The sequence below is a fragment of the Saccopteryx bilineata genome, chromosome 7 (genome assembly GCF_036850765.1).
Source record: "Saccopteryx bilineata isolate mSacBil1 chromosome 7, mSacBil1_pri_phased_curated, whole genome shotgun sequence".
NCBI classification, from domain to species: Eukaryota; Metazoa; Chordata; class Mammalia; order Chiroptera; family Emballonuridae; genus Saccopteryx; species Saccopteryx bilineata.
The window spans coordinates 97692832-97981189 of NC_089496.1; the positions used below are offsets into that span (position 1 = coordinate 97692832).

The following is a 288358-nucleotide window of genomic DNA, read 5'->3' on the forward strand; positions in this document are numbered from 1 at the left end:
GAAGTTAAAGTTTCAATAAAGAAGTTATAGCCAGAGTTCAGTGAGTTTGAACAACAGTGGCCTGACTACTCACGAACACAAAGACTTCAAAGCGTTTTTGAGTCTGTTTCCTCGTTTGTGAAATGGGAGTGATTTCCATCTCAAAGGTTGAGAGCATTCACTGAGATAAAGTCCTTAAGGTGGGGTTTGTACACACAGGCGTCAAGGAGTGAGCAGGGGCCAGCCAGAGAAAGAACTGGAAAAATTAAGGGTATTCTGGAGGAGTGTCGGGAAATGGGGTCAGGGACCCTCAGGAAGCTCAAAGCCTTTGCTTTAACGGACTTTGCTAACTGCCCAGTGAGGGGAATGAACGAGCAGGCCAAGGCACCTCAGCATACTCCCCCCACCAAGGCCACTGCCCTTTCAGAACCAACGCCTCCATCCCGCCTCCCCTCCCCACTCTCCCCTACTTCAGCTGCCCGCCCCGCTCCCGCTCCAGACAGGTCTGGGAGCCAGACGCGCATGCGCCTTCCTGCGCCCCTGCCCAGCTTTCCACGTTTCACTTCCCTCCCTTTTCCTCGCAGCTCCAGCTTCTCCGCTACGATTGGCCAGCCGACCTCCTCACCTCGTCCAATCAACACCGGCCTCTCGCCCCCGTGTTACTGGGTAGAACAAAACAAAAACAGAGCGAGAGGGGTCGAAGACGCTCCGAGGCAGCGGCAGAGGCTGAGGAGCGGGGTCGGGGCAGCGGACCGGGGACCTGGGCGAGTAGCGGCGGCAGCGGCTCGAGGGGTCAGTACCGGCGCGGCTCGCACGCTCGGGAGCGCTGCTCTGTCTCCCCCAGCCCTGGTCTCTCCGCGATGCAGCCGCACGTTGGGAGGGGGAGGGGGCGTGGAGGCCGCGGCCCCGTCTGGCCAGTCCGGCTCGGCGCGGCTGGGGGCCCGCTGCCGCCACGGAGCCCCGCCGGCCCGCCGCGTCCCCCCCGACGCCCGGGGCCCCGGTGCCCTCGGCGCCCTCGGCGCGGGCCCGCCCCCTCCCGGCCCCCGCCCCCGGCCCCCATCCCCGCCGCTCGGGGCGCGCTCGGCGGACAGGGCCCGTTCCGGCCCGGCCCGCAGACCGCCGTTTCCTCCTATCTGGGGAGTGGGCGTCGGACGGCGCGTTTCTGGCCTGGCGGAGACCCTGGGAGCGTGGTCGCGGCCCCTCGCGCGCCGGCCGCCTCGGGGGCCCTCTGGAGAGCCGCCCCGCCCCCCATGCCGTCGGCCCGCCGGGGCCGGGGCCGGTCCGGACGGCGGCCGCGGTCCGGGCCTCCCGGCGAGGGGCCGCGGCGCGCCCGCTGCTCGGGGGCCGCGCGCTCGCCGCTGCGCCGGGGGCGGCACGTGCCCGCCGCCGGGCCCTCCGCGGGGAGGCGCGGGGTCGTGGGCTCCTCTGTTTGTTTTAATTTAAATGAAATCTTCCGGAGAAAACACAGACGGGAAGGAAGCCCCCTTTCACTGAAAAGCACGCTGTGTGTGTTGCATTTGTCAGTTCGGTGCTGCTTCGTACACGGGAGGGTTTTTATTATTTCATTTCTGCAAGAGCTGCAGAACGGTTTGCTGAAGTCGGTATCGCCCGTCTCCCGTGTCCTTGTGAGAACTAGCCACGTCGCCAGGAGCAGGGTAGTTACTACACGTAATTAAAACAGTTAAAAATGCATCTTCGTGTGGATAAGTCAGCCACCGCCTGTTTTTACTGTTGAGTTCTTAGAATTTTGGCATTCTCCTTAATACAAGGCTTTTTAGGAAACCACCATATACTTTTTAAAAAGAACTGCTGATGTGTTGTAAATGTAATTATTGGTATTTCTGCCCTTAACCCTCCTTCACTATAGGTTTGTTAAATTCCCTAATGATCTCTGCAGCATCTTTGAATTTTGATGGGTTATTATTATCTTGTTGTATAGTAATAAGGAAAAGTGCCTAGGAGTGCAAAAATAAATGATATTTTGATCTTTTCTATAGTGCTCACTTTTGCATCATTGTGGTTAAAACAGTTTTAGCTGCTTTTAAGTTACTAATTAGCTGTGATTGTAGCCCTGGAATGAATACAAATAATTTTCTAGTTAGCATATGGACTGAACTTTTAAAAACTGTCAGGGTGGATTATCAGGTATATTTCAGGAAATAGATTTTTGGAAGGGAGTGCTGGGAAGCTGAGACTTATCTTTTAGGGACTGTCTTGGCAGTTGAAGACTTCTGTGTGTATGTTTCTTTGAAACATTGGAGAAATAAAAACTTTAATTTCAGCCTTAATTTTTTCTAATACACGTATAGTTTTGTTGTATTGAAACAATATTGTAGTTTAGTATGAAGGATGGGGGTTTAATTTTTTTGTTTTACATTTTCTTAAGTTTGGGGCAAAGATCTTAAGGGTTCTTAAATAAACTGAGGGGGGGTGTTCCTGCTTTGAAGAGAATAAAAACAGAGAACATATCTTTATCCTTCTACAACTGTGTTTTGCTATCAAGTGTGACTGAGTTCTTGATTGCATAACCATCGCCTGAAGACACAGGGCTATTTTTTTTTATGATTACTTAATAAAAACAAACATGGTATAGATGATAGTCATTAGCTAACAATTTTCTTTGCCCAACTGAATGTCTTCTGTATAATAGTTAAAAGTAAATATTTTTGTTTGGAAAGCAGTACTTAAAAATTTGATGTAACAATCGGAGTCTGTGTTTTAATAAGTTTTTCTCTTTTAACCCTAAAAAAAACAATCTTACTGTGGTATTCTAAACTTTGGTATTGAATGTATGCAAACAGTGCAGGGTTTAGAAGGTTTAGGTTCTAAACCTGGTTCTTCCACTGAGCAGCCTTCTCTGTGGACAGGTCACCTGCCTTTTCAGAATCTATTCAGTTGTGTGCAGAGTGAAAGTACCTACCTCAGGATTGTTCTGAGAGGTACATGAAATGTATGTAAAATTCTTTTTGAAGTAGAAAGGGCTTTATAAACATTAGTTCTCGTTTCATTTCCTTTATTAGCTATGTTCTGCAGAAAGTATTTTCTCAGAACTGATTGCATCAGTATGAAAAAGACTTTAATGTAGCTCTAGTGTAAAAAACTCATACACATTTTCACTTTTTTTGTAATGAGTAATTCATATACAGAAATGAAACAGATGGCATTTTCAGTCATGAAAGACATTAAATGTTTAGATTCACGAACTATTTTTGTATATCTTTCGAAAGTTATTTTTTTCTCCTAAATCCAGTTTGTGGGAATTATATTCAGAGGTGTTTATATAAAATCATGTCTTTTTATGCTGAATAGAATTGGAGTGATGTTGCTTTTTGTCAATTTCTGAAGCAGCATGATAGCATTTCAGCAGCCTAAGGATTGTGTCATATTAAGAATTTATAATTTTAGCAAAAGATTGTGTTTATTTTTGTTTTACAAAATAATACCCTTTTCTGGCAAAAAAAATACTGTAAACTTTTAAGATGTTAAAATAGTATATATTGAGGAATTTAAGTCAGTTTCACCTTGGAGTTACAGGTGGCATATCATATATCATTCTAAAATGACATCTGCTGTTGGTTATGCTGTATGAGAAAAATATGCTTTTCTGTAGTTCATCAGTCATTTTCGTTAATTTGTGCATTTTATGTCTTAAAAGAGGACCATACTGCCTGACCTGCAGTGGCGCAGTGGGTAAAAGCATCGACCTGGAACACTGAGGTTGCTGGTTCAAAACCCCGGGCTTTCTTGGTTAAGGCACATATGGGAGTTGATGCTTTCTGCTCCTCCTTTCTGTCTCTCTCTGTCTCCTCTGTCTAAAATGAATAAATAAAATCTAAAAAAAAAAAAAAAAAAAGAGGACCATACTGCCAGTGAAATTACTGTGAATGACTGGGAGGACCGATATACAACCTATATTATTTAAGTGTACTGTAAACCAGTGGTCCCCAACCTTTTTTGGGCCACGGACCGGTTTAATGTCAGAAAATATTTTCACGGACCGACCTTTAGGGTGGGACGGATAAATGCACAAAATAAAATTATGCGACCTGCGTAAAAACTGTGATATTTTTAAATATAATTGTCGAACTTACGAGACAAGCATCAAGAGTGAGTCTTAGACGGATGTAACAGAGGGAATCTGGTCATTTTTAAAAAATAAAACATCGTTCAGACTTAAATATAAATAAAAGGGAAGTAATGTAAGTTATTTATTTTTTTTCTGCGGACCAGTACCAAATGGCCCGCGGACTGGTACCGGTCTGCAGCCCGGGGTTTGGGGACCACTGCTGTAAACCACTATTTGAAAAATAATTCCAGAGAGATTCTGAAATCATACTTGATTATACCTTCTGGTAAAAGTTCTTATGAAAATATATTTTGATAGTCTTTCCAGCAACATTGATTTATATTACTAAGTTAATTGTCTAAGTAGAAGGTAAATGATTTAATCAAAATCTTCCAGCATTAATAATTTTTAAGCCATTTTGAAACTGAAGTCTCAAATATTGAGATGATAATGTCATTGTACTTATTCCTTTTTAAAATAGGTAAAGAAAAAAATTTTAATGCTTTTTTTCAGGTTATAAAAATAATACTCTTGTCATGGAAAACAATTTTTTAAAATCTATCCCAATCTCAAAGTTGTATAACAGTAGTTATAGGTACTTATGTTATGAAATGGCATATATGTCTGCTTCCAGATATGTTGTAGAATGAAAAATAACATAGTCTTGTGATATTCTTGATTAGCCAGTACTTTATTGTTTGCATTTTGTAGTCCTCATAATTCTTTGGTAGCAAACTAACCAGTATTTTTTATATCAGATTAATTATAAAGCCTTTTATTTAAAAAAAAATTAGAAGTGTATGTATTAACTTGAAATAAACATGTATAGTGAGTTAAAAGGGTCATTTGGCACATCCAGAAATAGGACCTTTTTTTTTTTTTTTATGGACACAGGTAAACTTGTCAAGAAGATTGAAAACAAATATTACTTAGCATAAGCTTTGAAAGTGAACTGAACTCTTTTGTTTAAAAAATGGAGTTATCTGGTGGCTTTCTTTTTACAGTATTATTAAATAAATGGAATTTGCCTTAATTATATCAGAAATATATTGAACCTTTTCTTTCTTTTTTATTTTTTTGAAGAAATAGATCCCAAGGGAAGACTTCCATTTGGTCATTTAATCAGTGCAAGTGAAATTAAGGAATAATGGATGTAGAAAATGAGCAGATACTGAATGTAAACCCTACAGGTAAGTGTTATTTTGAACCTTGATTGTATTCTGACCAAGTTTCAGGCCATACCACATTTTATGAAGCCATGATATTAAAACCACATTTACTTTATTTTATTTATCTATCTATCTATCTATCTATCTTCTTCTTTTACAAGTGAGAGAAGGGGAGATAGAGAGACAGCCTCCCGCATGTGCCCTGACTGGGATCCACCCAGCAACCCCTGTCTAGGACTGATGCTCTGCCCATCTGGGGCCATGCTTGCAGCCGAGCCATTTTCAGCACCTGAGGCAGAGGCTTCACGGACCTATTTGATGCACCCGGGCCAATGTGCTCGAATCAATTGAGCCTTAGCTGCAGGGTGGTGGCAGGAAAGAAAGAGAGAAAGGAAGGGGAGAGGGGAGAGGTGAAGAAACAGATGATCTCTTCCTATGTGCCTTGACCAGGAATCGAACATAGGACATCCATATGCCAGACCAATACTCTCCCACTGAGCCAACTGGCCAGGGCAGTCTTTACTTTAAAAACCATCTTCATGCTAGAAGAAAATAGGTCATATTATTATTATTATTATTATTATTATTTAGAGAAAGAGATGAGAAGCATTGACTCGTAGTTGCAGCACTTTAGTTCATTGATTGCCTCTCATACTGCGTCGACTGGGAGGCTCCAGCTGAGCCAGTGACCTCTTTCTTGCTCAAGCCAGCAGCCATGGGATTGTAGTGATGATCCCTTGCTCAAGCTGGTGAACCTGTGTTCAAGCCAAATGAACCCACACTCAGGGCAGTGACTTCAGCAATCCTCTGTCCATTGTGCTACCATCAGTTAGGCCAGGTCATATTTTTAAAATCAAGTTTGTGATTCTTATTTTCATAGAAAATTCATCACATGTTCTTACATTTTTGCCTGTCCCTTCAAATATTATATATTCTTATTTTACACTATAATAAACTATTGTGCAAAATGGGAAGGAATAGTGAACTTGCGTGAGCTAGTGAGTTCTATAACAGAAACTACTTGGTATTTTTGATATCTTTCCTAACCAGTAATTTATATTTTATAAATTACCTATGGGTATTTTCCCTTACTTTCTGTCATGCTTGAATAGCATGTATTTATAAAGATGGTTTTTTTGCAATAGGTATTCAATTGCTGAGTAAGTTCAGCACTGGCCAGGTGTGTCAGTTGGTTAGAACATTGGCCTGATAAGCCAAGGTTGTTGTGGGTTTGATCCTCGGTCAGGGCGCATACAAGAATCAACCAATGAATGCATGAATGGTGGAGTAGTAAATTGATGTTTCTTGTTCCCTTCCATTCTCTAAAAAATGAATAAATGGATAAAATTAACAAACAAAATATCAACTTCAGACAACTTAAGATATATGTCTAGCTTTCATAATAATCTTTGTGTAGACCAGGGGTAGTCAACCTTTTTATACCTACTGCCCACTTTTGTATCTCTGTTAGTAGTAACATTTTCTAACTGCCCACCAGTTCTACAGTAATGGTGATTTATAAAGTAGGGAAGTAACTTTACTTTATAAAATTTATAAAGCAGAGTTACAGCAAGTTAAAGCATATAATAATAATTACTTACCAAGTACTTTATATTGGATTTTCGCTAAGTTTGGCAGAATAAATCTTTATAAATAAACAACTTACTATCGTTAAATCTATCTTTTTATTTATACTTTGGTTGCTCCACTACCGCCCACCATGAAAGCTGGAACACCCACTAGTGGGTGGTAGGGTCCAGGTTGACTACCACTGATGTAGACAGTTAATTAGTATTTTGCAATATTCTGAATAATGAGACCTTTTCATATTGATATATTTGTTTGCTTTATAATTTTAATAATTAAAAATAATTTTTATAACATAAATAGATATTTCACTTTTTAATACAGCTTTATTTTTTTCAGTGACTATCTCACTGTTGTGTACAAGTTACATAGTTTTCTTTGAGCAGAACAGACAATTTGAAGTTGAAACTTCTTTGCCATTTTTATTTATCATTCTGATTTCAAGTATGCTTGAAAATTATAGTTGAAAAAAACTATTATAATTAAGGATTATTTGGGTCCTGGTATATACAATAGCTATGAGTACTGTACTTGATTTTTAGGGTTATAAATGGGTATCATGTATCTCCTTCATTGAGGTGGGGGTGGTAATAATACAAGTTAAGAATATATTTTACAAAAATATATATGTATATTTTACATATAGATAATTGTTTCTCTATATAGTTAAAATGTATTGGGGAAACATCGGTTAATAATATTAAATAATTGTCGGGTGTATAACATTATAGTTTTCTGTCTGTACTTTACTGTGTGCTCTCCACCTGAAGTCTAGTTTCCTTCTGTTAATATATTTGACCCCCTTTACCTAGTCTGTCTTCCCATACCCTCTTTCTTCTCTGGTAGCTACCATTCTGTTGTCTGTATCTATGCATTTTTTTGTTTATTTGTTTTGTTAATTATTTTATATTCCATATATGAGCAAAATCATGTGGTTTCTGTCCTTTTCTGTCTGACTTACTTCACTTAATGTAATACTCTCAAGATCCATTTATGTTGTAATAAATGGCAATATTTCATTTTTTATGGCTGAGTTGTATTCCATTGTGTGTGTACACATGTGCACACACACCTGATTATTACTTTGTTTTCTGAACTGCCCAGTATGATAGCCACTTACAGTTATGAGAACATGAAACAGTTTATTCTTGTATTATTTACTTATTATTGTATCATTTATTTTTATTATAACTAAACCTATTTGGGCCCTCCCTTGTATCTGAAAAGATAATAAAATAGTTGAAGAAGAAAAAAAGTGAGAAATATATTTAAACTGAATACTTTAGTACTCTAGGGGATGGTTTAAAGCATTTAATTATACTTCTAAGTCCTTTATCTTCTAGACGAGTTTGGTGGTTCACCTTAATTGTAGAATAATTAAAAGTAATATGTTACAGGTAGATGTTTAATGTTTTCTTCAACTACCGACTCTTACTTGAAATTCCATCTGATTTGTCTGAGCTCTGGTCCTTCTCCTTCCTCTTTTGCTTTTCTCTCTTTACATCCCTTCCTTTGTTCATTTTATCTCTTTAGCTGTCACCACTCTGCTGTACTCAAGCTTTGTATAGTCTATAATTATAGTGATCCAAGATTCACATGTTTGAATCCTGGCCACAATTTGTTTTAGATATGTAACTTTCCTATGAAACATCTTCCATCTGTAAACTGAGGGTAAATATCTTCATTACAGAGTTTTGTGAGGATTATAGACCATGTATGTAAAGTGTGTAGGGTAGAAACTGGTATCTAGTAGGTAACAATAGTGATGGTAATGACAGAAGTAGTACTACTATGGCTACCAGTTTAGTTATGATGATGGTTATGATGATATTACAAACTCACCCTTCTAACCCTGGATTGCTTTCCTAGTCTATAAACTAAGATACTGGCTCTGGCTAGGTAGCTCAGTTGGTCACAGTATCATCCCGATACATCAAGGTTGTGGATTTGATTCCAGTTCAGGGCACATACAAGAATCAACCAATGAATGCATAAATAATAAATAAAACAACAAATCGATGTCTCTCTCCTTCCTTCCTTCCCTCCCTCCCTCTTTCTCTTCCTTCTTCTCTCTTTTCCCTTCCCCCTTCCTTTCTCTAAAATCAATTTTAAAAGAAAATTGGAAAAATTTAAAAAGAAAAAATATAAATTTTAAGATATCATTTCATTTTTCTTGAATCTATTTTGTTTAAAAGCTTTTTATTTTTTTATGAAAAGTGTCACATTTTCAATTACCCTACAGTTCCTACCCGTGCCCTTTCCAGTTGGTGACTGCATTACTGCAACATTTTCTTAGCTGGTCTTCCACTTTATACTTTCCCTTTTTTCTAATATATTTTGTATTATTCTGCTAAACTAAGCCCTCCATTAGGTCAGTATCTCAGTAATGGTCACATATTGGCACATCATGATCTCTGCTATGATACCAGGTATAAGCTCTAACTGTTTGAATGTGTGTCCCAAAGCACAGAGGTTGCTGGTTCGATCTCTGGTCGGGGCACATATGGAAACAGATTGATGTTCCTGTCTCTCCCACTCTCCCTTCCTCTCTCTAAAATCAATAAAGTAAACATTAAAAGAAAAAGAAAATAAAGGACCTTAAGTTACAAGGTAATGGGTTTACACTTTATTTTGACCTAGTAGGAATACCTTCAAATGAGTTTCATTCAGTGTGGACATGTTTTAGAAATTCAGTTTCCACTCAACTTGGAGAATGGTTTGAGGACCGAAGGCATGGATAGTACTTAAGAGACTAATGAAGTAATTTGATTCTATTTAATTTTTTTTTTTTTTTGTATTTTTCTGAAGTTGGAAATGAGGAGGCAGTCAGACTCCCATATGCGCCCTACTGGGATCCACCCAGCACGCCCACCAGGGGGCGATGCTCTGCCTATCTGGGGCATCACTCTGTTGCAACCAGAGCCATCTAGTGCCTGAGGCAGAGGCCACAGAGCCATCCTCAGCGCCCGGGCCAACTTTGCTCCAGTGGAGCCTTGGCTGCAGGAGGGGAAGAGAGAGACAGAGAGGAAGGAGAGGGGGAGGGGTGGAAAAGCAGATGGGCGCTTCCCCCGTGTGCCCTGGCCAGGAATCGAACCCGGGACTCCTGCACGCCAGGCTGACACTCTACCACTGAGCCAACCAGCCAGGGCTATTTAATGTTTTTTTTTATTACAATGATGTTTATTGCTAAATTTTATATGTTTTGTCAAGAATTATTCAGATTTTAATACATCTATGCTTTTTAAAGGATGACTTTTTTTTTAAGTGAGAGGAGGGGAGATAGTGAGGCAGACTGGCATCCCTGAACGGGATCCACCTGGCAAACCCGCGCCCCCCCCCCCCCCCCCCCCCCCCGTCTTGGGCCAATGCTCAAATCAACCTAGCTACTTTTAGTGCCTGAGGCTAAGATGCTCAGACCCACTGAGCTATCTGTAGCACCCAGGTACCCAGGTGACACTTTTTGTTCCAAATTTTTTTAATAATTTTTTAATAGATTTTTATTTATTAATTTTTAGAGAGACAGGAGAGAGAGTAAGAAAGAGAAAGAGATAGAATGAGGAAGGAGCAGAAAGTATCAACTCCTATAGATGCTTTGACCAGATAAGCCCATGGTTTCGAACTGGCAACCTCCATGTTCCAGGTCAACACTTTATTCACTGCGCCGCCACAGGCCAGGCCCAGGTGACACTTGAACCAATGGAGCCACTCAGGCCTCAGGAGGGGAAGGGGTAGTGGGAAGTGGGGAGAGAAGCAGATGGCCGCTTCTCTTGTGTGCCCCTGACTGCGAATTGAACCCAGGATGTTTATATGCCGGGCCGACACTCTATCCACTGAGCCAACTGGCCAGGGACTAAAGGTTAGCTTTTTAAAAAATTTAGTTTCAACATAATTAAAACATGTTAAAGCCCAGGCACATAGACTTGACACATCCTGTTTACAGTTAGGAATATTTAAAACCATTTGAGGAATTCAATTCTGACTTGAGTTAGCCTAAATGAAAAAAACTGGCCCAGGGGTACACTAATTTAGTGGTTTTCTGACTTAACAAAGTTTTCAGAGCAGAGCTGAATGTCTGTGTCATGTGATCTGCACAGACATTTGAGTTGATAGTGTGAAGGATACTCTGCTAGGTGCTGAGGATACTAAAAAGTACAGTTCCTCTTTTGAGACTTATAACAAGTGGAAAAGCAAAACTGCTATATAAAAATAAAGTGATTTTGGTGATACGGATAATGAGCAGTATGCATGCATTAGTATTACTGTGGGTAGAATTGTTAGTAAAGTTTTCATGGAGGAAGTAATACTTGACCTATATCCTCAAGGATTTTGGTAACTAAAAAGAGTAGTGAGGATAACATTTTAAACAGGAGACCATTGGAAACTCCAAACATATTACTATCTTTCAGTGATAATGTACAAACCTTACATAGGCTGGAAGATTTTCAGAGGATGGTTAGGTAATGTGAGTCAAGTTTAAAGAGGTAAATTAGAACTTGGAGATGACGGCTTTGAAAGCAATAAACAGTTCAGCTCAATAATTGTATGTGATCACTTATTTGCCAGATTAGTAATATTTTCTAAGTGTCTGTAATTAATCATGAGATGTTTGGCAAGTTATTTAAATACTTTCAACCTTAGTTTCCTAATCTGTATAAATGATGTAATAAATAGCTCTCAAATTGGTGGGTAAAATAATAAAGTGCCAGCACCATGCTTGATAAATATAGTAATATTAGGCATTTTGTATATATTTATCTCCTTTCTCTTAAGATCCTTACTAATCTTATATTTCCAACTCTTTAGTTGTCTTAGCTCACAAAAGTGTAATGTTTTTATATTTGGTGTTTATATTAAGAGAGATTGTGTGATCTAAGCACATGAGATAACATGCTTTCAGTAAACTTTGTTCATTAAAATTCAGTGCCTTAGTTTATTTTCTATGTTGATGTGAAGAGTAATCCTATTTAGTTGTCATGTATTAGATTGAGTCATATGAAATTGCCAGTATGTGACCATTACTGACCGATAAAAATGGTAATTTCATGTGATTCAACCTAATAGAACTTCTGATTATAATTGGTTTGGCAATAGATGGTTAAAATACTTACTTAGAATTTTCTTTTTTTGTTTTCCTCTTCAAGATCCTGATAACTTAAGTGACTCTCTCTTTTCTGGTGATGAGGAAAATGCGGGGACTGAGGGTATAAAGAATGAGATAAATGGAAATTGGATTTCAGCATCCTCCATTCATGAAGCTAGAATTAATGCCAAGGCAAAAAGGAGACTACGAAAAAACTCATCCCGGGACTCTGGCAGAGGCGACTCAGTCAGTGACAATGGGAGCGAAGCCATTAGAAGTGGAGTGACTGTGCCAACCAGTCCAAAAGGAAGGTTGCTAGATAGGCGATCCAGATCTGGGAAAGGACGGGGACTACCAAAGAAAGGTTGGTATATACCACATCTAAAGGTACAAATGGAAAAATAGATTGTCTGATTCTTGTACTACAATTTCCTTGTTCTGTGAATGAGAGAAAGTTGCATTTGTTAAATTCTACAAGTCAGATTGTATATAGAAGTAGAGAGAAATAATGATCAATACTATTAATGCTTAAATAGAAATTATTTGTAACATTGCTAGTTGCAAAGTGTAGTTTAATATGTACTTTTATATCTAAAGAGTATTTGACCCTAAAACATTTGATGGTCGTTGTATGCTTCTTTGTTAAATAATTTCTTCCTTATTGAGTTATCTATGCCACATCTTACTGGGTCAACATAATTTCTTTTTGTTTTGGTCTCAAATGCCAAATAAAATTTAGAGCTAAACTATAATGTCACCTACTTTGAGGTTCCCAATATAGCAGTTTTTCTGATCTTATTTTGTTTTTTCATTTATTGTAAAGCAGCTGCCTTTTTATTTAACTTTATAAGCTATTTCAACATGATATTTCAAAGTAGGTTATAAAATATCTAATCTTTACTGGAAAAGCAGTGATCTGAATAAAAAGAGGTTTAAAGTATAACTCAACTGTAAAAAAAAATACAAGTTTTTAGCTGTTATTTTAATTAACATTTGAATATCAAGAATTATTTTAAATTTTTATTAAAACTAAAATTTACAAACTATAAACTTTTCTTTCCTTGATCAATTCAAAACTTTTCAGGTGGTGCAGGAGGCAAAGGTGTTTGGGGTACACCTGGGCAGGTGTATGACGTGGAGGAGGTGGATGTGAAAGATCCTAACTATGATGATGACCAGGTATCAGTGTTTTTGTCTTTAATATATATTTAAATACTAACAAAATTTTTTATCTTATGTTTGTGGTTTACTCATACATTTGTCAAATCATATGCTCTATATTTATATTTATAATCTATTTATAACCTATAACTGTCAATCGTGTATGATTTTATTAATGTATGTGTATATAACGACTATATATATATTTACACACACATTAGTATATGCATGTATGTCATAATAATTCTCCATATCTTCAGACGGGTTAGTTTTGGTCAGGTATATAACTAGTAGTGGTATATACATAATTTTCATTTGGGTTCTGAAGGGAGTCAAAAGCAGATCTTGACAAATTCACCTAGAATTACCTATTTATTTATTTATTTATTTATTTATTTATTTATTTTTTCAGGGACAGAGAGAGAAGGATTATCAAATTAAGTATTTTTCAATAAATTCAACATAGTTTCTATAGTAATGAAAATTTAGAAGAATATATATGCTTTTGAATATCTTAAAGACTTGTAGGTACTAAGTTCCTTTTAAATATTTCTGTTTAGGGTGGTAAGTTTCGTAGATTTTAAATGTGTATCTTTTCTAGGGACATTGCTGATAATGTAAAATTTTAATAGATTTTCTAATGAACTTACATGTATTTATCTTTTTACTGGAAAATTTCTAACATACAATAGTAGAATATTATAATAAAACCACTTGTACTCATTTCCCAGCTTTACCAGCTTTAATGATTAAAATTCATGACCAGTCTTTTTTCATCTTGTACCTCCATTTTGTTCCTCCTCGCCACCCCCACAAGCTAGATAAAGTACTCTCGGTGTAAGATAAGAGGTGGTAGTGAAAATTTTAGACAGGAAATTATCAGGGTATATGTTAGATTGCTTTTAATGTATGTTGTTTATATGTATGTACTTAATCTATTTTAACTAATAGTTGGATATGGAACTCTTTCTAAGAGAACATGAAATAATAAAATTTCAAACCAGTAGGATTCAAATACTGTAGAAACTTTGCTAAATATTCTAGTTTTAATACATAATCTTTCAAGTTTATGTTGTTAGATGAAAGCCAGTCACAAGTTGAATATAAACATTTCAGATATTTTTGCATAAGAGAAGGGAGCGGGGATACTTCTTTTTGAAATTTCAGTTTAGTAGTGCTTTTCCTTTGAGGATATTTTAGTCATGACAACATAGATTTTTGTTATAGGGACTTTTATTATGATAATGCTAATCATGAAGGCTTTGGTTCCTGCTTCATTTTTTTTAAGTGAAGTTTTGATGAAAACACTAGATATGATAGGAAGCCATCTTAAAGCTTTTTGGTCACTGAAGGATTGATTTTGTGAAAAATCTAAAGAATTAACAGAAGATATTGGGGGGTTTGAAGCAAGTCATATTTGTTGTGGTTATTACTAATCTGTATGTTGGTTTATTATATTTAGATTTTGTAAAGGAACAGTAACAGAGTCTATTTTTATATAAATAACTGATCAAAGCATGTAGCATGTCTTCTTTCCCAGAATTGGATTACGAATCAGTTGGAATATAAAATTATAAAACAATTCCAGTTTTTCCCTGGCCAGATAGTTCGGTTGATTAGAGCATTGTCCCGGAGTGCAGAGGTTGCTGGTTTGATGCCTGGTCAGGGCATATAGAAGGAACAGATAGAAGTTCCTGTCTCTCTCTTTCTCTCCCTTCCTCTCTCACTAAAATCAATAACTATACGTTAAAAAAAATAATTCCAGTTTAACTGAATATTTTGTTCTTTAATTTATAACTCTTTCTCTCTCTTCCTTCCTAGGAGAACTGTGTTTATGAAACTGTAGTTTTGCCTTTGGATGAAACAGCATTTGAGAAGACTTTAACACCAATCATACAGGAATATTTTGAGCATGGAGATACTAATGAAGTTGCGGTAGGTTTAAAGTTGCAGTTACAGTTTGTTTCATGTAGAAGAGAAAATGCTATTAAAAGCAGAACATATCTAGAATGATCTGGATTGCTGAATAAATTCAAGAATTTTCTTTTTTGTAAATGAATTTCTAACTAAGAAATGGAGTAAAATTTTATTAATTTAGATCAATTCTTAACCTCTGGGATCTGATGAGGGCTATATGCCATCTCCTTCTCTGAAAAATGACATATCACGATATTTTTATAATTTTTATAATTATAAACCACTTTTATAATTGATAGTTTATAAAATATAATTTTGATAATTTCAAGGCATTCATGGGCTTTCTAATGCCTCTTCAGGGATCTCAGTTAAAAATGCTTGATTTTGTTCCATTTTTTTTGACATTCAAATTAGTGTTTAGGATTAGAATAAAAAATATTTTTGTACTCTGTTAAAAATAACACAGAAATATTTTGAAAAAAACCGTATACAGAAACCAAGAGAACAAATATGATAACTTGTTAGGGGAACATTTACTGTTATGAATTTTTTATTAAGTAAATCTAAAAGGGTAAAATAAAATTATTGGTATAGGTATTAGGATTACTGACTTAAATTAATAAAATTTCAACTCTTAGAAGACTTTTTAGATTTTTTTTTTTTGTATTTTTCTGAAGCTGGAAACGGGGAGGCAGTCAGACAGACTCCCTCATGTGCCCGACCGGGATCCATCCGGCATGCCCACCAGGGGGCGATGCTCTGCCCAGCCAGGGCGTTGCTCTGTCACAACCAGAGCCACTCTAGCGCCTGAGGCAGAGGCCACAGAGCCATCCTCAGCATCCGGGCCAACTTTTGCTCCAGTGGAGCCTCGGCTGCATGAAGGGAAGTGAGAGACAGAGAGGAAGGAAAGGGGGAGGGGTGGGGAAGCAGATGGGTGCCTCTCCTGTGTGCCCTGGCCGGGAATCTAACCCGGGACTTCCCCACTCCAGGCCGATGCTCTACCACTGAGCCAACCGGCCAGGGCCCTTTTTAGATTCTTTTAATTCAGACTGGACTTCCTTGATTTGTCTGATACCATGAGGTTTCATATGTTTGGATTTGTAGGATTTGAATATGAAGCAAGTATTTGTTCAGTGCATTCTATGTGGAGAAATTTGTACTAGGTGATTCCTGCCCTTCTGAAGCTCAGTGAAGTGAGGGAAATGATATATAAACATTATTGGAATATAATGTGAAACACTGTATTGTAGAGGAAGAATTTAACTGAGTCGTACGAGGACAGGGACTGTTGAACAGTGCTTACCTACCTTGCATGGGACCAACAGTATGCTGTGTTTATTAACCGAGTAGTACTATGAGCAGAGTGTTATGGAAGCATAAAATGACAATGATAGAAGAGTTTATTGAGCCATCTAAGATTGGTTAGGAGTTTGCCAGAGTAAGATGGTTGGAGAGGGTGTTTCAGGAAGTAGTATCATGTTTAAAGGCAATGATTTAGCTGTTCAAGTGCAGTTCAGAAAGATGAAATGGAGTGGAAGAGATAATTTACAAGGACATCAGTTAGGTGCTTCTGAAAATAGTACTGGCACTCTTTTAGTAGCATACCATGATTTAAATATTCTGAGAAAATTTTGAGTGAAAAGAAAGGCACGCTAAGTATTTGAGTTAGAATTTAGCCTCAAGGGTCAAAGTGTCTGTAGTCCACTTCCAACCTGGCCACTCCAGCTATGTGTCCTTGGCAAATACTTAATTTTTCTGTGCTTTGTGTGTAGAGCATGGTGATAGTATCTGCCCTCAAAGAGTTGTTTTGAGTATTAAATGAGATAAAATAAAGTGGCTGTTGGAATGCCTGATACATAATAAATATTAGTTGCTGACATTATATTTTTAATAGAAAATTTTAACTTTATTTCAACATTTAAAACAAAAATCCCACTTTAAAAACAATGGTTTAACATCCCATTTTAAACTGTATATGACAGTATAAAATAAAGTTTTGTGCAAAGAGAAAGCTTTGGAGAAAAGTAGAGTATAAACAGCTTATAATCATGTAAAACAAATTTCTCTGTATATGCTTATAAAGCAATATTCCTAGAATAATATTATAAAGCAGAGGATTGGTTAATTTATAATAGCAAACTTAGTAATATTACATGGTTTAATAAACTGTTTTAGGTATATAATTCACATTCTTAAGTTCATGATGTTCAGACAGTTGAAGATTGACAAAGTAGGTAAATGTGTAATTTATATAGAGTAAGGTATTTATCTTATGCTTAAAAATATGACTGCTTTTTTGATTATTTCCAAACCGGGAGAGGAAAAGATAAATAAAATCTTGATTTTTTTCAAAAGTAAAATACCTTTTTTATTTTTAATAGGAAATGCTAAGAGATTTAAATCTTGGTGAAATGAAAAGTGGAGTACCAGTGTTGGCAGTGTCCTTGGCATTGGAGGGAAAGGCTAGTCATAGAGAAATGACATCTAAGCTTCTTTCTGATCTTTGTGGGACAGTAGTGAGCACAAATGATGTAGAAAAATCATTTGATAAATTGTTGAAAGATCTACCTGAATTAGCATTGGATACTCCTAGAGCGCCACAGGTTCGTATGATTTTTGTTCATTCTCTTCCCCCACTACCTTTGTAATTACAGAAGTAATACATACCCCTAGGAAGTTTAGTAGATGGAAGAGGAAAGTATGGCCCTTATTTCCTGCCACACAAAAACAGCCGTCTAACATTTCAGTGTATTTTCCCTGAGCTGATTTTTTTCTCCAAACATAGTTTTTATCATACTGTAATTTTATACTTTGCTTTCCCCCCAATTCTCTGTGTAGTTTTTAAGTCATACTTTTTTTGTTGTAAATTCTCTATTATATGTAGTTAAGCTGTTTTATGAGCTGGAATTTTTAAAAAATGTAAAATGTTATTTTTGAGGATTCAGTTTGATCATAAGTAAAACTTCCCTTTTGAGGCATTGTGGGGAAATAATTATAAAATTCATGGTTTATGCTTCTGTTTAGGTTTCTATTCTCAGAGCCTTATACTTTTATTAGACTTAATACATGCTGACATTGTAATAATGACTTTCTGGTTTGAAATTAAAAAATGTATAAAATTTTTGCTGGTTACTTGACCAAAGTTTTATATCAAGGCAGGAGCACTTAAACATTAATTTAGGAATAGAGTATAGGTAAGTTAATTCTTAAATGCTGTTTCTATTATACTTTCTGATGACAGACAGTAGTCTATGTTACTGAGCTGTGATTCTAACATAGACTTTTTTTTTTAGTACCAATAACCATACTTTAAAAAGAATGATTATGTAAGTTCATATTCATTATAGAATTTAAAAAAATTTTTTCTATTGATTTGAGAAAGAGAGGAAGGGGGAGGGAGAGAGAGAGAGAGAGGCATTAACTTGTTTCACTTGGTTGTTAACACATAATTGTGTATTCATTGATCACTTCTCATACACACCCTGACTGGGAGTGAACCCACAACCTCTGGCTGGCTTGCCTGGTCAGTGCTTTACCCACTGAGCCACCTGGAAATTTTTGGAAAAGAAAGAAAAGCCAAAATGAAGAAAGATCTCATGGTTTACATTTTGGTGTTGAATATTTATTCTACTTTCTGTGGGTTAAATGTATGGTTTTTATATATCCTTATATTTTTCTGTTGTTTTTTTTTGTTTGTTTTTTTTTCTGTATTCTTCTGAAGCTAGAAACGGGGAGAGACAGTCAGACAAGACTCCTGCGTGCGCCCGACCAGGATCCACCTGGCACGCCCACCAGGGGGCGACGCTCTGCCCCTCCGGGGTGTTGCTCTGTTGCAACCAGAGCCACTCTGGCGCCTGGGGCAGAGGCCAAGGAGCCATCCCCAACGCCTGGGCCATCTTTGCTCCAATGGAGCCTCGGCTGCCGGAGGGGAAGAGAGAGACAGAGAGGAAGGAGAGGGGGAGGGGTGGAGAAGCAGATAGGTGCTTCTCCTGTGTGCCCTGGCCAGGAATTGAACCCGGGACTTCTGCTTGCCAGGCCGACGCTCCACCACTGAGCCAACTGGCCAAGGCCATATTTTTCTATTTTAATAAAAAATGAAATCATACTGAATATGCTATTTGGAAACTTGATTTTCCTTACACTATAAAATGTAAATATATTTCCCTGTGGTTACATAGTATACATCCTTATATATGCATCATTCCATACTTTTATTGTTGGACACTAAAGTTTCCAATTTTTATAAGAAATAATGCTGTGAACATACTTTCAGATAAATAGCTGTGTACAGCTTTTAATGTAAGGTAAATTTTTTAATCAAACAGTTTTTTGAGAAAACCTAGTTCCATATTTTTTCTTCCTCCAGAAAAGAGGTTTTTTCTTGACTTTAAGTCTTTGACTTAAGTATTTTTGATCACATACTCTTTTTCAGGCATTGTAGAAGGTGTTGGCGATTCAGTAATGAGCAAAACAGATGTACCTCCACCCCCCATAGCACCCAACTTGAAGGTTAAGATGTGGGAATGTGTGCCAAGCATAATTAGTAGCTGCTGAATAGATGTTTTTTTGAATATTCCGATCTGTTTTAGGTATTGACTGTGTAGGTCAACCTTCATCATTTATGTATTTAGAAATTGTATCCTATAAAGGTTTATTTTAGATGTTTTTATATAGCTCTTTTTTTCTTATTATAGTTGGTGGGCCAGTTTATTGCTAGAGCTGTTGGAGATGGAATTTTATGTAATACCTATATTGATAGTTACAAAGGAACTGTAGATTGTGTACAGGCTAGGTAAGTAAATTAATTTTCCTACTTAGAATTTCAAAAGGGGACAATTCCACCGGATTCTATTTAATGACACATGAATTAATCAGACATTATGGACATCTGTTTGTCATTTGTTTGTATTCTCCACTGTTAAAACAAAATTGAGAGATTGTTGGCCTGATATAATAGGAAGAGAACAGTACTATAATGTAAAAGATCTGGATTTTAGCTAAACCATCATCATGTTACACCACTATCCTCTGGGCCTCCGTTTCCTTATTATAAAATAAAAAGATTGAACTGAGCGTGTTCTGTAAGATCCCTTTAGGTAAACTACCTGGAAACTTAGATTTGGGCATAACCATGTGCTCGGTTTTCTTAGGTATAGATGTTAATTTTCTAGGACTACTTCAGGTCATAGTGGAATGGTTGCTCTGGTGGGAATGCATGGATCTAAGTAAAAGTTTTATGTGAAATGTTCCTTCTCAGTGTGGATCACTTATTTTGTAATAACGTTAGATTTTTGTTCACTGGGAAATGGCAATAAGAAGAGTGTGAGAATGTTAACATGAGAAGCAACTTGTTTTGCTCCAAACTTTTTATTTAGGAAAATAGTTTCTAAAAAGACTTTTGAATATTATGGTTTTTGTTTTCAAACTTTATTCATAATTTGGTCAACCTGAAGCATGTTCAAACAAAAATTAATTAACTAATCATTTTTGTAGAGCTGCCCTCGACAAGGCTACTGTGCTCCTGAGTATGTCTAAAGGTGGAAAGCGCAAAGATAGTGTGTGGGGCTCTGGAGGTGGGCAGAAGTCTGTCAATCACCTTGTTAAAGAGGTAACTATTGGTTATTTAATTTATTATCTATGTATTTCTCTAGAGAAATAAGCTGCCCTCTAGCTGGTATTTTTGTGGACAAAATTAAGTTCCGTCTTATAGATACAAATGGAACATTGAATAATCTTTTTATATTTGGCTTCATACCCTTTCACCATAAATTATACAATAATTATATAGTTATTAAATTTGTATGGTTTCCCTGACTTAAAAATGAGACTGTGTTATTAAGGAAACTGTGAACCTCAAAGGAATGCATGAAGTCATTTTCTTATATTGGTACAGTATTTAAAAATTTTCAAATACTGCCTGACCAGGCGATGGCGCAGTGAATAGAGCATCGGACTGGGACGCAGAGGACCCAGATTCGAAACCCCGAGGCTCACCAGCTTATGCCCAAAGTCGCTGGCTTGAGCAAGGAGTTACTCGGTCTCCTGTAGCCCCCTGGTCAAGGCACATATGAGAAGCAATCAACAAACAACTAAAATGCCGCAACGAAGAATTGATGCTTCTCATCTCTCTCCCTTCCTGCTGCCTTATGTATCCCTGTGTCTGACTCTTCTCTCTCTGTTTCTGTTAAAAAAAAATAAAATTCAAATACTGTTGAAATAAGACTTTCTGTTTTGTAGTTATTCAATAAATATTCATTTTTATGTGAGGACTTGAAACTGTATAGTCCCAGATTGTAAATTATGAACACGAGTAGATCAGTGATGGATGGAGAGTGATGCATTATTATAAGGAGGTTCACTGTATGCAAACATTAAAAGAAAAAGTAATTAATTTATTACATTAAAATGCAGGATTCATTCTCTGGATTTTTTTATGGCAATAAAATGATGTTCTATATCAGGATAGCAAAAACTTTTAAAAATTTTATTTGTTGATTTTTAAGAAAATTAGAAGATTTTAGATCATGAACTTCTGATTTTAGAGTATAATCTCTTTTTTTTTTTTTTTTTTTTTTTTGAGAGTGGGGTGGAAGAGGAAGAGAAAGGGTAAGGGAGAGAGAGAAGCATCAACTCATTGTTCCACTTTAATTGTGTCATGATTACTTATCATATGTACCCTGACTGGGGGTTGAGCTTGTGCCCTCGGGATCGAGTCATCCAGTGACCCTAGGCTTGAGCTGGTGACCCCGGATCGAACTAGTGACTGTGGCATGGCATCCAGGACCAATACTCCATTCACTGCACCACTGGCCAGGGCTAGAATATAGTTTTTGTGATTATAGTTTTGATACTCAGTAAATTTCTTAATGATAGGTATAGCTATATGAATGTTAAGGAACTTAAAATGTAGTTAGAGCTATGACCATTTTTGCTTTTATGTAAGATAGATGAGTTGGTGCTAATAATATCATGGTTGCAATATGGGTTTTTTTAAATTAAAAAGTTATTAGAACAATTACAGTATAAAAACAATCAAGATACCTGGGCAGTTTGACAAGAAAGGGAAATAAAAGGCACCTGGATTGTAAAGGAAGTAAAATTATCTCTGGTCTTAGCTGATGTGATCTGTTTAAGGAAAACCAAATGAATCCCCCCCCCCCACACACACACACAGCCAAAAGCCAAGCTATTAACTAATAAAACGAATTCAGCATGGTAGCAAGGTACAAGATCAGTATACAAAATTCAGTTTTATTTCTGCACATTAACAATTGATTTGGAATGAAATTAAGAAAACAGTTACATTTACAATAGCATAAAAAGATTAAAATACTTTGGAATAAGTATTAATCAAAAGAAGTGCAAGTCTTATACACTGAAAACTGCAAAACATTGCTGAAAGAAACTAAAGAAGACCTAAATTAATAGATACCCATGTTTATGGATTAGCAGCCTTAATATTGTTAAGATGGTAATACAGATGGGTAATATATCCCCAATTTAGGATGGTTTGATTGAATGATTTTTTTTTTTTTAAGCCAGAAACTGGGAGGCAGTCAGACAGACTCCCGCATGCGCCCGACCGGGATCCACCTGGCATGCCCACCAGGGGGCGATGCTCTGCCCATCTTGGGGCGCTGCTCTGCTGCAATCAGAGCCATTCTAGCGCCTGAGGCAGAGGCCACAGAGCCATCCTCAGCGCCGGGGCAAACTTTGCTCCAATGGAGCCTTGGCTGCAGGAGGGGAAGAGAGAGACCCAGAGGAAGGAGGGGGGCGGGGTGGAGAAGCAGATGGGCACTTCTCCTGTGTGCCCTGGCCGGGAATCGAACCCGGGACTCCTGCACGCCAGGCCAATGCTCTACCACTGAGCCAACCGGCCAGGGCCTGATTGAATGAGTTTTTTACTTTATGATGATGTGAAAGTTATACACATTCAGTGGAAACTGTACTTTGAATTTTGATCTTTTTCTGGGCTGGTGATATATGTGGTATGATACTTTGTGATGCAGGGCAGCAGAAGTGAGTTGATTTTGCCTAACTTGAACTTGTTCTGAGCATGGTTAAGGTAGGCTAGGCTAAGCTGTGATGTTTAGTAGGTTCACATTAAATGCATTTTCTACTTAAGATATTTTCAACTTAGTAAATAAAAATCTTAAAAAAAAAGATATTTTCAACTTATGATAGGGTTATTGCAACATAAGCCCGTTGTAATTTGAGAGATATCTGTACTCCCTGAAATTAATTATTTGGGCAACTCCCAAACTATTTTGTGATATGTGAATTACCTCAATAAAAAATGGTCAAGATAAAAATTGAAATAAAACTACCCAGTATTTGTTTGATATTTTGAGATTCATTTACTTTTACATGGAAGGATGAGTTGAGCAAAGAAGACTTAGAAATGTATACATGTGTTCCTAATTCATCATTCTCAAAAATTAATGGAACTTAATGGAAAATGTTTAAATACTTTAAGTTACATAGTAAAGTTTAGAAACAAAGTAATATAATTTACATGATAAATATTATAGAGTGAAAATGTTATTCAGATGACATGCTTTAGATATTTTTCTAAAGCATAGCAGGAATTATTAGGATGCATTTACTTTACCTTTTATGAAATATGTTGTAGACGTATGCAATATGAAGTAGAAGATACATGAGATTATTTATTCAGTCATCATCAATGAGCATCTACTAGGTGCAAAGGTGTTACAGGCAGTGTATAGGGAAAGACATTCCTAGTTGACATTCTCGTGCTGAAAAACTTTCCCCCTTCTCTCTGGGGCTATAGATCTTATTGTATAAATTTGAATAGGAAAAACAAAACTTGCCTCTAGCTATAACTGGAAGCTGAATTACTGACGAATGTTTTAGATAATGGGTTTCAAATCCTCAGTTGTAGAGAAAAGTATATGGCAATCTTTACCTTGCTAGTAAAGCCCTGATGTTTCTTTTTTCTTTTTCTTTTTGCTCTGAGTGTGACATTAAGGACATCTTGATGGAAGTGCGAGTTTGTGCTACTTTAAAAGTTCATTTTGAGACTTTCAGTTAGTGCCCTCTAGTGGTATTAAGATCCCTTGTTTCACAGGGAGCGTTGAAGTAGTATGGTCACAACTCAGGCCTACATTTTAAGTCGGCTGGTCAATCTCAGTGGTTATTAAGACTCAATGAAACACTTAATTTTCTTCATAATTATGAAACACTTAAAAATTGGGGATTTACTTTTTAAGTATGAAAAAATTCTATTATGATAGTGCCATGTCAAGTCTGTATGTTCTTAGACAGCTGTTTGTAACATATTTCATCATGTAGTTAGTAGTATATTGAGATGAGGGTAAATAAATCCTTTAACATAATTAATAAAAAGTTCTGATGCATCTCAATTCTTAAATTTAATAGATTGATATGCTGCTGAAAGAGTATTTACTCTCTGGAGACATATCTGAAGCTGAACATTGCCTTAAAGACCTGGAAGTACCTCATTTTCACCATGAGCTTGTATATGAAGTAAGATTGCTTTGATATTTCAAAAAGAATTATTGGTTTCCTTTTGCATTACAGGGTCAGTGCTGATTTTTATTTTTTTTTTACTTTTTTTTTTTTTTTTTTGTATTTTTCTGAAGCTGGAAATGGGGAGGCAGTCAGACAGACTCCTGCATGTGCCTGACTGGGATCCACCTGGCACGCCCACTAGGGGGCGATGCTCTGCCCATCCGGGGCGTTGCTCTGTTACAACCAGAGCCAGTCTAGCGCCTGAGGCAGAGGCCATGGAGCCATCCCCAGCGCCCAGGCCATCTTTGCTCCAATGGAGCCTTGGCTGCGGGAGGGAAAGAGAGAGACAGAGAGGAAGGAGGGGTGGAGGGGTGGAGAAGCAGATGGGCGCCTCTCCGGTGTGCCCTGGCCGGGAATCGAACCCAGGACTTCCGCACGCCAGGCCGACACTCTACCACTGAGCCAACCGGCCAGGGCCAGGGTCAGTGCTTCTTAATCACATCTTTTCTTTTTAAAATACGTTAATGAAGAAAGTTGTTTTTAAATTTTTGTAGTGATTTTAGTTATATATTAGAGAAAAGGGATCTGATACATTTTAGGAGCCATTTATTATATGAATTAATGACCAAAATACATTCATTCATTCATTCAATTTTTAGGCCATTGTAATGGTTTTGGAATCAACTGGAGAAAATACATTTAAGATGATTTTGGATTTATTAAAATCTCTTTGGAAATCTTCTACCATTACTCTAGACCAAATGAGAAGAGTAAGTATAACATTATTATGAACAATATTTAGACTTATACCTTAAATATATAATAGTTGAGTGAAAATATGAACTGTTAATGAAATTTCCCTTTAGGTATGTTTAGTAGTATGTCTATGGGTTTTTTGTTTTGTTTTTAATTGGCATTGTTGATCTCTTGCAGCCATTTCTTGGAAAGTAACACTTCAGTGGGTTTTTTAACCTTTATTTTTAAAAATGTGATTGTTCCTCAAGAGTTTTATTTTTAAGATATAAGTTCAATTTTATATCGAAAGAGAAACATGACTAACAAATTATACTTTAAAGTACTTAATTTATTCTTGTTTAAAATTGTATGCATTGCCATTAAAATGTTGGTGAGATTCTTACCTGCCTTTTATTTTTTAAAAATGTAAATGTACAGGTATGAGCAAAAGTAGATGTATAGTTTTGAGTGTGTGAAACATTTTTATATTTATTAATTACTGTATTTATTTGTATTATAACTGTAAACCTACTTTTGCATACCCCTATACGTATATAGAACAGTAGATAGGGAAGAAATGTGTCCAATATCTGATGTCGGCCTGAATATCTTTTGAAAGAACAGCTTTAAATAAAATGTGCTATAACAAATGTATCTAGTATCTGTGCTTTTCAAGTTTCAGACCTGATTTTAGTCTTAACTATATGAACATTTGGTTTTAAATATCGTTTGATGACAGTGATGTGTATAAGTTATATATTTGATATGGGCTAATAATACTTCTGTATACAATTTCATTGTTTTTAGGGTTATGAAAGAATTTATAATGAAATTCCAGACATTAATCTGGATGTCCCATATTCATACTCTGTGCTTGAGCGATTTGTAGAAGAATGTTTTCAGGCTGGAATAATTTCCAAACAACTCAGAGATCTTTGTCCTTCAAGGTACTTTATTTATTGCTCTCTTAATCTAAAATACTGGCTGAGGTGCTTGGGAAGGCTAAGCTAATTTTCTGTCATTCCAGTTCTGTCAGAAAAATAATACTATTTTTCCTGGAGCCGCTCAAGAGTGAAAGAAAAATCATCTATTTTGTGTTCCTGGAGGAACAAGGGCAAAGCCTATTTTGCCCTCTTGTGACTCTAAATTGGACTACTTCATACATAAGGCTACTGGAAAGAAATTAATTTTGTGGAGCAATTCTGTGTACCAGGCTTGATTCTATGTAGTTTAAATATTATTTCAGTGTAGATATCATACATAAGATGAGAAAATTGAGGGTTAGGGAGTTGTAATGTACTATTTCTGAGGTAGACTCCAATATGTGGGATAATTCCTGAACTCGACATTGTTTCCTCTTGCTCCGTCATAAAATGGAGAATTGGGGCTAATTGGATCTTACCTCACTAGAAAATGTATGTCAGATTCTTGGAGGTATTATATTTGTATTACTGGGATCTAACTCTTTAGTAATAGGTAACTTAATGTGGGTCTGTTTTATGTACATTTTAAGTTTTTACCATTTTTATCAAAAAAATTCTAAGCTTTGTGTATTTTTATTTAAGTGTGCTGTGAGGGTTAAATCTCAGAAAAATACTTCCTGGTAGTGTCTTTTGTTCTAGAAAGTAGAACCCATTAAGAGAGAAGAGAAAGATAATAGTGGTGGATACAGTTTAGTGGCTTTGATAAAAATGTTGAAAATGTAGATCTCTGTTTGGTGACAGCACCTTTTAGGTACTGATGTTCCCAGTGGTGAACGTCAGTACTGTTGTTCCCAGTGGTGTACATCAGTAAAATTGTCAACTTTGGCAAGACTTCTTGCTACTTACTGCTTTGTTCCCCACCTCGGTCTGTACCTTTATTAATTTATTATTTATTTTATTTCATTTTTTATTAACTGAGAGGGAGGCAAGGAGACAGACTCCCACATGTGACCTGACCAAGATCCACCTGGCAAGTCCCTTACAGGGCGATGCCCATTTGGAGCCACTACTCTGTTGCTTGGCAGCCGAGCTATTTCAGCACCTGAGGCAGGGCCATGGAGCCATCCTCAGCACCCAGGGCCAACTTGCTCAAACCACTGGAGCTGTGGATGTAGGAGGGGAAGAAAGGAGAGAGAGAGAGAGAGAGAGAGAATATGGGGGGAGGGGGAGGGAGAAGCAGATGGGCGCTTCTCCTGAGTGCCCTGACCAGGAATTGAACCTGGAACTTCCACCTGCGAAGTGGAGCTCTATTGCTGAGCCACCTGGCCAGGGCCAGGTCTAGGTCTGTGCCTTTTATCTTCACAAAAATATAGTTGGTTTCTTAGACTTAGTATGAAAAGGGGTCCACAGCTTAGTGTACTGTCTTCTAAAAAGGTTTAGCCCCTGTTCAAATGTTTCTTGTCATTTCTGTTGTGACTTTACTCTCAAGTATCATTTGAGGAGATATTTACATATTCCATACCATAGAACTTTGACTTTTTGTCCTCTCTCCCTTTGCTTATTTAGGTGAAGTGCTGCTCATTTGTGTGTGGTCTCAGATGCCTTTTTTTTTTTTTTTTTTTTTTACTTGTTCCTTTTTTTTTTCTTTTTCTCTGAAGCTGGAAACAGGGAGGCAGTCAGACAGACTCCTGCATGCGCCCGACCGGGATCCACCTGGCACGCCCACTAGGGGGCGATGCTTTGCCCATCCGGGGCGTCGTGACCAGAGCCACTCTATCTAGCGCCTAGGGCAGAGGCCACGGAGCCATCCCCAGCGCCCGGGCTGTCTTTTTGCTCCAATGGAGCCTTGGCTGAGGGAGGGGAAGAGAGAGACAGAGAGGAAGGAGGGGGGGTGGAGAAGCAGATGGGCGCTTCTCCTGTGTGCCCTGGCCGGGAATCGAACCCGGGACTCCTGCACGCCAGGCTGACGCTTTACCACTGAGCCAACCGGCCAGGGCTCAGATGCTTTTGCATGTTGGTCTAGGGTCGCAGAAAGTGCTAATTCTGCCCAAGCTCTGTTTTCCACTTACTGCTTTAGGCAGCTGGTCACCTATTTCTCCTGGGCTTTTGCTACAACATGTAACTAGAGTGTGGTTACAGTACAGAGCAAGGCCACTTGCATTTGAAATAACAGGAATCCCCAAATGGAACATACACTGGAATTAATTTGATTGATTTATTTTTCCATATTCAGGTTTTGGCTTTTCTACATCTGAAAAAAGATTAAAAAAATATTTTAAACATGGATATAATCTCAATAAAACTGAGGTGGGGGAGTAAAAAAAACAAACGGATATTTTGGTTCTGTAGCTCTAGTTTGCATAATTCTAGATTATATTTTTGTTTCTTATTTAGCTGTTTATCTTTTTTTTTTATTTAGACAGTTAAATGTAACAGGGTACCATTGGTCAACTATAGTACATAGATTTTGAGCAAACATCTCCACATCATTTGGACAGTCGATTATGTTGTATACCCATCTCCCAGTCAGGTCATCCTCGGTCACCTTATATTTGTTCCTTTTTATGTCCCTCCTCCTCCCCTGGCTGTTTCTTCAAATAATATTGATGACATAGAAGTAAATATTAAATTTGTAAATAGCAAACATGTCTTATTTATATTTTAAGGGTTTTTTACATGACTCCTTTTAAGAATTAACTTATTTCAGTAATTTAGCTATTTTTCAACCCAATATTGCTCAGATTAGCATTTCATTTGATATGCTATATCCTAGGATATATAGCAGGGAAAGTCATTTTCAGAAGATTTATAGGCATACTAACTTTTTTTTTTAAACAATAAAACCTTTAAAAATTTAATGAATAATCAGGAGATACCAAGTTTTAAGTTTTTAAAATTGACTGTAGTCAGAATTTGTATCTGTTTTCATGTTTATGTTCTTTGCATTACAGGGGCAGAAAACGTTTTGTAAGTGAAGGAGATGGAGGTCGTCTTAAACCAGAGAGCTACTGAATATAAGAACTCTTGCAGTGTTAGATGTTATAAAAATATATATCTGAATTGTAAGAGTTGTTAGCACAGTCTTTTTTTTTTTTTAAGCATTTGTTTTGGGTACAAGTCATTTTTGAAATTGTATAGACTTAAATTTAAGGGGAATTTTAAAGGAAGTGTTTTCTTTTTCTTTTATTTTTCTGATGGTATAAAGGAGGGACAGAAAAGTGGAATGTTCTCATAAGCTACCTTATAAGTGCCATGTTTATGACCTAATCATTCCAAGTTTTGCATTGATGTCAGACTGCTACTCCTTTCTTTCAAGGACAGTGTTTTTGTAGTAAAATCACTGGTTTATACAAAGCTTTATTTAGGGGGGAAAGCTAAGCTGCTCATACCCCACGTTGGCTGCTGCTGTTGAAATACTGTGCTTTGGGAGTAAAAAAAAAAGTTATTTCTCAAAGAATTTTAAGAAAATGAGTTAGTCATGAGACTTATCTTTCCAGGGAACATATTGGTTGGTTTTAAAGACTAGACAGTTAAGTCAAGGTTGGCTGGAACATCTATTTTTCTACAAAACTGGAAAAATGAAACCGGTTCTAGAAGAATGTATGACAAAATAAAACATGTGAAGCAGTGTTGATTCTTTATTGGGAGTACATTTATTTTAGGTTTTTTAAAAAAACTTATTTTGCAAGCAAATTTTAAATCATACAAGGGAGCATATTTAAACCTAATGAATTTAAAATTTGTTCCTTATAAACTTAAATCAAAAGTACAATAGTATATAATTTCTTTAAATATACTTGGGAAATGCATGCATACTTTTAAAAACTTTTATCAATAGCTTAATGAGATTTCATAAATATATTATCACCTGTCATCATAAGTTCTTTAAAAATATTCTTCAATGAGTTTTACATTTATTCAGTGTCTGAGAATATAGTAGCTGCCAATAAATAATTAAAGAATGATCACATTTCTAACCTCTTTTGCAAAGCCTTAATTACTCAGCAAAGCCTGAAGGGCTATGCTAATTTATACTGTAGTGTCTATTATTGATTGCAGCAAACCAACCAAGAATTATATTCAGAATTTACAAAGGTATTTTTAGGAATATACCTATTGAGGTTTCTAGTAGTCTTTTAGAACACTATAAGATGAATGTTCATATTTACCTCATGGATTCGTTTAAGTCCATATTCCCATTTTTAGAGTTTTGTGTTTAATACCTAGATGATAAAGGTTGCCAGTAATTAAGTCCTTAAAATCAATATAATTAAAAGCTCAAGTGAGGATTTCTTAAAAATGAAGTTTTTAAAAAACAGAGGTTTGTCCTGACTGGTAGGAATTGTTGGTCAGGCAAGATAGCCTTAAACATGACATGTCACACCAAATTCATAAAGAAAATGTTTTACAATTAGGTATTGTAAAAGTCCAGCGTGTGTCTGACCAGGCAGTGGCACAGTGGATAGAGCGTCGGACTGGGATGCAGAGAACCCAGGTTCGAGACCCCGAGGTCGCCAGCTTGAGCGCGGGCTCATCTGGTTTGAGCAAAGGCCCACCAGCTTGAACCCAAGGTCGTTGGCTCCAGCAAGGGGTTACTCAGTCTGCTGAAGGCCCACGGTCAAGGCACATATGAGAAAGCAATCAATAAACAACTAAGGTATCCCAATAAAAAACTGATGACTGATGCTTCTCATCTCTCTCTGTTCCTGTCTGTCTGTCCCTGTCTGTCTGTCTCTCGCTGACTCACTCTCTGTCTCTGTAAAAATAAATAAATTAAAAAAAAAAAAAAAGTCCAGCGTGAACACAATGCAGGATTAGAATGTATCTTTAAATTCAGTTTTTAATAAACATGTAGAGTCTCTGAAAAGTTATGTTTAGTCACTTGTGCCTAAGAATGTTTTTGATAAAACTGATTAGTAGGAATGGTGAATTATAGTTTTGCAGTTCTACAAACTTGGGTAAAAGAAAAAAACAAAACCATAAAACTTGGATTAATTTTTTTAATGGCTTCTGTTCAGTACAAACCAGAGTGTTTAAATTCACAAGTTTCATTAGTCTTAGGTGTTTTTATATGGTCTATATGAGTATCAGTTTTATTAACACATACTACTTTCAGCATACAGGTGGAGTATTTTCTAGCTGTTGTTAATAGTAAGGTAGGGTGTCCTGTAGAAGTGTTCCATTATTCAGTGAGTTACTTGCTGTTCCTTTTCTGCCATTTCTTGTTGGCGAATTGTTTCCTGTGCTGCTTGTTGCATTTTTTCCAGCTTTGCCAGAGTCAGAGATTTTAAGGGTAAAAGTTTGGGTTTACATAGCACCATTGTGGTTATATCTTCTACAGACACCTGCCCTAAGTTTAAAAAGAAAGACAAATTAATTTGAGACAACCCAGTTGTTTGGTGGTTTGTATTTCTGGGTAGCATGAAGGTTTAAAAACTTAATCCATTGTTAATGAAAATCTCGGTCTCATAGTTTACCCCTGTAAATACATATAAAAAAGCTTTTAATGCTATGGAGTTCATGATGAAGACAAGTATCAAACTTTCTTAAGATTCGAAGCTATCACAAGACAACTTTTTGTGTCAAATTTTTAATTAGAAGAGTTTTGGGAGGAATGCACAGTGCCTAAAAATACTGTGTGGTAATAATTTAACATGAATATTCAAATTACTGAATGTTTAATAGAAATCTTTAGTAATTTTTACTATTGCTTGATTTAGGTTATTTTTATCCACATTCAGACCTTAATATGGATTACAGTGCTCTTTTTTATTGAAAAATTTATATTGTAGCCTGACCAGGCAGTGGCACAGTGGATAGAGCGTTGGGACTGGGATGTGGACTCAGGTTCGAGACCCCGAGGTCGCCAGCTTGAGTGCAGGCTCATCTGGTTTGAGCAAAAAGCTCACCAGCTTGGACCCAAGGTCACTGGCTCGAGCAAGGGGTTACTCAGTCTGCTGAAGGCCCGCGGTCAAGGCACATATGAGAAAGCAATCAATGAACAACTAAGGTGTCGCAACAAAAAACTGATGATTGATGCTTCTCATCTCTCTCCATTCCTGTCTGTCCCTATCTATCCCTCTCCCTGACTCTTTCTCTGTTCCTGTAAAATAAATAAATAAAATAAAATGTTAAAAAAAAAATAAAAAAATTTGTATTGTAACTGCAGTCTTGAGTGTAACAGGATTTCTAGGTTTAAGAAAAAATGCTTCATTTGTCATCCTTTACTGGGAAAAATTAAGCAATGGATTACTCCTTTACAACCTACTCTTGAATGAAGTAGAATAGAAATGGACAGTAAATATGGGAACCTCAGTAGTTACAGAGTTTTAGCTATTGAGTCTACTATGTGACACTGCCTATTACTTTTTAGGGCCATATAATATTCTACAATCTAGTATTTGTGATTTAAATACCTTGTTTTGGAAGAACTTCCCGGAACACAGACTTCACTTCTGCCATATCTGAATTGTTGGCTATAGTTTTTCCTTCAATGAGAAATCAGTTATTAGTGTTCAAGAATGAATTCCCAACATAATGCTTGAGACATTTCCATATTAATTTAAAATAAAATAATTTCTATAAAAAATGAACTACCTCTTCTTGTATAATTTCCCCCTTAATTTCATGTGGATCTTTTCATTGAAACAAGGCTGAGACAGTTCATACAAGCATCTAGATCTTGTCAACTTCCACTAGTCAATGCTGGTGTTAATTGGAAGGCTGCACATTCTAATCCCCACCCCCCAGCAAAAAATTTGGTCGGGTTTTTTAGACAAAGCTGAGGAAAAACAGGCATTTATGTGCAGCCACTTTTGTTTACTGACAGCATCTCCGGTGGGTGACGTAACTTACATGACCATTTGGGAGGTGGTAAGAGGTGGTTAGAGAAAGAATAGGGTAGCTGGCAAACATTTCCTAAGAGTCTCACTTCTCTCAATAGCTAACAGCTAGTTTCTACTTTAACCCTTTTCCTATAATGACAAAAAGCATCTTAAGGTTCTGTTACTGGCTACAAGCGGTAAGGCAGTAACAGGTGAAATTGGCTCTTGAAGAACAGAAGTGAGGTATGCTTTCAGTTTACTATTTTCCCCAATACAGAAATATACGCTAAAGTACCAATGAATAGCCTTATATGTGTTTTTCTTATCAATAGCCCAGCATATATGCTACCTCTGGCAGATGACACTTGTTCCCACTCTTACATCCCAGATTACAGTCTGCTATATCATCAAGGTATTCTGGATGTAATTTGTAGCATGGTCCCTTTCCAAACAGATGCTTCTTCAGACAGCCCCACCCATTTTGTGATATTTCACCATACTGATGCAACCTTTCCATGTGTCTTTCACAACATTACCACCGAAGAAAGATTCATTGTTTATAAAGTGGTGATGCTGGCTTGATGCCTGCCTTACCCGCCTACTGCAAATGAGTTGTAATCAAGTGAAACTGCTTCTGGTCTTAGTTATTCCCACTCCACTACTACTTGTACATTCCTAATAAAAATTTCCTACTCTTCTTTCACCAAACTTCTTCACCTCATTCAAATTTCCATTCCGGAACGTCAAAGCAGCAACCGCACCCCAATGCTGCTCTGTCTAGAGTGAAGATGAAGTTGGGAATGGCCCAGGAATAAAGCAAGCAACTCATCACTAATTGGACCTGAGAAAATGCATATGCAATTTCCTTAGAATGCACAGCTTCCCCTCCTGCCACATTCTTTCCTTCTTGTACTTAGGCCTGCCAGTGGTAGGTACCTAGTGATTTTTTTTCCCATGTTACATTGAAGGCTAATAACATTGTAGTTGCAGATCCCTGATTAGCCTGAATAAAACTAAAACATGTAGCCTCTCCATTTAAGATACCATAATGAAAACACTCATTAGACCCTTATTTGGGCCTAATCTGACATGATACTACTGAAAGAGAGGATATGCATTATAGATGTTGATATATGTGAAGGAATACTTAGAGTTAAACATTTTTATATCACCACAATGCTAAACTGGGAGGTGAAACAACTCAGCTCTTTTATAGATTAGCTACACTGGGGACGCAGAATTCAATCACTATTCGTTTTTTCTGTCGTGTACCTCTTTCACATTCTAAAATCTGTCTTGAGAACAGTGAAATGTGGCACTCAACCAAACCTTAGTCCTGTTTGACTAAGCTGCCATTGTTACGGGAAAGGGTGTGGGGCCGAAGGCCTGGTGTTGGGAAGCTTAGTGGCCTCACTAGCCTGGCTGGAGTGTCTGCTTTACTAGGGTTGGTTCTTGTTCCTAGGCCCCTGTAGGCTTTGGTAGGAGAGAAACAGGAAGGGAAGGGCCAAAATAAGCATGGTGGTGGCTGCATGGCCACATGGGCAAGGCTACACTGTCTTGAAAATCAACTGCCCTGGAGTCAGAGTAGGAAGGAGCATTTGTTTCCTCAGGATGGCCGAGTAGCCAGAAATGGGTGTTTTGTCTGGTGTAACATGCCCTAAGGAGCTGTGGCTGCTCCTAAGGGTACTTTCTTATTTCTTGTTGGTAAGATGTGTGGACCACTGGAGACAGATGGGCCAAAGAAGAAACATAGCAACTACAGCTGAAATTCATGCTTATCATACAACTGCCATGTCACTCAATAAATGTGTCTACTATGTGCCAGGCACTGGTCTAGTGAACAAAACAGACAAAAAATAAAAAAACTTTAGTAGAAGATTAGTAAATGCTATAGAAAATAGGATAGTTTAAGGGGATTTAGAAATGCTGGGAGTCGTGGTATTGCAATTTAAATAGGCAAATCACTTTGGCTTCATAAAGGTAAAAATCTGTCTCACTTTGGTGTGTATGTTATGTCTTAAAATTGCAAAAAAGTCAAAAGCCTGACAGTATCTATAGTTAGGGGGAAGGTGTAGAGAAGTGAGCACTTTGTTGTTGGGAGGGTTGATGGTAAATACAGGGCTTTTAGAGGTATATTTTTTAGTAGCTATTAATTTCTTGTAGTTTTTACCAAAACTAAGTATGCACATTTTTTGACTCAAATATTCTACTTCTAGTAATGAGCCTTAAAAAAACAAAGCATGAGTGTATAAAGATATAACAATATATAACAATGTTTATTAAAGTATTGCATTGAATAGCAAAATGTTCAGCAACGGTTAAATTTCAGTGTTCAGCAGCATGCCAAAGGTTAAATTATGGGACAGCCACACAATGGAATACTGGGCCGGATTTTAAAATACCACAGATTGTTAAGTCATATTTTAAGAGGAAATACTAAACTGCAGAAACAAAATTCTTAAAATAATAGAACCCAGACTTTTTCTGCTTAAAGAGAATGCAGTGTCAATCATGTTTTGAAGCTCTTGGTCTGGGTAATTAGAAAATAATCTGCTGTTTCATTCCAATCCCCCACCCCTGGTTCCTTTAGTTTGTAATTTCTCCTAGGGATAATGGTTTTAGATGCATAGTGCATTTCAAAGTCATGACAACATAAGCACACCTATCATAACCATTTGAGCTAGATGTTTAAAATTAATCTAGAAGAATTTGGAGAGAAACCAAATCTTTGTCATGAAATATTTTACTAAGCTGTAGAGTGAGAGTTGAAAGACACTTATGTCTAGGAAGGATTACTACTTTACATCAGTCATACACATGTTGATAACTTAAGTTAATCATACAACTTGGACAAGTTAAAAATCTCCAAGGTGACTTAGTTTGGTGATAAAACTGAATTATGGGTGTGGTACCAGATAGCACTAAAAAGCTCGCGTCTGAACCTTGAGAATCTGTGTCTGTGGCCCTCAAATTTTACACTTTCAGAACTCCCAGTGGTTCTGAAAAACTAGGTAGAAAAACTGCATACTCCTTTACATGTTTCTAAATTGAGATATACATTTGTTATGTTAAATATTTATAGAAGATATAACTTCTGGCATACTTAAAATAACTTTTATATTGGTTTTTTAAAAATATATCCAATGTGATCTAAATATCACAGCAGTTTGATAGCTCCATCATCCATTAATTAAAAATGAATTTATTTTTTAGATATTTTACGTCCTTTTGCTCCCTAGACCTCTGTGTCCATTCCACATAATTTTATTTTAATGTAATATATTTTCATGCTTGAACACATTTAATCATCCTGTCATACTTCTGTGCTACAGAAACGTTTATAAATTTAAATGAAAAAAAATCTGGATTGAGTTATTACAATTAGTGAAAAATTGGTCAAAAAATGACTAATAAAATACTGAACATAAAAAATAAAGTTAATGGCTATACATCTTTAAATAAGGACAGAACTTTGGATGTAAACACTGAACAGGAAAGACGAGTAGGAAAGGATGCTGTTTTTGGTGATGAGAATTATTCTTTCAGAGTGGAAAATAAACAAAAGAGGAATTTGGGATCATATGTGCCTTTGCAAATGGATTTTTTCTTTCAACAAAGATATTAAATGAGGTGGATACAGTGGATAAGAACTAGCTCCCTCGAGGAATTTGGGGGAGGTGAAATGTGGGAGAGACATGTAAATAAATAGTTACAGTTGAACATAACAGTTTAATAAAAGCATATCTACTGTGTCTTAATAAACCAAAACCATGAAATACTTGGTTGGTATCTGAAGAATCACTACACTTCACACTGGGACTAGTTCCAGAAGGATGAAGGGTGTGAAGTATTATGATAATAGGTGGTTTTGTAGCAAGGGGAGGTGTTCTAGACAAAATAAAAAAATGTGTTCAAAGAAAAAAGCATTGAAAAAGGAAAAACCAAGGGAAGGGCCAGAGTACAGTGTATACACAGTGAATGCACTTTGGTGGGGTTGGCTAGGTGGAGGCCCGTTCCTACTGAGCCTTCACTGCCATGACTGGGAATTTGGACTTTGTATCCTAAAGACAGGAACCTAATTGATGGCTTGGAATGGGCATGTGACAGAATTCTTTTTTTGGAAACACATTCTAGACAGGAAAAACAGAAGAGACATTAGAGGCAAGGTGGTTAGTAAGAAAGCTATAATTGTTTAGGTAAGGGTATGAGCAAAAGCAGTGCTAACAGGCTATAAGAGAAGACAGAAGAAGTATTCAGGATGTATGAAGTTGAGGTTTAAACCTCTCCACCACTCCACCTGTCCCACATACCCTTTGAGTGATAAGAAGATGATCAAAGATAACAGATTTCAAACTAATATGTTTGAGTGGATGGTTGCAGTATTAATTCAAGTTGGGAACACAAGAGAAACAGGTTAGGAGGGAATGGTAGAGACCATGAGTTAGGTTCAAACCCCATGAATATGGAAGTCCAATAGGAAGGTAAAAAGGACTGGAGGCCCAGAAGTCGATAGTACAGTTGTATACGCTATAGAAATGGATATAATTTCCCCTAAAAAGGATGTAGAAAGATGGTAGATAAAAAGAGATGAGGCCCTGGCTGGTTGGCTCAGTGGTAGAGCATTGGCCTGGTGTGCAGGAGTCCTGGGTTCAATTCTCAGCCAGGGCACACAGGAGAAGCGCCCATCTGCTTCTCCACCCCTCCCCCTCTCCTTCCTCTGTCTCTCTCTTACCCTCCCGCAGCCAAGGCTTCACTGGAGCAAAGTTGGCCAGGGCGCTGGGGGTGGATCCATGGCCTCTGCCTCAGGCACTAGAATGGCTCTAGTTGCAACAGAGCAACGCCCCAGATGGGCAGAGCATCGCCCCCTGGTGGGTATGCTGGGTGGATCCCGGTCAGGCGCATGCGGGAGTCTGTCTGACTGCCTCCCCATTGCCAACTTAAGAAAAATACAAAATAAATAAATAAATAAAATAAAAAGAGATGAGTAGTGTAGTGGCTAAGAGAAGGATTGGGAGTCAGGATAATCATTTAAACAAATTAATTTTCTAAGGCTCAGTTTCAGCAGTAAAATAAAGCTTAAAATAGCATTGACTTAGTATATTAAATAACAATTCATATAAAGCCATTAGACCACTTCTTAGCACATGGTAAAAGCGCAGTGAATTTCAGTGACTCTTATCAATACAATGTTGTCATTAGATTCTTAGGAAAAATAAATCTATTGACATATATTAGTTATAGAGGCTTATTAATAAAACAGAATGAAGAAAAACCTACAGGCTAGAAGGAACACTTTATAATTGTCAATTCATCCCCTTTACTGTCTTTTAACTTAGATAATTAAATTTAATGGGTTGATATGGTTCAATAAGAGTACATAGGTTTCAGGTAAACATTTTTATAGCATTTGACTTGATTATGTTGTGTGCCCATCAACCAAAGTCAAATCATTTTCCGTCATTGTATATTTGTCCTTTACTCACCATATTGTCTTAAAAGTTATCTTAAAGGAAGATTAGCTACTTTAGCTTCTTTTAGCATAGTAGCTCTTAAATTTTAGTTTGCTTAAGACCGTGATGGTGAACCTATGACACGTGTAGCCATTTTCGATGACACGCGGCATGCTTCCGCATACCAGAGAAGTATGGGGCCGCATGCTGAGAAGGACGTTTCATCCTCGGCTCCTGCACGGCCAGGTGCAGTAGCCGAGGATAAAACATTTGCTGTAGTGTAGACATTCTGTGCTGGAGGTCTGTAGGCCAAAACATCAGAACTCCGGCACAGAGCGTCTAGTTCTGGGACTTCCGGTTAGGCCGTTAGGTTATCTTTGACCTCACTTCCAGCCGGCGGAGCAGGGAGCAGCAGAGTGCCTCCGGGGATGCATCTTTGGGGTCCCTGTGATCGCCATTACCAGCAACCACATAACCACAGCAACCATCATCCAATCCACTGTGCTGGGGTGTTGTGGATTTCTAATTGACCATCATTACTGAGATAAGTGAGGGGGAGACTGTGAGAGGCGAGGGCCTGTGCTATGGGTGCTGTTTCCCCCCATTAGAAATAGCGGCAGCCATCTTAATTTACATAAGATGCAACTTGCAGAATTTCAAGACAGCATCTGGGCTCAGGTGTTTGTTGACTTGAGGTCAAAGCTTGAGAATCTGGAAAGGTGCCGCTTGGAGAATCAAGAGGAGTGCCACTACGAACAGGAAATTTGGAGTGCCTAGAACCGATTACCAGGCACTTTTAGCACCCTGAAAAATATAGCAACGGCTTTACTCACAATTTTTCCCTCTATGTACTTTTGTGAGACCTTATTCTCAGCATTAAATAATATCAAAACTAACAAAAGAAACAGATTGACAGATGAAGTTAGTAGCGCTTGCTTGGGCTTGAAGTGTACAAAATACCAATCTTCAATTGAAGATTTAGCCAATGAAATTTAGCAACAAAAAAGTCACTAATAGGCAGGTTAGTTAAAGAATTCCCTCTCCCCTCACTTATCTTAGTTCACGGCACCCCACACAAGTTAAATAATATCAAGACCAACAAAAGAACTGACTAACAGATGAACAAAGAAGTCACTAAGCAGGTAAGTTAAATAGTTTTTGGTTTATTAAATAGTTATACAGTGTGTCCGTAAAGTCATGGTGCACTTTTGACCCGTCACAGGAAAGCAACAAAAGACGATAGAAATGTGAAATCTGCACCAAATACAAGGAAAACCCTCCCAGTTTCTGTAGGATGATGTGGCATGTGCGCATGCACAGATGATGACATAACATGTATACAGCGGAGCAGCCCATGGCCATGCCAGTCGAGATGTGGACAGTACAGAGGAAAGTTCAGTGTGTTCTGTGGCTCGCTAAATTTGAATCCGTGACCAAAGTGCAACGTGAATATTGGCGTGTTTATAACAAAGCACCACCACATAGGAATAACATTACTCGGTGGGATAAGCAGTTGAAGGAAACTGGCAGTTTGGTGGAGAAACCCCGTTATGGTAGGCCATCAATCAGTGGCGAGTCTGTAGAGGCTATATGGGATAGCTAGTTAAGGAGCCCTAAAAAATCTGTGCGTGGGCCCACATCAAACTGCACTGAATAGCCTGACCTGTGGTGGTGCAGTGGATAGTGTTGACCTGGAAATGCTGAGGTTGCTGGTTTGAAACCCTGGGCTTGCCTGGTCAAGGCACATATGGGAGTCGATGCTTCCAGCTCCTCCCCTCTTCTCTCTCTCTCCTCTCTAAAATGAATAAAAAAAAAAAAAAAAGATTCTCATTAAAAAAAAAAACTGCACTGAATAGGTATGAAACTGGGAGAGTTTTCCTTTTATTTGGTGCAGATTTCACATTTCTATCCTCTTTTGTTGCTTTCCTGTGACCGGTCAAAAGTGCACCATGACTTTATGGATACACTGTATATTACAATTATACATTTTTGTTATTTAAACTATAAATATCGTGAAATTATGGTTTTTTTCTTGACGTGACACACCACCCGAGGTATGCTCGGTTTTTTGGTGAATTTTGACACACCAAGCTCAAAAGATTGCCTGGCTTAAGGATAACAGCACAATGTTTTAGTACAAAAATTAAATATATTTTAATTACACAGACATGTTAAGGGATTTCTATAGTAATTTTGAAAAAAACTTTCACTCTAAGAGTCAACTTTGGAATTGTATTAACTATTTACTCAACTCCCATTGCATCAACTCATACATACATATGTTAGATTTAACAGACTCAAACCAGGTCTAGGAAAAGTTCTCTTGTCCAACATTGTATAATGAGTGGAGAAACAAGATTTGAATTCATATCTGCCTGACTCCAAAGTCTGGGATCTTCAGTCTTTGCTAAGCTGTATCTGTACGAATGGCCTGAAGAACCCCAGATGGATTTAGTATGGCACTCCACTGTAGGAACACCAACGTTGAAGACGGTATGAGATAAGAGGAGGTAGATTGGGGTGTATAGAAGCCAATGAAGGTTAATATAACATGAGCTTCAATTTCTGCCAAAATGGGCAGTTTGAAGCCACTAATGACCTTGGCAAAGGAGGATGAATATAAAATGAGTCAAACATTAAATATCATGATAAAAATATAAGTGCAGCATACTGACTAAAGCACTGCATATATTTTTTTTCTCCTTAGTTTTGAGAATTGTGATAAAATCAGGCCAGTGTATAGCTCTAACCAACATGTGGTTTTTCCTTCTCATACACGCTCCTTAATTTGAGGATTCTGTATTCCAGTTGTCACATTTGATAACACCTTGAAAGAAATTTAGCAGGAAAAAATACTTCTTTTTGGCTCTGGCCAGGGCCACATTAGTATTTTTAAAAGATGCTGCTGGGGCTTTCAAATCTCAAGGTTAATTAGAAATATTCAATATTTTTAAAGCTTACAAATTTTGTAATTTTTTTTTAACATATGAGAGTATGATGAGACCAAGATCACGCTTAAAGAGCTGGACATGACTGTTAGCTTTAGATTGTACCCTAGTTTCATCTAGACATCTGGAAAATGGAGATTAGTCATATAGGAGGCAGAAAGGGAATAGATTACTAAAATTCAAACCAATTCCTGGTAACTCACAGCATCATATTATGGATCAGAAATATCAAAAAACATACCATAGGTACCAAAGCCAAGTCTTGGCTTCTAAAAATGCTCTGGACAGTACATATTTAGGTGTTTAAAAAACTGTCCTATGTCATACTTACCTCCTTAATCCATTTTTAACCTTTGCTAGGTGCCCCAAGGAGCCATTCTATGGGTCAATGTATGTAGTTATCCTTCATATCTATGTGCCTACCACTCCTAACCAGCCATTACTTCATCATAATTCTTTTTATCTATTCATTAATTGATCCAAAACTTATCAGCTTATCCTAATTGTATAAAACCTCATTTTTAAAGTTTGAATTTAAATGCTTCAGAGCATTCTAGTGTTCCAAGTGTTTTAAATAAACTCTGACAGTAAAATCCAATGTATGATTTAAGTTTGTACTGGAGTTTGTTTCTTTTTTCACTTTTTCCTAATCATCATGTTTATACTTTAAATGGGGTATAGGGTTGTACTCTGGCTCTACTGCAAACTGTGTGACCTTGAATACATTTCTTTGCAAATTGGAGATTTGATTTTCTCATAAAAACCAGGTTTAGTATCTGTCCTAGGTTTTAAAGTTTAAGTGAAAAGTAGATGTGAAAGTGATTAGAAATATATTGTGACACATTATCCCAGGTCTAATTTTCAAATCGCTATAATGAAGGATTTGTTGTAGATTTCCCGTCAAGTACCTTCCAACTCTAAAAATCCTTTGCTTATCAACATCATGGTACCTGTAAGACAGCATGAACGTGTTTTCCTTTTAAAATTTGTTTTACTTACCAAGAGCATGTGCTGCAAAATTGTGTTCTTAATTATATTTTTAAAAATAAAGCAAACCTATTTCATAATAGAGTGCAAGGTTGAGAAAATATGGACAAGTTTATAAGTTGGCAGTAAAAAGTAAACCTTTAAAACTGTAATCAAGGGAATAGAAACTTGGTGTACATAAGAATCTATTTTGAATTTCTAATGGAGGTGACAAGTCACTTTTTGCCTAACTAGAGAAGTCAATAAAGGCACCTGAAATATGGCAAAAAATTATGAGATTTCACGTAAATTTCAAATGTCAGCTCCTCTCGACAAATATGGGAACACCAGGCCCATATTACCACATGGAGAGATTCGCTGTGCTGGGCTCCATTCAGATGAGCATGGGGAGTCCTCCAGTTGCCACTACAGCATATGGTTTCCCTTCACCCGACGTGCCCAGCTTCTCCAGGCCTTTGATTTTGCAACATCAGTAAAACATATTATATGTCAAACTGTCCAGAAGCAAAAATACAATCTGGGAATTGAGGGAGAAACCAGAAGCAATCCTGTTTATGTAAAGTCCAGGACAGTTTTCTTTCGTGAATATTTAATATTAGTTACTTTTATGATTAATTAATTAATTAATTTACTTTTTTACAGAGAGAGTGTCAGAGAGAGGGATAGATAGTGACAGACAGACAGGAACGGAGATGAGAAGCATCATCATCAGTTTTTCATTGCGACGCCTTAGTTGTTCATTGATTGCTTTCTCATGTGCCTTGACCGTGGGCCTTCAGCAGACTGAGTAACCCCTTGCTTGAGCCAGCGACCTTGGGTCCAAGCTGGTGAGCTTTACTCAAACCAGATGAGTCCACGCTCTAGCTGGCGACCTGGGGGTCTCGAACCTGGGTCCTCCGCATCCCAGTCTGACGCTCTATCCACTGCACCACTGCCTGGTCAGGCAATGTGAGCTACTTTTAAAAGTAAATTCAATCTGGCTAGTGTAGGTGATGGATAGCAGTAACAGGAATTGTAGGAAAAATGGCAAAAATTTTTATCTTTGTCTTATCCAAGACCTGTGGTTGACTAATAGATGAATTTTTAAATGCAAATTTCTGAATGTAAACTCACATGACAAAAAGCTAAGAGGGAGCACAGAAAGAAAATGTTTTTGAGCAGACACAATGTAGCAATGCTCACCCTTACTCAAGTGGCTGCCCACATGCTTGCAGGGACCTAATTTGGATTGATAATGTTCATCTGGAGATGCCAAATACCATCATATGTCATGTAGTTGGAAACCATAGTAGATTCTATTCTGTTTTGCTATCTGGCATCTGTTGGTAGAAAAATGTTGCAACATGTTCAATTTGGCTAATTAATCCAGACTCATGTGAATAAAATGTGTGGTGTCTGGCTTCTGGAATGTGCCAGGGCCTAAGAACAAGAACTACGCTTCCTGGGTGAACTGGGATGATAGTGCTGGTTTTGGTATACTCCAGTAGCAGTCACTATTATGTTAGGAGAAAATGATACTACATCCCACTAATGCATAATGTCTTTTTATAATGACTTTTGCTATTTTTAAATTCAGTGCTAGAAAGTGGTCCTAAAATATTAGCTGTTAACCTTTAAAAAGGTATTTGAAGAATTTTTTTATATTCTCAGCATCTGAGATACAAAGCTATTTCAACAGTATGCAAGGAAGGGGAAAAGGGGTAATAATTGTTTGATAATTTCTTCATTGTTTATCAAAGCCTGATCCTCTGATTACCTGTATCAGAATCCCCTGGACAATTATTAAAAATACAGATTTTTCTGGAGGCTTCCAGACTCTTAAACCAGAATCTCTAATTATTTTATTAAGTTTCCCCCATTAAACTTGGAGAACCAGAGTTTTAGATTCATTCTCACTTGATAAATATTTCAGCCTACTACTATGTGCCCGAATTGGACTGCTTTAGAAATTATTAATTACCACTGACTACATGTCTTTTTTTTTTTTTTTACAGAGACTGAGAGTGAGTCAGAGAGAGGGATAGACAGGGACAGACAGACAGGAACGGAGAGAGATGAGAAGCATCAATCATTAGTTTTTCATTGCGCGTTGCAACACCTTAGTTGTTCATTGATTGCTTTCTCATATGTGCCTTGACCGCGGGCCTTCAGCAGACTAGTAACCCCTTGCTGGAGCCAGCGACCTTGGGTTTAAGATGGTGGGCTTTTGCTCAAACCAGATGAGCCCGCGCTCAAACTGGCGACCTCGGGGTCTCGAACCTGGGTCCTCTGCATCCCAGTCCGACGCTCTATCCACTGCACCACCACCTGGTCAGGCTGACTACATGTCTTGCTATACACATACACTATATATAGTTGAGTCATTCTGTTCAAGGGTTTTTATGGCTCCATTTAATAGATGATAAATAGAATGAATAAACTGTCCAAAGTCACCAGGTAGTTGAATGGCCCTGTTTCTGAAGCTGAGGTCTGATTCTAAAATCTGTGGTCTTAATAAGTATATTATTTTGTGTTACTTGAATCTGAAGTCAACTTAAAATTGTTTCATAGTCCCACATGAGCAAGTTTTGTTCTCCACAAAAGAAGTGACTGACGGAGCGCATTACTTAACTTTCAACTTCTGCCTTCCCACAGCATTTCCTTCTCCCGTAAGTACGTTTTCTTCCTTTCACTTATCTTTCACGATCACATAGAAGTCTAGGATATGAGGAGTAATGAGTTTGGGGAGTTTTTTCTCTTGGAATTATAAAGCAAATTCTGCAAGCACTTCTCTATCCACTGGATAGAGAATTTTCCTAATGCACTAAGTGTTAAGTATAATCTTGATTTTGCAATTTTTAATAGACTTTGATGAATGTTAACAAAAAGCTATCACAAGAACACCATGACCAATTAGGACTTGCAAGAGAATTTCAGGAGGAAAATAACATTGCCTAAACTGGAATGTGGCCAGATGGCCAGCAGTTGCCTTAGTATATGCTTTGATAACATCAAGATTCATCTGTATATGAATGGCAGGGCCCACACATCTTTTATCAACAGTCCTCTGGGTGCCATGAGTTTGAACTCATGAAACTATGCTGACATCAGTACATTTTGCTGCAGATTACATTGCATCAGCTCCGAGTGTGGGCAAAGTAGCAGCATCACTTTATTAAAGGTAGGCAGTCTGTGTTGCCAGTCCAGGGCATTAACACACTCTACACAGACAGGAGGATTAAATGCTAAACTCTTTGTAAGACAGCATAGGAAGATGAGTGTGCTGAGAAGTGGAATGAATTTCAGCTCATGGCATGGGTAGATGTAGCTGCAATTGAGAAGGCTTAATCATGAACTGGAAAAGTATGAATATTGTGAAGATTTCTTTCAAAAAATATTAAATAGAATCTAATCAAGTCTCTAGACTAACTTCTGATTTACAAGAAATAAGAAAAAAGGAGACAAAAACCTCGACTTTAATTCTTCAAAATGTCAATGTAACAAGGGAGAAAAAAGAATGGGGGGAATTATACATTAAGGCTAAAGAGTTAAAATATCCAAATCTGACAGAGAAACCTTGACTGGATACTTGGGTTTTATTCCCCCCAGGGAAGTGGAGAAGGTATAAAGATATTCTTAGGTCAAATGGGAAAATTTATATAGACTGGATTTTAAATTATTACAGGATTATTTCCTTTGTTGTGATAATACTGTGTTTTGCAGAACTTTATAATTCTTAGGAAATACATATTGGAAATTTTAGAGGTGTCTACTTAATAATAGGTGTCTGCAACCTATTTCCAAATGGTTCAATGACAATGGAAAAGTTTGTGAGAAGGGATAAAATAAATATGGCAAAATATTAACTGTTGGATCTATGTGAAGGGTACATGAATGTTTGTCTTCTTTCAACTTTTTTGTTTGAATTTTTAAATTAAAAAATTGGGGGAATAGATCATGTTGGAAAGCCTTCAGAGGGAAGCCTAAGAAAAGGTTGAGTAGTAGGGGCTATACTGAATTTCTGAAAAACTCAAGTTCCATAAAACTTTGCTGGCAGTGTTGTGGTCATCCAGGAGACATTTCAAAACAATAAATACTTACTAAAATATCATGTGCAGGGTAAAGTGATAGGCAGATGAATCTGATAGAAACCATTCTATTTAGGTGTAAACACAGTAACAAAGCTAAGAACACAAGCAGCTGTTTCACAGGGGTTGTCATATAAGAGGTACAAAAAGTGTGAGGTAATCCCAGATAAAATTACTTTCTGCTGAGCAGAGTCTGGAAACACATCTTGAAGGATCACCAGGGCATGGATACAGAATCACAAAAGTTTGGTGCTTCAGTGAGTAACGTTGGAAGAAACAATAGTAATTCATTTTGGTTGGAATATGAGTAGAAATTAAGAATGTAGGTTTGCACCTTTGTTGTTGACTGGCTGGGTATAAATAAATTTCACTTTACGTGAAAGTTCTGGTCTTTCTCCTGGCAGATTTACACAGCCAACCCGATATTACCAAAATGACTGACAATTTTTGATTCAAGCCTACAGAAGGAAGGGACTACATGGGATTGTGTGTGTGACACTTGTAAAGAGCCATATAAAACTGATACTATATATATATATATGTCACATGCATTAAACTGTTGAATAAATTGTAGGCATGCAGGATTAGGGTAGTATACCTTCATCCTGAATGCTTACAAACCCTCAGTAGAAACAAAGAAAAGGAAGAAAATTCAGAATGTGAAGGAAGCGGGATATAACACTCAGTGGTGGTGCTGCAGTGGTGAGGGAACCCTCCTTTTCTTTTACAGCTAGGAATGGAAAATGATTTCCTCCCCAATTCTTCGTTCTCCAAAGGTCAGGGGGTGAGAGTACTTAATAGGAACTTGCGGGGGCGTGGCCAGGAGCTCGGTGCGCGAGTTAAGGGCTCCGCCCGCGGTCCGCGCCCACGCCCCTCCCGGCGCTGCTGGCTGCATCTGGACCGAGGGGCCGGTAGAGCGGCCTCGCCCCACAGGGAGCCTCAGAGGGGCGGAGGAAGAGCGGGCCACCTCCTGGCCTGCCCGGAAAGAAATCTTCCAGCGGAAGCAACTCGGTGCCCCCGCTCGCCTCCGTGGCGCTCGGGCTACCAGGGACTGTCCGGCACAGGCCTGCTGCACCAACGGGTCGAGGCCGAAGGACACTCACCTCCCTACGCGACTCCAGACGGAACGGGCACTCCCTGGGGCGCCGGGGGCGCACGCTATTCCCACCCTTCCGCTATGACCCGGTTCAGAAGTGCCAAACGCAACTTCCGGGCAGGGCAGGGATTATCGGAGCCCTAAACTCTTGCCCATTTAGGTAAGTGACCAGACGTCCCAGCAAACTACGGGCCAGGAAACCTGCACCCTCCCCTCCCCCATCAGGCAGGTGGTCCGGAATACGAATGAACTTGTGTAACACTGGACGTCTGGTCACCTTTGGTCGCATTCGGGCCTACTTACAGATGCTTCTTTTCCCACACGGCTCAACTGTTGCAACAGTAACAGAGGGATTGGGCGAAGGAAAAACTACGTCACACTGGGGACGGGGGGGGGGGGCAGAGAACTCCCGTTGCCACGATCAGTAATGGCTGCCTTAGCTTCAAGGGTAACTTCCGACTGAGAGTTGTCGCTCTACCCTGCTGGAGGCTTACTCTGTGACCCGCTAGCCAGCGGCGCCCAGTGGGTGGAAGAGAGGGCGTCGAGGAGCGGAGGAAAGGAAAAGGGCGGGCAGAGGAAAGCTGGAGCCAACGCCTTACTCCGGCCGGGCAGCGTCGCGGGCGCCAGCACCTCCCTTTGATTGGGCAGCGTCGATTTCCCTTGCTCCGCCTGTTTTCCTTCTGCGAGTGACCGGCCTGCGCCCGAGGGGTGGGGCGCTATGGTAGGAGCGAAAGTGTGTGGCGGGCGGGCGGGCGGGGCGGGGCGAGTGGGGGAGGGGCGGGCGGGGGGCGGCGGTTGGGCAGCGTCTCTTCTCAGGAGGAGGAGGAGGAGGAGGAAGGAGGGCGAGCGAGCAGGAGAGCGAGCGAGCGGGATGGCGGAGTCTGGGCTCCCGACGGTAACCGGGGGCCGCCGAGGCGGGAGGCTGTCCGTGGGTCGGTCCTTCCTGCCTTTCTTCCTGCCCGTCGGGCGGTCGGGCGGGCTGTCGGCAGGGGGAGGCCCCGCGCGCCCTGACAGGCGCGAGCCGGCGGGGCCGGGGCGAGGCCCCGGGGGCCGGGGCCCTGGGAGGCGACGCCGCTGCCGCGGCTTTCCTGGGTGCCGTCGCCGGGAGGGCTGGGCCCTCGGACCTGGCTCTCCGCGCGGGGACCGCAGCCAGGCGCCGCGGGCAAGCCGGCCGGCTCTGACAGCGACTGGGGCCGGGCCTGCGGTGGCGGAGGGCGGCCGGGACAGCGCCCGGGCGAGGGCGAGGGCGCGGGCCGGGGGCGTCCGGCGGACGGTCCCGTGCCGCTCGGCCCCCGGAGCCGGCGGGGCCAGGCTGCCGGGAGACCCCGGGGCGCCGGGAGGCGTGTGAATGGTTGCCCGGGTTCCCGGCCGGCGCGGCGGTGCGGGGTGGGGTCTTCCTCGCCCCCTCCCCAGAGCCCGCCGCGCTCTGCTCGCCTGCTCTCCCGGCGGCCGGGAGTGGGGAGGAGGGTTCGGGCGTGTAGCGGGTGAAGAGTTGTAGCCATCCGACACTGCCCTGTGGGGCAAGCCTGACGGCAGCCTCTTTCGCGGTAGCTTTTAGGGATAGAGGAAAAGTACTCTCTACTCAACCCCCTCCCGCCCCAGCTCAACGCTGGAAGCTTCAGGGCTAAACGATTTTCCCCCAGCCCCTCGGTATCCATTGTTTTGTACCATCCTCCTCCCCCGCCCCGAGCCTAAGTAGAAGAATAAGAACTCCAAACCATTAATTGCCCCCCGCCCCCCGTCAGCAGCGGGGTTGTGTTATTGTGGATTTACAAACAGGTGGAATGAATACCGATTCAGGAGCTGGAAAGATCGTTTTGTGCGTGTGTGTATGTGTTTTAAGCTTTCAGCCCTCACAGTTGTTGATTTGATTTTCTTGTCTATCTGTTGCTTTGTATCATAATGCGAGTGATGAGAATAAAAGAGGAAGCAATGTTTTGCAACCTACCCAAAGAAATGTTTTCTAAGTCCCTGGGGATGCTGAAGCAAAAGTGGGTTGCAGATGTGGTATGTGCCTCCATCAGAACTACCAGCAGTCTATAAGCTTACACTTGGACATTTTAAAAATACATTTCTTAAATGTCCGCAGCTTCTAGTATCTACTCAGAGGGATTATTGCATGCAAAACTTATTTTTGTTTATGTTTTTCAGAATCCTAGGGTACACTTGTGTAACCAAGTATCTTTGAATCTAAATGAAAACAACCCTGAAAAATTTTCTTGATTTTAAAGACCTCATTTTATTAGTGTACTGATCTCTACGACTTCCCCCTTTGTGCCATAGGACTATTACTTTGTATTTGAAGAGACTTAGCTATTGGATACAATTTGGAACTATAGTTCAAGTGTTGAGGTATTTCATTGTGGCAGTGACACGAATTTTGAGGAATAAAGTGTGTAAATGACCATTTCCTTATATATAGGGCTTAGACTGAATATAAGCCGTTGAATACTTGTTTGGGCATAAGGTACATTTTAATGCTTTTATTTAATTATGAATATACATTTGAAAAATAGACCACAGACAAATAAATAAAGGCTTTGTCTTAAGTTTTGTAACTTTCAAATGGCTTAAATGTAATATAAAGCTAACATGTAAAATTATAATATTCTTTTTTCCAATTTTATTGAGAAATAATTGGCATACATCACTGTATAGGTTCAAGGCATATAGCATGCTGGTTATATATATATATATAAATATAAATGGTTATTACAATAGCTTTAGGTAACATCCATCTTCTCATATAGATACAATAAAAAGAGAAGAAGGAAAACAAGGATACATTTTTAGGATTTACTTTCTTAACTTTCCTGTATATTATATAGCAGTGTTAGCTATAGTCATCATGTTGTACATTTCTAGTATTTATTGTATATGTAAAAATGGAAATTTGTACCTTTTGACCACCTTTCTCCCACTCCTTCTCACCCCATTCTTCACCTCATAACCATGTCTCATCTCTTTTTTTATTAGGATTTTGTTTTGTTTGTATTTTTAGATTCCACATCTAAGTGAGTCTTTCATACAGTATTTGTCTTTCTCTGATTTATTTCATTTAGCTTAATGCCTTCAAGGTCAATCTGTGTTGTCCCAAATGATAGGAATTCCTTGTAAAACTGTATTCTTGAAATGCCAGTTTTGAGGTATGGACCTCGCCTATCTCTAAGATTACTACTTTTTCCTCAGACCTGGTGTGTTCAGTTTTTTAAGAAACAACTACATTTACGTCAGGTTAGCATTTGTTATCTGATCTCATTGTCAGTACTCTTTTCAAGCGTTTTACCTTTTCTCTTATTTCTTAGAAATTATTATGGTTAAAGAGTGATATTAAGAGCTACATTAACAGCTTGCAGCTGGATAATTTTTTAATTTTTAAACTACCATATTCAGAAAGTTTATCAGAGCTGTGTTTTGATGATCGTAGCAAGCAAGAGTCATACAGCAACTGTGGACCACAAACCAGTCAGAAATTAAGACATTTCACATTTGAAAGGAACAGCAAAATTATAATTTTTTTTTGTTACACTTGCTGGAATTATGTTTTTTAAATAGTGCTATTTCTTTAGTGTCTTTGGTCAGGGCTTGTTGCATGTTCAGAGAGACATAAACTGTAGTTCTCTGTAGAATACTTCCAAAAATGCTTCCTGAATAGCTGCTGGTATATTTTTTGCCTTGATTTATCGGTGTCGATTGTGTGCGAAGGGTGAATAAAATTGGAATTCTTTATTATCCAGGCAGTTAATTGCTGTTATATTTGTTTTGAAGATATGCCGGATTATCAATATCTGTTGTGTAGTTTAATATTTCTGTAGGACTTATGCTCCTTAAACAATTTAAATAATTCTCAGATTTTTTTCTAGTAAAAAGATCATTTAAATATAAAAATAATCTGTTGTGTTTTGATTAAAATATATACTCTAACCTGTATGTGCAGATATAAGGATTAATATTTTTGGAGGTTGAAGATTAAATGAAAGTATATCTTTAGAATTTAGTTTACTATATCATTCATGTTTCATTCATGAATCAGTGCTTATAACAACTAACTAACAAAACCAAGACAGCCCCCCCCTCAAACAATAAAAAACAACCAAACAAATCGATCCACAAGACCTTCAGTGAATTCTGAGGTTTGTAGGTTGGCCTTGGTGGAAGTGTTCTTGAATTAGTTTATAAAATATCAATTAGGAAAGAAATTTTAGATATAAAATAAACACTTTGACATCTCCTAATAAGACTAATAGGAAATGGGTAAATATTTTGTTACAGATAAGTTAAATATTATAGAAATTGGCTGTATTTTAGCAGAAGAATGATAAATATTTTTATGTGGTACTTGAGAAGTGAGTACAGCAAATATGAAATAGATTGCTATTTTTGTTTAGTGTTAGACTTATATTTTATGCATTATATGTATAAAATAATTATATGTATTAGGCATATTATAATTTAAGGCTAAATTGTTCATACATACACATGCATAAAATTTGTTATTTTGTTATTCCTGCCTTTGGAATTTTGGTTTTGTCTACTTGTTACATTGCGTCTATGTATGCCCTTTTGATGCCCTTTAGATCTTTCTAGAAATATTTTATTTGTTCATATAGTTGTTAAAAATTTTTATTTTCCTACCTCTGTCTAAATTGACTTTTAAAATCTGGAAAATGTGTAAGTTACAAGGTAACCTATGATGTACTTGACCATGACATAGAGTTCTGAAGTAAAACTGTCAATCAGTAGGTTGAGAGGAATATGCATAAGTCTGAGAAACTGAGTTATGTTTTAAAATATGTAGTTGCATTATTTTAAAGTAAACTAATGTTTATTGTCTTTATTGGGTATTTCCCCTCTGGTTTACAACTTTTAGCAAACCAAAGTTCTAACACATGAAAAAAGTATTCTAATTACAAAGTGATTTCAGATATTTGTGGTGTTGGTAACATATGCTTTTTGAGAAAATATTACATTCCTATTATCAAGATTTAAAAGAATATTTAGATTTCACACTGTGTATATCTCATTGCAACTTCTCTAAAGTTCACTAGTTGCAAAAAAGTAGTGCATACTCTAAAAGGCAAAGGTTCTTTTATTGGAAAGAGTGAACATATTACTTGAAGGTAAAACAGTAAGGAGACCTTTATTTGGAGTCAGACGCGCTACCGTTGCGCCACGAGGTCCTTGAGACCTTTATTTGTCCCTATGTGAAATGAACTTGAAAGGTTTTTACAAAGTATTTGGTGTGTGTCTTCTAGTGTTTATAACACTGTGAACACTCACAATTTAAGCACTTTTTTTGCCCTCAGTTACTATTTATAAATCCTACAATTTTAATTTAGTAACGTTATAGTTGACAAAGATAAATCTTTTAGTTTTTCTAATGTCTTGGAGTTAAAGTGGAAATGATTTGTTCTGATACTGGTAATGCTTAGAATTTGGAGTAAATTTCATCAGTTAAATTAGGGCTTTCTCAGTTTCATGTCATACACCACTCCTGGCTTTTAAGACTTTCACAGTTTTGCACATAGTCTTTATGTTAACTTTAAAATTTTGTCCCATGAATAATAGTTCTTACTACAGTTTCATATTCACTAGTGTCATAGACCTTCTACTGAGTGCCATGCATGTCTCACTTGCTGAGGATACAAAGATAAATACTGTGTTTCCTGTGCTCAATAAGTTCAATTTGTTGCATAAGCTGGGCAGATCAGTAGTTAGTTGTTTTAGTGTGACAAGTGTTTTGATAGCAGTATACACTGATGAATTCAGATAAGTTAAGACTCAGAATGTAAAACCAGCACTGCTTACTGGAGGACTGGGCTTGAACTGTTGAGGAATAAGTAGGTAAGAAGAGGTTAAAAAAGGCATAGACATTAGAGATGTTAAAGTTCGTTTACAATTTGGGTTCTATGTATGACCTAATATTTTAGGTGACACAGCTTTCATGAAAGCTCCTATTTTTAGAAACTGTTATTTCTTGTGTGCTTAATTTAATTTGGGTCTTGAACTGTAGATCTGTATTCATGTTGGGGAGCTGCTCCGAATTATTACTTAAACTTAATAAAGTATGTATTTCATTAATATTTTAATTATAAGGAGAACATAGCCTGATGTAAAATAATTCCCAGGCTTACAACATGAATAATGATAATATGTTCCAAAATTTAAATTAAATATCTTTTTTCTCAGTATTTATGCGTCACGTCACCGGTAACATTTATGAATTTCTTTAGAACTCATGGTAGGATTTTATTCTACATTTTAAATTTGCTGTTCCGAGAATTAAAAACAATCTCTTTCCAAACTTATTTAAAAGTGCCCCCCCCCCCACTTTTTTTATTAGCTAGGTCAGACTGTGATCAGTAGTTATATCCTGGTAGATGTCTTTTTATGGTCTTACATGATTTAGAAATTTTCTCAACTTGAATATTAAGTAGTTTTTCATATAGTATAAATAATACTTTTTAAAGGGCTCAGTGAGGCTTTCTTTGCCATCCTGAGCTCCATCCCTCACAAAGTACTCTCGTTGCTCATTTTAAAACATTCTCATGTTGCTTTTCTTTTGGTTTTGATACTTTATTTTCATTTATTGAAAGTAGAGATATTTCTTTAAAAATTTTTTGCATTTTAGCAATTATCTTATAAATATTATAAAACCTCATTTATCTCAAGGTTATTCATTAGGAAACTAAAACTTTCTGGTGTCATCCTGGGATAAAACCCAATACATTGTTTCCATGGCTAACCTAATTGCCGTTCAGCCTTCAATATCTCATCCTTGGAGAGGCCCTTCTCTGGTCCCTAGTTAGATTCTTTTACTTAAAGGTCCCTTAGCACCTGTGCTTTCTTTTTTATTCCACTCATCATTTTTTGTAATGATGTATTTAATGTCTGTCGTTTTGCTAGACTGTAAATTTCATGATGAGCATTGTGTATGTCTATCTTTACTATTTCTCTAGTATACAGTGTCTAGACCTTGGCTTGTAGGCTCCTAATGGAAAATTAGTTAAAATTAATAGTCTTGAGCTCCAAAACGAACAGCCCACTAAAAAGGACAAAGAGGTGTCATTACTCTTAAACATAGTTTCTGCTCTTAGAAACTCTCAGGACTGAATTCAGGGCTTTTCTCTTATAATGTACAACTAAAAAAAGTTTGGTAACCAAATGTAAAGAGGGTTGGGATAATCTTAGAGGTCATAAGACAGTTGAAAATAAGAACAGAGGGAAAACAGTTAAAAAGCAGATAGAAGATTTAAAAATAGTTTAAGGCAGCTTAATGTTGTGATAAACATAGAGATTTATTGCTTTTGGTAAATTTTGTTAAAGATGACACAAGACAATATATTGTATTTCAGAAAGGTTTCTATCTAAAATGTACTGTTTAAAAGTTTTAATGTGGCCCTGGTCGGTTGGCTCAGTGGTAGAGCGTCAGCCCGGCATGTGGAAGTCCCGGGTTCGAATTCCGGCCAGGGCACATAGGAGAAGCGCCCATCTTTCTCCACCTTTCCCCCTCTCCTTCCTCTCTATCTCTCTCTTCCTCTCCTATAGCCAAGGCTCCATTGGAGCAAAGTTGGCCCAGGTGCTGAGGATGGCTCCATGACCTCTGCCTCAGGCGCTGGAAAGCTCCAGTTGCAATGGAGCAACGCCCCAGATGGGCAGAGCATGACCCCTGGTGAGCATACCGGGTGGATCCTGGTTGGGCGCATGTGGGAGTATGTCTGGGTGCCTCCCCACTTCTCATTTCGGAGAAATACACACACAAAAAAGTTTTAATGTGTTACGCTTTTGTTAGTGGAAAATGATGTGCTTAATGAGGTGAAATATAGTAGGCACCTTAAGTAAAAATGAGTAAAATTAACTAGAAGCAGATAATTATCTGACAATACAGAATTAGTGCACTATAATATTATGATCTTATAATTTGCAGAAGTAGATTTTATACCTAACATATGTTCTTTGTTTACTTAGCTGTGAAATATGTAAAATTGAGTAACAACATGTTTTTCTTCAACAGTTTTGAATGAAAACATACCTGTTGCAATGATAAGACAAATGACATATTTTTGCAACTTTTATTCTGTGGAAGAGAATAAGCTTAATCTCTTGGCATTTCTTGGTAACCTAGACTGGAAAAATTAGATTGGAGGTCATAATTTTTTGCTAGAAGTATGTGTAGTCTAGTAACAGATTAGGTGACCTGAAATAGATTATAGTTAATTCAATTTTGTTTTATACAGTGTGTCCGTAAAGTCATGGTGCACTTTTGACCAGTCACAGGAAAGCAACAAAAGACGATAGAAATGTGAAATCTGCACCAAATAAAAGGAAAACTCTCCCAGTCTCATACCTGTTCAGTGCAGTTCGATGTGGGTTCATGCACAGATTTTTTAGGGCTCCTTAGGTAGCTATCTTGTATAGCCTCTACAGACTTGTCACTGACTGATGGCCTACCAGAACGGGGTTTCTCCACCAAACTGCTGGTTTCCTTCAACTGCTTATCCCACCGAGTAATGTTATTCCTATGTGGTGGCGCTTTGTTATAAACGTGCCGATATTCACGTTGCACTTTGGTCACGGTTCGAATTTAGCTAGCGAGCCACAGAACACACTGAACTTTCCTTTGTACTGTCCACATCTCGACCGGCATGGCCATGGGCTGCTCCTCTGTGTACACGTTGTTACGTCATCATCTGCGCGTGTGCACATGCTGCCACATCATCCTACAGAAACTGGGAGGGTTTTCCTTTTATTTGGTGCAGACTTCATATTTCTATCGTCTTTTGTTGCTTTCCTGTGACCAGTCAAAAGTGCACCATGACTTTACGGATACACTGTATATCTTCTGAGATAAAATTTCGTTATTATTTTGGTTCAGATAAATTGCATTTTATCTTGATATTGTAATCTATTGAATTCTGTTACTATAAAATTAGAACTAATTATTTCTTATTTTGTTGGTAAAACAATTGCTGGTTTATGTACGTTAATTACAGTTTTAAACTCATAGAAATAGGATGCTTATATACTAGGCAGCTTTAAAATAGTAAGGTTTTATGATTTAATCTTCAATCTATTTATTTCTGCACTTTGGACGTAGTGATTTGAAATTCTTAATACTAGAAATATGGCCTAGTTTCAGAACACCCACTGAGCAACTGTGGGAACTCAGCATGCTAAATGACTTGTAGTGCTGCAGTATTTTTTAATTTTCCCTACCTTCTGTTACATAATAGCTTATAGTAGTACACACTGAACATGAGTATTTGGACAATAACAAAGTTTATTGAAGGCCCAAAATATGTGAGATTGTATATATTAGGCTTTGTGTTGGGCTCTATGGGCCTAACTATAATCAAATATAATGATGGCCAGTGACTGAATGAATGACATAAATCAGGTGGTAATAGTTTAGGCATGAAAAGCAAGAATTGTTTTGGGGCTTAAAAATAGTGGTTTAAAAACTGGAAACTTCTGAAACAAAATTTTTTAAAAAATTTATATATTATTTTAGAGAGAGAGGAAGGTGGGGGGGAGAGAGAAACATTGATTTGTTGTTCCATGTATTTATGCATTCATTGGTTGACTCTTGTATGTGCCCTGACCAGGAATCAAACTGGCAACCGTGGCACATCAGGATGATGCCCCAACCAACTGAGCTACCCAGTCAGGGCAGAAAGAATTTCTCAATTCTATTAAAATTTATTAAAATTTAAAAAGTAACTCTGATATAAACATTTCTATGATGATTGTGTATATGATTTAAAATTTTCAGTGGAGATAATTGTAAACTTCTCCCCTAGAATGTTGTGCAACATTGTCAGTTTATGAGAATCAGCTAATGAAACTTTAGAAACAACTCTAAAGAATGAAATCTACTAGTTGATATACATTGTTCAGGAAAATATGTTTGTAAAGACATTTGATAAAACAAACTTCTGATTTTGTTAATTAAAAAAGAGACTGAGCTGATCTGCACTAATTGTAGTATATGCAAATGGATATTAGAGTTAAATGTTTCAGGTTAAGGATTTTTATGATATGAAAAAGGAAGGACTTAATAAATTTGCTTTAAAAGTCAGCTATGTAATTCTTCTAAAGTTAGCTCTGAAAGTAATGCCTTAATACATGACTAATTATTCATATACAAAAATATAAAAAACAGCCTTTTCTCAACTGGAACTCAGTTATACTTGACATTTTCATATATCTGTGTGTGTGTAAAAACCGATATAATAATAATAATAATAATAATAATAATAATAATAATGGTCCTGGAGCAAGATCTGGAAGATTTTTTGTGTCATCAAAGAAAGTTGAAGTTATATTTAATATAATTGAAGTTTTGCTATATTTTTATTCTCAAATTTTTTGAAAATTGCTAATCCACAAATGGTAGATGCATGTGTAAAAATAAAAACAATTTCTTAATTAGTGTATGTCTTTCCTGACTATATACCATTATCCAATTTTTTAAACTAATAATTTGATAATATTTGAGTTACTCCTGAGATTAATTAAAATTAAATTTAGCCAGTTTTTTTTTCCTTTTTGGCATAATGTAAGTAACCTATCACTTGCTATCTGCAAATTACATAATTTACATCTTTATGATGTAAGAATTTTTCTTACATCAAAGTTTCTGTAAACTATGTGGGAATTATATTTTGAGATTACAGTCATAAGATAGTAGGTGGTACATACTAGTTGCAAATGGTTGGGTTTTATGTGTTAAATTACAAAAAGCAATAAAATGTCTTTTTATATATACTCAAAAATATAAACAAAGGCTGCATTTATTTAAGTAGCTTTTGATGTAATAATTTAAGTTAATTTGGGACTGGCTGCTCAATATATTTCTTTTGATTTTATATGAGAAATAATTTTTCCTTTGGTATATTTAAAAAAATTAATACAGAAGTAAGTGAGATATAAATCCTATTTTTACAATTGTCAAGATAAGTAGATGAATAATTAGTTGAGCATATGGTCCATGTCTAAATAGTTTCAAAAAGTGAGAAAGGCTATTTGTTTTATGGTAATGGCTACTTATTAAATACTAATTCTTAAGTACCTACCTTGAGACCACACACTCCTCTAATCATCTTACATGTAGTACATTTATTTTTGTTTATATTTTTCTGACAGCTTCTGATAAATAGTTTCTAGAGTGAGTAATGGAAAGGATCAGATAAAACGTAGTGAAGGAATGTGTAGGTTTATACAAATAAAAATGAAGCAGTTAAGTGTAATTAATTTTTAGCTTAAAAGTGCTGACAGTCATTTGTTTAAGTTGAAAATAATTTATTGAACACTATAGTCATGTTAGTGTGAATAACTTAAGATAGCATTTACACTTTTTCTCTTTTGCCCTACACTGATAGGTAACCAATATATTGATTTATTGCCAATTTGCCCTTGGTAAATGAAGAGTAAAGTATATTTTGGGAATACTTAGGTTGTGTGTGACATGTTTTTAATTCCTTGCCAAGAAAGACAGTTTAAGCACTATTCAGAGGCAACTCTTTTTTGGGGAGTGTTTGTGTGGTATAAGAGATTTTCAGATAATGTTTGGTCAAGTATATTTGCTATTATATCTTAAGTTATATTGAGACGTTAATTGCCCCTGCCTAACCCCTACCTTTTATTTTGAAACTTTACTGGAGAATTGTGCAATTTATGTATATGATGAGCTGAAGTGTTGTACAAGAGAGCTGTAATTCCAATTATGGCTTATATAGTGAGTTGAGTAAACAAGAATTTTCAGTTTTTTACTTAAAACTTTTGTTTGCCCAGAATCAAAATTATAGTACGTATATAAGTCTTATGATTTTTCATAAGAAGGAACACAGATTTCCTGAAAAACTCTCATGTATTTGCTGTTGTATAAAATAAATTAACTCTGTCTTCCTCTATGTCAGTCCAAACTACTTCATCTTGCCTCCTCACCAAAGGGGGAATAAAGTTGAATGAATGAATTTGAAAGTGCTATGAGTTGTACACTCTTGACATAATTCTTTTTTTTTTTTAAGAGTTTTTTTTCCTTTAAAAAATTTTTTTTTAATTTTATTCATTTTAGAGAGGAGAGAGAGAGGGAGAGAGAGAGAGACAGAGAGAGGAGAGAGAGACAGGGGAGAGGAGCTGGAAGCATCAACTCCCATATGTGCCTTGACCAGGCAAGCCCAGGGTTTCGAACCGGTGACCTCAGCATTTCCAGGTCGACGCTTTATACACTGTGCCACCACAGGTCAGGCTCTTGACATAATTCTAATAAACAGATTAGTATTTTTCTTCACAGACAGCTATTTCTTTAGCCTCCATGAAAACTACTCTTACCTCAGATTTACTTAATGCTGCTTAAGGATGTGTTTTTTTCTTTTTTTCCTATGTGAACAATAATGTTCCCTTGAGCATGTTAATTTAGGGTGTTTTTTTGATCTTTGGTCTTCCAGTTTTTTGTTTGTTTGTTTGTGTTTTCAAGTGAGAGGATGGGAGATAGATAGACTCCCGCATGCACCCCAACCAGGATCCATTTGGCAACCCCATCTAGGGCTGATGCTGGAATCAGTAGAGCTATTTTTAGCACCTGAGGCTGAGTCAGTTGCACCAACTGAGCTATCCTCAGTGCCTGGGGCCAGTGCTCCCACCTATGGAGCCACTGGATGCGGGAGGGAAGGAGAGAGACAAAGGGGAGAAGGAAGGGGAGAGAAGCAGATAGTCACTTCTCTTGTGTGCCCTGATTCGAGATCAAACCCGGGATGTCCATATTCTGGGCTGATGCTCTATCCACTGAGCCAGCTGTCTAGGGCCAGGTCTTTTTGTTTTGAGGATTCCTTTTTAACTCCTGAACTATGCAAATACATAGTTTATGTAGTTTGGAGTGGAGACAGTTTATTTTTGTTCTTGAAGCTACAATAGAATAAAGAGTGTTTCAGATCTTTATAAAAAAAAAAAAGGAAAAAGCAAATGAAATCTTGCTATTTTTAGGTAGTCATATCAAAATCTGAATGATTTATAAATAATTTAAAGTGGAGTATAGGGAAACTATCATGAGACAAGGTTTTCATCTATTTATTGTTCGATGGTCTTCTTTCAACAAGCATTTATTGAGCAAATACTGTGTGCTTAATAAAAAGTTCATAATATTTTTTAATTTGTTGATACTTTATAGAGTAAAAATTGCTTCTTTAGTAAGGAGTCTGCCTTCTTGTTAGGGCAGATAAAGCCGTGTTAACAAGTTATATTTATAATTCTTTTACTAACGGTACTGCTATATATGTGTTAGGCGTTATTTCTAAGTACCAGGGTACAACTGTGAAAGGGAGGGTGTCTATTTTCCCATTAGTTTAGACGAGATCGGGCGCGTTCAGGGTGGTATGGCCGTAGATTATTTTCCCATTAGTTTAAATGAAGGACTCAGACAACTAACCTGGCAAATATAAGACAATGGGATACATACCCTGATAAGGGACAGTTTAAAGTGGGATCATGGAGGAGGGGCTATTCAGAAAGGCTTCCTAGACCTCTGAGCTGAGATCTGAAGAATATAAGAATTTACTCAGTGAAGAATTGTAAACCTATGTTTCTGGCGGAAGGAAATAGCTTTTGTCAAGTCAATGGACAGAGATAGGAGGACCTGCTGTGGGTTCTGAACATTCATGTGACTAGGGTGCAAAGTGGGAAATATCAGTTGTGGCAGGAGAAGAAGTAAGCTGGGGCCAGATCTTGAAAGGCTGAGTAATTACTGTTAAGAATTTTGGATTTTATCCTGAGGGCTATGTTTGTGGGGGCCACCCACTCACTCGTCCCCCCAGTCTTTTAAATGGGAGAGCAACCCAATTTGATGTATTTGAATGATCACTAATTACAATGTAGTGATTAAGGTTAGGAACAGGATGGGGGAGTGGATGTGGTAAGACCAGTTACAAAGCTATTAGAGGAAATTCGGTATATCCTGGAGCAGGGTAGTGACAGTGAGAATGAAGAGAAGTTGGAGTGAGGAGAAATTTGGAGAGAAGAATGGATAAGATTTGGTAATTTTAGGATGTGAGAGTTGAAGGAGAGATAGGAGTCAGGATGACTCCAGGGTTCTTGACCCCCCTCCTACCCTTTTTAGTTGATTTCTCCATAGCTGTTATCTTTTTAAAAAAGTCTTTACTAATACCCCCAACCTCCACGACTAGTTTTAGTGCCTTCTCTTTGTGCTGCAGCAGTTCTTTGCCTTTTCCATTTGTTCATAAGCTTGCAGTCCAGAACTGTGTCTCATTGCATACTTAGCACCTTGAACAGTGCGTGACACTGGGTATTAAATAAAATGTTGACTGAATGAAAATAGTTTTTATACTTATAAAAACTTAAATATATATAATTGGAGAAAAAATTGGTTTTCTGAAATACCAGTATCCAAAAACTTGGTTTGTAACTTCAGTGGATCATATCAGTCCAGATACTTTTAAATATCTCTTATAAAAACAATGTACATTATAATTCAAATCTGAAGTGCTGGATATAGTTAGTTCTTCATGGGCTATCATGGGCTAATGTAAGTGGGCTTTGATACTATGTTGATGTCCCCTGTATTATGCATTCAGATTTTCATTATAAATATTTTTAATTACCTTTATTCTTTCTCAGTTTAAAAGTCAACATAACCAAATTAGCACTGTTAGAATATTTTTGTTTCAAAATGAAAATAGTTTTTTATTTTATTTGTATCCTTAGTTATGAAAGGAGTAAGTGCTTACTGTATACATTTAAAAAATAATACAGAGATAAAAGTGAAATCCTTCCTTATACATTGCTATCACTTGAAAGGTTTTTTTTAGACTTTTAAGATTTTATATGTTATTTATGAATGCCATGATTAAAGAAAAACTGTCAACAGAGGGGAAATACTCATGACATATATATTAATATTCTCAATAATATAAGATATTGATATCATTAAATGAAGAATGCTGATAGCTAGTATCTAAACTAATAAATGGAGAAGTCTTATATATTATATTTTCCTTCACAAAGTACATTATTATATTAAAAGTCTGCTAACTTCTGTGAAAACATAGTATAATTATGTTTGAAATACATCTTATCCTAAACTTATGTGACCATGGAACTAAAGGTTGTAGAAATAGATTTTGGGAAATTCAGAGAATAGTATTGAACATTTTCAGATTAGCATGTTGTTAGGTATTTCAAAACATGTGTTTGCGTGACAGTTATGATTACCTTGGAGACATAAAAAGCTTGCTTTTTTTTTTTTAATCGAGAGAGAGAGAGACAGACAGACAGATGGACGGACAGACAGACAGGAAGGGAGAGAGATGAGAAGCATCAACTCATAGTTGCGTACCTTAGTTGTTCATTGATAGCTTTCTCATTTGTGCCTTGACTGTGTTGCTCCAGCCAAGCCAACGACCTTGGGCTTCAAGCCAGTGAACTTTGGGCTCAAGCCAGCGACCGTGAGGTCATGTCTATGATCTCACACTCAAGCCAGTGACCTCGGGGTTTCGAAGCTGGGTTCTCCATATTCTAGGCCAATGCTTTATCCACTGCAGCACCGCCTGGTCAGGCCTAATAAGCTTTCTAATATGGATAAGTGATATGTTAGGTTTACTCAGAATATTTAAATACCCCATATTGATCCTTGAAACTACTTTCTGTTAAAACTTAGCAATAGGAGTTTTAGGGCTTTAAGCTTCCTGTGAGATCATGTAGCTTTCTGTGAGATCATGTAGCTTTCTAAACTCATTTTTCGTATTAAAAAATTGAGGCTTAGAAATGTATCATGTGCCTAAAGTCACATTGTAATTTATTACAGGTTTTGGAACCCAGATCCACTGCTCCATATCTCTTGGTCTTTTTTTTACTGCATTTTTTCAATATATTACTTTTAATCACATTCCCATTGAGATAGGAATAGCTAGAAGGTGCCTTCATTGAACATGATAATCAAGTTTAGAGTTAGATTTAAGGTGGTCAAATTTTATATAGATAGGATACCCCAGGTAAGTCTCTGGACATCCAGTCCCTCCCTTACTTATCTGAATTGTTCTCTTCTAGGTGAGAGAAAAATAGTTTTAAAATATGCATGTACTCTTAACAGTATTACTAGTAAGGAATAATCATTGCTAGTTTTTAAGAATCGGTGCATGGACCAAGGATGCACGAGTCAGGTTGTTTTCTGAATTCAGCTACATCATCACTTTTCTAGTGGTCAGTTATGGAAACATTTATGTATATATTCCACTGTTAATGGAAAAGTGCACCTAAATGACTGTAGAGTTAAATTCTCTAGTACTGAATTTAAACTAATTTATAAAATATGCTTTTTGGCCCTGGCTACTTAGCTTAGTTGGTTAAGAGCATTGTCCCAAAACAACAAGGTCATGGGTTCGATCCCCTGTGAGGGCATACTGAGAAGCAACCAAAGAATGCACGACCGAGGTGAAAACAAATGAATGCTTCCATTTCCCTTCCCCTTTCATTTCCTCTCTGTCTCTTTAAAAATCAATAAAAATTAAGCCTTGGCCAGATAGCTTGTTTGGTTGGAGCAGCACCCCAGAACACAGAGGTTGCTGGTTCGATTCCCTGGTCAGTGCACATACAGGAGCAGCTTGATGTCCGTCCGTGTCCCCCCCCCCCCCCCCCCAGCCTTTCTCAAAAAAGAATATTTGTCCTAGCTGGATAGTTCTGTTGGTTAGAGCATCGTTCTGATATGTAGAGGTTGCTGATTCGATCGCTGGGCAGTGTACATATAGAAACATCAGTGTCTCTCTCTCTCTCTCTCTCTCCCCCCCCTTCCTCTCTCTCTAATATCAATGAAATGAAATAAAAAATACATACTCTTTTATCGTACTTTTCAGAAAGATTCTACTCAGTAAAAATAATTGAACTCAAGGTTATATGACATTTAGACATATAATGATGTTATTTTTGGAAAAATCCCTCTTTTAAATACCAGAATGATTACTAAGTAACCTACTAGTGTGCTCTATAGGGTTAGGTCTTAAATAAGGGAGGGGGGGATTTTTTTTAAAGATAGATATTTAGGCCCTGGCAGGATAGCTCAGTTGGTTAGAGCATCATCCTGTTATGTTAAGATTGTGGATTTGATCCCTGGTCAGGGCACATACAAGAGTCAACCCATGAATACTTGGATAGGTGGGGCAGCAGATCCTTGTCTCTGTCTCTTCCCCACCCCATCTGCCCTCTTTTCCCTTCTGCTCCCCTCTCCCCCTTCTCTCTCTCTCCCCCTCTCCGCCTTTCTCCCTCTTCCTCTCTCCCGCTCCTCTCTTCCTCTCTCCCCTCCTTTCCTCCTCTTTCTCCCTCCTCCTTTCTTCTCTCTCTTCCTCCCTCTCTCCCTCTCTTCCTGCCTCTCCCCCTCTCTTCTTCCCTCTCTTTCTCTTTTCCTCCCTCTCCCCCTCTTTCCCATCTCTTCCCTCTCCCCCCTCTTGCTCTCTCTCCCCCTCTCTTCTTCCCTCTCCCCTTTTCTTCCACCTCCTTTCTTCCTTTCTCCCTCTCTTTCTCCTTCCCTTCTCCCTCCTTCCCTCCTTTCCCCTTCCCTCTCTCTTCACCCCGTCCCCTATTCCCCGCTCCCCTTCTCCCTCTCCTTTACTCTCTCTAAAATTAATCAATAAATGAAATTTAAATAAAGATTGCTATTTAGCTTTTTTTTTTAATTTTTTAAAATTTTTTATTTATTCATTTTAGAGAGAAGAGGGAGAGACAGAGAGAGAGAGAGGAGAGACAGAGAGAGATGAGGGGAGGAGCTGAAAGCATCAACTCCCATATGTGCCTTGACCAGGCAAGCCCATGGTTTCAAACCGGCAACCTCAGCATTTCCAAGTGGACGCTTTATCCACTGTGCCAACACAGGTCAGGTGATTGCTATTTAGCTTAAAAAAATTTTTTTTCTAAGTGAGAGGAGGAGGGGAGATATTCAGACTCCCGCATGCACCCTGACCAGGATTCACCCAGCAACCCCCACCTGGGGCCGATGCTCTGCCCATCTGGGACCATGCTCATAACCAAGCAATTTTTAGTGCCTGAGGAGGACGTTCCATGGAGCCATCCTTAGCACCTGGGGCCAATGTGCTTGAACCAATCAAACCATGGCTATGGAAGGGGAAGAATCTGTGTCAGAGCCCAAACTCTTAGCTTTCGCTCTCAACCTCCATTTCTTTTTATTTTTATTATTATTATTTTTATTTGTATTTTTCTGAAGTGATAAGCAGGGAGGCTGAGAGACAGACTCCCGCATGTGCCCAACTAGGATCCACCCGGTGTGCCCACCTGGGGGTCATGCTCTGCCATCTGGGGTGTTGCTCCTTTGCAACTGGAGACATTCTAGTGCCTGAGGTGGAGGCCATGAGCCATCCTCAGCGTCCGAGCCAACTTTGCTCCAATGGAACCTTGGCTGAGGGAGGGGAAGAGAGAGACAGAGAGGAAGGAGAGGGGGAAGGGTGGAGAAGCAGATGGGCGCTTCTGTGTGACTGGGAAAAAAAGCCAGGACTTCGACTCGCGGGGCTGATGTTCTACCACTGAGCCAGCTGGCCAAGGCTCAACCTCCATTTTTAAATTTTTTTTTAAAGATTTTATTCAATTTTTAGAGGAGAGAGAGAGAGAAAGGGAAAGAGAAAGAGGGAGAAAGAGAAGAAGGGGGGAGGAGCAGGAAGCATCAACTTCCATATGTGCCTTGATCAGGTAAGCCCAGGGTTTCGAACTGGCGACCTCAGAGTTCCAGTTCAACGCTTTATCCACTGCACCACCACAGGTCAGGCCCATTTCTTTTTTTTTTTTTTCCCCCTGAAGCTGGAAACGGGGAGAGTCAGTCAGACAGACTCCCTCATGCGCCCGACTGGATCCACCCGGCACGCCCACCAGGGGGCAACGCTCTGCCCCCCAGGAGGCGACGCTCTGCCCCTTCGGGGCGTCGCCCCGTTGCGACCAGAGCCACTCTAGCCTGGGGCAGAGGCCAAGGAGCTATCCCCAGCGCCGGGGCCATCCTTGCTCCAATGGAGTCTCGCTGTGGGAGGGGAAGAGAGAGACAGAGAGGAAGGAGAGGGGGAGGGGTGGAGAAGCAGATGGGCGCCTCTCCTATGTGCCCTGGCTGGGAATCGAACCCGGGACCCCTGCATGCCAGGCCGACGCTCCACCACCGAGCCAACTGGCCAGGGTCTAGGCCCATTTCTTTATTTTTATTCCTCACAGTTTCCTCTACTTGTCTCTTTCTCATCACCCCTAACTCCATGTTTTTCCAGAGAGAGGGGTTAGCACTTAAATAAGTTTGGGACATATTCTTTTATTTTTTATGTGCTCTTACCTATATGTGTAACTTTCACATACATTTATGTTTTTCTTCAAGTAAACAAATAAAAATACCTCAGTTAATCATATTATGAAAAAGCCACATATTCAGAAAGGTTTCTCTGGATTGTATATCCACCAGCAGAGTATGATTGGCTATTTCTCTGAATCCTTATTAGCATTGTTCTTCTTTTATATTTTCATAAATTAGAAAGATATAACATTTCTCATTGTAATTTTAAATCAAAATTATTCTAATGACTAATGAAGATACATTTCTAAATCTTTCAAATAGCCAGGGAGGATCCCAGAGTTCATTTGAGTATTTACTTCAAAATGGAAACATAACTTTGGACTCTGATTCAGCTTACCAAAACATTGGTTAGCATGCTACCTTAGCTTGATTTTTATTCTTAAGCTTAGAACCATTATCCTAAATTTGCTGTTTCTCAATCCTTTATGTGTGTCTAATCTTTATATGTAAGTATCCACAAACAATATCTATTTTTGTATGTTTTAAAACTTTATATAAATAGAACCATTCTTTTTTTTTAATTGAATTTGTTGAGATGACATTGGTTTCAGGTGTACAGTTCTATAGTACTTCGTCTGTATATTGTATTGTGTGTTCACCACCCCAGTACCCCTCTTTATCCTCTTCTACCTCCCCCTCCCCCTCTCTGCCTCTGAGAATCACCGTGGTGTTGTCTGTGTCTATGAGGTTTTTTTTCTTTTGCTTAATCCCTTAACCTTTTCACCCAGCCCCTCAAACCCCCTCCCCTCTGACAGCTGTCAGTCTGTTCTCTGCCTGAGTCTGTTTCTATAATATTTTGTTTATTTATTTTGTCCATAAGATTCCACATATAAGTGAAATCATATTGTGCTTGTCATTCTCTGACTGGCTTATTTCACTTAGCATAATGATCTCCAGGTCTGTCCATACTATTGCAAAAGGTAAGATTTCCTCTCTTTTACAGTTGAATAGTATTTCATTGTGTGAATGTACCATGCTTTTTTATCCACTCATCTACTGATGGGCACTTGGACTGCTTCCACATCTTGGCTATTGTAAATAATGCTGCAGTGAACATAGGGGAACGTGTATTCTTTCCAATTGGTGTTTCAGATTTCTTTGGATATATTCCCAGAAGTGGAATTGCTAAGTGATTTTTTGAGTAAACTCCATACTGCCGTCCACAATGGTGGTACCAATCTGCATTCCTACCAACAGTGCATGAGAATTCCCTTTTCTCTTCATTCTCATCAACACATGTTGTTTCTTGATTTGTCAATGATAGCCATTCTGACAGGTATGAAGTGATATCTTTTTTTTTTTTTACCATCTTAATCATTTTTAAGTATACAGTTCTTTGGCATCAAGTACATTCACACTGTTGTGCTACCATACCCACCAGATATCTTGTGGTTTTAATTTGCATCTCTCTGATGATTAGTAACATTGAGCATCTTTTTATATGTCTGTTGGCCATCTGTATGTTCTCTTTGGAGAAGTGTCAATTCACGTCCTTTGCCCATTTTTAAATTGGATTGGTTTTTTTGTTTTTTTGATGTGGAGTTTTATAAGTTCTTTATAAATTTTAAGTATTAACCTTTTATCAGATACATCATTGGTGAATATGTTCTCCCATAGAACTGTTTTTTATGTATCATTCCACAACTTACATGTTTCTGGGGGTGTTTTGTTGTTGTTCACTATTGTTTCTGAGATTTGTACATGTTGCTTCCTGTAGGCATAGTGATGTTTTCCCAAGGTTGTAGAGTGACTTGGCCACAGAGGCTTCTTATACAAGGGTGTAGAAATTTTCATGTTGTAAGTACCTAGAAGAATTGATGGATCTAATGGGTGGATGTGGCATTTTCAAATTCATCAGCTTTTTGCCCAATTGCTCTCCAAAGCAGTTTTATCAGTTGATATTTTTACCAGCAAAGTATGCATTTTTTCAGCTCCATAGTCTCCAACAACTTGGTTTTATCAGACTTTTTACTTGCTAATGCAATGGCACTAATATCTCTTAGTATTTCCTAAATTACTAGTGATATTGAGTAGTTTTGAAACAAAATTTACTGGCCACTTACGTATTTTCTCTGAATCGCCGGCCCACTTTTTAGTGCTGTATTTGTATCATGGATACCCTTGTCACCTTGCTTGTATTCTTAACTCTCCATCCCATGCCACTTACTTAACTATCCAGCTCTCCATGTAGACATCTTCCTTACTTACCCCTCGTACACTGCAGTATCACTGCATCTTTCTCTGATTGTCCATGGTGAGCCATTCCCTCTGAGGACACCCATGCCCACCTCACTTGGCCTCAGATACCTCTTGTGGATTGCTAACACATGTTAGTGTCCACTTTGTCCAGTTGGGTTCTGATATCCCCTCACTGAGCTGCCTTTTTGTAGGGTTATCTTTCTCATCTCACTCAGGCTCTGAAATCCAAGATGGGAAGCAGATCTCTGTCCTCTGCCTTCTTTAGTCTGCCTGGGCTGTGACTTTGTGCTGTTGTGAGTGGGACATTTTGATTTTTCACCTTCCACCATCACTGGGGTAGATGCCCACCTTGCTCTACAGCACTTAGTTGCTTTAGTTCTGACTTGATCAGGATGGGGAATGGGGTTGTTTAATATTCAGAAATGTTAGTTTTATTAAATATGAAAAATATAGATGTAACAGAAACAAATGAGCATATATAAAAAAACAAGTATATTGCTGTTGTGAAAGTTAACAGGAATTTAAGGTCTATAAAGATTTACCTAGGAACTAAAAGTAAAACCAATAATTTAAAAAACCATGTTATATGTAGTGATTGCTATTTATGAGAGCTCCTGGGACATACCTAGCCTAATGAGAGCGATGTAGAAAGGCTTTCTGGAAAAACTGACTCCTAGAAGTCTTAAAGATGTTTATGGGTTCATCTGGAAAGCTGGTGCCTGGAAAGGAGGAGGCGTGAGGGAATAGATATACTTTACAGTGTGTCCGTAAAGTCATGGTGCACTTTTGACCGGTCACAGGAAAGCAACAAAAGATGATAGAAATGTGAAATCTGCCGGAAGGGGCACCTCTTTCATTGGGGGTCAGTGAGAGGAGCACTGTATGTGTCGACCCTCCAATGGTCTGAGGGACAGTGAACTGGCCCCCTGTGTAAAAAGTTTGGGGACCCCTGTTTTAAAACGTGCAATACCTGACTATTTAGTCAAGGGCACTGACCTCTTTTCCCTTAGATTGTCAGATAAAAAAATGATAACAGCCAACACAATAACCATTTGGTGTGAATAAATAATAAATTATACTTTTTTTTTTTGTCTGACTGGCAAAAATATTTTCTGGTGTGCTGCAGAATTTAGTAATTATGTGTGCTATGAGATGGGAAAAGGTTGAAAATCATTGACTTAGACTAACATACTTTTTGTGGTTTAATATTTTATTAGCATCTTTTTAATCTCTTAAGCAAATAGGGAAGATGTTATGGTTGTTTTTAATCTTTAAATCCTAGTACAAAATAAAGATCAGTTAGTTATAAAATTAATCATAGAGTCACAAAACAAAAATTGTATTTTAAATTTTGAAATGTTTAGGGATGACTAATTCCCAAAGATTCTACTCCTCTTTTCAGCCTTTGTGGATTGCTTTAGTGAGTCATTGTACCTGGGAACTTTTTCTACTTGTAAGAACCCTTAAGAGTCTTAACTTTTCTTAGTTCCTAGAATATAGACATAATTGAAGATAATTGAAGATTGCTTTTTGTTACTGTTTCTGAAATGTGGCCCCCAGATCTACCTGCATCTGGAGTGCTTATTTAAGTGCAGATTCTTAATGACCTTTTTCCTAAACTATTTGCTGTTCTCTACACATATTTCACTTTGCTAACTTTGTTCTTTTAGCAGACTGCTCTCCATTCTATCATCACCACCTTTGAAATCCTGTTACTTAAAGCTCTCTAGTAATTAGTTACAGACAGAACAACTTCAGTGTAGTGGTTAGTAACATAGTCTTTGGATACACATACTACCTAGTTGGAATCTCAGCTCTTGTCACCTTTCCAAGATTACAAAGCTAGTTACTTAAAATATTTCTGTGCCTCAGTGTTCCTGTGAATAAAACAGTGATAACAAATTATCTCATAGGGCTGTTAAATGTATTAAATGAATTAATATTTGTAAATTTATTGCAATAGTGCTTATACATAGAATATACTCAAACATTAAATGCTATTGTGACTCTCCCCCTTTTCTGCTATTAACATAGTTTTGTACTGTGTAACTTGTGTACTTTGATATATTACTTCTCCTGTTAAGACTATACATTCTTTGAGAATAGATCCTTCCTTATTCATTTTTGTAGTTTTTAAAAGGATTTTGCATAAGTGATAAATATTTACTATAAAAAATCATAGGAAAATGACAATTGTTAGTAAGATTGTTTTTCAGAGCTCATTTGCTAATTACAATCTAAAGTATTAATATTCTGTATATTATATTTCAGGAATTCTAATGAACCCTTGATTGACCAGCACAATTTACCAGTTGGAATGAATGATCAGAAATGGGAATAGATCCAACATGTAACCGATGGCTGTTACTCCATGGTGATTACTGCTTCCAGCTGACACCTTTTTGAATCCATAGGATTTTTGTCTCTTCATCTTTATTCCAATTACTGTTGTTGGCACTAGAATAAAAGGAGTTCATGTAGTTTTTGCCCAAGCTAGAGTCACCATGAGTAGTAGTTTAGGAAAAGAAAAAGACTCTAAAGAGAAAGATCCCAAAGTACCATCAGCCAAGGAAAGAGAAAAGGAGGCAAAAGCCTCTGGAGGTTTTGGGAAAGAGAGCAAAGAAAAAGAACCTAAGACCAAAGGGAAAGATGCCAAAGATGGAAAAAAGGACTCCAGTGCTGCCCAACCAGGGGTGGCTTTTTCAGTTGACAATACGATTAAACGGCCAAATCCAGCACCCGGGACTAGAAAAAAATCTAGCAATGCAGAGGTAATTAAAGAGCTCAACAAATGTCGGGAAGAGAACTCAATGCGTTTGGACTTATCTAAGAGGTCTATACACATATTGCCATCATCAATCAAAGAGTTGACTCAATTAACAGAACTTTATTTATATAGCAACAAATTGCAGTCTCTCCCTGCAGAAGTGGGCTATTTAGTAAATCTCATGACACTGGCTCTAAGTGAAAATTCACTTACTAGTTTGCCTGACTCTCTTGATAACTTGAAGAAGCTGCGGATGCTTGATTTGCGGCATAATAAACTGAGAGAAATTCCTTCAGTGGTGTACAGGCTGGATTCTCTCACCACCCTTTACCTTCGCTTTAATCGTATAACTACTGTGGAAAAGGACATCAAAAACCTGTCAAAACTCAGCATGCTTAGCATTCGAGAGAACAAAATCAAACAACTACCTGCTGAAATTGGTAAGAGGCCTTGGTTTACTATTGTTGTTTGTGGTATTTGTTATGCTCAATAATTTAATTTAGTTGAGTGCTTTTCCTTAGCAGAAAATATCTGCTACTTGCCTGAAAATAGCTGGGGTTTCTAAATTCCATCTTCTTGATGGTTTACTTTGTTCAGTTTTAGCAATAGTAATAGTACTTGGTTTTAGATATTTTATAGACTTAAGAGAGTTAGAATAGAAATATAATTAGACCTTTTTCACTCAAACCTAACATGCTTTCATTTTCATTGATGAAAAAGTGAATTTGAAGCAAAAAATATATTTGCCTAATTTTTAAGTTATTGCCACTTATTTTTAAAGTCTTTACACATGTAATATTATTACATCCATTAAGGCTACATTTTCCCATTGTCGGATTTTCTTTTCTTTTTTTTTAAATATTTTTATTTATTGATTTTATGGAGAGAGAAAGAGGAAAAAAGTGGAGGAGCGGACAGCATCAACTCATTATAGTTGCCTTTGTTTTTTTTTTTTTTTTTTTTTAAAGTGAGAGTAGGGGAGATACAGAGACAGACTGCATGCAGCATGTGCACTGACCAGGACCTACCTGGCAACCCCTGTCTGGGGCTGATGCTCTGCCCATCTAGGGGCCACTCGCAACCTAGCTATTTTTAGTACCTAAGGTGGAGGCTCCATGAGCCATCCTCAGCGCCTGCGTCCAGGACAACATGCTCAAACCAATGGTGCCATGGCTGTGTGAGGGGAAGAGAGAGAGAGAAGGGGGGAGAGGGGAAGAGGGAGGTGGGGAGAAGCAGATGATTACCTCTCCTTTACACCCTGACTGAGAATCAAACCCGGGACTTTCTACATGCAGGGTCGGTGCTCTACCACTGAACCAACTAACTGGCCAGGGTAATAGTTGCTTCTTATATGTGCCTTGACCTGGCAAGGCCAGGATTTTGAACTGGTGACCACAGAGTTCCAGGTCGATGTTTTATCCACTCTGCTACACAGGCCAAGCTGATTTCCCTTTTTACCTGAAAAGTGTTTTTTTAAGTTCACAACCCTTTTCTATTACAAAAGATTAGCATAACAGAGCAGTTGTGAAAAAGCAATGTCATATGAAAATTGAAGAATGTTTTTTCATTTTAAGGTACTCATGTTTGTTAAGAACAATCCAAGGAAACAGAAAAGTAGAAGAAAAGTCGCAATGCAACACTGTTAGCATCTTGCTAGATTTCATTCCAGTTTTTGTATATAAAACTAAATTTTACTAAAACAAGGAAATGTTTTTAAAAGAATAGTACTAAGATAAAAATAGGGAATGTACATGTGTAAACAAGTCAGAATAGATTTATTGTCTTGATATTTTTAATTATGAAAAATTTTTTAGAAAGATTTTGAATATGGTAAACCATTGGCATAAATTTTGGGAAATAGATGAGGTATTATCTTTGTGGATCTTTTTTACAAATTGACAAAATTGACTGTAACTTTTTAAGGAAAATTTTCTTTTGTATGAAAGATCAGTTTATTCTGAATAAAACAAGTGAATTAAATATTTGAGCCATTGGTCTTGTAGTGGGTGATAAAGGAAACTTTCTCTTTTTAGGCTTTGTAGCTATGTATAGGTATAATCTGTGTATATTTTAGAAATTTTAATCTACTTTTGAAAAAGCTCCAGTTTAACTTTTAGGTATGGTTTTACTACATTTGACCCCAGCCAGATACTTAAAAATCTTAATTTAATTTTAAATTAAATGTACTTAGAAAATCTATGATAGATTTTCTCAAGCTATGCACTGAACTTGCAAAGTATGACTTACCACTGAGATATTAAAATATTCCCAGGAATTTTAATGGAAATGTTCCTTTCTATGTGGGCATGCATACAGAGAGGTGGTTGTTGAAAGACTTTTGATTTTATACCAGATTCAGTCAAAATTTGACCTGTATTTATGGCTCATTTTGGAATAGCTGTATAGGCCATTGGAGAAAGAAATGCTGACTTTTTATATAGAAATAAAAAACGTTATTTCCCAGCCTAGCTGGTTGTCTCAGTGGTAGAGCATCAGTCTGGTGTGTGGATGTCCTGGGTTCGATTCCTGGTCAGGGCACACAGGAAAAGCACCCATCTGCTTTTCCATCCCTCCCCCTCTGGATTCTCTCTCTTTCTCTCCTGCAGCCATGACTTGATTGGAACGGGTTGGGCCTAGTTGCTGAGGATGGCTCCATGGCCTCTGCCTCAGGTGCTAAGAAGAGCTAAATTGCTGATCAACGGAGCAATACCCCAGATGGGCAGAGCACCACACCCTGGTGGGCTTGCCAGGTGGATCCTGGGCTGGGCGCATGGGGGAGTCTGTCTTTGCCTCCCCTCCTCTCACTGAATAATGAAAAAAAAAGTTATTTCCTGCCTTTGTTCTTTTTTTTTTTTTTTTCCAGAGACAGAGAGAGGGATAGACAGGGACAGACAGACAGGAACAGAGAGATGAGAAGCATCAATCATTAGTTTCTCATTGTGCATTGCGACACCTCAGTTGTTCACTGATTGCTTTGATTGCTTTCTCATATGTGCCTTGACTGCGGGCCTTTAGCAGACTGAGTAACTCCTTGCTCGAGCCAGCGACCTTGCATCCAAGCTGGTGAGCTTTTGCTCAAACCAGATGAGTCCGCGCTCAAGTTGGCGACCTCGGGGTCTTGAACCTAGGTCCTTGGCATCCCAGTCCAACACTCTATCCACTAAACCACCGCCTGGTCAGGCCCTGCCTTTGTTCTTATTGTTTTGTGTATGTATTCTACCCATTCTAAAACTTTAGCTTTAATTCATATGAAGTCTCTCTCTAAGGATTTTTTTCTCCACAGAGATGTTATCAAATTACCTGGGAATTAAGAACACACATTTCTCAAGCAAGGAATTACTATATTTCATGGGATTTTAAATTTACTTCAGTTCTTGAGCATTTAGATATTTAAGCATATTGTCTCATTATATTGTTACAGTAACCCAAGTAAAATAGGTACTTCTCCCCTCATTGTGCTAAAGAAAGAACTGAAAATGTAGAGATTAAATAATTTACTGAAGATCATGCAGCTAGAAGTTAGTTGTCAGAGTCAGAATGTGAGCCTTGGTCTCACTGTATTTTCCCCACTAGTCTAAAGTGGGTCCCCCTTCATAGATAATTTAGAAGTCGAGCAATTCTAGGGGATCTGTACTTTTAAAGCATAAGTTGATTTATTCTATATGTAGCTGCAGTTGAAAGCCATTGCATTAGATTTTCTTTCTTTTTGAGGTGAGGAGGATGTTAGCTTTATTGAGATATAATTCATACGCCATACAATTCACACATTTAAAGTGTAAAATTCAATGGTTTTTAGCATGGTCACAGAGCTGTGCAGCCATCACAATTTTAGAACATTTTTATCACACCAGAGGAAACTGTACTCTTGAGCAGTCACCCCACCCCTATTTTCTCTCAAACCCTTAGCCCTAGGCAAACACTAATCTATTTTCTGTTTTTATTGATTTTCCTATTCTATACATTTCAAATAAATGGAATAATACCAAATATGGTCTTGGTGATTGGCTTCTTTCACTTAGCATACTGTTTTCAAATTCTATCCAGGTTGTAAGCCTGTATTAGTACTTCATTTCCTTTTATTGCTGAATATATTTCATAATAGGAATATACTACATTTTATTTATCCATCCATCAGTTGTTTTGAACATTTGGTTGGTTTCTACTTTGTAGCTATTATGAATAAAATTACTATGAAAATTTTTGTACAAATTTCTGTTTGTACATTTGTTTTTCATTTCTTTTGGGTATGTACCTGGAAGAGGGATTACTGAGTCATGTCGTAATTCTATGTTTAACATTTTGAGGAACTACTAGACTGTTTCCTGTACCATTTTACATTCCCAGCAGCAGCATGTGAGGATTCCAATTCTCTACATCCTCAACATCCTTGTAATTTTTTTTTATTATAGCTATTCCATGAGTGTGAAGTGGTATCTCATTGTGGTTTTGATTTGCACTTCCCTGATGACTATATATTTTTTCTTAAATCTTGAAAGCTATCTTTTATTGTAAAGGAAAGACAGAAATATTTATTTTTTGTGATGCAGATCTTCCTTTACTGCTTTTTTGTCCTTCTTTTCCAAGTTGAGAGGATGGGAGATAGAGAGACAGACTCCTGCATGCACCCCTACCAGAATCCTACCCAGCAAACCCCATCTGAGGCCGATGCTCTGCCCATCTGGGGCCATGCTCACAACCGAGTTATTTTTAGCGCCTGAGGTGGAGGCTTCACGGAGCCATCCTCAGCACCCAGAGCCATTGTGCTTGAATCAGTCAAGCTGTGGCTGTGGGAGAGGGAGAGAAAAAGAGGGGGGTGTGGAGAAGCAGATGGTTGCTCTTCCTGTGTGCCCTGACTGGGAATTGAACTCAGGACTTCTACACGCCGGATGGACAACCTACCACTGAGCCAGGTGGCCAGAACCCCTTTACTGCTTTTTAAATAAAATCTATAAAATCATCTTCAATATAAGATCTAGGCACAGAAATCAAGTAGGATGGAAGTGGGACATTTTAGAAATTAAAAAAATTATTTTTGATTGATTTTAGTGAGAGACAAGGAGAGAGATTCTGGTGTGTGCCCTCAACCTGTGATTGAAGTTACAACCTTGGACATTGCTCTAACCCAGTGGTCCCCATCCTTTTTTGGGCCACAGACTAGTTTAATGTCAGAAAATATTTTCACGGACCGGCCTTTAGGGTGGGACGGATAAATGTTATCACGTGACTGAGACAAGCATCAAGAGTGAGTCTTAGACGGATGTAACAGAGGGAATCTGGCCATTTTTAAAAAATAAAACATTGTTCAGACTTAATATAAATAAAACGGAAATAATGTAAGTTATTTATTCTTTCTCTGCGGACTGGTACCAAATGGCCCATGGACCGGTACTGGTCCACGACCCCGGGGTTTGGGGACCACTACTCTAACCAACTGAGCTACCTCACCAGACCCCAAATTTGACATTGTAAAAGTGTTACACACCTTTGATATAATTGGCTGAAACCCAGTGGAGAATTTATAATTTTGTTAAACTTCGATTTATGAATATTAGATTCACATTATTATAGATATATATTAGGTTTATAGTATACATTCATATGTGTTCAGTATATTTGAGGAATGTGAGAAATTACAAGTTTTCGAAATATAGTGACTATTTAGTTTAAATAATATATTTGGAATTTAACTATTACACAAGGTTGTACTGTGCTGCTGCCTTATAGGGAAATTATATTAAAAGAACATTTTCTCTGTTTAAGCATTAATACAGTGTGTCCGTAAAGTCATGGTGCACTTTTGACCGGTCACAGGAAAGCAACAAAAGACGTTAGAAATGTGAAATCTGCACCAAATAAAAGGAAAACTCTCCCAGTTTCATACCTATGCAGTGCAGTTCGATGTGGGCTCATGCACAAATTTTTTAGGGCTCCTTAGGTAGCTATCCCGTATAGCCTCTACAGACTCGTCACTGACTGATGGCCTACCAGAACGGGGTTTCTCCACCAAACTGCCGGTTTCCTTCAACTGCTTATCCCACCTAGTAATGTTATTCCTATGTGGTGGTGCTTAGTTATAAACACGCCAATATTTACATTGCACTTTGGTCATGGATTCGAATTTAGTGAGCCACAGAACACACTGAACTTTCCTCTGTACTGTCCATATCTCAACTGGCATGGCCGTGGGTTGCTCCACTGTATACATGTTGTTACATCATCATCTGCGCGTGCGCATATGCTGTCACATCCTACAGAAACTGGGATGCAGATTTCACATTTCTATTGTCTTTTGTTGCTTTCCTGTGACCGGTCAAAAGTGCACCATGACTTTACGGACACACTGTGTAATGCCATGTGATTTGATACGTGATAAATATTCACCTGGTGAATATTGGCCGAAAACAGTTAAAAGGATACTGAACAGATGGTACATATAAGCATATGAAGAGCCACAGATAATAATATATTGGAGAGTAGCCAGAAAAACTGCATTTGGTAATGTTCATTTACTTTTTCTTTATTTGCATAAGGCATGTCTTTTTGTGTTAAGTCGAGGGAAACCTTAGTTACTGCTGTTTTTTGTGGATCAATGTTTCAAGTTGTACAGAATTTTATTCTTCTAGGAAAGAAATGTTTACTCTTTGAAACCAGAAGTAAACTTTATCTTTGTCTCTTGCTAGTATTCCTACAGTTTATTTTCCTTCATTGAATTATTGCCTAGTTTAGGAATTTTCCACTTTCTTTAAAGTTTCTGCCTAATGAATTATTCTTTATAAGATAACTAAGTTAGAGAACTTATTAAAAAAATCTATTTCTATATTGTATGTTCAATAAAATGCTACATTATTTATGTAGTATACAATTCTACATGAATTTGTCAAAATAACCTTTTTTGTTTAAGAAAATGATTTGATAAGTAAAAGTGTTTGCTTTTTGAGAACCTAGATCATTTTTACTCATTTAAACAACTCTCAAAGCATTCAGATATATGAGAAAATAAAATAAGCAATTTTCTTATATTTGACTCAGTAACATTTATTGAAATAAAAATCAATAAATTCCTACTATACTGAAGTGTTACATTTTATGTCAAGTAATATGCAATCAATATATAATAAATGGCCTGGCCTGTGGTGGCACAGTGGATAAAACGTTGACCTAGAATGCTGAAGTCACCAGTTTGAAACCCCAGGCTTGTCCCATCAAGGCACATAGGAGAAGCAGCTGCTGTGAGTTGATGCTTCCTGCGCTTCCCCCTTTCTCTCTATTCTCTCTCTAAAATCAATAAAGTCTTTAAAAAAGTATAAATGAACATATATAAATAATTATGTCTATATAAAAATACAAAGAACAGAATGAGCATTTTTTTTAAAGTTGAAGGATCTTAGAGATTTTAACTCCCAATTATTGTAATTTCTATGAACTGTTTTATGTAATAAATGATCGGTTTTTAATAAATGTGTCTTGAACTTAATTTAATGAAGCCTAGTACTGTTACCCATGTTTCAATATTAACTCAAATTGTAACCCTTAGTCCTTAAAATTTTTGAAATTTTCCCAAGGCTTTTAGGGGTGATACAGTTACTTTCATGGTCCAGGTAACATTATTTTAATGCTCTCATTTGAGTATTTTGTACAGTTGTTAATGTGTAACTTCATTTGGCAAGAAAAATCAGGAAAGGAAATTCAGAGTTGTTAATAAATAACTTTTTGACTAAGATTCAGTATGAAATCTTAGAGACCTAGAAATGAACTGAAAACTTAGTTATGAAATTGTCAGGTTTTTCATTGAAACAATAGAAATCTGAAAAAAGAATTGCTAAAGAAGGCAGGGAGAGAATAGAAAAAAATAGCACTTAAGCTATCTGAGGGGATTTGGTAGGATACCGTTGACTTCTGGTACTACTGAGGTATGGAGAATAGGGCAATCATAGTGCTCCAACAACAGCATGCTACTCACTCAAAGGCATGTGGGCGCTGTTGTCCATGTTGCTAAGTTGCAGAAGCAGTTGCTTAGAAGAGCTACTAAAGTCTTCTTTGCAGTGAAAGGGAGAATTAAGCCTATAATACAAATTTAAATAATATATAACTTCTGATCTAAGTTCCTAAATCTTTTTTAGTATATGTGCTACTGAAGTAAGCACTAAAGTCCCTAATCTATTCAAGCTTCTGTGACAGCTATTTCTACTCCTTGTTAATGTAGTTTTACAAATAAATGTATTTTAGTAAGACTTGATGTGATTTTCATAAAGCTAAACGCATTATTTGAAAATATTCCTGTAAGTTCAGAAATAAGAGTTATTTAAAAAATCTAAGCATCCTTAATGGAGAGTCAAATGATAGTATAACTAACAAAACGGTATTTACCAATATTTGAGTGCCTATGAGGTATATTTTAATAGGGCCTTTTAATATTTTGCTAGATTTCATTTACTAAAATTTTGGTAAGGATTTTCACATATATATTCATTATGGATATTAATCTGTAGTTCTTTTTTTTATTGTTTACTACTAGAGTAATGCTAGCTTCATATTGAATGAGTTGGCAAGTGTTCTCTTTTTATATTCTGGGAGAGTTTGTGTAGAATTAATATTATTTCTTCAAATGTTTAGAAGAATTATCAGTTATGTAATCTGAGACTAAGGTTTTCTTTGTAGGAGGGGTTTTAATCACCAATTTAACTTAGTTAATAAGAGTTATTTGAGTTTTCTGTTTTTTTCCCCCAATTGAATTCTACTTGTTTGAATCTGTCCAAGTATTTGTCTATTTTATTTTATTTAGGTGAGAGGAGGGGAGATAGTGAGGCAGACTCCCACATGTGCCCTGACCAGGATTTACCCAACAACCTTATTTGGGGCCGATGCTCGAGTACTGAGTTATTTTTAATGCCGGAGGCTGATGCGCTCCAATGGAGCTATCCTCAGTGCCTGGGACCATGCTCAAACCAATTGAACCACTGACCAATTGAACCACTGGGAGGGGAAGAGGGAGAGAAGGCGGAGAGTGAGGTGGAGAGAAGCAGATGGTATCTTCTTCTGTGTGTCCTGCCCGGGAATTGAATCCAGGACGTCCACACGCTGGGCTGATGCTTTGTCTACTTACTGAGCCACTGGCCATGGCTGCATTTGTCTATTTTATATAATGGTTGTATTTTTTTGGCGTAAAGTTCAAAATAGTTATTTATTGTTCTTTTAACATCTAGAATACATGTAATCATGTCCCTCTGTCATTCCTGATATCGGTAGTTTGGCTCTTCTCTGCTTGATCAGTCTGGCTATAGGTATATCAATTTTATTGGTCTTTTTTTTTTTTAAAAAAAACCCCTGCTTTTGGTGTTTTTTTCTGATATCTTTCTGTGTTTTTTTGTTATGTTTTCTGCTTTTTAATACATACTTTAGTCCATAAGTTTTAATATGCTTTTCTTTGTCTACTTTATTAAATTGTTAGATTTATTTCAAGCCTTTCTTTTCCTTATACAGTTGATCCTTGAATCAAATGGATTTAACTGTTTGGGTCCATTTACATGTGGAGTTTTTCCAATAAATATACAGTTGACCCTTTGTATTTGTGGGTTTTGCATTCAGGGATTCAACCAACTGCAGATAGAAAACAGTATTTTCAGTCCATGTTTAGGAATACAGGGATGGCAAGAGCCAACTGTGCATCATTGTATGCCATTTTATGTAAAGGACTTTAGCGTTCATGGAGATGCTGGAACCAGTTTCCCGTGGATACTGAGGGATGACTGTAATGTTGTATTTGGAGTTTTAACTGCATGTGGGCTGGTGTCCCTTACCTCCACATTGTTCAAGAGTCAATTGTATAAGCATTTATACGTATAAATCCACCTCCAAGCACTATTTTCACGCAGCACACAAATTTTGTTATGTTCTGTTTTCATTATTGTTCAGTTGAAAATATTTTCAAAATATCTCATTATTTTTTCTCTTTCCTGTGTATTATTTAGAAGTGAATTGTTCAGTGTCTTAAGTATTTGAGAGTTGTATTCAGGTACTTCTTGTTATTGATTTATAAAATATGGTTTGTCTTGGTAAATGTTCTATTTGCAGTTGGAAAAATGTGCATTATGCTATTATTTTTTGGAACAAGGTCACATAAGGATAATGTTATTCATTTCTTTTATATCCCTGTCGGTTATCTGTCAATTAGTGTAAAGTGAGTATTGAAATATTCAGCTATAATAGATTTGCCTTTCTCCCATTAGTGCTATTATCTTTTTGCTTCTTATATTTTGAAACTTCGTTATTAGTTGTATATATAATTAGGATTTTACTTCCTTTTTGATGAGGTGACATTTTACTATGAAATGTCTGTCGTCTGGGAATATTTATTTTTCTAAATTATATTTTATTTTGGTATTAACTACTGCTATTCAAGCAAGCTTCCTTGTGATTGTTGCTTACATTGTATATCATTTTTCTATCCTTTTATGTTTATTTTTTTGTGGCTTTATGTTTAAGTAATGGTTTTTTTATAGACAGCAAATAATGTGGTGCGTTATTATCCTGTTTTCATAGTTTTTGTTTTAATTGAAGGGTTTATATCATTTACATTTAATATAGTTACTATATTAATATGATTGGGTTAAAACCTACCATCTAGCTATTTATTTTCTATTTGTGCCATTTGTAACTTAGTCTTTTTTTCCCTGCATTTCTTGCCTTCTTTTGGATTTTTTTGTAAATTCCATTTATCTCAACTGTGGGCGTATTAGCTATACATCTTTGTTACTTTCTTTAGTGTCTGCTCTAGTATTTACAGTATGTATTAGAACTCAACAGAGTCTACATTAAAATAATATTATACAGCCGTGGCTGGTTGGTTCAGCAGCAGAGCGTTGACCCAGCATGTGGAAGTCCCGGCTTTGATTCCTGGACAGGACACACTGGAGAAACACCCATCTGTTTCTCCACCCTTCCCCCTCTCCTTTCTCTCTCTTCCTCTCCCACAGCCAAAGTTCCACTGGAGTAAAGTTGGCCCGGGCGCTGAGGATGGCTCCATGCTAGAAGGGCTCCGGTTGCAACAGAGCAACGCCCTAGATGGGCAGAGCATCGTCCCCTGGTGGGCGTGCTGGGTGGATCCTGGTTGGGCGCATGTGGGAGTCTATCTCTGCCTCCCCACTTCTCACTTCAGAAAAATACAGTACACACACACACATAAAATACAACTTCACATATATCCCAAGATTCTTACAATAAAACACTTCTATTTCTCCCATTGTTTGTGCAGTTATTATCCTTTATTTTTACTTCATATATTATAAATCCCAGAATAATACATGGCCATTGCTTTTGCTTTAAATTATATCTTTTTTAATGTTTATTTTATTGATTTTAGAGAGAGAAAGAGAGAGCAAGAGAGAGGAACATCAATCTGTTTCTGAATGTGCCCTGACTAGGTTTCAAACTGGCAACCTCTGTGCTACAGGACAATGCTTTATCTAACAGAGATATCTGGCTAGGGCTACACTGTATCATTTTTAAGCTTTTCATTTTTAACAAATTTTAGACTTGCATAAAAGTGGCAAAACAAGTACAGAGGGTTCCCAAATACCCTTTACCCTGCTTCCCTTAATGGTAACATCCTACTTAATCATTGTACAATCATCAAAACCAAGACATTAACATTGGTACAATACTCTTAACTAAACAAATTTTATTCTGATTTCACTAATCATTTTTCTGTTTCAGAGTCCATTACATTTAATAGTCACTTGCCTGTAGTTTCCTCCAGCTGTTGACAGTTGGAAATGCTAAGTATCTTTCCTTTTCTCTCATGACATTGATGCTTTGGAAGAGTACTCCTTAGTGATACATCTATATCACTAAGTCTTCTGTTTTTGTAATGTTTTCTCATGACTAGCTTGAGGTTGTGCATTAATCTCTGCTCACTAATTTTAGCATCCATTGGTGGATGTTCCCTGAAACAATTATTACTGTATTTGAATGGTGATCTTTTTATTTCCCTTATTTTTTGCATTTATTAATTGAAATTTTTGTATAAGGAAGAGCTGTCCCTTCTTCCCTATTTATTTTTTTATTCAGTTACTTAATTTACATAAATCTGGACCTATTTATTTTATAGGTTTCAATTTAGTATTATTTTTATCATTTTATTGCTCAGATTGTTCCAGCTTTGGTGATTATAGACTCTTGAAGTCAAGCCTTTTGACATATCGTCCTTTTCAGTTATCTTTTAAAAAGATTTTAAAATGTAAAAAAAAAAAAAATTACCCATGTGTATACCACTTTGAGCACTTTTCAGTGCTCTTTTTGTAGATCTGAATTTCTATCTGATACTTTCCTTTTGTGCAAAGAACTTCTTTTAATATATATTGAAATGTGGTCTTCTCATAGTGAATTCTTTAGGCTTTTGTTTGTCTGAAAGCCTTTATTTAGCTTGGGTTTCTGAAAGCTATTTTCCTGGTTTTGAATTCTAGTTTGATATCTTTTCTTTTCCATATTTTAAGGCTATATCTCCTATTTTTGTTTGTCTTTGAGGGCGTGGAGACATTTGTTTAATGAAACATGTTTAATGAAACATATGCATATGGAATCCCAGGCCTGTGGGTGTCTTCTCAGACAAACCCCCAGTCTCAGGCAGTATTACACCTAAAACATTCCACAGAGGGGAAGGAGCCTATTTAAAAAGGAGTCATTATTCTATTAAAATGGAAATGGTTTCATGGGTCCACTGTGTGTATAGAATTATTGGCATTCTATGCCAGTTTCCCTCCTGGTCCACATTAGCAGTAGCATTCTTGAAGAACTTGTTAGAAATGAAGACTCTCAGGCTCCACTCCAGACTCACTGAAGCAAAAAGCCTACATTCTGACAAGCGGCAAGGTGGGCAATTAGTGTGCTCCTTTGGCTGTGGGAGGCACTGCCCTGTAGTTTGTTTTTGTTGATTCAAGTTCAGCTCTAGATGTCTGACTGTGTGTCTGCTGGTCAGTGGCTGTTGGTGTAAGTGGGCAGGATGGGTGGGGACCCTATTTATAATCATGATGAATTTTTCTCTCATGTCATTCTTTTGCTTACACTCACTGACATCTGTGCTCTCTGACACTTCTGGGAAGATGCTTGCCTTCATGTCAAATTCTGTAAAACTGTTTTGCTAAACAGCAAACCTTTTCTAACATGGTTGAGGTTCAAAAGGCATTCCCAATGAGCTGCTTCAGTAAGAAGGAAGAGTGGAGACTCCCTTTGTGGCCCCTTGGAGAGCATTTTTTTTTCTTTTTTTTCCCTCCTCTGCATATTTTAAATATTTTTTTCTTTATGCCTGGTTTCTAGCAGTTTGTTTACAAAGTGCTTTTATTTGGTTTTCTTCATGTTTCTTCTGCTTGGACTTTCTGAACTTCTTGGATCTGTGGGTTTACAGTTTTCATTAAAGGTGGGAAGATTTTGAACATTATTTTTTGAAAAATTTCCTTTTTATTATTTTGGCCCCTTCAGTGCTTTTTTATACTCTAGGTCTCTATATGTCATAAATATGTATTACATATCATATATTATATTGTCTTTTTGATCATTAATGGTCTATTTTTTGGTGTGTGTTTATTTCAACTTGTTTCTACTGAAATACTTTTATTACTAGATGTCATTTTATAAATGTCTAAATCTATTATTAATCTCATGCAATGAAATTTTAGTTTTAGATATTGTACTTTTAATACATTCCATTTGGATGTCTTTTTTTTTCTTGAACATATAGAGCTTTTTCAATGTCTTTCTTCTAGTTCTGTCATCTCGTTTATTTCTCTCTAGCTTATGGAATGATTTTTCTCTTGCCTGTGGGTGATATTTTTCTATTTATTTGCATGCTTGACCATTTGAAATTTTTAATTGGATGTCCAGCATTATAATTTTTACATTTTTGGGCCTTAAGATTTTGTTGTATTCTTTCAAATAGTGCTGAACTTTGGCATACTGTCAAGTTACTTGGAGTCAGTTTGATCCTTCTGTGGCTGGCTTTTAAGCTTCGTTATGGCTGTTTCAGAGCAGCCTTTAGTCTAGATCTCACTTAGCCCACACTACTAAATTGATACCTTTCTGAGGAATCTCCCTGATGGCACTGTACATTATGAGGTCTTTTCTTTTTGCCTGGCAGGAATTCAGACTATTCTCAGTCTTTGTGACTGCCAGAAATTTTATTGGCTACTGCTTGCTTTTTGCTGGTTTTTTGCTTAACCTTTGGTAATTTCTTTTCACATATATGCAAATCAATACTTTAACAAAGACTGAAAGGAACTTTTCTGCATAGTGCACAGATCTGTTTCTCTCTTATCTCTCAAATTCTGCTTAAAATATTCCGTTTACTTGGCCGTTCCTAAACTCAAATCTTTTGCCACAACTCAGTGTTCCTTCCCTGCCTTTTTTATGGCCTAGATCGTGCCAGGCAATTATGTGGGGCAATTGTGTATGCTCACATACTTTCTTTCCTTTATATTCATGATCACAGCCATTTATGGCTGTTGTCTGCTCTCTACCATTTTCTCAGATAGAGCAGTCTGCCTTTACCCAGGTTTTGTTTTCCCAGTTTCAGTTTGACCTGCAGTCAGAAAATAGTAAATGGAATAATCCAGAAATAAATAATTCATAAGTTTTAAATTGCACATTTTTCTGAGTAGTGTGATGAAATCTCTGTCCCACCCAGAATGTGAATTTTCCAGTGTATCCATGCTGTCTGTATACGCTCCCTGCTCATTAGTCACTTAGTAGCCACCTTGTTTATCAGATGGATGGACTTTCATAGTATTGCAGTACTTGTGTTTAAGTAACCCTTATTTTTACTTAGCAATGGCCCCAGAGTGCAAGAGTAGCGATGCTGGCAATTCGGATTTGCCAAAGAGAAGCTGTGAAGTATTTCCTTTAAGTAAAAGGTGAGTATGGTACAGTAACAGTAAGATATTTTGAAAGGGAGAGTGAAAGGCCATATTTGTGTTATTTTCATTATGGTATATTGTAATTGCTCTATTTTACTATAAGTTGTTAATCTTTTATTGTGCCTAATTTATAAATTAAATTTTATCATAGGTATGTATGCATAGGAAAAAAACATAATATAGTATATATAGGGGGTTTTTTTTCTGTATTTTTCTGAAACTGGAAACGGGGAGAGACAGTCAGACAGACTCCCGCATGCGCCCGACCGGGATCCACCCGGCACGCCCATCAGGGGGCGACGCTCTGCCCCTCTGGGGCGTCGCTCTGTTGCCACCAGAGCCACTCTAGCGCCTGGGGCAGAGGTCAAGGAGCCATCCCCAGTGCCCGGGCCATCCTTGCTCCAATGGAGTCTAGCTGCGGGAGGGGAAGAGAGAGACAGAGAGGAAGGAGAGGGAGAAGGGTAGAGAAGCAAATGAACGCTTCTCCTGTGTGCCCTGGCCGGGAATCGAACCCGGGACTTCTACACGCCAGGCTGACGCTCTACCACTGAGCCAACCAGCCAGGGCCTATATATAGGGTTTTATTCAATCTGTGGTTTCAGGCATCCACTGGGGCTCTTGGAACATATCTCCTGTAGATACGAGGGACCATTGTATTTTGTCCATTTTCTAGTTGTATCATTTCCAGAAATGGAAGTCAGTCTAGAAACTCTTGTATAGTATAAATGGATGATATTATAATGACTAGGGATTCTGTTGTTGTCCTCTTGAAAGTGTTAAATTTTATTCTGGTAGCAAACTAAGTGACTATGTATTGAGAAACTTTGATCTCATAGAATTTTGGATTTAGCTCTCGTAGGGTGGTTCTATTTGGCGATGTCCTTAAACTCAGGGCAAATTCCTTCATCTTGAGATATGCGGTCTTTACGCTTAGCTATGGCCCTTTTGGGATTTTTGTTTCTGATACTTCTTACTTGGCAGGATTGAAATTCCAAAATATTACCTACAACATATGACAGCTGTCAAAATTTCTGCTTGGTTCTTTTAAACCCACTAGCTGTTGTTTTCCACCTGGGCTCCTTTCAGTTTTTTCTCCTATAGGTGTATTTTTGGAGTCAGTCAAGAATTGGAGGGTTTTGTATATGCAGATTTTGGAACTTCATTCTTTGTACGTAGTTTCTTGTAGGTAGTTTCCTCCTTTCCAGGGTATATACAACCCTGACGACTAGGCACTATTGTAACTCCGTACCTGCCCTCTGGCTTCTCAGGCTAATAGAACTCTGGGTTTTTACTTGAGATTAATTTTCCATAGGCAGATTTGTGAGTAACTTGATGAAGCCTTACAAATGTGGATTTCACCCAGTGTGATTCCTATGTAGTTATCTACTTTTGTACAACAAATTACATGAAAAAATAACTTAAAACAACACTAATTTATTCGGTTACAATTATTTGGTTCAGACTTGGGCAAAGCTTAATTGGATCCTCTGATTCGGAGTTTTTCACAGGGTCTCTCAAATTGAGTTGATAGCCAGGGCTGGGGTATCATCTGCTCATTTGTTGGTTGTGAGGATTCAGATCCTAGCAGGTTGTTGGACTAAGGGCTTCAGTTTCTTACTGGCTGCTGGCGGGAGACCACCCTCAGTTCTTGCCACATGGTCCTCTCCACCATGGCAGCTTGCTTCGTTCAAAGGTACAGGCTGAGAAGGTAATAGAGTGCTAGCAAGATGGAATCACAGTCTTTTGTAACCTAATCACAGATGTAGCACCTCATCTCCTTTGCCATGCTTTTAGCAATTACTAAATTCAGCCTACTCTCAAAGGGAGGGGTAATTACACAAAGTATACAGATGTGTATGTGAGGTACCAGGTCATTAGGGCCATCTCAAAAATCTACCTATCACAGTTCTCTTTTTGCAAGAGTTGACTTTCCTCCAGTTTCTACCTGCTTTTGGTCTTGCTACATGCTTTTATAGTGTGTGTGTTTTTTAAAATAATTTATTCAGAGTTTAAATAATTTATCCAGATCTCCACCATTACCATTAGCCAGAAGCCTAATACTTGACTCTGGGGATGTTAGCACCAACTCCTCTTTCAGACAAAAATGTTCTATCATGATTATGTTTTCTTCATACTTGTATATGTTATTTATTTTCCTAATTAACCATTAGATATTGTACCTAGATGTCTCACTGGTATCTCCAATTCAGTATGATTAAAATAGAACTTCTTACTAAAAAGTTTTCTTCCTTTCAGATTTCATTTCTCGCTTTTGATTTCATCATTATCTTCTCTGTTAACAAGGTTCAAGATCTTAAGAATCAGGAGTTTTTTCCTTTGTTATAGTTGTAGTCAAGGTGTGGCCTATTCATCAGACAAGTGTGGACTACCAATTTTTTTGTTACCAGTTTGCCACAAGTTAAGAACAGAAATTAAGCCTGATTAGGCGGTTGCACAATGGGTAGAACGTTGGACTGGGATGCAGAAAACCCAGGTTCAAAACCCTGAGGTCACTGACTTGATTGTGGGCTCATCTGGTTTGAACAAGGCTCACCAGCTTGAGCCCAAGGTCACTGGCTTGACAAGGGGTCACTCAGTCTGCTGTAGCCCCCGGTCAAGGCACATATGAGAAAGCAATCAATGAACAACTAAGGTGCTGCATTAAAGAATTGATGCTTCTCTCTTTCCCTTCCTGTCTATCTATCCCTCTCTCTGTCTCTCTCTGTCTCTGTCACAAAAACCAAAAAAAAACCCTAGAAATTGAAAGTAAGCATTTAGAACCTTGTATAACAATTTAACAGTGTTGAGATGTCCAAGCATGTGATTTTGTATTTTGCAAAATACTGGCTTACAACAAATTGGGAAAAAAGCAAAACCACAAAACTGAGCCTTCATCATATATAATTGTCTTTTCTTTTTTGAGAGAGGCAGGGAAAGAGCGACAGGAACATTGAGCTGTTTCTGTGTGTGCCTTTACTTGGGAATCAAACCAGCAACCTCTGTGCTCCATGACAGTGCTCCAACCAACTGAGCTATTCAGCCACAGTTTAATTTTTTTTTTTTTTAACAGAGATAGATAGGAAGGGAGAGAGAAAAGAGAGGGAAGAGGAGAAGGGAAGCATTCATTTGTTGTTCTACTCAGTCATGTATTCATTGGTTGCTTCCCATGTGTGTACTGGGGATCAAACCCCCAACCTTGTGGTTTTGGGGCATTACTCTTAACTGACTGAGGTAATTGGCCAGGGCCTCATCATATATAACTTGAGAATCACTATTCTTATTACATTGCTATTGCTTTTCCCCCACCTCTCGTCGTAGCTCTTGTGGTGGCCTGTTCATCCACTGTTATTGATTCAGTGTAGACTTTTATGTTGTTTCATGCCTAATTCTGCCTTCTCCAGTCTATCCATTCAAAACTATGTGAAAATAAGTCTTTCTAGAACACTATTCTGATTATCATGCTTTGTTCAAAAATTTTAAATTGTGCTTTATGACTTGATCTAAAAGGTCCAGATTGTTTAGTTTGATATTTAAGACTCCAGGTCCTTTCACTCCCCTCCCTTTCCATGCCGTCTTATGCCCTGTGGTTCATTCAGTTCAAATAGGCTCATGGTTTACCTCTCAACACTCTTGTTCCTGACTGCCTTCCCCTGCTATATTTTTTGTTTACAGCAGTTATCACTTACTGTCCCTTTATTTCCTAATTTTCTGATTCCCCACTCCATGTTCATTCAGTAAAATGTAAGCTTCATGAAAATAGAGACTTTGTTTTGTTCACTGCTTAATATCCAGTAGGGGCACAATCAGTTTTTCTTGAATGATTACGTGAATGAAATGGTCACTTTAAAGAATTTTGGCCATGGATGACCTTGAAGATCAGAAAGAATGGCGCTTTCTTGGTGAAACTTCGTAAGCAGAATCCTCTCCAGCCTCCCTCAGGTTACATAAAGTCTATTTCTAACTAACATGAGAATAACAATTTAGTGTATTGTAGTCTCTTTGTATCTTTAGTACCTGGTAAAGAGAATATGCAACGTAAGAATTTTTTTTTTTTCATTTTTCTGAAGCTGGAAACGGGGAGGTAGTCAGACAGACTCCCCCATGCGCCCAACCAGGATCCACCCGGCATGCCCACCAGGGGGCGATGCTCCGCCCCTCTGGGGCGTCACTCTGTTACATCCAGAGCCATTCTAGCACCTGAGGCAGAGGCCACAGAGCCATCCTCAGCGCCCGGGACAACTTTGCTCCAGTGGAGCCTTGGCTGCCGGAGGGGAAGAGAGAGACAGAGAAGAAGGAGAGGGGGAGAGGTGGAGAAGCAGATGGGTGCCTCTCCTGTGTGCCCTGGCTGGGAATCGAACCCAGGACTCCTGCACGCCAGGCTGACGCTCTACCTCTGAGCCAACCGGCCAGGGCCAAGAATTTTTTTTGTTTGACGGAATTAATGCTTTTATAGCGATAAATTTTCTTCTGTTATAGGTACATACAGTGTGTCCGTAAAGTCATGGTGCACTTTTGACCAGTCACAGGAAAGCAACAAAAAACGATAGAAATGTGAAATCTGCACCAAATAAAAGGAAAACTCTCCCAGTTTCATACCTGTTCAGTGCAGTTCGATGTGGGCTCATGCACAGACTCTTTAGGGCTCCTTAGGTAGCTATCCTGTAGAGCCTCTACAGACTCATCACTGACTGATGGCCTACCAGAACGGGGTTTCTCCACCAAACTGCTGGTTTCCTTCAACTGCTTATCCCACCTAGTAATGTTATTACTATGTGGTGGTGCTTTATTATAAACACACCAATATTCATGTTGCACTTTGGTCATGGATTCGAATTTAGAGAGCCACAGAATACACTGAACTTTCCTCTGTACTGTCCACATCTCGACTGGCATGGCCGTGGACTGCTTCACTGTATACACGGTGTTACGTTATCATCCACACGTGCGCACATGCTGCCACATCATCCTATGGAAACTGGGAGGGTTTTTCTTTTATTTGCTACAGATTTCACATTTCTGTTGTCTTTTGTTGCTTTCCTGTGACTGGTCAAAAGTGTACCATGACTTTATGGACACACGTATTGTATTCAAATGTTTGTATAATAATGTTCCTTTATTACTATTGTAGTTTTGTCATCAAATATTTATTAAGCTTCTATACTGAACAAAACCATATATAAAATATTTTTAGCATACTAAATGTAAAAAATTATTCTAAAATATTGTAAGATGTGAAAAATGGGAAACTTAGAAAAGTGCCAAATAATCCTCAGGAATTTGGTATTTAAACATTTTAATTACTTGTAGTCTCCAGAAGAGGGGTATGTTGTTGTTTTTTTAAGTTGCCTTTGTGTTATTTCATGAATCCCAGCTATCTAACTTCTGGATATCAGGGGTCCTATACCCACTTCTTATTACATGTGGAATACTACCTTTCTGTATTACAAAATGAAAATACATTTAATATATTAGTGTAACCGAGGAGACTATATTGCTTGTAGGAATAGCAGGAAGAATTCCAACATGAGTCTAGTCAATGTTGTCTCTTTTGAGAAGGGATACATCCAACATGCTTCCTTGTCTGGATATGGGGTAATGTGGTGCTTAAAAAGTCTTGGATACAAATTGCAATCTTTGACTTCTGGCTACTTAATCTACCACTTTCTTCCTTACTCATTATTCCAGCCACATTGGCCTGTTGTTTTGAACTGCTGTCTTGCCTCAGAGTCTTTGTGCTTTCTATTCATTCAGCTGGAACACCCTCCCCACAGACACTCCCATTGCTTCATCCCTCTCATTCCTCAGGTCAGTTCTCAAGTGCTATTTTATCAGGGTTACTTTTCCTGTCTATTTATTATCAACATCTCTAATTTCTCCTTCCCCCATCACACTCTTACTCTTAGCCTGCATTATTTTTTCCTAAAAATTTCTGACCTTGATCATATATTAATTTGTGTATTTTTTTCTTATTAAAATGTAAGTTTTATGAAGGCAGGAATTTTGTCTCTTTTTTACCCTATTGTATTCTTAGCCCCTAGAATAGTGTCTAGCACAAAGTGTTTAGTAAACATTTATAGAATGGATGAATGAATGAAGTCAGTGTTCTCTCTGTAGGTAAATCTGTAAGGGGAGTCAAATTTAAAATCAAAAGATTGCTTAGTAAGTATGCAACATGAGTCATAAGATGCATATTAATGGCTGATGTCATTAGTATGATAACATGATACATTTGTTTTCACTAAAGGATACATCTGCTCCACAGACAGTAAACTTCTATTTATGGATCAGAAAAATGCTTTCCATGAAGACTGTAGGAGAGCCTGCTAGTGTTACTTCTTAAATCTCCTTTTTTTTCCTTTTGAATTAAATTAAAAATCCCAAAATACAAATGTCTAAATAGAATATAAAAACCACACTTAGGACCTGGCCTGGTAGCTTAGTTGGAGTGCCATCCCGATGCATCAGGGTTGTGGGTTTGATACCCAATCAGGGGACATAATGAGAGTCAACCAGTGAATGCATAGGTGGGCGGAACAACAAATCAATAGTAAACAGTGTGAAAGTATTTTATGACCTACCTGCTCAATTTACTATCCTGTTCCTCGCAAATTACAACAGGCTTTTATCCCGGCACAGTATTGTTTAGTGCAGAATTTATTGTATATTCAGAATTTTCAAATGGTTCTGATTATTTGAATATGAACAAAAGGATTTGGGGCAGTTATAATTATTCTAAAGAGGTCTTCGTTTTTTTTCAGAACTACACTAAAATTTTGTTAATTGCATTAAATAGGAAATTCTGGATCGGTTTTGATAATAGTTTAATTTTCATGGAAACTGTGTTTTTACAAAGATAAACTTTCTAGAAGTTTATTAGGTCTTTTTCGTTGGACTGAAGAAAATTCAAAGTTCTTAAGAGAAAATGTTCTTCATAGTCTTAAAATTTATACATGGAATTATGGGAAAATATAAAATAATTTTTAAATAAAACACAATAATATATGTAACTCAATTTTGAGTTTATTATATTTTATGCACTAACAGACCAAATTTTACATGTTATTTTTGTGTGCTGATATTAAAAAATTAAATCCCATTTTCTGAGTTATAAGCATTTTCAAAACCTTTAGGAATTATTAGATTGTGAGAAAGAAATATTAATGTTATTAGATGACACTTCTTAATGTGTTGGTATTAACATGATTTTCTGACTTTGCAGAGTCATATCTCTGGAGGATAACTTTCTGGAGAGAATATATGTTAACTTAAAATAAATAATTCAGGCCCTGGCTGATAGCTAAGTAGGTTGGAGCATTGTCCCAATACTCCAAGGCTGTGGGTTCAATCCTGGTCAGGGCACATACAAGAAACAACCAGTGAATACATAAATAAGGGGAATAGCAAATTGATGTTTTCTCCTCTGCCCTCTTTGCTCTTTCTAGAATCAAATGAAATAAAATAATAATTCAATTATCATGTAGCGATTTACACAAATGAAAAGGGATTTAACTTAATTTGAGTTTAGGTGATTGTGTTCTGCTTTTTAAAAACACTTAACTTTTTTTCGTTTTAATATTAGTCCTATGCAAGTTCCTGTCCTAAGATGTTAATTAATATTTTTCTATGTTCAGAGGTGTCAAACTGGCATCCTGAAAATTTAAAAAAGCCTACAGATGTGTTTGATAAACGGTGTTTTGTTGTTTTAAGCTAAGAATTAGTGTTAGCATTTATGCATTCAAATATTTTATATGAAAATCTAGATTTCCGGGTTGTTTGCAGTCGCCTGGTTGTCTTGTTTGGCCGCGGGGCGTCGGTTCGCTGCACCTGCCCTTCTTGTGTCTCGCTCCCCCTCCGCGCCGCACACCGCTGGCAGGATGGCCCACAAGTAGATCTACTACTCAGACAAATACTTCGACGAGCACTACGAGTACCGGCATGTCATGTTACCCAGAGAACTTTCCAAACAAGTACCCAAAACCCATCTGATGTCAGAAGAGGAGTGGAGGAGACTTGGTGTCCAACAGAGTCTAGGCTGGGTTCATTACATGATTCATGAGCCAGAACCACATATTCTTCTCTTTAGACCTCTTCCAAAAGATCAACAGAAATGAAGTATATCTGGGGATCATCAATTAAATCGTTTTCAAATTTAATGTATATGTGTATATAAGGTAGTATTCAGTGAATACTTGAAAAATGTACAATTCATTCATCCAGACCTGTGCATGAGCTGTATTCTTCACAGCAACAGAGTTCAGTTAAATGCAACTGCAAGTAGGTTACTGTAAGGTGTTTAAGATAAAGTTTTTCTAGAGTTACTTTTTCTCTTAATATAAGTGCCTGTTTGACTTTACCTGTTATTTTGTTATTAAAGTTTAAAAAAAAGATCTAGATTTCCAACTTCTGAAAAATGTGAGGATTGAACAGTATTGAGCTTTCTCGTTCCTACACAGCAGTGATTATTAACTGGGGCAATTTTGGCAATGTGACGGGAAAACATTTGATAATGTCTAGGACTGTTTTAATTGTCATGACTTGGTGGGGAGGTACCATTTGCATCTAATGGATAAAGGTCAGGGATTTGCTTATGTACAGGATGACCTCCCACAGCAAAATATTATCTGGGCCAAGAACTGCTTGGTAGTATCATAGTACTTCTGAGGTTGAGAAGTCCTGTAATATAGCAATAATTGACCTGAGTTAAGTCACAGCTGTTCTATATGGGTTAAAGTTAGCCATAATTTCCTTCTAATTTTATTTACTTGCCTGGACTTTATATACTTTTGAATTTGTGCATCTTCCTTTAGAGTAGTAGAAACTAAAACTACATCAGATATTTATTGGAAAAGATGATGGTAAATACAAAATATTTTTTATTACCTCTGGCATGAAAAATATTAGAATTTAAATTTTATTTTCTCCAGTTGTCTTGTTCTTTTAGTTAACATGGTGTAATCTAATAAGCACTGTACTTAGATAGATATGGAGGAGATAATCAGGTGTATACTCTCTAAAGATTGTTATGTGATGGAAAATTCTTTAATTTATCATTATGTAGTGCTTTCTGTATAACTGATAATTTTCCTTGAACTTGACTTTATCTGAAATTAATATAGCTATTCCAGCTTTCTTTTGATTAACGTTAGCATTGAATGTCTTTATCCCTTTACTTTTACTCTACCTGTATCTATATTTAAAGTGGATTTTTTAAAGACAACATAGAGTTGGTTCTTGTTTTTTTAATTCATTGTGCAATCTGTTTTTTATTAAATGGGTGAATTTAGATTATTCACATTTAAAGTGTTTATTGATTTAGTTGGATTAATATCAACTATATTTGTAACTTTTCTATTACTTGATCTTATTATTCTTTGTCTTTCACCATTTTTCTGCCTTATCTGATTTTAAATGATCGGTTTAATTAATCCATTCTCTCTCCTTAGCAGATCATTTGTACATTTATACTTTTTTTATTTTATTTACTTATTTTTTTGGTATGTGTATGCATGTGGTTGCCCTGGAGTTTTGAGGTATGTATTTACAGCTTGTATAAGCCCACTTTTAAATAATACTTGTACTACTTTATAGGTAATATGGTACTCTGTAACAGAATATTCCTAATTCCTCCCTCCTGTCACTTAGAACATTGCTGACATTTATATCATTTATTCTTTCTTAATCTATAATCACCCTGTGTATTGTGGCTATTAATTCTTTGAACAAACTAACCTTTTTTTTATTTCTTCTCTAATGCTTTTCTCTTTTTTTTTAATGTAGATCCAAGTTTCTTATTTATATAATTTTCCTTCTTAAAACTTTCTATAATATTTCTTGCAAGAAAGGTCTACTCAATTTCCCTCAATTTTTGTTTGAGAAAACCTTTATTTTTCCTTTACTTTTGAAGGATAATTTTATGGATAAATGTTTTTGGATTGGTGGGGTTTTTTCTCTCAGCACTAAATTATTTAATTCCAATCTTTTATTACTTGCATGGTTTCTGAAGAAAAGTCCAGTGTAATGCTTATCCTTATTTCTCTATAAGTAAGGTGTTTTTTTTCCTCTGGCTTCTTTCAAAATGTTCTATTTGTCTTTGAGTTTTCTGCAGTTTGATTATATTATGCCTCGGTGAAACAGGAGGGGATTTTTGTTTTGTCTTCACCCTTAGAATCTGGGGTGAGGCTGTTGGAGGTGAAAAACAAAGGTTTCAAGCCAACATTTGTTGTTTATTTTATTTTAGCTATCCTAATGAGTGTGAAGTGTTATCTCACTGTGGTTTTGATTTACATTTCCCTAATGATTAGTGATGCTGAGCATCTTTTCATATGTTTATTGACCATTTGTGTATCTTTGAAGTAATGTCTATTCAAGTTTTATGCCCACTTTAAAATATTTTTTTTGGTTGCATTGTAGGAGTGATAATATATTCTGGATATTAATCCATTTGCAGATAAAAGATTTACGTATATTTTCTCCTCTTCTCTGGGTTGCTCTTCACTCTCTTCATAATGTCATTTGATGTACATAAGTTTTAAATTTTGATGAAATTCAGTTTCTCTAATTTCTTTTTAACCTGTTTATTTGTGACTTAATAATGTACCCCACACCCTTTTTCAGAGGTCTGTGCACTTTATTTACTCACAATACTTTTTTTCGTATCTCCAGCCTTTACCCTAAAGAAAAAATCGTGAACAAATATGTTATGTTAGTTTTTGAAGACAGTAAATAAACATTAAGAATAATCTGTCAATACAGCCCTTTCAACGGAAATAAAAAGGAAATGAAAATACTTATTTTCTATGCTTATAGAGTACTATTAAATTGAGAAGCAGTTTCAGTTTACACATTTGTCTAACATACGCCTATTTGAGAACATGTATATTTTGAGGTAGAAAGTGACTCTCAAATTGAATTCAAAACTGGTATTGTGTTGAATTTGGTTTAAAAAATCAGTGAGTTCTTGGAATACATACGTGTAAATGTACTTGAATTGGTTACTTAATATATTTGTATATATTGATTGGTGATTATTAGACAATTTAATTTTATCTGATGTCATTTTTTTAAAGATAATGATTGAGATACAGCATATTAGTTTCAGGTGTACGACATAATGACTCAGTGTTTGTAAGATGCCATTGTCAAGTAACAGTTCCAGATTTTGTATTTAACTTTTTCAGGAAGAAAGTATAATTGTGGTATAGAAAATGAACTTTTTTCTTTCAGTATTAATATATTTATTAATTCTTACTGAGTGTTTATGTTGGTCATTTTGCAGGTGAATTATGTAACCTCATTACGCTGGACGTAGCTCACAATCAACTTGAACACCTTCCAAAGGAGATAGGAAACTGCACACAGATAACCAACCTTGACTTGCAGCACAATGAACTGTTAGACCTTCCAGATGCTATAGGTAAGGTATGAGAGGAGAAAGAAGATATTGATAATCATTTATAGCTACTTGGACATGAAAGGACTATTTTTGATCCATTTTGATAATATTAAAAGATTAAAACTGAACATTGTTGAAGTAGTAAAACTTCTAATAGATTGTATTTTAAAATCACTATATCCATTTTCTGGCCAAGAAAATAATTAGGTTTTGGGAAATGAGTTAATGGTATTATATAAAAGAAAGAATATTAAGTTATATGTATATATTCTACTGGAGTTCTGTGCTTAAATTGCAGAATGGGTACATTTTCTGTTTTTGAAATTTTAGAATGTTGCATGCTATTTATAGGATGTGGTCCCTTTTTTGCTAAAGTAGACCACACTGCAAAACAAAACCATTACACTTTAGTTTTTAAACCATAGCCAGTATAGTTAATGTGTTCCTTTATAATATTGAGGGACTAAGAGATGTGCAAAATGTGTTTCAGTGACTTAACCAAACTCAAAAAGTTAAATTGCATTTATTGTGATATGTTCTTTTTTTTTCTTTTTCTTTTGTATTTTTCTGAAGTTGGAAATGGGGAGGCAGTCAGACAGACTCCTGCATGCGCACGACCAGGATCCACCCAGCATACCCACCAGGGGGCGATGCTCTGCCCATCTGGGGCATCGCTCTGTTGCAACCAGAACCATTCTAGCACCTGAGGCAGAGGCCATAGAGCCATCCTCAGTGCCTGGGCCAACCTTGCTCCAATGGAGCCTTGGCTGCAGGAGGGGAAGAGTGAGATAGAGAGGAGAGACAGAGAGGAAGGAGGGGGGAGGGGTGGAGAAGCAGATGGGCGCTTCTCCTGTGTGCCCTGGCCGGGAATCAAACCTGGGACTCACGCACGCCAGGCCGACACTCTACTACTGAACCAACTGGCCAGGGCCTTATCTTTCTTTTTTAAAGTGAGAGTAGAGGGAATACCAAGAGATTCCTGCATGCACTGGACTGGGATTCACCCAGTGACCCTCATCTAGTGCTGATGCTCTGCCCATCTTGGGGGGCTTGCAACCAAGCTATTTTTAGCACTGGAGGCAGAGGCTCCATGGAGCTATCCTCAGTGCTCAAGGCCAGCTTGCTCAAATCAATGGAACCATGGCTGTGGGAGGAGAAGAGAAAGAAAGAGAAAGATAGGGGTCGGGGAGGGATGGAGAAGCAGATGGTTTGTCCTCTCCTGTGTGTCCTGACTGAGAATCGAGCCTGGACTTCCGCACACTGGGTCAACACTCTACTGCTGAGCCAACTGGTCAGAGCCAGATGTGTTCTATATTTACACAGTCTTGTTTATTTTTCTAAATGCCCATAAATTTACATGAACAGTAAGGGGAATTTTGAATAATTTGCACTTTTTTAGTTATTGATGTGGTATAAACTTAATGTTTTTTCAGAAAAATGATATCTGTACTTAATTTATATAATTTCAGTAATGAATATTTATGAAGTTCTATTACTAAATTGTATGATACCTTTCTCCAGTTTCTCCAGAATTTTTTCTTCTTCTATCATATCTAGGGGACCACTTTAATTCATTTATGTTCAAAGTTTTCAGATTTTTTTCTAACCCTGCAGGTGATTCAAAGGCAGGCTGCAGACTAATTATAAGGCTGTTTTAGTTTCAGACCACCCTTAATACTAGTGTGCAGCCTTGTAGAGTTCTGGTTAATATTGATTACTAGTTTTGACTCTTGGTGGAAACTTGCCTGAGCCTTTCAGTTGCATCTTTTATTTAGGGATGTGCTCATAGGATAAAATTCTCTCCAGTGTTTCTGGAGTTCCCAGCCATTTTCTGGCCTGGAAATTAGTATTGTCTTGCTAGCTATCTGATTTTTGTTTTAGAAGTGTTTTTAGTTTAGTTTTGTTTTTTTTCAATGGGAGGGTTTACTTGAATTATCCACCTAGTCTACCATTGTTTGAAACAGAAGCAATTTGCAATGGCAACAAACTAATTATTCTTTTTTTTTTTTTTTTTTTTTTCATTTTTCTGAAGCTGGAAACAGGGAGAGACAGCCAGACAGACTCCCGCATGCGCCCGACCGGGATCCACCCGGCACGCCCACCAGGGGCGACGCTCTGCCCACCAGGGGGCGATGCTCTGCCCATCCTGGGCGTCGCCATGTTGTGACCAGAGCCACTCTAGCGCCTGGGGCAGAGGCCACAGAGCCATCCCCAGCACCCGGGCCATCTTTGCTCCAATGAAGCCTCGGCTGCGGGAGGGGAAGAGAGAGACAGAGAGGGAAAGCGCGGCGGAGGGGTGGAGAAGCAAATGGGCGCTTCTCCTGTGTGCCCTGGCCGGAATCGAACCCGGGTCCTCCGCACGCTAGGCCGACGCTCTACCGCTGAGCCAACCAGCCAGGGCCCAAACTAATTATTCTAATTAGTTATATTTGGATTAAATTTATCTCTGAAAGGCAAGATGGTCTACAACACAATGTTAATATTCATAATAATTATTTTACCAACTTTGCTATATAAATAAAAGAATTAGATTTCTGGTTCAGTAGGGACTGAATATAATTATTTCTTTTCTCAACAAAAGTAAAATACACATTTAGTTGCATGTGGAATACTAACCAAGATAGACAATATACTGAGCCATAAAATAAGTCTCAAAGAATTTACATGATTTAAGTCACACAAAGTGGAGAGAAGACAAGATGGCGATGGAGTAGGCGGACGTACCATCTTCCACCTCCCAGATCCAAAGTGGATTACAAACTAATTTTAAGCCACACAAAGTGTGTTCTCAACAACAAGGAAATTAAATTAGAAATCAATAAAAGAAAAACCCATAGAAAGCCGTGAGGTATTGGGAAATAAATAACACATCTGAATAAATCATAGATTATAGAAGAAGCAGAAAGGCAAATTAAAGAATTTTGAACAAAACAAAAGAAAAACCCAACAAATCAGAATTTGTCCTTTTTTGTCTCTTTTTCTTTTACCTCTTTTCCTTCTAAGTTTTGTTGGTTACATTGTGAGGACATTAATGTTTATGTTATGTCTTGTTAAGTTTACCAATCTCTGTTTTTGTTTTAATCTTAATGCTCATCAACAATCCTGCTGCCATAGTTGCTCTCGTCATCTCTTGGTTGTCCGAAATCAATATTGTAGTTTTTTCAGAAATGATTCATGAAAAAGTAGTTCCCTAATTGTATACTTGTAACCTCTATACTTGAACAGTTTGGATGGGTTTAAAATTTTTGTGTTCATCATATTTTTCTTGAGCATATTAATAGAACTAAAAGGTAGTTCTGTCTTCTGGAACTGAATGTGTAAGAATGATGCCAGTCCAATATTTTCTCATTACAAGTGACTTAATTGTTTTGTCCAGCCACCCAAAAGGTTATTTTTTTTTATACCTTAAGTTCAAGAACTTGAATATACTATATTTCACAGTGTTGATCTTTCAGGTTCCATTTCCCTGAGATATTCTAAGCCAATTCAATATATAGGTTTAACTTTTTTTTTTTTTTCCCTGTATTTTTCTGAAGCTGGAAATGGGGAGAGACAGTCAGACAGACTCCCGCATGCGCCCGACCGGGATCCACCCGGCACGCCCACCAGGGGGAGACGCTCTGCCCACCAGGGGGCAATGCTCTGCTCCTCCGGGGCGTCGCTCTGTTGCGACCAGAGCCACTCCAGCGCCTGGGGCAGAGGCCGAGGAGCCATCCCCAGGGCCCGGGCCATCTTTGCTCCAATGGAGCCTCGGCTGCGGGAGGGGAAGAGAGAGAGAGGAAGGAGAGGGGGAGGGGTGGAGAAGCAGATGGGTGCTTCTCCTGTGTGCCCTGGCCGGGAATCGAACCCGGGACTTCTGCATGCCAGGCCGACGCTCTACCACTGAGCCAACCGGCCAGGGCCTAGGTTTAACTTTTATTTCAGTATAGTTTTCTTGAATTATATACTGATATCTTTGATTTGAATTATATATTCTTACATTGAAATATATGTCTGTAAGTTTGCTTATTTTGAACAACCAATGACTTGGAACAGTAAAGGAGGGGAAAAAATGTTTTTTACTGGGAATTGGATAGGGGAACCAAAATTAAAGATGTTGGAAATACTATAAAGTTTCTTCTTATCCCTCTCATTGATGCTTAATCACTATGTATTTCTTAGGATATTATAGATTATAGATACTTTATTGTTCTGTGAGAGTATCAGGCAAGTTCTAGCCTAAGGGCTTTTGTACTTTTTGATTTCTCTGCTTAGAACTTTTTAAAATATCCACATAATTTCCTCTACTCTTTCAACAGACAAATAGATATATAGGGTATGGTCATCAATCAGTCCTTTTCTTACTTTCGAATAGTCTTAACAATATTTTGTTATTTAATATTTATTGTGTTTGTATCCCTATCTTTTTTTAAAATTTATTGTTTACATAGATTCTAGTGTTGCCTCAATTGCATCCCCTATCCTCCCTCCCCTATATTCCCCACAACATATCTTTTGTCCCCCTCCCAACACCTCCCTCCCCCCTTCCCTTCAGGTTTAATTCCGTTCCTCAGTTCACATTGTTCCTTGGATTCCTCAAATGAGTGAGGTCATATGATATTTTTCTTTCTCTGCCTGGCTTATTTCACTCAACATAATAGTTTCCAGGTCCTCCATGTTGTTGCAAAAGGTAGTATTTTCTTCTTTTTCATGGCCCCATAGTATTCCATTTTATGTATGTACCACAGTTTTTTAATCTGCTCGTCCACTGACGGACACTTGGGCTGTTTCCAGATCTGTGCTATTGTGAACAATGCTGCCATAAACATGGGGGTGCATTTCTTTTTGAATCAGTGATATAGTGTTTTGGGGATATATTCCAAAAAGTGGGATGGCTGAGTCAAAAGGCAGTTCCATTTTTAATTTTTTGAGGAATCTCTATACTGTTTTCCACAGTGGCTGCACCAGTGTGCATTCCCACCAGCAGTGCAGGAGGGTTCCCCTCTCCCCACATCCTCGCCCACACCTATTGTGTGTTTTGTTAATGAACGCCATTCTGACTGGTGTGAGGTGATATCTTATTGTGGTTTTAATTTGCATTTCTCTAATGATTAGTGATGTTGAACATTTTTTCATCTGTCTATTGGCCATTTGTATGTCCTTTTTGGAGAAGTGTCTATTCATTTCTTTTGCCCATTTTTTGATTGGATTGTCTTCCTGGTGTTGACAGAGTTCTTTATAAATTTTGGTTATTAACCCCTTATCAGATGTATTGTCGAATATGTTCTCCCATTGTGTAGTTTGTCTTTTTATTCTGTTCATAATGTCTTTAGCTGTACAAAAGTTTTTTAGTTTGATATAGTTCCATTTGTTTATCCTGTCTTTTATTTCAGTTGCCTGTGGAGATAAATCAGCAAATATATTGCTATGAGAGATGTCAGAGAGCTTACTGCCTATGTTTTCTTCTAAGATGCTTATGGTTTCACAACTTAAATTTAAGTATTTTATCCATTTTGAATTTATTTTTGTGACTGATGTAAGTTGGTGGTCTAGTTTCATTTTTTTGCAGGTAGCTGTCCAATTTTCCCAACACCATTTGTTAAAGATTCTGTCTTTACTCCATTGTATGCTCTTACCTCCTTTGTCAAATATCAATTTTCTAGAAAGGTATGGGTTTATTTCTGGGTTCTCTGTTCTGTTCCATTGATCTGTATGCCTGTTCTTATGCCAGTACCAAGCTGTTTTGAGTACAATGGCCTCATAGTATAAGTTGATATTAGGAAGTGTGATACCTCCCACTTTATTTTTCTTTTTTAAGATTGCTGAGGCTATTCGTGTTCTTTTTTGGTTTCATATAAATTTTTGGAATATGTAGTCTATATCTTTGAAGTACAGTGGTACCTTGAGATACAAGCAGACCAACATATGAATTTTTAAGATACGAGTTGCGACTCTGTCCATATTTTTGTTCAAGATCTGAGCGAAATTCTGAGATATGAGTCATGATTCGAAAAACTGCTGCTTGTTGGCACATTGGTGCATGGGTCTAGTATCGGTAGCACAATACCAGCATCTTGTTCTTTCTCACGTGTTACCCGCAGAATCAAGTCAAATCTTGTGTACTGTACTCGTTCTTGCATCATTTTTGTATTTTTTACTAACTTTTTTTTGTGTGCTATCATGGGGCCAAAGAAAGTGAGTGTTAAGGACAGTGGTGAGAAGAAGAAGAGAATGATGTCGATAGAAGTGAAGCAAAAAATAATAGAAAAACATGAGTGTGGTGTACGAGTGATTGAACTGGAAGGCTGTACAACCGCAATACATGTACTATTTGTACCATCCTTAAACAAAAGGATGCCATCAAAAGTGCAAATCCAATGAAAGGAACTACAGTTCTGTCCCAATTAAGGACACATATCCATGAAAAAATGGAGAAGCTTCTCTGGTGTGTGTGAAAGAGAAAGAGAAAGAGCTGGCAGGAGATTTAGTGACGGAGACTGTAATATGTGAAAAGGCATGTATTATTTACGGCAATTTGAAGAAGAAAGAGCTGTCAACTTCAAAAGAGGCAGCAGAAGATACGTTTAAGGCAAGTCACGGCTGGTTTGAAAATTTCAAGAAGAGATCTGGCATCCACTGGGTAGTGAGGCATGTTGAGGCTGCGAGTGCTGATGTTAAGGCAGCTGAGGAGTACTTCGCACGTTTTGTTGCGCTAATCACAAAGGAAGGCTACAACCCCCAACAAGTGTTCAACTGTGATGAAACAGGATTGTTTTGGAAAAAAATGCCCCGGAGGACTTTCATCACCACAGAGGAGAAGAAGCTGCCAGGCCATAAACCCATGAAGGACCGTCTGATCCTTGCATTGTGTGCAAATGCTAGTGGTGACTGTAAAGTAAAGGCACTGCTAGTGTATCATTTCTAAAATCCTCGAGCCTTTAAGACTCACAAGATTCTTAAAGAAAAACTGCAGGTTATGTGGCGCACCAATGCTAGGGCATGGGTTACTCGGTAGTTTAGTACACATTTAGTAATTTACCCATTATTAAATGGGTAAATCTGGTCTTTGGTCCTGCAGTGAAGAAATATCTTCAAGAAAATAAACTCCCGATGAAAGCATTTCTAATCCTTGAAAATGCTCCAGCTCACCCACCTGGTCTTGAAGATGACATTCTCAATGAGCTCAAATTTGTGAAAGTCTTATACCTCCCACTCAGTACGACTTCAATCTTGCAACCTATGGATCAGCAGGTCATTTCCAACTTTAAAAGGCTTTACACAAAGCACTTGTCCCGCCGCTGCTTTGAAGTGACTGAGAATAGAAATCTAACCCTTCGAGAGTTTTGGAAAGATCACTACAACATCGTGATATGTTTATGCATTATTGACTTGGCATGGCAAGAGGTTACAAGAAGAACCTTGAACTCGGTATGGAAAAAGTTATGTCCTGATGTTGTTGCAGACAGGGACTTCAAAGGATTCGAACCAGAGACTGAGACGAGATAGAAGCATTGGAGGAGATTGTGTCCCTCAGAAAGTCAGTGGGTCTTGAGGTAGGTGAGGGTGACGTAAAGGAGCTCGTAGAGGAACATGAGGAGGAACTCTAAACTGAGGAGTTGAAGGAGCTACAGATGATGCAACATATGGAGCTTCTGCAAGAGATTAGTAGTGAGGAGGAGGTAGAGTTGGAGGAAGTGATTTCTACAAGTGAAATTAAAGACATGCTGGCAATGTGGGAAAAGCTTTCAAGTTTCATTGAAAAGAAACACCCAGAAAAAGTTTCAACTGGTCGAGCTTCAGCATTTTTTTAATGACACTTGTTTGTCACATTTCTGTAACATTTTAAAAGGCAGGCAAAAGCAAACCTCTTTGGATAGATTTTTATTCAAAAGTCCTGCAAGTAAAAGTTCCGAAAGTGCAGCCAAAAAGGCAAAAACAGGTTATGACTAACTGAAAAATACGTAATGTTAAGCTTAGGTTAAGTTTAAAGTTAAGAAAGTGCATTTTTTTACAATTAAGTTTTTGTGGTTTCATTTTAAGTAAAGAAAGTGCAGCCCTGGCCGGTTGGCTTAGCGATAGAGCGTCGGCCTAGCATGCGGAGGACCCGGGTTTGATTCCCGGCCAGGGCACATAGGAGAAGTGTCCATTTGCTTCTCCACCCCCACCCCCTCCTTCCTCTCTGTCTCTCTCTTCCCCTCCTGCAGCCAAGGCTCCATTGGAGCAAAGATGGCCCAGGCGCTGGGGATGGCTCTGTGGCCTCTGCCCCAGGCGCTAGAGTGGCTCTGGTCGCAACATGGCGATGCCCAGGATGGGCATAGCATCGCCCCCTGGTGGGCAGAGCGTAGCCCCATGGTGGGCGTGCCGGGTGGATCCCGGTCGGGCGCATGCGGGAGTCTGTCTGACTGTCTCTCCCTGTTTCCAGCTTCAGAAAAATGCAAAAAAAATAAAATAAAAACAAAGAAAGTGCAGTTTTAGTTTACATTTAGTGTCAAGAAAGTTTAGTTTTAGTTTACATGTCTACAGTGCCTGCATCCCTTTCTCCCTCCCTCCTCTTCCGCCATTCACCTCCGTTAGCCTTAGCCGCACTCGTCTGTCTCCAAGGTAAGAATACAGAGCTAAATAACACTTTTTAATCTTATTTCATATATTTTGTTATGCATTGGTAAAGTATACATGTGTGTTTCTTAATTAAAAACATCTTTTTTCATAATTTAGGGTGGTTTGGGGATGTTTCACAGGGCTGGAACTTATTAAATCTATTTCAGTTATTTTAAATGGGAGAAATTTGTTTGATATATGAGTTGACTGACTTACAAGCTCAGTTACAGAATGAATTAAACTCGTATCTCAACATACCACTATATGTCATTGGTATTTTAATTGGTATTACATTAAATTTATAAATTGCTTTGGGTAGTATAGACATTTTGATGATGTTTATTCTTCCTAACCATGAGCACAGTATATACTTCCACTTGTTTGTATCTTCCTTGATTTCTTTGATTAATGATTTGTAATTTTCCAAGTACAAGTCTTTAACCTCCTTGGTTAAATTTACTTCTAGGTACTTTTTTTTTGTTGTTGCAATAGTGAAAGGGTTTCCTTAATTTATCTTTCTGACAGTTTATTGTTGGTGTACAAAAATGCCTCTGATTTCTGTGTATTAATTTTATACCCTGCCACCTTGCTGAATTCATTTATCAGGTCCAGTAGTTTTTTGACTGAGATGTTAGGGTTTTCTATATACAGTATCATATCATCTGCAAATAATGATAGTTTTACTTCTTCTTTTCCAATTTGGATGCCTTTATTTCTTCTTCTTGTTTGATTACTGTAGCGAGGACTTCTAGTACTATGTTGAAAAGAGTGGTGAAAGGGAGTACCCCTGTCTTGTTCCTGATCTTAGGGGGATTGCTTTTAATTTTTGCCCATTAATTATGATGTTGGCTGTGGGTTTTTCATAGATGGCCTTTATCATGTTGAGGTATGTTCCCTGTATTCCCACTTTGCTGAGAGTTTTGATCATAAATGGGTGCTGGATTTTATCAAATGCTTTTTCTGCATCTGTTGAAGTTATCATGTGGTTTTTCTCCTTCCTTTTGTTTATGTGATGAATCACATTGATTGATTTACAAATATTGTACCATCCTTGCCTCCTCAGAATAAATCCCATGTGATCATGATGTATGATTTTTTTCATGTATTGCTGGATCTGATTTGCTAATATTTTGTTGAGGATTTTAGCATCTAAATTTATCAGGGAAATTGGCTTATAATTTTCTTTCTTTGTGTTTTCTTTGCCTGGTTTTGGAATCAGAATTATGCTTGTCATATAAAAGGAACTTGGAAGTCTTCCTTCCTCTTGAATTTTTTGAAATAGTTTGAGAAGGATAGGAGTCAGTTCTTCTTTGAATCTTTGGTAGAATTCACCAGTGAAACCATCTGGCCCACGGCTTTTGTTTGCTGGGAGTTTTTGATAACTGTTTTGATCTCATTTGTTGTAACCGGTCTGTTTAGGTTTTCTGATTCTTCCCGATTGATTTTTGAAAGATTATATGTTTCAAGGAATTTTTCTATTTCACCTAGGTTGTTTAATTTTTTGGCATACAGTTCTTCATAGTATTTTCTTACAGTATTTTGTATTTCTGTTGTGTCGTTATTTCTCCACTCTCATTTCTAATTTTATTTATTTGAGTCCTCTTTTTTTCTTGGTGAGTCTGGTTAAAGGTTCGTCAATCTTGTTTTTTTACCCTTTCAAAGAACCAGCTCTTGGTTTCATTGATCCTCTGTATTCTTTAGCCTCTCTCTATGTCAGGGGTTGGGAACCTATGACTCATGAGCCAGATATGGCTCTTTTGATGGCTGCATCTGGCTCACAGGCAAATTTTTAATAACAATAAAAAATAACATTGAAAATATAAAACATTCTCATGTATTACAATACATTCATTTCCTACCACTCATGTTCATAGTTGTGGGTGGCTGGAGCCAATCACAGCTGTCCTCCGGGAACACCAAATTTTTATTGGATAATGCATAACATACATGGGTCGTTGTATGGGGAAAAGAATATAGTGAAAGAGGAAGATAGCTTTAAAGAATAAAATGGCAATAAACAACTACATATCAATAATAAACTTAAATGTAAATGGATTAAATGATCCAATCATGTGTGTTGGTGTGGATTTCTTTGGGTTTCTCTTTAATGGAATTCTCTGTGCTTCTTGAACATGTGTGACTTTCCTGCATCAATTTAGGGAAGTTTTCAGCTATGATTTGATTGAACAAAGTCTCTATCCCTTGCTCTTTCTCTTCTTCAGGAACCCCTATGATGTGGATGTTATTTCTCTTCATGTTGTCACAGTGCTCTCGCAGGGGTTGTCAAACTTTTTATAAAAACTGCCCACTTTTGCAGTGCTGGTCAACCTGGTCCCTACCGTGCAACCAAACAGCGCTGCGATTAGCCCATCATGAAAGCTGGAACGCCCACTAGTGGGCGGTAGGGACCAGGTCTACCAGCACTGCAAAAGTGAGTCTCTCTTTTTGCTGCTCTGCTTCTGTACCTTTGTTTATCTTGTTCTCTAACTCAGTGGTCCCCAACCTTTTTTGGGCCACAGATCGGTTTAATGTCAGAAAATATTTTCACGGACTGGCCTTTAGGGTGGGACGGATAAATGTATCACGTGACCGAGACAAGTGTCAAGAGTGAGTTTTAGACAGATGTGACAGAGGGAATCTGGTCATATTTTAAAATAAAACATCGTTCAGACTTAAATATAAATAAAATGTAAATAATGTAAGTTATTCTTTCTCTGTGGACCCGTACCAAATGGCCCATGGACTGGTACCAGTCCGCGGCCCGGGGTTTGGGGGCCACTGTTTAACTCGCTGATTCAATCCTCCACTTTATCCATCCTGCTTTTAATTCCTTCCATTGTGGTCTTCACTTTCTGATATTGTATTTGTCATTTCTGACTGATTTTTTAAAATTATTTCAATATCCTTTTTTTATATTTGCTATCTCTTTAGGTGCTTGTTATGTCTTTCAATTGCTGTTCTAAGATCTTTGAGCATTCTAACAATCATTGTTTTAAACTTTGCATCTGGTAATTTGTTTATTATCTGACTCATTCAAGTTCTTTTCTGGGAATTTCTCTTGATTCATTTGGGTTGCATTTCTCTGCCTTCCCGTTCTGTCTGTGTATAACAAGGGTGTGGCCACAGGAGTCCAATAGGTGTGGCCTCTGTATTCCCTAAGTGTGGTCTGTCTGCAGGCCCACCACTCCCTCTGCTGCTGCCTCAGGCATCCACCTCTCCTCCACGAGGGAAGGGCGGGAGGGGGGGGGATGGGGGGGGCTGTGTTCACATGCCTGGGCTATGAGCCCTGGTGGGCCTTTGCCCCACCCCCCCCTCAGGTGGGACTGTGCTTTGCGCTGGGGCAGCAAGCCTTGGCACCAGAGGCGGGGCTGCACACCTATGCTCAGCCATGGGTCTCCGCCCCTGCGGGCAGGGCTGTGCTCCCAACACCACAAGACCCTGCTCCAGGGGTGGGGCTGTGCACCCTGGCTCAGCCGTGGGTCTCTGCCTATTCCCTGGCTTTCGCCCCACCTCCGATGGCGTGGCTGCATTTGCAGCTTGGGACGTAAGCCCGGCTCCTTGGTGGGGCTGTGTTCCCCTGCTCAGCCGTGGCTCTCTGTAGGTTCTCTGGCTTTCGCCTTGCCCCTGAGGGTGGGATTGCAGGTGGGACCGCTCTTGCTCACCTGGCCAGCAGCTGGGTCAGACCACTTTCGTCTGCCCCTTCTGCCCTCACCGGGCGGGACTGAGCTCACCCCGGACCTCAGTGGTGGCCAGCCTGGCTTCCGCATCCCGCTGCTGCCACCCGCCCGTGGCAATCCCTCAGCAGTGTGGGTTGGGGCAGTGCAGCTCAAACCCTAGCACTGAATACTGTATTCCTGATGGCTCCCTTCTTCTAAGCGACTATGCTTTGGGTGCCATGGGAGAGCTTGTTTGGCTGGTGTCCTTCCCTTTGCTGGTATTGCTGGTTCCAGGGTAAATACTCACTTTAGATTTGGGGAGTGACTCAACCCAGGGGTTAGGGTGCCTGTCCCTCAAAGTGTTTCTCCCTGTGCCTCCTAGATTACTCTCTTCCTGCTACTCCAGTTCTCTCATCTCTCCCCGTCCCCCAGAGTCCTGGGTGAGTGGTTGTGAAAGAGGTTTTCTGCGCGATCCCTTTAATAAGAGTACTGGGTCTGAGAAATCTCTCTCGTTCTCACAAACAGTATCCTGGCTTGTTTTGCAGCTAAATACTGTCCATATGGACATCTCTTCTAGTCTCTGAGGCTGAAGGCTGGGGCTTTGGTCCTGGGGCCAAGGACCCTCCCCTCTCCTCTAAACTCATTTCCCACCATGTGAGTCCCTCCATTCGTGCCGGAAGCTGGGCAGCCCCCTCTGCATTTCTGCTTTTCCTATCAGTCTCAGTGTGGCTTCTTCAGTGTTTCTTGGTTATAGAGTTCTTAGTTTAGTCCAAAGTTGGTTTTTCCAGATGATGGTTCTTAAAATTAAGTTGTAATCCACTTTGGTTCTGGGAGGTGGAAGTTGGTACGTCCACCTACTCCATCGCCATCTTGCCACTCCTATCCCTATCTTCTTAACAATCAAAGGAGGGTACAGTTTAAGTACTAAAATGAATGATCCTTTCAAACAGAAAGCATAGGTTGTAATGAATGATAAAATGTTCTAGTTAGTAAGACTATGGTCCTTTGGATTCATGTTTCCTGACAAATGGTAATGTCTTCATGTATCCTTCTTTCTCCTGATTTTCTTAATTTTACATATCTCTGTTCCCTCAGAAGTAATTCTTCTGTATTTTAAGTGTTTATTAATATGAAAATACTTTATTTCATTATTAATCTCTTAGTTAAGATGTTATATCAGAATAATACAAGTGTCTCACTTCTAGTACATTTTACATGGACAGATTACAAGTGTGTATTGAAAATCAATGAGAACTGAAACATTAACAATAAGAAAAATTTTGATATTTCATTTTTGAATATTCTGATAGTTGTCATCAAATAGAGTACAGCTGTTACAAATATAATAGGAAAATAAATAATATTTATAGAAATTTTTATAATATTGTAGTCATTTATCATATGCCATGGCTATTAAAATAATTCTTTGCCTTTTTCCATCCCTCTATCCACAGTACTTTGATTATTTAGCAGAAGGTTGAGATTTGGTGAGAAATGTGAACATTTGGATTTTGGTCTATTACAAATTTTAACAGTCCTAATTGACTTTTGAGATTCTTTTTCTCATTTATTGGAGTATGATTCACCTAAAACATAGTGGCAAACTATAATAATTAGAATATAGTTTTCCTGATACTTTTTCTCAGTTTCCTAGTCTGCTTTTTGAAAAGTATAACTTAAAATGAAAAAAACAACCCACCACCTATCCTGGAGAGTTGATGCTAGTCCTGCAGCAGCTGCCCTGCTCTTCCCCCTGGACTGAAGAAATTAGCCCTAAACTCACTGTTGAAAGACAGATCTTCTAACTACCACCTTATGATTACTTTTTCAAAACTTACTTTATTTCCTTGCCTTTTCTTTTTAAAAAAATACAGACTTAGGCCCTGATTGGTTGGCCCAGTGTATGGATGTCCTAGGTTCAGTTCCTGGTCAGGGCACATCTGCTTCTCCCTCTCCCCCTCCTCTCCCTCTTTCCCTCCTGCAGTCTGTGACTTGATTAGTTTGAGTATTGGCCCTGTCACTGAGGATAGCTCCACTGGTCTGAGACTCGGCCTCAGGCACTAAAATATAGCTTGGTTGATTCAAGCATTGGGCCCAGATGGGATGCTGTGTGAATCCTGTTTGGGGCATATGTGGGAGATGGTCTCACTATCTCCCCTCCTTTCACTTAAAAAAAATGTAGACTGAGATGTTTTGTCTCTTTATTTATTTAACATGAACACTCTTAGAGAAGTTATTGCTCCTTGGCAATAATCACTGCCATTTACCTTCAGGCTGAGCAGTGCCAGAATCACTGACAGCTTGTAGAATGTGGAAAAGATGCAGAAGAAAATGGGGAGGGGGCAGCTGGTTGCAGTTAAGTGAGACAGTACTTTAAAACGTATTTATAGTTTCTCTCATTTAACCATTAGTCTGCCCTGTTGAAGGATAAAAAGTGTAATATCTCATGTAAATATTTTCTAATTCAAGAATCAGTTATGAACTAAAGAAAATACTGTTAAATTACAATAATCATTTGGTTTCAGACTATGAACCTGACAATCTTAAAGGCTTAGGAGATCTCTGGTGGTTTTATGAAATAGTGGGTGGGAGAGAGAGGTTGTGTCTGAAGTAGGAAAACATATTTTCCTTTCTGTTCTTAAAATGAGATAAAGAGAGAAATATGCAACAAGATCTTGCCTTCAAGGCTGGAGTACAGAACAATTCACAGAGGTCTTTTTGTTGCACTGGGCTCTGAAGAAATGTTACAATAATTATGGTTTTTATCAACAAGTAGAGCTTTAGTAGTTAGGTTTTAGGTAATTACAGTGCAGCTTACATATAACAACTTTACTAGTTTTATTTTTAATAGTGGTATTCTTTTAGGTTTTGGCATTTAAGAATTTTTGTATTGCTTGCTTTTCATGTGCTTTCAGTTTTTTTAGTTTAATATTGAAAAAGAATTATACCTTTGATATTACTTTGTTAGAACTGTGTACATTTTCTGCCTTTTTTTGTTGTTACTTTGTTAAAATAAGATGAAGGCTTTTTAAGTTAGAGTCTTACTCAAAAGTTATACTGAATTAAACTAAAGATGCTGATCATATTAGCTGAAATTAAAGCATTTAATTTTAATTCATAGCCATTTGATGTTGCCATATTTTAAAAATCAGACAGCATAAGAAAGCAAGCTGTCAAAGTGAAGCATAGAACAGCTTACAAAGTTAAGCACTTAAATGCTAAATGCCAGTGATTGGCAGTGATCAGCCTACATTATACACAAAACCTCAGAAACATTGATTTTACTTAGTCACAATGGCTCAATATTAAAGCAAGTTATGGCTTGATTTCTAGGTTACAGTTTAGTTTGTGGTTAAAACCGCTCATTGGAAGAGGTTAGAGGTTGAAACCACTGTAGGGGGTGAATCACAGTAAATGCCAGACTTCTGATGTCAAGTTTTCTCTGGCATTAGAGAGTTTTGATATTTCATCCTTAATTTTTTTCAGCTTTTATTTTTTTGAGAGTAATGGGTTTTGGCAAACTGTGGATGACTCTTTGAACATGTCATGCTCTCAAGAAAGTGGTAAAGCCTTTGCAACCATGAATTTCTTCATCAGAATAGCATATTCTTATACATTACATTTTTTAAAGTTCAACTTTTTCTAAAACACACACCAGGAAAAAAGAAAAAGTTTAGGAAAGTTGGAGGTACCATTTTTGTTTAAATAACTGAATTTTGGTACTAGATAATTTAATATGGTAATTTCACCATCATTTTCATTTTGTAATTTTTAAATTCTAGAAATTTACTCCGATTTTAATAGTGAGAAACTTAAGAATTATTTTGCCTTTGGGAGAGAACTTGTAGGAATCTGGTTCTATTTACTCAGCTTTTGAGTTGATAAGCATTTAGAATTTGGTTACCATACTAATTTTTGTTACCAGAAAAAAACTTTGGGGTTTCAGTCAACATAAAAAATGATTAAAATATTGTATGTGTCTACCACATGAGGTCCTCGAGTTACAACACGGTTCCATTCCTACGACAGTGATGTAAACCGATTTTTGGTTGTAAGTTGAAACATACGCTAGCCTAAGTCACTTACGTATTCTAACACAGTTGTAAAATCATAATTTAGAACATAAAAACACAACTAATGGCCTGACCTATGGTGGCTAAGTGGATTAAGTGTCCACCTGGAACACTGAGGTTGCCGGTTCATAACCCTGTGCTTGCCTGGTCAAGGCACAAATGGAAATTAATGCTTCCTGCTCCTCTCCCATTCTCTCTCTCCCCCCTCTCTCTCCCTTCTCTCTCTTTATCTCTCTGTCTTTCCTCTAAAATGAATAAAATCTAAAAAAATAAAGAAAATTAAAAAAAATACACAACTAAGCCACAGGAAAAGGATGTAAATATACTGTATTGTACACTGTACTGTAGTAATAGAAAAAATGACAAAAAATAAGTGTAAAAAAAATTCTTTACCTTTTATTCCTGTGGTTGGCTTGCACACTGGAAGAGGCATTGCAAGGTGGGAGAGAGTGACCTACTGGGAGGAAGAAGCTGGAGATGCAGGATAACTTGCAGGAAACGCTGGTGATTCTACCAGTACTACAAGTGTTTCATCTCGAGAAGCAGCTGATGTAGAGGGCACAGGATCTGTGGCAGTCCTCTCTACCTCCTTAAAGAATTGTTCCAGGCTAGTCTGGAACTGGTTTGCCTACACAGTCCATAAGTACGATGTGAATGGTGTAAGCCAAGACACTCATGTCTCGATTTTTTAAAAGTTTTTATGGGAGTGAGCATTGTAAACTCAAAACGTCATATGTCAGACTGTTGTAACCTGAGGACCCCCTGAACAGTGATTGAATGAGGCAACTCAGTTGATGGAGGGAAATCGTGGGCATTTTTTACTATTAACAAGTCTTCTCCACTTCTGGGAAGTTTCAAAGACCCCTGAATGAATACTTGAGTCCTTTTTACAGTGGAACAGCTTTCTTCCGTAGGGAAAGAAATGGTATGAAGGAAGAGAGAAAAGCTTGGTCTTATTTACTTCCAGGTTATTATTATTTTTTAAATATATTTTAAAACTGTATTCATTTGAGAGAGAGAGAGAGAGAGAGAGAGAGAGAAGTGGGGGAGAAGCAGGAAGCATCAACTCCCATTTGTAAGCATCAAAGCCCAGGATTTTGAACCGACTACCTAGCACCTCAGCATTCCAGTTTGACATTTATCTACTGCACCACCACAAGTCAGGCTGGGTATTTTTTGTTTTGTTTTTAAGGCCGATGGCTTTTTTTAATCTTTAACATCATAGAACAAATGAAATTTGTTCAAAAGATTTTGAAATTCTTTATAGTCAGACATTATCACGACTTGTAGGAAAATTTCCACCTCTCTCAGCCTTTGCTGTATAGCCATGGGCTTTAAATAGGCAAGGGATAAAATATTGATATCTTTCCTCCCTCCCCATTTTAAAAGTATGTGAGCAAATGGACACTGTCCTTCACTTTTGGTAGGAATGAGACTTTATACAGCCCGGTGGTACTATCAAGATTTAAAATATCTATATGTTCTGATAGACCAGAAATACTTTCACATGTATATATATGTACATAAATATATATAGTATATATATGTATATATATGTGTGTGTGTGTGTGTGTGTGTGTATATATATATATATATATATATATATATATGGTTGCTCACAGAATTCTTTTTTAAAAATTAGAAACCGGCCCTGGCCAGTTGGCTCAGTGGTAGAGCTTCGGCCTGGCTTGTGGGAGTCCCGGGTTCGATTCCTGGCCAGGGCACACAGGAGAAGCGCCCATTTGCTTCTCCACCCCTCCCCCTCTCCTTCCTTTCTGTCTCTCTCTTCCCCTCCCGCAGCCAAGGCTCCACTGGAGCAAAGTTTGCCTGGGCGCTGAGGATGGCTCTGTGGCCTCTGCCTCAGGCGCTAGAATGGCTCTGGTTGTGGCAGAGCGATGCCCCGGATGGGCAGAGCATCGCCCCCCTGGTGGGCATGCCGGGTGGATCCAGTCGGGCGCATGCGGGAGTCTGTATGACTGCCTTACCATTTCCAGCTTCAGAAAAATACAAAAAGGAAAAAAAAAATTAGAAACCAATGTCATCAAATTGGGAAATGATTAGAGATAATGATACAAACATATAGAATACTTTATAAAGATTAAATAAAATGAGATTTATATGTATTTCCTATATATGGGGGGAGGAGCTTATAGAATGATTCCATTTATATAAAAACAAGTACACAAAATCCCTGTATTTGTATGTATGTAAATAAATGCTTAGAGAAAGGCCTCAATAGGTACATATTAGATTGCAAACCATGGTTATCTGGGGAAAGAGATTAAGATTCATTAATTTATTTTGTAATATAAAAAATTATTTGGCGGGGCAGTAGGAAGCAGAGAGTTGGAATTGTTACTTCTTCGTTTCTGGAAATGGGCTGCTTAGATTACTTAGAGATGAACTGTCCCCCTTCAATTTACTATGAACATTCATAGAATAATTAATTTCTGTTCAGATAGACCAGACAAATCTGATACATATTTTAAAATCATGTTTAGTAAAATCTGTTTCATAGACAAGCCATTTTATAAAATGAGAATAGTCAAAGAAAAGAGAATTTTATGAGCCTTCCATGTAATTTTAAGTTTTTGAATCGCATTCCTAATGGAAAAAGGACAAATAATAAATGCCTGCTTGTGTACTTATGTGTCACTAAAACAAATTCTATGGGGAGATAGAAGTATATATATAGCAAGAGAGTTTGCAGTCTATTGGAGGAGGTAACTAATCTGTGCAACAACTAACAGTATAAGACCAAATATAATTAAATACCAACTTATGGTATGCTGCCAGAAATGCAGTTTACAGGGAGATTAATAATTTCTTGATAGAATGGGCCAGGGAAAGCTTCATGAACAGATGTGTTGGACTTAATATGGGATAAAAACGAATTCCATGAGCACAACAACATGGACAAACAGTGTGGAGGTAAAAAACATTTTAGTTCTGTGTCAGAAGAAAACAAGCGAACTGGAGCAGTCAGTGAAGGTCCTAACAACGGTTGCTTGATAAGGAGCCAGCTGAGTTTGATTATAACTACCACAACTAGCTGGTGACTTTGACAAGTCACTTCATGTATCTTATGGTCAAGTCCAGGCTGATTACTCACAGGTGGCTTTTATTGCTGCTTCTTGGATATCTTATCTTTTTTTTTTTTTTTTTTTTTTTTTTTTTTTTTTTTTTTTTTAATCAGGATGGCTATCTAAAACTTCAAACCACCATGGTCTGTTTTTCCACAGTTTAGGTCATATTTTCACTTTATAGAAGATGGTTCTCAAAATGTAAAGTGTACAAACATCACACCTCTACATTAGTGAAAAACATTTCCATAATGTAAAATATTTATTCAAAAAAAGGATGGTAGAAAAAAATCTCAATTTTAACATTAAAATGTTTTTAGGGCCCTGGCCGGTTGGCTCAGTGGTAGAGTGTCGGCCTGGCGTGCAGGAGTCCCCGGTTCGATTCCCGGCCAGGGCACACAAGAGAGGCACCCATCTGCTTCTCCACCCCTCCCCCTCACCTTCCTCTCTGTCTCTCTCTTCCCCTCCTGCAGTCAAAGCTCCACTGGAGCAAAGTTTGCCCGGGCGCTTAGGATGGCTCTGTGACCTCTGCCTCAGGCGCTAGAATGGCTCTGATTGTGGCAGAGTGATGCCCCAGATGGGCAGAGCATCCCCCCCTGGTGGGCATGCTGGGTGGATCCCGGTCGGGCGCATGCGGGAGTCTGTCTGTCTGCCTCCCCGTTTCCAGCTTCGGAAAAATACAAAAAAAAAAAAAATGTTTTTAGAATTAGATTGTTCTCTTTATCAAGCGAATTTTTTAAAATTATAAAACTATAGAAAATTAGGAAAAATATGGACAAATTCAAAGGAAAATAGTTTAACCTTCCATTGTTCTACCATGCTCTTTTTGTGTGTGCTTGTATTTGTTTTACATTGTTGAGATCATATAAAATGTACAATTTTACCCTTTTTTTTCACTTAACATTATAACTTAAAAGTCTGTCACATCTTAAAAATTTTTGTAACATCTTAATAGGTGCAGAATATATCAGTATGTAGGCATACCATAGAATAAAATTGTGTTTTGAATATTTGTTATATATCTGTCATTGTGCTAAGTGTCTTATACACATTATATTTAACCCTTAGAGTAACCTTGTCAGGTATTTGGCATTATATTTCTACTGTACAGATGAAGAAATAGACTCAGTTCAGTAACTTGCCTAGGGTCACACAGAAAATATAAAATCCTTTGTTTTTATGCTATATTAAATAATTTTTTATCTATTCTTGAATATATAGGTAGTTTCTATTTGTAGCTGTTAAAAATATGACTATAATTAACTAATTTAGTGGTCATAAAGCAGATTATTTTATTTTCTGACAACCTGACTTTTTTTTGTGACAGAGACAGAGAGAGGGACAGACAGGAAGGGAGAGAGATGAGAAGCATCAATTCTTCGTTGCAGCACCTTAATTGTTCATTGATTGCTTTCTCATATGTGCCTTGACCGGGGGCTATAGCAGACTGAGTGACCCCTGCTCAAGCCAGCGACCTTGGGCTCAGGCTGGTGAGCCTTTGCTCAAACTGGATGAGCCTGCACCCAAGCCTGTGAACTTGGGTTTCAAACCTGGGTCCTCTGCATCCCAGTCTGATGTTCTATCCACTGTGCCACCTGCTGGTCAGGCTCTGACAACCTGACTTTTAAGTAACATATCATATTCAATATCATAGTTCAGTGATAACAATAGTAAATATTGTTCTTACCCTTATTTCTAATCCCTAAATTCTCTGGAGCTTTGGAAAGTCATCCAATCCTCTCCTTTTCATTTTTCTCTCCAGAATTGACACGTCTCACCAGCATGTCATTAGAAAGGCACTACTGAAGAAGCATCCTTAGTTAATTTAGAAAAAGCACTTTATTTATTTTTTATTTTTTACAGAGACAAAGAGTGAGTCAGAGAGAGGAATAGACAAGGACAGACAGACAGGAACGGAGAGAGATGAGAAGCATCAATCATTAGTTTTTCATTGCGTGTTGTAACACCTTAGTTGTTCATTGATTGCTTTCTCATATGAGCCTTGACTGTGAGCCTTCAGCAGACCGAGTAGCCCCTTGCTGGAGCCAGTGACCTTGGGTTCAAGCTGGTGGGCTTTTACTTAAACCAGATGAGCCCGTGCTCAAGCTGGCGACCTCGGGGTCTCGAACCTGGGTCCTCTGCATCACCGTCCAACGCTCTATCCACTGTGCCACCTCCTGGTCAGGCTAGAAAAAGCACTTTAAAGACTAAATAAGTTGTCTTTGCTAAGTCGTAGTTTTTATTGTTGCTTTTGTGTTCAGTTTTCTGCCTATTGGAATATACTTAATCAGTACCAGTGAACTCTTGACCCAGTTTCCAAACACTGTTTATAAGAAAGTAATGTAAATGATCATAGCATACCTCTGGAATAACTCTAAATTGCCGGAATTGAAATGAATGCTGAGTTTTTCTATATTATAATTGGCTATACTTGTGGTATACAATTATCAATGTCTTTTCCTTGCAAATGACTAATTCTTACCTTGCAAATGTAAAAGGTAAAAATTAACTTTATTTAGTCATTTCTACAACTTCAGTCATGGATTTCTTCAGCAAGAGGGGAAGATGCAATGAGTTGTAACTAGGTGAGGGTCATACGGCATAGTGAGTGCAGTTCTTGGGCTTCAAGGCTAAACTTATGTACAGGCTAATAAATCTTTTCTGTAAGTGTTGTAGTAAAGTTGTATCTAAGAGAAAAGTTATTCATGCAACAACTTTTTGAAAAAAAGACAGAGCAAAAATAAAGAAATAGACGGTTGCTGAAAGTTGAAAAGCATCCAAATATTTGTCTCCAAAAAGTTAAGTGTGGCACAGACAACTACTTCTGATATTCCTAACACTGGTAATACTATTTAATTTAAAGCCAAAGGCTCCATTTGATATTGAAACTTGGCCCGTCTAAAAATGTTATAGTGAATACTATGGGGCTATGAAAAAGAAGGAAATATTACCTTTTGCAACAATATGGAGGGACCTGGAAACTATTATGTTGAGTGAAATAAGCCAGGCAGAGAACAAAACATATCATATGACCTCACTCATTTGAGGAATCCAAGGCATAATGAGAACTGAGGAACGGAATTGAGACAGAGGAGGGATCACAGGGACCAGAGGAAAAGAAGACAGAGGGAAAGGGGATGATAGGATGGGATAAACCTGAAAGGAAGGGGGGAGGGCACTATAGGGAGGGGGGCAAGGGAGATGTTGAGGGGAATACAGGGGAGGGGGGATGCATTCAGGGTGACCCTAGAATCTATGTAAACACAATTAATTAAATAAGTTAAAAAAATAAAATAAAAATAAAAATCCTATAGCAACAGTTGTAAATTTGAAGTCAGAAAAGAAATTGACCAGTCATAATAAACACTAAATTCTCATCACTGTTATGTGTGGGGGTTTTTTGGCTATACAATGTACTTATTTTCTGGTGTATATTGTTTGTGAAATTGAATTTAATTTAAACCTTTTATGACAGCAGATATCATTAATTTATGTAGCTTACTGTCATTTGCCATTTATGTAGTCTTGGCAGTAAAACTAGAAAATACCTATTTTTTTGCTCTGCTTTTTCATATATTTAATAATAGCTAATTTGTGCTCAAGCCTGGTATAGATTTAGATAATAAAAGAAACCATAACTTTCACTTTTGTTTGAAATAAAAAATAATAATTTTGAGAAATGTTTTATTATCAAGTCAACTTTTCAGAGAAATTTTGGAATGTTTGTATTTAAGCTCATGGAAAATTTGAACCTTTGAACCTTTCTCATCTTACTAAATAATTATGCTTTATATATTTTAAATAATACCATTAGAAATTAGAAATTCTTTTCTTCAAAATTACACATACGTTTTTATATATAACCACTTGTTCCATCTTGGATCATTATCACATAGATACAAATGGGATAACTATTGTAAATTTTAAATATACACTGCTTGATATTATTCAATTAGGCCTTATCTAAAGGTTGTTTTTAAAGTATGTAAATACTGCCTAACAATTTATTTTTATAATTGACTTACAGCTGTGTATTTCATTATCTCACTAGAACAAGTGGACACAAAAGTGGTTTCAGTAATCAATGGAGTGTTGTGTGTTCCTTGGTACTTCAACTTAAAGATTTTGCTGAAATGTTTCACCGTGATTCATGAAAATCTGGTTGATACACTGGGACTGTGAGAAGCTCGTCATATTTTTAAAAATTCCTTTTATATATTTCTTCACAGGAAACCTGTCCAGTTTAAGTCGTCTTGGTCTGAGATATAACAGACTGTCAGCAATACCAAGATCACTAGCAAAATGCAGTGCACTTGAAGAATTAAATTTAGAGAACAATAACATTTCCACTTTACCAGAGGTAAGAAGTAGAAACAAGCATGCACGACAATGAATGGAGAACTAGTAAGTCTACAGCGGGGTCAGTAATTGATGGTTGAGATTGCCTAAGCATGAGTATGCCGTGGAGAGAGTCACCACTATGATAAAAACTCCAAAGAAGAAAGAACAGGTATGATTAAAGGAACATAATAAAAACACTTTTTTCCATGTGCAGCAGGGAGTAAGCAAGGTGTGAAATTGGTGTGCTACATTCCCCTTTAGCACCACATAAATCTTTCTCCCTTCATTTTGAGAACTGGCAATAAAAGCTATAATGAAGGAAAAGTTGTATGGCTGGTTTTATGCTCAACTACCCTACCTAGTTTAGTTATATAAAAAAAGGGACTGTAAAAAGATGATATGAAAACAATGAACTACATAGAACATACTATTTATTATGAAGATTAATATTAGCTTCAACACTATGACCCAAGTTATTAATTACCCTGTTTATACAGTAATATTAAAGCCTAGTTAGCATCTGTCAAGTCACCAAAATCTGTTTTTCTTAATTTGTTGTTTTTTAACACGTTAGTTTTAACTTGAGTTTTATTGGCTCTATTAGAAGAATTATTTTCACTTATTTTGCTCAGATTAGTTGGGCAAAATACAATACTTTAAAAAAAATTCCTTCTCAACTTTTATTATTTTTTCACTCTTGCCTTTTCTTCTTTTGCTGCTTACTTTATTAGCATACCCAACAATCTGTATCTTTGCTAATGGTTATTCAGCATAATATCTTACTGTAGTATTCTAACATAAAAGAATGGAATTGTAGACTTATGGATTCAGTAAGCTTTTGCAGTCTTTTTTTTTTCCTTTTAACACTTAAAAATGGTTGGCAATGGGTGCACGATACAGTGTGCAGATGATGTATTACTGAGTTGCACACCTAAACTTGTACCGTAATAAATTCAGTTAAAAATCAGTAAATAAATATTGCCTGACCTCTGGTGGCGCAGTGGATAAAGCATTGACCTGGAACGCTGAGGTCACCGATTTGAAACCCTGGGCTTGCCTGGTCAAGGCACATATGGGAGTTGATGCTTCCTGCTCCTCTCCCTTTCTCTCTCTCTCTCTTTCTCTCTCCCTCCCTCCCTCCCTCCCTCCCTCCCTCCCTCCCTCCCTCCCTCCCTCCCTCCCTCCCTCCCTCCCCCTCCCTCCCTCCCTCTCTAAAATGAATAAATAAAATCTTTAAAAATATATATATAAAAAAATATCAAAAAAAGTCTACTATAACACATATTATACACATAATTTGTTTTGACTAGCTGGTTTTTCCATAGTGTTCATGTATGTATATTTGAATTAAGAATGAAAGTGTTTTGGATGAATGTTTTCCAGATTTATACTTTGATTTAGAAAGAATAATTTGAGTAGATGAAGCTATAGGTTTATAGCAATTATTATACTAATACATATATTCAATCTATTTGTTTCTTCAGGATACAAAAATAAAGTAGCATCTCTTAATTTGACTCCTTTTAATTTGGGCGTTTGGGGTTTCAGAAAGGATCTTGGCCAGAGAACAAAAATGAGCTTCCCAGTATTGTAGTTTCTAGGCTGGACCCGCTCACTGAAGCTATTGTGACAGTATTGCACCTGCGGCAGAAGAGGAGTGTTGTTAGCAGCAGTGTAAGTGGGGTAAGGAATAGAATCCACAGATTGTAGTTGGAGCCTTGACAACTAGACTGTCGGAATTTTCATGTTTTGTTATAATAGTGATTTAGAATGATCAAAATGGATGAGAGTCTACTGTTTAATGTCATCATCCTTTTTTGTAAAAGTGATTCATACCATAGTAAGACAAAAATTAGCTTATCGATTAGACCTCATTGGGATGCTGTTAAGGTGTGATTGACCACTTTTACAACTTCACTGTGCCTGAACATAAACACTGGGTAAATATTAGATTTCACAGTGAGAAATTTAAAACTTATTTCTGTATTTAGTCTTTCTGTCAATGAAAGGAAGCTAATAATTATTGGTTACCTCTTAGAATACAGATATTGTGGTAAGTCCTTTCATATATAGTATTCTGTGAGCGAAATAAGTCAAAATTTATTTTTGATAGAATTATAAAGAGCACAGCTCTTTTCAGTCTGGCTATGGAAGAGGGCTTTGTGTGCATGTTTGTGTGTGTGTGTGTGTGTGTGTGTGTGTGTGCATGTATGTATGTGTGTTTTTAACTGGCCTATTTTCAGGTAGAGAAGCTATGGGGGGAAGCCCTTGACTGACCTTATCCAAATATAGGAAAGCATTAAGTCTTATTTAAACATAGTATATGTGCTTTGGGAGAGCATATTCCTAATGCAAATATCTACTTATCTGCGTTTATACTAAATAGAGTAAGGAAGACAAAATCTTTTAGACAGCACTTAAGATACTGGGTTAGGCAAGAAAAACAAGAAAAGTGAGTTCCAGTTGAGGCTTATACATTGCTGAAATCAGAACTGACAAATGTACACTTTGCCTTTTTAAGACTATCTGAAAATGGACCGGCTTTAATGTAGACATATATACATCAGGAAAAGGAACTTAATGCTCAAGGCATAAGGCTAGGAGCTCTGTGCATATTAATCCATTCAAATCTTCATTATATTCCTACTTATTATTGGGGATATTCTTATCAAAGAGGTGCAGAAATAAGACTTAAGAGAAGTTATGTTTTTGGCCAGATCTGTTACTTTACATATTTTTCTGGGAATATAGTGAAAGATATATTGATCATCTAGCTCAGTGGTAGTCAACTTGGTCCCTACCACCCACTAATGGGTGTTCCAGCTTTCATGGTGGGCGGTAGCAGAGCAACAAAAGTATAAATAAAAAGATTTAACTATAATGTTATTTTATAAAGATTTATTCTGCCAAATTTAGCGAAAATTTGACATAAAGTACTTGGTAAGTAATTACTGTTATATGCTTTAACTTGCTGTAACTCTGCTTTATAAATTTTATAGAGTCGTTACTTCCCTACTTTATAAATCACCATTACTGTGGAACCAGTGGGCGGTTAGAAAATTTTACTACTAACAGAGATACAAAAGTGGGTAGTAGGTATAAAAAGGTTGACTACCCCTGATCTAGCTAATTCACCAAAGGTCACAAGACCAGTGAGTAAAGATCTAAGATGGGAACCTAGATGTGTCCGACTCTAAAGCAAAGATAAACAATCCCAAAGTTCACAGTATGATCTAAGAACGAAAGGTTGGAGAGCTGCCTTCTTTGTTGCCCCTTTTCCAATATCCTCAGTGTTAACATTTTTAAATAGGAGAATGTTAATTCAATAAAGAAGGCTGTAAGAATAAGTAACGTTTTTGCCATGAGACTCAATAAAACTCCTTTATTTTCAATAAAATATACTGTAGACATTTTTCCTGAATTGACTGCCATGTGAAGCTTTCTCACCACTCTTATCTGTGCTCTTCCTTTTATCTGTGTGCTCCAGTAGACAAATGCTGATAACTTAACATTCAGTATAAGAACAAGTTTCAGTTCACCTTGTAATTACATCTTTAATTATATAGTTTTTTTTATTCCTGCTGTGGCCGTGTGAATCAGTTACCACCTCAGGTACTTGGTCTCCCATTTCCTCATGGTATACAGCTAAAAGTGAAACATTACTTAAAACACATACACGTGCACATTTCACATTGCTTGGTTTATTCCTGCTTGAGCTTTTATTTCAATCCACAGTGTTTTCTTCTGCTTCTCTAAATACTTAATTTTGTTCATCATTCAATATTTAGCTCACTCTCAGCCTCCTTACTGCTTTTCCAGGTTTTTCACTTTTTCTCATCTTCAATTCAAAGAGAAGGGTCTTAAAATTTAAGTACTTAACCGTATGTTAGATATTGTAAAACTATAGATATGTATTTTATTTCTTTAAAAAATCTTTACTACAACCTGTAAAATAAGGCTTCATCAGTTACAAATGATTAAACTAAGGTTCAGAGGAATAACCTACCCAAGATCACAAGCTACTAAAAGAACCAGGATTCAAAACTATTTTATAGCCTATACCAGTTTCTCAAATGTTAATGAGCATACAAATCATCCGGGAATCTTAAGATTCATGTATACCTACTATGATTCTGTACTAGTAGGGCCTAAGACTGCATATCTAGTAAGCTCCCAGGAAATGCTGATTTGCTTTTCCTTAAACCAGACTTGGATAGCAAGAGTCTATTATATATAATTTATCGCTGATTATATACAATTATGTATTATATTCTTTTCATGTCTGTGTGATATATTTCTCTAGGGTTTAGTCTTCTTAATAGCAGACATTCTTTTGTAATACCTAAACACCTAGTACCCACATACACCATAGTAGAGACTGAAGTAAGGGGATATGGGATTATGTGCTTAATACATATTTTGATAGGTGCATATTCCCTCAGAAATTTTACCATATGGAAAAGCAATGTATTGTACAACATCAGGATGTATAATTCTCTTCTGAATTTAATATTTCTAAAAGGAACCATTAAATTACTAAACTGTTTACTCTATGTTGGGCATTGTATTAATCTTAATAATTGAGAGACGGGTACTTAACTATAAAGACCTGGAAAGGACTGGTCACCTGCAGGTGTCAGAACCAGGACTGTGTGATACCAAAGTTTCTCTTCTACAGATGTCTCAAACTGGCCCCTCACGAGGCACCCCTTACCCACAGACTTATTTTCTTTATATTTTAAATAAATTGAGCCAAAGAATAAAAATGAGAAGATTGCATATAAATAAATGAATTTTCTGTTTCTTGTAAAATCTGAAACCTTGACTCTATTTGGCTCCGTATTCCTGCTAGGAATAATTAGCTAGAGTTGAATAGTGACTGTCACTCTTCATGGGGCTTCATAGAATGTCCCAGCCAGTCTGTCATTTCTTACCTGCAAGGCCCTTTTGAGGCATTTGTGTATGGGACTTCTGCTCTATACTCTCCAGAATAAGTCTTTTTACAGTTCTAATTCTTATGTTTATTTCATTTTTTACAGAGTCTTTTATCAAGTCTTGTGAAACTGAATAGTTTGACCTTAGCTAGAAATTGCTTCCAGTTATATCCAGTAGGTGGTCCATCTCAGTTTTCCACCATCTATTCCCTCAACATGGAACACAATCGAATCAATAAAATTCCATTTGGAATTTTCTCCAGAGCGAAAGTATTAAGTAAGCTGAATATGAAGGTAAGCCTCTGTTTGTATTAGGGGGAAGCTGCTGTTCCTGGCACTTCTCATTTGTTTTCTCTGTGGAGAGTGGGTGTTTGCTTCTTGCTGATGGGGTCTAGCTGATACGAAAGATACTTCAGGGCAAGTTGTGTTAGGTAACAGATATCTTAAAACCATGTATACCCTTAGCAATGGTCCTAAAGAAATAACTAGGAATGTCTACAAAAGCATAGTTGTAGGGCACTTTATTGCAGAGCTACCTATTTTATTAGTACCAAACGTCTTATAACAGTAATAGAGATTTCATTTTCTAAAAGTACTACAGACATACCTCATTTTATTGTACTTTGCTTCATTGCACTTCGCAGATACTGTGGGTTTTTTTTACACACTGAAGGTTTGTGGCAACCATGCATCAAGTAAGTCTGCACCACTTTAGTTCACTCATGTCTCTGTGTCAGATTTTGGTAATTCTTGCAATATTTCAAAGTTTTAAATTATTATTTGTTATGGTAATCTGTGATCAGCAATCTTTGATGTGTTGTGGGGTTTTTTTTTTACAGAGACATAGAGAGAGGGATAGATAAGAACAGACAGAGGAATGGAGAGAGATGAGAAGCATCAATCATTAGTTTTTCGTTGCGACACCTTAGTTGTTCATTGATTGCTTTCTCATATGTGCCTTACCAGGGGGCTACAGCAGACTGAGTAACCCCTTGCTCGAGCCAGCGACCTTGGGTCCAAGCTAGTGAGCTTTTGCTCAAACCAGATGAGCTCGTGCTCAAGCTGGCGACCTCAGGGTCTTGAACCTGGATCCTCTGCATCCCAGTCTGATGCGCCACCGCCTGGTCAGGCAGCAGTCTTTGATGTTATTGTAATTGTTTTGAGGCCCCATGAATTGCTTCATAGAAGACAGTAAACTTAATGGATAAATGCTGTGTTTGTTCTGATGGTACCACCGACCGGTCATTCCCCTCTTTCCCACTCCTTGCCCTCCCTATTCCTTAAGATACAACAATATTGAAATTAGGCCAGTTAATAACTCTATAATGGCTTCTAAGTGTTCAAGTGAAAGAAGAGTTGCATGTCTCTCACTTGAAAATGAAATGCTAGGAATGATTAAGCTTAGTGAAGAAGGCATGTTGAAAGCCGAGATAAGCCGAAAGCCAGCCTTCTTGTGCCAGTTAGCCGAGCTGTGACTACAAAGGAAAAGTTCTTGAAGGAAATTAAAAGTGCTACTCCAGTGAACACACAAATGATAAGAAAACAAAATAGCCTTATTGCTGATATGAAGAACATGTCAGTGGTCTGGATAGGTCAAACCACCCACAACATTCCCTTAAGCAAAAGCCAAATCTGGAGGAAGATCCTAACTTCAATGCTTTGAAGGCTGAGAGAGGTAGGGAGGCTATAGAAATCCTTTATGAAAAGAAGAGTTCATTGATGTGGCAAACTGCATTGTTGTCTTGTTTTAAGATACTGTCACAGCCACCCCAAGCTTTAGCCAACTAGGCAAGACCTTCTGCCAACATAATGACTGATTTTCTGAAGGCTCAAATTAGGGTTAGCCTTTTTTAGCGATAAACTATTTTTAAATTAAGGTATGTACATTTTTTTAGACATAGTGCTATTATACACTTAATAGACTGTAGTATAGTGTAAACATAGCTTTTATGTGTACTGGGAAACCAAAAAATTTGTGTAACTTGCTTTATTGTGATATTTATTTACTTTATTCCGGTGGTCTGGACCAAACTCACAATATCTCTCAGATTTGCCCATGTATGAATACAGTGAAGCTGTTAAAAATAATATGCTAGTATAGAAGAATATTAAATACCAGTTAAGTATTCTTGATTTATTAATAGGGAAAAGTTAAAGCATATAAGACATTCTTTCCACACAGTTTTTGAAAGCTATTTTTAATGTGCTTAATTATTTTATTAAATACCTATAGATTTACATACACACATGTACACATACGTATATGCACATATATAGCCAGTATTCACCAAAGTATGTTTATCTTTGAATGTCAAAATTATTTATGGGTTTTTTTAGTTTCTTTTTTTGTATCTGTATTCTCTACAGTGAATGAGTTTTACATTTGTAATAAGGAAAAAAGTTTATTACAAAAGGAGGAAAGAAATGAGAAATGATTTATTCAGAGATTTAATTTGTAGTGAACAAACTTTAGGACCAGAGGTGATAAGTAAATTTGCCACGTAGCTATTCCATGACTGAGGTAGGCATTCAGGAAACGTATATTTACTGCTTCCAGATATAGTGTTCTTTCTCTTATATCATAATAAATCCTTTTGTCTTTGATGAACCATTTCAGTATAATTAATGGTTCCTTAAACTGTAGTCTAAATGTACGATGCTCCTTGATTCTATCTATACTCGTTCATACAGTGTGTCCATAAAGTCATGGTGCACTTTTGACCGGTCACAGGAAAGCAACAAAAGACAATAGAAATGTGAAATCTGCACCAAATAAAAGGAAAACCCTCCCAGTTTCTGTAGGATGATGTGGCAGCATGTGCGCATGCACAAATGAGGACATAACACCGTGTATACAGAGGAGCAGCCCACGGCCATGCCAGTCGAGATATGGGCGGTACAGAGGAAAGTTCAGTGTGTTCGAATAAATTCGCTAAATTCGAATCCGTGACCAAAGTGCAACGTGAATATTGGCGCGTTTATAACGAACAAAGCGCCACTACATAGGAATAACATTACTTGGTGGGATAAGCAGTTGAAGGAAACCGGCAGTTTGGTGGAGAAACCCCGTTCTGGTAGGCCATCAGTCAGTGACGAGTCTGTAGAGGCTCTACGGGATAGCTACCTAAGGAGCCCTAAAAAATCTGTGCGTGAGCCCACATCGAACTGCACTGAGTAGGTATGAAACTGGGAGAGTTTTCCTTTTAATTGGTACAGATTTCACATTTCTATCGTCTTTTGTTGCTTTCCTGTGACCGGTCAAAAGTGCACCATGACTTTATGGTCACATGGTATATGTTTCTTTCATGTAATTCTTTGTAAATATATAATAAATGAACTAATGGAAATTCAAAATAATTTTATAATCTTAAACTAGTATGAAACTTACTGTAGTCAGGTTGTATGAGATTTAGCAGTGGTGATGGCATTAATCTAATGTTCAGTTAGTTATAAGAGGGTTAGAACGCAGCAGTCCAGGTAGGCATTCATTACCTTTTCACTTGGTTATACATGTTTATGGATATGATGTTAATGTAATGTTAACTTGGAGAGACTTGCTGTTTTGAGTGAAATAATAAAACTTTGTGTAAAGCTTTGTCTTAATTTTTCTTCAAAATTATAACATATTTAACAAAACATTTTCTTGAAAGAAGTCAAATGAAGCCTGACATTTTCCTCCTCATAGCACCAGTAGTAAGTTTTTTTAATGAAAATGTTTTATATATACAATTAACTATCAGTAGTTTGGGCATGAATAGAAAATAAGGTTAAATGTAATAATAAATTGGTAGTAAATTAAAATAGAATAAAAGGAAAACTTGGTTTTCAAATGCATATTTGCTACTTGGGATTTCTCTAATGTATGGTTTTGTGTAAAATAAGACCAAGTAATCATTGGACATTGCTAAAAATTTAAAAATACACATTAACAAAAAGAACTTAAAATAATCCCACCAATGAGAGTTAGCATCACTGTTAATGTACTGGCATATATTATTGCTACCCAACTGGGAGAGGGTTACTGATGGCCACCTCTCCATACCAGTCCCCCTAACACATGTCAGTGTGGTAAGAGTTGTTACTGATGAAAATGTGTTTTATCAGTGAATATGATGAAGCATATGGCATATATTTCACTTTTTTTTCTATGTACAGCTATAACTAATTTTTAAATAAAATTAGACTCACTTTCATCTGTTTTTATTATGCAGTGATAATATTTTTTCATATTTAAAGTAAAATTGTGGATACTTAGTGTTTTAGTGATTTAATTCACTATCTTATTGAGACTTTTTCCCTCTTGTACTTTATTGCTCATCATCTCTAGAAATGCTAAGTTTATCTGGTTTTCTTGTAGGCCATAATTAGATGTTTATTCTTCCATTGTGCTCATGAGCATCCAAATTTTATTCAGTGATTTCTGTACATTATTGCAGAATGAGGAAAATATCATATTTATCATTGGGACTGTTGAAATCTCAGTGGTCTTAAGTGTTGGTTTGCGTGGTATATTTTTTCTATATCATATACTGATAATCAGATAGGGAACAACCTTCCAATTTAACTTCAAAATAAAAACCTAATTATGATATGAAAAACTTTGGAGCTTAGAGTTTTTATTGCTTCTGTTTTTACTATGTTTATTGTCAAAAAAAGGGAAATAAGGCTTTCTGTTTAAGAATTTCCGTCAGGTGGTGGAACTTTGTTTTTGTGGTTATGCTTTAGATGCTTCTTTTTGTCGTTGCCAGGACAATCAGTTGACATCACTTCCCTTGGATTTTGGAACATGGACCAGTATGGTAGAATTGAATTTAGCTACTAATCAGCTCACAAAGATCCCTGAGGATGTGTCTGGTCTCGTTTCTCTTGAGGTGTGTATAAAAAGAACATTTAGAACTTTTTTTTTTTTTGATAGAACTCTTTAGGTCTTTCTACAGTTATCTCACAGCGTTTCCAATTAAAATAAGTTTTGTTTGGGTGAAGATAATAATTAGAAATGTTAGAACTCTTGCTTGACCAGGCAGCGGCGCAGTAGATAGAATGTCAGCCTGGGACACTGCAGACCCAGTTTCAAAACCCTGATGTTGCCGGCTTGAGCATGGGCTCACCAGCTTGAGCGCGGGTCACCGGCTTGAACATGGGATCATAGACATGACTTCATGGTCACTGGTTTGAGCCCACAGACCTCTGGATTGAAGCCCAGAGTCACTGGCTTGAGCCTAAGGTCGTTGGCTTGAGCAAAGGGTCACTGGCTCGGCTGGAGCCCCCCAGTCAAGGCACATCAGGAAGCAATCAGTAAACAACTAAGCTGCTGCAACTATGAGTTGATGCTTCTTATCTCTCTCCCTTCCTCTCTGTCTGTCTGTTTCTGTCTCTCTCTCGCTAAAAAAAAAAAAAGTAAAGAAATGTTAGAACATACAACCCTATTAGGATGATGAGGCGTTGACTTAATTTGGGCTCAGTGCTTCTGAATTATTCTTGCTCACTAAAAGTTGGTAAATTTGAGTGCTATAAAGTATCTTTGAAATAAAAGATTTCTAAGATTTAGCACTTTTTAGAATATATTTTTCCCTTAATTGTTTAAGAACTCGGCACCATTGTCTTATCAAAATAATTATGGATTCTTCAGACTGGCATTGGGAACCCTTCATGCTAGTATGGCCTACTTTTCCATCCTAATCCACCTACTCTTTTATTTACTAGTTAAATAGATTATTTTCTTTGTTGGAAACGTGCATATTTCTAGCTTTATACATTTAGTTTTATTGTTCTCAGTATCTATAATGCCCTCTTCTCATTCCCTTTTTTTCCCCCTTTAAAATTATTTTCCATAATTAAGACAAGTAAGATCTGTCTTACTTTTCACCTCCTTAGTCAAGTATAATATCACCTGCCTCTGAGTCCCTAGAATTTTTGTTCTTTTGATGAGAAAGCTTACTAATAGTAAATCCATATTTTAAAGATTTTCTCTGTATCCATGTTGTCTAAAAATCTAATTTCTCCTTTTATTTTTTTTATTTAGTAAGGTGAAATAGTATGGTATAATGGGGATAATATCTACTATTTTTCTGGTAAAGCTGTACTTATGCATTCAGTACGGTGTCCTGCAACTAGTAAACTTAATAAGTGATAACTGCTATTATTATTTTCTTGGTCTTACTGTATATATTTATTTTATTGTGGGTAGTATAACTTTGGAGGAAATAAGTTAGTATAAAAAATTCACCAGAACCTTATGTAGATCTTTCCATTTAGTGTTCTTTTCACTCTCTGCATACCCAATATTGTCTCCCCGCAGCCCCAGTATAACTCCTCTGAGAGCAAAGACTGTGTTCTTCAACCTTTTTTCTCTCTTCAGTGTATTGTAGGATGTCTTGCAATGTAAATATGTGACAAATAATAACTGGTGGGTTGATATAGTTTAGAAGTCAGTTACCTCTCAAGTGATGGTTATAAGGGGTCTGAATAAAATAATTGGTTTTCTATTAGATGTTTGCAGCTATTCAGTATCAACGTACCATTAGCTATATGAATCTTAGTGCAAGTACTAAGTAACTGTATGTTTTTAAATTTAGAATTAAATTCTTCTGCATACATTAGTTTTGACTTAAATAAAATTTATTTTATTTCCAATAACTATGGAGAATTTTGTGTATAATAGTAAGTTAAGAGTTTTATGTGATATAATTGAACATTACCCTTAATATTCAATGTTTAGAAAATTAGCATTGCTTAATTAATTTTTAAGCCACACAGTGGTAATATATAGTTCTATTTTGTGAGTTGCCAAACACTATCAATAATTTCTCCTTAGGTTTTAATATTATCAAACAATCTTCTAAAGAAGCTTCCCCATGGTCTTGGAAACCTCAGGAAGTTAAGAGAGCTGGATCTAGAGGAGAACAAATTGGAATCTTTGCCAAATGAAATAGCTTATCTTAAGGATTTACAGGTAAAACATTATCCTGGTAATTTTATAGTTATGTGATTAATGTTTTCAGGATGCATTCTAGATTGCACATTTATCTTAAGAATTTGATATAATTTTTGGACCAAATGGATTTTCTTACAGTATTAAGGCTGAATTTTATGTTCATTTAACCTATTTGCTTTTGTGTTCCTAACTAATATTTTTTGAAAGAAAAACTTACTGAGTGATTCTTGTCCTGGCCAATGTAATTTCCCTGTTTATTACTGATTTAGTAGATGTATTTATTATTTTATATGTCAGTTGTTTAGAAATATATATGTAACCATTTTTTATTATATTGATATTTTAGAAGTTAGTCTTGACAAACAACCAGTTGACCACTCTTCCCAGAGGCATTGGTCACCTTACCAACCTCACACATTTAGGCCTTGGAGAGAACCTACTTACTCATCTTCCGGAGGAAATTGGTATGAATCTTTTTTTTTCTCTTTGTGTTTTTAAATAGTGTTTCAGGTAATTATGACAAATGTACTATCCATTACTTGGTAGTTTTTATTTTTATTACACTTTTACATAGAACTATTAAATATCACAAAATTTGAAGTTTAAAATTTGGCAACACATGAAGCAACTTTACACTTTTATTTCTAGAATATTTATTCAGCTGGCCTCATGCAATTGCTTGAGACATTTGCCTAGAAAGTATGAGTATCCTAAAGCAGTCTGAGATAAAAATATTTTAAGATTATCTAAGTTGATTTTTGGCTTACTGTCAAATATATACTCTTAGTGAAGGATTTATAACGCCTAATAAAAAGCTTTCCACGTGAGAAATTTATTAGTAAGAGAGATTGTCACATTGTCTACAACAGAAACGATAGTAAACACTGACTATACAATCAACTTACCTCTGGAGTTTCAAAAAAAAAAAAACCAACAACAAAACTCTCCAAGCTTGAAAACCAGCCATAAAGGAAGAGATTCTGGTTTAATTGGTATGAAGTGTGACCTGGATATTAGGGTTTTTAAAATCTCCCCAGTATTTGAATAGATGCAGCAGAGTTTGAGACCCACAGTTACAGAGAATTTTAAAAGAAAATAAGAGGAAATGGGTATTTCAGTATATATAATGCCTAAGATAGCATCAAGTTATTGAGTTCTTTTTAGTAGTAGCTGATTTAAAAAAAAATAATAATTGATTTGATTTTTTTAAAAGGTACACTGGAGAACCTAGAAGAACTGTATTTGAACGACAACCCCAACCTGCATAGCCTTCCTTTTGAGCTGGCCCTCTGCAGCAAACTTACAATCATGAGTATTGAGAACTGTCCGCTCAGTCACCTTCCACCTCAGATCGTTGCTGGAGGTCCTTCTTTCATCATTCAGTTCCTGAAGATGCAGGGTCCGTATCGTGCCATGGTCTGATACAAGTCTGCTGGTTTCACACACTGTTCACAAATAGACTGCCATTAATGTTTCATACCTATACGTATCTCTATCTATTTATGTAGATATTGATATATTTGGCAGATTTATAAAGACTGCATTATGTGTTTCTGCTAATAGAGGAATCATAGCCATTTAGATTTTTTTTAATTCTGTATAAAAGTAAAAGGCTTATATAAGTTTTCTTTGCTGAACTTGATGGATGTTTTTCCTTTGTGTAATATGATATGCCAGTTTGCTTAAAACATTTGTAAACAAATTATGAATTTATTAAATTTAAGGAGCAGGGGTAGTATATAGTTAGATATACTTTCTCTTAGAAAAAATAATGGGTAAACAATTTTGTTGCAACTTTTCATATACATTTTCCCCTTATCAGTTGTCAGTTCTTTATAGTATCATAGGCCCTGAAGGTAGAATTTTTCTTTAACTTATTTTGAAATTTGAGATTTAAATTTTATATATTGTTTACAGTCAGAGTAAATCACTGGATTTTTGTTGTTGTTGTTTTGATTTGCTCTGTTTTAATCAGTCAAATCTAGAGTTTATATCCTCTGATAAAGAATTTGTGCCAGCTGGTTTAACTATTAAAAGATATTTGCTTTTTGGAACAACTAGCAAGGTGAAAAGATACAGACAGAAATTTTAGAATTCCTTTAATTGTGATTCTCAGATCAGTTGTGAAGTAAAATATCTGAAGTGAGTCTTTGGATTAGGGGGAGGATATTGAGACCTTTTCTAGTATAAATATCTTTTCTTAAGTTTGGGGGAACAGAAACTTTCAGTGCAAAGAAGTTTTCATTCCTAAAACTTACAGGTCCACAAAAAATAACAATAATTTGGCAAAAAATACACATAAACACACACACATTCTATATATGTATATATAATGCTATATAGATATGTATTTATTATATCATAAACTACAATAGGTAACTTTAAGGATTTCTCCCTAGCCTTGTACAATGAAAATGAATGTTTTTTCTTTGAACACTGCAATGTATGTATGTTTCAAGGTTATTTAACAGTGTACTATGGTTTTATATCTTGACTTGCCTTGTACATCTTTCAGTTCTGGAATAGCTGCGTCTAAGCACAATATCTTCACACTGTGCTGTATTGCTGCTGAACTAAATGCACTTTTCCCCACATGTGGGGCACTGGCTTCAAACAATTCAGTTCAGTACCATTGATTTTTATCTCATCTTTCCTTCTGGGTAGTTGTTAATGCAGTTATGAAAAAGAGGCACATTGCATAGAAGCCATTGATAGTTCAGTGGAAGTTCTGTAGGATGTGCATGTGCTATTTGATGTATTTTCTTTTGCTTTACTGCTTTAAGGCTGGCAGTCTTGTAAATGTGTGCCCCTTACACAGTACTCTTACTTTTGGTAGTGTCGGTCTAAGTCGATTTAATTTTTGAAGAGACTCAAAGAGCAAGTGCATTCTAGATATCATCCTAAAAAACACTTCAGATATAATGAATAACTATTATGTGTAATTACATGTTGCTGCTTGGATTTCTTTTTTTAAATTTCCATTTAGATGGGCATTGTGTTTAAAATAAATAAAACCTTTTTCTTTTTTATTTCCTCATATTTTTCTGAAGTGAGAAGCAGGGAGGCAGATAGACTCCCGCACGCGCCTAACTGGGATCTACCCAGCATGCCCACTAAGGGGTGATGCTCTGCCCATCTGAGGTGTTGCTCCAATGCGACCGGAGCCATTCTAGGGCCTGAGGCAGAGGCCATGGAGCCATCCACAGCGCCCGGGCCAACTTTGCTCCAATGGAGCCTTGTCTGCGGGAGGGGAAGAGAGAAATAGAGAGAGAGGAGAGGGGGAACAGTGGAGAAGCAGATAGGTACTTCTCCTGTGTGCCCTGGCCAGAAATTGAACCCGAGACTTCCACACACCCGGCCGACGCTCTACTGCTGAGCCAACCGGCCAGGGCCATAAAACCATATTTGAATTAAAGCCATCATTCAGATAGAAATTTGGAGTGTTGTTTTTGCTTTTCTTGGCGCTCAAAATCAGGACTGAGTTTGAGATGGAACCTGTATTCGTAATTGGCAAATTTTTAAGAAGCAACTAAGAAATGGAAGGCAGGTGAAGATATAAAACCCTAGAATGCTTAAATGTGCTGTAAAACTATTGTAGATGTCACTGGATTTTACCAAGTAATATCCTTTCTTCTCTTTTCCCATCTACTGTGGCTTTTCAGTTAAAATTTTGTTTATAAAAGGAATTTGTTTATTACAGCTCTACCTAGAACTTGTGTGTTTGTGTGGTTTTTAAGTCTCATATGCAGGTGTGCTTATGTATTAAGATGATGGAACTTGAACTTTAAAGGGAGTAATCTAATGTCTTTTTTTTTAATATGGTTATTGTTTCTTAAAAATGAAAATAGATATGGTTTTTAACATTTTGGTTCCCCTACCTTTCATTTATATTAGTCTGTAGCAAATATAAAATGATCAAAATCTTATATGTAGAAGTGATGTTATAGGCAAATTATACACAGCTGAGGAGTTAAACATTTTTTAAGAAATATAAAACATATGTCCTGGATATGGCTGCCACCTTGTAAAAGCCCATGACTTTCATTACTACTTCTGCTAAGAAACTAAAGTGGATTCTAACTGGGATATCCTTGTGAAATCAAAGTATTTAAATAGACTATAAGGGATCTTGTTGACTACCTGTGAGCTAACTGCAATAGGATTAATTGGCATGTCCAACATTTTTTTCTATATTTATTTATTTATTATGCTTTATTTATTCATTTTAGAGAGGTGGGGGGGGGCAAGGGCAGGGGGAGGAGCAGGACACATCAATTCCCATATGTGCCTTGACCAGACAAGCCCAAGGTTTTGAACTGGCGACCTCAGTGTTCCAAGTTGACACTTTATCCACTGCACCACCACGGGTCAGGCAAAATTTTCTTTTTAAAGAAAATTTCTCTTTTAAAGAGATTAGGTTTAGTCTTTCCATGAGGCTCAGTCAAAATTCATTGCTCTAAATTTTGCTTTTTGTTAGTATACAGGATGCGGCAAAAGTAGGTTTACAGGTGTTCGTATGGAAAATAATACAAAAGATAATACAGAAATTGTTTCCTGTAATCACAACTGTAAATCTACTTTTGCCTCACCCTGTTTAGTAGCAAAACATCAACAACTAGGTCAAATAGTCCTTTTGTGGTAGTTTAATGCTTTTTAAATCCCAGATGATTATTTCATACAGAAAGAAGGGGGAGGCTAAGTAATTTATGGACTTGATGGATACAAATGAAAGCAGTAGAAAATACAAACTCTTGGAGGAGAAAATACACACGAAACATTTATTTGTACTTGTATTAAAGGGTTGGTGATGCAATTGGAATGAGCTCTAAATATGTAATTGCATCTTTTTAATTTATCTTGTTGTAAAGTCTGAATCATTTAAAATGGATAAACTTATACATCACAAGTTATCTAGTCTTTCTCTGATACCTTTGTTACAACTTTTACTTTTCATCTTAATTATTGCTTGCAGATTGCAACTTGCAGAATTTGTAATTGTTTTATCAATAAGAATGGGTCATGATTAACATATTTAAATGGAACACTTTGAAATGGGAAGTGGGCACTACCAATCATCATAATGAGCCAACAACCATACATCAGAACTTTCTCTGGAATACTAGGATATACGGTTACACTTGCAGGATTAAAATTACCATATCTCCCCATGTATAAGACGCTTCATGTATAAGACGCACTTTAATTTGGGGGCTTGAAATTTGAAAAAGAAATGTATTGCATAAAGTTATTGAACTCAAGTTTTATTCATCATAAAATTCACACAACTCCTCATAACTGTCAACATTCTCATCCATTATCTTGTCCTCATCTGTGTCTGATGATGAATCACTGTCTTCAACAATGAGCACAAAAATAAGCATGAAAAAGCAAGAAATGCAAGCAAAAAAATCTACAACCACTGTACAGATGCATCCAATTTTTAGACACCAAAATTTTTGAAAAAAGTTGTGTGCATTTTATACATGGAGAAATATGGTAGATGAAAGCAAGTGGCACGATCTAAAAATAAGCAGATTAAATTTCCAAAATAATTTTTTAAAAAGATTTTATTTATGCATTATAGAGGGGGGGAGAGAGAGAGAGAGAAGGGGGAGGAGCAAGAAGCATCAACATCCAAAATTTCCAACTTTAAAATGAAGAACTTTTAGTGAAAGGTTTCCTTCTGCCTATCCTAGAGGATAAGGTAGTATACCAAATACTTTAGCTAAAACTTTTTTCTTGCTTTGTTCTTTTGGTTATTTGAGCCTTTAAGAACCAACTTGGGCAATTGGACAACATATGGCAATATTTGGATGATTATCAAATCTCAGAATTTGAATATGCAGATACATTGATTTGGTATCTAAGGAAGTATCTTGACTGTTGTTAGATTAATAAAGTATGAGAATATTTTATAAAATAGCAATACTTTGTTATTGAATAGAATGCTTCCTAAACCTAGAAACATTAACTCTGAGGAAACCCGTGTGGGTTTATTTTAAACTTTGAAACATAAGTTAAAATATATGTATTTTGTTGAGGGGGGTTAACTTTTAAAGCTGCAGTTGATTGTTACTACCCTTATAAAAATCTTTATATACAGTGTGTCCGTAAAGTCATGGTGCACTTTTGACCGGTCACAGGAAAGCAAAAAAGACAATAGAAATATGAAATCTGCACCAAATAAAAGGAAAACCCTCCCAGTTTCTGTAGGATGATGTGGCAGCATGTGCGCATGCGCAGATGATGACGTAACAATGTATATACAGTGGAGCAGCCCATGGCCATGCCAGTCGAGATGTGGACAGTACAGAGGAAAGTTCAGTGTGTTCTGTGGCTCGCTAAATTCGAATCCGTGACCAAAGTGCAACGTGAATATTGGTGCGTTTATAACCGAACGAAGCGCCACCACATAGGAATAACATTACTCGGTGGGATACGCAGTTGAAAGAAAGCAGCAGTTTGGTGGAGAAACCCCGTTCTGGTAGGCCATCAGTCAGTGACGAGTCTGTAGAGGCTCTATGGGATAGCTACCTAAGGAGCCCTAAAAAATCTGTGCGTGAGCCCACATCGAACTGCACTGAATAGGTATGAAACTGGGAGAGTTTTCCTTTTATTTGGTGCAGACTTCACATTTCTATTGTCTTTTGTTGCTTTCCTGTGACTGATCAAAAGTGCACCATGACTTTACGGACACACTGTACTTGTTCATTATCCTGCTAACACAATACATTCTGAATATAAACTTTTAATGTAAATACTTGTCAGTGTCAAGACTTCAGCTAGACAGTTTATTCGTGTTTCAGGTTTGGGACTTTTTAAAGCTTGGTAGGAGGAATAGTGTCCACTGCTGACAGTAGCACAGAGAAGGCTGTCACGTATAGATTTTGCAGGTTGTACAGAGTACACCACTACCACCTGTTAGAGGATATATTCACATTGTAGATCTGTGTATTTATTATGAATGTTTTTCAGCAGATGGCAATACGGTGCTGCCTTCTAACAAAATCAGTATATTATGTTAAATTTCAGAGAGATGGAATAGTCTTAAGAAAGGACTGTTTTCTCCCTCAACTGAACAGGGTACTAGTGGGCTATTGGGGAGATTCAATCTTCCTGCAGATTTTTAGAGCTTCAGTCTAACAATCCTAATAACAACCGAAGAATATTTAAATGACATTATAAGCATTTTATATGGTACAGGTACGACTAAAAATTGTCCTACTTGGGAAACCTAATTAAGAGGTGCTTTATCAGTGACCATTATTTATATTTCATATGTTGTCTAATTTACCTCTTGTCATTACTGGTATTATTTACGTAGAGAATTTAACTTTCCACGGGTCTGATCAGCATTAATATACAAATCGCATTCACACTAGTTGTGAATACATGTATTTTGTGAATACCATTTTCTTTTCATGATTTTGTACAAATTATTTTTCAGTATTTAGCTAGCTAGCACTTAAAACCTGGTGTCTACCACTAAAGTGAATGTGTATGGCTCATTAATATTTGTTTTTAATAGAATAGTATACTAATATATCATTTTTCTTTAGTGGTTTTCTTACCTCAAAACGTATTTTATCAGAGTTCAGAATGCTGTCTTGTAATTGCTAAAGAAGAATGTAATGAATTATTTTGTATGATGAGTAGTGTCTTTTGATTATATTTTAATTTGCATGTTAGAACTTATTTTTAATTAGCTACATGACAATTTGCATAGTATACAGATTACAAGGTGCAGGTAGACTCTACAAAAACAATACTATCTAAAAACAATATTTAACAATTTTGACTTTTCTTCTAGTAAAGGTTAAACTTCCCTGATGTTCAACAGGTTTTGTGCTGTGGTACGTACTTAGATATTTTAGATTTGTTGATTTGAGGATAAAACAGCCTTCAGAAAATGTACTTTTAACCTGAATTGAATTGCTGATTATTTTGGCTATATAAAAATTATCTTAAACTTTCTAATCATTCTTTAGTAAGGTATTCCTTATAAATATTTGTGAATGTTTTGCCATTGAGAATTGGAGATTTTTTCCAACGCTACATGTAACTAAAGTCGCACAGGAAATCTCTGCAGTGTCACTGAACCACAAAAACGTGGACCTGAGACTTCACTGTCATTTAATCTGAAAAACTTTAAATTTTTATTTTATTTATTCATTTTTAGAGAGGAAAGAGAGAGGGAGAGAGAGACAGGGGGGAGGAGCTAGAAGCATCAACTCCCATATGTGCCTTGACCAGGCAAGCCCAGGGTTTCGAACCGGCGACCTCAGCATTTCCAGGTCGACGCTTTATCCACTGCGCCACCACAGGTCAGGCCTAATCTGAAAAACTTTAAAACAACAAATGTCATGCAGAAGGTATAGGAAAATATGCAACAATATATTTTATATGGTCAATAGTGACCTTCAATCTAGTTATTTATATTATTTATATTTACTATTTATGAAGTCCAAAACTATGTTTTATTTTAGAGTATATAATGAGTATATTCTATAATGAAGACTGTCCTATAATGGAGACATTGAATTATTATAGGTGATTCCCCCGTTATCTGAGCCTTCATGAAGAAAATGCTGTGTAACCTTTTTGCCCTGCTGCTTAAGAAGTCTTGGTAACTAAAGGTTGAAATTGAATGCAGGATTCCTAGAAAAAGTTGTGATACTAAAAACTATTTAAGTTGTGTTTTTAAATGGTTCATAGGAACAAAAGTTATAAGGGTAAAGAAGACCTTACCCTGTGGGAAGGAACTGTTTTACTGGCTAAAGAAAACTTATTAGGGAAGGTAACAAATATTAAACCTTTGCACAACTTGATTCATTTTCATCTTTTAACATTCTTTGATACGTATTTTTTAAAAAATCACTCTGGCAACCTTGAGAAGAATGGGTTGAAGGGAATTAAGACTAGAAATCAAGCAACCAGATGGGAAGCTGTTGGAGTAATCCAGGTGAGAGAGAACATGGCTTTGATGGGGTTGTGGCAGTGGGGATGGAAAGAATTATATACATTTAAGGGGGTCTTAGGAAGAGGTCTTAGTAAGACATCATGACTGACTGGAAAAGGTAAGTTCGAGACTCAACGGTTACTCCCAGTATGATTTAATCATCTGGATGTAGATACTAAACTATGGAACTTGCAGCAGGACCAGGTTCTTTTAGTTGGGATGTAAGGGGAGGATATGTCCTAGTACCTGCAGGAGATCGATTGGAGATGGCAAGTAAGCAATTGGATACTTCAATTCAGTGCTTAGACAGCTATGTTGGGAAACATGATTCAGCATATAGGTTATAATTGAAGCAAGAATCTTTTGGGGGAGACTGGGTAGAACATGGGAGAGGATGGAATCCTGATCGACCTCAGTTTTTAACTTCTGCATAGTTTGAGAGGATCCTGCAGAGACTGAGAAGGAGCTATAATAGAAGTGGGAAGCAAAATATTTAGTCAATGTATAGTGAATTTTATTGAGTTCAGTCTTTCTAACCTGTCAGTATATTCTGCTTCAATATCATTTTACTACCAAACCTATGTTTCTAGGATCTGCACTATACAAAATGGTTGCCACTAGCCACATGTTGATTTTAAAATTTAATTAAAATAAAAACTTGAATTTCTCAGTAACACTAATCGCATCAGGTTCTCAGTAACCGTTTGTGGCTGGTGGTGACTATTACATTAGTGCAGATGCAGAACATATGTGTCGTCCCAGAAAAGTCTGTGGCAGTGGTCTTAGTTGATATCCACGTTCTCCCTGCTTGCTTTTTGGCCTTGAAGCTGAGAGAGAGATTACACTGAGTGTTCAGGTTGGGCCTGTGCACAATTTTATTTCCCCAAAGAATTGGGTGGAGGGTGCCAGATCAGAATGGTTAGGTGCAGCTCTTACGGTCTTTCCAATTATCTTATATGATTGATTATATTCTTCACATTTGAGTCCCTTAAATCTTATCTCAAGAAATGCCAAAGACTTAATTTATTTTTCTTCATTTAAGCAAATTTTTTTGCTCTTTTCCATATTCTAATCAACTGGCTTATGGGGCCTTTCTTCCTTTTAGCCATTTAACTCTCCTTGTAGTTAATTTTTCTCCCTCCCTCCGTCCTTTTCTTTCTCTGTGTGTGTGTGTGTGTGTGTGTGTGTGAGAGAGAGAGAGAGAGAGAGAGAGAGAGAGAGAGAGAGAGGCAGACAGAAGCAGACAGAAAGGGAGAGACAGATGAGAAGCATCAACTCTAGGTTGTGGCACAAGTTGTTCACTGACTGTTTCTCATGTGCCTTGATGGGGGGGGGGGGGTTCAGCCAAGCCAGTGACTCCTTGCTCCAGCCAGCGACCTTGGGCTTCAAGCCAGTGACCTTTTGGGATCAAGCCAGCAACCATGGAATCATGTTGATGATCGCACGCTCAAGGTGGCAACCCTGTGCTCAAGCTGGCAACCTTGGGACCTCAGTGTCCCAAGTCAACACTATCCATTGCTATGCCACCACCGGTCAGGCACTTTGTGGTTAATCTTATGGAATAGATTAGATTTCAGATGACTGAGCAAGTCTACACATTTATTTTTAATTTATACTTGAGCAAGACTGGCTTAACTGGTCTAGATAAAGAACTTGATTTTCAAGTTTTTAGCCCTGGCTAGCAAAAATCAGGCCTAGGAGGAGAATGTCCATATTTGCGAGGGACAGAATTCTAAAATGTACACACAAAAATTCTGACTTGGACAGAATACCATTATAAAATGTTTAAAATTAAGTGATTAGATTATTGGATCTTAAGAAAAGATTATTGGCTCTTTAATAACTTATGTTAAATGATTAGACTATCAGCTCTTTAGTTTTTTACTGAGATTTTTTTAAAAACTGGTTAATATGTCCTTATAATTACAAGTACAGAGTTAGTATAAGATATACTTGTATATTAACTTGTAATTATACTAACAATATATATTCTATTACCTTCAAATTAGGCAATGTTTATGTCCAGATCTTTTTAAAGATATCATACCTGATTAAATATATGGTTATTTTAATTTCCCTGTTGAGATTAGAGAGAGGAATCTGAATGCTTGGATTAAAAATTTTTTTATTGGTACCTTTGAAAACCAGTCAAAAAACCTAATTTTTTAAATCTTATTTTTTATTAATTTTAATGCAGTAACATTGATAAATCAGGGTACATGTTCCAAGAAAATATCTCCATATTATTTTGACATTTGATTATGTTGCATATCCCTCACCCAAAGTCAAATTGTCTTCCGTCACCTTCTATCTAGTTTTCTTTGTGCCCCTCCCCTCCCTCCACCCCCCCCTCTCCTTCCTCACTCCCTCCCCCCCTTACCCCCCCCCGTTACCATCACATTCTTGTTCATGTCTCTGAGTCTCATTTTTATGTCCCATCTATGTATGGGTTCATATAGTTCTTAGTTTTTTCTGATTTACTTATTTCACTCCGTATAATGTTCTCAAGGTCCATCCATGTTATTGTAAATGATCCGATGTCGTCATTTCTTATGGCTGAGTAGTATTCCATAGTATATATGTACCAAAGCTTTTTAATCCACTCGTCCACTGATGGACACTTGGGCTGTTTCCAGATCTTCGCTATTGTGAACAATGCTGCCATAAACACGGGGGTGCATTTCTCCTTTTGGAACAGTTCTATGGTGTTCTCAGGGTATATTCCTAAAAGTGGGATAGCTGGGTCAAAAGGCAAGAAAACCTAATTTTAATGTTACTTATATCATAGGGAGTTTTAATGCACACTGTTTAAGCATCTCAAAGTCCAAACTTGCTAAGAGAGAAGTAGTATTCTGAATGCTTGGAATTAGCCTTTTAGTTTCCGAAGTGTAAAGATACCCATATGTGCATGTGAGTGTGTATGAATATGAATGGAGAGAGTCAAAGCATAATGGTGAAAACAAAGGTAGTGAACTTCATGTTTTAACTGAGACAGGCGACTGATTTGTTAAAAAGTTCCTGGTTTTTACTGATTTTGGAGATTTATTATGTTTTGCTAAATTGTTACAGATAATATGCCTTTTAACTACCACTACTTAGTGCAAAACAATGTTTATCATACATTTTGTCAAACACACTCTCGACAAGTTTTTGCACAGTCTAATGGATTTCACACCTATTTGAGTAATCAACTTCTAAAAAGTTAAGAATAGCTGATTTCAGAGTTCAATTTTTCTAACCTCCAAAGTACCTCCTGTTACTGCTTGATAATGGCCATCCGGAGGCATTGCGAATATTGATTGCCCTTAAAAAATACTGATAAAGTTTGGTGTCTGGAGAATAAAATACTAATATGAAGAGTTCTGGATGAGCCTGGGTTTTGAGTGATTACCATTTTCTTTTTAAAAGTTTGGTGATTTCCTTTTTTACTTCTCTGAACATCAGCTTAGATGCAAATAATCTGCACATTTTGGCCTTTGATGTCAACTTCAAAAGAGCACTGTACAGTCAAGAATTTTTTAAACCCCTACTTTATTTGGGTTGCAGATGAAAACTAAAAGCAAAATTCTTCTAGTTTTCTGCTTTTGTACTGTAACAACTTATTCTGTTAACTTTTCCCAGGGCATAAGTAATCTTACTGCATTCATTAGGTGTTATTGTAGGTGAGATATCTAGTGATAAGTTTTTTATATACACATATACATACATATACACTTATGCATATCTTCATGGAGGTTACATTTTGTCAGCTTTTCCAACATATTTGAATGCTGTGTAGTAAATACCAGTTTTTTAAAATATACAATTCTAAAATATACAGACAATTCTTCCAAGTTCTAAGTTCAAGAGTTTATTTATACCTAAGAGTCTTGGCAGTTATATCACAACTTTTATATAATTTGTCAAGAGTGAATTTTAAAACACTTTGGATTACTGGAATGGGCATGGGCTATGCATTTTATTGAGGATTGTAAAGGACTCAGGTTACTGCTGAACCTTCAAAAACTTGACAACCTTGGTAATAATTTTTTCCCACTTTTTGGGTTTTGGTAATGTTTAGTTTTAGTTTTTTTGTGTGTTTTTTTTGTTTTTTTTTAAGGATCAGTTGTGTATTATTTTAAGTAACTAAGCTAATTTCATTTTCCCTTGCTGTTCCTTTGGTTTTTCTGTAGATCAGAGTTTATTACCTATTTTCAAGATGAGGGGATATGCAGGAAAAGTGAATGAGGTGCACTGTGCAGTATCATGGCAGCAGTGAATGAGAGCCTGGGTCTTCGGACTCCTCAGGACCCTTGCTGCTCCACGGCACTGCCTCCCTGTCTGAACCACACTGCTTCCACTGCTCTGATCGCAACGTGCTAACTAGGTGACAGCTGGGAAGTGGCACCTTCATTTAAATAGGCTAATCAGGCTCTGGCTGGTTGTCTCAGTGGATAGAGCGTCAGCCCAGTGTGCAGAACGTCTCAGGTTCGATCCTCAGGGCACACATGGGAAGCAACCAGCTGCTTTTCTTCCCCTCCCTCTTCCCCTCTCACAGCCAGTGGCTCGATTGTTTCAAGTGGTGGCTCTGGGCACTGAGGATAGCTTGGTTGACTTGAGCATCATCCCCAGACAGGGGTTGCCAGGGGGGTCCAGTCAGGGTGCATGTGGGAGTCTGTCTCTATCTCCCCTCCTCTCACTTAAACAAACAAGCTAACCAAGTGAAAGCCAAATCAACACTTGTCCTCCATTAATCTATAAATTGGGGCCCTGGCCGTTTGGTTCTGTGAGTGTTGGCCCGGCGTGTGGAAGTCCTGGGTTCAATTCCAGGCCAGGGTACACAGGAGAAGCGCCCATCTGCTTCTCCACTCTTCTTCCCCTTCTCCTTTCTCTCTATCTTCCCTTCTCGCAGCTAAGGCTCCATTGGAGCAAAGTTGGCCCAGGTGCTGAAGATGGGTCCATGGCCTGTGCCTCAGCTGCTGGAATGGCTCCGATTGCAATGGAGCAACCGGCCCAGATGGACAGAGCATCGAACCCTAGGCATGCTGGGTGGATCCCAGTCGGGCGCATGTGGGAGTCTGTCTGTCTGCCTCTCTGCTTCTCACTTCAGAAAAATAAAAAAAAATCTACAAATTGGAATACCCATATATTGTAACAACCATAAATCTGAACAATTTAGATTGAATTCCCTACTTTTTTTCTTCTTATCCTTTTAAATCAAATGCAAGATATAAGTCACAAACTGCTAGACTTTAGTCTATAATATATAATTTATATAATTAACTGCTAATTTTTGTGTAGTCCTTTGTCTTGATTATAGGTGAAATATGTAATAGAATTTTTGTTTTGGACAAAGTCAAGGGTTGGTGACTTTAGAGTTAGGGGTTCAAAGAAATCACATGGACCATTTGTCAGAGATTTGAGGTAATAGGGCAAAACTACTGTTTCCAAAATTGGAGAGAGAGGCAGGTACAGAGAATCATGATCACCAGAGCAGAAACCCATGAGCGTAAACCTCCATGGAAACCAGGGCTAGGGTAGGAAGCCTGGACCATAATTGATGGATTGTTGATGACTGTGAACCAGTCTCAAAGTTAAAAACTGGTGGTCTAGTCTACAGGGACCCCACACTTTTTTTTTTTGAGTTTTTATCTCCAGGAGCCCTTGCCAGTTCTTATAGTGAAGACTGTAGAACAATCTATATGCTTCCAGCATGGAGAGCAGAAAATAGCCATTTTGAAATATACTGAGAGCATTTCTGTTCTTAACAAGTCCTGTCCTCAAGAAAAACTTTTACTGGAGCCTAACCTGTTGGGTTTATCAGAGCCTAACTTAATTGAGGAAAGAGGAATACCTAACCCTAGTCTTCCTGTCTGAAGAGGGGAAAACTAAGACGTATTTATTTTTTGGTCACAACCCAGGAGCACAAACTCACTAAAAGTCACACCTACTCACAGGGCTGTGGAGCTCATTTATCTTATCACCATATCACTGAAGGCCTACTTATGTTGGTTCCTTTTACACAATACATCATGACTACCTTTCAACAAAAAGGTACAAGGCATACTAAAAGGGGGGAGAAAACAGCTTGAAGAGACAGAACACCAGCAGAACCAGACTCAGATATTGCAGGGATGCTGGAATTATCAGACCAGGAAGTTATAAGTAATGATTAATAATCTAAAGGCTTTAAAACAAAAAGATGACATGCAAAAATACATAGGTAATGCAGCACAGATGAAAATTATAAGAAAGAAAAAAATGCTAGAAATAAATGAAGACTGCCTTTGATGAGCTCTTTAGTAGGTGACATGGTTGAGAAAAGAATCAGTGACTTTGAAGATATGTCAGTAGAAACTTTTCAAATAAAAAAAAATGGGAAAACAATATTCAAGAACTATGGGACAGCCTGACCAGGTGGTGGCGCAGTGGATAGAGCGTCGGACTGGGATGCAAGGGGACCCAGGTTCGAGACCCCGAGGTCGCCAGCTTGAGCGTGGGCTCATCTGGCTTGAGCAAAGAGCTCACCAGCTTGGACCCATGGTCCCTGGCTCCAGCAGGGGGTTACTCGGTCTGCTGAAGGCCCAGGGTCGAGGCACATGTGAGAGAGCAATCAATGAACAACTAAGAAGTCGCAATGCGCAACAAGAGACTGATGATTGATGCTTCTCCTCTCTCTGTTCCTGTCTGTCTGTCCCTGTCTATCTCTGCCTCTGTAAAAAAAAAAAAAAAAAAAAAAAAAGAACTATGGGACAACTATAAAAGGTATATGTGTAATGGGAAGACATTCCTTTCAATATTTGAAAACAATATTTGAGCAATAATGACCGAGAATTTCCCAAGTTTAATGCCAGACACCTAACAACAAATCCAGGGTGCTCAGAGAACACCAAATAGGATAAATACCCTTAAATCTATGCCTAGGCATATCTTATCCAAATGGCAAAAAAAGAAAGATATAATAAAGAAAATTTTCATGAAGGAAGCAAGAGGGCAAAACATTTTATCCATGGAGAAGCAAGAAGTATATCAGACTTTTTTTTTTATCAGACTTGTTTTTGAAATCACGCAAGAAGAATGGAGTGAAATATTTTAAATGTTGAGAGAAAAAACCCTACCAACCTAGAGTACTGTACCCTGTGAAATTACCATTCAAAAGGAGAAATACCTTCCCACACAAACTAAAATCTAGGGAATTTGTCACCAATGGACATGACCTGCCTTGCAAGAATTGCTAAAAGAAGTTCTTGAGAGAGAAGGAAAATGCTATAGGTCAGAAATGTAATCTACACAAAGAAAGGAAGAGCATTAAAGAATAAATGAAGGTAAAATAAAACTTTTCTTATACTTAACTAACCTAACAGATAACAAGTTGTACAATATAATAGCAACAGTGTATTTGGTGTTATAGCTTATAGGTAAGTGAAATAAATGACAGCCGTGTTAATAAGTGATGGGACAGGAATGGGAAACTTATAAAGTGCCTCCCCTACCCATAAAGTAATATAAGGGTAATTTGAAAGTGGACCTGGGTAAGTTGTAAATATATATTACAAACTCTAGGACAACCTCTAACAAAACTTCCAACAGTCTACTTAATCTGTTAAGAGAGGAGAGAAAATGGAATCAAATGCTCAACTTAAAACACAGAAGGCAAAGTATGGAAGACAAAAAAACTCAAAATTTATGGAAGCTAGATATTAATCCAACTATTTTAATGATCACTTTATGTATGAATAGTCTAAATACACCAATTAAAAAAGACTGTCACAGTAGATAAAACAAACAAGGCCATATGTTGCCTAGAAGAAACTCACATTAAATATAAAGACACATAGAGTAAAAGCAAATGGATGGAGTAAGATATATCATGCTAAAACTAATAAAAGTGGGAGTACTATTTAAGATAAAGCAAACTTCAGAGCAAGGAAAACTATCAGATAAAAGGGCATCACAAAATTTTAAAGGTAACTTCTCTAAGAAGACATAATTCTTAATCGGTAGATGCCTAACAAAAGAGCATAAAAATATGGGAAGCAAAAACTGATAGAACTGACTATAGGGAGATCACTCCACTATTATAATTGGAAAGGTCAATATCCCCTCCATCTGTAAGGGACAGATCCAGCAGTCAGAAAATCAGTAAGAACATAATTGAACACAACAGCACCATAAATCAACTGGATCTAACTGACATCTATAGACTACTTCATCCAACAGCAGATTACATATTCTTCTAGAACTCACAGGGAATAATCACTAAAACAGGCCACATTCTTGGTCTTGAAACACACCTACACAAATTTAAAAGTATAGATATCATACAAATTTGTTCTTAGACCACAATGGAATTAAACTGGAAACCTGCCACTGTTTACTATTTAAGCAGTTACTTTTTGTATATTTTCCAGATGTTTCAGTTGTAATCAGTGAGAGAGCGAGAGGCTGTATCAGGCTTAATCTTTGTCTGACACTGGGAATGGATATGTCTTTTAAATTTTCTCTCTTATTTCTACATGTTTAGACAAAGGAATGCTTTAGTACCCGACTGGGAATAGTATTTTCACTGGAAATATCTGTTGCTTTTTAAAAGGCTTGGTTTTTTCATTTAAAACTTTTGAATATATGTAAGGTCAATGTGAAAGACTCCTCTCAGAGACTTCCCAGTCAGTGGGAAGTCTTGTTAGTGATAATTAGCACCAGTGTCTAGCACTAAGTCTGGTTCATTGTAGATGATGAATAAATAATTTTTGTGAAATTAAAGCCCTTACTTTCATTCTGGTCAAACATTCCGTTTGCACAGAAGAGAAACCTCAAATAGGTTGAAGTGAAAAGGAGAAGTAGTTTTCTGGGCTCTGGAGTCTTATGGAATCGGAGAACCAAAAACATCTTAGTTTCATAGCAATACAGTATGAATATTGGAGTGCCAGGAAGAAGCAAGCCAGCTTCTTTCTCATGTGCACGTTGGAGGACAAATGGTCCTCATATCTGCCATTCACTGCACATTTGTTTAATCCTCTTTCTTTTCTCCATGGTAAAGAGAGATGAAAAGAAACCAGGTTCTCAGTGAGAGCATTAAGCCGCCACATCAACCTTGCCCAAAGCCAGCTCGGCCCCTGGCTTGAACTGAAGGTCATTTACGTGAATGAATCCATTTTCTGTTCTATTTTAGCCAGGTTTAGTTGGGCTTTCTGTTGCGAAAGAAAGTATCCCAGAACAGCATCATCCTATTCACTCTATTTATCTCAAGTCCCATCAGCTTTAAGATTCTGTGACTCTCTTCTCTTTCTCTTGGCTCTTTCTGCAACCCCCCCCCCCCCCCCCCCGCCGTCTGGTCCACATCTGACTCAGAATCAACAGACAGACATAAACCCTACCTTTAAAGTGCCCAAAGAAAGCAATTCCCAGCTTTTATCTCTCAAGTTGTAGTACTAATGACCCTGTTGGGAGGCTTCTCTTATTCAGTTGTCTTGGTTCTCTGAACTTCATTGATGTTTGTGCCTCTTGTTTGGTAGCTAATAATATAAGTAACGACACATGTATCCTTACATTCTGTGAATGGTTCAAAAACCCTTGACTTCTACCCCCTCCTTTGCTGGTCACACATACACAAAAGTACCTATTAAAACCTATTAAAGTAATATTTTACCACTTTCATTTTGTTTTGATTTCTTATTTCTCATGCTAATTTATTAATTAGCTATCAAACTTTTAGAGGGCTATCTCAGGATCTCTTTGCATGTCTAAGGAAAATTAAACTATATAAAGAAAGTGTGGCCTGACCAGGTGGTGGCGCAGTGGATAGAGCGTCAGACTGGGATACGGAGGACCCAGGTTCGAGACTCCAAGGTCGCCAGCTTGAGTGCGGGCTCATCTGGTTTGAGCAAAGCTCATCAGCTTGGACTCAAGGTCGCTGGCTCGAGCAAGGGGTCACTTGGTCTGCTGTAGCCCCCTGGTCAAGGCACATATGAGAAAGCAATCAATGAACAACTAAGGTGTCGCAACGAAAAACTAATGATTGATGCTTCTCATCTCTCTCCGTTCCTGTCTGTCTGTCCCCATCTATCCCTCTCTCTGTCTCTGAAAAAAAAAAAAAGTGTGGCCAAATACATTAAGTGTTCCTAATGTGCAATGAGCTCCTATTAAATATCAAACACTGTGTTATGTCTTTTCCACGTATTTACACATCTAATCTTTATTTAAGGGTATGCATAAGGTGTGTACAAGTATTTTCCCCATTTCCATATGAGGAAATTGAGGTCCACTAAGTTAGTTAATTCAGTTCTTAAGTGACAGGAACAGGACCAGAACCCAGGCTTATTTTATTCAAAAGCCCAGGCTCCTAATTACTTGAATGCCTCCCAGGCAGGGCTCCCTTTAGGAAGGAATAGCTGTGCTATTGTCATTAACTGAGAAGAATGGAAAACAATCATTTCCAGGGAGCAGTGATAGCCAGACCACCTCTTAAATTGTGTGTGTATTTCAGGCACCATGTCTCCTTGGCTTCTTCGCGTAAATGTGAAGGGTGATTCACCTTACCTAATTAGATTAATGGGATGTTAGTTTAAGAGTTACTAATGTTGGGGACAATGATACACCCGAGGGCCAGTGGGTCTGGTTCACCTTTTTTGCCTGAGAACAAATAGCCATCACTCACCATGACTGTTTCAAGCTTTGCTTTTCCTTATGCTTCTGGACACAGCAGGCAAGATAATTCGCCTGGATTTGGGAGGAGGGACACTTATTTGTGAGGACCCACCTGGAGGACTGCAGGAGGTGATGATAAGATTGGTGTGTGTGCTCGGCCCTCGACAGTCACATGTCAGTGGAAACACAAACACATCCTGCAGGGTTGGGCAGCAGCAAAGAGCCAGAGAGGAGCCCAACCTTCGTTGGCATCCCGAAGGCAGTGAGGATCCTGGCATAGACTGTGGTGTTCCTGGTCTTGGCCAGAGGCCCCTGCAGAGATAGAACACATCTGCTTTATCTTCCAGCTGGGGCTAGGTGGCTGGCACTTTAGAACCTCTTTGACGAGGGCGTGGCAGGACTTCTCGCTTGTTTTTGTGAGTACAGCAGGATCGGTCCTGCAGTCAGTGGTGAGAAACAGGAATGGTGCTAAGTAAGGCAGTCCCTACAGCAGGGGTCCCCAAACTACAGCCCGCGGGCCACATGCGGCCCCCTGAGGCCATTTATCCGGCCCCCGCCGCACTTCTGGAAGGGCACCTCTTTCATTGGTGGTCAGTGAGAGGAGCATAGTTCCCATTGAAATATTGGTCAGTTTGTTGATTTAAATTTACTTGTTCTTTATTTTAAATATTGTATTTGTTCCTGTTTTGTTTTTTTACTTTAAAATAAGATATGTGCAGTGTGCATAGGAATTTGTTCATAGTTTATTTTATAGTCCGGCCCTCCAACGGTCTGAGGGACAGTGAACTGGCCCCCTGTGTAAAAAGTTTAGGGACCCCTGCCCTACAGCAACCCTCTCGGAGTCCAGGCTTTTCTTTTGGCTTTCATTTGCCTTCAGTCATCGTGTGATTCCCGAGGGCACCGCACAGGTACAGGAAAGTGGAGGAATTAAATAACAGCTCAAAGGAAGCAATAGATTTTTTCCTAGTGACTGCCCCGCCTCTGTGTCAGCAATACAGTGATTTGACAGATGTGTGGTTCCAGCTGTGCTCACAGCATGGACGGCAGCGGGAACATTGTGTTCTGCACCTGCTTATCGTGTTTAGATGGGTGAGAGTGTGTTTAAGTATGGCCTGTGTGTGTGGGTGTGTGTCCCAGCGACTGTGTGTGAGGGTTATATCACAGCCTAGAAGTCCAAGCTAACAGGGCACATAGGTTTTTCTTAGTCATGTCTTCAAAAAAAAAAGTAAGCTATTAATACCACCTCTACCCAGTCCTCACTCCCTTTAGATGAAGAAGTCAGGCTGTATTTTAGTGTCATTTTGCCTAATACTTTAATTGCAGATGTAATACCAGATCAAACATTATTTCACTTAAGCAGCTTTCAATTGTGGGTAAATTGTCTGATAGTTATAGAGTATCTCTCACTACTTATGTGTTCCTTTAAAAGTATGTATATAATATATAGTATATAATAGATATAGACAATAGATAGATAGATAGATAAGGAGATAGGTAGATACAGAGAGGAATAAAGAATGAGAGAATCCTATACCTATATCTCCAAGCTAGCTAAGGTTCCTCAGCTAAAACCTAATTTTGTAATGAAGTGCAACCATCTCAGCCACCCTCTCCTAGAACTCTCCCTCTAGGGTACATTAATTGTAAGTATTTATTCATTCATTAAGTCTTTCATTTGTTCATCATGCAAACATTTGTCAAGTATCTCTGCCAGTACATCTTACATTTTGTATTGATTGAATTACTTAGGTATTTGTTAAAAATACAAGTAAATGCCTAAGTTCTACGAGTCTCCAAGGGATAGTTTCCAGAAATGTGATTTTTTAGTAGTTCTGTTTGAAGGATACTCAGGGAATACAAAGTTGGGCAGGACAGCCTTTTTCTTTTACTAGGCCTTCATACACATGACCAGGTAAGCTAGTTCAATAAGGGTCCCCCCAAGCTATGGAAGAAACCCATCTGTGCAGCCCTGAGAGGGAGTGGCCACTCCCACCAAGGGGAAGCCGGCAGTCCCGCTCTCCAGCAGGGTGCCCACTGGGGGGATGTTGTGTCTGATGCTTTCTCTAAGCAGCGGGCGTCACATGTGGAAGGAAAGAACACATCTTGCCTTATACTGTCCTGCCCTAGTAGCCACGAATGGGCGGAGTGGACAAGGGTGCCAGCTTGTCCCAGCTCTCATTCCTGATGAGCCTCCTGCAGGTCCCCTGGTGTGTGGCAGAGGGCACATATCCACAGACAGGGAGTTAGACCTCTTGTTGGGCTTATAATCAGGAAACGTGGGGTCCAGGTCTGACCCTGCTGCGTCTTAGCTGGGCAATCAATCTGCATGGTCTCAGAGCCTTGTTTTCCCCATCTGCAAACGCAGGTGATATCAGCTACATATGAGGGTTGTTCGGGGAATAACAAAATATCTGGTACATAAACTGCTCAGCATTGTGCCTGACAGGGAGTCAGTGCTAATACATAGTATTTATTTTTATTAATAGTAGACCTAATAATGAGCCTCTATTTGTGTGCCCAGAGCTGACTCTTCCTCAGGCCATGAAAGCCTACCTCTGTATTTACAGTGGTTGTCAACTGTTCATTCTGCCCAGATCCCTGGAAGGCTGTGACACCTTCCTAGCTGTCCTATCGTCAGCTAGGACGGTGATTCTCAATCTGGTGCCCATTCTTCATAGCTCAGTTCAGCTTGATAAAAGTCCTCAGGTCATCTGAACTCTCTCCCTCCTTCCTGGCCCCCACTGACGTTTATTGCTTATAGCAGTGAGTCTTAAGCAGTGTTTGTGTTAGCATCTGCCAAAGAGCTTTGTTAAAACACACAAACTGTGTCCCACTATGATGCATCGGACTTGAGAATTCATAATTACCCTAGCAGAGCATTGGTGAGTATATCTTACCTTTCCAGGCAATGCCAACATGCAGGCCTGGTAAAGAATTACTGTCTCGGAGGATGTGTCTCTGCTCAATGCTACCTCACTTGGCTACATTGCACTGCATCTTCTAGCAAAAGTAATGGTGTCCAGTAGCTTTTCCAAGCGCTGAGATACTGACCCCATGTGTCCAGCTAAGGAGGCAGAGCCATTGGTGATGAGGAAGAACTCTGCACATCTGGGACTCTCAATGTAGCCCTGGACATGGTGCATACTCGGTCCTCAACACAAGGCAGCCATCATCATTATTAATAGTTGTGTATTGGCCTTGCTTGTTGAAAAGTCTGTTTCCATTTTAGGAGAAAAGACTCCAAAGTCAGGAGTTAAGAAACCAACCAGCTGTTTGGGTAGCATTTAGAAAATGTGACAAGAGGTGTCATACGCAGGTTAGTAGCAGAGATTTCAAGAAAGGAAAGCACCGTGGTGTGTCTTTTCATTTTCCCTTTTGCTTCTGAAATGAGAGAGGAAGGAGAACACTGTGCTAGGGGCTGGTGCAGAGATGGGCCTCCCTACTTTCTGTGGACGGCAGGTGAACCCCAGACTGCCACGGGCTTTCCTTCTTTCTTGCTTTCATACCTGACGTTTGGGGCTCCTGGTTGCTGTGCAAAGATGAGTGTAACCACATTTCCAGCGGAGCCTAGTATAAAGTGTCTTCCTCTGACAAAAGACTCAGCTGAGACCCCAGTAGAAGATGGGAAATGATGGACTCAGCAGAGGGAGCAAATTCTGCCTTTTCAGCCTTCTTTATCCAGAAGAGGGGATTAGACAGACTCCTCCGAATTAAGACAGGAAGAGGAGTTCATTGCCCTGGAGCAAAGACTGGGAGATAAAGGTACTGCAGTCGAAGGAGACAGCTGTGCAGTAGTACTTTGAAAGTCCTTAGCTAGACTTTGTGCTTATCTACATCAAGAGCAGCAGTATTAATAACTGTATCATCAGCTCAGGTTGAAGGTGATGCTCAAGGTCTTGAATTAGTTCTCAGCCCCCAGCCAGCCCTGAGCCTGCATCCTGCTGGGCAGAGGTGATCTGTTCAACACTTGGAACTTGCAGCACGGCGACTACATATTTGGTATAGAGGGTCCCTAAATAAGATCGCTTGTCTTTAGGTCTAATCTCTTTTCTGCTGACAGTTCCTATTGTCTTGGGCTTTACCCTTAAACGGCCTGCTGCTTATTTGAAAAGTGCAGATAGCACAGTACAAGCTGGTACTCTAGCAACTGTTAAAATCTATTATAGGACATCGAGCATGCAGAAAAAAACAAGCCATTCACCCCACTCCAACTCATTCTTATCTGAGAGAACACGGAAAATCTCTTCCCTCGGCCAGCCCCCTCCCCTTCCTAAAAGATGGTGTGTGTGCCTCTCAACTGGGGTTTGGGTGGGGGTCTAGCTTTCCTGCCTCAACAGAACAATGGTTCCCGGAGGCAGGCCAGAGCTGGCCATCCAGCGAGGCGGGGTCCAGACCTGTTGGATCTGCTGGAAGGGTGGGTTGTGCCAGTCCTGGGTGCTTAATGCCTGCCGAGCCCCTTCCTGATGTGGGTTTATCAGACAAACGCCCGCTCCCGCTGCGGGTAGACATGAAAGGTTTCTGCAACACGACGGTGCAATATAAAATCTGGGTCCTACTTTCTGGAGCTTGAACCCAAACTTGTGCTGAGATAGAGAAGAAGCTTTTTAGGCAAAGGATTGCAGGGGCCGGAGAAGGCGCCTGGTGCTGGCGGATAGCTTCCCAGCGGTGACGACGAGCGGCCAGCAGGTGTCAGTGCGCCCTCGTTCTGCCACTGAGCGAGGCCTCCGCCTCCAGGACCCCTCCCCACCGCGGTCTAAGGGGTCTAAGGGGGCGCGGTCCGGGCCCCTGGCCTCTCGCGTCCCGCAGACAGCTCCTCAATTGCGACGATGCGTGGTCACCCGCCCTCAAGCGCAACTCTAAACTCTGGCCGGGGCTGCTCCGCGGGAGGCACTTCCCATTCCGCCCCAGGGGGTCGATGCGAATCTGTGCCTTCCTTTCTCACCAGGACTCCACTCGCTCCGGCCGCCAGGAGCACTTACGGTTGAGGGCCGCGCCTAGGGCGGGACTGCTTCGGATGTGACCCGTACCGGTGGTTGCTTTTCCAGATTCGGGTTGGGGGTCCCCAACCCCTTTCCTCCCCGGGCACAACTCGATGGGGACACTCCTGGGTGTCCGCTGCTTTTTCTGCTGGGTTGGGTTGGCCCGTAGCTGCTCTGCCAATTCACAGTGGGGTCCGCTCCCCACTCCCGGGCACGCTGTTTAAATCCCTCGTTCACGGTACCCGCCTCTCTAAAGGACAAGTCCCGCTACGGAGGCAGTGCTCCCCTGGACACGGCGCGGGGCGCGGGCGCTGGACCCGTGGAGGGGCGGTGCAAGGGGCGGGGGAGGGTCGGCTTCCCACGTGGGGGCTGACGCTGGCTGCTCGGCAACGCCGGCTTGATCCCGGGGCTATAAAACCAGTCCACCGTGAGTGCCGCGGAGCAGCAGCAGCTCCGGCTTCGGTGCAGACGCCCAGCAGCCGGCGCGCCGCCGCCGGGCCACCCCCAGCGCCTTCTCCCTCCCAGCCAGGTGCTCCTGCCTTAACTCACGCTGCCCTCGGACCCGGCCGCTCGGGTCGCGCTCAGCACCCGCGGCGCGCCAGGCCGACGCCCAAGAGACCCTAGACCGTGGCTCCTGGAGGGCCGCTCGTTCACCAGTCCAGGCTCGCCTGAGGACGGGGGCGCCTTCATGCGGCCCCCACACCTCTCACCACGTCGGCGCCTCCGCCCCCGAGCTCCGCGCGCTGCACCCCAGCCCCAGCAGGGCACGTAACTTTGGAAGTCCTGCGGCGCTCCGAGAGGCAGCAAGCAGAGTCTGCACCCCGGACCCAGCCCTGGCCCCGCCGGCCCCGCCGCGTCTAGGGGAAGCAGGAGAGCCGGTAATCGCTTCGGGGATGTAAGGAGACAGACACAGGACCCCAAGCCCGCATCAACACCCCTCGGCTGCCTTCCCAGGTGGGGGCGGTCCCCACACACGGTAAGATCTCTTGCTTTCGCTCAGGCTTGGGCTCAAGAGTCAAGATATAGACATAGACATGTATTTTTAATTTCCTGTTATCCTTCCAAGTCATCAGGCCAGCGGTGATTTCTGTTCTCGATTTTTGAAGAATAAATCTCTTTCCCATCGGCTCGACCTACACTCTCCCGCTGCTTAGAAATAAAACTTGGCTGTGTTTAGGAGCTGGGAACCAGAAGGCGCCCACCCTGAGCGGCGAAGCGCAGACAGGGAGCCGTTCGCGGGAGCCGGGTCCATGGGTCGCTAGCGGCCCCCCAGCTCTGGCGCGACCTCCCCGCGGCCCCCTCCCCATGTGAGGCGCCGCGGGGCGAGCGGGGCGCGGGAGGAAGAGGAGGACTCACGGGCTCTGGGCCGGAAGGCAGCTGGCAGCAGGCCCAGGCGAGCGGGCACCCGCGTTCATGTTCCGCCAGGAGCAGCCACTGGCCGAGGGCAGCTTCGCGCCCATGGGCTCCCTGCAGCCGGACGCGGGCAACGCGAGCTGGAACGGGACCGAGGCGCCGGGGGGCGGCGCCCGGGCCACCCCCTACTCTTTGCAGGTGACCCTGACGCTCGTGTGTCTGGCCGGCTTGCTCATGCTGCTCACTGTGTTCGGCAACGTGCTGGTCATCATTGCCGTGTTCACGAGCCGCGCGCTCAAGGCGCCCCAGAACCTGTTCCTGGTGTCTCTGGCCTCGGCAGACATCCTGGTGGCCACGCTTGTCATCCCTTTCTCGCTGGCCAACGAGGTCATGGGCTACTGGTACTTCGGCAAGGCGTGGTGCGAGATCTACCTGGCGCTCGACGTGCTCTTCTGCACCTCGTCCATCGTGCACCTGTGCGCCATCAGCTTGGATCGCTACTGGTCCATCACGCAGGCCATCGAGTACAACCTGAAGCGCACGCCGCGCCGCATCAAGGCCATCATCGTCACCGTGTGGGTCATCTCCGCCGTCATCTCCTTCCCGCCGCTCATCTCCATCGAGAAGAAGGGCGGCGGCGACCAGCAGCAGGCCGAGCCGCGCTGCGAGATCAACGACCAGAAGTGGTATGTCATCTCGTCGTGCATCGGCTCCTTCTTCGCGCCCTGCCTCATCATGATCCTGGTCTACGTGCGCATCTACCAGATCGCCAAGCGCCGCACCCGCGTGCCGCCCAGCCGCCGGGGCCCGGACGCCGCGCCCCCCGGGGGCCCCGAGCGCAGGCCCAACGGCCTGGGCCCCGAGCGCGGCGTGGGCCCCGGGGGCGCTGAGGCCGAGCCGCTGCCCGTCCAGCTTAACGGTGCCCCCGGGGAGTCCACACCGGCTGGGCCGCGCGACACCGAAGCCCTGGACTTGGAGGAGAGCTCGTCGTCGGAGCACGCGGAGGGGCCCCCAGGGACCCGCAGGTCCGAGCGCGGCCCCCGGGCCAAAGGGAAGGCCCGGGAGAGCCAGGTGAAGCCCGGGGACAGCCTGCCGCGACGCGGGCAGGGGGCGCCGGGGCCCAGGGTGCCGGCGGCCGGGCCCGGGGAGGAGCGCGGCGGGGGAGCCAAGGCGTCGCGCTGGCGCGGGCGGCAGAACCGCGAAAAGCGCTTCACGTTCGTGCTGGCCGTGGTCATCGGCGTGTTCGTGGTGTGCTGGTTCCCCTTCTTCTTCACCTACACGCTCTCGGCCGTCGGCTGCTCCGTGCCGCCCACGCTCTTCAAGTTCTTCTTCTGGTTCGGCTACTGCAACAGCTCGCTGAACCCGGTCATCTACACCATCTTCAACCACGACTTCCGCCGCGCCTTCAAGAAGATCCTCTGCCGCGGGGACAGGAAGCGGATCGTGTGAGCGCGGAGCCCGCGCCCCCCAGCGAACGGACGGCGCTGCCGCGGACAGCCGGGGTCGAGGGGCGCGTCCCCGCAGTCCCAGCACGCTGACACCCGGCGCCTGCACACTCCGCGTTTCCTGGCCCCAGGATTGCTCTGCGGCCCCCTTCTGCCCTTCCCTACCACGGAAAGATACTGGCTGGGAGGGCCACACGCCCCCCAATTATTGTTATGGCCGCTCCGCACTCCGAGTGATCTTCCAGGGTTCTTGGGCCGCCCCTAATCAGTATTGTTTCCTAAAGGTGTTTTCACCTTTCCTGAGTCCAGAGCAGTTCAGAGCAATCTCTGAGCCCCAGACGGCATGGCTCACAAAGGGTTAACGGCAGGGGTTACCCGGCCCTATTTGCTCTGACCTCCCACCAAACTCTGTTTTTAAACAAAGCTCAGGGCAGCCCAGCCCACCCTCCCATCCCCCACTGTAAATATACACTATTTTTGATAGCACATGCGGGGTGGTGGTGGGGGTCCCTAATGTCGCTTGGCTTTTGTTGTCGGAATCCTAGCTGTTGGAGAAGCCCTGGAGATAACACTTGGTGTCTGGTTCAGGCCAAGTCCCTCTGCAATGCAAGCAAGCCCTCTTCTAGTCTCATGACTTCCCTCTATGTCCTTTTCACCAGCAACTGGTGACTGTCCCTTTGGATCTGCTTTGAGATTTCCTGAGAGCAAAGAGATTTGTCCATATTTTCCCCTGTGCCTAACAGCATAATGGCCTTTTCCTATGTAAATATTGCAATGATGGACCAAGACAGAAGAAATGAGCCTGTCTGCCTTGCGTTAGCCCCGTGTATAAAGCCATTATCCCCTTCCTGATGCACCCTTGCCCCAGTAACTCATTTTAAAACCTCCTCTTTCTGGTATCCCCTCCTTCCTTTTCTCCAGGGACACTGCTTGAAGAATATGTATGTTTCTATTTTGTGTGTACATGTGCCCTTCTGTCTCCCAAAGTGCTGACTGTGGGGAAATCTTTCAGCTGCTGATTTTAGACACAGAGAAGTGTAAATTATGTGGAAGAGGCTAACCTAATACAATTTGCTGAAGGTAAACAGTTTGAAAAGACAAATGGGCCTGCCAAACTGTACCATTCCTGCCCCAAGAGCTCTTAGGTATCAAAGTGTTGTCCTTTCCCCCCCTCTGTTTTTCTGCTTGAGATCACGTCACCGATGAATTCCCAAAGTCAACGGAGGAGGGCGGAGACCTCGTGTTTACATCGAGTTTCTACATGTTTCAGACAGAGACTCTTTAAGGCCTGCACTCTTATTTTACTAAAGAAAAATTAATGTCAGCACATGTTGCTAATGACAGTGGATTTTTTTAAAATAAAAAGTTTACAGATCAAATGTGAAATAAATATGAATTAAATGGTCTTGTCTGTTATCTGAGTTTCCAAAAGTTTTAAGGCACTGGGGAACACCTGAAATTATATATATATACACACATATCTATGTGTATATATATATATATATATGTATTACATGTACATTATAAAATACCTTTACAAGAGCAAAGAGTAACAGAGCTGCCATTTACCAAGTGTTTCTTATGTGCTGGTTGCTATGATGAGCCCATTATAAGTTTTGCTTCATTAATTTTTTTCTCCAAGTCCTGTGAGATAGGGGCTATTATTATCCCCATTTTAGAGGCAAAGAAACTGAGTCTCAGAGAGCAAGAGATTTGCTCAAGATTAACAAGAGGTGGGAATGGTTTGTTTCCAGCTTTCTCTGGTTCCAGGGTCTGTATTCAAGGCCAGTGCCTTGCCAGAGTCACATCATTACCATTTTGCAGAATACTACCAGCAGGGAGGTCGCTACACCATGGATCCTATGTACACAAAGTATGGGGCATATCTCAAGTGTGCAGATACACACATGAAGTGTGTACACACAGCAGGGTGTCTATATGCCCTGCAGGCGTGTACCTACTTCAAAGTGTATGTATATTCTCCAAAGTATGGTATATGTATAAAGTGCATCTACTCCAAGATGTGTATTGCACCTTACAGTGTGATAATATGCAACATGTGGTGTGGAGCCCACAGTGTGGTGTATGCACAGAGCGAGGTATAAAAACCTAAAGAGAATCATGTAGTAGTTGGTGGCTTGAATGTCTCCAGCCAAAAACATGAATCCTTCCTGTTGCATTTCTGTAACATCAAGTTCTGCCCTGCTGTGTAGGAGAATTTAAGATCCTCACCCTAATGTTATGATTATGGCACTTGGATATGGGAAAGGCCCTTAGAAATCCAAGAATCCAACCCCTCCTTTTCTCAGAGGAGTGACTTGCACAGGGTGCCGCAGTTCTGGGTGACGGGGCTATGGACCTATGCTACCTGGTCCAGCTGGGCAGCAGCTGGAGCAGTTCTGCGCATGTGTGTTATCACACACGGCTGATGGAGAGCTTCCATCCGGGAGCTGGATTTGAGGGGCCATCACAACCGCGGGCCCTGGTTTGGGAAAGGATGGACTTTAAAGGCAGACACACCGTGCAGACCAGCTCTGGATGCCCTCACCCCAAGCAGGTCCTCAAGCACCCTTAGGGTAACACTGTAGTGAGGCGAGGGTGTGTGTCTTCCTTAATTTCTTTAGTGGTAGCGAGGGTGTGTGTGGGAGGGTGGGAGGATGCAGAGCCCTGCAGAGTCATCTGAGCCCCAGGAGGGCCGGGAGAGGGAACGCATTGGTTCTGAGACGTTTCTGTGGAGTTGGGAAGTCTGAGCCTGCAGACAGCAGGGTGGGCAGGCCGAACTCCTGTGACGCTTGCCTGGGGGCTTCATACACTGTGGCCTTTGCTGCCAAGTCTGGCTGCCAGGTCTGGTGTTCAGCCCTGCTCCCTGCCCCCACTCCGGCCTCTCTCTCTCTCCCACTCCAGGCACCCATCGCCCCAAAGGCAAACAGCGCCAGACAATAGGCCAGCCTGGCAGGCCCCCAGGAGCTGGGCTGTGTGTCTCAGACGCAGGGGCAGATGCAAACAGGGCTTGCTGTTGACTCTGTTCTGCTCTGTCTGCGGTCTGTGTTTGCCTTGCCCTCACCCCCAGAGGCCCTGCTCCCTGGAAAGGGGAGTGTGGGCAACGGTGCCCCACAGGGCAGGCCCCAGCCCCCATTCCAGTGGTAGAGAAGCCTTAGAGATGGAGTCCTGGGCAATGGGGGGGGGGGCCTGGAGTAAACAGGGCGCATCCCTGTTTATCTCCAAGGGCTCAGACGACACACAGTCTGTAAGTGTCTGGGGCGGGGAGAGCATTTGGGAGGGGAAATGGCCCTCAAGGGGATCTTAGCCTGATGGTCAGGAGGTGAGACTGAGTCACCTCACAGCTTCCTGTCCACATCCAGTCCAAGAGGATCTGTCTTGTGATGGCATCTCCTATTTGGTGTGACTTTGGTGAGCATATCAAAGCCGCTGGCTTTTGGGTCTAAAGTGTGTTTTTCCAGATTCATTCCTGCAAGGTGCCTTGAGTAGGGGAAGGGTGGTACCCTCACTTGAGCCTGGGTGCAAGACTTTGTGCCCTTTCTTCTTCTGTGCTACTGGGCTGGGGGCGAGAACAGGGAAAAGGGGCCTTAGGTTTCCCCTCTTTGTGACTCTATAATCAAATCAGAGTTTTAGAGCCAGAAGTTTCCACGCACATCCTCCGCTCCTGTATTGTGCTGTTGAGGGAGCAGAGGCCCTGAAGGGGACTGGTTATGTGACCAGTCTTAGAAAACCTCGAGCCTACTGCTTCCTGACCCACTGTCTGGTGCCACTGATATTCTACAGGAATTCTCCTGTGCTGTTGGGTTTGGTGAGTCGCTGACCAACCCCAGAGGAGCCCTCTGTGCCAAGCACCATGCCAGGCAGTGTGTGGCAGCTCTCTCCCTTTCAGGCATGGGCACTGCAGAGCCGGCGCTTGTCTTTAAGAGATTAGGGCCTGCCCTGCGCTCTGGGAGCATTAAGGCTGCGTGGGGGGACAGGATGTGCCCGTGGGAAGCGCTAAGCAACTGAACAACAGTGAGAGTGTGGCAGGGGGTGGTGGATGCTCAGTGCCTGCTGAAGGTCACGGCATCTCTCTGTACTGTGAGCGTGCAGTGGGGAAAGGTCGCTGTGGCTGGGAGCTCAGGGAGTGGGATGTGGCTGCTGAGGTGCCGGGACTGTAGCCGAGGTGGGGAGGAGAAGGCAGCGCCAGTTCTGGAGCTGAGCCCTGTGGAAGCATTGCGAGGCCTAGGTCAGGCCTCAGCTTTCGTTTCTCCATCCTGATCCCTGAGAATGGCATGGCGAGCTCCTGTTCCCGACTGAGGATACCCATCCTACCAGGAAACCGACCTCCCTGACTCAAACACGGTAGCAGGGTCCCAGTGCCCAGGCTCCTGCCTTCTCAGGGCCAGCGTCCCCCACCAGGCCTGGCGTGCAGGCCTCTGCGCTGGGCCCTGCTTCCGCCCCAGTGGGCCGGAGCCCCTGTGATGCAGGAGAGGGTGTGGTCCCCAGCAGAGGCTGGGCCTGCGAGGGAGCCCTGCGGAGGCACGGGGCACAGTCACCAACGCCAGGGTTTGTTGAGAAAACAGCATCGATCTCTTTGATTACCAGACGTCCTGGGGTTCAGAGTTAGACACAGAAAAGAGAACAGAGCCTGTTGGAAGGAGCTTGGACCTGGGAGTCAGGAGGCTGCGGTTCTAGTCACAGCTTTGTTCTTCCTACCAGAGGTGTGACGTCGGGCGAAGCCCTTTCTGAGCCTCCGTTTCTTCATTTATGAAGTGAAAATGGCTGGTCTAGAGCAGGGGGATTTAAGTGTGTTCTGTAGAGTTTATTAACTACAAAATCTATCTCAAGCTCTCTCACACACGTATTTATCACCTATCATCTATCTGTCTGTCTGTCTACATCACCCATCTGCTGAGTTGCTTGGTTAAGCGACCTATCACAGGTGTCTTTTCTGCAGGCCTTCTCACAGCCTTGAATATGCTTGTGTGCCTTGTGAGTCTCCGAGAGGGGTGGACACGGGGAGCTCTGTTTCTCAAACTCCCTGGGCCACAGACTCACTTTTCTACAGAGCATCTCAGTGAGTCCTGTCCGATGGGACACTTGGGTGATATGGGACTAAGGCAGGGGTCCCCAAACTACGGCCCCGCGGGCCACATGCGGCCCCCTGAAGCCATTTATCCGGCCCCCGCTGCACTTCCGGAAGGGGCACCTCTTTCATTGGTGGTCAGTGAGAGGAGCACATTGACCATCTCATTAGCCAAAAGCAGGCCCATAGTTCCCATTGAAATACTGGTCAGTTTGTTGATTTAAATTTACTTGTTTTTTTATTTTAAATATTGTATTTTTTCCCGTTTTGTTTTTTTACTTTAAAATAAGATATGTGCAGTGTGCATAGGGATTTGTTCATAGTTTTTTTTATAGTCCGGCCCTCCAACGGTCTGAGGGACAGTGAACTGGCCCCCTGTGTAAAAAGTTTGGGGACCCCTGGACTAAGGGTTCTCACCGGGCTTTTCTCTTGATCAGTTTGAGCTGCTATGAAATGTCAGATCTGCTCTCTCCTCTGCCCCTCCCTTCCTTAGGTGAGGCACACAAGGCAGGGGCCAAGCCATATGTTCTCCTTGGGCTCAGCTGACACTAAGGGTCATTAGCCTCATTGAGACTTGGGGTTGTGTTGGGTTTGTTATGAATATGGCACACACACATGGACATACAGGTACAGATAGACACTTAGACACAGACAGACACATGCACACCATTCTCCCAGCCAGCTGGTGAGTTAGGTAAGAAAGCCCCAGGGAACCATGTGGCTGGCTCTTAGCCCAAGGTGTCTAGGCTGTCCTCGTGTCTGTGGCCCAGGCTGAGCCCAGAAGGCCAAAAAGTGGACCCTAAGCTGCCCAGCAGTGATCACCCCTGAGGCTGGGTCTGGGTGGGGAGTGGTGGGGACTGGTCCAGGTCAATGACCCTACTTGTCCCCTGGGTACACTGAGAGTTCTGCTGCTCCTTACCCAGCTCCTATGGGCACCCCTTAGCCTTCCTTAGCAGCAGATACACAGAGTAAGGATTTTTTTTAATGCCCTGCCCCTAGAGGAGGCACTAAGTGTTTTAAGAAATAATAAACTCTTTCCTTTTCCTTCCTTCCTTCCTTCCTTCCTTCCTTCCTTCCTTCCTTCCTTCCTTCCTCCCTCCCTCCCTCCCTCCCTCCCTCCCTCCCTCCCTCCCTCCCTCCCTCCCTCCCTCCCTTCCTTCCTTCCTTCCTTCCTTCCTTCCTTCCTTCCTTCCTTCCTTCCTATGCAATGTTTTTGAGCTGCCCCAAACTAACATGACTGATGCTGCACTCTTTGTGCTGGGGGTAGAATGGTGAGGTGAGCAAGATTATTAGGATCTTTACCCTGCCAATTCTCTCTTTTTTTTTTTTTACAGAGACAGAGTGAGAGTCAGAGAAAGGGATAGATAGGGACAGACAGACAGGAACAGAGGGAGATGAGAAGCATCAATCATCAGTTTTTTGTTGTGGCACTTAGTTGTTCATTGATTGCTTTCTCATATGTGCCTTGACCGCGGGCCTTCAGCGGACCGAGTAACCCCTTGCTCGAGCCAGCGACCTTGGGTCCAAGTTGGTGAGCTTTGCTCAAACCGGTTGAGCCCACGCTCAAGATGGTGGGCTTGGGGTCTCGAACTTGGGTCCTCCGCATCCCAGTCTGATGCTCTATCCACTGCACCACCGCCTGGTCAGGCGCCAATTTTCTTATTGTGGGGAGACAGATATTAAGTGGGCACCAGGCAGGATAAGCAGGCTTATGAGGGCGGTTCAGTGAACTCCTGGGTCTCTGTTGGCCAGCCTGACCTGGGCTCGGCATCAGAGGAGGGTCCCTGGAGAAGTGACAGCTAGAGGGGACCTCAGGGTGGGCAGGAATAGGCCCCAAAAGGGGACTGGGATGAAACAGGGAGCACAGTACATTCAAGAAACTGAATGAAGTCCACTTTAATGGGACCGTGAGAGGCCAGGAGGAGAAGGACGAGGCAGGGGGCAGGGGCAGTGCTAGATCCTGCAGCCACCGGGACAGGTTATCCTGGGAGAATGGGAGCCATGGGAGGGGGCGTGGGAGGGGGGGGCCCTCAGGGCAGGGGCAGTGCCAGATCCTGCAGCCACCGGGACAGGTTATCCTGGGGGGAATGGGAGCCACGGGAGGGGCGTGCTAGGGGGGCCCCTCAGGGGAAGTTTAGGTAGATGATGAGCACAATTAGATTCTTTTTGTTTGGAAAATCATCCTGGCTGCTGGGTGGAGACTGATGGGTGTGTGTGTGCATGTAGGGAACAGATGACAGTGTCCCGATTAGGGTGCTGACATGTCACTCAGGAAAGCTCAGGGCCCCTGCCTTCCCTAAAGTCACCCAAAGGTTGATGCCGGTCAAGGTCGTCACAGATATTGGAATTTCAGAGGTGCCCTTCCTTACAAAATATGATATACCGCCGCCCCACCTTCTGTGAATTTCCATCTTTAGAGAGGTTCCCGGCTCTGAGCTCAGGGCTACGTGCCAACAGCACAGCCAGCCGCGTGGTGAGGAAAGCTAACTGGCCGCGGGACCTGGTCTGACTTGTGTCCTGTTTCCGCACCTCGGCTGCCTTATCGACACAGACACAACAACAGGTTGGGTGGGATGAGAGATGGCCACAGAGACCGCGCCCGAGTGTGGCTGTGTGCACTCCCGAGCTGCCCAAACACTAGCTGACAACGCAGGGGCACACGCAAGCTTGAAACACCCCCTGGATTCTGCTTAAGATCTAATAAGCCTCCAACCCGTGACTCATCGTGCTCAACCCTACTCCTCGCTTGCCTTGGTCCCTTGAAGAGAAAACCCTCTGTTTGCTGGGCATTCAGGAATGACTTGACACAGGTGTCTTCTCTGTCTGCTACGAGGAGCTCTCAGCAGCAAACTGACTGCTCTGGGCAGGGCCTTTCTCTGACTCTCCGCACACGTACCTGCGTGATGGCTTGAAACCCAACAGGTTTGCAAGGGTGCACTCTCTCCCGGGAATTCCCAGAGAGGGGGGTGGGTGTCCAGGTCTTGGAGAGAATGGCTGATGTTCTGAAAAAGACTCTTTAAAGCAGCAGTTCTCAACCTGTGGGTCGCGACCCTGGCGGGGGTCGAACGACCAAAACACAAGGGTCGCCTAAAGCCATTGGAACCGCTGCTTTAAAGCCAAGACTTGGGCATCAGAAGACCTGGTTCCAATCCTGGCTCCACTGCTTAGCTTTGATTTGAACTTTGAACAGCTGACCGAGCCTTAATTTTCCCCACCTGTAATTTGGAGATTCTGGTTCCCAATGTTTTGGTGAGTTGCCAGGCCAACTTGCTTGGCAGAGTGCAGAGACCCAGTAGTGCCAACCTTTTCCAGTCCAGCCTGGGGGCTGGAGGCTTGTTTTTGCTCATGAAGCTGCTTTGGGCTGAGCCGGGCTGAGCAGGTTAGTTTGGACATGGCTGGCACCATGCTCTGAGAACAGTCTTTTAGGATAATTTGTGGTAGGGATTTGACCTCTTAGGCTCCTAGCGTTCTCTTTCCAGCCCAATGAAAGAAGACCTTGTGTTTTTCAGTAGAGCAAGATGGCGGCATGGAACAAACTCCAGTTCCCATGCAGGACCCCCGATGACTGCGATGGTTTCCAGTGAAGCAGCCCTGAAACCGACACCCAGGTGAGAGCCCCTCGCCACCTTACTGCGCGCTGGGCTGGCTTCCCCACCTCCTGATGGTAACACTCTTGTTTCTGCCTCCATAACTCCGCTCAAGCTGTTATGTGCCCTCCGTGCGGAATGTCACATTTCTCTCCCCTGCTGCCTTGCAAAATCACACCCAAACTTTAAAGCCAACCTTGCAACACTTTTTACTTTTAATAGCGGGAAGAACCTGGGGTTTGGCATCGATTATCCCAGGGCTGTCTCCCTGTCAACCTCTTTCTCCTTCCCTGACGATGGCAAATGCGTGTGGTGAAGGACATTGTGCTTGTCCCCTGACTAGCCCACCCTCCCAGGCTCTTTGGGGTGGGAAGTGTCTTTTCATCAAGTGTGAATGGTCTGGGGTCAGGGACCCGTGTCTTTACCAATCTGCTGCCTGCTTCGTGGGGCGACTTTTGGTCAGAAGAGTTTCAGGCGTAAGCTGAGAGGAAACCATGAGGAATGCAGATGTTTGCTTCTGGCAAGTTTTCTCCCCTTTCAGCCACTGCTAGGCCATACGTTCTCACCAGCTGTTCAGCAGTGGGGTCAGGCGAGCTTGGATTTTGGTGTCAGACAAGTTTGGGCTTGTACTGTGGCTCCATCTCTGACCTTGGACAAGTTGTCTTGCTTTCTGGAGCCTCGGTGTCCTTCCTTGAAAAAAGTGTGGAATGATACCTTTCCCCACAGTGTCATGGCTGTGTGGTTACCTTGTCAGAGCCACATGTTTATCATGTTTTATCTCGGAGAGAGTTCTTCCACAGGAGAGAGACTTTGTTTCCTGCTGAGTCTCAGGCACTCAGTAAACTTCTGTCGGGTGAATGTGAGCGTGACGCTAAATGTGATGGAACACACTAAGTCAGTACACATCACTGAGAACTGTGTTAAAAGCGGGATGGTGAGTGCAGAGGTGAATACATAGCGTCAGGTGTGAGAAGGAAAGCCTAAAGCAGGCACACACACTGCGTGGCGCTCCCCACACATGCACGCCCACTGTAGGACAGAGGGGATGAAGTTCTTGAAGAACAGGGAGCATGCTGTCCCCTGTGGGAGAACGCGTTTCCAGGTGGATGAAGTCTCCTTTCCTTGAAATGTTTAAGCAGAGGTTCATTTGGTGAAATGGTTTCTTCTCTGAGCTAGGGTGGAATCAATAGAGATCTTCAGGTCTCTTCACCTCCTAGAGCTGCTGCTCCGCGGTGCTGCGGTGCCCGAACGCACCAGAGAGCGAAGGCAGGTGTGCTAGGGTGAGGGAACGGACCTCAGGCTGCAGCGCCGCCCAGGGGCCGGGAGGGCATGGGAGGGTCCCTGTGCAGGGCCAGGAGGGTATAGAATAGTGTGTGTGGGATATATGCATGTTTATCTCTACCATATATGTGATATAGGTGATATATGCATATAGATACATACCACATGATATCTCATGTATGTGAGATACACATGAGATCTCTGTCTCTCTATCTCTGTCTCTATGTCTATCATCTTTATCTGAAGCAGTGAAATGAGGGCTGGAGGTTATGGGGAAGAGTTTCAGCTGTTAAATCCAGAGCGATGGTGCAGTAGTCAGGGTTCTCCAGAGAAAGAAAGCCAACAGGATGTGCATAGCGGAATCTATCTATCTATCTATCTATCTATCTATCTATCTATCTATCTATCTATCTATCATCTATCTATCTACTTTATCTTATCTATCTAGCTATCTATCTCTCCATCTGTTTAAATGTTAATCTCATCTAAAACACACCTGCACAGAGACATAGTGAATAATGTTTGACCAGGAGTCTGGGTACTGTGGCCTAGCCAAGCTGACACAAAGAACGAACCATCACAAATGGGTTTAAAACAGAACTCTGATCTAGGACAGTATTCAGGACAGTGGAGTTTCAGGGCAGGTGTTCCTGGACCAGCTTTTAGGCCATACACACAATGTGGGCTCAGCTCATTGAAACTGTCCCTGACTCGGTAGGGAAGGGCCAGAAGGGGCTCAGAACTCGTCAGCTCATACGGTTTGGAGCTCCAGTCACATTCCTGGGGACCCTTTGTGTGTGCAGCAATGGACACTAGCTCTATTTTGCTCTCTGGGTGACTTGACTCCTGCATGCCACACTTCATGAAGTCAGGGTCACTCTGGGCCTGTGTTAATTGCCACTTCCTCTGGGTTCTCTGTCCTATGGCCTATACCTGGCGGGGTCTGGGCCTCCTCCTCCTCCTTCTCCCTCATCTTCAAGCTGCTCCGGGGTGCCCTCACTAATCATAGTGTTAGTCCTGACCAGTCACCACAGCTCGCTTACCTCTGTCATATCTTACTCTTGGCTGTCCTGGTGATCAATGTAGTTACTTGTTCTCTCATTTTTTTTTTTTGTATTTTTTTTTTCTGAAGTTGGAAATGGGGAGGCAGTCAGACAGACTCCCGCATGCGCCCAACCGGGATCCACCTGGCATGCCCACCAGGGGGCAATGCTCTGCCCATCTGGGGCATTGCTCTGTTGCAACCAGAGCCATTCTAGCGCCTGAGGCAGAGGCCATAGAGCCATCCTCAGTGCCCGGGCCAACTTTGCTCCAATGGAGCCCTGACTGCGGGAGGGGAAGAGAGAGACAGGGAGGAAAGAGAGGGGGAGGGGTGGAGAAGCAGATGGTTGCTTCTCCTGTGTGCCCTGGCTGGGAATCGAACCCGGGACTCCTGCACGCCAGGCCGATGCTCTACCACTGAGCCAACCGGCCAGGGCTTCATTTTTAAATTTGGTTTGTCTTGGGTTTGGCACAGGCTGTTGTCTTCTGGGTCTTGGCTCCTTTCAATGATGCTGATGATAATGATGATGAGGATGAGGATGAGGAGGACGATGGTACTTGCTCAGTAGCAGTGCTGCCTGCTCTCTCTCTCAGTGGCACATGGAAGTGTCTTGGGCATGCCTCTCTGCCCCAGTGCCTGGCCCCTGCTATGAGGGTGACCGGATGACTCACACTCCGCCCTCTCAGCTTTGCAGGCGAGGCCTGCCTGGTTCCACAGTGGGGCGCTTGCTCACGGGAACAGAGGGGAGGGAGGCAGGCGATGTCGGATGCTCTCTGCCAGTTCCCCCTCCCTGCTCTTCACAGGTGGGACACCCTGTTTGACTTTCTGCACATCCCCAGCTTTCCCACAGCTCCCCAGGGTCTCCCCTACACTAGGGCAAAGGGAACGGACGTGATGGTTTCTCTCTATAGCTCACAAGGTCATTTGTATGATGGAGTCTGTGAGGGAAAAGCAATCCATCTGTTATGAGTCCTGTGGTGAACAAGTGTGGTTTGTCTCCCCAGACTCCATTCCTTCTTTTGGCCATAATTACCGCATATCTGTTTGGACACTTCTCTCTTGCCTTTCCCAGTCTGTGTGGTTGGGGTGGGCTCCAAGGTATCCACATGAAGTAAAACCAGCCATAACCTGTCGGTGTACCCCCCACCCCCCCACCCTGACCACAGTAACTGGGTCATTGTCTTACTCCCTTCAGGCTGCTGTAACACAGACTGTGACATCACAGATGAGGTGGGTTATAAACAAGAGATTCACAGTTCTGGAGGCTGGAAAATCCAAGGTCAGGGGACCAGCATGGTTGCGTGAGGGCCCTATTCCAAGTTGTAGACTTCGTTATAGATTCACGTGGCAGACTGAGCAAGGGAATTCTGTTGGGTCTCTTTTATAAGGGCACTGATCCCATTCATGAGGGCTTTACTCATATAACCTAAGCGCCTCCAAAGGCCCCATCTCCTAATACCATCATATTAACGGTTAGGATTTCAACACACATATTTTGGGGGACATAAGCATTCAGACCATAGCAGTGATGGTCCTGTCCCTGAATCAATCAGAGTCGATAACTTTTCCTGGAACTGCTGGGAAAGAGGCATGTGTTCTTTCCCAGTGGGTCTGCTTTGTCCATCCATCACCTGGCGTCACCTTCATAGATGGCAGAGCTCTGAAAGAGGGAGTCTTGACGACATCAACTTAACCCTTTCATCCAGATGGGTGTGAAGTAAGACCTACATCTAGACATTAAAAAAAAAAAACATTATGAGCTAATAAACTCCTTTTATTTAAGCCAATCTCAGTTGGAGTTTCTGTCACTTGTAACCAAGAAAATCCTAATTCATATAGGCCTGTGACCCTTGGGTCAAAGTTACATCATCAGTGTTCTCCAAGGTTGCAAGACTTGGAAATGAGTTTAGTTGTTTTGCTTCTTTTGTTGAGTGCTACTTGGTCCTATGTTATGATCAACTCTTTTAAGTCCAACTGTGTTGACATGCCTCTTTCAAAAGACTTACACAGTTCTTTGAACTTGTCTGGAGGCCCAGTCACTCCAAACTCAAACTCATAGCTCACTTGCTGTCTTGTGGGAGCCAACAGATGGAGTATATAGGGTTAGATGGCCCAGCTCCTTAGATGAGTGGAGAGGAACTTCCAGTCATCCGTTGATTCTTAGAATTATTGGTATTTTACATTGTGGTAGGAGTGGAATGCTACTGGTCATCTGGGCTTCTAGTCCTAGGGTCCAGCTCACCCTTCATGTGTTTCTAAAGAGGACAGAATAGTTGTTCCTGGCTGAGCAAATAGTACAACACAGTCACTGCCACCAAAAGCAACTGAGTTCATGGCCCAGATTGTGACCGCTCCTGAATAGAAGCTTGCCACTCAGTGATTTATTTCATGGCTGAACCTTCCAAGAAATGAGTTTAGAGGCTGGTGAAGTGTGCATGTATTTTTGTGTGTTGAGTTTTTGGAATATTCTCCTTTGATCTAGTTGGCAAAGTGAAACCAGATGAGCTGAAAGCATGGGCCATTTGGACTTCCAGCTTTCTGCACTTACGTTTGGCCCCTCGGCACATTCCTATAGATGGCCAACCTCCAACACTGTGCAGTGGTGATCGGGCATGACTCGTATACGTGCCAATAATGCCTGCAAATCGACTGTGAGGGTGGGTCCCGTGAGAAAGGAAGGAGACTTGTGGTCAAGAGTATGTACCCTGGGGTCACATCACTCTGCTCCTTTTAAGCCGTGTGGCTCCAGGAAGAGAGGAGTGTCTGGGGACCACGTTACTTTTGTCTTTCTAAGAGCAGCTGGGCATTATCAACTCCCCCCCCCCCCACTTATGATCTTTCTAGACTGCTTCTATTATGTAGGCTGATTTTGACTTGCCATATTATTTGATGGGGGGGGGGGTGGAGGAGTCTACGTAAGCTTTTCCTCTCTCTAACTAGCCTGAAGCTGCTGAGTGGGCCGAGACTGCTTTATTTCTCTCTATAAACCAACTTCTCCCACTTCCCACCTGCCGCCTAACGGGGTGCATATAGAGGGTGTTTGGTGGCCTTGGCTGGCGTGGGGGTGGGGGTGGCCAATGGGAGTGAGGGCAGAGTCTGAGGGCAGAAGTTAGGTTTTGGAGGGAAGGCGTGGTGGGGTGGCCAGAAGAGCGAGGAGTGGGCAGTGACAGGAGGCTAAACCTGGCTCCATAGTCTGAGCTGTGTTTGTTCACGGGTCCCCGTAGCTGCTCTGAGCCCTCAACAGAGTGAGCCTGGATTCCTGGCTTTACAGTGGAGACGTGGAAGAAAAAGTGACCACAACCACTTCAACAATGTGGATTGGCCCACTGGTCTAGCCCTCTTCCCCTGGGCCAGCCCTGTTAGGTGGCCTGTGTTCTGATCCCTGAGGTGTGGATGATATGGAAGGAATAGTGGCCAAAGAGCTATGGGCAAACGGCTTGTCCTTGTCCTTCTTGGGCAAGAAGCCTGGAGGGGTCTGGAGCTGGTCCCTGATCCCCACTGTCTGCGGCCTTATCCTAAGGGTCTCGGGGACACAGGGACTCGGAAGATCCCAGCCCTGCTACCCTTGCAGCTGCACTGGAGTGAGCCGTGACCCCTGCCTGCCACCTCTGCCCCAGGATGATCCCTGCCCCTTTCTGGGGGACACCTCTCACCCCTAGTCCCTGCGCTTTGGTGCTGTGCTGGGTTGTGACCAGGGAAGAAATTGACAGCTTTCTAGAAGAATGGCCCTGCCCCTCCCCCTCCAATCTAAGATGGCCTGGAGGCTGGATGGCAGACTGAGTTGTGTGCAGGAGAGGAGGAGGGGGAGGGGAAGGGGAGGGGAAGGGAAGGGGAGGGGGGAGGGGGAGGGGAGGGGGAGGGGGAGGGGAGGGGAAAGGGAGGGGAAAGGGAGGGGAGGGAAGGGGAGGGGAAAGGGAGGGGAGGGAAGGGGAGGGGAGGGGAGGGGGAGGGGAGGGGAGGGGAAAGGGAGGGGACAGGAAGGGGAAGGGGAGGGGAAGGGGGAGGGGAAGGGGAGGAGAGGGGGACAGACTGATTTAAGACTGAGCAGGACCAGGAGGCCCACTGTAGGGACAAGTGCAGAGTCACAGAAAGCACTTCCTCTCTCCTGTCCTGCTGGCCCCAGCGCTGCGGATGGAGACCGTCCTGGGCACGGGGAGGCTGGGGCAGTGAAGGTCAGAGGGCCAAGGGACTTGCCAGGACTACCTGATGTGAATGATGCGCTTGGGGAGAGGAAACTCATGAGCAGCGGCCCCTCCTTTGTGACCATGTGAGTGGAGTTAAATAGGCTTCTGGGTTTCGCTTCTGAGCCAAGTCCCCGGGGCCATACAGAGGTCCCGACCCTCCCACTCAGTGCCTCTGTCACTCAGACGCATCACCTCCCTTTCAATGCCTGGACTTCCTCATCTGCAGGATTGATGTCCTACTACTGCCCCTACAGGTAAACCAAATGAGATTACCGGCAGGCAGCACTTTGTGAACTGTAATGTTCTTGCTGTAGTGGAGAGGGACAGGGAAGGGACAGAGCACAGGGACACCCCCGCCCCTGCCCCATGCTGGGGTTCTGCCGAGGATTGAGAGGAACAGGAAAGGCTGCTCCGCCAAAGGCAGTGGTCCCCACAAGAGTCTTGGGTCTTTGTCCTTTTGTACAGGGCCACAAGGAGCTAGGAGCTCAGCTCGGCTTTGGGGACCAGACGGAGCTTGAGGGGCTGAAGTGGGTGGAAAAACAAGCAGGGGAAACATGTCTCTTGCTGTCTCTGATTGATCTAGCCCAGGGGTCCCCAAACTTTTTACACAGGGGGCCAGTTCACTGTCCCTCAGACCGTTGGAGGGCCGGACTATAAAAAAAACTATGAACAAATCCCTATGCACACTGCACATATCTTATTTTAAAGTAAAAAAACAAAACGGGAACAAATACAATATTTAAAATAAAAAACAAGTAAATTTAAATCAAGAAACTGACCAGTATTTCAATGGGAACTATGGGCCTGCTTTTGGCTAATGAGATGGTCAATGTGCTCCTCTCACTGACCACCAATGAAAGAGGTGCCCCTTCCGGAAGTGCAGCGGGGGCCGGATAAATGGCCTCAGGGGGCCGCATGTGGCCTGTGGGCCGTAGTTTGGGGACCCCTGATCTAGCCCCTTATCCCGGTCGTAGAGCCTGTTCCCTTCCAGACTTCGGCAGGAACCACAGGGCCCTTGAATCTTCAAGAGTGGTATTTTTACAGAGGTGGTGTCTGGGGACTCAGGAAGCAAACCGGCCCTCTGGCGTTGTCTCTCAGTCTGAGCCATCCCTAAAAACATGATGTGATGCGGCTAATGAGAAAGCGCAACAGGCCTGGCTTGGCACGACCCAAAAAAGCCTGGCATCCAAACCAAAGCGGGACGTGAATGGGGACTTGTGATTGGAAACACAGGATGTCTCTGATGGGATGGCAGGCCGCCTGCTGTGCTCCCTGTGGGGGTGCGCATGGGGTCATGAGTGGAGGACCCGGGCTCCCCTGGAGTTCCTCTGAGAGTACCCCTGCAGCCTCCTGCCCACCCTCTCACCAGTGGGTTGGCATCAAGTCGACCAGCCCAGTTTGCTCTCGTGGAGAGGAGCAGTGGGCTCAGTGCCACCAGGGTCATAAATTCCATCATCCCAACTTTTTCCTACAAACCATCTTCCCTCCCCCCCTCCCCCCTCGCCCTGTGGACACCCTGCTAGCCTGGTTTTTGTCTTTCGTGGAATCTCAGAGAGTCTAGCCCAGCCCTGCCATCTCAAACAGTGGATTGATGCCAACCTCCGGTGTGGAAATGGCGTGGCAACAACCCCAGTGGCCTGCTCTTCCTCTTCCCTCCTCCTCACAGACGTGGTCTCGTGGGTCAGCCGCTAAGCTGAAGGGCTTGGAAGCTTCTCTGTGCCGACTTGGGACTTAGGTCTGGGCAGCAGGAGGGAGCAGAACAAGAAGGGGAGGAGTGAGTCCTCCAGTGACCCACCCACCCCTGTTTGCCTAGGACTTTCCTGGTTTGGGCACTGAGAGTCATGGATCCCAGGAAACCTCTCCGTCCTGTGACAACCAGGATGGTTGATCACCTTATTGTCTCAACAATCCCAAACTTGCTCATCTATGGGGGCCCAGTGTGCTCTGGACCGGTGTCTCAGGCGACCCACCCAAGGTCACAGTGCTGCCAGCCGGCAGAGTGAGGACTTGGTCCAGGACCCCTGGTTACAAGTTCAGGGTTCTTTATCCCTCGCCTGCATTTTGCAAGTTGTTCCATGAGGTAGGACGTGTGGCTCTCTCCCGTGATCTTGGCCAAGGCCTTCCCCTGGGGCAGAAGTGGTGGTTAAATACAAAAGGAGGGACCAGAGGGGCCTTTGGTCACCCTGGGGGAGCAAAGGCTCAGGGCTAGGGGACCCTGAGAGAGGACTCACTCTGTGCCTTAAGAAGTTGACACTCTAGTTAGAAAAAGGCGCAGGCCTGCCTGTGCTGCCTGGCTCAGGTGCGGCTCCGTGCCACCTACACACACGTACCAGGGAAAATAGGCAGAGGGCGTGGCTTACAGAGATTGCCTTACTCTCACTTCCCTTAAAGAATTTATTCTTCAACGAATATTTCTTGCATATTTGTTTGCAAACAGTTGTTCCCTCTGTCTGGGACACATGCGTCCAATCTACGCTCCTCTCCTCCTCCCTCTCTGCCTCACCTCTGCATCCCAATTCCATCCATTCCTCAGGTCTCAGCTTAATATACATATTTATTGAACACTTAGCACTGTGTAACTCATTTAACCCCCGTGAAAACCATATGAAGCCATTAGACCCATTTCACAGATGAGGAAGCTGAGGGGTTAAGTGGCACGTCCGAGGACACGTGAACGTAACCGTTAGGCTGACTGCAGCCTGGCTGCGCCCACCCTGGAGGGAAGGCTTTCCTGATCCCCATGGCCCCACCCCCAAAGCCTCCGTGGTTATTCCCTGTTGGAGTACTTGTCACAGAGCCACGTGATACCCACTCCCCTTGTGCTTCCCGGGGGGCTGGGGTGCACCTGTGCTTCCTCCCTAGGTCAGGGGTCTCCAAACTTTTTACACAGGGGGCCAGTTCACTGTCCCTCAGACCGTTGGAGGGCCGGACTATAAAAAAAACTATGAACAAATCCCTATGCACACTGCACATATCTTATTTTAAAGTAAAAAAACAAAACGGGAACAAATACAATATTTAAAATAAAAAACAAGTAAATTCAAATCAAGAAACTGACCAGTATTTCAATGGGAACTATGGGCCTGCTTTTGGCTAATGAGATGGTCAATGTGCTCCTCTCACAATGAAAGAGGTGCCCCTTCTGGAAGTAGGGCCGGCCGGATAAATGGCCTCAGGGGGCCGTAGTTTGGGGACCCCTGGTAGGCATTCAAGAAAGTTCAGTACATAACTGTTGAGTGAATGAATGAGTTGATGGATAGATGGATGGATGAAGGAATGATTCACCTCAATGGCTGAGGTTGCTGTGAGGCTGAGGTCCTTAGCAGAGGCTTTGGTTTTGTCACGATGTGGCACCACACACACACGGCAGAGCTGAGCCCCGGGCCTCTTGATGTCGCTGGATAAACACAACTCTCCCTTTTGGAGTAATGACGTAACTGTGAGATTGGGGGAAAAACTGATTTTTGAACACTGACACAAACTTGGACTTACATTTTGGAGTAGAGGGATATGTTTGTGAGTCCTGAAGATGAAACTGAGATCCAGGGGCCATGTCGTGCCTGCAGCAGCCTCTACAGGAAAGTCTCGGCTCTCACGAACCCCTCTGCCATTGTAGCTTCTCCTGCGCTGTGGGGCGGGCTTTGGAGAAACGTTTGGGAAATGCTGCTCAGAGGAGTGGCTGGAACTCAGGGAAGGGGCGACTTGGCTCAGTGTGGGGGCTGGGGCATTGCAATGGCAAACGCACAAGTGGGAACCCACGGCCACTCTCTGCCAGCTGCGGGGCTGGGTGGGCAGCTGGTCACTGGGAGTGGCTTTAGCTTGGAGCGCGCCAACAGCGGTCGAAATAAACGCTTTATAGCCACATCCTGAAGTACTGCTATAGCCTCGTGGAAAACCTCACGCTATTTTTAGTCCCTTTAGCTCAAGAAAATGCCATCTCTTTTCCTCCCCACAAGCCACTCCATTGTTGATCTTGCCAGGGTCTTAAAACCCTGTTTTCCTTTTTAGCTCAGTGAGACCAATCAGCAGTGGACTGGAGTTCCTTTGTCCATTTCTATTTTCATATCTTGTGTCACTTATTCACATGAAAAACCCCCAGCTTTCCACCCATGTTGGGGCCTGCGTAACCTGGCTCTGCGTTCTAGGCATGAGATTGCTCTGAATCATGAGGGTGGGGGAAGAACATGAATGCAGGAACATCAGGACTTAAGGTTCAGGGTGCTGGAAGTTGGCATGACTGGTGCTGGATGCTGGCCTTGTTTATTTCAGTAGTGTTTCCAGGGTGAAGAAGAGGAATAGTGTCTCCCAGGCCACAAGAAGCCAATAGGAGTGACTTTCTTCACTGGAGGAATTCAGCCTAATTCAATGGGAATACCAGAGACTCTTGGTGGTTCAGTCCTTTGCACTTTACAAAATGCTGTTCTTGAGTGGTCTCTTTCTGTGTCCATGGGTATAACAGGGAAATGAACAGAATGCCATGGAAACAGATGATGGAGGGGCTGATTACATCTGGAGGGACCAAGGAAGCCTTCATGGAGGAAGCACAGTGTTAGCTGGGTCTTAAAGGATAAGAAGAAATGGAAAGAGGTTCCAGGCAAAGGGAACAGCATGTACAAATGCAAAGAGTACTGTGAATTCGGGCCACAGGGAGAGAAAGTGTGACCGGCCTGCACTGAAAGGTGCAGGTGGAGGAGACTCATTGATGAGACTAGGGTAGCAAGTTGTGTGCAGACTTTGAAGGGCCCCGTGTGTATTGTTAGAAGCATCAGGGAGCTATGACTGTTTTGTAGGAAGTTCACTCTGGAAGCTGACTAGAAGCTAGACCAATCAGGTTGCTACATTGAGCACAGCATATTGGACCCAAATATAAGAGGACTGAGCTTTTATTTTAAAGGTCTGATGAGTACAGACTGGACAAACAGGGGTGGATAAATCTAATGTAATCCCCTAAAGAGGGATTCACATAGGTGTCACCACTCCTTATGTTCGTGTCCATTGCAGACATTGCTAATCAATCACAGCACTCTTTTCTGCTGCATCTGGTCTTGGCCACAGATTTTTTCCCAAGGCAGAGCTGCAGGTAGCCACTGTCATTTAGCTGAGGTGGCGCATAAAATGAGGCGTATTTCCCATTCTTGCCTCAGGAAAATAAAACCTGACTTTGACTTCAGTCCGAACCAAGCAGCACCGGCGAGGAAAACTTCGTGTAAGAGTTCCTGAGAAGTGGTGTTCAACATCATCACACGGTGCTTGTGGGCAGGAATCAGGTTCACAGCCTTGAGAGCGTCCCATTTGAAAACAGTACACTGGGATTCATTTCCCTACAAAGTGGCCGATTCACACAGCAGTCCTCATAAACCTGCCACTCTCTCTAGCACACTCTTGAAAGTTGTAAGCAGTTCCCAAGGCCTTGCTGCCACTGGCTTTGCCTTTCAATTTCCTCTTTCGCTGCCCGGCAGAAAGAGAAGGGAGTTGCAAAGTCTGATGTAAACCAGGAACTGGCTAGTTGGGCTTCCCAAGGGGGCAGACAGCAGAGCAGCCGTGTCCCTTATCTGGCCCGGGAGGCTGGCAAGGCTGCTGGTGAGGAAAGAGGTGAGGCTCCATCTGACTGCTCCCCAGGACCCCCAGGGAGGACTCCAGGGGGAAGACAGGGCCCCAGTTCATTGGGAGACCTGGGCTTTGTGCTCCAGCCGCCAGTCACCTTCCCAGGGGCCTTTGGCAAACAAGTGGGTCAAGCAAATACCACGTTGGACTTTTGTTCCTTACTTGATCCTTGCCCAGGGTCTGCTTTTCCTTCTCATGCCTTCCCAGACTCACCCTAAGAAGCAGAAGGAAAGTGACACTGGCCTCTGGTGTCCCCGCCCCCTGCCCCAAGTCCCCAGGTTTAGCACAGGTGCTGTGAAGGGTCCCACCCAGCCCCCTGAGCATACCCTGCCCCCTTCCCTCACCTATCTGCCCCCTCTTTACCTCAGTGCACAAGCCCAGCTGGTTTCTAACAGGCTGAGAACCCATTACCTGGCTGCGCTCAGGGACCCAGCTGTCCACACGTAAAACCAGCAGGTTCCTGTGAGTCCTGAGCCCCCTGAGCCACGAAGGAATGGACCACTGCACACCCCACCAGGACCCCATAGGCAGGGCACGTGCAGAGCAGAACCCACCTTCCTCATTGCTGTTAGAGCCGCAGGACTCCCATGAGGGGCTCCTTCCAGGCCAGGCCAGGGGCCCCAGCCAAGCCGGTTAAGGAGCTGAGTCCTTAACCAGGGCCTCAGTTTTCTCCTCTGTAAAATGGGGACTCTAACACAGACTTTGCAGGCTTGTTGGGAGGATTAAAGATCATGTGCATCAGGAGCCACCTGATCTGCTACTTGGCACCCAGCAGGGGGCTCAGCACGCCCTGGCTGTCCTGGGGCCTCAGCTCACTGCCCCCAGGAGGTGTCCAGGTGCGAGGGGCCGAAAGCCTAGCAACATGGGGTGACTAGAGGCCTGGAGCCATCACTCAGTCTTACCTGGCGGGTGGCAGGGAGATGCTGTTGTCATCGAGCAGTAGAGCATGAAGCTTTTGCATGTGAAGAGTGGTGCTGTGTCAACCCTTCAGCCCAGGGTCACCTGAAGGCCGGGGGAATCACTCTCAGGTCTGATAGGGTTGCGATGGAAGGAATTTTGCCTTCCCCCAGCCTTTGCCTCTGTGTCAGTGGTTTTCACTGCCCACCCCACATCCTGGGCCAGCTGAAATCCTGACAGGTCTATTTTCCTGTCAGCGTGAGTGGTCGGTTCCAGCAGCTGGGCACCTACCATTGTATAACATCTGTCAACACCCACACCCACGTTTTAACCTACATCTTCCCAGTACAGGCCGGGCTGGACACTCCTGATGAATGACACGACAGCAGGGACACCGTGTACCTGAAACCTTCCCACTTCACTCTCTGTACAGCTTTCCTGCTTCTGCCCAGACTGAGACAGAGACTCTGGGAAGAGCACCCAGGTTTCCGTGGTGTCCATAGCAGCAGCCCTTTGACCCCGAGGCCTGTGGGGCCCCGGCAGGCGTGAGCAGGGCTGGCCAAAAGACGAGGCTGCCCAGGCTGGCAAACAACTGGAAACCCCTTGAAAACAAACTCCTCTTCAAGTCAGAGGGGGCAGGGAGGATCTGGGATGGTGGTTCTCGGTCTCTCCGCCACTGCCCCAAACCAGTCAGCTATTCAGCTCTGGCCCCAAATGTACCCAGCAAACCAAAAGTTTATCAGAGAGTTGTCACCACCCTGTTCAGGAACTGTCTCATGTTCTCAGCACATGTCAGTGACCACTTGCTATCCTCAAAATCTTCCAGCATGATAAGACTCTCCCGGAAAGCTACTCTGGTAAGTATCACCCCTAATATGACATATCAGTGGGGTTTTCTTGTCCCCTACAGATGGGGCTCCAGGCAGCTGCCCAGCTGCCCACCTGTTACTATTACTCAAGTCCCAAGATCATTCCCTTCTTAGAAACCCACAGATTTGCGAATGCCAGCGATTACCCAGAGGGCGGCTGCTCCCACCTCAGCCCCTTGCAGTCGCCCAGCCTCATCGCCCTTCACGGCTGGGAGGACAAGGCTGTCTTCCGGGCCATCCAGAGCAGCACCGGAACGTCTGACCCAGCACACACCTGTCTGTGCCATGACTATTTAAAGATCAGTAGTTCCCACGCGGCTTCCTCAGCAGCATGTCAAACGATAGAAAAGACTGGGACCCTTGGCCTGCCCTGTGGTGGCGCAGAGGGATAAAGCGTCAACCTGGAACACTGAGGTCGCCAGTTCGAAACCCTGGGCTTGCCTGGTCAAGGCACATATGGGAGTTGATGCTTCCTGCTCCTCCCCCTTCTCTCTCTCTCTCACTCCTCTCTCTCTCTGAAAATCAATCAATTATATATATATAAAAAGAAAAGACGGGACTCTGTGGTGAGAGGGACGGGTGGACTGAGCTTGATGTATAGAGAGATGGTGTAGCAGTGAGAAGTAATAGTATTATTAATATTACAAAGTTACCATTTGCTGAGCACTTAACTGAACTTCACATTGATTATCCCATTTCACTAAACCCGTGGGGAATGTTATTAGCCCCATTTTACAGCTGAAGAAAATGAGGCTCAGAGACGATAAGGGGCTGCAGTCTGTCAGTAAATGGGAAAAGCTGGGTGCACACCATGTTTGCCTGAGCCCCTGGGCTGTCTCATTGGTTGCCACCCCATCTGGTTGTAGATAACAATCCTGGCCCCCGCTGCCTCCTAACTTGGTGGGGCCTTGGGCCCGCCTTTCCACCCCCATTTCTTTCCCCAATTGTAGGATGAGAATGATGCTGAGATTGATTAGCCATGCCTGCCAAGGACCTGAGAGAAAAGGAGTGGTGGCAGCTGTGATCCCTTATTTAGGGGATTCCATTAGATTTCTCCACCCCTGGCTGTCCAGTCTGTGCTCAGCAGACCTTTAAAATAAAAGGTCAGTCCTCTTATACAGAAGTCCAGGACTCCGTGCCCGGCACGGCACCCTAAACACACCAGAATGGTCTAGCTAACCATGCCAGAATGGTCTAGCTTCCCATCAACTTCCAGAGTAAACTTCCTCCAAAACAGACACCCACAGCTCCCTGCTGCCTATAATCACACACACGGCCCTTCAAAGTCTGCACCCAGCTTTCTTCCTCAGTCTCATCGGTGATTCTCCTCCACATGCACCGTATGGTGAGGGCATGTCACACTTTTCTCCCTGTGTCCCGAATTCACAGTGCCCTTGTATACCTCTTTGCATTTTTACGTGCTGTTCCCTTTGCCTGGAACCTCTCTCCCTTTCTTCTTATCCTATGACCCAACTAACACTATGCTTCCTCCATGAAGTCTTCCCTGATCCCTCCAGACACAACCGGCTCTTCCATCATCTGTTTCCACAGCCTTCTGCTCATTTCCCTGTTGTACTTAAGTGGACAAATAAACAGACCACTGAAGACACCAGCCCGTCAGCCTCCATCGGCTGGGGACCCTGTGAGATTCCGCAGTGTGGCACTGTTCCTGGCTCACAGAGGAAAGGGGCTACGTGAAGGCTTAGGGGACTAAACCAACACGCATGAAGGAACTCCTGGATGTGTTGTCAGTGACTTGAATTTCCATTCCCGTTTGTTCCAGCCTGCCAAGGACGTGGCTTGAACCGCCGGCCCTCGTGGTAATGAAAAAGACGAGGAGGAAGAACGGTGATTACATGTGCTTGATAAAACTTCTCTATTTCGTGTTTGGAATAAAAAAGGGAAGATTGAGACACAACAGTGCTAATTTCAGGTTGTTTCTCTCAGCAACAGGGCTGAGCTGGCTCCTCTGGGCAGGGCTATGTGTCTAATCCTTCCCTGGTGAGCCCAGCAGCAGGCACGGTGGCACTGAGCCAGGCTGTAATGCAGGGCAGTCACCGGTGTGGCAGTGGGACAGGGTTGGAGGGGCCATTGCCACTGGGGGAGGGGAGGGACGGAATCACAGGAGGAGACACCCAAGCTGTGGCTTGAGGGAAGAGCTGGGAGCTTGTCAGGTGGGTGGCCGGCCCAGGCAAGAAGCGGCGGGCGCAGGGACGGGGACCTGTGCGCACAGGGCCACCACACCAGGGGCTCTACGTTGACAGGGGAACAACCCACCGCATTCCTCCTCAGCTGAGAGGCTGAGCCCCATCCTGTGCTCAGTGCAGGGCTGGCTGCTCTGGGGGACAATGTGGAACCCTCCCTGACACACTGATGTTTCTTTCTCTGACTGGCCTGTTAACATAACTTGTCCGTCTGCTGTGTGGCATGTGTCCTCTTTTGGAGGTGTCAGTTTTTTCAAGAATGGGCTGTGGCTCTATCTCATTCTCACAATCAGCTCCTCAAACTGGAAAGGTGGGAGGGGGGAGGGCCACCTCGCCCTCCACTGCCATCCTAGCCCCTCACTCACCTCATTGAACGATGAGGCAGGCAGGCTTGGAGGATGCAGACAGGGCGGAGGTCCCCGGATGCCCCTGGAGCTGTGCGCACGTGGAGAGGAACAGGCGTGCAGGCACCCCTGAGTATCCGGGACCCTTCCTTCATCTGCCCCACAGGACTGAGCTGGCTGGGGCCCCAGGCCAGCCTCGTAGGACTCAGTCCAGCCCTCATAGCTTCTCCTGCAAGGAGGCGGTCAGGATTTCATGAGGGTTATTGACAGCATCATCCTGGACTGACCATGACTGGGGCCATGCTGGGCTCCGGGCCCCATGCCCTGGCATTTCCTTGGGAGGCCTTCCCTCTGAGAGGTCAGGGCTCAGGAGAGAGACTGATCAGTGAGGGTCAACTAGTGCATAGTTGGATACAACCCGATGGTGTCTTGAAAACAGATACATCCTCAGAAAGTTGTGTGAGATGAGTTTTAGTCATAAATAGTGTTCGGCCTGACTTGACTGTTGCCACACCCTGCTCCCTCTAACTGAGACCTCAGAGCAGCGCTGCCCAATAGAAATAGAATACTGTGAGCCACGTGTGTAATTTAAGCAGATCCCTGGGTTTTGGGATCTGGTTTAATTGCTCCTCTGTGAGCACCCACCTGTTGTGCCACCATAAGCCTAAGCCTCGGGTGTTATTCCTCATTTGACAGATGAGGAAAGTGAGGTCCAGAGAGTCTGTGTGACCTGTCCCCAGGCGCAGTGGCAGGTGCTGGGTGAGCCGAGGGCTGGGTGAGCCGAGGACCATTGCCCCTGAACTCCTCTTCACCACTCTCAGGAGAAAGGCTGAGAGCGTGGGGCGGGGCCTCCTGTATGTTGTTTCTCTGTGTGATCAGTTCCTCCACGGGCACCACGGCCCCATGAGGGGCCTGGAAGTCACTCCTTGCTCTGGGCTACACTTAAGGTCATCTGTCAACCAGAAAGCCCTCAGCGACCTGGTCAGAGATGCAGGTCAACAGTTCCTCCACCTGTGTGGGATAGATCAGCTCCCTGGAGAGAATGAGTTGTCTGTCATAGCCCAGGAAGGGTCCTGTGCCCCTTACTGTGAGCTGCTGAGCCAAGGAGGGGTGAGCTGAGGGGCCTTGGCTTAGCAGTTGCCTTATTTCCTGTCCCCCTGCTTCCTTCTCTAGGTCCCAGAATCCATTCATTCATTCATTCACTCACTCACTCACTCATTCCTTCCTTCCTTCATTGTTTCATATACTATTTATTAAGCACCAAATATTTGCTAGGCAAGTGGGACACAGGAATGAGCAAAGAAAACACAGGTGTTGTACTCATGAGCTGACAGTTTAAGAGAGTAAGACACCACTCAGACAACCACATGCCCGGATGTGCAGTTACAACGCAGCCAATGCAGGGGTCGCGGGGTCCCAGGGAGTCCACCTGGTCTGACTAGGTAGGTGCTGGGTCCAGCATCGGGATTGGTTTTAAAACTGCCAGGTGATGCTAACGTGTCGCCAGGCCTGAGCACTACCAGTGTGGTGGGGCAGAACACGGGGCGGGTGCTTCATTCAGGTTCAGTACTTGGGTGCCCGCTGCCCTTTCCTGCCGGTGATGGGTGGGGCACACTTTGATACAATCTCCTTGAAATGCAGAATTGCGTGTTTTAATTTCCAAAATAACACACTGAGCAGTTATCTTTGACCTTCGTATTTTCTCTTAAATGGTCCCCGAGCCTCATGCCGGGGTCTGGGATAGGAGGAGGCTAAAGGTTTGGGAGGAGGGATGGGGGGGGCATGGGGATGTTTATTTTCATTGAGTGCTTGGCAAATCATGATAAAAATGGAAAACACATCACAATTTGTTGAAATGTAATTTTTTGCAAAGGTTGAGAGTGAAACCGCCCCCGCCCCCAACCTCCTCAGCCCCTTCTCTGTGTAGTTTCTGTCCTCGTTCCTACCGGCAACCACTTTTTTTTTCGTTTCTTTTCTGAGTTTCTGTTTCTTTAGAAAATACAGTACAAGTAAATTAAAAAATACCATTCCCCCCACCCCTAATGTTTTACACCAAAAGTTGCACATTATAAACACTGTTTGGCACTTTCCCTAATCATAACATATCTTGGAGTTCTTTCTGTATCAGCATGTAAACTAAAGCTTCCTTGTTCTTCTCATATTTTCTTTCAAACAGCCGCACAGTATTACCTCTGGGTGGACATACCGTGAGGTCATAACTTACTTAGCCGGTCCCAAGTGAACATTTGGCTGTTCCCTGTTTTCCTCCGCTATAATAAATTATACTGCAGTGAATAACCTTGTAAACTTGTCACTGCACATGTTTGCAAGTCCATCTGTAGCATAAGTTCCCAGGATGCGCTCACTGGGTTAAGGGTTATATGCATTTGTCATTTTGGTAGATATGGCCAACTTGCCCTTCCGGGGGATTTCCCCCACAAGTAACGAATGAAGGAGCTTGTTTCTCCACAATCTCTGCAAAAGATGGAATGTTTAATGTCTTCCTTTGGGCCGACTTGCTAGGTAAACAATATTCTTTTCAGTGCATTTGCATTTTTCTTATTATGAGTGAGGTCGAGTATCTTTTCATACACACTGCTCACAAAAATTAGGGGATATTTTATCACTTCATATTCATTTTGAAATATCCCCTAATTTTTGTGAGCAGTCTATTTAAGGGTCATTTATGTTTCTTTGGCTAGGAGCTATCTACTCATCCATTTGTGTTAAATTTATTTATTTTAGAGGGATTAGCCCTTAATCTATGACATGGGGTATAAATATTTTCTCCCAAATTTTCATTGTTTATTTTCCTGTGCATTAGTGTTAATTTATGCTAAATTGATCCATCTTTTTTCTTTTATGACTTCTGCAATTTGAGTCCTGGTGAGAGAATGTGTACCCATGGCTATATGCAAATTCTGTGGGTTTTGTCCAATAATTTTATGGTTTTGTTTTTAGGGTTTTTTTTTGTTGTTTTTTTTTTTGTATTTTTCCAAAGCTGGAAACGGGGAGACAGTCAGACAGACTCCCGCATGCGCCCAACTGGGATCCACCTGGCACGCTCACCAGGGGGCAATGCTCTGCCCATCTTGGGGCATCGCTCTGCCGCAATCAGAGCCACTCTAGTGCCTGAGGCAGAGGCCACAGAGCCATCCTCAGCGCCCGGGCAAACTTTGCTCCAATGGAGCCTTGGCTGCGGGAGGGGAAGAGAGAGACAGAGAGGAAGGAGAGGGGGAGGAGTGGAGAAGCAGATGGGCGCTTCTCCTGTATGCCCTGGCTGGGAATCGAACCCGGGACTCCTGCACGCCAGGCCTATGCTCTACCACTGAGCCAACCAGCCAGGGCCTTGTTTTTAGTTTTAAATCTTTGATCTATTTGGAGTTATTGTAGTGGATCATATGGGAGACGGGTCCAACTTAATTTTTCTCCAGATGGTCACCCAGGTGGCTCTCTACCATTTATTGATTCATTCTTTATTCCCCTCAGTGATCTGAGGTGTTCCATTTATGACATACTCAATTTCATACATAGCTGGGTCTGTTTCTCACATTGTCATTCTGTTCTATTGGGATATTTGGACATATGTTACGATACTGATTTAATCCTTGGGGATATATAGCATGTCCTTTCTCATAGCTTTCCTTTTTCAGAATTTCTTATGGATATTCTGGTTTGTCTATTTTTCTACCTGAATTTTAGAATTTGATTGTCTGCTTCTACCCCTCCCCCCCACCTCCTGTTGGCATATTGTAAAGCAGTGGTTAGGAGTACGGGCTTCAGAATGAGTGCCTGCTTTCAAGTTTCAGTTGCCATTTAATCTGTGAATTTAGGCAAATTCTGTAATTTCTTTTTTAAATGAGAGGAGGGGAGATAGTGAGAGAGGCTCCTGCTGATACACTCAGACCAACTGAACTATCCTCAGCATCTGGGGCCGATGCTGGAACCAATTGAGCCACTGGCTGTGGGAGGGGAAGAGGGAAAGAAGGGGAGAGAAGCAGGTGGTTGCTTCTCTTGTGTTCCCTGACCAGGAATTGAACCCAGGTTGTACATAAGCCAGGATGACTCTCTACCCACTCAGCCAACTGGCTAGGGTCCCATAATTTTTTTAAGCTTCACTTTTCCCACTGTGTATTTCCTAAGATATGCTACTATGAGGACATCCAATAAGAACTCAGCTAACATTATTTCATTTACTAAGTACCAGCTACAACAAAATGATTATTTTTGATGTTATTCTTATCTTCATCATCAAAATATCTTCATGACAAAGTGTACCCATATAAAATCCTGTGTCATGTGTCACTGGTAGATGACAGAGGGAAGAGGGCTCTATCAGCTCCTGTGTGGCCATGACAATGGGGTGATGGGATTCATGACCTTGACAGAAGAGGGGCCTGGATGAGCTCTTGCCACCACTGGGAGAGCCTCTTCAAGGTCCATGTATCCTGGGATTGAATATGTATAGTTTCTGGGGGCCGGAGTGTCATTGGCTAAACACATTGTGGCTTCTAAATCTCAGCCTCCTCTCTCTTATTCTCAGCTCCTCCCCCAGCAGAGAGAGGTTCTCTGATCAACAGAGAGGCAAGAATGATGATAACTCATGTATCATGAGTCTTCCCTACAACCTGGAAGGAGAACCCGGGAGGAATCTCAATCTCTGTGGACATTGAACGATTGTCAGGGGCTTCTGATCAATACCCAGGTTCACACAACCATGACTGGGCTGGAGTTCAGCATCTTCTTCTTGCTACCTGGAGGTGTGTGGCTACGAGAACAAGTCTCAGACCAGATTCTGCCAGTAAGAGGAAGAGCTGTTCACGTGAAGAACCGTAGGTAAGTGGCTTCTAAAGCGTCACTTCCACTCCTTTGAGCTCAGAATGCTTCCTGCTCTGCCCTTGACGCTTGGACAAGCTCTGTGCGTGCAAACAGTCCACGTGGAGAAAACAGTGTGTTGATGGCAGAGCCGTCACTCTTCTAGGCAGAGCTGGTGACAGGCCCCTCCATTAAGTAGGGGTTGGGGCACAGTGGACTAACCGTGTGCTTTAGTTCCAGTGCTCTGCTAGGCGGCTGGGTTTCTGGATTCTTGAATCCTGCTGTGTGAAAGCCAGGATGCCAGGCAGTCTGCCACCAACCCCATGTCTTGAACCCCTAGCAGTGGGCCTAAGGCAGATGAGACAATCCATTCAGCTGAGTGAATGAATGAAAGTGCGTTGAGCGACCAGGTGAGTGAACGCCTGAATCTGGAATCCAGTGTGAACTCTGGGTTTCAGTGGGTCCAGCTGTCCTTTACCCCCCCCCCCCACATTGTCTCTGTTGTTGGCTTACTGTGGCTTCGGTTCGGGTCCCTTGAGCATTCCTGCTCCAGCTGGGCCTGGATCCATGCCCCGAGTCATAGCCTGCCTACAGCCCGCGCTTGTCAGAACTGAGACCATTACTTCCGAGGGTGCGATGGGGACAGAGGGCTCCATTCCCATGCCCCTTGCAGGGCATTGTCTCCACTCTGAGCTCACCCAGATAGCAGCCAGGCTAGTCCCTTTCATCTGTTCGTGTCTCCTCCTCATTTTAATGACCCAGCCCCCAGCTGCCCTCCGTGTGCGGATCTCACCCGAACTCAGCTTAACCCTCCCTTTCTTCCTCTTTCCTCTCCTCCTTCCAGAGCCTCATGCTTGCCTAGTCTCCCCCACTTCCCCTCCTGGTCAGAGCCAGGGATGGCAGCAGTCATAGCCCACGCTGAGTGCTCTTGGTGCTGAGTGGGCGTGCTGCAGGCATACCCACAAACAAGCCTTGGGTAAGTGCCCTCTGCCCCATTTCACAGGTGAGGAAACCGGGCACAGAGAGGTTAAGAGCCGTCTCTGTTGGTTGGCCAGGGCTTGTTTTGACTGGCAACTACATGATCAAGGCCTAGGTACCAAACGGCACCTTGTGAGTCATCTGCTGCTGGTGGGAGCAGCGGGGCCCCTGCCTGCTGCCCAGGAGGGCAGGGTTGAGCCGCATGGTTGATCTTTCCGCGTGGAGGCCGTCCATTAGCCCAGTAGTCCTGCTCCTTCTTCTCCCAAGGAGCTGGTTAGAAAGAGGGGAGGGAAGTGGACTGAATGAGGTAGCTGATGGGTGAATTTGGGAAAAACAGGTCATGGGAGTCCTCACCCTTTCCTTCTTCCTGAGTCTCCATTGTTCTTGGTCACAGGGGAGTTAGGGTGATGGCAGCCCCTCCCAGCCCCCTCCTACCCTCAGTAGAACTGGGAGGGTCCGGGACTGCCTGGGACTGGGTAGGGGACTTGTCTAACTTGGGGGTTCAGTATTAGGAAGCCCAAGTGCATGTAGCTTGCAGCACCTTCACCCCAATTGGCTTTCTCCTCCACCAAGGTGCTATGTGGTCTCCGCCCCTCCCACTCCATTCTTCACCATGGGTCAGGACCTGGGGCACCCTCCAGCCCTAGCCCCATTGCAAAGAGGGGGCGCGGGGTGGTCAGGGGGCTCCGTGAATGCCTCCTGCTACCATGCCAGGTGTATTGGGGTCATACCAGGAACTCTTCAGGGTGGCAAAACCAGTCTGGGGGATAGACCAGTAGTGGGATTCAGTTGGTTCACACCAGTTTGGCAGAACCGATAACTAATATTTTGTTGAGTTTGGGAATTGGTTGTTAAAATGGCACTTTTCGCCTGACCAGGAGGTGGCACAGTGGATAGAGCGTCAGACTGGGATGCAGAAAACCCAGGTTCGAGACCCTAAGGTCGCCAGCTTGAGTGTGGGCTCATCTGGTTTGAGCAAAAATTTACCAGCTTGGACCCAAGGTCGCTGGCTCAAGCAAGGGGTTACTCGGTCTGCTGAAGGCCTGTGGTCAAGGCACATATGAGAAAACAATCAATGAACAATTAAGGTGTTGCAACGTGCAACGAAAAACTAATGATCGATGCTTCTCATCTCTCCGTTTCTGTCTGTCTGTCCCTCACTCTGACTATCTCTCTGTCTCTGTAAAAAAAAAAAAAAAAAAAAAAAAAAATAAAAATAATTTAAAATGGCACTTTTAATCAGGGTTCTCTCTAAGGTGGGCGCCTAGGAAGCGGCTCAATGTGGAAATCACAAATTTACATTCCTTATTCTTTTTTTAACATTTCTCTGTGCAACAGCACATTCTAAGCACCTGTAGTAATGTTCATTTCATCCACAGGTGAAAAAATTGCAAGTGAGGACGCCAATCAAGAAGCAATATGAAAATATCTTTTTTTTTGTATTTTTCCCGAAGTAAGAAGTAGGGGAGAGGCAGACAGACAGACTCCTACATGCACCCGAACAGGATCCACCTGGCAGGCTCACCGGGGGGCAATGCTCGGCCCCTCTGGGGCGTTGCTCCACTGCAATCGGAGCCATTCTAGCGACTGAGGCGGAGGCCATGGAGCCATCCTTAGCACCCGGGCCAACTTTGCTCCAATGGAGCTGTGGCTGCGGGAGGGGAAGAGAGAGACAGAGAGAAAGGAGAGGGGGCAGGGTGGAGAAGCAGATGGGTGCTTCTCCTGTGTGCCCTGGCTGGGAATTGAACCCAGGACTTCCACATGCTTGGCCAACACTCTACTGCTGAGCCAACCGGTCAGGGCTGAAATATTTTAAATAACAGCTTTATTGTTTTTTTTTTCCCAGGTATTATTTAATATTTTAAAACTCTCTTATAATCTACTTTTGTATATCTCTTTTAATTGTTCTTATTTAAGTGTTAAATGCATGAAATAATAAACTACATTTCTGTATATCGTTTTATTATACTTAAAATAGTCATTAGGGCAGAGAACTCGTTGAATTATTTAAATCCCACCACTGGAATAGGCCACACCTAGGAAAAAGAAATGGGGGATTTGGAGTGGAATACAAGATAAAATTGAGGACATTTTGTTAAATTTAAATTTCAGATAAACAATGAATAATCTCTTTAGTATTAGTATGTCCCAAATATGATATAATGCAGGACATACATACACTAGAAAAGTAGTTTACTTGAACTTTAAATTGAACTGGCTATCTTGTATTTTTATTTGCTAACCTTAGTTTTATTTGGCAATTCTAGTTCAGAAAGGCTCTAGATGTAACTCAAGCATGATATGGAGGGGAAGGTGAGGGGTCCCCTAAGTCTCATAAAAGGCTCACAGCTACAGTGACCAAACCTGGGCAGTAAGGGAATCTGCTCTTGCTCCGAGTGAGTCCAGTGGCAGTCCCCGGGCTCCGCCCCTCCGCTCCGAGGTGCTTGCCGTTCTGCATCCAGGATGCCCCCCCCCCCCCCGAGTCACTGAATGAATGCATGCAGTAGCCTCAGTTGCCACCTCCATATCGTGTTTTCTGCTGGCCATCCAGGCTTGCATCTCATTGTCCTGGTAACATGGTGGCCCTGGTCTGGGAGGTGGCCGGAGGACAGTCCAGTGTTCTCATGAGGGGCAGGCTGTTCGGACTCGGCTGTTTCTCTGGCCAGCAACAGGCACTGATTCTTTTCCCCATTTGGCTCCCAAAGGGCCCTGTAATGGAATTGAGGAAATCTGAATAAATTGTCTGATGCATTATGACTAAGTTTGCAATGTGCCAAGCGTCCCCCAGGAGAGGCCCCGGGACAACAGGACTGCAGTGCCAGGCCTGCACGCTGGACACCGTTCCCAGGGACAGCCATCCATGCAAGCGCTCTGAGTTCTGGAAGTACTTGAAAGGTCTGGGGAACTGTCATGTGAATTTGTGGCACCAGCCTTGTGGCCTCTGACTAAGGAATGGTGGCACAATTTGTTGGCCTGGCTTGGTGGCAGATGGGTAACTCAGTCCACACAGCCAGCTTCACTGACCACTTCAATTACTCCCAAGTTCTGTTAGTGATCCCATTCCAACTGCCCAGGAAACGGCAGATGTCGGTCTTGGTTGATTTATGAACAATTCTCATTCCATTTCCATGTTCACTCTACAGTGTGTCCGTAAAGTCATGGTGCACTTTTGACCGGTCACAGGAAAGCAACAAAAGACGATAGAAATGTAAAATCTGCATCAAATAAAAGGAAAACTCTCCCAGTTTCTGTAGGATGATGTGGCGGCATGTGTGCATGTGCAGATGATGATGTAACACCGTGTATACAGCGGAGCAGCCATGGCCATGCCAGTCGAGATGTGGAGGATACAGAGGAAAGTTCAGTGTGTTCTGTGGCTCACTAAATTCGAATCCGTGACCGAAGTGCAGCGTGAATATCAGCATGTTTATAATGAAGCGCCACCACATAGGAATAACATTACTCGGTGGGATAAGCAGTTGAAGGAAACAGGCCGTTCTGGTAGGCCATCAGTCAGTGACGAGTCTGTAGAGGCTCTATGGGATAGCTACCTAAGGAGCCCTAAAAACTCTGTGCATGAGCCCACATCGAACTGCACTGAATAGGTATGAATCTGGGAGAGTTTTCCTTTTATTTGGTGCAGATTTCACATTTGTATCGTCTTTTGTTGTTTTCCTGTGACCGGTCAAAAGTGCACCATGACTTTACGGACACACTCTATTTCAAGTATGGTTAGAGAGCCCCTCACCATTTCTCTTCCTGCCTCCCTGCCTCCTTTCTGCATCTGTTCTCTAGGGAGAGTGCTCTCAATTTTTTTAATTTTTTTTTTTTTTTTTGGTATTTTTCTGAAGCTGGAAACGGGGAGAGACAGACAGACTCCCGCATGCGCCCGACCGGGATCCACCCGGCACGCCCACCAGGGGCGACGCTCTGCCCACCAGGGGGCGATGCTCTGCCCCTCCGGGGTGTCTCTCTGCAGTGACCAGAGCCACTCTAGCGCCTGGGGCAGAGGCCAAGGAGCCATCCCCACCGCCCGGGCCATCTTTGCTCCAATGGAGCCTTGGCTGCGGGAGGGGAAGAGAGAGACAGAGAGGAAGGGGGTGGGTGGAGAAGCAAATGGGCACTTCTCCTATGTGCCCTGGCCGGGAATCGAACCCAGGTCCCCCGCACGCCAGGCCGATGCTATACTGCTGAGCCAACCGGCCAGGGCCAGAATGCTCTCAATTTTACTAACTCTTCTTCCTGTGCTTCTATGCCTAGATCCTTTAACCATGCTGATCGGCAGATATAAGATTTATTGATCTCTTACTTGACATGGACTCTTTTAAAACCTAATGCGCCTGTTAATGGTAGCAACCAAAAGCTTTTATTGAGTTTGAACCCTATGCCGCCATACTTTCTGTTCATTTTCTTTTTAATTTCATAGTGACCTTTTGAAGTCGATGCTATGATTACTCCTTTTCCCCATTTCATAGATGAAATAGATTCCCTTATTCAAAGTTCCATGGAAAGTGACGGGAGCTAGGGCTGAGACTGGACCTGGGTTTCTAACCCCAGGGCCTGTGCTCTTAGCCCCCCCACCCCCACCCCCACCTGGCCTGTAGACCAACTCAGGCAGTCACTGCAGCCTGGTGAGACATGCTGAGTCTCAGATCCCCACCTAGGATTCACATCACATGAAAATCGGAGAAGCTCTGGTCTAGCCTCCCTGGAGGGAAATGTGTCCTTTGCCTCCCTGACTCTGCCTGGGATCCCATTCGAGTTGGATGGTCACAGACCCACTCTACCCTTGTTGACATTGTCCTTGGGCTCATCTTTGTCCTGCACAGGCCATTCCCTCAGGAGGCACATTTTGTCAGAACGACAGTGTGATGGTTGATTTTATTGTCAATTTGGCTAGGCCTTGGGACCTAGATATTTGGTCCAACATTATTCTAGATGTTTCTATGGAGGATTTTTGTTTGTTTGTTTGTTTTCTTGTTTTTTTTTTTAGAGGAGATTAGCACTTAAATCAATAGACTCTGGATAAAGCAGATTACCCTTCACAATGTGGGTGGGCCTCGTCCTGATTGTTGAAGGCCTTACCACAATGAATGGCGTCCTCCTCGATGGGAAAGGATGGCTTTCTGCCTTCAGACTCAAACTACAGCATCCAGTCTTCCCGGGGGCTCCAGCTCCAGCCGGCCTGCCCGTCCTGCAGGTTTTGGACCTCCCAAACTGGACAATTGCGTGAGCCATTCCACAAAATGTGTACGTCTCAACCAGTCTGATTCCCTCTCTCGCTCCCTCTCTCTCCACATATATCCTATTGGTTTTCTTTCTTTGGAGAACGCTGACTAAGGCAGAGAATGTTAGTTCACTGTCTGGTCCCCAGGCTGAACCAGTAATCTGGACCTGCTTCTGTCCTGGATGAGACAGCGGCATGAGTGGAAGGAGAGAAGGTTCCCATCCCTCCAATATCTCTCCCCCGATGCTGGACAGTGAGACTTCGTGGAGGTACTGAGTACCACCTGGGCTTGGCTCTGCTTTGGGATGGGAAAGTTCTAGAGCTCTGCCTTCTATCCCTGCCATCTCCCTAATCAAAAGGGGAGTTTCCATGAGTGCCCATTATGAGAGCAATCAGGGTCTGGGAACTTGCCAGTTTTCCGGTCTGTTCTGCATATATTGTGCGATAGAAGCTTGTGGGAAACAGACCTCTGTCCGAGAGCATGTGGAGTGCGCATGTGTGATAGAGTTGTTCCGCAAATGTGTCAGCGTGTGTGTTGTAGGACTGTGGCTCTTTTCCTTTGGGAGGGTGTCTGGGAGAACGTGGGGGTCCTGGCTTCTAGCCCTCCACCTGCGTACTTTTCAAACCCAAATATGTGCCCTGATGGTATAAAAATGCAAATAGCTAGAATAGATTGAGCTCTTCCATGTGCTGGGGACCATGCCAAGGGCTGTGTAAGCAGTATCTGGATATGTCCTCACCACCACGGTAGGAAGCAAGGACCAGGAGGACATTGAAGCTGGAAGGAGTAAGGGACTTGCCCAAGATCACACAGCTATTTTAAAGGCAGAGCTAGACTGTCCCTCAGCCCTGTCTGCCTGGGGAATGTCACCTGGGTTTGTAGGTGCTGAGAGAGGTGTTGACCTCCAGGTCTGCATCGTTCACTGCTCGGTAGAATTTAAACCTCTTGTCTCACAGGGGATGGACACAGCGACCGTACCCAGCGCGACACTGGCTCTCCTCTGATGGGGAGAATGTTCAGGAGGCAAGAGCAGCTCTCTGGAGCAACCCTACTCAACAAGACCCTGGAAAAGCACACACGGTGACCAAGAACAGCATGAAACCTGGCTGGCCACGCTCTGCTCAGAATCTCAGAATCAGAGGGCAGAGTCGATTTCAGTCTTAGGGGGTGAAAAGACACTCCTTGCTGAAACACAAGCCTGTTACTCTTTGCTTTTGGTGTCACCTGTTCTATAGAAGCCGGATGTGCTGCAGTCAGCTCCCTGGTTCACATCCTTCTCCACTGGGTGTGGTGTCCACTTGGGGAAGAAAAGGTCTGTTAACCAGGGATCTGCTCAGCCACTCAGAACATGTGAGGACTCTACAGGGCACAAAACTCTTCTCATTTTCGTTTCGTCTTCACAACAACCTTACGGGAAGGAACTCATCCTTCTGGCTTAGGGTTCAGGAAACTGAGGCTCGAGTCACCTCTCCAAAGTCACCAACCTAAGATGAGTCTAGTCCAGGGGGTTATTTCACAAGCATTCATTGAGTTGTGGCCAGCTCCGGGCCCTGTGATAGGGGTTTGGGGTTGTCAGGATGAGCAAGCCACAGGTCCAACCCTGTTGTCCAGGGCTCCTGGGCACAAATGGCAACATTGACACATTTCCCAGTCTGCTACCTCTGTCTTAACAAACCAAACCAATTCCTGAGCACCAGCTCTGTGCTGGGCACTCTGGTGGGTGCTCATGGGACAGCTGCTCATCTGTATTATTCCTGTGCCCCAAGAGTATACAGAGAGATGAGAAGTGGGGGTTAGACAGTAGCCAATGCCATTAGGCCAAGTCGATGCTGAGGGAGGCAGAGAGACAGACTCCCACATGTGCCCTGACTGGGCGCCACCTAGCAAGTCCACTAGGGGCAATGATCTGCCCATCTGGGGTGTTGCTCCATTGCTCAGCAACCAAGCTCTTCTTAGCATCTGAGGCAGAGACCATGAAGCCATCAATGCCTGGGGCCACCTCGCTCCAATCGAGCCATAGCTGCAGAAGGGAAAGAGAGAGAGAGAGAGAGAGAGAGAGAGAGAGAGAGAGAGAGATGTGAGAGGAGGAAAGATGGAGAAGCAGATGGGCACTTCTCCTATGTGCCCTGACTGGGAACCAAACCTGGGACTTCCATACATGGGCAACACTCTACCCCTGAGCCAACTGGCCAGAGCTGGAAATTTTTTTAAAATCAAGGTCAGCTGGTTCTAGCTATGGGGGTGATCCTTAAAGGTATCAAAATGGAGATGGGATTTAAGCTGTTTCTTGCAGGAAGACTAGTTGATGTTCCAGTAGGAAGAACATGGAACAGCATTTTAAGGAGGAAAATCTTAACAGCTTGAAGGTAGGAAAGCAGGAAACTTGTTCTGGAAATGGGGATACCCGGTTGGTGGAGCCAAAGGGAGGGGAGGAGGGCAGCATAGATCTTTGCATAAGAGGAAAGAGAGATGTGTGAGTTATAGAGGGAAACTCTCAAGCTGACTCCGATAGTGGGGGTGTGGGGAGAGAAGACAGGAAAGGTAGATATTATGGAGGGTCCCGTTCCTTAGGCTACTGGGTTTGGCACTGGTGCCATCTGCCTTCAAGGCCATGGCCTCAGCTTCAGGCTGTGTTGTTCTGAGATTCCATCTGCCTCCTGCCCATGGTCCTGAGGATATCTCCAACTCCCCCTGCAATGGAGGGTGGACACCCAGGATCTAGGGCAGGCATAGGAATGCTCAACATTCGTGAGCTAGCTCACAGCAGATATAGATAAGGGACCCAGGCAGCCATTGAATAGGTGGTAGGAACGGCTGTGCCTCCCCCTCTTCATCCATGCTAGGAGAGCGGGGGCTAGGATGTGCACGACTTGGGCCAGGCAACAATCTGTGTTCATGGGCTGCCCTGGCAGGCGCATCTTCAACTGGTGTGAGTGGTTGGCAGTAACCAAAGGTATCTATTGACATAGAAAACACCCAGAAAAGCCTGACCTGTGGTGGCGCAGTGGGATAAAGCGTCGACCTGGAACACTGAGGTTGCCGGTTCAAAACCTTGGGATTCAGGAAGAAATACAAAAGGCCAACAGATATATGAAAAGATGCTCATCTTCTTTAGCTATTAGAGAAATGCAAATCAAAACTGCAATGAGATACCACCTCACACCTGTTAGATTAGCTATTATTAACAAGACAGGTAATAGCAAATGTTGGAGAGGCTGTGGAGAAAAAGGAACCCTCATCCACTGTTGGTGGGAATGTAAAGTAGTACAACCATTATGGAAGAAAGTATGGTGGTTCCTCAAAAAACTGAAAATAGAACTACCATATGACCCAGCAATCCCTCTACTGGGTATATACCCCAAAACTCAGAAACACTGATACGTAAAGACACATGCAGCCCCATGTTTATTGCAGCATTGTTCACAGTGGCCAGGACATGGAAACAACCAAAAAGCCCGTCAATAGATGACTGGATAAAGAAGATGTGGCACATATACACTATGGAATACTACTTAGCAATAAGAAATGAAGAGATCGGATCATTTACAGCAAAATGGTGGGATCTTGATAACATGATATGAAGCGAAATAAGTAAATCAGAAAAAACCAGGAACTGCATTATTCCATACGTAGGTGGGACATAAAAGTGAAACTAAGAGACATTGATAAGAGTGTGGTGGTTACGGGGGGAGGGGGGAAAGGGAGAGGGAAAGGGGGAGGGGGAGGGGCACAAAGAAAACTAGATAGAAGGTGACAGAGGACAATCTGACTTTGGGTGATGGGTATGCAACATAAGTGAACGACAAGATAACCTGGACTTGTTATCTTTGAATATATATATCCTGATTTATTGATGTCGCCCCATTAAAAAAATAAAATTATTAAAAAAAAAACAAAAATAAAACCTTGGGATTGCCTGGTCAAGGTACATATGGGAGTTGATGCTTTCTGCTCCTCCCCTTCTCCCTCTCCCTCTCTCTCTCTCTCTCACTCCTCTCTCTCTAAAAATCAATAAATGAAATATTTAAAAAAAGAAAAAAGAAAACACCCAGAAAAGCACCCACACTGTGTGTTCAGGGTATATGTTCCTTCCAGTTGTGGATCCTTGAATGAACACTGGGAACGCTGGTCGTGGGCCGCAGGTGGGGTCAGACACTGTCCACGGTGGGGCAGTCTCACTCTCGGCACACAGGACACGACTGGGCAGCTGGGATAACTTTTTGGGGCTGGTAGCCATATACCTTGGTGCCTCTGTGGATGGCAGAGTTGGGCTCCCTTGGCTTTGAGCTTGGAGCCTGTTTGGACCGTAAAGTGCCCTGACTCCCTGGTGCTGAAGCCCCCAGAAGATATCACTTGGTGCCTGGGCCTGCCAGTGACCAAAACGCAGACCTTGGTCCCCTGTGTTGTCCCTGCCTCCAACGACAGAGGCTGAGCGGTGGGACTTCGTTGTCAGGTGAGAGATGGGGAAGTGCCCAGGAAACGATGCCGGGAGAAACACTGCCCCTGCCTGGGCACGTGGCCGGGGCGGGGCGTCAGCCAGAGACAGTGGCCTGCGGCCTGGGGCCTCCGGGACCCTTACCAGTTGGTGGCTTTCACTTCCGTGGAGCCACAGCTGAGTTGTTGGGGAAGCTGGAGCTCTTGTTCAGAAGAACATCATTTGGCTTCTCCCCACTGGAACCATCAGACTGTCCCCAGCTGTCTTCTCTCCAGATATTTAGATTTTCCGTGGAAAAGTTACAGTTCCCTCTCCCTGGTTAAGATCTGGTTATTCATTCAGCTAAACAAGAACTTTCCTATTACAGGGCAATCAATGAATTCATATTGAGTACCTGCTGAGTGCGAAGCACAGGGGATACAAAGAGCAGTAAGGCATGTTTGCATTTGGTTAGGCTCTGGGCTAGTTCAGAGATAAAGGAGACAATAGTGTCCTGGCCGGGTAGCTCAGTCGATTAGTGTTGTCCTTGATATGCCAAGGTTGTGGGATCAATTCCTGCTCAGGGCACATACAAGAATCAATCAGTGAATGGATAAATAAGTGGAGCAACAAATTGATGTTTCTCTCTCTCTTTCTAAAAAATAGAAAAAGATAATCACAGTGTCTTGCTTTCAATTGCTCCCTTCTAGGGAGGCAGGATTTCACATTGCCGTGATGTGGGTGATGGAGAGACAGGTAGAGAGGTTCCCGGGCCCGCACGGAAGGAGGTGACAGCACAGGACGTTGGCTTAGAGCACTGGCTGAGCACTTAGACCTGCATTCCTGTCCTGGTCCCACCATCTGGTGGCTTAGAGCCCCATCCGTTAGATACGAATAGCCCCAGTACCTGGCGGTGAGGACGGTGAGGACGGAAGGACGGCTTGGCCATCGATCAAGCTCTTACTATAAGCCAAACGTTGTGCTAAAGCACAATGATTACTGGAAGCTTGAATCAGTGGACCCTTACGGGATGCAAGGGGGAAGGGGCATTACCTTTTGAGAATCTCATTTACACATTGGGGAGCGAGGTGCCCAAGGCCCCAGAGCCAGCTGGTGGCGGAGCTGGCTCCAGCTCCCAGAGCTCTGGTCTCTTTCTGCGTTGACTGGGCACCTGCTCCATTTCCCCAGGCTGGGCTGGGTATTTTTGTTCTGCTATGGAAATGTGGCCGCAGAGGGGCTGAATGCAGCAGGGAGGCTCACACAGGACCTTCACCGACTCCCTTCCCATAGATGAATGGAGCCTGGAACTAACTCCATTTGGCAATCGGCAGAAAAACACATTAAAACAGAAGCTCTCATCTCCTTTTACCCCTCACCCCACTCTGACAGCTTTATTTTGGAAAGTGACAAGAGCTAATGGAATCACTTCATTTCCCCCATAAAAAATTACCCCCAACTGCAATAATTAAACATTTCACAACAGTTTCCTTCTTCATAACCTTCGTCATAGGTTTCTCCTGCTCTGACACCCTTCTTCCCCCCCTTCCCCTGTCCTGGCCCCTGCTCTGCCCTGTGCTGGCCTGGCCTCTCTGGTGAGTGATTTTTCATTTTCAGGCTTTAGGATTTTGACCCGAGTACTAGTAATTGCAGGAGAAGCCTGTAGGATTGTGGGAAAGAAAAGAAAGTAAAACAAGAGAAGCAATCAGATTGGGGTTTGAATCCTGGTTCTTCTACTTCCCAGCCATGTGACTTAGGAAAGTCACTTAATTTTCTTTTGCTTTGGTGTCTTCAATTGCAGATGAGGCTTTAAGCCGTGCCTGCCGAGTCCCTGGTACCTTAGTCTCCAGCAAGTGGGAAATGCTGTAATTTTAAAAAATGAATCTTGTGAGTCTAATTCTTTTTAACATGCACCACCCTGAACCTATGACAGAAGAAGGAGAGGAACAGAGAGATAGAGACTATAAGAGAGACAGAAACGTAGAGCAAGGGGACAGAGACCGAGGGGAAATAGATGGAGAAGAGAACGAAGGAGTCCAGGCAGGGCTGGAGTGAGTGAGCGTTTGTCAAATGGTGCTCAGGCCCTTATGTAATCACGCACTTCCCCAGCCAAGGGATGCTCATTTGCCAATATTTCTAGCCAGATGTCTGAGGTTTTATAGAGAGTGGCCAGCTGGAATTTGGAGGCCTATTTCTGTCCCCTAGCAGCTCAGAAGCAGGGTACCCGTCTGTGTGTTAGTGGTGTTAGCAGAAGATTTGGAAGCAATGGTGGCACGTTCCCCTGCGATGCATGATTAATGTACAATCGAGTGTGGCATGCACAGCTGTCGGGTACTTTCAAGGCAGATGTCTCCATGAGACCAAGAAAATACATGGGGCTTCTCTCTTGCAAGGCCTGGCCTTGGTGTTAGTTATAGGCAGTAGGCAAGAATCAGCCCTGCTGTTCCTTGGGCCTGGAGGATAGGCACAGGGTATCCGGTGGTCTTTACAATGTCAGCATTGCTGGGAAGGAACCCCTATAAAACATCTCGTGTTTTTATGGTTTCTTTCGTGTTATCTCATGTGGCACTGTGGTTGTCTGGCTCCAGTTCATCTGGGATCCGAAGTGGACAAGGCCATAGCCTGATGCCCAGCGGACTTGTAGTCCAGAGGGGCACCGAGGGCATCTGCATCTGCTCTGGGAAGGACCGAGGCTGGGGAAAGGGCTACCCTTGGGTGGGGGGCCATACAGAGGCACGTACCGCTATTTGGGAAAACATAGAATGCTTCCTGGATAGTGGCCAAGAGACATTTATGAATTGAGCCTTGTAAAAAAATGTTACTATCGAGGGGAGCCAAGAGGAGCTATACACTGGCTTTTGTGCCTGTGTCCTTGAGTCTCCGTTCCATCTACAAAGAGATAATAGTTTCTGTGTCACTGGGCAGTTACATGAGGTAATGCCCATACGGTGTACAGTGCGGGCCTGACCCGTCGTAAGTGCTTACGGGCGAGCAGCTCTCTTCTGCTCTCGGTGGGGTTATTCTTGCCCTGAGTCCAAGGTTCACCTGCAGTCCTTTCTTCCCTGCATCCTCTAGTGAACCTTTACCCCTTTGTGCTAGGATTTCATACAAGAATTGCTGAGCAAGAGTTGGGGAGAGGAGGGTCCTGTTGCCATAGCTCCTTCTCATGAAAACCCACCTCCTTCCAGGATGCTGAACCCTGAACCCCTTAGCCCCTGGGACCAGGAGCCGTTTGGGCTGCTTATCCTGGAAGGACAAGCTTCTGGCCAGTAAAAACGAGGTGCCTTTCGGGCCCTTGTCCCAGTTCACATGGGAATGAGTTTCAGTCTGCTTCACAAGTCCAGCTCTCAGTTAAGGAATTTAGCCAGCAACGCGGGGGGTAATGTAATTACCACAGCTCTACGGTGAGCGGTGAGCGCGTGCTGACCTGGCCTTTGTTCAGGTGACCCGTGGAGTTAACCGGGTGGGAGGCTGTGTTACTTCCTTAAAGCCCTCTGGAATGTGGCTCCAGTGAATGACCTGGGAGGCATGTGTGGCTGGAGCTGAGCTGGCAAATATAATTTAGCACAATCAGTATGATTAGAATGGAAGAGAGAGAGAGAGAGAGAGAGAGAGAGAGGCCCAAGAGTCTCCTTTTTACGCTAGGGGACCCTCTCTCAGAGAGCTCAGTGTAACCCTGACTGTTGGTTTCTCTTTGTAACACAAGTGCCTGACTTAAGCTCTGTTTGCCCAGACATCCCCTTCAATGGCTGTCTCAGACAAACAATGTCAGCCACATGACTAGATAAAAAGCCCAGCCACTCCCTCCCTCCTTTTTGTTTTGGAGGTCTTTGGTTGATTAGATAACTGACTGTTTGTCATGCCCCTGACCCCCCTGGTTCTTCCCAAGCTTTAATTCTGACTCTCAACTTTGAACTCACCAATGAAGAGTGAACCTGTGAAACCCTAGGTCCCCACCCTTAAGCCCAGTAAAAGCAGACACCCCCCCAACCCCCCAACACACACAGTTGTGACCTCACTGTGTGGCTTGCTGTGTACCTTTCGGAACTTGTTGAGTAATAAACCCTGAGTTTCAAAAGGTTCCCGATGGCCATTGCTGAGGGTGATTGCTGGTCCTAGAATAACCTTGGTTCTGAAAGGGGGACCGGGGCCAGGTGAGTGCCCGTGGATGTTTCCCTCCCATAGCATCACAATCTATTGGCTGAGACAGGCATGGGGCAGAGATGTGCCCTTGGTTCTCTGTAGCTGACCAGCGTTCTGTTCTTGGCACTGGGGCCAGTTAACAAGCCTAACCGTGGCCACCTGCGACGTGTGACCTGTGCCTCTTTGGAAGGAAAAGTATTCCGTGGCTGTGTGTCCCATAAGCAGCAAATATTTGTCAAGAAAATGGGTTTGTCTTTGCCCCTTCGATTGAAACTATTGTCTTCAGAAAACCCCGTGAAAATGCAAATATGCTTTCTGGGAGAGGCAGCCTGTTAAGCTATTAAGTCTATACCACTGGTTTATTGAATTAGTTCCGGTCACCTAACTGGATCGCCAGGAGCCCAGCAGGTCATGTGTGGTGACGGGATACACAAGCTCAGGATAGGACTACAGGGTGCGGTTGCTTTCAGACGGGACCTGCCAGGGAGTCCCAGGCTCCGGAAGGAGAGTGGCCTAGTTCGATGTTCTGCCAACCTTGTTGGCAGGGTTTCTGACACTTAGGCAGAGGAATTAAAAATTGTGTCCCTTCAGAATCCTTCCAAATGCAGGTCTCCAGAGAGGAAGTGAGGTTGGCCAGCCTGGGACGGTTCCCCTGTGACTGGTGTGCCAGCTGGTACACTGAGACAATTAGGGAGAAATTGAGAACCATCCATATCTGAGCACAGCACTGTATTCCATACACATCGTTTCAAGTTCCTTAAAACTGTGATATAATATATACACAGCATAAAATGCACTATTTTAACTACTTTTGTGTGTAGAATTCAGTGGCATGAAGTACATTCTCACTGTTGTGCAACCAAAATCACTATCCAGCTCTTTTTATCATCCGAAACAAAAATTCTGTATCCATTAAACAGTAGCTTCCATTCCTGCTCTCCGTAAACCTTCGTAACCAAAATCCTACTTTCTATTTGTATGAATTTGCCTGTTCTAGTTACTTATGTAAGTAGAGTTATACAATATTTGTTCTTTAATGCCTGGCTTCTTTCCCTTAGTATAATGCCTTCAAGGTTCAGCCATGTTGTAGTAGTATATCAGTATTTCCTCCTTTTTCAAGGTTGAGTAGTATTCCATCATGTACGTACACCACATATTGTTTATCTACTCTTTTGATAGACATTTGGGGTGTTTACCCCTTTTTACCACTGTGAATAATGCTGCTATGAACATTGGTGTACAAGTGTCTGTTTCTGCTTTTAATTCTTTGGGGTATATATCCAGAAGTAGAATTGCTGAGTTATATGTTATTTCTGTTTAACTTTTTGAGGAGCTGCCCTACTGGTTTTTTCTTTCTTTTTTTTTTGTATTTTTTTCTTGAAGCTGGAAACAGGGAGAGACAGTCTGACAGACTCCCACATGCGCCCGACTGGGATCCACCCGGCACGCCCACCAGAGGCAACGCTCTGCCCACCAGGGGGCGATGCTCTGCCCCTCCGGGGCATCACTCTGCCACGACCAGAGCCACTCTAGCGCTTGGGGCAGCGGCCAAGGAGCCATCCCCAGCGCCCGGGCCATCTTTGCTCCAATGGAGCCTCTGCTGCGGGAGGGGAAGAGAGAGACAGAGAGGAAGGAGGGGGGGTGGAGAAGCAGATGGGCGCCTCTCCTATGTGCCCTGGCCGGGAATCAAACCCGGGCCCCCCCGCACGTCAGGCCAACGCTCTACCGCTGAGCCAACCGGCCAGGGCGGTTTTTTTCTTTTTTAACAATGGTTGTACCATTTAAAAATCCTATTAGCGATGCACAGGGTTCCGATCTTCCCATATCTGCACCAACTCTAATTTTCCATATTTTTGTTGATAATTCCTAATGGGTGCATCCACATATTTCTTTTAAGTTGCTTTTTCCTTGGTCACAAATATCAACAAAAGCAAGAGTCAACATAGCTTATGATTTTTAAAAGTAGTAACTGTATGACTCCAACAAATAAGCAACACATTATGAAGATGCAGCACTAACATAGAGCCCAGTGAAACCAACAACTACAGTGGTACCTTGACATATAAACAGACCAACATACAAATTTTTTAAGATACGACGAACTGCGACTCGGTCTGTATTTTGTTTGAGATCTGAGTGAAATTCTGATATACGAGTCGTGATTCGAGAAGCTGCCACTAGTTGGCTCATTGGCACACGAGTCCAGTATCGGCAGTTTGATATACAAGTTGACTGACTTATGAGCTTGGTTACAGAACGAATTAAATTCATATCTCAGTGTGCATGAGCATAAAATGGACACAAATGATTCCCATAAAGAAGAGAACTTTGTTAAGTTTTAGATGACCAAAATAAATTGAGTTTTTCCTCTTTGTCTCTAGTATGAGGCTCAGCCTATAGGGACTTTGTGTGTGAGTGTGCCTGTGATAGCTCTCCCAATGCTGTCCCTTAGCCCCACCTCTGGTCCAATCAGATAAGGCACCTTTTCTTCCAAGGAGCCAATTTTTCTTTATTTCTGTTTTTTTTTTTTGTATTTTTTTTTTCTTTCTGAAGCTGGAAACGGGGAGAGACAGTCAGACAGACTCCCGCATGTGCCCGACCGGGATCCACCCAGCACGCCCACCAGGGGGCGACGCTCTGCCCACCAGGGGGCCATGCTCTGCCCCTCCGGGGCGTCGCTCTGCCACAACCAGAGCCACTCTAGTGCCTGGGGCAAAGGCCAAGGAGCCATCCCCAGCGCCCGGGCCATCTTTGCTCCAATGGAGCCTTGGCTGCGGGAGGGGAAGAGAGAGACAGAGAGGAAGGAGGGGGAGGGGTGGAGAAGCAAATGGGCGCTTCTCCTATGTGCCCTGGCCGGGAATCGAACCCGGGTCCCCCGCACGCCAGGCCGACGCTCTACCGCTGAGCCAACCGGCCAGGGCCTCTTTATTTCTGTTTTATATTCTTTCTTTATCTTCTTGTTTTGGATGCCAATGGATGTATACAAATATACTTCTGGCCCTGAGGCTGAGGGTCAAGAAAAAGGTCTAGCAATAGAACCAAGTTTATACCGTATAGATGTCTACTGACCACCACTCAGGCCTGTGGTAGATACTTTCTCATGTATTGATTTTGTGGAATCCCAACAACAAGGCAAGAAACATTGTCCTGATTTTGTAAATGAGGAAACTGTTTCCCTGAGAGGCAAGTGATTTTCCCAAAGTCACCCAGCAGCTAAGTAGCAGAGCCAGGACTTAAACCTGGGTCTTCTCACTGAATGCTTTTCTTCCTTGCATCCCCACCTGACCCTTCATAACGGAAGTGGCTGAATCAGAGGTGTATAGACAGCTGACTTCCAAGCTGTCATCATGGGAGAGCTGCCTCACACCACGCATGCTCATCATGTGGCAGGTATTTACCAGGTGCCTACTGTGTGCCTTCCCTGTGAACATAGGCTTCCACATTCCTGCAAGCACAACAAATTAACCTTTGAATGGTCCTGTGATTTTGTCATTTCATAGTTAGCAGACTGACTATATGAAGAAGGTAGTTGTATCTGACATTGCTAAGAAAACATTTTTACTGATATAGTTTATGTAGAAGAATAATGCAAGAAAATCCTCTATAGATGGTCTTAACTTTTCTCAGTTACACAGGCTGTATTGCTTGGATCTTAAGGATCTTGATGATGAGGATGATGACAATGATGAAGGAACTACTATTCATTAAGCTCAAACAAAATACTGCTTTAGCTGGAGTGTTTTGTTTTTTTTTCTAACACTGAAAGTTATTTATTCAGTGTGGGGTGCAGATGATGTACTATGAAATGGTACACCTTGAAACCTATGTCATTTCATTAACCAATGTCACCCCAATAAATTCAATTTAAAAACAGAAAGTTATTTATTAATTTATGCATGTGATCAAAAATATTTACTTGGTACTTGATATGTGCCAGGTACAAAGATGAACAATGACCAGCATGTGATCCCAACCTTTGACCAGCTCCCTATTGTGACTAACAGTGGGGGCATACACATACTAAACATTTCAACACAATGTAAGAAGTGCGGCAGTAGAATGTGTGCAAAAGGCCTGTGGCAACAGGACATAGTAACAATGACTTCTCCCTGCAGAAATCAATGAAGGATATTGAATGATGAGTAGAAGGTTGCAATATGCAATGGAAGATTAGTTGGTGAAGTGTCAAGACTGGCAACTTGACCCAAGATTAACTTGATAAGCTTCATGTAGTGCAGGCTCCGGCATTTGGACTTTTACCTGTTGGCATTAGGATCTGTTGAAGGAAGGGTTTTACATAAGGTAGCAAAAGTACAGGGTATGTTTCTGGTCTTTATGCCCTAACAAAGCTTTCCCAGGTTGCCAGGAGAACTGGTAAACCCCATGTCTCTGAAAATATGCTCATCATAAGCATTTTATAAACCACAAAATGACTTCCAAGTTAACTATAAGAGACTTTTAGATTTATTACTTTTTTAATATATGAAGGATCTTCTAAGTTGTGGTGTTTTCAAAACTCTTTCCAGCCCCTTCACCTCCTAAACTTCCCTGCCAAGCTGATTATGTCTTCCTTGTAAGGGTGTTCCGTGGGATTAATGAACTCATTGCCATGATGTGGTTGGCACATAAAACTGCAATCACCGGGATTCCATCAAGCCAACTTGCTGTTTCACAGATGAGGAAACTTTGCCATGAAGAAGACAAGGGCCTTAAGCAAGGTCTCAGTGCATAAACAGTAGAGCCAGTGTTTAAACCCAGGCTGCCTGGCTGCAGGGTCCTATTCTTAACCATAACCATGACATCCCCTCCACAGAAGCAGCCTAATACAGCTCGGTAATTCCCAGTTTGTAGCAGAGTCTTAAGTTTACCAGAAAACACTGAGGAGTAGGGAGGACAGGAATATGGACTTAGGCCTCGGGTTTAAATCCAGACTTCACAAATTTTGAGCAATTAGATCTTTTTGGCAAGTCACTGTACCTCTCTGTACCTCAATTTTCCCATTTCTAACGTGGGTTAGGACTTACTTGTAGTATTGTCGTGATCATTAGAGACACTATACACAGAGCCTAGAACAGACCTGGTTCATAGCAGCTGCATAGTGAATGAAGGGGATTAATTAATAATAGTCCTAATTACAATGAGTTATAATGAGTTTCTTTTGTAAAGTGTAGATCTTTTTCTAACCTCAGACTTCACAATATTACATAAGTGTTTTTGTAATAATGGTTGTTGGGAATAATGGCAAAACTTTTCTTTCTCACAGGAAACCAGGGCGTAGGGAACTTTAGCCTGTGCACACCAAGCCCACACACTTGATTCCAGGCTGTGTGCAAAGCATAAACAGCAGGAGGTAGTAGCCTTTCCTCCCTGTGGGAACGGACAATCTTCCTCACAATGGCTTCCCATCCACCATCCCTCTACCATCCTTACGCTTGCTGAGAAAGTGCTAGAAAGAAAAAAAAAAAAAATGCTCTGTGAGCACAGGAGAGCGGTCATAATTCTGGTTAATGACAGTCTAGAAGACTTCGGCAGAAGGTGGCCTTAGCCAGGCCCCAAAAGACAGGAAGGACTGGTGGAGATGCTGAGAGCAGGGAACATTTCAGGGGAGGGGGGGCTGGCACGAGGCATTAGAGGGCGAGGCAGAGACAGCAGGTGCAAGCCCTTTACATCATGGCTGGGGACTGTGGCTCCTCGGGGTGAGGGAGGCAGGTGGCCCAGAGGGTCCTGGAAGGGAATGGAGGGTCCTGGAAGGGAATGGAGAGAGACGTGGGGCTGCGATGAGGCCGCAAGACTGTGAGTCATGGAGACCGCGGAGGGACTGGAGGTGAGTAATGAGGCCATCAGTGCGGAGCCAGCGCAGGGGTTTCCAGGACAAGCACACAGAGGAGCCTTGCAGAGGCCAACAGGACCTGCCCCTAATGCATCCATCCGGGGGACACTAAACACTTTAGTATATTCTCTGATGAATAATTTCTCCAACTCTAATCACATTAGGGACACACGGGGCCATGTCTCGGTGCTCTGTCTGTCAGATGTCGTTGCCATTTAAGTGAGTGATGCAGAGTGGGCCCACCACAGAACCTGGGTCTGCGGCTGCGGCAGGCAGCCAGGAGAGCTGGCCCCGGAGGTTGGATTTCTTGGGCTCCGTAATCACATTGGAGGCAGAATGTTTTTCTGTGGCTCCTCCTTGTGTTCTCTCTGTTTCCATACTGTTTCCTCTCCTCTGCTAGCCCTCTCTCTATCGGTCCCCAGGGCTGACATGGTAAACTGCCCTTCTTCTTGCCCTCCCTGTCCACTACCCAGGTAGGACTAGACGGGAAAATGACCCCACAGCGGTCCCACCTCGATTCTGCACCCATGGGGAGTGGAAGCGGGAAGAGAAAATGTAATTATTAAATTTCCTAAAGGTACTAAGCCAGGAAGCTAAGGTACCCACGACAGAAACAGGGGTCAAAGGGCCCTAGCAGGTTGGAAGGCAAGAGTCAAAGCCACAGTGATAACATTCTGTGGGATACGTGCAGAAGTTGGCATTTAGGTTCAAAAACAGTACCAACCTCATGGCATTGTTATGGAGATTCTCTGAGTTAATGCAAATAAAATGATGAAGAGAGTGTCCGGCAGATAGTAAGCACTAGGTCGAAAAATGTTAGCAATCGTATCAAGTTCATTCTCCTGTTTCTTAGATCTTGCTTGATTGGAAAGTTCCCATCGGCATAGACTCCTCGTGGACTCCAAAGGATTGAAAGATAAACATAGAGGAAAGCCATTCAATACTGGTTTTCAGTTTCTTCTTTCTTTCTGTGTGCTTCCTCAAATAGTTCTTGAATAGGGAAGGCCTGTTTTTATGGATAGGGTATAAAGGGAGAGACAAAGAATTAGAAGAAGGGGAGAGGAAAGAGATTCATAGGGTGGGTAGTAGCGTTAGGCATACTAGTTTTGGAGTCTTTCAGACCTGTCCTTGTCATTTCTATGGTGACCTTAAATAAATTGCTTAACCATTTGAACTCAAGATCTGTACAGTCGGTTTACTAATTACCCATCTCAGGGGATGGGCACGAAAATAAAAGGAGAGAACTTATCTCAGTAAGTGTTCATTTCTTGCCTCCCTTCTGCCCTTTCCCCATTGAGATGAAACCAATGTCACCAGTTGCCTGCCCATAACGTAGACCTTGGCAAAAGGTCATTTTTTTTTTAAGAGGGTATCCAGCAACATTCATTCTGTAATGTTTTTCTATATTGTCTTTTAGAAGATGGAGCTAATCCGCGGCAGGGACAGGTGAAATCTGCCAAGGGCAGCTGGATCCACAGATGCAGCTTGATCCCGTGCCGACCGACTCCTCGTGACTGCTGTGCTGTGAGAGGGTGTGGGCAACTGAGACCTCGTCACTTTCCACCTGTTCCCCTCCGCCCCTCCCCCTTCGCTGGTATTTTTGGAAGAATGGTTAAGTACATTCACCTTAAAAAAAGTGATTATTAAATCTTTGTTGTCATCAAGATGTAGAGGGGTTGCGTGTCATGAGTAACTCTTGGCGGTCTCTACATCTGGATTTTCGAAGCCAGATGACATTTTCCCTTTTGTTTTCCTTTTGAAGAAGTAAGTTCAGCTTCTGCAGCAGCGTGTAGTTATTTTTTATTTTATTTTATTTTATTTTATTTTGTATTTTTCTGAAGCTGGAAACGGGGAGGCAGTCAGACAGACTCCCGCATGCGGCCGACCGGGATCCACCTGGCACGCCCACCAGGGGGCGATGCTCTGCCCATCTGGGGCGTTGCTCTGTTGCAACCAGAGCCACTCGAGCGCCTGGGGCAGAGGCCAAGGAGCCATCCCCAGCGCCCTGGCCATATTTGCTCCAATGGAGCCTTGGCTGTGGGAGGGGAAGAGAGAGACAGAGAGGAAAGAGAGGGGGAGAGGTGGAGAAGCAGATGGGCACCTCTCCTGTGTGCCCTGGCCGGGAATCGAACCCGGGACTTCCGCACACCAGGCCGACGCTCTACCACTGAGCCAAGCAGCCAGGGCCGCGTGTAGTTACTTTTTAAAGATGGCTCTGACTTAACCGATAACAGAATGATGTTCCCATTTGAATAGCTCTGTCGAAACCCACTAAGCTACACAGGTCTTGAGAGGTGGTTGCCATGAACTTGGCCACTTACAAAAAAATTGTTTTTGGTTTATTAACTTCTCATCTTTGGAACCTTAACTGTGGGGCTTCAGTAATAAGAGCCCGGCCAGTTGGGCTGCTGGATGAATGAGTTGGAGCTCAAGGTAGCTACTGTGGAGAAGTAACATCTATCACGTACGTACTGAATAAGCGCTCACCCTGTGTATGCAGCTGGGAAGGACTTCAGGTGCATTATTTCAGCTGAGCCCCCCACAGTGACAGCCAGGATTTATTTAGGGCTGACTATGCACCAACTTGTGCTCCATGGTTTGTTTTAGGGCATTCCACTTGATTGGCATATTGTGAGGTATAGTTACCTAGTGAGGGTGCAAGTGACAGTAACCCGACTCAACTCTCTTCAATGTCCAAACCAGTTTTATTGGCTAATGAAACGGAAAAAATATCTTTGGGATAAATCTTGATAGCATAAGTCTGGCTCGATCCAGATGCTCAAATGATGTGATTGAACTCACTTTCTCCTCATACTGCTTTGCCTTTTTTTTATTGATTTTTTAAACTTTTTTTTTAGCAAATTAAATTTAATGGGGTGACATTGATCAATAAGAGTACACAGGTTTCAAGTAAACATTTCTATAGCATTTGAACTATTGATTGTGTTTTGTGCCCATCACCCAAAGTCAAACCATTTTTCGTTACTGTGTATTTGTTCTTCTTTACTCCCCTCCCCCAAACCTCCCCAAGCCGCTCCCCCCTGGCAACCAGTTCACTTTTATCTAGGTCCATGAGTCTCATTCTCATATTCCTCCGCCTATGTGTGAAATCATATACAATAGTTCTTAGCTTTTTCTGATTTACTTATTTCACTTAGTATAATGTTCTCAAGATCTATCCATGTTGTCATAATGGCAATATGTCATCATTTCTTAAGGCTGAGTAGTATTCCATTGTATATAAGTACCATATCTTCTTTATCTGATCCTCTATTGAGGGATAGGTTGGTTATTTCCAATTCTTGGCATTTGTTAATAATGCTGCGATGAACATGGGGGTGCATGTGTTTTTGCATACCAATGTTCTTGAATTTTTTGGGTAGATCATATGGTAGTTCTATTATTAACTTTTTGAGAAACCACCATACTTTATTCCATAATGGCTGTACTAGTTTTCATTCGTACCAGCAGAGAATAAGGGTTCTTTTTTCTCTACAGCCTCTCAAATACTTGCTATTACTTGTCGTAATAGTCAACCTAGCAGGTGTGAGGTGGTATTTTATTGTAGTTTTGATTTGCATTTCTCTAGTAGCTAGCTGATAAGCATCTTTTCGTATATCTGTTGGCCATTAGTATGTCCTCTTGGGAGAATTGTCTTTTCAGGTTCTCTCTCCATTTTTTTTTTTTTTTTTTTTTTTTACACAGAGACAGAGAGAGAGTCAGAGAGAGGGATAGACAGGGACAGACAGACAGGAACGGAGAGATGAGAAGCATCAATCATTGGTTTTTCATTGCGCATTGCAACACCTTAGTTGTTCATTGAGTACTTTCTCATATGTGCCTTGACCGCAGGCCTTCAGCAGACCGAGTAACCCCTTGCTGGAGCCAGCAACCTTGAGTCCAAGCTGGTGAGCTTTGCTCAAACCAGATGAGCTCACGCTCAAGCTGGCGACCTTGGGGTCTCAAACCTGGGTCCTCAGCATCGTAGTCCGACGCTTTATCCACTGCGCCACTGCCTGGTCAGGCACTCTCTCTCCATTTTTAATTGGATTGTTTGCTTGATTGCTACTGAGCTTTGTGAGTTCTTTATATATTTTGGTTATTAACCCCTTATCAAAGCTGTTGTTTGTAAATATCTCCCAGTTGGTTGGCTGCCTTTTTGTTTTGTTGTTGGTTGCTTTTGCTGTGAATAAGCTTTTTAGTTTGATAAAGTCTCATTTATTTATTGTTGTCTTTACTTCCCTTGCCTTTGGAATCAAATTCATAAAATGTTCTCTATGGCCAAGGTCCATAAGTTTAGTACCTGTGTTTTCTTCTATGTAATTTATTGTTTCAGATGTTATATTTAGATTTTTGATCCATTTCGAATTAATTTTTGTGCATGGGGACAAACTGTAGTCAGGTTTCATTCTTTTGCGTGTGGCTTTCCAATTTTCCCGGCACCATTTATAGAAGAGGTTTCCTTTTTTCCATTGTGTGTTTTAGCTCCTTTGTCAAAGATTATTTGCATATATATATATATATATATATATGGTTTTATTTCTGGGCTCTTGATTCTGTGCCATTGGTCTGTATATCTCTTTTTCTGCCAATACCATGCTGTTTTGATTATTGTGGCTCTGTAGTATAGGTTGAAGTCAGGTAGCTGGGTTATAGCTGTTTGATGTATTAAAATTTCAAGGGGAGAGATCAAGGGTATCTCTCATGCTGCCATGACTCTGATGTCATCTTTATATTGATTTTGTTCTCAGCAGAAACTCTCTGGGAGGTGGCAAAGATGCCCTATAGTAGTTTGGGCTTATATTGTACCAGCCTAGAGAGCAAGGTCCAAGGAAAGTGTTTTTGCCCGGTGGCTCCAGCATTCACTCTCAGTGAACCACCTTTGGGTGCATGCTCATACCTAACCGGGGAGGTAGACTAGATTGATTGGTCTGAGCTGGGTTATGTGTGTACCTCAGGTTCTTGGGGGGAAGGGGTAAGGTCCATCCCATCCATAGCATATGGACTGGGAATGGGAGGGATGGTACTCCCAAAGAAAATCAGGACTTTAACCCAAAGATAAAACACTAAGCATCTTCCACAATTCTATTATTGGGTTCATTTCATAGATAAAGAGACTGAAGGTCAGAGAATTTATGTAATTTGCTCCAAGATCTCACCACTGAGAAGTGCCAGAACCCTCACCCATCTTCTTTTCATTATTTGGCCTATTTTAGGCCTCTCCTAACATAGAACAGTCTCTATCTCAAGTGCATCTACTGTGCCTTTCCGCTGGCTTGATTCTTACAGGTTATTTGTGAACCACTAAGCCAGTCGCCAAACAAGAAGTAATCCGGTGACACAGGCAGGGGATTAGAAAAGAGCTGTGCTGTGTGCCGTGACTCTGACTATTGTATGTGGTGAATGCAGCCCAAGGAGCCATGGCCTCCATGGCACGGGCCTGCAGAGCGAGAGCCATAGAAAGCAGTGAGTCACCCAGGGCCTCTTCTTCTGAACACTGTTTCCTGGGGCTTGGGACCCTTCCCCTTTGGTATGGGGAGCCCAGCAGTCACACCTGAGAGTTTGGGGGTGATGCCTCCTCCTGCTGCTGGGGAAGGGATATCACTAGGGAGCCTTGTACTGGGCCCTGTTCTGGGAGTTCACAGGAAAGATGAGGTTAGTGTACTGACTGCACTGTTCTTGTGGCTGGGGCTGGCACCTCCCTCACAGACAAACCAAGACGGGTTGTTCTGGACACTGAGTAGTCACCGTGAAGGATTAAGGCTGCTAGGCTTTCCTTCTTTCCTTCCACAACCCTGCAGTGTTATCTCGGCAAGGTCTAGACAGAAACCTCAGGTTGCTCAGGAGAGGATTTCAGGTGGGACAGACATGGGTGTGCCATTAAATAACACGGAGCACATGGTGAGAAACGTGTTCCCTCCTCAGTCCTCCTGTTCGGCACCTCCCTCAGACTTTGCCCTTGCTGTGGACTCATCCCAGCGGCTCGCTGGCCCTCTTTCGTGTTCCTCTCCAGTCATCCGGACGGCCTCCAGCTCAGAGCCGTTGGCAGGCGCTACCACCAGCTGGAATGTCATGGCGTCGCTTTTGTTTTCATCGTGTTTATCTTTATAGTCTCCTTCCATGGTGGCAGGTGGTGCTAGTTTCCTACTTATGACAGGGATATAAATTTGGTGTACAAAATGAATTTGTTTTTAGTAGAAGGAAGTGAGTAGATTGGAAGAAAACAATATAAATTATGTTATCTCATAAATAGATTAGTCAGGGTTCAACCAAGTAAACGAAGGTAGTAGGATCTAAGAATTAAGAGGTTTATTGGAGCCTGACCAGGCAGTGGCGCAGTGGATAAAGTGTCAGACTGGGATGTGGAAGACCCAGGTTCAAGACCCTGAGGTCGCCAGCTTGAGCGAGGGCTCATCTGGTTTGAGCAAAAGCTCACCAGCTTGAGCCCAAGGTCGCTGGCTCAAGTAAGGGATCACTCAGTCTGCTGAAGGCCCAGGGTCAAGGCACATATGAGAAAGCAATCAATGAACAACTAAGGTGTCACAACGTGCAACAAAAAACTAATGATTGATGCTTCTCATTTCTCCGTTCCTATCTGTTACTGTCTATCCCTCTCTCTGACTCTTTCTCTGTCTCTGTAAAAAAAAAAAAAAAAAAAAGAGGTTTATTGGAAAGACCTGACTCATTTGGGTGTGTGGTCTGGCAAGGTGAGCTTGAAATCCCCAGAGTAGGAGGTCAGGGTGGGCAGGCGGGACTCTCAGGCCTGGGCTGAGCTGCTGATCCCAGGTGGAATTTCTTCTGCTTCTGGAAAACTTCACTTCTGCTCTTAAGGTCTTTCACCTGATTGAATCAGATCCACAGAGATGATCTAGATCAGTGGTAGTCAACTTGGTCCTTAGTGCCCACTAGTGGGCATTCCAGCTTTCATGGTGGGCGGTAGCAGAGCAACCAAAGTATAAATAAAAAGATAGATTTAACTATAGTAAGTTGTTTTATAGAGATTTATTCTGCCAAACTTAGTGAAAATCCAACATAAAGTACTTGGTAAGTAATTACTGATATATGCTTTAACTTGCTGTAACTCTGCTTTATAAATTTTATGAAGTAAAGTTACTTCCCTACTTTATAAATCACCATTACTGTGGAACAGGTGGGCGGTTAGAAAATTTTACTACTAACAGAGATACAAAAGTGGGCGGTAGGTATAAAAAGGTTGACTACCCCTGATCTAGAATAATCCCCTTTATGTAAAGCCGACTGTAATCACATCTATAGAATGTCTTCACCACAATGCCAAGGTTCCTGTTTGAATAACGGGGGACTGTGAATAAACACAGAGGACATAGCCTGGTTGAGGGTATGAAGGAGCTAAGCAAATGACCGGCAGCTGGCGTGCAGGTGCGGCGTGCTAGGCCCTGAGCAGAGGCCGGGAGCTGGAGGAGTGGGACTGAGGCGTTCTGTGCCTGAAGGCTATGTTAGCAGTCGCGGTTGGCAGTAGAGGCAGTGAACGGACTGGGGAGGACAGAGCACAGCCGCCTGCCTTTTCCACTGTCTCCTCTTGGGCTCCTCTTCTAAGGGACCAGCTTCTGTTGGCCTCTGTCTCCCTTATTTCATCTGTTCGACTTCACAGAGGTAAGTTTGTTCTTAGGAAAGGTCTGCAACATGACTTGGACTCTGATGACTCCACGCTGTGGTGACTGTAGTACTCACAAAGCCCCCATCACCACGGACACCCCTTTCACCAACCGCTCCGCTGCTGTCAGAGTTATTGATGGACTTCGATCTTGGGAGCTCTTGGGTCGCCCCATCCAATAATGCCCATTGAACTGGAAAGGTAATGACATGATTACTAATCAAATGCATTTTCTCTCGATTGATGAAAGACCGGAAGGGTCCATGGGGCACTTTTCCCCTTTAAGGCAACTAGAAAGGACGTGGCACTTGTGCTCAGATGAGAAGACTGACTCAGTGGAAGTCTCCAGGGGATGCGAGGGGAGGAATGGGGAGCCAGTTTCACTTTTTCATGACCAGATTTTCTGTTTCTTTTGGAGGCCTTAAAGAATTTTCTGGACGGTGAGCTGAGCCTGCACAGAACCAGAGGGCTGATCACATTTCCAGCGCCCGACCCTCAGAGCAGCGGTGGTAAGTGAACATCTCTGCGAGCTGACATTCTGAGGTTGACACGCTGACAGGCGGAGTGTGGCCGGGAAATCTCTCTTTTATCACTGCGAATGCACGGTGTTTGCCAGGGTGTTGCTCTGGGCCAGTGCCCCTCCCCTCCCAACAGCACCACCTGGAGCTTCAGAAGCAGGAGTTCCTGCCGGCTTTCTAACGTTGGTCATTGGCCAGAGCCAGGCGGGTGTGTGTGTGTGTATGTGCCTGTTTCACCTTCAATGGTATCTGAAATCATATTCAGGAGACCCTTAGGGAAAACCAGTCTTACTGACATCTGTGGAGATGAGAGAAAAGATAGGTATATTTCAACAGCCTTTTGTGTATAGTGTGCAGTCTAAAATCTTCTAGTTTGCAGTTGACATCAAGCCAGGTAAATAGGGCTCATTTCAAAGGCCAACTTCACCTGAATGGTAGGGGCTGCCGCAGGGCAAGGAGGGTACCAAGCCTTTCTGGGCAAAAAGGGGAAAGACTGATAAGACTGTTACTGACCTCTGTCGCTGGTGGGGGGTCTGGGCGTAGGCTGGCTGCAGGGATGAAATTCCAGCTCTAGTGATTAAACTGTAGAATGTAAAAGGTTACTATTTAGATTAAGGTAGAAATTCTCTGCTTTGTCTCCTCACTTAGAGTGCAAATGACTTGAGGACAGGGTTCAGGATGTGTTCATTTATAGGTGACGGGGTTCTTTTGGACGGGCCTCTTGTCTTGCCTGGGGTGTGCACTATAGGGAGTAACTTGCTCGTGGCCGCTGCCCTGCGGGCACCCCGCCCTACCCTGTCAAGGCCAGCAAACGGCCTTGGGCAGTGGATTTTACTGACTGTCTTGTAGGAAAGCAGGGGAAGGAGTCCAGGTGCTCAGCTTGGAGTGGCCCTTCATCTGAATCTCCTCTGGATTATTTTGGGATTTGGTGTTGGCTGTTTGAGGTGCTGGCTTGACTTTTGTGGCTGAACCCTGTTGTGATGTAAGAAGTGTCCAAATTTATAGAGAATTTTTAGAAGAATTTATTTGAGCCAAACTGACAACATATGTCCAGGAGCAAGATCTCAGATGCTCCAGAGAATGACAGTTTTGTGATTTCTTTTATACATTGGGAATTAAGGAGAGACTATAATGAAGATTACAGGAGGGGGGTGGGAAGCAAGGTGGGAGGGATTGGATTACAGGATAGCTAACAAGATTATGTGTTCTCTTAAGGGTAGTTACTGCTTCTGAGGAGTTTGAAAGGGGACATTTCAATGCTCTGTTAACAAAGATGTCCAAAAACAATAGAGCTTGCTGAAGGCAAAGATAAACCTTTTACTAAAGATGTTATATACCTGGGGTATGACTACCCACCATGACCTGCCAGATTAGGAATTTATAATGAGATCACTCTGTCAGGTTACTTTAAGTCAGTAGACTTGTCAGATTTGTTATAGAGCCCACCACCCCATGGAAGTTGATTCTTCTCATGTAACAAGGATTCCGGAGGTGGGCTTCCCACACACAGCAGCTCCGCCATGCTGTCCATCGGCGAGGCTTTGCCTGTCTGCATTCCACCTCTAGCATGTGGCTGTCATCCTCGGGCTTGTCATCTGGTGGAAGCCAGATGACTGCTTCCCCTGCTCTGGGTGTCTCAGGTTGTTGTAGTAATATAAGGCTATAGTAATTAAATATATAGAAATATAAAAATATGGAAGATATATAAAAGTAATTAAAAAGATATTAAAAATAATTATTAAAATTAAAAAAGTTATGCCATTTGGATAGGAATTAATATAGTGGCTTAGTGCTATAACTCTGTAATGTGATAAACAGGCTCTGACTTTCAAGCAGAGCCCAGTTAGTATGTGTGTGAAGTTATACATGAATAAGAAGTGGCTTGGTGTTATTTACATTAACTGTAAAGCCAGGAGGCAGGGCCAGGGCCAGAATCACAGCAGCCCGGCCAGTGCAGGTTCACATTGGATTCGGACAGTCGGTAAAGAAACAGCGGAGCCACAAACTGGTGGGCCATAGCCTTTAATCCTAGCTTGCACCCAGCGGGTAAGTAAAAACACACACTGGGCTCCAAAACCCACTCACATTCAGTGCTCACAAAGCCACTGACTTATCCGAGTTTCCTAGAATCAAAGGTTTCTAGCTCACCAGACTTATTCTCCTCAGTTCCCCATCTCCTTCCTTATCCCAGATACAAACTCTGCACAAACTGGCATCTCACTCAGCACTCCGCCGTCTTGGCTGCTTCTCCTGGCCTCCTCCACGTGGCCTTTTTCCGCTGCTGGCTCTACTCTCTCCTCTAATCATCCCAGGAACCAAGAGCGCAAACTCTCGTTCCGCCCCCATTTTATATTGAAGCTTCACAACCTCTAATCCAATATACAAAACAGGGAAGTCTCCAGTACAAAATCACTTCTCCTCCGAGGCATGATTGGATTGTACCACCCCACATCAAAAAGGGTGGGAAAGGCTTAATCCCAAAACCAAGCCCCAGGCTACAAGGATTCTCAACACACATTAATATAACCTGGGCGACGGCCTCCATCTTTAACAAAGTGAGCATAATACATTTTATCTGCCCAACATTAACTTTGTAAATTAATGAAAATAAGAACATTTTAAAAAGTGGTTGAATGTATAAACATTTCAGTAGATTGACATAAAGGGGGTTCCCTATGAGGAACTCCCAAAAAGGTGGTTTGAGGTAATAATCCTGTAGATTGATACCTGTTAGGTGTTGGCCAGAAAGGGTACTAAAGCTGAGGGGCCCCCTGCTGCAGTAGTCACCCAGACTCCAACGTTACTGTGGACTGTCTCCACGCTGCTCTGAGCTCTGACCAAAGCCAGCTGAGAGGAGCACGCCAATGGGGCCCCGTAAGCTGTACCCAGGCATGCCAAAAGGATTTGTAAGTAATAAATTGCCTGTGTGATTATTGCAACTAATTTGTGTGTCGGTTGTGTCTTTCCTCAGGTGGCACTTAACAGTAGCATCCTCATAGCCACCTCAAGAGTAGTCTCGAAGAGGCTGCCAGCCCTGCTGATAAGCAGGAGTGTCCCACTGCACGCGGAAATCGAATCAGGGATGCCTGATTGATGTAGAGCTTGGGCTCTACTGAGACAAAGGTTCGCCGTCTAGGTAGGAAGGAGAAGACGAGAGGAGATACCGTTTGAGCTGATATCTTTTAATTGGGGACATGCAGCAGGTTTCTGCTTCCTTGCTTCCATCTCACTGGTCAGAATTGGGTCACATGGCTGCTTCTAGCTGCAAGGGAACCTAGGGTATTTTTGTGTTTAGCCGGAAGAGAGAGTAGACATTGGGTAGGCAACCAGCAGTGACAGGCACAGCCTCCAGCCCCTTCCTCGTCTTGCCTCTGTGGCCTGAAGATGTTCCCACACTTGGCAGCCATGCTGGTCCCTGCTTACAGCCTCCTGGGGATCTTCCTCTCCTTGCCTTGGAACTCTTTCCATCCTGCTGGTCACGGAGGAGCTCTGCTTTGTTCTCCTTGCCTGGGGAGCGCAGCTGCCCACCTTTGGATCCCGGGTAATATTCATACCTAGACCACACTTCCCCTGGGCTGGGCCTAACCCACGACCGAGCCCAGTGGGGACACTTGTGTTAGCCACTTGTGCTCAGTGTGGGACCCCTGTAACAGATAGCTTTTGCTCAGAGCCTCTCCAACCGCCTGGCGAGTCTCCCAGAGCAGCCCTAGAGTCTGAGGCTCTTTCTACCCAATCTCCCTCTCCCCCTTTCTCCTCTGCTGGATGTGAAGATCTGCACTGGGGTATGAGACTCTTCCCTCCTGTTCCTCTTCCCTCCCCTCCTATCTTCTATGGGCATTTCTCCCAGTAACTCTTTGGCACGTCCGATCCGCCTTGGCATCTGTTTCCTGGAGGACTGACCCCAGCGTGCCTTCCCTGCCACGTGTTCAGAGGCTCTCCCGTGTCTAGAGAGCTGTCCCTGTCCACAAGCTCCAGTTTGCCTCGAGAGGAGCCTCGTTTTTCTTGTCATCCCCTTGTTACCCCTTGACTTTGAAAGAAGGCGGAGCTCATGATGGATGGGCTGTCATTTGGGAAGGTTTTTCTTGCCAGAAAATGAATCGGTTACATTTGCTGAGAGTTAGTTAAGCACCAGGCCCTGTTCTAGGTGCCGCAGGAGGCCAGACTTATCAGGCCGGGTGCCTGCCTGCCCTGTGGGAACTCACAGGCCAGTGGGTTTTGGAAAGAGCCTTAATTTTTCAGTGGTGGCTGCTGTGTTCTTCCCACCTGCAGTTTTTCTGACCCCTGGGGTCTTGTCCAGCCTCTCTGCTACTTTCCTGGCAAATACCAGAAGAAGCAACACAGCTGTTGCTAATGCGCCCAGCACCTCATAAGTCTAGGTAAATAAAAGTAAATGAGCAAACAAAAAAGAAAAGGAAAAAAATAAAAACAAAAATATAAAACCCACCAAACAACAATAGCAAAAAAGAATTTTTAAAAAAAGTCCAGGTAACCGGGCCTGCTGTAACCATGGCAACCTTAATGGGGCGCAATGACCCAGCATTAATCCAGGCACGGCTCGCTGTGAACTGGGGGAGGGGGGAGCTCTGTCTGCTCTAGACCGTTTGGAGGGAAAGGTGCCCTGCTCCCCATGGGTTTCCTTAATAATGCAGAGCAGTGGCTGGTGGTGCTACATTCAGAGCGGAGAACAGAAAGCCCCGAGGTTAGCGCGGAGTGGTTTCCCATGGCCTGAGCACTGGCCTGACCTGTTAATCTGGCTAATTATTTCCATGCTCTGGGGCTGCCTTGGATTTGCCAAATTAAGCCAGATGTGCAGCCCCAGCCACCGAAGGAACGTAGGACAGCTACATGCAAACACACAGGCACATGTGTGCATGCAGCCAGGCGTGTGGCTGAGGCAGAACTGCCTTGCACACCATTCCTTACCACTGTTCTCTTCTCGCGTGCATGGCTGGGATTGGCCCCGTCACAATGTGTGCCGCTGCCAGATGCTGCGTTTGCTGCTCCTGGGCTAAGAGCTGCCTTCTCTGTAGCCTCCAGGTTTTGAGCCACGTGTCAAGTGTCATGTCAGAGTGGCCCTCCCTGACTATTGTGGCCGGTGCCAACACCCCAGGGCCCCTCTCCTCCATTACCCTGCTTGTGTTCCCTGGAGCCTTTCACCTTTCCCTCCACTCCCCGAGTGCATTGCTGGCCTCCTTTGTCTGCTCTCCTCTCCTACTTGCCCCTAACTTCTGTGTCTAGCACCGTTTAGCTCTTTATTATTTAGCCAAGGGCTTGGCACAAAGTAGGTGCTCACTAAATACCTATTGATAGACGGATGGACTGCTTTTTGCAGGTCCTTCTTGTCCAGAAGTAAGACTCCATAACCAGGGCAGGGCAGGGGAGACTTCAATCTTGAGCACTTTTTCTTCTTTCCAGAAGCTGCCCCTCTAGCTGCTGTGACAAGCAGATGGAGTGTGGCTCTAGGGGGGCCATTGGGCCTCCCCTGTCCAAGAAGCAATGCCTCTGGCCCAGGCTGCTGGGGAATCCGTGCAGAAGGGCAGTGGGACCAGCTCTGCTTTCCCTCCTGCATGTGTGTGTGTGTGTTCGTGTGCCTTTATCCTATTGCTTTTATTAAAAAGCACTCTGGCCTGTGTAGAGCAGGCAGGGAGGTCTCAGGGAGAAGCAGACAGATGTCTCTATTTAACTCATAAGCTGATTACATCCTACTGTGTCTCAAAAATAAAAGGAAACATAAATTAAAAACCCCTCAATCCTTGCCTCTTTCAAATTTTATTGTAGAAGATGCGAGCGAGTCCTGCTCCTTTGGTACAAGCTGTGCGGCGGAAAGGCCTGTTTTCCCATCACTGCTGAGGTCTGGTCTCTTGCCTCAGCTGTGCTCCCGACAGGATGATCAAAGTCATTGAATGTTTGAATGGCTTATGGCTGGAGATAATTTGTAGATGGGACTGACACCCTTCTGTGTAGCCTGATGCTGGTGATACAACGCTATGGACCAGTCTGGATTAAATGCCCAATGGAAGAAGTTTTGGGGAGAGGATGATGGCACGTTTCTTTGACCTGTGACTGCAGCTGTAGACTGACATGTGTACCAGTCCTAGTAATGCTGACTGTTTTGGCGCCTGATGATTGCCTTCTCCCTGATTGGAGAGGCTGGCATGCAGCTAGTCCTCCTGGTGAGCTGGGGAGTCTGATTCCATCAGAATAGATGGGCGGGGCTGGCAGCCGCTTCCACTAGCCGGAGTCACCCTGCTCTCTGCCCTTCGCCTCCTCCCCAGCTGCAGCCATTGTTAAGGCAGGACAGCGATGGTGTGCTTCCTGGGTTAACAATGCTGCCTCCTTGGGGCTGAGCGCTCCACCTCCTGAGAGTTCCAGAGGCTTTCCCTCTGCCCGCCACCCCCCTCCCTCTGCTCGTGATCCCGAAACAAACAGGCTTGATTGTTCCTTGCTGAAGCTGATGCGCTGAACTCCCATCTTTGTCCCGCGTCATGTGGTTTCCTAGGTGCTTTGGAGCTACTGAATGCTGTTCTTTTTCTGGCCTGACTTGCCCCGTCAGCCACAAACATCACTTTCCTGCTTATCTGGCAGCAAAGACTTTTGATGTCAGGCCTACCTCCCCAAATCACGATGAGCAGCTGCCAGGGGCTAAACTGTCTGTCGCCCGATGTCAGGGAATAGTTTACTCAAAGTGATATTTTGCTCGATCCCCCAGTGACTCGTCAGATTCTCCCAGGCAACATTTTTGGAAGCACTTAATTCCTCGGAGCTCATCAGACATCAGAATTCTCCTAGTGCAAACAGGGCTGCGTTCTTGATCATCTTATGGCAGGGGTCTCAAACTTGTGGCCCGCGGGCCGCATGCAGCCCGCTGAACAATTTTGTGTGGCCCGCAGACTAATCCACGAAGTTCAAAATATTTTGGATAAAATTAAGTAAGCCTAGGGGCCTACTTGTATTTTTCATTTCTCTAGCATCCTAGCTAGATATTAGCTTAGTTAACAGCAGTTGTGATGCGAACTACAGTTTCTGGTCGTTTTGTGACACTGAGTAAACTGCATGTACGATTGTGCTTGTTGTACTGATTTTTTTTTGTTTTCAACTGCAGTGAGAAAAGTGTTGCGTAACAGTTGCCTTTTGTAGACCTAGTGCGGCCTGCCGAACAAACGGCTGTGATCTTGCTCTGCGGCCCACATGCTGAGTTGAGTTTGAGACCCCTGTCTTATGGCATCTGAAATGCACTTTGGGGGATTTGATTTCCTCTGTTTTCTCCCTACCTGGGGTGTGGGGGGTGTGGGTGGGGAGGGGTCTTTGACTCATTGATTTTAAGAGTGAGATGCATTGAGTCTCAAGGGTGGTGAAACTGTGGTGTTTGGATCTGTGCTGGGAAACCCCGAGAAGACGTGTGGGCTTGAGAGATGCAAAAGTGAGAAGGAGAAGGGAAAAAAAGCATTGGCTGGGAGGTTGAAATTTACAAACTGCATCCACACACAAGTTCTGGGGAGCATAATTCTTATGATTGCCGGTGTTCCTGGTTGACAAAGTGGAGCGAAGTGGACCACGTAAGCAGTGTGCGATGCTAGGCATCGGTTCCAAGCACCGGCAGAGAAAATCCCGGTGCCAGATCTCTGAGGCTGGGCTCGTGCGGGGGCCATTGTCCAGTCCAGCATCAAGAAATGCTATTTATAGGAGGGAAAAGAAGAGGAAATACTGGCCTGAACATGTTCAGTGTACTAACAGATATTCTGATGTTTGATAATAAATAATAACAAGTACCATTCATTAAACTCCTACTATGTTTCTTGAAGTATTTTGCATATTTATCTCCAATCATCACACAAACATTCATGCTGGTGGAATTACCTCCATTTCACCGATGAGACACACCCCACTGAACATGTCCAAGGGGACCTCTTGCGCCCCCCATTCTTCTCCAGCCTTGCCCAGCTGAGCAGGTGGCACTGCCCCCACCCTGCAGATGCTGTAAATCCTGCTTACCTCTCCAATCCCCTCTTCCCTGACTGACCTTGGTCTGCAGCTCATGAGCTCGTGTTCTTGCTCCGTGTACTTTGAACTTGCACGTGTCTCTGTGTCCACTTTAACCAACCTAGTCCTAAAGCACACAGTCTTCTGACTGCTTCTCTTCCCCCTCCCAGTGTCTCCTCACAGCACCAGAATAGTCTTTTTTTTTTCTTTTTTTTTTTACAGGGACAGAGAGTCAGAGAGAGGGATAGACAGGGACAGACAGACAGGAATGGAGAGAGATGAGAAGCATCAATCATCAGTTTTTCATTGCGACACCTTAGTGCAGGGGTCCCCAAACTACGGCCCGCGGGCCGCATGCGGCCCCCTGAGGCCATTTATCCAGCCCCCACCGCACTTCAGAAGGGGCACCTCTTTCATTGGTGGTCAGCGAGAGGAGCATAGTTCCCATTGAAATACTGGTCAGTTTGTTGATTTAAATTTACTTGTTCTTTATTTTAAATATTGTATTTGTTCCCGTTTTGTTTTTTTACTTTAAAATAAGATATGTGCAGTGTGCATAGGGATTTGTTCATAGTTTTTTTTATAGTCTGGCCCTCCAACGGTCTGAGGGATAGTGAACTGGCCCCCTGTGAAAAAAGTTTGGGGACCCCTGCCTTAGTGGTTCATTGATTGCTTTCTCATATCTTTCTCATATGTGCCTTGACCGCAAGCCTTCAGCAGACCGAGTAACCCCTTGCTTGAGCCAGCGACCTTGGGTCCAAGCTGGTGAGCTTTTGCTCAAACCAGATGAGCCCGTGCTCAAGCTGGTGACCTCGGGGTCTCGAACCTGGGTCCTCCGCATCCCAGTCCGACGCTCTATCCACTGCGCCACCACTTGGTCAGGCCAGAGCAGTCTTGACAAACCCCAAGCCTCCCAGGGCACTGGACCACTTCAGAGGCTTCAACAACTCCCCATTCCCAGGCTCCCTTCTCCGTCTGGTCCGGTTTGGTCTGGTCTCCTTCTTGACCGCTGGGCTCCTGCAGCACAGGCCTCCTCTCTTGTCCCAGAAGCTGTCCCCATGTCAGCGTCTTCCTGCATTCTTGTCCCTGCCTCTAGCATCCCACCTCCAACTTCTCCTGAAGTTCTTGTCAGAGTCTTTGTCGGGCTCCCTCAGTATTCTCCACCAATGGATTCAATTCAATTAGCTTTTATTTTCAGGATGGGGCTCAGAAATTCGATTTCAGCTAGCTCCCAGTCCTGCGATTCCAGGGCACAGGGTCCCACTCTAGGGGGGCCACGCATCTACAGCTCAAGGCGAGTGTCTGGGAAATGCCTAAGGACAGGGGTCCTCTTCGGGATGGGCCTGGAGAAAAACCACGTGAGATATGAGTCTTTCTATGCCCTTGATAATATGCAGCAGGTTTTTCAAAAACCAAAAAAATGGGGCCCTGGCCGGTTGGCTCAGCGGTAGAGCATCGGCCTGGCGTGCGGGGGACCCGGGTTCGATTCCCCGCCAGGGCACACAGGAGAAGCACCCATTTGCTTCTCCACCCCCCCCTCCTTCCTCTCTGTCTCTCTCTTCCCCTCCCGCAGCCAAGGCTCCATTGGAGCAAAGATGGCCCAGGCGCTGGGGATGGCTCCTTGGCCTCTGCCCCAGGCGCTAGAGTGGCTCTGGTCGCAGCAGAGCGACGCCCCGGAGGGGCAGAGCATCGCCCGCTGGTGGGCAGAGCGTCGCCCCTGGTGGGCGTGCCGGGTGGATCCCGGTCGGGTGCATGCGGGAGTCTGTCTGACTGTCTCTCCCCGTTTCCAGCTTCAGAAAAATACAAAAAAAATTTTTTTTAAATAAAACCAAAAAAATGGGGTTACTCAGTTGACCTTGGTTTTTAGATGCTTCCAAAAACTGCATTCTTTGATCCTCAGCAGCTGAGAGCGGCCCCCACTGTGGATATGTAAAGATAGTTGCAAAACTAGTTTGAGCCGCAGCCTTACATTAGGAATAAGTGTTTATGGCAGGTGATGGCTGTGGTAGGGGGTGCTTTTGTGAAATGAGTGTTTTTTCATGTGGTCTCTTTACCCTGTACCCAGGGGACATTAGATTCCATTGTACAGACTTTCCAGTTTGGTGGCTGACTTTGATTGTTTCTCATTTTCAGTTGACAGATTTGATGTCCCAGTGCAATGGATTTGAGAGCTACATTGATTCTGTCATAGATTTTGAAAATCCTTAATATCCCCAAGAGACCTGTGCAATATTTGAAAAAAGGGAGAAAAAGATTAAAAAGATTGTCCCACAAAAAGTGAAATAAACACCAGGGATGACTTGCTCTTTGCTCATTCTAATTACTGGAGTTCAGGAAAATGGAGGTTTGACAGAGTGAGCTGAGTTTTCTGTACACAGCACTTACTTACATTGATGCTCTTTCTTCAAATGGTTTTATTTTTAACAAGTATCATGTGTATCCCTGCAAATGTCAACGAGAAGCATGTGCAAAAGCTCTGTGAAGGGAAGGACACAGTGCTTTTAAGCAGCCCAAAGGCAGCCAACATGGTATAGAATGGTGAAAGAGGAGATTGGAGAGATTTGCAGGGGTCAGACCTATGCGGGCCCCTGTAGGCCAAAGTCGAATCTTTGTATGTAATTCTAAGAGCATAAGAAAGTCATTGGAGGCACCAGCTGGTTGGCTCAGTGGTAGAGTGTCAACCCAGCATGTGGAAGTTCCGGGTTCGATTCCTAGTCAGGTCACACAGGAGACGTGACCATCCGCTTCTCCTCCTCCCATCCTCCTATCCCCCCTTCTCCTCCTGCAGCCATGGCTCCATTGATTCAAGCATGTTGGCCCCGGGAGCTGAGTATGGCTCTGTTGAGCCTCTGCATCAGGTGCTAAAAACAGCTCAGTTGCCAAGCATTGGCTCCAGATGGGCAGAGCATCAGCCCCAGCTGTGGGTTGCTGGATGAATCCTGTTTGGGGTAGATGCAGGAATCTGTCTCTGTATCTCCCCTACTTTCACACACAAAGTAAAGAAAATCATTGGAGCATTTATGCAATGGTTTGTCTTCTTAAAAGCTCACTCTGATGTTGAAACTGATGGAAGGGAGACAAGAGTGAGGAGCAAGAAGACTAGCCAGGAGGCCATAGGAATAGCCTTGTCATGAGATCATGGTGGTTTGAGAGGGTAGTGAAGTTGGAAGGTAATAAATATATTGGAGAACTCTCCAAGAAGTAAAATTGTTGATGCTGCAGGGAGAAGGAGGTGCCTCATGACTCCAGCATTTCCTCTTTGAACACAGAGAAGTGCCATTTTTCCGGGGTAGGGAACCTGGAAGGGGCTGGGTATGGAGAGGGTGGCTAATTTGGTTTTGCACTTGTGACGTTGAAGCTGCCTGTGAATCATCCAGCCAAAGCTGTCAAGAAGGCAGGCGACGTGCAGGACTGATGCTCAGAACACAGAGAGATGCTTTTTTGAAATTTCACCATTTGCTAGCACAGATTTTTCCTGACTCCGAGTGTTCCTGGCTTAAAGAACATTATCATTCCAACTGCTAGGCAAGGTTCACAAAGTGCCAAACACTTGAATATTCGGACTTTGAATAATAGGTGTCCAAAACCCTCCAAGGTAGAGGTCTTTCAGCATTATTCTTTTCCCACTCCTGTGGCCAGTCAGTGTCTTAGAGCCCCACAAGGAAATGGAACAGATAGGATATCAATACAGATAGAGCCTACAGCAGTCCCCCTTACCTATGGGGGACATGGTCCAAGACATCCCCCACCCCCGTGGATACCCGAGGCCACAGAAAGCAAAACTGCTGATGAGGGGTTATACTACTGTAGATCTAGGTCTAGATTTCCATGAGGAGATTTATTTTAGGAATTGGCTTATATGGTTATAAAGGCCAAGAAATCCCACCACCTGCAACCTGCAAGGTGGAGCTGTAGGAAGGGGGGTGTGATGCAAGCCAAGTCCAAAGACCTGAGGACCAGGGGGCCAAGGTGCCAGTCCCAGTCTCAGTCCGAAACTCAGGAACCGGAAGGGCAGCTATCTGAGGGCAGGAGAAGAGGAACGTCTCAGTCTAAGGCAGGGGTCTCAAACTCACTGCCCGCGGGCTGCATGCGGCCTGCCGAACAATTTTGTGTGGCCCGCAGACTAATCCACGAAGTTCAAAATATTTTGGATAAAATTAAGTAAGCCTAGGGGCCCACTTGTATTTTTCATTTCTCTAGCATCCTAGCTAGATATTAGCTTAGTTAACAGCAGTTGTGATGCGAACTACAGTTTCTGGTAGTTTTGTGACACTGAGTAAACCGCATGTACGATTGTGCTTGTTGTACTGATTTTTTTTTGTTTTCAACTGCAGTGAGAAAAGTGTTGCGTAACAGTTGCCTTTTGTAGACCTAGTGCGGCCCGCCGAACGGCTGTGATCTTGCTCTGCGGCCCACATGCTGAGTTGAGTTTGAGACCCCTGGTCTAAGGGGAGAGGGAAAACAGATTTGCCTTTCCCCGGCCTTTTTTTGAGGCTGGAGCACATCGGGGGCAGCGGGCAGTGGTCACGGGCACTGTAGTATCAGGGCTTGACATCAGTTGGGGAACGGATGGGGACACACACTTGAAGGTCTTGAAAGTATGATCCATGGGTTCCAAAAGTCACTGCAGAGTCAGGTAAGCAAACTCCTGGGAAGGAGATGAACACCACCAGGATCGAGCAGGGAAAAGCCCTGAGTCAGGCATTCAGAGGCTGGTGGAGAAAATCAATAGAAACCAGCCTGTGAAAAAGAAAAAATGAAATAAAATAAAGAGAAAAAAAAAAAAAAAATAAATAAATAAAAGTGAAACCAGCCCGCGAAACAGCCAGCATACAGGTCATAAATAGGCGGTGCTGGGGAGGGTGGCAGGTCCCAGCTCTCCCGGGAGGAAAATGCTATAACTGCGGGAACTCTAATAGACCTTCAAAATGACACGAAATTGCTACATAAATTGTGAAATGGAGCTCATAGTTCTCGTTTTGCAACAGTGGAAAAAGCACAGTCCTTCACATCCTTTCAGAATAGAAAAGAAAATGGAAGAAATGCTGGGGAGGAACGGAAGGGCTTCCTTCCGTGTGCATGTTGGGAAGGGTCTTTTGTAGGAAAATGCCCAGGAATTAGACTGTGGTCCTGAGACAAGTCTTGGGTGTGGACTTTGGAACGCCAAGTCCTGTGGGGGCAGAATGCTGTCCCTGCGAGCACTGATAAGATTGTTTAAGGAAACAGCTGATTCCTATGACCTTTTCCCTGCATACCTGAAAGGTATAAGTTAGTTACCCTTCTCTGCACCTGAACCCAGGCTCTGCTAATTTGCTTGATGAGCATAGAAACCAGTAAATACAATGAGGCTGCAGGGATCTGGGCTCTCAGTGCTAGAGGCTGGGAGTCCCCTGTACCCATCTTTTCTGTATGTTGTGCCTTGTGTGCTTTTCTTAAGTCCTGCAACACCTTCCTTTAGAGCAGTGGCCCCCAACCTTTTTTGGGCCACGGACCAGTTTAATGTCAGAAAATATTTTCACAGACCGGCCTTTAGGGTGGGACGGATAAATGTATCACGTGACCGAGACAAGTGTCCAGAGTGAGTTTTAGACGGATGTAACAGAGGGAATCTGGTCATTTTTTAAAAATAAAATATCGTTCAGACTTAAGTATAAATAAAACAAATAATGTAAGTTATTTATTCTTTCTCTGCGGACTGGTACCAAATGGCCCACGGACTGATATCGGTCTGCGGCCCGGGGGTTGGGGACCACTGCTTTAGAGCACATCCATTGCTGAGCTGGTCTCAGCAGTCTTTTACTGGCTGAACCTATCCAACAGCCACATTTTCTTTCATTTCTCTCTCTCTCACTCTCTCTGTCTCTCCCCTCCACCAACCTCTATTATTCTTCGTTTCTCCAGTCATGCGATCGAACATTTCTGGAAGAATTAGGCGAGAATCATAAGAGACAAGAAAGAAATAGCTGTGTTGTGGAGCAGAGTGACAGATCAAGGTTGAAGACAGTGACATGTACAGGGACGGTGTCAGAGCTAATGCTGTTACATGCCTGATAGTGAGGCAAGGTTCTGCTTCCCTTGTTTCCCCCCTACACCCCCCCCCACGAAATTCTTATTTGTTTCCCTCGAGAATGTGGGTGTCCAGGATAGCGAGGGTGAATGTCCTAAACTGTAAAAAGGAAGGGAGGAGGCCTGACCTGTGGTGGCGCAGTGGATAAAGTGTCGACCTGGAAATGCTGAGGTTGCCGGTTCGAAACCCTGGGCTTGCCTGGTCAAGGCACATATGGGAGTTGATGCTTCCAGCTCCTCCCCCTTTCTCTCTCTCTTTCTCTCTCTCTGTCTCTCCCTCTCCTCTCTAAAATGAATAAATTAAAAAAAATTAAAAAAAAAGGAAGGGAGGAGACAGGTGTTCAAAGGACTCAGCGCATAGTTCATTTTTTAAATTAATTAATTAATTAATTAATTTTTCAGCTATCAAATCACGAGTCCCCAGCTGGACTCTCAAATCTTTGTTTTTCTGGCTGTAATGTCTTAGGAGAGTCTCTTCATCTTCATCTTCCTGCTCCTCAGTTTACTGAAAATTTGAGATGGCAGGGAAAATTCCTGTCTTACACTCACTATCATTTTGAAAAAGAATTAAAATAACACATGTAAATCCTTTATAAATGAGTTACTATTATTATACGCAGCATGAATTAGAGGTCCGTTTGCAATAAGACAGTTGCATACATAACAGGACTATAGAAATATGGGTAAGAGCATGTAACAGAGCCGTTAGTTAGATGGAACCACTAAGAAGAGGAACTGCACCTAGGGAAGTCGGGAGCCAGAGAGAGTTCTTATCAGCACTGAGTGTGAACTTCCGGGCAGAGGAGACAGAAAGGGAAATTATCTCATCGAGGATGCTTAGAATTTCATCAGGAGTCATCAACTTGTTACCAGAAGTTACTGTTGATAATTCTGTGGCCTGCTGCTAGCCTAGAGTAAACTCAGAAAATACTCGGTGACTGGAACAAGTATCATATAACTAAGACGTGATTCTTCCCGTCACCCTGGTGCTGAGGAGTTTGTTACGAGACTCTTTATGTAAGGGACCAAGTACAACACACACGGCCAGTTTCCAAAAGCTACTTTACCAAAGAAACAGAAATCGTCCTCTTAGGACTATTTCTTTGATTGACTTTTATTGTTTGGTCCTTCAGAGATCATTTCTGGGGCACTGTTGGCTCTAGGCACTGCACCAGTTCTCTGCAGAGGGGGAGGGATTCTATGAAGACACGGTATTTCAAATTCAGAGTTTATCCCAGATAAATACTCCCTTGTGGACATAGAGGTATACACACAAAATTTTTACATTGGTATTGTTTGTATAGCAAGGAAGATGGACATAAAGCCACTGCGTAGGGGAGTGGGTAAGTGAGCCACAGCAGCCACCCACCACGGAATGCCATGCAGCTGTTAAAATGACTAGGGCAGAAGCCACGCACCTCATCAAGGAAGCGTGCTTCTGTCTTCTGTGGCTTAGCGGTCAAAACAGGTCCCAAAACAGCATGTAGGCAATGGTTTCATCTTTCAGGAAAATTATAAGGCTAATAATTTATATATAGTTTTATGTACACATTGGTGATGGAGTATATACATCAAACTGGCTATGGTTAGGGATTCTGGGGAAGTCTCACTGCCTACATTTTATTTTTCTATAGATTTGAATTTTACCCTGGCCAGGTAGTTCAGCTGATTAGAGCATCATTCCAATGTGCCGAGGTTGTGGGTTCAACCCCGGGTCAGGGTACATACAAGAAAAAACCAATGAGTGCATAAATAAGTGGAACAACAAATCAATGTCTCTCTCCTCTCTTCTTCTCTCTATGAAATCAATCAATCAATCATAATCCCTTCAGTACTAAGCCTTTAAAAAAAAGATTTGAATTTTTGTATTGCCTTGTATTACACGTGTTATCAGAAAAAGCAATAAAGATACTAAGCACTGTGTGGGAGCTGTGCATAACAAGATGCATAAGTTATTGTCCCCACCCTTGTAATGGTCAAAGTCTAGTAGGGGAGAAAGCCACTAAAGGGATTGAATGAGTATGTGAGCCCTGCAATAATAGAGCCATACAGGGGTGTAGGGGCCGGGTAGGTGTCAGGGCAGGAGGCCGGGTGGTTGGAAGGGTGTTGTAGAGAAAGAAGGTGATCCTGAACGTGGTCTGGAAGAATGCACAGAGTGTCCATGACCAGGCTGCTATGACAAGTGCCAAGTGTAGAGTCAACAGCCACCAGCATGTTGGTAACTCAGGAAGTAGCTCAGTCCTTGGGACATTCTGAGTCATGAAAATGCCACTGGAGGCCAGACGGTGCAGGGAACATTTTAAAGACAGATGGTTGAAGAGAAGCACAGAGGGTCAACTCAAGTTTTCTACAGACCAGTCACATGGTTCCGCTTGTTCCCCCACTTGAAAGAACTTGGCATTAAATCAGAACTTAGTTGGTGATCTAAGGACAAATTCCAGACAATCCTAATTAAATCCAAGCTTCCTGTATCGCAGCGTTCTTAAATCTTGACTTTATGATCCAGAGGCAAGACACAAGTGTCAACAGAGTGAATTTATCTAGAGATGAAATCACCAAGATACTTTGATTGATAGCAGGGTGAAGGACAGACCTTCAAATTTCTTGCTGACAAGAAGTACTTGATGTTTGTTCAGTGTCCTCAACATGCGTTTATCCCATGAAAGGCTCCAGGGGACACATTGGTGACCTTTGGCCCTTAGAGTTGGTCTCTGGTGCTGCATTTCCCCGGAAGTCTTCTCGTTAGACTTTGGAATAGAGAAGGAATGGAACAGAGAAATGGGCCAATGATGGAAAATTATGGAACAACTGGGGATTTCTTTCTTCTCTTCTCTTTTCTTTTCCTTTCTTTTCTTTCCTTTTTCTTCTTCTTCTTCTTCTTCTTCTTCTTCTTCTTCTTCTTCTTCTTCTTCTTCTTAGCAAGTGAGAGAGATATATAGAGAGAAGGGCAGGAAGGGAAAGAGATGAGAAGCATCAAATTGTAGTCACGGCACTTTAGTTGTTCATTGATTGCTTCTCATATGTGCCTTGACTGGGGGTCTCAAGCCAAGCCAGTGACCTTGGGATTCAAGCCAGCCACCTTTGGGCTCATAGACATGATCCCATGCTCAAGCCTGTGACCCAGACTCAAGCTGGTGAGCCTGTGTTCAAACCGGATAAGCCCGTGCTCAAGCCAGCGTCCTTGGGGTTTTGAACCTGGGACACTAAGGTTCTATCCACTTCATCACTACCGACTGGTCAGGTGATTTTGTTATAAAATCAGATATAAAACTACGGGCTGCGTACGCTCAGGCCTGAGATGAGCTGCAGGGGACTTGAAAGCCCAATGACTATCACATCTTTGTCTCTCTTTGCTCACAGACCAGAAAATTAAACCAGGCAGATGATCTCTACCAAGGTTATCAAGTTCATGCTGGGGAAGTTTCCTGCATCTGCCAGCAGAGGCTTATCTTTATCTGATGGTTTTCAGGTCTGGGTGCACGGGCGGCAGCTTGTCCAACACACACAGCCTGGGAGGTCAGCTGTCCAGCCCCGCCACCGGGGCTGCCCACAGCCACAACCAGGGCCGGCTGTGGTGGCTGCTACGCTCCCTCCACCGTGGGGATGATCACAGAATAGTTCGTATTTGGGTTGTAGGCAATCAGGGGCTAGACCTTTACAAAGACTGAGTTCTCTTTCACCCAGTATAAAGAACTCAAATTTTATTTTATCGTTTGTTTCCTTTTTTATCTTTTAGTTTCTTTCCTGACCCTCTCCTCATTTCTGCTGTTCCAGTAGGTCCGTGTCTTCTGTTCCCTCTTCCTGGAATGCCCATGTCTCCATCCTTGTCTGGCTACCCGGATTCATTCTTGAGGATGTGGCCCCTGGTGGCTCCCATTGTCCTTCTTGCCACTCACTGTCATCCTAGTTCTTACTATAAAGCCCTGTTGGTTCATACACATTGTCTGACACTCAGCAGGGTTTTTGTTTGTTTGTTTTAGGAAATAGGGGTGGAATGATATACAGGGGTCCCCAAACTATGGCCAGCAGGCCACATGCAGCCCCCTGAGGCCATTTATCTGGCCCCCGCCGCACTTCTGGAAGGGGCACCTCTTTCATTGGTGGTCAGTGAGAGGAGCACTGTATGTGGCAGCCCTCCAATGGTCTGAGGGACAGTGAACTGGTCCCCTGTATAAAAAGTTTGGGGACCCCTGATATAGAGAGTCATTGGGCTTTCAAGTCCACTGCAACTCACCTCAGGCCTGGACATATCCAGCATTTAATCTGATAAAATAATAGTGGTCAGGTGGATTATACAACCTGCTCAGCACCCACTGCCATCTAGCACAGACTGGTCAAAGGAGAGCAGCTCTTCACACTGCGAGACCATCACATAGGAGATGGTCACAGCCATGTGGCCGCAGGAGAGTGTGACTGTGCTCCGGAATCTACTGGAGATGTGGCCAAGTCCTCCCTGGACTTGGAGCTTGCTTGCTCCTTCATTTCCTCAATTACTCCACATTGACCTAGATGTGCCAGGCGCTGATCTAGATGCTGGAAATACCGCTAGTGAACCAAACAGGGAAAACAATTCCTGTCTTCAGGGAGCTTGCACTGCAGTGTGGGCCACTAATAAGGGATGAAGAACTCTGCTAAGCCAGGTGGTGATCATAAGTATTATGAAGAGAACTCCGGTGACATTAGGATGGGGGTGCAGGGGTGGGGGGGAGACTACTTTCATTGGCATGATCAGAGAAACTTCCGCTGAGAACATTTGAATAGAGACCTGGATGAAGCCACTCATAGCAGTGACCTGGGGCGCCAGCCATTCACACATCTGGGAAACAACGTGTTCTAGATAGAGGAAGAGCCAGGAAGAAGCCCTGGGTGGGAGCAGCCCCGAGAGCAGTAATCCCTATATGTTCCTTAACGATGAGATGACCACGCAACTTCCATTTTGTATTTTATCCTTTTGTAGTTTGGCTCTCACAAGACAAACCAAATAATATTATAGGTTCACCTTATTATATATGGTGGGTATATTCCTGGAAATGTGAGCGTCTCGACGTGAATTTAATTTTTATAATTGAATTCCATTTTAAAGACACACAGCGAGCTTGTCATTTTAAGGGACCACATGGCTAACCCTTTTAATAGAGCCTTAAAGGATCCCTCGGGTTCTTCTAATTGTAAAATACTATGATGATGTTGGGTCTCCACGGCGGCTGCACCTTCATGTATCATCTTGAAGGTGGAGATAACATAGTACTAACTAAATACATATAAAAGGCAACCAGCAGTTAGGCAGGCAGGTCAAGTTTCATTGGAAGACATTGCAGTCTTTTTTCCTTGAAATAGTTGACCTGTTTGTTATGCAAAGATGACAATTTTTTTGGCATAAAGACAATAGAAACTAGAAGCCAGAAGACTAGGAAAAACAAGAGTGTCTAAAGTCTGTTTTCTGAATCTCTAGTTAACAGAGCAAACCTGCATTGTTTGTTTGTTTGTTTTCTTAAGGGAAGTAATGTTTCGCCTTTTGAATTTGAATTTGTGTGGTAGGTGTTGTGATGGGAGCAGGTGAGGATAGTGAATGAATCATGCCATATGTGTGTGTGTGTGTGTGTGTGTAGGGGGGAGGGTTGACATGTGAGTATTTTACACATCCCAGTGTGAAGGTCTGGTTTTGGCATGATGAGTACATTTAAGAGCAGAGGGATGACATTGGGCAATAAAACTCCTACTGGGTGACTCCACTTTTGATGACAGATTATGGGCTTGGGTGCCCAGCTAGTATATAGCGTGGCAACCTCACATACCTTCTAAATGAATCAAAATGATATATTAGCTACTAAAGCAAAAAGAGGGGACAATAAAGTGAAGCAGAGAGCAATTATATCTTATTCAAGAACAAAGCAATTTTCTGGTTTGCACAAGGAGCCAGTCCATGGAAAAGCCTGCTCAGAAGGTTCATCTCCTAGCATTCATCTTCCCAGGCCACTTGTCACCATCCGGGCTCACTGGTGCTGCTTGGGCTCCTTTGCAGCCCACTTCGCTCAGTTGGGGATGGCAGGTAAGGCTCTTTTCTTTTTCCCACGGGTGAGTCAGCAGGAATGCCACGTCTGAAGCTGGTTTCCTATGTTGTGTAGTTTCCCAGCTCTTTACAATAGGAGCGGTTTCATATGATTTTGTTGTGGCTTCTAAACCTTGGGGAGTTTAGGCAGTTCCGCACTTAGGCCCTGAAAGCGAGCAGGGAGTTAGAATGCTGAGGATACCTGCCACCAGCAGAGCCATTTGGCATCTATGAAGCATGGTCACCCATGAGATCTTCCTCACTGTGGTCTCATAGGTGTTCTCTTCGTCCCCACTCTCAGTTTGATAAGAGAACAAATGGAGGTGTGTCTGGAATTGCCGATGGGTGAAGTTCTTAGCCTCACCCTCCTTCTAAAACATCTTCTGGGCTCTCTCCTTTCCTTGAGCTGACATAGCTCTTATCTGACCCACTCATTGGTTGCTCTTTGAATCCAAAGTTTGGTTGGAATTTGTCCATGTTTGTGAGACCTGCAAAAAAATGGTATGTTCCTTTAGAAAGGCCATTCACTCATTCACCCAATGAACAGACACTCTGTGGCAGTTCTGGGTCCAGTACTGTTCCCATCCTGGCTGCGAAGAGCTCACATGGTCATGGCAGTACTTGTTGCCAATCTAGTGTCCCTTTACTTCTGGCAGTTTCATAGATGGACCTTGTACCTCCCACAGTACCTGAATCATTGCTAATGTATTAGTGCTGGCAGGAACATCGCTTTTTGGTCCAGTGGGCTTGCAATGAATGTTGATGATGGAGGTGAAATAAATGTCAAGGAACATGACTCCACTTTTATCCATTTCTTCTCATGTCTTCCAGGTCAAGGTCCAAATCCGCCCCCCCCCCCATGGTTTGGCAGAGGAGAGAGCCCTCATATTTTCAATTCTGTCATAGATCCTTTATATCAGGGTTATTTTATTTTATTTTTTTATTATTTTTTTATTTTTTTGTATTTTTCTGAAGTTGGAAATGGGGAGGCAATCAGACAGACTCCTGCATGCGCCCGACCGGGATCCACCTGGCCTGCCCACCAGGGAGCGTCGCTCTGTTGTGACCAGAGCCATTCTAGCGCCTGAGGCAGAGGCCATGGAGCCATCCTCAGCGCCCGGGCCAACTTTGCTCCAATGGAGCCTCGGCTGCTAGAAGGGAAGAGAGAGACAGAGAGGAAGGAGAGGGGGAAGGGTGGAGAAGCAGATGGGTGCTTCTCCTGTGTGCCCTGGCCAGGAATCAAACCTAGGACTCCTGCAGGCCAGGCCAACGCTCTACCACTGAGCCAACCAGCCAGGGCCTATCAGGGTTATTTTAAAAGCAAAGTAGAAAGAACAGAACAAAGTTTTTAAAAATATATATTTTTCTTAAGAGTTTATTGTTGAAATAAATATTTTGTGAGAGATTACAAGCCAAATAATCGAGTGGATCTCATTGCATGTACTTGACCTAGTCCTGAAGAGTGCATGTAAACCAGACTTGTGTAACAAAAATTCTATTTTCAGTTCACCCTGCACAGTTGTTATTTAAAGAAACCCTGTAAAAAGAATAATCAGCACCCCCTGGATTAGAGTTGGGGGGAGTGGCAGATTTTATATATTTTTAAAGAGGATAGGAACATGACTCTTACCATAAGCCATCCCAGTTTTATCCCTAGACTGGCAGGGCCTGGGAAACATGCTTTTATTCTTAAAGAAGTTTGGAAATAGTGAGAGAAGAGAAAGTGGATCAAAGATTCTGTAGAGAATGACGATGGCTTCATTTTTCTCCACTGGTAGAAATTGGCCCCCTCCTCCTCCCTCACTATCACCAAAGGGATATCGGGAAATGGCCTCAGTTCATTCTGAAGTGGCTACCAGGCAAGTGGGGTGTGTGTCTTGCCTTGGCTCCGCCCAGTCACTGGACATCATTTCCCAGGAACCCAAGGGTGCAAAGTTACTGGGAAAGGGGATTTCCACGCCTGCAAGGAAAAGTTTCTAAGGATGTATTTGTAATATTTTGTTTGGAAAAGTGGCAAGATCATTTGTTAGAACATCTGGATTGGCCACAGGAATCCCATGCTTTGCATTTATTGGGGGTATTTTGTGGGTTGTTATCGTGAGAAGAAACACAGAAAAATTTGATTCCAAACCCAACATTCTACAAGGAAATGGAAATTTCACTGCTTCTCACTGACATAAAAGGTCATCTTGTTGTTTATCTACAAAGCCAGGGGAAATTGGCTGTTGAGTGTTTTGCATTTGGAAACACTGGCCCAAATTCAAAGAAGTTTGATGCACCCTCTCCTCCCTGCTCTGTTTTTATTTAAAGATGTTGCACTCATGAATCATTGGGTGAAGGCTTGAAATATAGCTCTTTCTGTTTCAGAAGAGGAAGACCTTACTTATCCACAAGGAGAAGCCTAAAGTCAAGGGCACTCTGGAACTAAGACTGTGGACCCTGAGGATATAGCTGCTCTAATGCTCCTGGTCTCTGGGTTACAGAACACAATGGACTCTCTTAGCCTTGATGAAACCACTAAAAACCTTTGGCAAGATGGGAATCTCGGACACATCCGAAGTTTCCAGCAAAGCTTCAGAATAGTTACCCTCCAAACAAGGCAGTGATGTAATAGATATAGCCCAGTGCAAAACGAAAAATTTAAAAATAAAAGGACAAGTAAAGGTATTACAATATTAATATTTCCTTTAAAAATCCTTGGTTGCTTGTAATAATGGTGTGATTGTGATACATGAGTAACAACAATTATATATAGTGAAAAAGAATGTCCTAATTTTATATATGACAATAAAACATACCTTATAAATGTGATACCTTGATTGACCATATGATTTTTCTGGCCCACTTTTCTGCAAATCCTTCTATCAGGTTATCAAATGGATATGTTTAGCAATTTAATTTTCAGTCGCTACAATGGAAAGCTGCACCAGTTGCTCTTTGCAAGTAAGATCACAAATAATTTTTGGTAATTTTTCATTTTGAGAAACCTCTTTCTGCTGATGCAACCATTACTGGAGTTGTTTAAGAGTATTTTATTGGTTGTAATAGCATTAGGGTAAATTTCTAAACAATTATTTTGAAATACAGACTTTAGTATGTCTATAGCTAATAATTCTTGCCTAATGATTTTACTAAAAAGATTTAACTCTTTAGACAAATCAGTTTTGTGTAGGTTTGAATTTAATTTTAAATGTAAATTTATATAATGGTGTTTTAATGCTTTCTCTGACATTTCCTGGAACTTGTATATATACTACAAGCAACTAAAGTATCTTCATGATATACATATTATTCAAAATACTTGTCTATGTAGTCTACTCTGTTTCTTCCTACAAGGAAAAATTAATTTAACAAATGCCTTTTCTGTTTTGCTAATAATTAGTTTATTTAATGTTTCCTATGGAAATAGTTCTCTTTTCTGGTGAAAATGACAGCCTTTAAATTCAAGTTCTTTGTTTTTGTTTTTTTTTAGAAAATTAAATTTAACAGGGTGACATTGATCAACGGGAGTACATAGATTTCAGATAAACATCACTACATCATTTAAAGAGTGGATTATGTTGTATACCCATCACCCAAAGTCAAATAATTTTCTGTCACTTTATATTTGTCCTTCTTTACACCCTCCCTCCCTCCCCTTAAACTCACAGCTGCCCCCCCCCCCCCCCCCCCCCCCCGGTAACTGCTGCACTCTTATCTGTGTCCATGAGTCTCAGTTTTGTATCCCACCTAGGTGTGAAATCAATTTTTAGCTTTTTCTGATTTACTTATTTTACTCAGTATAATGTTCTCAAGTTCTGTTTTTAAGCTTTTGAATATTTACTTTGCAATGTTGCGGTCTTTTTTTTTTAATTAAAGCAATTTTATTTTATTTGTTTTAATATTTTTATTATTATTATTAATTTTAATAGGGTGACATTGCTAAATCAGGGTATATATGTTCAGAGAAAACATCTCCAGGTTATTTTGACATTTGATTATGTTGCATACCCATCACCCAAATGTTGCAGTCTTTTTAAAATGGGAGATTCTAAAGTGAAGCATCATAATAACTCCTGGATATGCTTTATTGCAGTGTCCACATGTACATTTTTATTTTGTAATAATTTATTGGCAGAGTGTATTGCCTGAGCACTGGTGGCAGTCCCTGTCCCGGCGATAAGGACAGAGAGTTCATATTTATGCAGATGTAATAGAAATGGGCTCCCTCTGCTGTGGCCACTGCTGCTACCCCTCTGGGCTCAGCCTGAGCTGCCCCTCAGGGCCCTGTGACATCCTAGACAGTCCCCTGCTTGCCATCCCCAAAGGCCTGTATTATCGCTGCATTTCAAGATAGCAACCATAGAACAATAAACCAAGTATGAGTTCCTTCTGGGAGAGAGTCCCTCTGTGATGACATAGGTCATGTACACATGAGGCTGGACCTGACTTGACATGTAGAATATGGCAGTGGAAAGAATGTAGGTTCCTTACCACATGCAGACTTGCTGCATTTCTCACAGCCAACCTTCACTGGCAGAAAGTTCACCCTCATGTTGAACCCTGGCTACAAGGAGGCAATTTTTCTCATTCTTTCTTTGAAATTTTTACTATTCACTTTTATCCAAGCCTCTCATTAGATTGCCTAATGAGTACAGGTTCACCTAAGCACAAATCACCTTCCGTTCTCATATCTGAGGACATTGACTCCGTATATTCCTGGATTTAGTTGTAGACAATGAGATGTTAAAATTAGAGAGGGCTCTGTAGTTCACCTAATCCAGAGGGTCACCAATTTGGCTCATTCTCAGAACTTCCTGGTGGCTCGTAAACTGTTGTAGTCCCTGTTCTGATCCCTAGAGATTCGGATTCTGGACATCTTGGGATGGAGCCCAGGCATGCACCTTTTAACTAGCTTTAGCTTTTAACGAGATTCTGGTGAGCAGCCTAGTTTGGGACTGTCTGATGCTTTTCCTGATTAGGAATTGGTTCACGGTTTTATTTTCTTCTCTGTCCCTGACTCTGGGGCTCATCTCAGTGTTCCTGTTGTTTGTCTTGGTTTATCTGATTTAGCAATCTGAACTCCAGCTGTTGTGTTTTCCCCTCTTCAGCCACATCGTTATAAAATGGAAGAGGCCACTCTCTGTGCACTGCTTTTAAGCTCAGTCCCTTCTGGAGCTCTGTGAAGTGACTTTCAACCAATGCAACAAAGAAGAGGCTGGGTTGCCAGGTCCTTGCTAAGCTGGCACCATCAAATGGAGCTGTGTTTGTGTGTGAGTGCATGCACTCATCTGTACATGTGTGAGTGCATATGTGAGTGGCTAGCAGTGACAATGGTAGAGGAAGGGTATTAGGGTGAACTCTAAATGTGAGGGGACTTCAGACTGGAAATACCAAACCCAACAAGGAATTTGATAAAGGCCTACAACTCACGAATGGTTCCAAAAGGTCAACAGGCATTAGCTCATCTAATTCATGAATATAACGTTTGAGGCACAAAAGAGGTAGTTTTAACTACTCCTACCACTGAAGATAGACTTTGTGGCAATAATAAACAACTCCAAAATTGTAATGGCTGTAACAGCTAGCATTTCATGTCTATTGAATATCCTCTGGAAACCTGGCCCCAGGTCACCTCCTTCTGAAAGTCAGACAGATGAAACAGCTCATCCCAACCCTTTAATCTAGTCAGCCACTTAATCTAATCACCACAAGCTAACTAGCCTGTAATCTAATTAGATAACTGATATAATCAGTCCCTTAATCTCACCAACCTCTAATTTATTAGCCCTATAAACTAATCAACACTCTCTCTGATAGGCCACTTAATCTAATAAACCCCTTTAATCTACTGAGCTGCTCAAACTACACCGCTAATCTAAATTAATCCCTTTAATCTAATCAACAACTCAATCCAATCAGCCCCCAATATAATCAAATTTGTGACCTAATTATCCACTCAATCTGATCAGTTGCTTAAACTAATCTGCCCTGATCTAATCGCACTATCTAATTAGCCTGCTTAGCCTAGCCAAACTTTAACCAGCCATTTAATCTACCAGGCACTCAAAGATAATCCCTATAATCACTTAATCTGAAAAAAGGGCATTAATCTAATCATCTCAATCTAATCGGCCCCTTAATCTAAATCAGCTGCTTAATCTGGTCAGCCCTTAATTTAAATCAGCCCTCCAATCTAAATGAAGCAGCTTAATCCCAACTGCTAAAAACTAATCACCTCTATCTAATCAAACTGTTTAATCACCCCATATCTAATCAAAGCCCCTAACTGAATCTGACTGTTTAATCTGATCAGCCCCTCAGTCTAAAACAGGGGTCCCCAAACTTTTTACACAGGGGGCCAGTTCACTATCCCTCAGACTGTTGGAGGGCCAGACTATAAAAAAAACTATGAACAAATCCCTATGCACACTGCACATATCTTATTTTAAAGTAAAAAAACAAAACGGGAACAAATACAATATTTAAAATAAAGAACAAGTAAATTTAAATCAACAAACTGACCAGTATTTCAATGGGAACTATGGGCCTGCTTTTGGCTAATGAGATGGTCAATGTCCAGTTCCATATTTGTCACTGCTAGTCGTAAGCACTTCTGGAGCCGTGCTGTGTGCGTCCTGCATCACCGGAAGTAGTACTGTATGTGAGCGATGCCGTGGGCCATAGTTTGGGGACCCCTGGTCTAAAACGATTCCTTAATCAAATCAGCAGTAATCGGATTGCCCTAATCTAATCAACCTCTCAATCTACTCAGGTGCTTAATCCGGTTGGGCACCAAGCAGAATAGCTGAACCGCTTAATCTAATCAAGACCTTGGCACAGTTCAGTCCCTGATCTAATCAAGTCCAGACTGACCCGTCTTCCCTGCACCCCGTCCTAGCACTGTGGATTCTGCATTCTAGGGCCTTCAATTGACTTTTGCCTTCAACTGCCATCAGAATGTTCCCCCGTGAAGTCTCAGCAGTTGGGTCCCTGGTTCTGTAGTCAGTTGGACTCTCACGCCTCAAAGAGTCTTTCTGGACCTGTGTTTGGGGAGCCAGCAGCTAGCACAATGGAACTGCTCAGAGAACATGGGATGATTCAGTTTAGTGACTTAATTCCCAGCATGGCTCTAGACCTGTCATGGCTGCACACAAGATCTTCTGGTCACTACCTGATCATTTTGCAGGGCTCTCCCTGACTTAGCTTGAGGGTAAAAAATGGGGAGAATGGCTCTACTTTTCCCACAGGGCCAGCTGCCCATGGCTGCCTCCCCCACAGCTCTGTTCGTTCCTTTCTGCTCTCAGGATCTCAGTCTCCTCTCAGCCTTTCTGTGTCTCAGCACAGTCTAGAGCAGAGAACACACTCATCTCTACATCAACACGGTCTCACACTAGGCCAAGGAGTCCAGGCTTGAGGGAGACTTGTACGGATGTAACCAGGTGGGACAGAAAAGTTGTCAAGTCCAAGGAAATCAGCTGTTTGACAGAAGGTCTTGGTGACTCCAGGGACTTGCTTTATGCTGCCTAAGAGGGTGTCTTGGGCCCACAGACATTGGCAATACTGAGACAATACATTTGATGTACAACTCAACTTGGTTCTCAGGTAAGAATGTTGAGGGCAGGCAATGTTTAAACTTAGAGACACTGTGAGTTCAGTCTTATGTTATTGATCTATAGCCATCAATCCCAGTGTCCTGGGTCAGCTCTTGGCTGCCCTGTTGCCTCGCATGAAGATGCACAGTGGCCGATGACAAATGCTTCCATCTTAACCTAGGGGCCTTGGGTCACCCATCGCTTCCTCAGTTCTCCTACATTCACCTCCTGTTGGTTTTTCTTCACCAGCTTGGATTGGGAGTTCCCTCCTTTGTCATTTTCAGATTCCTCTTTATATCAGGATAATCGGAAGTGTTCCATCCCTTTTATATTAGGAACTCCTGTCACACGCCTGCTCTTTCATACTGGCTCTTCCCAGGCTAATTCCATGTGTATATGTCCTAAAGGTACCGGCTGGGGTGGATGGGGAAGGGGATATGGAGGGAAGGGGAGAGGAGGGGAGGGGAGGGGAGCCTCAAGGGAGGCGAGTTTACTGGCTTTGAATCCGACCTAGAAAAGTCGGTTCTTATTCCAGAGTGATATACTCAAGTGGAACACTCAGAATCGACAATGAACACCCTTCAGAGAGCAACTCCGAGCTCATCAGTAGTCTGTAAAGTTACCTTGCTCTATCCACCTCAGTGATTTCTCTTCTGTTCATGCCAATTCATAATGGAGGAGTCTGAGTGTAGGGAAGCTACATTTGTATGTGCCCGCCTCTGAGGGGCCTGGACATCACCAATGAAATTGCTTTCAATGATTAAAGGAAGTTAGAGTCACATGTCAGAGTGGCTACACATGAACTCCTGACTCTCTGAGGGAGGAGGCAGTGAAGACCTCGTGTTTCCTGTCTATGATGGTACTTCTTCCTCAGACTCTCTCCATCCAGGCTTATAGTGGCTTGTGTTTAGAAGGTGAGAGGTGACAAAATGGTTTCTGAGAAAGGACCCAGGAGGACTTTGACACATTGTTGAAACATTGACAGAACTTTTTGGGCACCTGGAGAAGAGAGGGACAGAAGCTTTGCCAGGTCACACATTCTTGAAGCTTCCTCCCTCCCTCCCTCCCTTCCTTCCTTCCTTCCTTCCTTCCTTCCTTCCTTCCTTCCTTCCTTCCTCCCTCCCTCCCTCCCTCCCTCCCTCCCTTCCTTCCTTCCTTCCTTCCTCCCTCCTTCCCTCCCTCCCCCTCCTCCCCTCCCCCTCCTCCCCTCCCCTCTTCTCCCCTCCCCCTCCCTCCCTCTCCCTCTCTTTCCTTCCCTCCCCTCCTTCCCTCCCTTCCTCCCTCCCTCCCTTCCTTCCTTCCTTCTTTCCTTCCTTCCTTCCTCCCTTCCTCATTCTCTTGAGTTCCTTCCTCCTTTTTCTTTCTCTACCCTTCCCCAGGTTCTTCTGCTTTCCCACCCAATCTTGGTATATTTGGGAGGGAAAGATCTGAAAGCTGGACTGGAGTTGAAGCAGACAGACAGCTCATGGATGGGGCCGGCTGGGAGGGTGCCCTGTGCACATTCTGTCCTGGTTTGGAAGAGAGTTAGAGCAGGATTTGGGGCTCCACAGTCTATTAAGAGCAGAAGGCTTGGCTGTATACCCCACTTCTCATTAACAGACCAACAGGAGCGGCCTTTTGGAAGATGCTACATATATGACATGAGTCACAGTCAGATATTCCAGATAACTTTTGCCGTTGGTGGTTGCTATGGATGCTGAGTGGGGAGGTGTGGAGCCTAGGATGAGGCCCAGCAGGCTCGGTTTTCAGGAGATCCTCCCAGGGTGCTGGGAAAGTTTACATAGATTCATGTCTCATTCTGATTGGGTGGGACTCTCTAAGCCTTCAGTTCTGATATATTCCTCACCTTTGCTAGGCCTTGAGTCAGTCTGGAACATGTGCAGGTCCTGTTGGAGCCACTTGCGTTATCTTGATCATTCTTGGCTAATAAGGTTATCTTCCTAACTAGGCTTAAAGGGGAATGAACGGGTGTGCTGCTTAAGTTAATTTGTTGTGAAAACAAAGTCACTTCATTCTGCAGATTCCTTCAAATACTTGATCTTTTCTCTAGTTCTCTGGCCCTTGTCCTTCAAGAACCATCTCTTTTCTGGGAACTTTTTCCTGGCTTAGAATCCCAGCCCTGCTCTGAATGAGGAAACGGGAGGCCGTGCCCAGCTCATTTCGGAGGAGCCAATGGGAAGACCCACCCAGTGCCCCGAGCTTCAGGGGTGCACGCCAAGGGCCTCAGCGGAGACTCGGTTTCTTAACTGGCTGTCTGAAAATAGCTTTCTTGTCATAAAGTGCGTCCTGAGGGACTTGTCAAAGTGTCCAAGGAAACTAAATGAATTTATATATATAAATATTTATATTATTCATGTGATCCATTATATGGTTTGAATTTAGCTTGAAGGCTTTTGAAAATGAGTCATTTAATATCAGCTGTATTTCTAGCTCTTCTCAAGCCTCCTCCCAGCACCTCTGCAGCCTCCCTGGGGCCCGAGTCATGCCCGACACACAGCAGGTCTGTCTCAGAAGCAACCGGGGCCCTGGGTTTCGGGTTTGCTGAGGCCGCTCTCACTTGGCTTCCTGGCTGATTGGACATCGCTTGGGTCAGGGTGTGGTGGGTTTTGATGTTTCTTCTCCCCTTCTCATTCACCTTTCAATTATTTTCCTTGTTCTACCATCGTTCATCAGGTGCTTGCTGTGTCCTAAGCACTGTGCTCCACCCCAGAGGCCAGAGGGAACTGGCATTAAATATGGGTATTGGCTTTATCCAGGACCTGCGGCCATGTCATAGGGTTGATCCATGTTCCCAACATGGGAATGTTATAAAGTACCTGTAAGGCCAGGAGCTGCCATCGTGGCCATTCACATGCAGGTTCCCATTGGATTCGGGCAGACGATAAAGAAATGGCGGAGTCAGAGGATGGGGGCCATCCTATTTATTGGTGTCTCACCAAGACAGACAAACCACAAAAGAAGACAAGGGAAAAGCAGAAAACCAGCTTTTCCCATGAAGGGCAAGGGATCAGGGAAGCCCCTGCAATCATGATAGCAGGAATTGAGTGAGCCAGCTCCTGGTCTGTCCCACTTTATAGTGTAGAAAACCAAAATCCCTTAATCCAATATACAAACAAGGAAGTCTCCGATACAAAGTCACTTATCCAAGGCATAATTGGATTCCTCATGAGAGTGCACCACCCAGATCATACAATCAGTCAAGGGTGTGGGGAAAAGCTTAGTCCCAAAACCAAACCTCAGGCTACAACAACCTGGCCTGCTTATAGCCTGTCCCCCACACCCATTATAAGTCACAAGCGAGCAAACATATATATCATGTTTACAAACTTATTTGACCAACAGTACCGTACCCCAGATTCTGAAAGGCACTGTACCTCACTTCATCGAGTCCATATAGAGACACCCAGTCCAGATGAATTCTGAAGAGTTTTATTGAAGGAGGAAATTTGTTAAATATGCCGGCTGCATATGGCTGACACAGGGCATAGCAGGCTGTTGGATGGCAGGGTTGAGAGATGAAAATGCTGACTGCCATTGCCACGTGCTCCTCTTTGGGGCAGTGTAAGATCTGTCAGGATGGTAGGGATGAGGGGGGTGGCTAAGGCCCCATGTGAGTGGACTGATTTCCATAGGGGTGAATTGTTGGGCAGATAAAATATATTATGCTCACTTTGTTAAAGATGGCGCTGCCCACGTGGAGGCCGTTGCCCAGGTGATATTAATGTGTGTCTCTGTGGGCTGTGGGCAGGCAGGATCCTTGTAGCCTGGCGCTTGGTTTTAGGACTAAGCCTTTCCCACCCTTTTTGATGTGGGGTGGTGCAATCCCATCATGCCCCAGATAAGTAACTGTAAAGCCAGGAGCCAAGGCCAGGGCCACTATCAGAGGAGCCCAGCCCATGCAGGTTCGCATTGGATTCGGACAGTCGGTAAAGAAACCATGGAGCCAAAAACTGGTGGGCCATAGTCTTTAATCTAGCTTGCACCCAGCGGGCAAGTAAAAATACACACTGGGCTCCAAAACCCAGTCACATTCAGTGCTCACAAAGCTACTGATTTATCCGAGTTTCCTAGAATCAAAGGTTTCTAGCTCAACAGCCTTATTCTCCTCAGTTCCCCATTTCCTTCCTTATCCCAGATACAAACTGTACAAACTGGCATCTCACTCAGTACTCCGCCATCTTGGCTGCTTTTCCTGGCCTTCTCCACGTGGCCTCCTCCCGCTGCTGGCTCTATTCTCTCTGCTCTCTCATGCTAACCTCAGGAACCAAGAGAGCAAACTCCCGCTCCGTTCCCATTTTATAGTGTAGAAATCCAAACCCTTAATCCAATATACATAATGGGGAAGTCTCTAATACAAAATCACTTCTATGAGGCATGATAGGATTGTACCACCTCACACCAAAAAGGGTGGGACAGGCTTAATCCCAAAACCAAGCCTCAGGCTACAACAATTCTCAACACACATTAATATCACCTGGGCAACGGCCTCTTTAACAAAGTGAGCATAATACATTTTATCTGCCCAACAGTAACTTTATATTAGAGACTTCCCTATTTTGTATATTGGATTAAAGGTTTGGATTTTTACACTATAAAATGGGGGCAGAATAGGAGCTTGCTCTCTTGGTTCCTGAGATTATCATTAGAGAAGAGAGCAGAGAGGAGAGCAGAGAAAGGCCATGTGGAGGAGGCCAGGAGAAGCAGCCAAGATGGCGGAGTGTTGAGTGAGAGGCCAGTTTGTGCAGGGAGAAGGAAGGAGATGGGGAACATAGGTGAATAAGTCTGGTGAGCTAGAAACCTTTGATTCTAGGAAACTCGGATAAGTCAGTAGCTTTGTGAGCACTGAATGTGAGTGGGTTTTGGAGCCCAGTGTGTGTTTTTTACTTGCCTGCCGGGTGCAAGCTAGGATTAAAGATGATGGTCCACCAATTTTTGGCTCCGTTGTTTCTTTACCGACTGTCTAAATCCAGTGCAAACCTGCATGGGCCAGGCTGCTGTGATAGTGGCCGCAGCCACTGGCTTTACACAGGTCCAAATTGTGCACACCAAAAATAGTTCAGGGGCTGCTTATATACCCTGGATCACACATGGGTGGGGGAGAGCGTGACATTATGGCACAATTATTAACAAGATTATAACATTTGTCTAGGGCAGGGGTCCCCAAACTACGGCCCGCAGGCCACATGTGGCCCCCTGAGGCCATTTATCTGGCCCCCACCGCACTTCTGGAAGGGGCACCTGTTTCATTGGTGGTCAGTGAGAGGAGCATAGTTCCCATTGAAATACTGGTCAGTTTGTTGATTTAAATTTACTTGTTTTTTATTTTAAATATTGTATTTGTTCCCGTTTTGTTTTTTTACTTAAAAATAAGATATGTGCAGTGTAAAGCCAGGAGCCAAGGCCAGGGCCACCATCAGAGCAGCCCGGCCTATGCAGGTTCGCATTGGATTCGGACAGTCGGTAAAGAAACAACGGAGCCACAAACTGATAGGCCATAGTCTTTAATCCTAGCTTGCACCCGGCGGGCAAGTAAAAACACACACTGGGCTCCAAAACCCAATCACATTCAGTGCTCACAAAGCCACTGACTTATCCAAGTTTCCTAGAATCAAAGGTTTCTAGCTCAACAGCCTTATTCTCCTCAGTTCCCCATCTCCTTCCTTATCCCAGATACAAACTTTGTACAAACTGGCATCTCACTCAGCACTCCGCCATCTTGGCTGCTTTTCCTGGCCTCCTCCACATGGCCTCCTTCCGCTGCTGACTCTACTCTCTCTGCTCTCTCATGCTAACCTCAGGAACCAAGAGCCCAAGCTCCCGCTCCGTCCCCATTTTATAGTGTAGAAATCCAAACCCTTAATCCAATATACAAAATAGGGAAGTCTCTAATACAAAGTCACTTTCTGAGGCATGATTGGATTGTACCACCCCACATCAAAAAGGGTAGGAAAGGCTTAATCCCAAAACCAAGCCCCAGGCTACAAGGATTCTGCCTGCCTTTAGCCCACCCAACACACATTAATATCACCTGGGCGACGGCCTCCTTGTGTTATCTTTAACAAAGTGAGCATAATACATTTTATCTGCCCAACATGCAGTGTGCATAGGGATTTGTTCAAAGTTTTTTTATACTCCGGCCCTCCAACGGTCTGAGGGACAGAGAACTGGCCCCCTATGTAAAAAGTTTGGGGACCCCTGGTCTAGGGAATATACAGAAACATTAAGACTCTCAAGGTAAAACAATCAAAGGCATTTACAAATCTTTCAGGGTTCCTCTTCCCTCACTAGCCTAGAGCAGGGGTCGGGAACCTATGGCTCGTGAGCCAGATGTGGCTCTTTTGATGGCTGCATCTGGCTCGTAGACAAATCTTTAATATAAAAAAAATAATGTTAAAAACATAAAACATTCTCATGTATTACAATCCATTCATTTCCTACCGCTCATGTTCATGGTTGCGGGTGGCTGGAGCCAATCACAGCTGTCCTCCGGGACAACACCAAATTTTTATTGGATAATGCGTAATGTACACGGGTTGTTGTATGGCTCTCACAGAATTACATTTTAAAATATGTGGCATTAATGGCTCGCTCAGCCAAAAAGTTTCCCGACCCCTGACCTAGAGGTATTTTACTCTCAAGATTCCAGGAAAGGGAGGAACTACAATCAATGCAAGGTGGTATGTAAATTTTGCCTCCTATTGAAAGAGAAGTTTCTCAGTTAACCTTAATCCTTTCAGAGAACTTAAAACCAAATGACCCTAGTCATCCTTGTGAGTCAATAGACTTTTACATTCCTTTTCCTCCATTTTCCAAGGAAAGGACAGGAAAGCCTGACCTTTTCTTCCTAGGATATCAATATTAATTTGCAGCCTTTTGGTACCTTACAATAGGAAGTAATACAAGGACAATAATAACGGGTAACATTTAAGGTCTACTCTCTCTCTTAGCAACGTTAAAATGTGTACTACAGTCTCTTTGGTGCTAATCATGCTGCTATGCACTAGATCCCTCGTCTGGGCGCCTAGGCTCCCACTGCCCTTTTGTTGGGCCCTGGACTTGGAAGAGCTCTACTCTACTCTGGTTCTCCTGCTGTGCTCTCACCAGAAGAATTTGCCCTTTAAAGGACCATCCCCTCTAGCACTGGGGACCGTAGAATTCTCTGACCAAAGGGCCCTCTTGGACAGGCCTCTTCCCTGACTCCACACTCCTGAGCTCCAACCACGCTGCCAGTTCGCACAATGGGTGGCCACAGGTGGGGCGGGGGTGGGTGGTGCTGTTTTCAGAGGCTGTGGACAAAGCTTGGAATGTGGCCTGGGATGTCCACTGTTGGGCGGATAAAATATATTATGCTCACTTTGTTAAAGATGGCGCTGCCCGCCTGACCAGGCGGTGGCGCAGTGGATAGAGTGTTGGACTGGAATGTGGAAGGACCCAGGTTCGAGACCCTGAGGTTGCCAGCTTGAGCGCGGGCTCATTTGGCTTGAGCAAAAAGCTCATCAGCTTGGACCCAGGGTCGCTGGCTCCAGCAAGGGGTTACTCAGTCTGCTGAAGGCCCGTGGTCAAGGCATGTATGAGAAAGCAATCAATGAACAACTAAGAAGTCGCAACGCGCAACAAAAAACTAATGATTGATGCTTCTCATCTCTCCGTTCCTGTCTGTCTATCCCTCTCTCTGACTCTCTCTGTCTCTAAAAAAAAAAAAAGAAGATGGTGCTGCCCACATGGAAGCTCTGTTGGGGGCGGGCTGTGTGCAGGCAGGATCCTTGTAGCCTGGGGCTTGGTTTTAGGATTAAGCCTTTCCTCCCCTTTTTGATGTGGGGTAGTACAATCCCATCATGCCTCAGATAAGTGACTTTGTATTAGAGACTTCTCTATTTTGTATATTGGATTAAAGGTTTTGATTTCTGCACTATAAAGTGGGGCAGACCGGGAGCTTGCTCTCTCGGTTCCTGAGATTAGCATTAGAGAGGAGAGCAGAGAAAGGCCACGTGGAGGAGGCCTGGAGAAGCAGCCAAGATGGTGGAGTGCTGAGTGAGAAGCCAGTTTGTGCAGAGTTTGTGCAGGGAGAAGGAAGGAGATGGGAACATAGGTGAATAAGTCTGGTGAGCTAGAAACCTTTGATTCTAGGAAGCTCGGATAAGTCAGTAGCTTTGTAAGCACTGAATGAGTGGGTTTTGGAGCCCAGTGTGTGTTTTTACTTGCCTGCCGAGTGCAAGCTAAGATTAAAGGTAATGGCCCACCAGTTTTTGGCTTTGTTGTTTCTTTACCGACTGTCTGAATCCAATGAGAACCTGCATGGGCCAGGTGGCTGTGATGGTGGCCCTGGCTACTGGTTTACATCCACCCTTGACAGATCCTGGTGGTGCAGAATGGACGCTGGGTGGGAAGTGAAGGGGAGTAGGCTGCAGGTCACGGGGCCTCTGCTTATCATCTTGCCTCAGGCCCCCCCATGCCAAGCACCGTTCCTGCACTCTGCCCCTGTGGTGTGCACCCCATCAACTTGCAGATGGGGAAGCTGAGGCTTAGAGAACCTAAGCGCCTTGTTCAATGTCATAAAAGTGGATCTCTAACTCAGGTGTTCGTCCAAAGCTCGGATGATAAACCACTACTGACAGTCACGGACATTGGTGTCACTTTGAGGTGCTGATTAAAAATGCAGATTCCCAGGCCCCAACCCGTACCAATGCATCAGGGTCTCTAAAGGTGGGGCCACGGATTCTGTTTTTCACCCCATGTGTGCCCATGAGCAAATCCAGACTTGCTTGGTCCTAGCTGTATGATCTTGGCCCATAAGTGGACCTTGTGCAGCCTCAGCACCTCTTCCGTCCATGAGGATAACAACACCTGCTCTTGCAAGGATGGCAGTCCGGACAGATCTTGCATGTTATGCATGTAACACGGGATAGGGGCTCAGTCAAGGTGAGTTGAACATCTCTCCCTTCCTCTGACCTTTAGTCACCTGGTGTTTCACCTTCTGTCTAGGCCATACCTGGGCCCTGCTTTTCCAGGGCTAGGTTGATTTATTTCTGAGGTCTTGGCTACTACGAGTTTATAGCTTGAGGACCCCTTCCTTCGCTGTTGGCAGATGAAAGGAGACTCTTGGAGATGAAAAGACATTCAGCGTTGATGGGTCTGTTTCCCTGACCTGGAATTCTGGGCTATGTCAAGGGCAAGGGAGGGAGTCACAGCTTTTTATCAAATGAGAGTTATCATGAAGGAAGCTGCTAATTATGACCCCTTCCTGGGCCAGCTTTTGTGACCCTCTGAGAATGCCCCGTCATGTGAGAACCACACCGGCATTCTTGGTGACTACTGTAGCTTAGCTTCTGGTTTTTCTGGTGTCCCTTGCCTTGAAAAACGGAGGGAAAAAAAAGAAAAAAGACATCTCCCTTCAGACGGGCTGTGCTCACAGTTTCCATGAACAGAACCCGCCTTTGGAAGGCTACAGAGGAGGTGTTAAGAGTCTGACAAATGTCAGGAGAAATTGATCACAGGGAAGGTGAGATGCCAGGGAATCAATTGCTTTCCCTCCTGGGGAGGCACACAGACAGACAAGCTGTCAGGAAGGGTGTGCACGCCTGTGCCATGCTGCCATTTTTGGGGGGAGGAGGGAGCTACCTCCATAAATCTGTGTTTATTCAACCTCTCAGCATGCGCCAGTGGCTGTAGGTGTTGTGAAGGGGGCAAGGGTGGTCTCTGGTCCCAGGAGCCCTGGGCTCACCGAGGAGGCGAGGCACTGAGCTCAGGAAACCCTAGCCACTCCAGTTTGGGTGGGGTTGGGGACCCTTCCAGGTTCTAGGAGACCCAGAGGGTTGAGTTTACCCTCTAGGCTCAGAGTGGCCTCCTTTAGGAACTGGACCCGACTGGCCATGAGGATAGATGGGGGGGGGGTCTATTTCATGAAGCACATTCATGTCCTCATCTCACAGAGTGAAGTAAATCAAACAGATATTGCAATAAAGCTCTGCCTCTATTCTTAACACTGGGGAAGACTCATTCTGGCTTTTGTCATGCTTGGCAGCTGCTATTCATATTTTTGGTTTTCCATCATTTTTGGTGAGAGGCTCTTGAAAATCATCAGATACCATGCATCCAGGTAGAGTGGCCACGATACAGGTGTTGCCAAAAATAAACTACCATGGCTCACTTGGAAATCCTTTGGTGACTCCAAAATGTCACTGTGGTCCCCTCCCCTGGAAATCACTGCTCTACATATGGACTTGGAGAGAGCCTCTGTCCCTGGGCCCTTGCTGACCTGTCCTGGTTCATCACAGCTGTGCAGCTCACACTGGATGCTTCTGCCGCTCAGAACTGTCTGGGCAAGCCAAGCTCACTCATGCCATTGCCCATGTAGCTCCTTCTGGCCCCTAGGATGCTGCTTCCACCGGCAGTGCTCCAGCCTGGGGGATGCCTGCCCATGCACAGACCCTCCAAGTCTCAGCTCTTACCTTGCTCCTCCACCCAGTATCCCCAAGGAAGACCTCCCGTGTTCCCCGCACACCTGGGCACACATCTGCCTCATGGCGATCCCCTTGGGCCTCCATTGCGGTTACTGCAGCAATTTCTCCTCTGAAGGCAGGGGATTGAGTTCAGTTGCCGCTGTTTCTTCATTGCTCCTCTCCCTGGCCTGGCCCATGTTGGGGCTCAGCATGTTTCCAGTGAATGACTGAAGGACTGTGAAGGGGGTAGAAACAGCACCAGACTGAGAATCAAGGGCTGTGAGCTCTAGAGCAGACATGAAGTCTCAAATAGCTGAGTGATCTTGGCCCAAACACCTGTGTGAGATAATTTTCTCAAAAGCACGTGGAAAAAGTACAGATAAAGAGTCCAAGGTCCCCAGAGAGAGGCCTTCCTTGCCCGGTAACCGCGTGCAGAGAAGCTCACTTTAGAGATGCGATATGGCCCCAGCGCAGAGGCGTCTGGGAAATGCTGTGCTTTCTGTGACTCGGCAACCCCGTGCTGGGCTGCCTGCTCAGAAGTCAGAATGCTGCTGCCCAGAGACAAAACAGCACGTCCCGGGAGGGAGGTTGATGGATGACTAGAGTGTAACAACTGCCTGGTGTTATCTCTTAACATAGAAATGCATTGTTCTTTCTAGGGGTGTATGTGACTACCCACGATATGGCTTTGCTATTAACCCCCTATCGAAAGGGATCTGTTCTAGGAGGGGTGTGGATTTTACTCTGGCCTGCTGCCACCAGAAGCAGCTGCTTTGTCTGTGTACGTAAGTTTCTCCTATTAAAGCTCTTATGATTTTAGATAAGGCCATGTGTCAGTTCTTCGAATTTAGACTTCTGGGGCTTTCCCCCAACAGCCTGTGACCTCATGGAGAAACAAACAGGGGGCGTGCATTTCATCATTAATGAAAGCATATAAAACTTGTCCTCATTTCAAATAAGGAGTCCTTAACGCCAGTAATTTAGTTTAATCATTGACCTAAATCGAATGCATAGTTCTGGAAAAGACACTTCAGGCCTGGGTTTTGGTCGTGGCTTCCTCCTTGTTAGCTGTGTGACTTTGGGAAACACCTCTCTGACTCAGTTTTCCTCAAGTGCACTTGTCTATTACTCATCAAATGTAATTGTCGCATGTCCTCGCTCTGTGGGACCCATAGGGAGACTGCGGAGGGGTGAGCTGCTGGTTTCTGAGAAAGTCGGCAGGAAGCCGAGGAAGAGTGGGCCGTCCAGTGGGCACTGCCAGTTCCTGCCCCCGGCCCAGCGGCTGTGAGTGTTGGCCATGAGGGTGAGTGGCTGTGCCTTTCCTGAGACTTGCTGTCGGAGGAACGGGGACCTCCCTGCAAAGAGCTGGCCACCTTTCTGGCCTCCCCCAGCCCACAGGGATGGATGCTGACATAGAGCACAGAAGGAGGGCTGGCCCCCTCGCTTCAGCAGGGGCCAGTCTTCAGTGCTGCTGGTGTCCGACATCCCCTCTGGAGGACCTTGTGTACCCCAGGACAGTCTTCTAAAATGTGAGCTGCCTGGCTGATTATTTTGTTAATTCCCCAGAAAAGGTCCCTAATCTCCATAGGTCAATATCAGAGTCGCCAAGGGAACTACATAGAATGACGAATACATTTAGCTTTTGAGCACTGCTCTTCGGACTCCCAGGGTTCTGGTGGGAAGCCCCAGGGCCTGTTGGCATTTGTGTGAAGAACAGGGAGGCCTTGCATGGTATGGGCTTCCCTGCACTGACCTGGACTGCTCCTTCTGGTGATGAGCTAGGTAGCTGTGGCCCAGAGAGGTAAAGTAACTCAGTCAAGGTTGCATGGCTAGTCAGAAGCAGGGCAGGTTCTAGAAGACAGCTTCCCTAACCCAAGATGAATGCCTTTTCCACTGCACTTCCTCAGCAACCAGAGCTCTGCTGGGAAACAGTTCCTCTTGGTTTAGCGATGGGAAGACTTACAGAGGATCAGGCAGGGTTATGAGGACCAACGGGGGATTGGGGCAGACCCCTATGCACGCGAGATCAGGGGGTTTCTACCATCCCTGGGCTTGAAGAGTTTAAGAGAGAGAACAGTGTTATTTAGGCCCCAATGACACTGGGTGTGGAGAAGTGGAGGGAGCCAGCCTCTTCAGCAGCGTGGTGCAAGCAGCAAGCGGGGAGCAGAGGGACACCCTGACCCCTTCTCCCATCCTTGAACCTTCCAGCGGTGCCTCCTTGGGGTGAACCCATAAAAGTCAGGCAGCAACTCAGCCCTGGTGATGCAGATCCTGGAGCAGAGAAGGGTGGAGAATGGAGCTGAGGATGCAAAGAATGACCAGCACAATCTAACTACTCAATCATTCTGTCTGCCCAGGGTAGTGAACGATGACAAGGCAAGACCATAGCATATTTCGAGGCTTCCCGGCTTGCAGTGTGTTTGGTGGTGAATTGGGCATTCGTGAACATGCTATGTGTTCCCTCGGCCTCAGAGCCACCCACTGTTCTGAGACAGGCTTGTCTCTCTGAGGGACTAGGGAAGAAATGGCTCCTCTGGGGGAGGGTGAGCAGAGGAGGGACAGGACAGGAATCCCCGGGAGAAACGCAGCAGGCTGCCCAGCAGACGGGCTCTGCAGAGTTGGCATGAGTGATTCCTGGGTGTGCATCTGATGGTTTGGACAAACCTTGAAACTGGGTTTGGCTAACAAAGCCTGACACCCCATGACAGTCAGGGGTCCCTGCACCCTAATTTGCCTATTCTGAAGGTTGGTGTTTGCACATTGTCTCTATGAAGAACTTTATTCAAAGCTGGACTATTGCCCTGGCTGGTTGGCTCAGCGGTAGAGCATCGGCCTGGTGTGCGGGGGACCCGGGTTCGATTCCTGGCCAGGGCACATAGGAGAAGCACCCATTTGCTTCTCCACCCCCCCCCCCCTTCCTCTCTGTCTCTCTCTTCCCCTCCCGCAGCCAAGGCTCCATTGGAGCAAAGATGGCCTGGGCGTTGGGGATGGCTCCTTGGCCCCTGCCCCAGGCATTAGAGTGGCTCTGGTCACGGCAGAGCGACGCCCCGGAGGGGCGTGCTGGGTGGATCCCAGTCGGGCGCATGGGGGAGTCTGTCTGACTGTCTCTCCCCGTTTCCAGCTTCAGAAAAATGCAAAAAAAAAAAAAAAAAAAAAAAAAGCTGGACTGTTTATTATAGTTTTGCGTGTCCTAAAGAGAAAAGCTTGCTTCTGCCGAAATACTGTTATGGTGTATGAAACTCCATTTTGTCTTATAAGTTCTTGCCCCTGAGGAGCAGAGCATTTCCTTGGCAGGAGTTCTTCAGGGAAAGCCCAGGGGACCAAGCAACACTCCAGTTATTTTTAAGTGAAGCATTTCACACTGATTTCAAGTTCAGAGTGATGATCTTGTTGACTCAATAAGCATAATCCTGCATAAGCAATTATTGACTAGAAGGCTGTGTTGCAAGGTGGAATAGGTAATACATACATCCCTCAGCTTCCCAGAACCCAACATGACAAAAAGAAAGTGATGCACGTTAAAAATAAGATTTGCTGTTTCGGAGGGTCATACCCAAACATCTCCCAGCATGGACTGTTGGCGGCTTGCCTTTCCACACTCATCCAGGCCAACTTCCTCTGGGGAGGATCTCCCTAGATGTTGCTAGCAATGCTTTATTTTCTGATTGGCTAAGAAGTACAGTGCCTTTGAACATCATCATCCCAGATTCTTGTAGGTACAGTGAAGAAAGTTGATAGCATCCAAGCAGATATTCTCAGGGACCCTTGGGAAGCCCTACCTCCTGTACTCTGTGTTCTTCTACTAGGGCTTTAGGAAGCCTTTTGAACTTCGATGTGTTCCCAACTTACATGGGCTGTGTGTGGAAAGTCAACTCAGGAGGAACTGGTCTTCAAATTTTCCTCTTCAGCATTATTAAGACCTGTTAGAGAAACTGAAACGCAGGAGTAGAATTCCTATGACTATATGGACAAGCTAAGAGTATTTCCACCTTTCAGCATCTGGCACAGAGAGACCACATGTCAACTACTTCCTTTTCATTTCTCTTGTTCAACCATTACTTGAGAAACTATTATGTGTAAGGCAATGTGTTAGGCGTTGGGGCTATAGCTAGAGGAGGGCCAAACACCTCTTGTCATCAAGGAATATATAAGTGTAGTTTTTGACTTAAATTTAGTGCAGTTTTATGTTCTGTTCATCTGCATGTCCGTCCATCCACCCATCCATCCATCCACCCACCCATCCACCCATCCATCATCCATCCATCATCCATCCATCCATCCATCCATCCACCCATCCTTCCATCCATCCATCATCCATCCATCCATCCATCCATCCATCCATCATCCATCCATCCATCTATCCATCCACCCATCTATCATCCATCATCCATCCATCCATCCGTCCATCCACCCATCTATCATCCATCATCCATCCATCCATCCGTCCATCCATCCATCCCCCCATCCATCATCCATCCATCCATCCATCCATCCATCCATCCATCCATCCATCTATCATCCATTCTCCACCCATCATTTATCCATGTGTTTGCTTCCTATTGCCTTAACATTGCCACTTAGTTCCATGTGACTAGAGGGGCTATGGAGAAATGTTAAGTCCCATGTTATTATCCATAATTTAGCAAACAGGTCAGGTATGTCTACGGTCTTTGCTGCACTGCAGGTGTGGGGACCATGATGCCTGAGACGGCATTAGCAAACTGGGAGGACTGAAGTGAAGGCTTCACATGATGGGGAGGATGTAGAATGTCAGTCAAAAGAGGGAGGGAGCATGTCCTGCAGCTCATGGCTCTTTTCTAATACCTCTTCATATTTGAACATATAGTCTTTCCCATTGATGTATGCGTTCATCCAATAAATGTGGATTAAACAGCACCATGTGCTAAGTACTAGGGATATGGAGATGAATAAAATGTTATCTGTGCCTTCAAAGGATCACAGGCTGGAGGTTTAAACATATCCTCAGTCAATCTTGAGCTACAGGTTAAGATGTGTCCCCTACTTCCTCAATCCCCACCTGTTTGATGGTTTAAAAAGGGGTGCTAGGTGTGTTCTCAAGACTCTTTCTGGAAAGTTGGGCTAGGGTTTCCACCATTCCTTAGAAGTGTCAGTGACTGAATATTGGAGCAAATACACTTTGGGGATTCCTTTGTGATGGAGTTTCTGACAATCAGATGTTCATGTGGACATGGGTTGGGTATAGAAACCCAGGACAGTGGAGCATGGGGTTCTTAGCTGGTCCTGTAGAGCCAAGACCACCCAGGCAACACCTAAAAGGGGGATCATTATCGTAGTACATAAATCATAGGCAGATGTGTTCTCTATGGACTTGTGGTGGGTACATGATTGTGCATTTATCAAAATGCAAAGAATGACAAAGAATATATTTTATTGTACATAAATTAAAAAGAAGAAAACCCAATCAGGATGAGTATATGAGTGTGGAGAGGGGAGTTGAAATGCAGACCAGAACAAATAAATCTCACGGTGTTTAGAATGAGTTGCAAAATCACACTGAGGTGGTATGGAGAAGGAAAGGAAGGACCTGGCAGAAGTAACCTCGGAAAAACAGTGCGTGCTTGCAGAATCAGCAAAAAAGGCAAAAAGAATTACACGTGAACGCCGTAGTCTGATTGGTAAACTGGTTTCTCACAAGGGTCTGGGTTAGCAATTCTGGAGCTGCTTAAATTTATCTTGCTCATGACTAATGCTTTTTCACTCGAGAAATCTCTCTTTAATCCTAGAAATTTCAGTCTTTCCTCCATTATCTATTTCCTTATTTTTTTGCTCTTTCATTTATGCCTCCATCTGCTCATTTGGATTCCCCATTGAGTATCTCTCTAGGTGGCATTCTGAGGAAGTTTTACAGGGTAAATACACGGCCATTCATTAACTCCCTCTTCGGTTGAATGCCTACAGTTTGAGCTGTCATTGAACCATCCTCCTGCTTACCTTCTCTCCTCGGCTTTTTCAGAGGAGTTGTGCTTTCTGCCCTGGAGACTTTGCTGTTTCCTTTGCCTGGAAAGCCCCTCTCCCAGCCTCCCTTTCCTGGCTGACTTCTGCTCATTCATTATTTTCATAGCTCTCACTCTGAAACTCTGGGGAACTTCCTCATAGCGGGATGGCATTGCTCCCTGCTGGATTTACTTGGCATCCAATGATCTCACTTAGGTGACACTGCTTTGACACTCATTCACATTCTTTTTCTTTTTCAGATTCTTCTTTTTCACTTGGTGAGAAACCCTTGAGGGGTTATACCACATCTCTGTCACACTCCCAGGACTCGGGTTGTGACAGGCACATGTTAGGTGCTCAGTACATATTTGATGAATGAAGGGGATATTGTGGGCAGTTCTGATTAGCATCTGGTAAACACACATTCTATCCTTTGGATGGCTTTAATGCTACTCTCTGCTCAGCTATCCTTTTCTTTTTCCCCCCTTCTCAACTTCCTCTTCATGCATGGTGGAGATGGAGATCCCTGAGTGATTGGGGAACATCCTACTTTCCACCGCAAGCCTTCCTAGCTTCAACCTTCTCTGCATGTGCTCGGATGCTACAGAAGGAAGGAAACAGATCCAGTCTCATGGTCTAAGTCAGGGGTCCCCAAACTTTTTACACAGGGGGCCAGTTCACTGTCCCTCAGACCATTGGAGGGCCGGACTATAAAAAAAAACCATGAACAAATCCCTATGCACACTGCACATATCTTATTTTAAAGTAAAAAAAAAAACAAAAGTAGTACTGTATGTGAGCGAGGCCGCGCTTTGCAGCGCCCACACATACAGTACTCCAGGAGCACAGGATGCAGACCACCAATGAGAGGTGCCTCTTCCAGAAGTGCAGCGGGGGCCGGATAAATGGTATCAGGGGGCCACATGCGGCCCACGGGCCGTAGTTTGGGGACCCCTGGATTATGCTCTCCTATTTTCTTGTCCCGGAGCTAGAATACTTCTAGTAAATGATCCCGCCACTTAACCCTGCTGACTGATCAAACCCTCAGTCTGTCCAGAAGGCATGGCTTAATTTTGATTTCCACATGGCTCCTAATGAGTCCATCTTATTCTAGGCTTCAAAGGAGGATGGCATTTGCTGAAACGGAGCTGAAATCAACAGAGAGTCCTGTTGAGGGAGTCATGTACATCCCCATGATGGTCTCACCGGTCTCACTGCCCTTGAACTGATGCCCTAACCTTTCCTTCCCTGGTAGCCTGGGCCGTGGGGACTGCCATCCACTGGGGAGCTGGGTTGTTGCCACAGCCAGGTTCATAATGGCTTGCTCCTGCCCACCAACAGCCAGCTTGCGTGGTGAACAGGGAAACTGGCTGGTTGATTTATCTCTAATGAGATTCAATCCACCTAAATGTCTAACTTGGGCTTTGCCTTCACCCCGATAGATCACCAAGTGGGGCTAGCAAGGGCCCGTGCAGGGAGTCGGCTGACTTCCCTTCTCTACGTCTAACAGCTCATTTGGTTTAAGCATCGCTGCTAAGCACCATAAAAGCCTCATAAAAATGCTTATTAGAAAAACATCCAGGAAATATTGCTAATCACTTGCGGGAGCAGAGACCTATTGAGCAGCCACCAAACGGTGTTGATTAGCAGAGAACAGGAACAAACATGACTGGAAACCACCCAGGAGAGAGGCGGGCACCGGGGTGGCGGAGGATGGGTTCTCAGTGACCCACTCCGCGCCTCCCCTCTTGGGCTCCTCTAAAAATAGACCCTGTGTTGAGGATTTGGTACAGGCAGTTCATTTGGGGTTGATCTCAGGAACCAGCATGAAGGAGTTGGGCAAGCGGGCCAGGGAGAGAGAATGCCCAATAAGGATTTTTTTTTTTTTTTTGTATTTTTCTGAAGCTGGAAACGGGGAGAGACAATCAGACAGACTACCGCATGCGCCCCACCGGGATCCACCCGGCACGCCCACCAGGGGTGACGCTCTGCCCACCAGGGGGCGATGCTCTGCCGCGACCAGAGCCACTCTAGCGCCTGGGGCAGAGGCCAAGGAGCTATCCCCAGCGCCCGGGCCATCTTTGCTCCAATGGAGCCTTGGCTGCGGGAGGGGAAGAGAGAGACAGAGAGGAAGGAAGGGGGGGGGGGTGGAGAAGCAAATGGGCGCTTCTCCTATGTGCCCTGGCCGGGAATCGAACCTGGTTCCCCCGCACGCCAGGCCGACGCTCTACCGCTGAGCCAACCGGCCAGGGCCCCAATAAGGATTTTCTAGTAAGTGGCACACTGGGGGTAGCAGGGGCTCAGTCCTGCAGGAGTCTCACTGAGACACTGTGAAACACACTCTGGAATCGGTCTTGCCCCTCGCCCTGAGGGGAGGACACACGGTGATTTAGGGGGCTGGAGCCGTCTTGCATGGGTGCCCTGTGCTAGTGAGGATCCGTGTGAGCGTCCACCGCAGGACGACGCAGGTCCCTGCCTAAATCAACTGGAAGGTAGAGATCTTTCCTTTAATTCATAACTTGCTTCTCTACCCTCGTTGGCGTTCTGCCTGGGAAGTTGGGAGGCTATGGGGTGGGGGGGTGACCTGGCGCCACCCTTCCCTGCTGGAAGGCAGCAGCTGTGGAAATTCTCACTTGGTGGGCAGCATTCAGGAAGGACCTTAGAAAAGCTGACTTTGGGCAGATCACGCTCAGGACTGGCATGCACAGAAGCTAGTGGTGGGTCGAATTAGGACCGCCCTGCCAGCCACCCTGAAGTTTAGATTAGATTAGATTTTAGGGGAAGACTAAGATCATTCTCTTTTCAGATTCTTCTTTGAGCCTTATGCTTCGGGCTCTCTTTTGTTGGCTTAAGCTTGGTTTGGTAGCAGGTTGCTGTGACTGTGCAAGAGGCTGCAATCCTCCTGAATGGCCGCTTCAGTGACATTTGGGGGAGAGGCTGTTTTATACAATAGATCTCTCTGATGTTGGGTATCTTTTCCCCACCAAATATCAGCTCCCAGTTTTTAGTGGCTATATTAGTAGGGTCTCTGTTTCACACACACACAAACAAACACAAAAAACACCAAGCCCTAGAAACCCATATCTAACTAGTTTGAAGAAAAGAAAAGATTTTTGCCTTTTTAAAGAGCTAAATTGGTTTCAGGCCTGGTTGGATCTGGGGCTCAAATGAAGCATCAGACCTCCACTTTCTTTCTGTTTCTTGGCTCTTCTGCCCCTGGCACGCTGCCTTCATTCTCAGGCAAACTTTCTCTGTTTGGAAGGAGAGTTGGTTACCAGCAGTTCTAAGCCAACATCTTCAAAGTTCATAATCCAAAAGGAGGGAGGACTGACTTCTTCCAGTATCTATATATTTTTTTAATCTCAGGTATGAGTTTAGCCAGCTCTCCTAGGGTAGAGGTCGGCAAACTCATTAGTCAACAGAGCCAAATATCAATAGTATGATGATTGAAATTTCTTTTGAGAGCCAAATTTTTAAAACTTAAACTATATAGGTAGATACCTTGTTATGAACTTAATTAGGGTACTCCTAAACTGGCCTTTGCTAAAAACGTCCTCAATCGGATTGAGCTGCATGTGGCTCGTGAGCAGTGGTTTGCTGACCACTGTCCTAGGGGGCTATGCCCATCCTGAAATTAACCACGGAGGCCGGGGGAAGGTGCACTCCGCTCATCTTGGTGCAATGCCCAGCTCACCTAGACGTGATGCCTGCCCCAAACTCGTGGAGGAGGTTTCCCGAGGGGAGGAGTTCTATAACCAGACGAGAAGGGGAAAGGGATGCTGGTGAGATGAAAGCAATGACTTTCCACCATTGCAGCCAAGCTGGCTTTTCTGTTGGCCTGCAGGGGAGTGTTGTGGGTTCTGTTTACACTTCTTCCTACCATTGTGAGGTTATTTAATTGCTTCAGCTGCCTAATTGGCTAAATTGGCTTATGTGCCTCATTCTGTGGCTCCATAACCAGCCTGTATGCTCTCTCTTTTCTTTCTCCTATTCCTCCCCTGCCCCCCACCCCCATCCTGGCATGAGTCATCACTAGCATCTTTCCAGGACTATACCGCTTTGGCAGGGATAATTCCGTACTTATATCGGAAGAGGATGAGAGCAATTAGCTGAAGAGCTGGGGTCAGCATCCATCCAGGCCTCCTTGGAGGATTCTGTGTTCTGTGGGAGAAGGATAATCAGGTTAGAGGTAATTTAGGAAAGCCAATGGGATGAGGATGGCTCTTGGGTTTGATGGAAAGGGCACTTCCCATGCCTACCGGGGTGGAGCACTCTGAGCATCTCAGCCTGAGCAGCTTGGTTTAGGGATATCCTGGGGCTTTGGTCTCACTGAACAATGACCAGGCTCTGGTGTGTGTGTGTGTGTGTGTGGGGGGATGGTGGGGAATATAAAGCATCATTCTTGCTTACAAAAATGCTCAGTCTACTTGGAGAAACTTAGAATACAGGCATGAGGCATCGGTGACCAATGAGAGGCTATGCTATCGTATGTCTAAGCTATACTTTGGGTTAGAAATGAAGAGACAAAGATTAAACAGGGATAGAAGAATCAGGGAAGGCTTCCTGGAGGTGGCCTTTGAAGTATGAGTAAGAATTGACAAAGTAGTGGGAAGAGGCATGCCAGATGAAGGCAGTGCTATAAATCACATCACAGGGGAGGAAACAGATGCGTGTAGAGGCCAGATTGGAAAGAATCCTGGCGGTAGGCAAAGTGGTGTGGAATAGGGAAGGCTGAGCGATAAAGAGCCTAGAATGGGTGAGCCTCAGCCAAAAGTGAGAGCTTACCTTCCTGGCTTATTGATGCTGGAGGTTTTGTTCTGAATCCCTCTAATCTTGAGATTTCTAGGTTCCATTTATACCTAATAGTATGTCAATTTCCAGTGCTGGCTACTACAGACTATGTGAAGTATAGATTATCCATGGGGTTAAAGACCAGGCAGTAGAAGGACTTCCTATGGGCTCTGGGATGTCCAGGATTTATTTCTCAGAGGTGAGTGTGAAGATGCTTAGGGACTCAAGTGTCTTAGTGAATGCTTGTTAGTTGAAAGTTAGCTAAGGCACAGGACACAGCAACAGTGGCTAACAATCTGGAAAGTACTACCGGCTCCTATTATGGACTTGGGAGTTTAATTTAATAATCATTTACTAAGCTATTACCCTGACTGCAAGATGTTTGCCATCTAGTGGAGTCTTCAATGGAGGAGAAATCAGAAGCACATAGAGGCTTAGTGGTAGGATAGGCCTGACTTTGGATCCTGACCCTGCTATTTTGAGCTGCGTGACCTTGGACAAGATGCTACAACTTTCCTAAATCAATTTTCTTCATCTTCTGTAAAAAGGAACTAATGCCTGGCCTGCAGGGGTTTTGTGAGGATTACAGATAACATTGCAATTTAGCTACTGTACCTGGTTCACAGTAAGTATGAAATAGATGTCAGTTACCAATATGATTTGGGTAGAAATCAAGACAGTATCTTTAGCTGGACTGAGACGATTCCCCTGGGGCATAATGAAGAGGAATCTAAACCTAACTTCTCAGCTGGTCTTTACAGGTCAGGGCATTTCTTTCCCATTGGAAATTATAATATTGTAAGTAAATTGTCTGAAAGGCTGGCATTTGGGTGAATCTAAAATGATAAATTTTGATGGAGGATAATGAAGTAAATGCCATTTCTTTTTCTTTTTCTTTTTTTTACGGAGACAGAGAGTCAGAGAGAGGGATAGACAGGGACAGACAGACAGGAATGGAGAGAGATGAGAAGCATCAATCATCAGTTTTTCGTTGCGACATCTTAGTTGTTCATTGATTGCTTTCTCATATGTGCCTTGACCATGGGCCTTCAGCAGACTGAGTAACCCCTTGCTGGAGCCAGCGACCTTGGGTTCAAGTTGGTGAGCTTTGCTCAAACCAGATGAGCCCGCGCTCAAACTGGCGACCTCGGGGTATTGAACCTTGGTGCTCGGCATTCCAGTTTGACTCTATCCACTGCGCCACCGCCTGGTCAGGCTGCAATTTCTTTATCATCCTCTCATCAACCACGACTGTACTCTGTCTCAGGTTCCTAGCATTGTTGGTCCATTGTGCAGTTAGTGAATCTTTATTGAGTGTTTACTATGTGCTGGTGTAAGGCCAGTAGGCACGGCCACCATCACAGCAACCTGGCCCATGCAGGTTCGCATTAGATTTGGACAGATGGTAATGAAACAACAGAGCCAATAACTGGTGGGCCATTACCTTTAATCCTAGCTTGCACCCGGCGGGCATGCAATACACACAGTGGGAAAACACTTCCCTTTTCATTAAGGGCTCCCAAAGCCACTGACTTATCCGAGTTTCCTAGAATCAAAGGTGTCTACCTCACCAGCCACATTCTCCTTCGTTCCCCATCTCCTTCTCTCTGCACAAACTCTTCACTAACTGGCTTTTCTTTCAGCACTCCACCATCTTGGCTACTTCTCCTGGCCTCCTCCACGTGGCCTTTCTCTGCTCTCTCCTCTAATGCTAATCTCAGGAACTGAGAAAGAGCAAGCTCCCAGTCTGCCCCCATTTTATAGTGTAGAAATCAAAACCTTAAATCCAATATGCAAATAAGGAAGTCTCTGATACAAAGTCACTTATCTGAGGCATAATTGGATTCCTTATGAGAGTGCACCACCCTACATCATGCAATCAGTCAAGGGTGTGGGGAAAAGCTTAGCCTTAAAACTAAGCCTTAGGCTATAAGGACCCTGCCTGCTTACAGCCTGTCCCCTGCACCCAATACAAACTATAAGTGAGCAAACATATATCATATTTACAAACTTATTTGACCAACAGCTGGGAACTTTTTTTAAGTAGTAGATTTTTGATCCTCCATCATAGGCATGGAAAGATGGAATAACTCACGAGCCATCAACCCGGTTGACACCGAGGGAGTTGGATGCCAACCCTGGCAGTATGGTGCTAGAACACAGCTCTCAGCCATGACAGTGGGCTGCTTGTTTCCATGGAGGTCTGCTTCCAGATGTTAGCTGATGCCAATGTGAAATGGAAATCCTTCTGAACACATTCATATTCTCGCAGGGAACTAATGATGTTTTTTGTTGTTATTACAGTGTCGACATAAGAGTGTCCAAACCTGTAGAAACACTTTATAAGTTTATTAGAGTTTATTTGAGCCAAACAGAGCATCCACCTGGAAGCCAGATCTCAACAGATTGAAAAAAAAAAAGTGCTTCTCGCAGGGAACTCAAGAGTAAGCAAGGCTCCACAGAATAAACTTCCAACAGTGATATGGCAGGGTATGGGTTGTTTATTAGTGGCCATGTTTTTCTCCTGAACTCTCCCATTAGGGCACCTCTGCCAATCACCACGCCAGCTCTGGTGGTTCAAGAACTCGCAGGGTCCCTCATAGGCAAAACAGTAGCCAGTCCCAGGATTCCTGCGAGAGCCAGGGGCTACCATGAGAGCAGAAGTAGTTTATAGTTGGACACTTTTTAGCTTAAACTTTTTTTCCAGTAAAAGATTCATGAAGCAAAGAATAAACTCAAATATAATACTAAAAAAAAAAAAATCATTAAGTTTGGCCAGGAAGATTCCAGGATTCTGTTCTTTTTTTTGTTTTTGTATTTTTCTGAAGCTGGAAACGGGGAGAGACAGTCAGACAGACTCCCGCATGCGCCCGACAGGAATCCACCTGGCACGCCCACCAGGGGGCGATGCTCTGCCCCTCTGGGGTGTCGCTCTGCCGTGACCAGAGCCACTCTAGCGCCTGGGGCAGAGGCCAAGGAGCCATCCCCAGTGCCCGGGCCATCTTTGCTCCAATGGAGCCTTGGCTGAGGGAGGGGAAGAGAGAGACAGAGAGGAAGGAAGAGGGGGGAGTGGAGAAGCAAATGGGCGCTTCTCCTATGTGCCCTGGCCGGGAATCGAACCCGGGTCCCCTGCACGTCAGGCCGACGCTCTACCGCTGAGCCAACCGGCCAGGGCCAGGATTCTGTTCTTGACTTGAACACTGCCGCGGCCAAACTGTTGCTGGACAGCTCCAGTTGTTAGAAATGCTTTTCATTCTCTTCAGTCAAAATCTGCCTCCTCCTAACACCTACCAATATGTTTCAGTTTTCCTCATAGAGCGAGTTTTATTTCTTCTTTTGGATGACAGGGTGGTGGAGCAGGAGTGTGTGACTGTTGGCGCCTGATACAAGGTTGGCAGGGACTCCCTAACTTCCAGCCAGTCATTCGACCCACTTTCTTACAGACTGTGAGTTCTGACCTCAGTGCCTGTCTGTCCAGGAGAGAGGTGCTCATGACTTGGACCCCATCCCCTCTCACTGCTTCCTCGGGGGTCTCTATCCATCAGTTATCTCCTTTCTCATTTTAACCCTCTTCTTCTCCTCCATGGGCTCAGTGCAATCAACATTGAAATATATTCAAGTTTTCTCATCTCAACAACAAAAATAAAACTCTCTATGGTGTCTTCAGCCCACTCCTCTGGTTTTTCCTTCCTGTTCACAGCCAAATTTCTCAAAGAAATTGTATCCATTCCCTCTTCCAATTCCTCAACTTCCCATCTCTCCTCAACCCACTCTAAACTGGCTTCTCCCTCACCCACTCTCTGCATCGAAAGTCTTGCTAAATGAAAGTCACCTAAGATCTTTTTGTTCTTAAATCCTGTGGATACTTTTCAAGTCTAATCTTATGTGATCTCTGGGTTATGTGACACCATGGACCACTCTTTTTTTTTTTTTTTTTTCATTTTTCTGAAGCTGGAAACAGGGAGAGACAGTCAGACAGACTCCCGCATGCGCCCGACCGGGATCCACCCGGCACGCCCACCAGGGGCGACGCTCTGCCCACCAGGGGGCGATGCTCTGCCCATCCTGGACGTCGCCATGTTGCGACCAGAGCCACTCTAGCGCCTGAGGCAGAGGCCACAGAGCCATCCCCAGCGCCCGGGCCATCTCTGCTCCAATGGAGCCTTGGCTGCAGGAGGGGAAGAGAGAGACAGAGAGGAAAGCGCGGCGGAGGGGTGGAGAAGCAAATGGGCGCTTCTCCTGTGTGCCCTGGCCGGGAATCGAACCCGGGTCCTCCGCACGCTAGGCCGACGCTCTACCGCTGAGCCAACCGGCCAGGGCTTGGACCACTCTTGAATGAAACGTTTGGTTTTTCTGACACACAAGTCCTCTGTTTGTACCCCCTACCTAGATTTACACTCCTAATTAATCACTTTGAAGAACCATATTCTGAAGTATCAAATATTGAGTTCATTGGGTTCTGTCCTTGGATCTCTTCTGACTTGAAGAATTCACACCACCTGTGTCTAACAGTACCAACTCTCTATATTGAGTTTGGAGGTATCTCTTGAGTTCTAGATCTATATTCAACTGTCCACTTAGTATTCCCAGATGAATATCTCACAAACCCCCCAACACTACACATACAAAACTGAATATGATATTTTTTTCCTTTGAATTTGCTTCTACCCTGGTGTTCCCAACTCAATATTTGGCAGTATCATTCTACTTATGTCCAGCCAGAAACTTTGGAGCTATTTTTTGACATTCCATTTTCTTTATAGAAGCCATATCTTATTCAAGTGCCGAAATATTTCTCAAAACCATCTTCTCTGTAGTTCCTTTGTCACTGCCCTTAGTCTATTACATTTTGCCTAGGTAAATGCATAGCCTATTAAATTTTGCCTAGGTTAATGCTTCCTCCTCTATTCCTTGTACTAACGTTTCTGAGACCTTCCTAAAAGTCTGATGTATGAGTGTTACTTCTCTACTGAAAGCCCTTCAATGGTCCAACGTTCTTCTCATGATGAAGTCCAACTGTGTTTGTGTTCAGTGACCTGAAGTAGTGAGGGGCTGGGTTGTGGGCAGAGGATCTTACTTAACAGATAAAGTTTAGTCCATAGAGATTGGGAGTGTTGCAGAACATTGAGAGACTAAGAATGATTGTGGTTATAAAGGCATAAATGGGACTATATAACCAGATGAGCAATGGTAATGAGTTGGACAAGAGCTAAAGCCATGGGCAGCTCTGTGGGCAAGAATTCTGTGTTCCCAGGCTACATACAGTAGCCATTGAGGCAGCACCAGGGACAGCTCCTGTGCCTTGATGCAGTTGTAGCAACCACTGCCCTTTGCAATCTAATGGTTTCACACTTTAGTAACCAGTGTGGGCCCTTTGATGCTAGAACAGAATGAAGGATGGGGTTGACTGGGAGGTTGAAGGCTGATCCTCCAATTAGTCCACATCCTTGTCCTTCCAGAACTCTCCAACGTTTGAGGGATGGTAACCCCTTAGTTCTGGATGCGTGGTTTGGCACTTCGGTATGGGACTATGGGGAATGATTCCTCTTTGTCCTTAGGGCTCATCTCATAGAAATCTTTTTGTTTTAGGACTGTAGTACTTCCCTAGTTTTGGTTAGAACCTTGGTGTGGCTCCCCTTTCGTTCCCCTCAACAACAGATGCCTCTGTTCCTGACTTCAGAATGTGTGTAGGCTCCAACATGCACCACGCTGGGTTTCTTCCTCACACAGATGTGAAATAGTGTGATGAAGTTTTACAAGCGGATGCCTGGAAACTCTCTCCTTAGAGGCCTCGCAGGGACTTGCTCAATCTGGGGAACTTCAGGAAAGGAAATAGAGAGGAAAATCACCGGGACGTGCTCTCCAATGTCGTCTTCCTCAGGAAACCTCTGTGGGCTCCATTCAATGGACAGCCCTTCCACTCTTCTCTTCCAAGCTGCCTTTCTCATACAAATCAGGGTCCTTCATCTGGAAGTTTCCATGGGGGATAGAAATCGAACTAGGGAAAATCAAACTCTACTTCTAGTCAGCATGAAAAATAAATGAGCTTTTTGGGGAAACTGCTGACTGCACAGAACTCAGGGACAGATCCCAGATATTTTACAGATATACTCTAAGAAAAGTGAACTCAAATTTTAGCATTTTGTCTCCTAGCTCAGTCAGAAAATGTATTTCTGCCTCCTGGGGGAATAAAACCAGTTTTCTTCCTGACATTGTAATGGTGCAGATATTATTAGCCTTTTAGGTGGGCATGAGAAATGAAGGCCTGTTTTTTTTGTGTGTGTGTGTGTGGGGGGGAGGGTAATAAATGGCAAACTCATTTTCTCAAAGACCAGATTAATTTCCTTAAGGTGGCAGGCTCTGGTGGTTCGATTTCGTCGAGACTCTTTACGTTCAAGAGAAGTAAAAGGCATTTATTAGTTCCACTTGAATATTTGATAATGGCAAGTGCCCAGGACAGAGAGTGGACTGGATCAGCCTCACTTTGGAGCTGTCTCCTGAGAGCCCCGCAGTGTGCTGAGAGTCGCGGATCGTTCTCCAGCAGGCGGGTGAAGCCAGCCCAGGAGAGAGGAAGAAATCTTAGACAACGAGCCCAAGTCTTTGCCTGGCATCCACTTAGGACCCACACTTGGATCCTGAATATCATGTGGTATTCAGACCGCAGATGTCACCGTATTTAATTGTGAGAATTAAATAGATAATAGTTCATAGAGAAGGCTTTGCAAAAGGCTTAGCCCAAAGAAAATGCTCTCAAATTTAACTTTGCAATATTGTGATTTTGTAGTTATTGTTTAAATGGCCGTGTTTTGTCCTGGGTAAGCTTAACCTCACAGAGAGAGCTGTGTCAGTGCATTGAATGTACTTGGACAGAAATTCTCTCTCTGATCCACCCCTCACCCCCACCCACCACCCAGGTTGATGGTTTTTCTTTTAATTTAAATCACACCACCAACCTAACAGAAACATTTTCTAGGCTTCAAATTTGGTGAATCCTTTTTTCCTTCTTTTCCAACTGAGAAGAGAGAGGATAGAAAAAGAGAGACAGATCCCTGCATGCGTCCCAGCTGGGATCTACCCCAGCAGCCCCTGTCTGGGGCTGATGCTCTGCCCATCTGGGGCCATGCTCGCAACTGAACTATTTTTAGCACCTGAAGCAGAGGCTCCATGAAGCCATCCTCAGCACCCAGGGAAGATGCACTCGAACCAATCGACCCATGGCTACAGGAGAGGAAGAGAGAGAGAGAGAGAAAGAGAGAGAGAAAGAGAGACAGAGAAGAGGGGGCGGGAGGGGGAGGGCATGGAGAATCAGATGGTTGCTTCTCCTGTGTGCCCTGACTGGAATTGAACCTGGGACATCCACATGCTGGGCTGATACTCTACTACTGAGCCAATTGGCCAGCCCCCCCCCCTTTTTTATTAAGTGCTTTTGTTAACCCAATTAGTTTTATATGAGTGGACCAGCTGGTTTTATCCATCAGAATAGCTTCTAACTGGTGATGGTGATCTCCCAATCTCTGCATTTAGCACTGACCCTGTCCTAAAGAAGCAAGGAGGGGAGGAATGGATTCCGTAGGTGTTAGTTAGCCTTGGGCAGTCCTAATCCCTTGTACCTAGATTTGGGGCTCAGGAAAGTGTAGAATCAGAATTTACATTAACCAAAGAATTAGTACTAACATCAGAGGAGTTGGAGTTAGTCTAGGAGAACCCTGAGGAAAGAAGGCAAGCTCCTATTTGGTACTTTACCATTTAATTCTCCAAGGGTGACAAAGGTATTAGGTTTCTGTCACAGGCTTTCTGGTAAGGTTTCTCCAGGTCTCTCCAGGAATGGCTGGGAACACAGATTTCATGGTTCCCCCTGGCCCACCGTGGGTCTCAACTGGGTAACAAACAGGAAGTTAGTGCCCATGCTTCAGTCCCAGAGATGACTGATGGGGTTGCTTTCTTATAAATAAGTTATGTCCTATCAAGGAGTTCAACACATGTGTGAGTGTCTACTGTTGTGTAGTAGTATATCCTAGGTGTGGAAACAGATGAGGGAATGTTCCAGCTTCTGTCTCTGGGAGGCCACTTGGTCTTGGGGTCACAGTTGCCCCTTGAACAACATGGGAGTCAGGTGCTAACACTGCCCTACCTCCACAGTTGAGAAAATTTGCAACTTTTTTTTTTTTTTTTTTTGTATTTTTCTGAAGCTGGAAACAGGGAGGCAGTCAGACAGACTCCTGCATGTGCCCGACCGGGATCCACCCAGCATGCCCACCAGGGGGCGATGCTCTGCCCATCTGGGGCATTGCTCTGTTGCAACCAGAGCCATTCTAGCGCCTGAGGCAGAGGCCATAGAGCCATCCTCAGTGCCGGGGCCAACTTTGCTCCAATGGAGCCTCAGCTGCGGGAGGGAAGAGAGAGACAGAGAGGAAGGAGAGGGGGAGGGGTGGAGAAGCAGATGGGAGCTTCTCCTGTGTGCCCTGGCCGGGAATCGAACCCAGGACTTCTGCACGCCAGGCCAACGCTCTACCACTGAGCCAACTGGCCAGGGCCTAAAATTCACAACTTTTTATTTTCCCCAAACTTAGTTGTTCCTAGGAATCTGCAGGGATTCCAAAATCCTATGGATACTCAAGGCCCCTATATAAATTGGTGTAGATCAATGCATACTGTTGGCCCTCTGTATCTGTGAACTGCCTGCTGTGGATTGAAAAAAGATTTTATATTTCAGTGGACTTAGAAAGTTCAAACCCGTATTGTTCAAGGGTCAACTGTATTTTATTTTATTTTTTTGTATTTTTCCGAAGCTGGAAATGGGGAGAGACAGTCAGACAGACTCCCGCATACGCCCGACCGGGATCCACCTGGCACGCCCACCAGGGGGCGACGCTCTGCCCCTCCGGGGCGTCGCTCTGTTGTGACCAGAGCCACTCCAGCGCCTGGGGCAGAGACCAAGGAGCCATCCCCAGCGCCCGGGCCATCTTTGCTTCAATGGAGCCTCGGCTGCGGGAGGGGAAGAGAGAGACAGAGAGGAAGGAGAGGGGGAGGGGTGGAGAAGCAGATGGGCGCTTCTCCTGTGTGCCCTGGCCGGGAATCGAACCTGGGACCCCTTGCACGCCAGGCCGACACTCTACCACTGAGCCAACTGGCCAGGGCCGGGTCAACTGTATTTTCTAGAGAACTTGAATTCCCTAGAGGAGCTTGAGCAAGCCCTTTAAAATCTATGTGCCTTTGCGCTCAGTGAACAAGGAGCCTGTCAAGATGACCAAATGATGAGAGGTGAGAGTATATTGGAATCACTCTCTTCCTCTTCCAAATTATCCTCTTAGCCAGAGCATCCTTGGTGAAGCAATGCCTCCTAACTGATTCAGAAAATATTAATGCCATGCGATGATTCATCAGAAGAGGTCCCGGGATGAACACAGTTGAGAAACGCTGATGTGTGCTATTCTCCCTTGCAGAAAAGCTGGTTGCGGAACTTCAGTGGGTGAGCCGGGGGCAGAATTGTGTGGCCTTTGCTACTTTGCCATGTATTCCCTGGGCATGAGAAGCTTAGACGTCTGGGGTGGTGGGAGAAGTATTTATGAATTAAGTACCATGTTCCCTAGGAGCCATCACCTAGTGGTTTAACTCGTTCCCAAGCAGAGAAAAGTAGAGATTTAAAATGGAACAGTGTGGGCAGTCATGCACATACAGAGAAACTTATGCACAGATGTATATGCATTTTATGTTGGGGATGCAAGAAATAGTCCAGGAGCTTCTTACTTTGGGGGGTGAGGAGGGCTGAACTGACTCTGTTGTTTAAAAACCTAAGCAAGTTTGACCTGTTCTTCCCTTGTGATCGCATGTATATTTCATCAGATGTGTACTTTTTAACAAGACTGGGGTGTAGTTAGTCCTTTCCTCTGAAAAGCAGTTATTACCACACCTTTATAAAAGGCTCTCTCCAACAACCCCCTTTGTCACATTAATTCAGCCCACAGCCACGATCAGGCAAAAAGAAAATTCTAGTTACAAAGTAGCAGTGCTATATTTTTCCAGGGTAATGTACAGCATACATAAATGATAGGTTTGCAGATGTAGGTAATGCTGATAAATTCTTGGGCTTGGAAAATATACCTTCTCATGTAGCTGAAGACAATCTAAGCCAAACCTCCGCAGAGGCGCCAAGTTATAAAGGGACCCACTCACTTTTCCTAATAGACGAGGTACAGGTTGCTGCCAGAAATTTGGGCTTGTATGAAATTAGCATCTTGACTTCTAAATTTTTAGTATGAGACAGTTGCAATTGCCAGGGTATACTTTTGCAAAAATCCTGCGCTCCGTGGGTCTCTGAAAGACAAGGTGAAAACGATCCTGGTTTGTTTCCCTTCAAGCAAGTGAACATTTCTGATTGACAGTTGCAAAGAAAGAGAGAGAGAGAGTACTGTAATTAAGACCACTGAGCAGGGGGCAGAGGGCATGTAATAGGCAGTTGTGATGCAGCATGTTATAAGGATGTAGGTGCGGAAAAAACCAGTTTGGACCAGAGAGGAAGGGAATGAAATATTTACTGAGTCTTTTCTAAGGGTCTAGTAGGCATTCAGACACTTTGCATTTATTAACCCCTTTAATCCTCAAGACAGTGCTGTGGGACTGGCATGATAACATCCAGTAAATCGAGAAGTCCAGGACATCTTCAATCTGCAAAATAATAAATGATTCCCCACCCCCCGTTTTCTAGCTTTATGATACCCTGTAATTTGCAGAAGGATAAAGTGGAGTTCCGCTGGTAATGGAGCTGTGGGGATTGGGACCCAAGTGTGCCTGAATCCAAAGCCAGGTTCTATCAGCTCCATCTCACCGCTGTGACCAGGCGTTTGCCCTGCGCAGCAGACAGCACAGGGTCCTGCAAACAGGAGTGGAGGAAGTCCAGTCCAAGGCAGTCCGCTAGGGCAGGGGAGGCAGTGAGTATCACAGCTGTAGGGAAACATTTCTGGAGTCCAGAGCTCAGAAGACTCAATAGCACAGAGCTAGGAAACCAGAGAGTCTGAAGCTGAACTTCAGGCCCCGTGCTTCCCAGGAGGGGGGGAGGGCTGAGGCGCGCTATGCTCGGAGGCTTGACCACACTGTGAATCGCTGCAGGCCGACAGCATGGTAAACGAGCCCTTTTCAGCATCAGCAGGACCAGCTTTTAGAGAAGGGTTGGCTGTGGTCTCCACACACACAGTAATTACAGCCCAGGATGAATTAGTGGACCGCAAGTTAGACTTAAGAGCAAGGGGAGAGAAAGTGGGCTGCCTTCTATTCTAAGAAAGAGAGGAAGAGAATGGCCAGGCTTTTTCCAAAGTCCCTCTAGAGAGTGATCTGATTGGCACAGAACAAAAAAGAATCCCATAATCCCGAGAGCACCTGGAAAGACTTGCTTCCGATTTAGAACGGGCAGTTCACTGGCTTGTTGCACAGGTCAGACCCGAGATGGATTTTTAGCTATTATGCTCTGCTTGTAGCATCTTACTTTTCTTAGTTTGGTGGTTAAAAAAAAAACAAAAACAAAAAAACCCAACCACTGCTTTTGTTTGGCAAAAAAATTAGTGGAACAGAATCTGAATGCTGCTCTCTCCTGGAGGCCACACTGGAATCCCGATAAGCTGCTCCCTCCCCGAGGCTCAGCTGCAAAGCAGAGCCCAGTGCCAAACCCAGCAGGCCTTGGAGCCCAGGCCCTGGGAGCCCTCGCCATGGAGCAAGCCGTCCCATCCCGCTGCCAAGGCAAAGAAAAACGAGGAAGGTCCACTCGGTCTTTTCCTACTACATCACTTGGGAGTTTTGAGCTTAGAGATGATAGCTTAGGATGTGCCAGATAAAATGATCACGAAAAAGAGGGGTGAAGTTGTAAAAAAAATTCTCAGTTTTAAAGCAATGTGGTGGGGCAGGATACATATTCATCTCCAGATCATTCATTTACTCTTATTTTATTTTAAATATTTTATTTAGTTTAGAGAGAGGACAGAGAAAGAGAGAGAAAGAGAAAGGTGGGAAGGGGAGCAGGAAGCATCAACTCGTTGTAGTTGCTTCCTGTAGGTGCCTTGACTGGGCAAGCCCTGGGTTTTGAACCGGCAACCTCAGCATTTCAGGTTGATGCTTTATCCACCGCACTACCACAGGTCAGGCTTATTTTCTTTTCTTTGTTGCCTTTATCACAACTAAGAATTCTGTACTAGTTCTCTAATAACCTTCCACCAGAGCATGCTCTGCATCTGCTTGGCTCATCACTCTACCCCTCCTCCCCCAGGTCTAGCACAAAGCACACGGTAGATAGTTCTGGAGGGCATGAATGAGCGAGCATCGGGACAGGGGAGGGCTGAGCTAGGTGCCCAGCACAGGCCATGGGAGGGTCTGCAGTCTGTCTTCATCCACAAAACAGTAGGTAAGGCTCTGATGTGTCATACGTGTGGGAAAAGAAGGCGGCATGTGTCAGCTGGAGCACAGAGCAGAGGGAGTTAGTTCACGGAGGCCAGGGTGGTTAGGACGGGGTACACTTTTACAGTCCAGGTTAGGGGAGAGCACCCAGGGCACCCTGAAGCATGAGGCAAGGCCAGCTGAAAAGGACAAGGAGAGTGGGAGTGATGGCTGCCGGAACCGCCAGGTGTTTGAAACTTCCCTAAGAGATGGTGGGAAGTTATTAAAGACGGCATGGAAAAAGCACTTGGGGTGGCACATAATAATAACAACACCAGTAATTTACTAGTTTACTGAGTTCTTACTAGATATCAGGCCCTCGTCTAAACATTTTACATTAATTAATACTCCTAACTTACGCATCAAGTCTGTGAGTTAGAAACAATTACCCCCATTTTCTGCAACAGGAAACAGGCAAAGAGAAGTTAGCCCAGTGAGTATAGAGCGCACTTGACGGCAGACCCAGTGTCATTACTGTCACACTCCCCATCTCCCTATTCCTTGTCTGAGCCAGATCTCAGTTGCGTTGGGGACCCTTTCATGAGACCTCTCCTGATCTCCCAATCCAACCTCCACGCAACTAATGGTGTTCTTTAAATTTTTCATCCTAGCCCTGGCCAGTTGGCTCAGTGGTAGAGCGTCGGCCTGGCGTGCAGAAATCCCGGGTTCGATTCCGGCCAGGGCACACAGGAGAAGCGCCCATCTGCTTCTCCACCCCTCCCCCTCTCCTTCCTCTCTGTCTCTCTCTTCCCTCCCGAAGCTGAGGCTCCATTGGAGCAAAGATGGCCAGGGCACTGAGGATTGTTCCTCGGCCTCTGCCCCAGGCGCTAGAGTGGCTCTGGTCGCAACAGAGCGACGTCCCGGAGGGGCAGAGCATCGCCCCCTGGTGGGCAGAGCGTCACCCCCTGGTGGGCGTGCCGGGTGGATCCTGGTCAGGTGCTTGCGGGAGTCTGTCTGACTGTCTCTCCCCGTTTCCAGCTTTAGAGAAATACAAAAAATAAATAAATAAATTTTTTTTCATCCTAGCCGCTGCCATTTGTGACATTTGTTCATCGCCCCTCCCCAGGTGAGGTTGAATATCATCACTTTGGGGTCCTAAAACCAGAAGTTAGTGGGGCGGGCGAGTTGGCTGGTGAGTGCTGGAATCTGCAGGGACGGCTTCCAGTCCCTACTCTCCCCTGCCTAGCTCGTGGCCCCAGGGGACGTCCCCTCATCTTCGCAGCGCTGTGGGGTGAGCGTAATCACCCCCGTTTGGCAGAGCAGGGAACTGAAGCTCAGAGAGAAAGCGAATGGGTGCGAGGCACCCAGCCTGGGGCTTGGCTTATGACCGGAGGTTCTGAAAAAACCAAGGGCCCTTTTGTTAGTAGGTTTTAGGCGGGGAAGGCCGTTCAGTTATAGTACTGTGCTTTTCTGTACCCGCAAGCAGACTTCAGGTGAACTGTCGAGAAAAGGAAAACCAACAGCCGGAAGCACTCTCTTAGCCGCCAGGGTCCACCAGAGGGCCCAGTGGGGGTGAGAAAAGCCAGGGCCACTCTCCGGGGCCACCAGAGGCAGGGAAGCGGGTGCAGTGCTCGGGGCGGGAGCCCAGCGCGGATATTCAAGGCAAAGGGGTTGCTGTGGTTACCGCCTAGAAAATAAAAACGCCACGTGCCAAGCAGAGGCCTCTTGCAATTTATTTGGAACTTATAAGTTGATGAAACAGGTGTTCTTGGGAATTTAATTAAACACCGAAACCTTGTTCTGATCTGGCGAGGAGATGCCAACTCATCCATTTGCATCGCCCGGGGACGTCAGAGCCGAAGTGGCTGGGCATGAACTCCGTGGGTGTGAGTTCAGAGCATGCGGCTTGCACTCAGGGCTGCTGTACCCGCGGTGTGACTTGGGCTCCGAGAGTGAAAGCGGCGTGGTGCTGGGACGGGGCTGGAGAGCCAGGCGCCAGCCTCAGGAGCGAGACATAGGTGGCGCCAGAAGTCACCAAGAGCAGGATAAACATTTTAATGCACATTAAAAAAATTAAAAATTAATAAAAAAAAATCCATGATAAGCAATATCTAGAAATTTTAAATAAAGATAGGCTATGAACAGCACCAACCCATCTGCTATACTCGGCCTTTGAATTCCTATATTTAAGGTGGGTGGAGTCTGACTCTCCAGCCCTGTGGAGTTCAGAGAGTAGTGATTGTTTCTAGATTGTTCCATGGTCTCCTGTCAAAGGAATGGTTCTTCCTCCCTCCCTCTCAGTCAACAAACACTTAATAAACACCTTCTATGCAATCCTTATACTGTGCCAGGCCCACCGTCCTGAGGACCCTTTAATGGGACTCAGTCCTTGCTCAGTGACTAAGACAGCAGGTGGGCGAATGGGTACTGAGCTGCCAGGTAGCAGGACCTGTGGGTGTTGAGGGCACGCAGGGTCCTCCTTTTGTCTTTTTCTGTCCTAATTCCTCAGCGAGGCCCCAAGTTCTTTGTGGCTGGGGATAAATCACAACACTCAGGGGACAGAGCTTAGGAGGCTGTTGGGGGAGTCCAGAAGCCTTATTTGGAATACCAGTTTGTCACTTCCTGGTTACACTTGGGCAAGATGCTTGCAAATTTTTTTGAAAGGCTATTTTTTTTTAGAGTGGTTTTAGGTTTATAGCCGAACTGAGAGAAAGGTACAAAGACTTCCCATACACATCTACATATGCATAGCCTCCCCCACAGACTAATGTGAGCTGCGGTCTTCTCTTTGACTGAAGATAGTACAGTCCCTACCTCCAGGTCATCGTGCAGAGGTGACACGATGCAGAGACGGTTCATCCCAGTGTTCAGCGCACAGTGAGTGCCTTCAAGTGTTTGGCAGAATCATTTGAAAGGTGTGAAAGGGGCAAAGGAGGGAGACAGCCTTGTATGAGACAGTACAAAGGGGCAAAGTAGGTTGAAATACATCCTTCCTGAGGCTCCTGCAGCCAGAGGTGCTTTGGAGTGACTCACAGTCTCCTGGTGACAGTCATAGATGAGGCACGTTTCATTCTTCCAGAGTCTCCCAGGATTAACTTATTGCATATCCTGATTTAATTGTCTGCCCTTGTCATGCTGTCTCCCAGTTGTAGACATATTAGCAACAGGTATAATCTTATTGTTTTATTACTAGACACTCATCATGGATAATGCACTTTGTTTATATCAGCTTTATGAACTCGGAACATGAGCTGGAGTAGACGATGCTGGGAATTTTTTTTATAAGCTATTTTGAGCAGACCACCACTCCACATAGGTGATTGGACCAGTCTGGGCATCGCTGAGTTCTGATTGGCTGAGCCTGTGATAATGGTTCTTGCAGGGAAACAATGTTTCCTAGGCTTTATAGAACACTTATTAAGAAACAAAACTTTTTATTGCAACATAATATACCATTTAGCAAAAAGCATAAATTATATAGTTTGATAAATTTTTACTAATTCAACATGCTCAGGAAACTAGCACTCAGATCAAGAAATATAACATCACCAGCATCTCAGAGGCCCCTCCTGTCCCTGTCATTACTTCCTTCCTGTCATTACTGCTTCCTTCCTCTAAGAGTAATGACCATCTGACTTGTAGAAACATAAATTAAACTTGCCTGGTTTTGTATTTCATATAAATGAAATAATAAACTAAGTATTCTTTTCTGTCTGGCTTTTTTTGGGGGGTGTCAATATATGGCTGTGAGAGCTATCCATATTGTTGTTATTAGTTGCAAATCTTTTACTTCTGTTGCTTTATATTATTCCATGGTACAACAACTTCACAATTTATGTGTTTATTCTGCTACTGACGGATGCTTGTGCAATTTCTACCTTTGGGCGATGCTCTGCCCATCTATTAAAACTGGTGCTGTTGACAGACACATAGAACAAAGTAAAAAGCCCAGAAATAAACTCTCTTATATATGGTCAAGTGATTTTCTACAAGAGTGTCAAGACCATTTGATGGAGAAAGAATAGTCTTTTCAACAAATAGTGTTGAGGAAACGGGATATGCTCCTTGAAAAGAATCAAATTGGACCCTTACCTAGCACTGTGGACAAAAAATTAACACAAAATGGATTAAAGACCTCATGTAAGAGGGCTGTATTATTGATTTTTTATTCTAGCCATTCAAATGGGTGAGAAGTGGAATCACACTGCAGTTTTGATTTGCACTTCCCTAGTGATTAGTGATGTTGGACATGTTGGACACCTTTCATGTGCTTACTGGACATTTGTATATCTTCTGTGAAGAAATGTCTTTTCAAGTCCTTCGCTCACTTTTTAAACTGAGGTTTTTTTGTTTTTGTTGTTGAGTTGGAGGAGTTCTTTATAGATCCCAGATATTTGGATATTAACCTCATATCAGGTATAAAATTTGCAAATGTTTTTTTCTAGTGTATGTGTGGCCTTATCACTGTTGATAGTATCCTTTGATGCACAAAAGTTTTTTTATTTTAACTTAATCCAGTTTATTTATTTATTTATTTATTTACTTTGACCATTTGAGTGGTTTGTAGTGTTATCTCATGGATTTAATTTGCCTTTCCATGATGACTAGTGAGATTGAGCTCCATTGATTATATTTTTTGAACAATCTGTTTTTGTCCTTTTATTTTTTCTATTGGGTTGTCTGTCTTTTTCTTATAGTGTGCACAAACTGTTTTTATTTATCCTAGGTAAGGTCTGACTGTATCTAATGTAATTAGGATTCTGAGATTAAAATGCCCCCAACCACTTGGATGTATACATTTTATTTATTTATTTATTTATTTATTTATTTATTTATTTATTGTATTTTTCTGAAGCTGGAAACGGGGAGAGACAGACAGATTCCCGCATGCGCCCGACTGGGATCCACCCGGCACGCCCACCAGGGGGCGATGCTCTGCCCACCAGGGGGCGATGCTCTGCCCCTCCGGGGCGTCGCTCTGTTGCGACCAGAGCCCCTCTAGTGCCTGGGGCAGAGGCCAAGGAGCCATCCCCAGTGCCCGGGCCATCTTTGCTCCAATGGAGCCTTGGCTGTGGGAGGGGAAGAGAGAGACAGAGAGGAAGGAGAGGGGGAGGGGCGGAGAAGCAAATGGGCGCCTCTCCTGTGTGCCCTGGCCGGGAATCGAACCCGGGATTTCTGCACGCCAGGCTGACGCTCTACCACTGAGCCAACCGGCCAGGGCCTATTTTATTTATTTTTTTGTATTTTTCCGAAGTTAGAAGCTGGGAGACAGACTCTTGCATGAGCCAGATCGGGATCCCCCTGGTATGTCCACTAGGGGGCAATGCTTTGCCCATCTACTACATTGCTTCACTTCAGTGGAACCATTCTAGCGCCTGAGGCAGAGGCCATGGAGCCATCCTCAGCACCGGGCCAACTTTACTCCAGTGGAACCTTGGCTGTGGGAGGGGAAAAGAGAGATAGAGAGAAAAGGGCGGGGGAAGAGTAGAGAAGCAGATGGGTGCTTCTCTTGTGTGCCCTGACTGGGAATCGAGATGTATACCTTTTAATTGTGCAGTTCGTGAAAACTTAACTTACATGACTAAGGCTAGATTTTCCAATCTCTCTTTCTCTTTTTGGTGGGCTACTCTGACTGAGCCTTTATCAGCAGAGGCCTTAAGACATCCCTTGCTTGATGGCTGGTTCTGGTTAGTGTGCCAGCCCCTGTTACCCAGGACAGAATCAGCATAGACCCAGTGAGCTCACCGGAAATAAATATGTATTTTTCGATGGCTTTAGGCGACCCCTGTGTTTTGGTCGTTTGACCCCCACTGGGGTCGCGACCCACAGGTTGAGAACCGCTGAGTTAGGGATCTTGAGATGGGGAGGTTCGCCTGGATTATCCAGGTAGATCCAGAACGTAATCACAAGTGTGTTCATAAGGAGGAGGAAGAGGGAGACTTAGCAGGAGAAGACAATGTAACAATGGAAACACAATGTCGTGCTGTTGGTTTTGAAAATGGAGGATGTAGCTATACCACAAGGACAGAGGTTGCCTCTAGAAGTGGGAAAAAGCAAGAAAACAGATCCTTCCCTAAAGCCTCTGGAAGGAACCCACCCTGTCAGTACCTTGACTTTATTTAGCCCAGTGAAATGGGTTATAGTCTTCTGACATCCAGAAATTAAGAGGAAACATCTGCATTGTGTTAAGCTACTAAATTCATGGTAATTTTCTATGGCAGCAATAGAAAGCTAATACAGGGGCTTACTGAATTACAGTGGGACCCAGGAAAGCCAGGGCCATAGGATTGCTGGCGAATGGGGTTGTTTAAGACCGGTTTTGAGTGAAGTATGTGAAATGGGTCACTAGACTGTAGGTCTTGTTTTGTAAATAGACTCATATAAGTCCTGAGAGGCTTTTGGTGATGGTGCTGTCCCAGGGAGAGTCTGCTGTGGAGGAGAGGGACCAGTGGGCTTGAGTTTGCAGCCCTGGCTTCTGTTCCTGGCTATGTGATCTTGGGTAGTTTGGCTCACTTCTCCGGTTGACAGTTCCTCCTTCATGAAACCAAGAAACCCTTTCTAGAGGTTGAATGACCAGGAGCATATCATGTGGAATCTCTCTTCCATGCTGGAGAATCTTCTCTTGTTAATGCAGCCTTGGCATCTCTGGAATCCTTCAGTATCTGTGCCCATGGCCATTACCTGAGGAGAAGTCACTTTTACTTCCCACCTCTGTTACTGCATTCATTTTCTAACTATTTTCTGTTCCACCTTTGTCCCCATCTAATTCATTATGGACACAGTAACAAGACTGACACTTCAAAACACAGTTCTACTCAACTCTCTCTACTTGGGGAGTAGATACCCAGCCTCCTATGACAAATGCTTCCATCCTTCCAGGCCCTCCACTCTGGTCCAGTCTGCCTCTCCAGGGTCACCTTATAGCTACTCTCTCCCCTCCTCCCCTGCTCTCTGACAGCTCCCTCTGCCTGGTGGCCCTGACCCCGATCTTCCTGGACTGCCGTTCGAGCCACACTTTCTTTTAATTTCTATTCATCTTTATATCTTAGCCTATAGGTCACTTTCTAGTGAAGACTTGTCACTTCCCAGATTAGGTCAGTGCCCCTGTTACAACTCTTATAACTTCCCGGTACTTGTTCTTTATAATGTTTATTCCAGTATGTAATTTTATATTTGTGCTATTCTTTGATTGATATCCTTCACACCCTCATCCCAAATTGCAAATTCAAAGGAACTGCATCTGCTAGGAACTGGGCTACAGGGTGAATCAAACACAAAGCCTGATGCATAGTAGATGCTTGATATATATCTGATGAATGAAGAAAAGCATTAATGAATGACCCATTCTCTTTGTCACTGCCTCCTTCCCTGAATCCTGGCTCCTATGCATTAGCCAGAAATGCTGACCTAAGCTTGGTGACTCCAGCAAAGAAGATGAAAGAG

The 288358-nt window shown here is 42.7% G+C and overlaps 4 protein-coding genes, 1 long non-coding RNA gene, 1 other non-coding gene and 1 pseudogene across 12 annotated transcripts; 5 read left to right on the forward strand and 2 right to left on the reverse strand.

Annotated features, from left to right (window-relative positions):
• Positions 1–615: 615 nt before the first annotated feature.
• On the forward strand, positions 616–29753 carry PDCD4 (programmed cell death 4). Of its 2 annotated transcripts, none has more exons than XM_066239102.1 (12): positions 616–771; positions 5129–5235; positions 11943–12245; positions 12966–13060; positions 14864–14977; positions 17341–17562; positions 19654–19751; positions 20453–20567; positions 24362–24469; positions 25114–25224; positions 25997–26136; positions 29064–29753. In XM_066239102.1, exons 2-12 carry the CDS (start codon positions 5193–5195, stop codon positions 29122–29124), a joined length of 1410 nt encoding a protein of 469 aa, XP_066095199.1. In that variant the 5' UTR covers positions 616–771; positions 5129–5192; the 3' UTR covers positions 29125–29753. The 2 variants fall into 2 exon arrangements, with proteins under 2 accessions (XP_066095199.1, XP_066095200.1); XM_066239103.1 differs by having other exon boundaries at positions 638–771; positions 5135–5235.
• A 1345-nt stretch (positions 29754–31098) lies between these two features.
• Positions 31099–47874, reverse strand: BBIP1 (BBSome interacting protein 1). 3 transcript variants are annotated; one of them, XM_066239104.1, is made up of 3 exons: positions 47788–47874; positions 32529–32600; positions 31099–31462 (listed from the first exon to the last, which is right to left on the reverse strand). In XM_066239104.1, exons 2-3 carry the CDS (start codon positions 32572–32574, stop codon positions 31299–31301), a joined length of 210 nt encoding a protein of 69 aa, XP_066095201.1. In that variant the 5' UTR covers positions 32575–32600; positions 47788–47874; the 3' UTR covers positions 31099–31298. The 3 variants fall into 3 exon arrangements, with proteins under 3 accessions (XP_066095201.1, XP_066095202.1, XP_066095203.1); XM_066239105.1 differs by lacking the exon at positions 47788–47874 and adding an exon at positions 47492–47587; XM_066239106.1 differs by lacking the exon at positions 47788–47874 and adding an exon at positions 33389–33399.
• Positions 47509–137394, forward strand: SHOC2 (SHOC2 leucine rich repeat scaffold protein). Of its 4 annotated transcripts, none has more exons than XM_066239099.1 (9): positions 47509–47644; positions 71294–72229; positions 97968–98105; positions 121703–121833; positions 126854–127042; positions 131497–131619; positions 133563–133700; positions 134029–134146; positions 134896–137394. In XM_066239099.1, the coding sequence occupies exons 2-9, from the start codon at positions 71527–71529 to the stop codon at positions 135102–135104; spliced, it is 1749 nt and encodes a 582-aa protein (XP_066095196.1). In that variant the 5' UTR covers positions 47509–47644; positions 71294–71526; the 3' UTR covers positions 135105–137394. The 4 variants fall into 4 exon arrangements, with proteins under 4 accessions (XP_066095196.1, XP_066095197.1, XP_066095195.1 ...); XM_066239100.1 differs by lacking the exon at positions 47509–47644 and adding an exon at positions 47990–48205; XM_066239098.1 differs by lacking the exon at positions 47509–47644 and adding an exon at positions 48267–48379.
• On the forward strand, positions 94466–95040 carry LOC136310686 (cyclin-dependent kinases regulatory subunit 2 pseudogene; annotated as a pseudogene).
• Positions 137395–159524: 22130 nt separating the features above from the next.
• ADRA2A (adrenoceptor alpha 2A) lies at positions 159525–162449 on the forward strand. Its single transcript, XM_066238957.1, has one exon. The coding sequence runs from the start codon at positions 159660–159662 to the stop codon at positions 161046–161048; it is 1389 nt and encodes a 462-aa protein (XP_066095054.1). The 5' UTR covers positions 159525–159659; the 3' UTR covers positions 161049–162449.
• Positions 162450–191204: 28755 nt separating this feature from the next.
• Positions 191205–193848, forward strand: LOC136310410 (uncharacterized). Its single transcript, XR_010726560.1, has 3 exons — positions 191205–191349; positions 191784–191915; positions 193297–193848. It is a non-coding gene; the product is annotated as an uncharacterized lncRNA (long non-coding RNA).
• Positions 193849–213640: 19792 nt separating this feature from the next.
• TRNAT-GGU (transfer RNA threonine (anticodon GGU)) lies at positions 213641–213716 on the reverse strand. The gene has a single exon. It is a non-coding gene; the product is annotated as a tRNA-Thr (tRNA).
• Between the last annotated feature and the right edge of the window lie 74642 nt (positions 213717–288358).

What these genes read in the sequence shown, in the direction of transcription:
- ADRA2A (XM_066238957.1), top strand. Translation starts at nt 159,660, where the DNA reads ATGTTCCGCCAGGAGCAGCCACTGGCCGAGGGCAGCTTCGCGCCCATG.
- BBIP1 (XM_066239104.1), bottom strand. Translation starts at nt 32,574, where the DNA reads ATGGCAGAAGTGAAGTCTGTGTTCCGGGAAGTTCTTCCAAAACAAG. An exon ending in GGAAGTTCTTCCAAAACAAG is followed by an intron (nt 31,463 to 32,528) that starts GTATTTAAATCA and finishes TTTTAAACTTAG; the next exon opens with GGCAGGTGTCTGTAGAAGAT.
- SHOC2 (XM_066239099.1), top strand. Translation starts at nt 71,527, where the DNA reads ATGAGTAGTAGTTTAGGAAAAGAAAAAGACTCTAAAGAGAAAGATCCC. An exon ending in ACAACTACCTGCTGAAATTG is followed by an intron (nt 72,230 to 97,967) that starts GTAAGAGGCCTT and finishes GTCATTTTGCAG; the next exon opens with GTGAATTATGTAACCTCATT. An exon ending in ACATTTCCACTTTACCAGAG is followed by an intron (nt 121,834 to 126,853) that starts GTAAGAAGTAGA and finishes CATTTTTTACAG; the next exon opens with AGTCTTTTATCAAGTCTTGT.
- PDCD4 (XM_066239102.1), top strand. Translation starts at nt 5,193, where the DNA reads ATGGATGTAGAAAATGAGCAGATACTGAATGTAAACCCTACAG. An exon ending in ACGGGGACTACCAAAGAAAG is followed by an intron (nt 12,246 to 12,965) that starts GTTGGTATATAC and finishes AAAACTTTTCAG; the next exon opens with GTGGTGCAGGAGGCAAAGGT. An exon ending in ACCATGAGCTTGTATATGAA is followed by an intron (nt 24,470 to 25,113) that starts GTAAGATTGCTT and finishes TTCAATTTTTAG; the next exon opens with GCCATTGTAATGGTTTTGGA.